We start from the raw sequence: 249,861 nt of genomic DNA, 5'->3' as shown, positions 1-249,861 counted from the left end.
ATGTCCCTCTGGCATTTTGTGTCCCTCTCAGCCTCAGTTTCCCCAGGAGAATGAGAGAGTTGGGTAGGATGACCACCAAGGCTCCTCCTCACCCTGGGGGTCTGTGTTCTGACATGTGAGGGAGGTAGGGGAGTGGCAAAGCAGGGGCCCTGGAGGTGGCTCTGGAGGGAGTTAAACCAGTTAAACCAGGTCCACACAAGGACAAAGCTCCCGTAATGAGCTATCCTGCCTCTTCGGGCAGAAGTGAGCTCACCATTGCTGGAAGTATGTAAGCAGGGGTACTAGAGAGAGGGAGCCTGAGGTTGGACCACGTGACCCGGCACACAGCCTGGAGCTCAGAAAGGCAGAGGCTCCGCTCTAGAGGTCAGTCTCTCTGTCCCTGTTAGCTGTGTGACCTCGGTAAGCTGGTTCAGCTCTCTGAATCTTGATTACCTAATCTGAAAAATGGTGATACAGCATCAGCCTTGCAGGGTTTTGAGAACGTGCACGGGGCCTGGAGCAGCATCAGTGTTTAATAAGCACCAGCGCCTTCCCCAGCCCAGCCTGCAGCTCTGAGATGAACGCTCTGGCCATATCAGGGACAGGTTGGTGCTTTGTCCCCAGAGTCTGGCAGGGGCCTGGTCACCAGTTTTGGGGTTTCATGAGTGCTCCACTTGGAGCTTCGTGCCTGGGGGTCCTGGCCTTGACCATGGAGCCCAGAAGAAAGGGCAGCCTTGAGTTGGCCCCTCAAGGTGCTGGGCACCCCTGCAGATCCACCAGCCTATGAATTCTACCCCCTCTCTCCCTCATCCCTCGCCTCTACCCAGGGAGCCCCATCCTTTCCACGCCTCCCAATCACGGCAAACTGCCTCATCAATCATGTTCTCTCTAATTAACTTCTAATTTACCTCTTTAGTCAAATCTGTTTACAATCAGAGACAAGAAAACACGCAGCAGCCCAAGGTACGGACGAGGGGACCAGCTCCTGGGACCGTGGAGGATCAATCAGCCCTTGACCGGGGTGGGAGCCATGGGGCTCCCCTCCCTTCCCAGTGATGGCTGGGGGCACTGCAGGGGAGGGGAGGGGTCCATGTGGCTCAGTGCCCTGGCCCCTGGCAGCCTGGCAGCCGGCATCTCCATCCCACCTCCCAGCCCAGAAGCCTCTCCTGCCCAGCCCCCCAACGCCAAGTCGCCAGCCCCAGCCCTCCCCAGCTCCTCGCGTGTGTTTTTCTCTCCTGACCCTCCCACCTCTCTAGGGAAAGCTCATCAGGAGCGCGCGTCCTGTCTCTCGCCGGCTGTGTGGACTTGGAAAATGGCTGAGCAACTCTAAGCTTCTGCTTCCTCATTGGCAAAGTGAGGAGTAAAATCACATCACCCGCCCCGCAAGAGCCAGTGAATACAAAACATAGGCAGGCCAGCCAGCGCCGTGCCTGGCCTGAGCACTGACCCGCATGGACAGAGCGCTGGTCCTTGTTTACTTTTATATTTTGGATGTTTTAATTTTTTGAAATGTCCAATGAATCTCAAACCTATAGAAAAGTTGCAGGTACAGTTCGTGACGCTGCTCCAGGCCCCGTGCAGGTTCTCAAAACCCTGCAAGCCTGATGCTGTATCACCATTTTTCAGATTAGGTAATCAAAATCTCATCCCTGAATATTTTACTGTGTATTTTCTATAACAAAGACACATTCTTATATAACCAGCAGACGACCGCCAGAATAGGGAAATTCGTGTTGAAATAACTCTAGTGTCTAACCCAGTGAAAGCCTGAGTTGTTTTTAATCCCACTGCACTACTTGCTGGACGTGTGACCTTGACTAAGCCGCAGCGACCCTCCTAGACCTGGTCTCCGCATCTGTGAAGGGTGGTCCAGGTAATGCTCCCATCGGCAGGGAGTTGTGAGAATTGTGAGCCAACGCCTGGGAAGCAGCATGGGGTGGGGAGTGCTGTTACTCTCTCCCTCTCAGGTGCAGACACAGAGGCTCAGGGCCAAGCGTGGTGGCTCACGCCTGTAATCCCAGCACTTTGGGAGGCCGGGGTGCACAGATCACCTGAGGTGAGGAGTTCGAGACCAGCCTGGCCAGCATGGTGAAAGTACGTCTCTACTAAAAATACAAAAATTAGCCGAGCGTGGTGGTGCGTGCTTGTAATTCCAGCTACTTGGGAGGCTGAGAGGCAGGTGAATTGCTTGAACCCAGAAGGCAGAGGTTGCAGTGAGCTGAGATCGTGCCATTGCATTCCAGCCTGGGTGACAGAGTGAGACTCCATCTCAAAAAAACAAAAACAAAAACAAACGGAGGCTCAGGGAGAGTGGCCACTCGTTGCAGGTCCTACACGGGAAGGTGGGAGTCAGAGCCCACGGCCCGGAAGAGGCAGAGCCTGGCAGGCGTGGCGGGCACGTTCTCCATTCAGAGAGAGGGAACTGGGGCTCGGAAAGCCCATGGACTATTTTCTTAGGCCTCGGCCTGCGAGCAGGGAGTCAGCACGTGGTAAGAAGGGAAAAAGCATAGAGAAAGGATAAAGATTATTCATGGTGCACCAACAACACCAGGAGGAGGCCACTCATGGAGGGGCTGGAGGGAGGGCACCCCCAACGCTGGGGACCCTCAGAGGGGCCTATGACACACCAAGGTGAAGGACCCAGCAGAGGCGGGCAAGGGGCTACCGACTTGGCTGTGGCCCTGGCCTGTTTCCGAAGCAGACCCCTTTTGCCCACAATTCCATCTACCTACTCACTGGCTGATACATCTGTTCACTGGCTCATTTGGTTTGCACACACTCTTCCCTGTTTCTGGACCATTCCTCCGGCTCCTCCCACAGCTGTTTCCACTCACCCTTCAGGTCTCAGCTCACACCTCGCCTCCTCAGAGAGGACTTCCGGGACCATCTGGCCTTGCACAGACCTTCCTACACCCACACTCCAATTTGCTGGATCTCATTAGCTTGTGCATTTTCTTCCTATCATTTTATTTATTTGTTTATTTACTTATTTTGGGCATGGAGTTTTGCTCCTTTTTACCCAGGCTGGAGTGCAATGGCGTGATCTCAGCTTACTACAACCTCCACCTCCCGGGTTCAAGCAATTCTCCTGCCTCAGACTCCCGAGTAGCTGGGATTACAGGCACACGCCACCATGCCTGGCTAATTTTGTATTCTTAGTAGAGATGGGGTTTCACTATGTTGGCTAGGCTGGTCTCGAACTCCTGACCTCAGGTGATCCACCCACCTCGGCCTCCCAAAGTGCTGGGATTACAGGCATGAATCACCACGCCCGGCCTCCTATCATTTATTTATTTATTTATTATTTTTTGTAACAGACAGGGTCTCACTGTCTTGCCCAGGCTGGAGTACAGTGACGCCATCATGGCTCACTACAGCCTCAAACTCCTTGGCTCAAGCAATCCTCCTGCCTCAGTCTCCTGAATAGCTGGGACCACAGGCATGCACCACCATGCCTGGCTAATTTTTAAATTTTTGTAGAGATGAGGTCTCGCTTTGTTGCCCATGCGGGTCTTGAACTCCTGGGCTCAAGTGATCTGCCCGCCGTGGCTTCCCAGTGCTGGGATTACAGACATGAGGCACTGCGTCCGGCCCTACCATTTATTCCCATCAGGAATCATATCGTTGAATTCCCTCCCTTTGGTTGGTTGGTTAGGTTGTTTAGTGTCCATCTCCTCTTCATGAGTTCTTTGAAAGCAGAGATCTTTGTCTGTTTTGCTCATTTCTGTCTCCCCAGAGCCCAGCGTTGTGCCTGGCACATTCCTTCCTGTCTGCCCTGGTGCCGGCCAATGTGGGGAACACGGAAATGGAATCAGACCCGGGCTCTGCCCTCACCTGCTCGCATCTTCCTGAGATTTAATCACAGAATCTCGCAGCAGGCAGGGACAGCCAAGTCCAGCTTCCTGCCTGTGATGCTACTGGATGGGACTAACCCTCCTGGGGACAGACCTCCAGGTGTGCTGGCGAGAAGAGAGGCAGCACCCACAGGAGGCACCCCAGGCAGAGCCCCATCTCTAGGGTCAGCAGGTGTGGGCTCAAGCCCAGCTCCGCCCAATCTTGCTGGGCCCCAGCTGGGCTGCCCTGGCTGTCAACCTGAAATGACACCTGAAATGACTTCCACGCCTCCCCATTCGTCTCTGGGAGCCCTGGATCAGTACTGTGGGGAAGAGGGGAGGTCTGTGTGTGAGCCTCCGCCTGGGGAGTGGGGGTCTTACTTGAGGGCTGGGAGATACATCTTGTCGCCACGGCTTAAGGGGGAGGGGTGGCAGCTCTGGTGGTGGGGATGGCGCCCCTGCTGTATGGCGGTGCTGTTGTTCATATTTCTATTTCCCTGCCTGTGTTTCTCTTCCAGACTGTGTAATTAGGTGTCCGGAGTGCCGCCGATTCTGTTCCGATAGAATTTGCCTTGTTTAATCGGTAACAGGGCGGCTGCCTCTGACAGCTGTTTTTTCCTGGAAAAAAAATAAAGGCAGTTAGAGATGGAGTGAGTTGGGAGGCATTTGGGAATCGGGCTTCTTGGCTTGTCTCCACCTTCACCATAGACTTGCGGGTGACCTGGTGCCTGTCCCTTCCCCTTCTGGGGCCTCAGTTTGCCCATCTGTAAGACGGGGGAGTTGGGCCTTGTGATGCCTGAGCTGTGACTTTGAACTTAAAGGTTGGTCAAGCACCTGCTGCATGTGCCGTGCTGTGACAGGGTGTGGGGCTGAGCTCGGGAAAAAATCACTCACTCCGGTGCCAGAAAAGAGGCATTTAAATCCAAGGTGGCATTTTTGTCACTGTGTTCTTAATTTTAATTGCCATTTAAATAAACTAATGATAATTAATAACACTAATAACGTACTGTCCTTTGTCTGGGAGGATGACATTGCAGACCCACTGTCCCGAGGTGGAGCTGGGCTGCACTGACCCCTCCCTCCTCTCACCTCCTGCTCTTCCTCCCTCCCGACGGTGTCCCTGGTCATGTGTGCTCATCACTGGGGTGCGATCGCCTCTTAAAATGATGGTCTCTCTCGTGAGACCATGGGCTGCTCCAGAAAGCCAGGGGCCAGTTGAGTCACTCTCATATCCTCCAGACCAGGGAGGAGCTGCCTAGAGAGGGGACCAGTACATGCTGGATGGATGAATGGCTAGACGGAAGGCTAATGGGAGAGGCGGGTGAAGGAATTCAGGAGTGGCCTTCTTCTCAGGCCGGGTGAGGTGACTGAGCTGTCTCACGGATCCCACCTCTGCTTTGAGCCCCCTCGTCTCCCCCTCACTCACACACACATCTGGCTGCTCCTCGAATATGTGCGGCACACTCGAGGCTTTGCCTCGCTATTTCCTCTGCCCGGAATATTACTCCCAGCTTCCCCCGGCGGCTGCTGTGCTCACCAGTCCACTCTCAATCCGACATCGTCTTCTTCGAGGACCTTCCCTGGCCGTCCAGCCTGAGTGGCCACCCTCCCTTCCAGTCACTCTGTTATTTTCAAGCCGCCCTGCTGTGTGTCTGCCTGCCTGTTTACTCTGGGTCTCCCGCTCCTCCAAGGCAGCGGGGCTGGGAGCGTTCTGCCTCGTCTGCTGCGAAATCCCCACAGCCCCGCGCAGGGCCGGCTCACACGCTAAGTGCTCAGAAGTGACCTGCTGCAGGGGTGTTGGAGACGCACCTCCAGGGTGGCGTGCCCTGTGCTGGGCACCAAGTGCAGAAACGGATGAAAACAGCCCCGTCCTCAGGCAGCAGGACCTGGGACTCATCATGACCTGGCTGATGGCGGGTTGTGTCTGCATCCGTCTCCCTCGCCAGGGCAGGACTTGTGCTCCTCAATCCCCGAAGGGGCTGCCCAGAGCTAGTCCTGAGCAAGGAACAGAATCGAGGCCAGGCGCGGTGGCTCACGCCTGTAATCCCAGCACTTTGGGAGGCCGAGGCGGGCGGATCACAAGGTCAGGAGATCGAGACCACGGTGAAACCCCGTCTCTACTAAAAATAGAAAAAAATTAGCCGGGCGCGGTGGCGGGCGCCTGTAGTCCCAGCTACTCGGGAGGCTGAGGCCGGAGAATGGCGTGAACCCGGGAGGCGGAGCTTGCAGTGAGACGAGATTGCGCCACTGCACTCCAGCCTGGGCGACAGAGCGAGACTCCGTCTCAAAAAAAAAAAAAAAAAAAAAAAAAAAAAAAAAAAGGAACAGAATCGGCCAAGAGGAAATGGGAAGTAGCGGGACCAGGGAGTAGAAACGGAGGTGGGTGGCCTTGTGAGCCGACAGATGAGGGAGCATCCGTGGGGGCTGGAAGCTGTGGCTGGAATCCACTAGCGGCTCGGGCCCGCAGCACTTTGGTTTACAAAGCGCTTGCTGTATACAGGCGGACTTTTTGCTCCTAAGGGACTTCGCCTTGGGAGGTTACTGACGATGGATGTTTTACGGGTTTGCTCAGTTGTTCTGGTATAAATAATGATGAATCCCCTTGTAGTCCAGTGGGGAACAGTCTAGTCTCATCTTACAGTATTTCAAGAATATCAGTAATGACGACGTGAGCCTGGATCAGCACTTTACAGCTGGTCAAGGCCTTTGCGTGCATCAGCTTGTGGCAGGTCTCCACAGTGAGGGGTCTTGTGTGGCACCATCCCCCCATATCACAGATGAGGAGACTGAGACTCAGGGAGTGAAGCAGCTCGCAGAACTGGGGAGTAGCAGGGCTGGGATTTGAGCCCAGGCAGCTTGGCTCCAGTGTCCACGTCCTGTGCTCGCTCCCCACACGGGTCCGCAGGCCCAGCCCGGAGGAGGTCAGGCGGCAGGTGGGCCCAGGGGCGGGCCTGGGGAAGTTGGGTCTGTGCATCTTTGGATCTTCCCCCAGGACAGACAGACTTCTGCTTGCAGTTGCTAAAAGAAGTGCCTGTCATCAGGCCCTATTCCCAGGAGGGCTGGGGGGGGTGGGGAGGAAAGGCAGCCGGCCCAGGCCATGTCCTGTCACGGCTACTTAATGAGCTTAACCAATAATCATGGGCCCTGGCACGTTGCCAGCTGGGCCTGTCCATTTGGCCAGTGTTCCTGGCCTCACAATCACTGACTAGGGGAGGTGGCCATGGGGCCGAGGGAGGGGTCTAACGGTCCCCAATTCTTTGAGTGCTGGCAGCCATGACCAAGGTCATAGGCAGAGCTGTGTGACCTTGGGCAAATTCTTTGATTTCTCTGTGCTTCCTTTTCTTATCTGTAAGATGGAAGTGAGCATGGCTACCTTGGAAGAAGCTACAAGGATGCAATGAAGTGCTAGGGACAGCAGCCTTCATTCGGTTCAGAGACTGCATGACGCACACTAGGCACTTGGTCAGCCTTTTTTTTTTTTTTTTTTGAGATGGGGTCTAGGCTGGACTGCAATAGCACGATCTCGGCTTACTGCAACCTCCGTCTCCCAGGTTCAAGCGATTCTCCTGCCTCAGCCTCCCAAGTAGCCGGGATTACAGGCACCCACCGCCATGCCCAGCTAATTTTGTATTTTTAGTAGAGACAGGGTTTCATCATGTTGGCCAGGTTGGTTTTGGACTTCTGACCTGAAGTCATCCACCCGCCTCGGCCTCCCAAAGTGCTAGGATTACAGGCGTGAGCCACCATGCCTAGCCAGCACTCGGTGAACCTTCTACCCCAGTCCTTCCAAAGACTCACACTTTGACGACGTGTAGGTTCAAGAAAACATAATCCCGGCCTCACCATGCTTGAAAGAAACAGAAAAAGGCTTCTGTGGCAGAGCAGAGACCTGGATACTCATCTGTGTCTGTCACTAACTGAAGGGGAGGCGTAGATCCTAGTTCTCTCTGAGCCTCAGTGTTCTTATCTGCAAAATGGGCTGGCAATAGGACTCAGTGAGATGGTGTGTGCCAAATGCTTAGTATAGAGCCAAGCATTTGATTAATGCTAAAGAATGGAGCTGTCACTGTGGTAGTTTCTGAGTGCCAGACCTGCAGACCCTGTGTGATCTTAGGACAGTCACCTACTTTTTAAAAATTTTTTTATTTTTATTTTTATTTTTTTGAGACAGAGACTCACGCTATCACCCAGGCTGGAGTGCAGTGGTGTGATCTCAGCTCACTGCAACCTCTGCCTCCCGGGTTCAAGTGATTCTCCTGCCTCAGTGTCTTGAGTAACTGGAATTACAGGCATGCGCCACTGCACCCAGTGAAGTTTTGTATTTTTAGTAGAGATGGGGTTTCACTATGTTTGCCAGGCTGGTCTCGAACTCCTGACCTCAGGTGATCTGCCCCTCTCCCAAAGTGTTGGGATTTCAGGCATGAGCCACTGTGCCTGGCCCCGGACAGTCATCTCCTCTCTTGGGGCCTCTGCTCATTTGCAAAACTGGATACCTACGAGGTATGCTTTGCTCCAGGTCTGCTGTTCCAGGAATCCCTGTGTCGAACACTGCTCCCCCTGAAACTCATCTGCACTAGGTGGGGGCAGAAACTGTCATGCCCATTTCCCAGCTGAGGAGAGTGAGGTCCCTGGTTTTCAGTGACAAGTCACAGCTCTTTGCCGCCTCTTGCCTGTTCAGTGTGGGGGTGGGGCAGGGAAGGCCCAGGCTCTCCTGGGCCCCAGGGAGGCCTGGGGAGAAGGGTCTGGGTCTGGACTCTCCAGTGACTGGGGCTGAGTCGACTTAGATTGGAGGCAGGGCTGAGGGTGGGCGGGCAGATTTATTGCAGCCATTCCTCTCCCCTGCAGCGCCTGCTTCTAATGAAATTTTACGGCAGGTGGAAATGATACGACTCCGCCAGCCCTAAAAGCACTTCTATTTATTCATTAAAGATATTTATATACTGAGCAGCTCTCTCTGCCGGCCCTACCCCACTCCTGCAGGGCCAGTGAAGTTGCTCCCAGCTCTCGGTGCTGGAGGAAGGCTCCCAGGGCCCCTCTCTGCAGTGACCGGTTGGCTCCGCCTCAATGTATCCCAAATTCCCTGTCTCCAACCCACTGCCCGTTCCTGGTCCAAAGCACCAGCGTCTCCTCCTGGTCCAGTGTGCACCAGACCCTTCTTGGATCTCTGCTGCCACACTGGTCTCCACAGTGTCCTTGTGGAGCCACGGGCATCTTTCCAAAATCAAATCATGTCCCTTCCGGGCTCAAACTCCCCTGAAGCCCTCAAGGCCCTGTGAGATCCGTCCTCTGCCTCACTCCTGGGTCCGGCCACAGTGGCCTCTGTGGACTCTTTTCAGGAGGGCGACGACGCTCTGCCTCTGCTCAGGACCTCTGCATCTGCGCCTCTGCTTAGGCCCCCTCATCCTCCGGCTCTTTGGCTGCCCGGCTCCTTAACATCATTCAGAGCTTAGCTCAAGCTCAAGCTCAAAGACCCTCATCAAAGAGGGCTTTCCAGGCCACTCAGCCTGAGGTCCCCCCGTTCCTCACTGCGTCCCGCTGAACCTTGGTGACTCCTTCATAACACTCAGTTGTCACTCGATGTGTCTGTTTGCATGTTTGTCTTTTGGTCTGTCCCTCGAGGATGCGCGCTCCCGGAGGCCAGGGACAATGTCTGTTTTGTTCCCCTACGTGGCTTATGAGGGGTGTTTAGTAGTTGATGAAGCCATGAGTGGTGGAGGGTCGGCTGGGTGCCGTGACCCCGACACAGGCACTGGTCTAGGTGGGACTCCCCAGGCTAGTCACTCGCTATGCTTGAGTGAAGGAGAACCGAGACTGTGAGGGTCATGTTCATGGCTCACAGTGGCTGGGCTGAGGGCAGGTGCCCACCCCTACGCTCTTGGGGGTTTCCTGGATGGGGCTGGCTCAAGCAGGCTTTCCCAGCCTTTTCCCCTGGCCCTGACCTCTGTAAGTCCATCCCCTTATGGCTTTTCCCCAGCTGCTCCCCAGGGGCTGTGGACTTTGTGTGGCTCCTTGGCGCTGCCTGGATGGCCCTGCTTGTCACCCTGCAATGGAATCTGCTTCCCCCTCATTCAGGGACTGAAAGAGCCTGCGCTGGGGGAAGTTGACACAGGAATTGTCCGGGAACAAGCTCTGTGACTCTGGACCAGCACAACCCTGGAGCCTGTCAGCTTCTGCCATGGCCGGGAGCTCGTTGAGCCCCCATGCCATGCCAACGTCAAGGTAGTTGGGCCTCCAATGAGGCAGCTGAAAGCCCCGAAGTCTCCAGAGCCCTGTATTTTATTGTGCCCCAGTCCTCTGCCTGGCCAGTTCCCTCTGCCTCAAAAGACTTTCCACCTCTTGCTTTCGAGGCTCATGGCCATCATTAAGACTCTGGTGAAAGTTGTTCAAGACACAGGGTGCGTGGTCCCCCAGGCAGGGGTCCCTCCTCTGTCCCACAGCCTTTGCTCACCTCTATGAAGCCCACTGTCACTCTACGGTGATGCCCTGTTTGACTATGCTGAGAGCTTGAACCGCATCTCAACCTTCGTTGCACCCCTCAGCGCCCAGCCTGGGCCTGGCACATGGTAGGTGCTCAGCAAGTGCTTCCTGGGAGGTGTATGGAAGGAGGCACATGGGGTGAGGAGAGCAGACTGGTGGGATGATCTGGACGAGAAGCAATTTGGGCTGTGTGCACAGGCAGGGGTGGGTGGATGGGGTGGGGGGACAGGCAGTAATCCTCACTGCAGCCGTGCCAAACGGTGGCTCTCCTCACTGCTGCAGATGGAAAGCCCCACCTTCCAGATGTTTCTCAGATTCCCTCCCTTCCCATGGGACAGCAGCCAGGGCCACATCCATGTGACTGCCCATCCCTAGCCTGGAAACCTGGCCCAGGGCCTCCATGCAGGGGAGGATGGCAGCCAGGCACCGAGATGTGGCAGGGACAGGCTGAAGGGTGCTGGGCCTCTGCAGAGCCACACGGGCTTCAGTCATGGGGTTGGGGAAGGGCTGCCCTGCTGGGGCTTCTGCTCCCAATGTGTTCTGTGCCACGTTCTCCAGCCTCACCAGGCCCTCTCTAGCAACCAGCAGGAAGACAGGGTGGCTCTGGGATTAGGAGCAGGGGTCTGCCTGGGTTCTATTCCCAGCTGTCACTCTAAACCACTGCCCCCCTCAGTCTGGTGTCCTCAGCTGTGGAATGGACGTGATGAGGCAAGTACCTACATGTCAGGCTGGGCGCTCACGCCTGAAATCCCAGCACCTCAGGAGGCCGAGGCAGGAGGACTCCTTGAGCCCAGGAGTTTGGGACCAGCCTGGGCAACAACAAAAGGAAGTGCCTACATTTCAGGACTGAGGGTGAAACGAGCTAATCTGAGGAAAGTACTTAGCTCAATGAGTCAAGAGCTCAATGAGTCAAGAGCTCAATGAGTATTAGCTAATATGGCGCACGCGTAATTCTATTCTAGCGCACTAAATGACCTCACTTATAGCAGAAACGCAGATTAAAGCAACAAGCAGGCCGCACTGTTCACCCACTGAGGCGAAGTGCTGAGCCTGCTAACAGCGTGCTGGTTAGGGTGCGTGTGGGCAGAGGACACTCGTGCATGCAGTTGACAAAAGAAGGGCAGTGTGGCCATATATATCAATGAAAAAGGCACACTCTTTGACTTGGCAATGCTACTTGGGAGTCTAAACTCACACGTGTGTGAAATGACGCCCTGTACAAGGATGATCACTGCAGCATTGTAATAGCTAAAGATCAGAAACAGTCTGAATGTCCTTTAACGCAATTAACAACATCATGGTACAGCTCTGCGATGGGGTGTGCGTATTAAAGGAGTGGAGGCAGCTGTGTGTGGTGATGGGGAATGAGAAGCAAGGTGCACGACAGAGGACACGATGATGCCACCATTTGTGTTAAAAATATGTTTATTCACTCGGAAACACATAGGAGTCTCTGAAAGGGAAAGGGTACTGCCGCTCATGAGCCGTGGTAGCTTCTGGGGAGAGGTGCTGGGCGGCCGAGAGACACAGCTGGCAGGGAGATGCGTGCACTGTGTGCCCTTACACACCGTCTGAGGTTTACACCAAGGGCACGTGTTACCTAATCAAGAAGGTGACTGAGAAACGCTTGCCATTTTCCCCAGCACAGATAACGAAGGCCCACCGCTGTGCCACCAGCCACTTTCCATGTGTGCCGGAAGAGCCAGACAGATTGAAAAATGCGGGTCTGCTTTTACCTCCACTGTTGGGTAAGGAAATCTCATCAAGAAGCCTTGCCTTTAGGAAAGCGAGTCTCGTCTCCCTGTTGACACTAAATTGACGCCCTCAGTCATGGCAGAAGATGCCACCTGCGCACTGGTGCTACCATGGGGGTGACTGAGGGATGCCTTCCAGCGGCCCTGACAATGCGTTTCCCCAGATAAGGAAGGCACACAGCTTGCATGCAAATCTCTGAATTAGAGACGGCCCATCTTGCTGCTGCTGAATCCAGGCGTACGACCACCACAAACGGAGCAGCAAGCCGCCACGGAAGATGAGAGTGGAATCCTATTTCCCCTGTAAAGAAACCCTGGCTAATATGGCTAAAAGGCAATCTGATTGCCACGTCTGGGTTGGAAAGGGAATACTGCCTCTCTGGATGCTATGGTCTGGTCCCACTCAGCTACGGACATGAGGATGAACATGGAGAAGCTTTGCTTGAAGGGGCAAATTTAGACTGAACCCCTACAGTGGGCAAAGAAGTCAGGTTCGGAGACACAGGTCAAGGGCAGCCCTTCTTGGAAGCCCAAGAAGTTCCCCCAGAGGAGAGGTGCTGCTCTGTGAGGCAGACTGTTTCTTAGTTTCTTAGGCAGGCGGTCAGCTGCCTGCGCCCGAGAGCTGGGACCACGCCCCAGGAGCCTGGGGTGGGCAACGAGTAGCTCTCCCTGGCCCTGAAAAGCTTGCGGGGCCTTGGGTCGTTGAAATCAGGGAGTGGTGGTGGCTGCTTTCTCCTTACCCTTTCTCCTTGGTCCCTCGGGCCCTGGAACTGTATTCCCCTGCTGCACCCGAAGGGACTACACCTCTCATTGCCCCCAACCCTCCCCACACAAAACTGATGGAAAAGGGGACCGCTTCCTCACTTGTTAAGGGAAGAGTTCCAACTTGCTTTTAGCAAAGGGACAGAATCTCAGGAGGCTGCCGCATGCGAAGCAGGGCAAGGCGTGGCAACCGTGGCTGGGGGGCAGTGCCTGAGCCACCCCAGCCCTCCCTTCCTATGTTGGCCTCTGGGAGCTGGTGGGGAGGCCTGGGCTTCCGAACACGGCTGGCAGAACGCTGGACAGAACTCTGGAGAAGAATCAGATGGCAGCGGCTGCCTCCAGGGGCAGGAAGTCCTAGGTGATGGGAGAGGAGGGGGTGGACTCCTCACTGCCTAGCTTTTTGTTAAATTTTGAACTCCTATACCGTTTGCAAGCATTACCTGGCTAAAATTAAAATTGAAAAAGAAAATCAAGGTGAAGGACTGATGATGTCTAAAGTACCGATCTTAGCTGTAGAAGGCTGCTTCTCTAAGTTACACCTGGACATGCTCTATTTTTTGTGAATTCATTAAACCACACAACAGATGAAAGGATCGGAGCACGGCGTCAGCTGGCACGGTGTGACTCTTCCAGGTCGAGGACCTCGGGGGGAGAGGGTGTGGACTGTGCTGTTGGACAGGCCTGGCTAGAATGTGCGTTCTGCTGCTGGTTGGCTGCAGGGCCTTGTGCAGCTATTACCTTCTCTGAGTCCTCAGCCTTGGCTTGCATAAATTGGGGACAACAATGCCACTGGGCGTTCGATATGTGCCAGCTACTACAGTTACAGAAAAGTCAAGAAAGAACTAGACCCAAAGTGACAGTGCCGCCATCTGATCCTGTGACAGGCCCTGTCACACTCTCCTGCCCCTCTCTGCAGGGACGCTTACGGTTATGCACTGTCTTCCCGCCAGGCTGCGAGTAAGCACCAGCGGGTAGGGCCTGCCTTACTCACTGTTCCATCACCAGTCCAAGGCTGGACACAGAGCGGGTGCCATCTTCTTCAGGGACCTCTTGGTGGCTTCCTGGGATGGCAAACAGGTTTCACCCAGCATGTCAACTCTGGCCAGATGGCAGTGGCCGCTTGGAGCCCTGTCCCTCAGGGTCTAGGGAGCAGCAAGAGCGATAGGGACACAGTGTGAGGTGTGCGGCGTCCCCGGCAGCCTGTCTGTGACCCTGGGCTGCACAATGCATTGGAATGAAAGGCTGCTTTCTACATCTGGCCGCTCTTCTGCCTCCTCACTCATGGGGACTCTGCTCTTTGAGGACTGATTAAAAACATGCTAAAGCACGGCTGACTTCTGAGGGGAGACCAACCTTCTCATCACTTATGTCAAATGAGTAGAATCACGGTTCTTTTTTATTTTTTGAGACAGGGTCTTGCTGTGTTGCCCAGGCTGTAGTACAGTGGAATGATCATAGCTCACTGCAGCCTTGACCTCCTGGGTTCAAGCAATCCTCCCACCTCAGCCTCCCGTGTAGCCGAGATCATAGGTGTGTGCCACCATGCCTGGCTAATTTTTCTATTTTTTGTAGAGACAGGGTTTCACCATGTTGCCCAGGCTGGTCTTGAACTCCTGAGCTCAAAGATCCTCCCCACCTTGGCCTCCCAAAGTGCTGGGATTACAAGTGAGAGCCACCACAGCCGGCCTGAAATCACAATTCTGAAGTCACAAATGTGTGTGGGAAGAACCAAAGGAAGCAGCAGCTACAAAGCCACGACGGTGCCTTCGCCGCTGTGCTGCAGGCTTGCTGAGCGTGGCTTCCTCAGCAGCAAATGGGTATGAGTGGCCCCACTGTGCAGGTGAAGAAGTGAGACTCGGAAAGGTGAAAGTCACTTATCCAAATGTACAGCTAAATCAGCCATTTGTGGTGGCACCTCCCTCTCAGCTGAGGGGCTGAGGTGGGAGGATCGCCTGAGCCCAGGAAGTCAAGGCTATGGTGAGCCGTGGTCGCACCAGTGCACTCCAGCCTGGGCCACAGAGTAAGACCCTGTGTCTTAAAAAAACAAAACAAAACCCCAAACCAGAACAGAATGTACAGCTGGTAATGATGCGGTGGGGATATGGACCCAAACCTGTCCACTCTAAAGCGGTGGCTCTCACCCTGATGCACGGAACCACCGGGGAGCTTTGAGCAGCCCAGATGCCAGGGCCTCACTGAGATTTGATGCTATTTGTGCGGTGGGGCCCACGATGGGATCTGGTAATCCTCCATGCAGCCCCCACCCGAGTGTCTGACATGCAGCAGGGCTCTGCACGCTCTGAGGGCTGTGCTGTGTGGTTGGCCTCCCCATGGAGCTGGAGCATGAGGCCCGGGCCTCGGGTCCCACATCTAGACTCTAGCTGGGCCCCCACTCCAGCCTCACAGCAGCACCACCTGCGTAGCCACGGTGGCGAAGTTGTCACTGCTACGCCCTGAGCCTCAGCTGTCCCCCTGGCGGAGTGAGGCTGCCCACGGGCCTTCCCTGGGGGCGTCCTGAAGTAGCTGCTGCGGGGAGGGGGAAAGGGAGGGTTAGCAGGCGAAGCTTCACTACAAAGAAAATCGGCTCAGGGATACCAAAACTAGCTTTAATTTGTCCAAAAGCCACACAGAGTTGTGTAGAAACTGATCCTGGGAGGGAAGCTGAGACGGTCCATGGTGCGCAGGCCCCAGGTGCCTCTAGAAGTTCTCCAGCAAGCCCAGGATGCGCTTTTGCTCGTTCTCCCGGAACTCCGGGCTCCGGCCGTCCCCGATGTTCTCTGCATACTCTAGGGGGACAAAGATAGAGTCAGGAGTGGATCCCAGGCATGGGGTCCACCATGGCTGTGTCGCTTCGTATCTTTCCCAGAACCCCAGCTCCCACAGAGGTACAAGTTGCCCTAATGCCCCCACTGTGGCCAAATTCCTTGGGGCCTTGCCTTCGAGGCCCTCAGTGGAAAGGCGCCAACTTATCTTTCCATGCTTGGATTCCCCTCCTAGCCACACCCTTCACTTCCGCCCTCATTTATTTATTCACTTCACCCTCATTTATTTATTTACTCAACACACACGGCGTGGATGCTACTAAGGTCTGAATGTTTGTGTCCCCTCTAGGTTCTTACCATCTAATTACAAGATTAGATTAGGTCTAGATTAGGTCTAATCTAGGGGGATTAGACTCTTGCAAAAGGACTCCAGGGAACTCTCAAGACCCTTTGCCCTTCTCCCTTCTGCAATGTGAGGATGCAACAGGAAGGCCCTCAGCAGACACCAAAGGTTGGCGTGGTGCTCTTGGATCCCCCACCTCCAGAACTGTGAGGAAGTACATTTCTGTTCTTCATAAATTTCCCAGTCTCGGGGATTTTGTTACAGCAGCACGAACAGACTAAGACAGACAGCCGCTGGGCAGACACTGCTCTGGACTAGTGGTTCTGAGTGTGGACCTGATCAGCAGCAGCTGCAGCAGCAGCAGCACTGCATGGAAACTTACTAGAAACATAAATTCTTGGGACCACCCTAGACCCACTTAACAGGAAACTGGGGTGGGGCCCAGTGATCTGGGTTTTACTGAGTCTCCAGGTGATGCTGATGTATGCTCCAGTTTGAGAACCTCGTTTTGGGAATGGGAATAAAGGAGTGATCGAAACAGAGGCAAATCTCTGCTTGTGTGGAGCCTACTTTCTAGTGAAGGTCACAAACCAAAAAGTGAACAAAATACACAGGTGGCTGTCAGCAGGGAGCATCTGCTTAAAGATCAGAAGGAGATGAGTGTGGAAAGGTCTGGGAGCGAGTGGCAGGGCAGCCAGGGCAGAGGATCTAAGGTGGCGGGGGGCGGGGGCGCTTCCTTGGTTTATCTGAGGGTCAGCGAAGAGGTCAGTGTGGCCACAGCCTGGAGCCACGGGAGGGGGCCATACCCAGATGCACCATGTGCACCATGGTAGGGGTTGTGGCCTTTCTGTGGGGTGGAAGTCCCTATGAGGGTCTTGAGCAGAGAGGAGTGACGTGATTTGACTTTTGCCAGATCCCTTCCGATGCTGTGTGGGGGACACCACGGGGGAAGCAAGGGCAGGGCAAGGAGATGCGACATGACAGTGGCCTGGATCGGGCAGGTAATGGTGGAGGTGAGGCGACGTCTTCAGCTTCTTGATGTTTTCTGAGGGTGGCTCCAATAGGATTTACAGATAGACTGGAAATGGGGTATGAGAAAGAGATGTGAATCTCTTGGTGGTTGCAATCACCAAGAAATACGACAAGAGCAGTGGAGAGGCTGACAGTGAGCCCATAATCCCCCCAAGGACTGGGGGGAACAGGTGCTGGTGCCAACAACAGGGAGGGGCTGTGTGGGGGGTTGCAGTCCCCTGACACAAGCTTCGACAGCTGGGTGTATTCAGGGAAGGGAGGGAGAGAGAAGAGTCCAGAAGTACTGGAGCATGGAAGACCCCTCCCACGTCTCCAGTGGTCGGAGTGGTGTGGGAGCGCCAGGCTTCAGCGAGACCAGGAAGAGAAAGGAAACATTCCTGAGGAGCGCGAGGCTCCAGGCACAGTTCTGGCAACAGTTCGGCAGAGGATACCATTGGAGAGGGTCACAGTGGGCAGGTTTGGGTTCTTGTCTCCCCTGTTGTCCCAGCACAGTGATCCTTAAGACTCTGTCTCATTTTTAAAAAAGTGTCCTGGTAACCCAAAATAACATGGTCACCCTGGTTTTTTCTGCAGATGGCGAGGGGTGATTTGGTGACCCTGGGCTTCCTGCGGTGGCTCCTAGAGCAAATGTAGGGGATCTGGTGGGAGAGGAAGGAGGAGGATGGGGTGGTCCAACCCCTCACTGCCCTCTGACTGTCCCCTGCCCACAGCCAGAGAGGAAAAGGTGCAACATTGGGCTGCGACCGAATCCTAGCTCTGACTCACAAGTGCCCTTGGGTGGTCCCCTCTGAAAATGTTCAAATAACAAACGTCCAGGGAACATGAGTTCCCTCCCTGAGCCTCCTTTGCTCAGGTCAGCAGTGGCACTGGGGAAGTCCCACACCCCCTCCGGGTCCCCTCCTGAGACGTCTTCTCTGTGGAAGCCTGCCTGGTCACCTCTCACTCCCACGCCCAGCCCCAGGCCACTGCCTCCAGCACACGTGGGCCTGGCTGCCAGACCATCCTCCCCCGGCCTCTCCCCCTAGATGGAGAGCTGCACGAATGCAGGGGCTTTCGCCTTCCTCCCCGCTGAGCCTGGCCGAGGGCCCCCAGCAGAGTGGGGTGCTGAAGGATCTCCTGCAGGGGGTGACTAGGATGGCTGCTTGCACTTCTGCCCCCTGATCCCTTACTGGGGCCTGACTTGAGAAAGAAAACTCTCTAGTAAGAGGCTTTTGCATAACAAAACACCTGCTGATCCAAACCAGACAAAGACTGGGGAGAGAAAACAAAGCGTGTGGCCTCTCACGCTCCCCGTCAGCCCCACCCCCGCCAATGCGGGCGGGGGGGGGGGGGGGGAATAATTTGGCTCCTGCGACCTCTTTATTTTGCCCCGTTCCTCTTTCTTACTTTGGATGTATGCCAGAAAATGGGATTTGGGATTCAGGCGTGTGCCAGCTGTGTGTCTCCCCCTGGAAATCATCCTCTTCTGTTAGGCCCATCCATCACCTCCAACAGCAAATGGTTGTGATGCCTCCTATTAAGGCCCCTTAGAGAGAGGGCCGGGGTGACGAGACAGGAACTGAGCTTCGGGAGAGGGCTCTGGGGCTGCGTGTCAGTGGTATCTCTTACTCACATGTGAATGATACAGTTGCTGCCCCAGGAGAGAGAGAAATGACCATGATGGCATCTAATATCCCCGGAGGCATGGTCTGGAAGCAGGAGTCTTAATGGATTGAGCTAACATTTGGCTCTCCTAATGTCTTCTCAGACCCAGGAGGGAGGGAAGTGGAGAACCAGTCTGATGCTTTGGGGCAGTGAGTTTCCAACAGTAAAGCCAGCTTCCTTGAGTTCTTTCTAGGGATGCACAAAGCAGAGGGAACCCATACCTGCATCAATTCCCTTTGCCGGATCACCCGTGCCGAGGCCTCACTTACACATGCCGCTGGGACACAGAGCACCCATCCCATGCGCAAGTCTCCACTGTCACTCCAACTGTGCTAAGAAGCAAACAGTCACATCACCCATTCTCTGGAAAGAGGATATCCGACTGGCCCGCAGGCAGTGAATGGCTTCGTGTCCCCTGGAAGAGGGCCTGTCCCACACAGAGCGGAGTGGAACTAACATGTGCTGTGCACTGCTATGTGCCTGCATTATCCATGTTGTCTCACATGTAACCTTTGCAGCAGCCTTACAAGGTAAAGAACACCATCCCTATTTACCCAGGAGGAAACGGGCTATCAGAGAACTGAAGCAACCTGCCCAAGTCTAGGATGTAGAGGAGCCGGAATTCAAACCTTGAAATGTGTGGATAGGGGAAAAAAAAAAAGGCCCCTAAAAAGCCACTGGGAGTAGGCTGGTCCTCACAGCAGCATCCTGTTACCTAAGCAACAGGCTACCCTGCCTGGGCCCCGGTCTCCGGGAAAAACCCCTGCTCTGTGAGTGTTCCAAAACAGGAATGTCTTGTGCTACAGGGGCCTCGGTGGCCAGGACAGATGTGGGTGGACTGGCTGGGGTCACATTCTCTTATGCCAAGTTACCAAATATCACAGCTGGAAGGGTTCTCAGAAATTTATTGCAGCACTGAGGGGGCGGGTGAACGGCCAGGGTCCCAGAGTGAGCCAGCCACAGAGCCAGGCCCAGAACCAGGTCCGACGACCTGGCCTGGTGCTCATCCACTGCCCGGGGAAGCTGCACCCCCAGGCACCTCACCCTCACCCTTTGCCCTTGCTCATTCTTTGTTTCTATGGCAGAGTCCTATTTGGAGCAAATCGTGGTGGTGCCAGCTACCTCTGGTTATTACAGCTGCTGCAGCAGTTTATAAATATTGAACAGAGCCCTCCCAGAGGTCTTGGGAAAGAGTTCTCTTTGCTGTATGTGTGTGTGCGCGTGTGTGCATGTGTGTATAAGAGGAAAAGAGACTGCAGGATGAGGGGAGAGGGAGAGAAGGATGAGAGGAGAGAGGAAAGAGGCTAAGTTGGTGGAGAGTGAGAAAGATGGCATACACGTCAACTCCTTTCTCTACTTCCCCCACATTTTCAAATGCTCTTATAATAAAGGCTTTGATGGAACTCAGAAACAGGCAGCAGTGCTGAACACATAAATATTAAAGCAAACTTTAGACAGCAGGTTTACTATTCAGACATGGAATACAAGCTGTTCTGTTTATGTTGTGAGGGAGAGGGAGGGCCACCGAGGCTGGTGGATGGGGAAAAGTCATCTTCCAGGGCGGAGACCTGGACCAGTATTCACAAGCCTGGTTCAGATCCATGAATCTTAAGCCTTAAATGTTCACCTTTTTAAAAATGCAGGAGGAAGAGGGAAGAGAGAGGAGGAATGCCCAGTATTTTCACATTGAAAACTCTTGAAGATGTACATATAACCACAAAATAGAAACCGAGAAAGGAAAATCCTTCAGGTCTAACAAGATCCCTTGACAACAACAAGGAACTTGGAAGGTTGAAAGTTGCGCTTCTCCAGGAGTAGAACATTTTGCTAGGCTGCCGGTTCTAATTTCATCAGGGATGTCATTCAAATGAAACCCGCTTACAGAGAAAGACCCTTGCTTACAATGCTAATGGGCAAGTCCTCAGAGTCCCATGGATGTTTTACCTGGTTGGAAAAGCACCCACTGACACCCACCCACCCCCACAAGGCCCCGGGAAGTCGAGCCTGTGTGCGGCGACTGCCTTTCCCGGTGGCATCTCAGTCCAAGCTGCTGCTAACTCCAGGCGGACGGATTAGGTCAAGGAAGGAAGGAGCTTCCATTCGCTGAGTATGCAGCTTGGTCCCAGGCACCCAACTGCATCTCCACCTTGGAGGCTTCCTGAGAGAGGCAGGATTTATTTTACGTGTTTTTTGTTTGTGTTTTTTACAGAGGAGGAAACCAAGACTTAAATATGTTACCTACTAACTTGCCCAGAGTTACACAGAGATCCAGAATTTATGCTGGTCTGAGCATGTCTGATCCTGGGTGAGCCTGGACACTAACTATAACAATAAAGACAGCTAACATGTAACAGGCACTTTCCGGGTGCCAGCCACCATGTGAGCACTATACATATAGCACTTCATCTCATTCTCACAGCAGCCTTCTGAGACAGGTTCTCCCCATCTTACAGATGCAGGAGCGACGGCTTGGAGAGGGGAAGAGCTGCCTGAGGTCAGACACTAGAAAGCGACAGACAGCGCTTGCTTGTGAACCTGGGCAACTCACTGCAGGCTCCACGGTCTTAGCACAGTTGGTTCTCCAAGAGCGGTTCTCCCGCCCTCTCCGCATACCACCACCACACTACCCCAGGCAGCGCTCAAGAGAGCCCTCTTGGGTGAACTGGGTGTGAGGCCTGGAGGCAGCAATCCTAAGGCAAATGTAACATCTTTGCTGGAAAGCTCTCGAGGTGTCCTTAAGATGCCTCTGAGCCCTGTCAAGGCCGCTGGCTACAGGGCTAACATACAAGTCTCTCTCCATGATCCTTTCCTGCCTCCAAATGCCCTGCAGGACACCGTATCCATGACCAGGTGCAAGTCACACACACGTCAACATGTCATCAAAAGATAAATCCTATCAGCCTCTGCAGCTTTACAACCACACAGACAAACTGGGTTACCAAGAGCCCCAAATCAATATGGAAATACGTTTATGAGCTACTAGGAGGAGATTTTAAGCCATAAAAAATACTCGCAAATCAAAGGGCCATGGGCCAAATTCTAAAAGCATTTAAGTTCCTGGCTCATTCTTTTTGCCCAGCAGTGAGAGAGTTTTGAGTCAGTAATCCTCTAAGCTCTCCTCTGCAAACCAGCCGCTGTGCAGTAGCCGTGGCTGCTCCCGGGCATCTGTGTGGTCCTCCAACAACTTTCACCAGGAGACTAAAACAGCGGCAAGACTGGCCAGCGGCTTCCACTGCAACCCTTGGCACAAATATTGATATTTCAAAGCATTCTCAGGTCACAGCTCCAACGCCACAGCCAAGGCGATGACTGCTCAATGATGCCCGTGCACAGCTGCCTACGGAAACCCTTCCCATGCAGCCAGCCACAGAGACAGAATGCAGAATGGTGGCTGCCAGGGGCTGGGGGGAGGGAGGAACGGGGAGTTCCAGTTTTGCAAGATGCAAAAAAAGGCCTGTGGATAGATGGTAGTGATGGTAGTAATGGTCAAAATGATAGATTATTATTACAATAATAAAAAATAAAAAAGAAGCCACGCTTTCCGTACAGCCTCCCTGGATCTCTGGGCTCCTTTTCATGTCCAGTCAGATTAACTGTGAGTTAACTGTGCCATCTTCATTCCCCTTGGACCTCTGCATCCCAGCACCGGCTCCATTCTGCTTTGCGCTATGGTCGGTCACCTGACTCGTGAGGGAAGTATGCCTGCGGGGGACAGAGTCTCCTGGGTGTCTCACTTATCTTAGAAGCCTGCCTAGCACCCTGTGATGGGCGCTCCCTAAAGGTGGGTGCCCTGCATTTTTCTTCTCTCCTAAAAGCCCGTAGGAGTATAGGGGCCAATCAGCAGTTGGCACATTCCTTACCGCTGTGCATAGCTCCTTCTGAGTCTGGATCCAGTTTACATCACCAGAGACCCAGGTACCTCCACTAAGCTCAGTGAGTCTGTCTCCTTGTTACCCCGCTTTCTAGGCCTGTTGTGAGGACCAGAGGTAATGACGCTGTACCCCAAATGTCTGACCCAGAGGAGGTAGGAGCTCGGTAAGTGACCACTCTACCTACCGTGGTCCTGGATTTCTGGAATAGCACAAAGAACCTACAGCACCACCTCAGCACGCACCCCAACTGCAGTAACTGACTCCTTCTCTCTGCCAGTCGGGGCGCCGAGCACCACAGCGATAAATGGCAGGAAGTCTGTTGCTGTCCTCGCGGAGCACACGGCCCCATCTGCCCTTCTCTTTGTGGTAATCTCAGTCCTCAGACCACGGTTCCCTAGGAGGGCCCACAGTCCTCCGGCCAGAGGTGCTGCCGGTTCCGGAGAAGGCTGGACGTCGGGAGTGCCGAGTAAGCAGTGTGCAGAGAGAGGGGCTTTAATGAGCCATCAATTATTCCCTGCGCTCTTGGCACCCCCAACAGAGGAGGGAGGAAATTGTGAGAGTGGGGGCTGAAAAATAACGGGAAAAGTCCCCCGCTGGGCTTGCCTCATCAGCGTTTTCCTGAGACCTCAAGGGATACATCAGCTGTCATCCTGCCAGCAAAACTTAGGAAATATGTAGGCCATAAAATCAAAGAAAAAAGCCTGCATCTAATTAGTATGTTAAAGAAAAAAAAAGGAAGCAATCCAAACTGAAAAACAAAATTAAAATCAAAGAGGACAGACTGATGAGCTGGTTTTCTTTATGAGGCTTTGTTTTCTTGGGTTTTCGATTGAAGGAAGGGTAGGAGGAGTGGGGGTGGCATGAAAAGAAGAACCAGATGAGCTTTTTGGACGGGGGTCCCAGAAGAGCCCAGCCTCCCAACCCTCCCACCTCCATGGGAGCCTCAACCTGTCAACCTCAGCACCACCCTCTCCACCCAAGTGAGGGCTCCTGAGGGTTCTTGCAGCACCCTGTTCAGGGGTGCTCCCAGAGGCAGGCCACACCACACAGGCTCCACACCCTGCTGCAGACTGGCTTCCCCTGGCGTGGGTGAGGCAGGACGGGGCATGCCAGTGGCAGGGCTGAGAACCCTTTATGACAACATTCCATCTACAGAGAACTCTTTTAATTGCCAGCGTGATGTTCGGGGCCTCTTCAACCTGAGCAATGGCATTCAATTCCCAGACTCTAGATATCACCTCCACACTGATGACCTCAAATTTCCCAAACGATTCCCCGGGCACTAATGAGAATGTCTGCCGTCTGCTGGTCAATCAACGGATGCAGTCACCCCTGGTACACCAACCTCACTGTGCACCTAGCAGAACTCAGAAGCCCGGCCCAGCCACACCCCACCCAACACTCCAGCCTCCTGCACCTCTGCTTGGACCCCCTGACCGGGCTATCGTCCTCCCCAAGGCCACTGCATCCTGCCCTGTCCTCCTCCGGGCCTCTGCTCCCTCTGCCTGGTTTGGGCACCAGTCCTAGTCCTGAGGAGGAGAAGCGGCTCCCTCCCTGCTTCCATAACTGCCTCTGTGACACTCCCACCCTCAGCACACTGTTCACAACTTGACAAGTGCTTAGCACGTTCTAATTAGTTTTGAGCCTCTTCCCCTAGACTGTGAACGCCTGAAGGATAGGGATCTCGCTTATTCCTTTAGTATCTCTAGGACTGGACACAGAGCCTGGCATCGAGCAGGGCCAGCTGAGTAGTTCTTGGAGCATGCGTTCCACTGGGCTTGGATTATGGTCAATCGTTTATACTCTATGTCCCCGGAAGGCCGTAAACTCCATGAGGGCAGCTGCGGTGTGACACCTCTAGCACAGCACTTAGCACTGTGCCCAGCTAGCCCCGAGGAGAGTCACAGTCAATGTTTGCCACATTAAATTCATACAAGGGTAAGGTTTCATTCCACAATGTCTGAAATTGTTACTGGTTCCCATCATGTGCTTGGTATTGCTCTGGGTGCTGGGGAGACACAGTGAACAAGGCAGACAATGTCCCGTCATGGAGCTTATATTTTAATGTATGAGACAGACAAGAGCAGTAAACAGACACATAAATAAAAACAATCACAGGTTGTGATAAGGGCTCGGATGGAAAGAATCAGGGTGCTATGATGGGAATAATGGATGCAGAGAAGTGGACGGATTTAAGGTTGAGTTCAGAAGCAGAAGAGGTGGGATGGACTAAGGAGCTGGCTATGAAGGGTGATGGGGAGAGAATTGAAGGGCTGAACCCAGGCCTGGAAGGATGGCTGTGAGGGTCTGCATGGAGGTGGTAGAGGTGAGGGTGGGCAGAAAGCAGTGGGGGAGAAAAGCAGAGGGGTGAGAGTGAAGATGGCGCCTGTGCAGACCCTTCACCGGTTCACTCATCTGCTCGCTTGCCCAGGCGCCCACTCAACAACCCTCCACTCACTGTCCAGCGTGGGCTCAGCGCCTTAAAAGGCACTGGGGAAATAAACCAGGATCTGAGGGAGACAGAGGCCGGGGCTCACAACAATGGGAAACTGCGAATCACTTAGGTTGTGTGTGGCAGGGTTTGAGAAAGAAAAACATCCACTACTACACGTCAGCACCCATTAAAAATGCTTTCCCTTTCTTGGAAGATCACTGTTTTGATTACATGGACGGAGGTGCAGGGAGAACACTCAGTGCAGGATAGCAGAACTGAGTGTAGTAAGAAGTTCTAATTGAACAAGTGGGCGTTAGAAGTAAATGCCATTTAAAGGCTGGAGTTGCAAATCACCACAGCTACCCCTCAGGGAGGAGGCGAAATGACGCTCTGAGCAGTAATTCACACGAATCTGACACTGAGGAGGAGCCCCCAGGGTGTCCCTCCGGAAGGCATGAGTGGGGCTAAGTGTGTCCACTGGACCCCTTTACTCTCTTTTTCTCTAAGGAGAAAACAACAGATTCCAATGCCTCATACTCTCTGTCTACAAAATGGGCACAATGGATTTACCATTCCCGGATTGGGAGGGCTGAGCAGACATGAGATTTCCAGTCCCTATGCCTTCACTCACAGTGCTGTTTCTTTCTGGACTGCCTCTGTCCTAGCCTCTTAGACCAGTTCAATGCCACTGCTCTCACAAGGCTTCCCACAGGATTTTGGCCATGTCTCACTTAAAATAATGACGACAATGATCTTCGTGGTATTCTGTAATACTCACACTAACGTTTGCTGTTAACTTGTGTCACCTCATTCAATCCCCTTGCCCATTCTAGGCAGTCACAAGAACAACTGGTATCTTGCCTGAGGTAACAGAGTAAACAACAGCGCCAAGATTCAGATCCAGAAGCCTCTGACCCTAGAGCCCACGCTCTTAACCTTGCTTCGCTTCACTGTGTGGACTACATTTATCTTCACATTTCATCTGCCACCTGGAATGGGAGCTAGAAGCAACTTAAAGGCAAGCTCTGAGTAAATCTAGCCTAGTCCTTCATCTTAGAAATGGGCAGAATGAGAGCCCGAGGGGAACACTGATTTGTCTGCAGTTACCCAGTCCATCTGGACTCTCTCTGAACTCAGACATCGTCAGTACTGGAAATTCCCACATGGGCCTCCACTGCCACACGTGCCAGCCGGTGCTCCCCAGTTAGTCCCTAGGTGGCTGAGGGTGGGGCTGCACCCAGAGCTCAGAAGAGGGGCCCTGCCTTGTGACTGGGGGCTTGCTCACCGGCCAGAGGCCTCTCCAGCTGAGTCAGGTCCAGTCGAAGATCCAACAGCATTTAGGTAACTCCATGGTGTGGGTGGGGAGGAGGGATACCCACACTGACTGAGCACCCACTTTGTGCCAGGTACAGACTGGATGCTGTAGTACCTCCTGTAACCTTTGCAAAATTTCTCCCAGGTAAATATACAGCTGTAATCATGCTCGTAGCTAGGGGAGGCAGAGCTAGGCCCGGAAGGCAGGCATACTCTTTCCACCACTCCACATTGCCTCAATTCATTGCAGAATTCCAGTTACAGTAGTCCCCCGCATCCTGACAGATGTTCCAAGACCCCTGATGGATGCCTGACCCTGCACACAGTACTGAACCCTATGTACACTGTGTTTCTCCCTATAGATCCACACCTATGATAACTACATAACTATGATAAAGGTTAATTTATAAATTAGGCACAGTAAGAGATTAACAACAATAACTAAATAAAATAGAACAATTATAACAATATACTATAAAAAAGTTATATGAATGTGGCCTCTCTCTCTCTCTCAAAATATCTTATTGTACTGTACTCATCTATTTCTGGACAGTTGACTGTGTGTAACTGAAAGCAAAACTGTGGATAAGGAAGGACTATTGTAGTTTGGAATTGAATTTTTTGCTTTTTTAAAAAAATTAACAACTGTTTCAAGCCCTTGTGCCTCTTGTTTATGGTTGGAAGTTCTGGAACTGGAGGGTCAGAGGCAGAGAACAACGAGGCTAGTCTTCAGTATTCTGACAAAGATGACCTGGACACACAGTGAAATGGACAACTTAGGCTTTCAGTGCAGAAAATGCTCCGCACCAAATACCAGGGATACTGACAGAGCCTCAGACCTCTGGAGCCCCAGACATAAGTAGCATCCAACTCACCCTTGATGATATGCCTGACAATTTTGATGGAGCTTCCTCGCATGTTTAGGATCTGGTGAACTCTCTGGCGAATCTAATAAGGGAAAAAATGGGTAGAGAAAGACAGACAACCATTTGTCCTGACACACTAGAATGTATCACCTTTCACCCCATCCCTGAAAAAGAAGGCTCACATAGAGTAAAGGAATTCAAGGAGAGCGCGATCCGCTTCTTTCCCTGAGAGTCTACCTAAGCAGCTGGCGAGGAAGGAGGCAGGGATGGATAGGCCCATGCAGGGGAAGACCCTCCTACCTGGGGGACATTGGCATTGCAGATCTCGGCCATGATGTAGCAGATGTGCTGGAGAACAAAGAGCCCCGCATCTAGGCGCCGGAGGTAGAACTCCTCCTCGATGTCATTGTCTATGATCTCTCCTCGCCGGACCATGTCCTAGAAACAAATGAACATTTAGGAATAAAAGCTGGACAGTGAATGGGAGGAAAGAATGGACTCCTAGTCTGGCCATAATACACACAAAAATAGCAACTACAACAACAGCAAAAGAAAACTACCTCATCTTTTTGATTTGTCTACATCTCCCATTACTCTAAAGTACCTTTCACATTCTTCATTCTTAATGGACTAGAGAGGCCCCAGGAGGCGAGCTTAAAGTCTATTTTTTCCTATCTGATGAATCAGGGCCAAAATGATCTCATCCACATATAAAAAAAGCTTAAAAAAAAGAAAAAGCTGAAGGGACACAAATCTAAGCTATTTATCTGCTTCCACTCATTTTTTACTCTTTGGTTTGGGCCTCCATAATCTCTCTGTAAGGTACAGTTGGCCTCTGACTTACCATGGATCAACTTTATGATGGGGTGAGAGTGACAGACATGTGGTAGAAACTGTACTTCTCCTGCAAGGCTGGTAGTGGCCTCAGCTCCCAGTCAGCCATGCATTTTCTTTTCTTTTTTTTTTGAGATGGAGTTTTGCTCTTGTCCCCCAGGCTGGAGTGCAATGGCGCGATCTCAGCGCAATGCAACCTCCGCCTCCCTGGTTCATGCAGTTCTCCGGCCTCAGCCTCCTGAGTAGCTGGGATTACAGGCATGTGCCACCACGTCCAGCTAATTTTTGTAGTTTTGGTAGAGACGAGATTTCTCCATGTTGGTCAGGCTGGTCTCAAACTCCTGACCTCGGCCTCCCAAAGTGCTAGGATTACAGGCGTGAGCCACCACACCTGGCAGCCACGCATTTTCAACTCATGGTATTTTCAATTTACAGTAGGTTTATCAGGATGCAATGCAATCGTAAGCTGAGGAACATCTGTATATTTAAATCTCCCTTCCAAATCAAGTTAACCACAGCAGAGAAAGGTCCCCTTTCTCCACAACTCTGAAACCAATGGCACAGGCACCCAACTTGTGTACATAAGCCCTCTGGCCTAGGTGTTTTGTCAGAGGCCATGCTGCATTTCACACGTCCAACACCCCCCAGGCCAAAGCCCTAATTAAGTCACGGGAGTCTCCTTTGTAACCCTAGACCTCTCAGACTTGCTGTCCTCATTTCCAGTCCTCCCTAGTAGATTCCTTTAAAAACAAACAAACAAACAAACAAACAAAAAGCTTTATTGAGATATAATTCATACAATTAATCCATTGAAAGTGTACAATCTAACAACTTTTATATATTGAGTTGTGCAATCAATTTTTAACATCTTTACCATCCCCCAACCCCAATCCTCCCACCCCTCATCCTGTGTGCTGTGAACACTTCTGCCAAGATGGCTCAGAGCCCTACTGCTTTCCCTCCTTGGGATTCTGGGGTATGGTTCAATCTCACATAATTTTTAAGCTACATCCATCACAAAGGCCTTCCTGATTTTTATTTAAGGCTAACAACTCTCCTTTCTACAATTGCTGAGAGCACCTTGACAAACCACTCTGCAACATGACCTCCTCTCCTCCCCATCATCTTCACACTGACTTCAGTCCCCACCAGCTCTCTCTGTCTCCAGGCTTTATTTCGTGGGAGTGGACTGTGAGCTCTGTGAAGGTAGGGCCCTAGCTCAGTACATATCTATGCAGCCAATGAGACAATGAGAGGAAAAAAGACATCTCCGTTTTTTTGTTTTGTTTGTTTGAGACAGGGTCTTACTCTCGTCCAGTCTGGAGTGCAGTGGCATGATGTCAGCTCACTGCAGCCTCGACTTCCTGGACTCCAGTGATCCTCCCACCTTAGCCTCTCAAATAGCTAGGACTACAGGTACATGCCACCACATTCAGCTAATTAAAACTTTTTTGTGTGTGTAGAGATAGGGTCTCACTATGTTGCCTGGGCTGGTCTTTGGGCTCCTAGGTTCAAGTGATCCTCCTGCCTTGGCCTCCCAAAGTGATGGGATTACAGGTGTGAGCCACTGCATCCAGCCAGACATCCGGTTTAGGCTATGAGCTCTCAGGAGTGACAACTGGGTGTGGGGACTTGTTCTGTGTGACTAGCACATGGGCCTAAGAAGGCAGGTACTCAATATATGCTTCTGATGGCAACAATCCATTTCATAATTCTGTTGGTAGCTTTATGGCCACCGTTCCTTCTGACAATTCGGGCTCCTGTCACTGACGGAAGCCCTTGGGATCCTGCTTTCCACTCTTCCACATTCGAAGAACTCACCACTGTGGTCATCAATCTCCACCAAGAATCCTTCAGAGACTATTTAGACACAGATAATGCACTTCTTTATTTGCCCGGGGGGCCAGCCGGTAGCAACACAAGGCTACTTTTCATCTCGTTCCCATGAGGCCTCTATCTTTGATGTGGAAATGAGTGAATCTACTTGGGAGGACTGGATATGAGGACAGCAAGTCTGAGAGGTCTAGGGTTACAGAGGAGACTCCTGTGACTTATTAGGGCTTTAGACTGGGGGGTATTAGACGTGTGAAATGCAGCATGTGCCCCTGACAAAACCTGAATCCTCTTTGGCCTGCAGACTGCTAGGCCCTGTACTGCCTGGCAAATCAATAACACTAATTCCTAGCTTCATTTAGTAGCAAATTCATTGGTAATCTGGTAATGGCATTAATGTTCACGAGGTAGTCATGGAGCACTGGACTGATGTCCAATGAGTTTAAAAATAGAAGGTTCTCTTTAGTTTCTCATTTACTCATAATCATGACTTCCTGCTCCGGAACGCTGAAGTGTTCAGCAGTTACTACCAAATTTTAAAAGGGCTGGAAAGGGATTATTCATCCCATTGTATGAATTAGAAACCAAAGCACACAGAGGTTAAGTTGCTCATAATTACCAGTTGCTAGAAAACGGATTCCCCAGGGATAGGAATCGTGTGGGATTCATCTTTGATGTGGAAATGAGTAACTTGGCACAGTGTTGAGACCTCTGGCCCTACTAAGTGCCTAATGGCAAGAACACTACCCTAAGCACTGAATTAAGGCAGTAAAATAAGGAAAATGGAGGTAAGGGAAGCCCTGGTTTTAACCACTGAAGAGGTCGGTGGAAGTCACAAACTTTTAGGAAATGGCCAGAAAGTAAGTATAGTGTGCCCACATGTTAAAATCATTGTGATAGGTGCTGATCGGGGTTGGGTGAAATGTAAGGGCGTCCTGGAAGAAGTGACTTTTGGGTAAGGTTTCAGGGTGCATGATGGGCAGAGACAACAGAATGGAGTGCCTTAGAGGTACAGTCTTTGTGTTGTGTGAAGGCCCTACAAGAAAAGACTTTTGTTGGCCATACTTTCTGCTCACTCTCCCTCACCCCAGCCCAGCCCAGACAGGCCTGGGTTCCCTTCCTGGTCTTGCCTTGCTCCTCGTGTTGGTACCTCCCACTCCTCAGTCTCTATCATGATATATTGAAAGTCTACAATGTGATGTGCCTCACAAAATGTTCCCTGAGATCCCCAAGCAGATATGATTTTTCAGTCCCCTTCAGTGGGGATTCAGTACAAATCCCCACACCCTGGATTTGTACCTCTGTTGTGGTACCTCCCACGGTCTGCCTTGAACTAGCCATTCAGATCCATCCCTCTTCCTTGTGTGCGTTCCTTGAAAGTAAGAGCTGTACTGTGCTCATCTTTGTACTCTAGGAAGCACCTTGTGTAGCATTTTTTGCTTAGTAGGCTTTTTTTTTTTTTTTTGAGGAGTTTTGCTCTTATCACCCAGGCTGGAGTGCCGGGTTCAAGCAACTCTCCTGCCTCAGCCTCCCAAGTAGCTGGGATTACAGGTGCCCGCCACCAAACCCAGCTAATTTTTGTATTTTTAGTAGAGACATGGTTTCACCATGTTGGCCAGGCTGGTTTTCCCTTCTGACCTCAGGTGATCTACCCACCTCAGCCTCCCAAAGTGCTGGGATTACAGGCGTGAGGCACTGTGCCCAGCCCGTAGTAGGCTCTTGGAAAGCATTTGCCAAACAGTATTGAAAAACAATGAAGGGAGAAGTTCAAAGCTTTTTAATGAGCTGTGTGTGCTGAGACTTGCATGGCTGGGGCAGAAGTGAAAACATCAGGAAATGGGGAAGGACTGTGCCTTGGAGGGTGAGCTGATAGCAGACATACAGGCTGGCCAGAGAAGTCAGATATGATGGGCTACAGACTGTCAGCCAGCACTGTGCAGGAAAATGTCATGAATCAGAATATGCAAACAGCCAAATGATGGACACATCGGCTTAGAGCATGGAGAAGCAGGTAGAGTGCATAGCTGGAAGACCAGGGTATCAGCCTACGTGAGAAGGGGAAGGGAAGAGAAGAGGCCCGGGAGGTTACAAACAGGGGAACCTGAAGTGGAACGCATTCATTTACCCACTCAACAGAGATGTCTTGAACAGCTAACTGTGCCAGGTGCTGTGCTGGGACAGCAAAGATAAAACAGTCTACATAATCGAGGTGCTTATAATCTAATGAGGTTAATGAATATGAAATTCTTTTTGAAAAATGTAAGAATGACTATTATAAAGGACCTTTCAAACTGTACTGAGTGCTGTGGGAACCCACAAGAAGGCTGGACTAAGTCTGTATGGGGGGTGGCGTCAGGAGTGCTTAAAGAAAATGTAACATCTGAGCTGGATTTTGAAGGAGTTTGACAGGCTGAAAAGGACATTCCAAGCAGAGGAAATAATAGCATGCATAAAGGCACAGAAAAGTCAACTTGGAGAGAACAACAGTGGGACATCAGTATCACTAATGGAAACAGAAAGGGGTAAGAGGAGGTTTTTTTGTTTCTTGGCTTATTAGATCACAGCTTTCGGTAGATCATATTATTTTTGATTGATTGATTACTACATACTAGACATTGCGTGAGGCAGTCTGGATAATAACTACTGCTGTCATTACCCACCTACCAGAGAGGAGCAGCTCGTGTTACTGAGGGCTTACTATGTGTCAGAATAGTGCCAAGGGCTTTCTGTATATTAACTCCTTTACCTCTCAGAAATATTGAGAGGCAGGGGCCAGGTGCTGTGGTTCACATGTGTAATCCTAGCACTTTGGGAGGCTGAGGGGGGCGAATCACTTGAGGCCAGGAGTTTGAGAGCAGCCTGGCCAACATGGCGAAACCCTGTTTCTACTAAAAATTCAAAAATTAACCAGGAGTGGTGGTGCACATCTGTAACCCCAGGTACTCGGGAGGCTGAGGCAGGAGAATCACTTGAACCTGGGAGGCAGAGATTGCAGTGAGCCAAGATCGCACCACTGCACTCGGCCTGGGGGATAGAGCAAAACTCCGTCTCAAACAATAATAATAATAATAATAATAATAATAATAATATTGAGAGGCGGGGATTCTTACCCCCATTTTAGATGAGGAAGCTGGCTCAGGCAGAACAAGCTCCTCAAGGCTAGTGGGTGGCAGAACTGGGACTCAAACCCCAGTCCATGCTCTTTTCATGCTACCATGTTTGTGTGGGTATAGATTTCAGAGTTGTCTGGAGAACAAAGGAAGATGTTAAATATTAGTGTGATAAGGAGGCTCACGAATGGAGCGTAGCAAAATTAAGTTTCTCTAATTAGGTCAGCAGTAGCCCTGGTGATTTTTTCCTTTTTCATACTTTTCTCCATCATCTGATCTTCTTTTAACCAGTTAGGTACACACTGCACCTTCTAGTTTCTCTATATTGTCATGTAGAAAGAACAAACTCAACAGAGCAATGCCAAACTCCATTTTCTTCTCTTTCCTCAGAACATCAAGACTCTGACAATGTTCAATTCGACATTCTACTTTTAGCCGTATGGCCACATGATTTGAAAGTGAAATTTTCAAATGTAGATCTGAGATACGACTATAGCTCATCTCCAAGAAACGCATCACCATTGCTGCACTGAACATGCCCAGAGATGAAACAGAGATTGGCTTCTGAAGACGAAGTTTCTGCCCTGACAGTTTTAGAAGTGCCATAGAAACCAGCGTGCAGTGAAGTTGACTGTTGTCAGGATAGCCCTTATCTAGCCTGTTACAACTCTGTGGCATGGAATATTTACTGCTGAATGGATTCAGGGAAGCCAAACATAAATGTGTACTCAGTGTTTAAAAGGAAATAAAACAAGCAGAATGATTATGGAAAATAAGAAAGTGAGAAAGTGTGGGCAGTTCTCTATCTTCTCAAGTTTTGGTCTGTTTTAAAAAGAAGATGGCGTCACCTTTATTCTCCACCCATCTTACTCCATATAGACAGGGTCAACTTATAAATGGATTAATACACTTCTGACTCCTTTTATGGGTCCCCAAGATGCCACATAAAAAGCTGATCTTGAGATAAGGACTCGAGATGATTCCTTGGCTATCTGTGTGTGAGGAGGTAGAGCTGGCCATCTGAAAGAACTTCGAAGGGTGCCTGAAACTCCAAAATGGCTGTTGTAAACTCCACCCATGATCAGCTGGCTAGGAGTCAGTCTCTGGAGAAGCAATGTAAGAGTTCTAGAAAAAAATTATCACCGCAAGCTTCTCCCTGCCTTATACCTTCCCTCATCAAAGGTCCTGGAGGAACTGAAGCTGTCTGATCTATAATAATATTCTGACGGCTATGCACTAAAGATACACAAGTGCACTTGTTTCTCTAGTGGCAGGCAAAAACTGAATTATGCCCAACCGACCAATGAGACATGTTTTAAAAATGGCAAGGAAAAGAACAGACGGAAGTTAGCTGGCCCATGTGGAGATCATACCTGCCTCCCAACCTCCTTAGTATATGGAGACTGAACTAACAGGTTACAAAAATCCCATTCTAAAGAAGGCACCCAGCTTCCCCTTGCCTTCTTTCCCTCTCAAGAGACCTTGTGTGAGTGCAGGAAATATTCAAATTAGATACTGGAACTCCACTTAACTATGATATATATTATAAATTCTACAAATAAGTTCCTCTGCCAAGGTGGAACAGAGTCCTAAGAAAATGGGATCAGATCCCAGCTCGAATACTAATTTACTAGTGTCCTTAGGCGAGTCATTTAACTTTTCTTGGCCTCAGTTTCTTTGCTTGGAAACAGGAAGCCTGCACTAGATCAGGGAAGGCAAACAGAGTTCATCCCAAGTGCCAACTCAATCCACTGCAGTGAGTACAGAATATGATACAAAAATCTGTCGTGAAGCCGAGGCGAAGCTCAGCGGAAGCAGCCCTGAAATCATTAGCAATGCCCACCCTGACTGCAGGAGGGGAGAGTGGCAGTGTGCCTCACCCCTCTTTCCCTGATCCGGTGCTCCTGAAGGTTCCTTTTGGCTTTGATAATCTGGGGCATGTCCAGGACCAAAGCACTTTCAATAGCCAGCTGTAACAGATTTCTACCTGCACATTGGTATGTGGATGGATTTAGGATGTTGGCTGATGGCGTTCCCAGAGAGAGGAGCCGCTAAGAGAAATGCCTCAAGCTGGAGACACACATCACCGCTGCAACAGGACATGACGGTCAACACTGACGATTAGCTCATCCTTTCATCAATAAATTCATCTTTGCCGTGACAAAGACACAACCCCTGGATCTGCTGTGACCTTAGGCCATTTTAAGACAACAGGGGCATGCAAATCACGTACCCTTCAAATGGGAATGTGATGAGCAGAGATTAAAGGGACGTTCCAGGAATCCAGTAACTTCCTTAAGTGTCGTAAATATTTCTCACTTTACAAAACTTCAGAGTGAAAATCTATATGTACGTTGGACTGTATCTGAACGAGACAGGAGAGTTAAGATTTAAAGGGAGTCTTCCACAAATCAATTCACTCAACTCTCACCTTTGAAGAGCCTGAAGGTGACTGTCTTCTTTGTGAAGCAATGACAACTCAGCATCCATGCAGCATTTTTTGCTGTGCAAAGCAGGGCACCTGCACTAACCTTACCTGCTGTACACGCCCTGTGTTGGGTATGTACAACAAATACCATTTTCAGATTTCACAGATGGAAAACATGAGACAGATGCCAAATGACTACCACTGGGTTTCAGTTGGAGACTTGAGTGGAATGTGATTCCATAGTCCCAGGCCTTTTCTATTAGTCCTTTCACACTGGCAAGAGATGGAGAGCAAAAACCGGATCCTAACAATAGGGCAACTTCTCAAGTCCTTACTGAGTGCCAGGCACCGTGCTAAGCACTTTCAAGGATTTCTCATTTTTCCTCTCAAGAATTCCAAGAGGTAAAAACTATTACTATTTTTACTTTTCAAATGGGAAATTGAGGCTTAAAGAGATGAATCTCTCCTAAGGTCACAAAGCTCCCGGGGAACAGGAAACAGAACAGACACAGGACAGAAACTTATGCAAATTTGGCTCCAAGGCTGTGTTCAATTTACAGTTCGAAAAAGGAAAAAGGCTTTGTTTTATGCACTTTTCATAGTATTAGCGTATAAACAAATAGATGGGATATTTTTCTTTATGCCGTATCTGGTGACTAATGCAAACCAGTAGCATTAAAATGTAAGATCACCTAGCTTCTTGGCCTATAATTTCCTCTTACATTGAAGAAACTTTTAAAAGGAAAACAAAAAAATCTACAGCTACACCAGCAAATTCCACATGCAATCTGAAAGAGCTAAAAAAAAAAAAAAAAAAAAAAAAAAGAGAGAGAGAGATACTCTGATAGGTTTTGTTTTGTTCATTCCATAAGAGAGGGTTAGAATAAAAACTTAGATGGTAATTCAGTGAATGGCGCATTAAGTAGAACAGATTGCAATTCACAGCAGCATAAGCCTGTTTGGGGGCTGCTAAAATAAACAGATTCATCTCCGAAGATACACAAGGAGGTGGTATGTGCAGCACCAAGGTGCCATTTCTGCAGGGTTGTGTGTGTGTGTTTCCCCCTCTTCCAGCCACATACTCACTTTAAATGTTAATCTGTCCTCAGGAGCACTACCAAATCACCATCTTTCCACACGCCTCCATCTCTTTCAGCAGTCAAGCCGCAAGCCCTCCAAATAAGCATGTGGATGTCATTTCTAATCTGCCCCTGACAGGCAGTGAGCTGCCCCTTGCTGATAAAAGGAGACAGTCATAAAAGAGGCTGCTATGAAGCCAATACGAATCTCTCTTGCTTTAATAACATGGGACATGACTCAGAGCTGAAACCTGAGGCCTCCACTCGGTCTCTAGTCATGGGTGGGAATTGCCTCACCATTCAGAAAATGCTGGTTGCCTATTTTCTTCCAAAGCACGGGGAGAAACTTGAACCATGGGAGAGGGAAGTAACTAGAGATGGGAGAAGCATCAACACCAGCAAAACAAATCTTCTTCCAAAATCTTCTAAAATAGGGCGGACTATTAGAGAAGAATCCTAGAAACTGCAAGTCTTTTAGCTGGAAAACTGAGCCTGGAGAATCAGTAAAAGAAAATTCTTTCAAAAATGCACAGCTAACTGATGGCAGCTTTGGTAAGAATCCAAGGCTCTCAGACCACAGCTTTGCCCATAAACAAGTGACTGGCTACACATGTTAGTTCTGTCTTAGCACATAAGCATGTGGCAGACTTTTACAAACAATCTCATTAATCTTCAAAATGACCCTATAATAAAGCTATCATGAAAATGAACACACACACACACAGGGCAAGGCATTTCCCAAGTGAACAGAGATCACGTGTGGCAAAGCTGGCATTTAATCTTGGGCTTGTATGACGCCATACTCATGTTCCTTCCATATTACCATGATGTTGCCATCACAAGTGTGATGCAAATTCTAAATTTACTTAAATTCAGTCAATTTCTAAATTTACATCCCCAATAAAAAAAAACCCAGACTGCTCATTTGAATTTTGACAACTTATACTCCGGTCTTGAGAGAATCAGTACTTCTGTGATAGCAGATACAATAATACAAGGCTGAAAATGACAACCCTACTGGAGAAACGGAAAAAGTAAATAAGATTAGTCCCTATTTGTGAAGACTTAGAGTTAGTTTAGAGGGAGAGACATAAGCATGCAGGCCCAAAATACTTGTAATAATAGCTACCACTTAGGGCATACTTCCCTGTGCCAGGAAATATTCCAAGTGATTTACATATACTACATTTACTTAGTCCTCCCCACAATCCTACATGATAGGTACTATTATTCTCATCCTTTTCACTCATGAAGAAACTGAAGCAGAGAGTTTAAGTAACTTGCTTGTAATCACCCAGCTGGTAGGAGTCCGAGCCAGGATTTATGTCTATACAGTCTGGCTCCAGAGTCCCTGATCTTCAGCCTGAGACTGCAGTGCAAGGGTGCACTTGGGGCAAACAGGAGGGGCTCCCGGTGGTCTCAGGGAAGACTTTCTGCAGAAACTGTCAGGGAAACACTAAGCAAAATGCTTAGTACATGACAGACACTCAATACATGTTTATTGACTAATTTGTTTCTCAAAACTCTGAAGGATACAGAGTAATAAATTAGCCAGCTTCATGAAATGGATGTGGAAAAGATGGCAGAGAGAGGTATTCTGGGCAGAGTTCAGAGCAACGGGCCAATGTCTAGAAGGTTTGAGAAAGCACAAGGTCAGGAAGCGCGAGTGGTACAGAATGGCTTTCACACATCACAAGGGTGAGGGATGTAGCTAGAGCAGCCAGCAGGCACCAAACTGGGCGAGGCACCATGAGGCCAGCGCAGGAGGTTAGACTGCATCCCGAAGGTGATGCAAGGCCACTGTTTATTGTGTTTGGGTGGAGAAGTGCATACATGAATTTTCATTTTAGAAAAATCTTGGGTTGTTGTGTAGAAAATGAACTGGAGGGCCCAAACCTACAGATAGGCAGACTAGTTAGTTAGGCAGGTGCTGCACTAAGGGAAGAAAACAAATGATGGTAGCCTGAATGTAAGTATTGGTAGTAAAGAGAAAGAAAAGTGGATAGGCTGCAGAGATATCAGAGGTAAGCTGACCAGACTACGAGAGGTGGGAGGTGGAGACAGAGGAGTAAACAGATGATGCCTAGGTTTTTGACCTGGTCAAACTGGTAAACTGCCCTAATATGGGGAGTAGGGGAAGAGATTATATAGGGTTAGGGCCACAAGCCTGGTTTTAGACTCGCTAAGTCAGAAGAGCCTATGGGTGATGTCCAAGTGGCAGCTGGCTACATGAGTCTGCAGAGATTGAGGAGGCCCTGGCACCTAGCCCCGATCTCAGCAGACCTTGCAACAAGCCTATGGAGCTTGGTAGAGGGAGAGCCTATTAGCACCACTGAATGAGGACAGAGAGGATCAGAAAGGCAAAACAGTGCCCAAGGTCATACTGCAAGGTAAGTGGCAGAGGTGTGAGACAAGAATTCAGGTCCTCTGACTTCTCTTCCAAGAGTAAGAAGGATGATTGTGACTGGCAAGGGGGCAGGCAGGGAGGCAGTAGAGGGTGAATGAGCAAATGGTCGAAACTGGGTATTAGGTAAAAGCACCACGTCCTCTGCCTCCAGCCCCCTCGTCACTAGCTTTTACTGGCTGTAAGCTGTCTTTTGGCAAATCTATGGACTGAGAAAGTTTGGGAACCACAGGTTTAAAGAAGAGCCTAGGCTAGGCGCAGTGGCTCAGGTCTAACTCCAGCACTTTGGGAGGCTGAGGCCTGAGGTTTCCTTGAGCACAGGAGTTTAAGTAAACACCCTGGGCAACATAGAAAGACTTTATCTCTACAAAAAAATGCAAACATTAGCTGGGCGTGGTGGCATGCACCTGAGGTCTCAGCTACTCAGGAGGCTGGGGTGGGAGGATTACTTGAGCCCAGGAGTTTGAAGCTGCAGTGAGCTGTGATCACGCCATGCCACTGCACTGCACTCCAGCCTGGGTGACAGAATGAGATCCTGTCTAAAAAAAAAAAAAAAAAAAAAAGGCTGGCAGTGGGAGAGGAGCTGGTAGGAACTCTCAGCAGGATTCTTTTTCAAAGCTTGCCCCAGAATCTTCCAGCAAGTTAGCAGAAAAATCGACGGCAGCCTCACACTTTCACTGTCTACCATCTCACCCAGTGTGTTAGGCGCATGTACCCCACACATTCACTCCTGCACTTCACCCCCTTTCATATAAATCTTTAAATGAGTTTCAAATGCAAAGGACAAAATCTGTTTAAGACATCAAGTCCTGTGGATACTATTTCATTATAAGGAGTCCATCTTTTTCTTTTCAGGTAAAGCCTGGAATGATTTAACTGTGACAAAATTAGCATGCAATTTGTAAGTCATTACGGTGTAAAGTATGTGGTAAGAACACTTTATTGAACAAACCTGCTGAGTATAATTTTCCCAGGAACTGAAAAAGAGACAACCTCTCTCCAAGGCTCTCCTCCCTCTTTTAGAAAAACCCTGCTAGTACCTGTATAATTATGTCTTCCTTCTGACGGCCAAAAGCCAGGCACGCTCTGTACATTTAGCCAATGGAAACGGGAAGGAATCCACAAGAAGTCAGGGTGCCTTCCCAACAACAGGCGTCTTAGTATTTTCTGGGCTTCAAGTCATTTGGGGAGTCAGGTGAAATCTGCTGAGACAAGAACCCTGGATATTTCCAGATCACAAGAACTGCTGCTCACTAGATGGGTCTTAAGAATTACATGCCCTTGAAAAGTTCAGGCGTAATATTGTTCACCAGAAACCACTAGGGTATGTCCAGAGACATTATGGCCCTGGAATCTCAGAGACTTTGAATACAACATAAAAGCAGAAGGCCACTGCCCAGGACATGGAAGTCTTTGCTAGTTACAGATTATTGTAATACGTGATTTGAACTAAATGTGTATACAATTATCTCTCAGTCCTGTTGATTCTTCCAAGTGTTTTTCGTTATCAAATATTGCTACAGTTATGCCACAGAATCCACAAAACCGTACTTAAATATTTTTAGTGACGGGTCTAATCACAGAGAAAACACAAATCAGGGTTAAAAATTAGTGTTAAGAAATAATGTGGAAAGCCCAGGGTGACTCGCCCTATCTTCCTTAATACTCACAGACAGATACTAATTTCACCTACTGAGCAGTGGTCTTTCATTTACTGAATGTCAGGCACAATGTCCTGAGAAAATGATGAACAAGAGAGATTACAGTCCCAGAGATAGAGAGTAAACAAATAAATGAAATAATTACAGGTTCTGAAGCAGCTAGGGGGAGAGGGCTCGCTTACATATGGTAATCACTGAAAGCCTCTCTGAGGAGGCGACATTTTACTGAGACCTGATAGCAGAAGGAACAGCAGAGAGAGGAGGCTCAGGGCAGAAGGGAGTGGGAAATGTAAAGAAGGAAAGAAAGGCTGTGTGGCAGGAGGGGCCTAGTGGCAGGAGAAGGGGTTGGAGAAGCAGGGAAGAGTCAAGTCATGCAAAACCTTCTGTAGCAGGGAATCAGGACAATGGGTGTGTGCATGTGTGTGGGGACAGGGCAGTGGGGACGCAAACAGTCCCTGTAGAGAAAAGAAAGCTAAAGGTTTTCTGACCACCTTCTGTGTGCCAGGCCCTGTGCAAGCAGCTTTCGTGCATAATACATTCACTGACATCATATCCCTACATACATAACTTCTCAAAGTACACAAATTGGGACATACACCTTAAACACAAACCAACCACCACCAAGGAAGAAAATAAGGACAGGGCAGTACAATTGTTTGCCCAGTCGGAGAACCAGGAAAAAGCCTGGCTATAAAGCCCATGCTCTTCCTCTCACACCCGCCACTCGTGGAAGGTACCCCTCCTCTCCGCCTTCACTTGGCTTCCCACTGCTGCTCCTTTGCTGTTTCACTCCAGACTGGAAATGCCCTAGACATCCCTACCTTTTTAGGTTCAGCACGAATGCTCAGCCACAAAACTAGCCCCCCTAGAGTTTAGGGTGACTCCAGCCTTAGATGACCTCTCCCCACTCCCTGGATCCTCCAGTCCTCGGCTGTAACACCACCCCTAGGCCCATTCTTTTCTTGGCATTTTTACTTCTCACCCCCAGCCAGTGCCTGCCTTTGCAGGCACCTCATCAACATTTGCCAAATGACTAGATTCTCTCTAGTGACCTGGTCAACTGCAAACCATGGGCACTTGCACTGCACCCAGAGAAGCCTGAAGTTCACAGGGAAGGTGATGGCTGAGACAATAAAAATACCAATACTTGAGCCTGTTATCTTAGGTTTTTTGGTTGCAGACTTGGTGAGGTATGTGAGAGATTATTCATTACTGATCTGGTAGTCAATGTCATCAAAATGCCCGAAAAATAAGCATTCAATTCAAGTCAACAAATATTTGCTGAGCTCCCAACTGGTGTAGGACATTCAAATTTAATGGGGGTGAGGAGACAAACTGTCTGTGACTTCAGAGAGCACACGGAATGAGGCAGAGGTGAAAAGGAGGTCGTGTTGTTCTAAGTCACTTTACACCTGTGAGGTGGCTTCATCTGCTAGGATGGCGCCTGAGTGCTGGCAGCAAACGCTGCTCACAAACTCATCCCTCACCCCTACCCGCCCTGGCTCTCTGCATAACACTGAGGCTGCTGAGCACTAATGGCCTTGGAATGTTTGCCAGTGCCCAGCAAAACGGCCTTGGCATCAAGGAGACAGATGTTTGTCAGGGAACGGCAGGGCCCCGGTGCCCGTGGCACACAGCAGCTCTGTGAATGGTGGGAGAGTGGCTGCAGCTATTACTCTCCGTCAGTGCTAATCAATTTCACACCCTCTTCAATGCTGATAATAGATAATCTTTTGGGAAGCAGGCCAAGTTTCCTAACAGCTACAAGCAAGCTGCTCCCTGACACCCAGCCACTTATCCGGTCTCCCTCAAAAAAAGTCTAAGCTGCACCTCAAACAAAGCATCTGACGGTGCCAACACTGTTCTGCTAGGCGACTCCTTCTGGCAAGGAGGATGCTCTCAGGAAAAGGACTGTCTGCCTTACTAAAAAGTTACACAAGAATTCCAAAGGAAGCTAGGAAATTCTAGCAGCAGCAGTGGCGGCGGCAGCTTCTACTTACTGAGCGAAGTACTTTCTATACTTTATGCTTAGTCTTCATAATAACCTTTAACGGGAGGTGTTTTGTTTTTATTTTTTGAGACAGGGTCTCACTCTGTCACCCAGACTGGAGTGCAGGGGCATAATCTCGGCTCGCTCCAACCCTCACCTCTAAGGCTCCAGTGACCTCTCGGGCCTCAGGCTCCCCAGTAGCTGGGATTACAGGTGTGTGCCATCATGCCCAGCTAATTTTTGTATTTTTAGAAGAGATGGGGTTTTGCTCTGTCGACCAGGCTGGTCTCAAATTTCTGGCCTCAAGTGATCTGTCCACCTTGGCCTTCCAAAGTTTTAGGCCTACCCTAAAAAGGTAGGCTGTCTGGCCTCCCAAAGTTCAGGTGTGAACCACCGCATCTGGCCCAAAAGGGAGGTGTTTTTATTCTAATTTTACAGATGAGAAAACAAAGCTTAGGAAGGTCACCTCGATTGTCCAAGACCTCAGAGCTAGAAGTGGCAAGATTACCTTTTCTACTAGACTGCACCTCTATCTAGAAGACCAGTCAGTCACTGACCAACCTATCACTGTGCTTTTAATCCATTCCATTGTCCAAAAATGGCAGAGTTACCAAAGGGTGTTTAACTTAACCTGAGGGAATGAGGGAAAACAGGAAGCTCGAGGGGTTGGATCACCTTGCCCAGTATCAGGTTATAGCCCAGAAACTGAGGCTACATGAGGCAGAGTGACAAGCCATAGCTGGCAGTGATTTAAAGGTAGTGCTTGCTCTTAAATCCTAGGTCCCCTGACTCCCAGGTCTTCCTTTTGCCACCCCTCAAAACCTCCCTAGCAGATAACATCAGGGATTCCGTCAGGGCTGGAGTTCTAACTGTCTAATGGCTGTTTCTTTACAAAAGTCCAGGGAATTTCAAGTTGTTTCTAATTATCATTCAGATAAAGAGAAGGGGTACATTACTCCCACAATTTAACAACCACTGAGTGTCCTTCATGTCCAAGTTACTGTATAGGGAAGAAAAGCTGGAAATGGAAGGTTTAATTGAAGAACAAAGGGGTTGGGGTGAATTGGAATGAAAGAATTGTGGTGGAACATGCTAGTATCTAAAGTCCAGCCTCAGAATTTAGAGTCTTTGCCTTTTATCTTGCAGTAGTATCACTGTATAAAAGGAGAAAGCCCCAGTTAATCAATTCAATCAATCCACAAACTTCTGAGGACTTACTAAGTTTAGTGATCATAGAGAAATCACAAGAATGAAAAGTACAGCTACCTATCTGCTGGGGTTCATGAATGAAGGTATATTTTATGAAAGGGGAGAGGTGGATAAGAAGTGGCAAAGAGAAACAGGACACAGGTAACAAGGCCACTGTCTCCCCACATCTCCCCAGCCCTAGTCTCTCACTCTGGCCTGAGGCATGCCCTGAAGGAAAATGCTGGTGTAATTCCCAATGCACACGAAAGCCTTAGCCGAATGGTGCCAACACAGGGGAGGGGAGGGCTATACTAAAATTAGTCCTTCCACCAGTGAAGTTCAAAAGCCTCAAGTGTATCTTTAAGACAAGACTGAAAAGAAGGATGGAGTGATGCAGCAAAACAAGATCACAAGGAAAATGAGGTCTCCTGTAGACTTGGAAAAAAGGAAGCCAGGCGTCATTTTATAATGTGACTGAAGACTTGAGAAGTATCTTGTAGGAGAGCCAATACGAATCGGACATTAAACAGTGACAGGAAAGCTTACCCTGATTAAGGAACACAGATGGAAAGCTACAGTGGCAGAGAACAAAATGGAAGGAAGTAAAAAACACAGAGGGTGGGGTAACACCATAGTAAGCAGAGTCCCTCAAGAAAAAACGTCCAGCAGGTGTCCCTTCTCTCAGCAGCCATCAACATGAGAAAACAAGAGTTAGCCCTTCAGAACCTGTGGTTTGGCTTGGCTGCAATGCATCTGAGCTTCCATTCTCGAGGTCTCCAGTTTTCCATCTGTAAATGGGGTAACTGGGTTCCAGGACCATTCAGTTTCCTTCCAGCTCCTCTACCCTGTGATCACCCTTCCTCAGCATGCCTCCCTCAGGATTTCAGAGGCCAGCAAGTGTGAGTACTAAGACATGCTCTGCCAACATGGTACCAGGTCAGAGCCCTGTACTTTGGCCAGATTTTCGAAGAGAAGCTCTTGTCAAGGGTGCCTGTGCTGTCCACCCAGACTCCCAGGTCAGACCTGGATGGATACTACACATTCTTCTTCCTGAAAGGCTGTCACTGTTGTCAGAAGGGCAGTCATAACCACTTGGCAGACCATCATCTGTTCTACTTTTACAACATGTTAGATGGCACTGCTGTCCTTACCTATCCTGTGGGGAGATACGAGGAACAAAAGGGAACCAAATGGAGGGCAAGTCAATAGCTGGTAAAAAGAAAGACAGGGATACGTACGTGTTTTTCCCCTTCAATCTTCTTGTCCGCCACCTGCATTGCACCCAGATATTTAAAATGCAACTCCATTAGTCTGTCAACCTGAAAGAGAGAGATTTTACAGGCCTGAGTGGGAAGGAAAGACAACGCACAGCAAGAGAACAGTAGCACTCTTATTCATCTCACTGTCGCTCCTTACAAAGGGAGGCCTGCTCCGGCACTCCTTACAGCGGATGAGAGAAGCTTTGCTTAGGGACACATCAGGAATGGATCAAAGGGCTGGGGCAGAACAAAGCAAACACTTAGGATGAATGCAGTTTGAACCAGGTCATTCCCGAAAGGAGGCTATGCATTCTCAGCCCTTCTAGAACTCCCAGGAATGCACATTGTTAAAAACAAATAAATAAATAAAAATTCAAGTCCCTTCTTGCCAAGAGAAGGAGCTTGAAGTTACACACTTGATATTCACTTACAACTTTGCAGAAATTTCTTTTTTCAAACTGAAACCTTTCATGTTCAGATTCTGCCCCAGAGCTGATCTTTTTAAAAAAATGCCTGAGTCAAATCTTTTCAGTTGCTTTTGAGTCAGAAGACAGAGCAAGAAAACCTCCTTCAGCAACTTTAAAAAAGGCCCTGACTTTTGCTTGGCAGTAACTTAAAAATCAGTTTTAAGTTGAGCAAAGTCATGCTTCAAACATGGCTTGAGGAACACTCAGTGGGTTTGAAAAAGTTTTGTTTTTTTCCCCAACACTCCAAAATGACTGAAGAAACACTGTGAAGCCAGCTCAGACTCCTGACTTATCTTTTTATCAGGTTGGCACCATCATAGCCCTTGGCAACTCTGGCATTCATTTTCCCAGGAGCTGATACTGGTTGGTTAATAGGAGATGCCATCAGATAGTCTGAGAAGACTGTGGTCACACCTTCTTTAGCCAACACTGACGACCCTAAGACCTTAATGTTTCAGCTTATAAAGTATTTTCATGACCATTATTTCCTTAAACTTTGAAAAACACCTGACAAGGTGTGCAGGGAAGATAGGTAGCAAATCCCATTTTAAAGATGAGGAAACTGAAGCACAGATGTTAAATGATGTCACGAGGGTGACGTGACTACTAAGATGCTCTGTGTCCGAACTTGAAGGCCTCTTCATCATGCTATACTCCTGGTGAGGGTAGAAAAAATGGTCAGAGGTAGCTCAAAGAGACAGTCTTAAACCTTTCTTGGGTAAGTTACATAATGTCTCTAAGCTTCAACTGCCTTGCCTGTCAATGCAAATAATAACTATACAAGGATAAATAAACCACAGTGTTGTGAGAATATATGCAACGATGAAAGTCATCTGCTCTATTATCCAATCCACAGTAGTCACTCAATAAATGGTAGCTCTTATTACTGTTAAAAATCCTATCGTCTGGCATACTAGATAAAGATAAAAAATATCCATCTAAACTCATGTCACTGTGTTCCCAGCTTCCATAGCCCAATCCATCTAATCTCATGTAATTGCGGTCCCAGCTTCCATAGCCCGATCCATCTAATCTCATGTAACTGTGTTCCCAGCTTCCACAGCCCGATCCATCTAATCTCATGTAACTGTGTTCCAAGCTTCCATAGCCCGATCCATTTAATCTCATGTAACTGTGCTCCCAGCTTCCATAGCCCGATCCATCTAATCTCATGTAACTGTGTTCCCAGCTTCCATAGCCCAATCCATTTAATCTCATGTAACTGTGTTCCCAGCTTCCATAGCCCATTCCATCTAATCTCATATAATTGCGGTCCCAGCTTCCATAGCCCATTTAAGGCAGGCTCTACCATTTCCTTATCATTATCTTCATTTTATTACCACCACCTTAGTAAGACCTTATCTAATTCACCTCCCATTGACCCTTCAAGATGAGTATTGATGTCTCCATGTTGAAGCTGGGGAAACTGAAGTTCAGAGCGGTACACATCTCAAAAGTGGCGAAAACAGGCTCAAATCTCAAGTCTGTATCCAAAGCCAATGCTCTTAATCACTTTGCTATGCTGTGCAACACCCCTCAACAAAAATCCTAGTCTAATCCATGCTCTTTGGGTCTAAAAATCCCCCTCAAGTACTACTAGTGGTATCATCCTCAGGTGTTACGACTCCCAGGAGAATGCATTTGGAGATGAAAAGCAGAATAACCAGAAAAGCCTTTGACATGCAAAACAACAGGGCCCAGATGCTAGAAAAGAGAATTTTAGGGTAGGACCACTCAACCCAGTATCTGTCAGATCACATCAGGTAAAGAGCCTTTCTATCAGTCCTGGTCCCATCTTTACAGTCCAACAGTCACCCACCTTCTCGCTGTCATTTTCAGTGAATTTATTCAGAAGCCGGGTTCGCTGCTGCCCTCTCAGGTTCCGCAGAAGGGAAGCCAGGATCGAACAGACATGCTCTGGGTTGGGAAAGAGAAAAGAGAACATGCTGAGATCAGAGCAGTAATTATTACCTCTCTTCAACCTCGTCTGGTTCTATCGAGGGGGGGATAAGTAGGCCTCTCTGACTGTTGCTATTGATTAATAAGACAAGAACCTAAATTGTGTCACTAAAAAACCGAACCGATCTTCACATCGCACAAAAAATATATTCAAAAGGGATGATATCCTCAAGGACAACTTGAGCAAGTGAATCAAAACTAAGTTAGAATTCCTTTTCCGTCTGGAATTAATTGATTTTTATTGTCCACAACAGAACCTCAAACTAATCCTGCCTTTACAGAAATAACCTGTGAATAGAATATGAACACCAGCCATGACATGAACAAATAATAGATGAGACATGTTCTATCGAATTCTCAAATTACCTTATAACTTTCCCAAGTAAACAGCCTGGAATTAAATATGAAATATGACAGGGACCCAGTGCTATCACTTGCATTCTGGGGCAGCTAACACCCCTGCTTCGAGTTGAAAGGTGGCTGGACTGTAAGCACTTCAAAACAGTTAACAGGGCTTTCTGAGTTCAACAACCTAGCGCCTTCTATTATGAAATACTATTATTCTACTCTTGGAAGAAGAGGGTAATTGAAGGGTATATTACAGGCTTCAGGTGTAAAGAGATTCTTTTCTTTAAAAAGAACTTTCAAAAAATCAAGAATAATGACCTTGAAAAGGAGGTGACAAAAGTCTACTCGTGGAGAAATGGCAGAACAAAGTTTATTTTGAAATAAAATGCTCACAGTGTGAACAACAGTTTATTTGAAAACTGAGGAGCACCTTCTTATGCCAAAGTTACCTTGGGTTCCCAAGAATGTCACCTGACTACGGAGGTCACAAGGAAGCATTCTTACTTCTCGGATTATAGCACGGATATAATTTTGTGCCAGTGTGTTTTTCTTCACTTAATAAGCATCCCCCACCCCCTCGCTTCCCTAATTTCTTAATGTTGGAGTTATAGAGTCCTTAAGATTTCTATTTTCTATCTATATACACATCCCTGGTGATCTCATCTTGTCCTATGGCTTTGAAAACCATTTATATGCTGACGACTCACAAATTTGAACCTATAGGTCAGTCCTGTCCTCTGAATGCTGACTGATATATTCAACTGTCTACCTGCCCTCTCCACTTGGCTGCCTAACATCCTATCAACCTTTTTTCCTTAACTTTTATTTTGAGACAGGGTCTCATACTGTCACCCAGGCAGCGGCACGATCAGGGCTCACTGCAGCCTCGACCTCTGAGGCTCAATGAATCCTCCTGCCTCAGTCTCCTGAGTAGCTGGGACTACAGGCACACAACACCATGCCTGGCTAATTTTGTAATTTCTGCAGAGATGGGGTTTAGCCATGTTACCCAGGCTGGGGCTGAACTCCTGGCCTCAAGCAATCCACCTGTCTTCACTTTCCAAAGTGCTGGGATTACAGGTGTGAGCCACTGTGCCTGGCTGGTTCTTTTAAACTTAACATGTCCAAAAATAAGCTCCTGATCTTCCTCCTTAAACCTGTTTCCCATAGTTGTTTCCATCTAACGAACGGCAACCAGAATCTCCAGTTTCTCCCGCCAAAACCAGTGAAAATGCCCTTGATTTTCTTCTTTTTCACATGTCCCACGAGAAACCTCATCAGCTTTACCTTCAAATCATATCCAGTATCTCACCTCTTCTGACTACTACCACCGCTGCTACTGCACTACCCTCGTCCACATCACCATCATTTCTTGCTTGGAATAGTCAATAGCCTACTAGTGAGTCCGTCTGCTTCCACCCTTGTCTGCTTTGGCCTAATCTCCATAGAGCAGCCAGCACGATTCCTTAGGTTAACACCTAAAGTCAGGTCTGTTTAAAACACTCCAGTGACTCCCCAACTCAGACTAAATGTTGCTTCTAACGTCAGGTTGTTCCTGCCTCGGGGCTTCTGCACTTGCTATTTCCTCTGCCTGAAATGTTCCTCGGCAGATTATCTGCATGGCTTACTCTTTAAATCTGGTTTTACTCCACTGTCATCCTCTCAGCAAGGCTTCCCTTTGACCACCCTATTGAAAAATGCAATGCCTTACATGGCTATTCTCAAGTCTTACCTGCTTTATTTTTCTCTTCGTCATGTGTTACTTTCTAAAATACTCTATCATTTATTTATTTATTTATTTATTTTGTTCACCATCTCCCTTCAGTTAGAACACAAATTCTCTGCAGGCAGATATTTTAAGTCTGCTCTGTTCATTTCCACATCCCCAGTTCTAAAACAATGTCTGGCACATGGTAGGTGTTTTGCGAATACTTGCTGAATGAATTATATTTATCAATATAAAAGTTTTCAGTGGTGGAGGTGGGCGTGGGGGCAAACAGGCCACTTTTGAATTCTGGATATGTTTCAAATGCCTTCAAATACCTTTTGCACTTCTATACATAATTCCCACCCCCAATTCAGAGCAATACTACCTTTGCATTGATAATATGCTTTCAAACTGTTCAGTTATAAAATGGTCCTTAAAGAGTTTTTGTACGTGGGAGTAGGTAAATGGCTTTTTCTGAGGGTGCCATCAATTTCAATAACATATTTCTAATTGGTAGAATCCATTTTTTTAGGTATTGAAAATACAACATTTTTCTTAAAATATGCTGTGGACAGAGGTACTATATACCTTCTCAAGACCCCAGGCTCCCCCAGTATCTTCCTCTCAACTTTTATGTAAAGCTGGGACTGAGCTGGTGGAACCTCCATCTGCCGTAGTCACTCACTGGGGTGGGGTGAGGGTAGAGAGTAGTGGAGAGGGCCCTGCCTCCACAGGAAGACAAAAAACCCCATGAACCCAAGGTAAGGACGGTGAGCTAACAGAGCTCAGCTCAGGGTGAGAAAGTAGGGTAAGAAAGGAACGTCTGTGAAGACGCACTTGAGCGAAAGTGCTCCGACCTTTGTGTATGCCAAGGAGAGAAGGTTAGGGGCGGGAAGAACGAGGGACAGGATCAACTCTGTAACCTTGTGCCAACGAAGCTGGAAGTAGCTGTGATTTCTTCAGCTGGTGAACAGATACGGGACAGGCCATAACAAATGCAGTGAATTCTAACAAGACCAGTTCTGAAACTTTGGAATTATTTAGTATGACAGCTGGTGACAACATCCTGGTATTATATACATGACAATCTGACAACTACAGAGGAAGGAAAAAAAAAAAATCAGAGCCAAAGCTCTCATCGATTATTTGAGCCAAATTTCTCATTGTATGATGGAAAAACTGAGGCCCAGAGAGAAATGACTTGTCCACACAGCTAATTGGTGGAAGAGGTAGAACTCAAACTTCGGATTACTCACTCCCTCATTCACTGACCAGTTTACCTCTGTGCCTAGCAAGTGCTGAGTGTTCAGGGCCAAAAACAAACAACACAGCCTCCCTAACCTGAAGGAGCTCCTCATTTGGTGAAAAAACCGAAACAATTACAGCACTGTTACAAGTTCCATTACTGAGGGAGGCAAACAGGACGTGGGCAACATAGAAGAGGCACAACTGACTTCCAAGGATTCCCACTGGACATAACCAACAACTGAAAATCTTAAAAAACAAAGAAGAGCCATAGCCAACAAGACAGAGAAAAGGAGAGAACATTCCAGGCAGAAGGAACAATACATGCAAAGATCAGTTTGAATCAGTTTGAATGGAGTGCCATGTCCATGTGGCAGAGGGGAGGCCAGTGAGGAAGGCAAAGGTTGACCATGGAGAACAGGGGCAAGGGCCTACCAGTGAATTTTAAGCTGGGGAGAGAGAGCATGGGATCTGAGTTTACACCAATCTCCTCAGCAGCCATAGTTCTTTCAGAGATCAAGATCAAGAAAATGTTTCTCTTTCCTGATACATTTTTTGTATTTCCTTATCAACGTTCCTTCTTTGCCTGGGCTATTAGGAAGCTCAAAGATGAATTTATACTCAACCACAGAAAGCAATTTCTTTTATTCTTTTGTTGTTACTGATTCCCTTCACCCCCTACCAATGGAGTTTAAAATAAAAGCAATGGATGTATGAGGTAAAAATCAAACTACATGAAAAGGTACAATGTGTACTTGATATTTATTGAGCATCTATACTATTTCTTTTCTCATATTCCTTCCACGAACTCATTCTTCTCTCCCAAGAAAAACTACAAAGTACCTTGTGTACATTTTCAGGGGGAGAGTTCTGCATTTCATATATAAAAATATTCCCTAATATATCTTTCCATATCGGCACACACACTTCATTTTTTAAAATGGCTATCTAGAATTCCACTGAGCTTCTTTATCACAATTTTAACTAGCGCCCATTCCCGAGTATTTTAGGTAGTTTCCAGTTTTGTGTTATTTTATTCTTGCTGTTAGAAGCAATGCTGCAGTGAGTATACAAGTCCACATATTTTGGCTTACTTTTGCACAAATATTCTGAAAGTCCATTCCTAGTAGTGGAATTAGGGCATCAAAAGAAATTTACATACGAAATGTTGAAAGACACTGACAAACTGTATTCCAAAACGGTTATATCAATGACATACCCACTATTAGTATATATATGAGCATCTGTCTTCCCATATCCTCACTCAGATTGCATATTATCCAACTTAGTAATTGTGACAACCCACAAGGTGAAAAATGAGATCTTCTTTTGATTAGCATGTGTTTGTTCTTGTTACGAATGAGGTGAAACATCTTTTCCTATGCGTATTAGGGTTCTCCAGAGAAACAGAATAGGAAATATAAAAATATACAGAAAAAGATTTATTATGAGGGATGGGCTTGTGCAATTATGGAGGCTGAGAAGGCCCGTGATCTGTCATCTGCAGGCTGAAGGCCCAGGAAAGCCAATGGAGTAGTACCAACCCAAGCCCAAAGGAATAATGTCTTCCCAGTGATTTGGGTATCCCACAGCCCAGTCAACTGAACATAAAATTCACCATCACACTATGTTTATTGGCCACTTGTATTGCTTTTTCTTGAACTGCCTGGCCTTATCCTTTGTTCAATTTTGACTTCTATGAACTCTTTATAAATTAAGGATATTACCCTTTTCCATATATGTTGCAAATAGGTTCCCTAATGTAACATTTGTGTTTTGACAAATTCTTATTCAAAGCTAAGATTTAGTGCCACCATATTGTTTTGCTGAAAGCTCCTTCAAATTCCTATTTGAACATAAGTAGGGTACAATAATAACTGTCATCATTTTTATTGTTTATCTATGCCAGTAGGCTTGAGTCTGCACACAATTTTTTCACAGAATCCTCACAACTAAGCTGTGGAAAAGGTACCATCCACATCTCCATTTTATAAATGTGGAACCCAAGGCTCAGCGAGATTAACTGATTTAAGGTCATGTGCTTGAGTAGGTAGCTGGATCTTAGATCTGAATCTAAGTCGCCTGATTCCAAACTGGAAGCTTTTCCTACCATGTTATGTTTCCCACATATAAAAGGCAATCATCAATGCTATTAAAGAAGGAAGGTAAATGAGACCATGCAAAGTCTGAAAATATGCCTCATATTTGGGCTCACTGTGCCCAAAAGACAGGCACTATATAAATGTGGATTTAAAAAATTAACAGTTTTAACAAGAATAAAATGAAGTAAAAGGCCATATGGAGTAAGACATGAATAACAACCGTCTTTCTCTATTTTACAGAATTAGTCTTTGCAGAAGCAATTTCCACCACAGTCTAAATAAAGAAGAGACTTTGGGTTTCAGGCAGTTCCACAAAAATACTGAACCAGAACTTCTCAATAATTTTCTCTTTTAATCTTGCTGATTAAGATAGATGAGAAAGAGTTGCAAGAGAATGTTCTTTATATACCTCAACAAGATGGGGGAGGGAGGGCTGGGTGCTGGTGGTGCAGAGAGGGTATCAGGAGCTGTAATTTTCAAAGAGAAAAATGTAATAAGCAGAATAACCATCTTCTTTGGCAGCAGATGACACTTGCATGCATTTCCACAGCTCACCCCTGTCTGGAGCAAGATATACCATGATCAATTGCAATGGTATATTAAGAATAAATGACATTTACCTATTTGTTTGGTATTTAAGGCCAATTGATGCCTATGGCCTTCCACCTATCTGGATGCTGAGGCATGCCATAGGCTACCGGTGCCTATGACAGGGAAACACTTCAGCCATCCCAAGTTTACACATATATACACACACCAAGTTTCATTAGCTACTAATAAATATAGCTTCCCTAAGAACAGATTTCAGCCCAAGGTGGTGTCAATTTTTCATGCACCAAGGAGATGCGGAGAGCTGCTGGCACAGGGAGCAGGGGAGATAACAGGTTTATCTGCTGGCCAACACTGCTCAGCTGCTCCGTCATTTCGACAGGATAAAATGGAGGTGAAGGATGGTTATGGAGCTGTCAATGCAGACCGGGTGGATGTGGTAGTTCCCACTGCAGAGAACAGCCTCTAAGGGAGGGCCCAGGAAGTGCAGAAAACACACACGTGTGTACACACACACACACACACACACACACACACACACACACGGAAGCAACATGGCTCCACCAAGGGGAAGGCTAGGCAAATCTACATTTTCAAATCCCTAGGTAGGGAGGTAGGCAGCCTGGCATCTAGGTGGAGCGTTAGAGAGCCAGGATTGAAATTGTGCCAGTGACAGTCCCTGCCTGCTGGGCTCCCTGCTCAACAGTCAGACAACTGGCTGCCTCAGACAGACACTAATTACTGAAACCGCCTGGAGGGAGGCTCTAGCCCACCCTTTCCCCAGCTCAGCTCTCTTCAGGGCTTCTCAAGGGTGATTAACAAAGGGTTAGATGCCTGTTTCTATGTGAGAGGGTTAAAAGTTTGATTTTCCAGGGGGCAGTTCGAGTTTTATAATTTTCAGAGCTGGACGGAGGGTTAGAAATCTCTGATCTGATTCTGGGGTTCTGAGTATGGAAACAATAGCCCTGAGAAGGAATGTGATTTGCCTCAGGTCCAAAGTACCTTTGTGGGCCACTGGAATCTAGATCTGCATTTTTTTCCCTCCAAATCATGACAGACATTTGCGAGACTGATGAACACGGAGGCATGCGTACCCCTCCCAAAACACATACACAAATGTAACATTTTCCACGGAGTTTCAGAGCAGTCACATCTCTTAGTGATGGCTCCTTAGTTAAGAACCCTTGATCTAGTACACCCAAATCAGATGTCTTTCCAGAACAGCACAGACTGTGGCAGTCACTCCAACCAGCCAAAATGGTGTGCACCATTTCTGTGAAGAGTGGGATGGACTGGCATTTCTCATCCTTACTCTTAAAAAAAAAAAATATGGTCCACATTCTAGTAGGTGTTTGGTTAACATTACCCGTTCTCTATGAGAGCTATTTATCCATAGACAGGCCTGCTTATAAGTAGGCCTATTATGGTTCCATTGCTGAAAAAGGCACACAGGCATATGGAGAACACTAACTCCTGGGATCTGCTCCAGACTGCCAACAAGTGAATTAATTAATCTTATGTGGGGCTTTAGGATCAGAGAGACATGGATTCAAATCTTGTCTCTGGCACTTACTAGCTGGTTAAGCCATAAGCATGGAGCTTAGCCTCTGAGTCTCAGTTTTCTTATTTGTAAGATGGGGCTGTCCCTCCCATCTATTAAATCCATTCTTTCAAATGAGATATGTGTATAGTAGGCACTCAACAGACAGCAGTTTGAGATCTGTTGTACTGAAAAAGAGAACCACAAGGGATTCGCTCACCTATGCACCTGTCATAGATCACCAGGTAACTCCTTCCACACTGCAACCTGATCACATGTCTGCCACTGAACATGTTTCAGTCAGCCTGGGTCATCCTAACTAGCTCCTGCTGAGAAAAACAGAAATCTAGATTGCCTGGCTTTCTCAGCTGGTAGGGCTATTTTCTCTAACTCAAGATTTGTTCTAACCCTAAAATGGAGCAAGGCCAACTTCGCTCAGACTCTCTAATCCCACAATAAATTAAAATAAAGCGCTTGTGTGTTGTTGGCTATAAAGCCACCAAATAATACAAGATTCTGGGAGACCTGCAGACAGTGCTAAGGCGAGTAGTGACTATTTACTAGTAAGGTGACGGACACAGCACATCTAAGTAGAGATGGTCCTATCTTTTAATAAAAAGAAATGTACTTGGCCATGATAATCATTTGCCTTTTGGTCTTCCTGCAAGAACTGAAAATACAATGTGTGATCTGTAAAGAAATGAAGATTAGCTTCTTCTCTAGAGTTTTATAATCTTAGGATAATTACAGGGCATGAAGTGGTACATCACCAGCCCTCCCTTTACTCAAAATTCTGAGTACCTACTATGTGCCAGGCAATGTAGCAAGTACTAAGACAATAGCGATGAAAGACAGCCCACTCTAGAGAAGTCCATCATTTTATGATTAAGGCTAAGAAATAAACAACTACAATAGAGTATACTGGCATGCATGGAAAATACTCAGCCCATATGTGAAGAGCCCCTAATTCAGTTGGGGTAGGAAAGAGGAGGGCCTGAGAAGGAGTGGCTACACACTGAAAGTTAAGAGGTCAGAATTGAGACCTGAGGACAACATTCTCCTCTGAGACTCTGGGAGAGATGCAGGGCTGGATGTATTACACTGGCAGGTGAGTGGCCGTGTGCTAGCAGCTTCACGTTTTCAGTGGTAAAGTTGGTGGACAGAAACCAGGATTTGGGGTTCTACGGGAACACTTAGTTTTCGGAGCCTAGAACTGGGCCACATTTTTGGAGTCAGCAATAAATGGAATACAGATGGTTCCTGATTTATGATGGCTTGACTTATTTTTTGTCTTTACGATGCTGCAAATGCAATATGCATTCAGTAGAAACTGTACATCAAGTACAACCATTTTTTCACTTCAGTATAATATTCAATAAATTATGTGATATATTCAACACTTTAAAAAAAATAGGTTTTGTGTTAAATGATTTTGCCCAGCTGTAGGCTAACGTAAGGGTTTTGTGCATGTTTAAGGTAGGTGAGGCTGAGCTAAGATGTTTGGCAGGTTATGTGTGTTAAATGCATATCTGACTTACCATATTTTCAACTCACAATGGGTTTTTTGGGACATAACCCCCTGGTACGTTGAGGAGCATGAGTCCTATGTACACTAACAAGTCTCCCAGGGTGGGAGTGGGAGAATAGAAGGAAAAAAGTGACAAGGTGCACAGTAACAATCCCTAAATCTGACTTTCTCAACCTCTGTGCCAAGAGAGGTGCCTCCAGATTCTAGAGGGGTCCTGCTGGAACCTCTGTTGAAGTTTTAACATGGCGGGGCAGGGGAAGGCTCTGTTCACCAGAAAGGAGGAGGAGGCCCTAGCAAGTGGAGCTGGGTCACAGGAGGAGGCTTTTAGGAATCTTTGGCACAGACTCACTCATTTAGTCACGAAATAGGTATAAGAACCCTACAGTGTGTTAAGACTCATGACAGAAAATGCTATGCGAGATGATGGATATGTTAATTTGTTTGATTGTGGTCATCGTTTTATAATATATACTATTCATATATCAAAACAAAAAGCGGTATACCTTAAATATATAAATTTTTCATATGTCAATCTCAATAAAGCTGTTAAAATTTTTTAAAAAAATAAAATTACAATTGGGCTCATGCTTGTAATCCCAGCACTTTGGGAGGTCAAGGCTGGTTAGATTGCTTCAGGCTAGGAGTTTGAGACCAGCCTGGGCAACACAGTGAAACTCTGTCTCTCAAAATTAGCTGGGCATGGTGGTACACTCCTGTGGTCCCAACTACTTGGGGGGCTAAAGTGGGAGGATCACGTGAGCCCAGGAGATCAAGGCTGCAGTGAGCCATGATCGCACTACTGCTCTCCAGCCTGGGTGACACAGCAAGATCCTGTCTCTTAAATAAATACAAAAAATTACATGATAGAAAATGACAGGGGCAGAGACTAATGATGGAGAAAATGCTCTCCCAGCCAGAGGAGCTAAGAGTGGTAGGAAAGGTAGCATCAGAGTTAAGACTTGAAGGACAGGTACAGGGAAGAGGGGAAATGACAGCAAGGATATTCCAAGCAGATAGACCAACACGAAGTAAAGAATTAAATTATAAAGCACAGGATATGGACAAAGAACTGGAAAGAGATCAATGTTGCAGGAGGGAAGGAAGGATGAAAAGTAATGAGGTTGGAAAGATGGGGTGCAGATCACAGACAAATATGAACGTTGGACTATGAAAAGCAGACCCTCACCATCATCCTGATGGCCTGGCATTTACCTACTGGCCCAGCCTGGTTGGTCGCTCTGCCCACCCAACTTCAGAGCCTGCACCTGCCTTCCACAGCCCAAATGCTTAAGACAGACACACATGGGTCAGCCAGAGTTCTATTCTTAGGATGCAAAGGGTCCCTGCACTCCAACCATCAGGCCCACATCTTGGCAAGACCTTGCAGGGCCACCTTAAAAACCAAGGCCATGCTGCAGAGCTGCCTTTGTTTCCATAGAACATCTAAGGCCATTGGATCTTTTGTTTTAAGGAAATCAAACAGCAGTGTTCTTCTCTCACTTCCAAAATTACAGCCTGTGCCTGTTTTATTGCCGAACCTTGCCACCCACCTGCCCCCTGCCCCCTGCCCCTCAGAAGGACAGACGTCCTGGTTTCTGATAAGACTCTAGATGCAAACAGGATGTTTAAAATACCCTAATTAGATCGATCTTGACTTCAGCAGTGGTGTGTTGGAATACAGATTAATCTGTTCCATGTCTGGCACTGGCAGCTGAAGTAGCAGGAGGCCCTGTCAAATCAAGCCATAACATTACACTCCTCTGCCTTTATTATTATTTTTTTCCCTTCTTACATTTCATTATAATGGACATCTGCCTAGCAGGGGATGTGGCAACCTAAGAAGAGTCACGCGTGTGTGCTCAGCCACTCTGGCTGAATATTGATGTAAGTCAAATCAAACACCCTTCTCAAGACAGATGGATCTGTGTGAGCATCTATATATAGCCCCTTTTAACACATACACAGTGTACATATATTCCTATTCTTCACAAACACTGAATATTGCATAAGTGGCAGGCACTGGGCTAGGGGCTGGGAACTTCAAGAGGCCACATCTATTGCAAACCTACTATATGCCTGTGTGTGCTTTACACATGTTATCTCATTTAATTCTCACAACAATCCTATGAAACACATTTTATTAGTCTTCCCATTTTGTAGACAAGGAACTAGAGACTGAGTTGGGAAAAGAAATTTGCCTTCCAGGGTCTCACAGCTAGGAAGTGACCTAGTGAGCTTCACCATAATACAACTTGATTGTTTTCCTCAAGAGTTAAAATATACCCAATAGGCATATTAAAAAAAAAAAAAGCACCAACCTCACTAGTAATGAAAGTAAAGTCATGGGATAGTTTCGTGTGGTGAAGCTTTCAAAACACCTAACGCTTGGAAGGATGTGAGAAGATGAGCTCTCATTCTCTGCAACACATGTGAGTGCTTATCGTGTTGTACTGAAACTACCCTGTTACAGGAATCTCAATAGACGGTGAACTCCTCAAAGGTCAGGCCCACGTCTCAGTCGTATCTGTACCTTCAGGGTCTAGTCCTGTGCTATGAGTTCAACTAATGCTGAATGTGATATCATAACAAACCACCATGGTAAGTTAGCTTGAAGAGGTACATATGTATAAAAAGGGAGTAACTGGCTCTCTGAGAGGGTCTGGATGAACCAAATCCTGAATAAAGAGTACGGAATTTATCAGGGAAACAAAGTGGGAAACGCATTCCAGACCAAACATAATAAGCTTAGAGGCCCGGAGGTATGAAGGAACATGGCATGGGGTGGGCTGCAGGGGGTGGGCAATAAGATGGAAGGTGAGGCAAGAGAAGCAGGAGGCCTGCACACTCAACTACAGAGTCTGGACTTTCTCCCACAGGCCCTGTAGGATGGATGATGGAGATAAGCTGCATGACCAGGTCTGTGTTCTACAAAGACCATCCTGGAAGGAACAGCTGCAGGGATGTACACTGGAGAAGCAGGGTCAGATCCAGACACTACAGAAGCACAGGCATCAAGCACAATCTCCTGCACCCGGGTATATCTAACAGTTAATTCTCCCCAAGCAACAATGGAAATAGTTAATGATCTTCTGGAAAGAATCCGGATTTCCTTCTTTCTCAGGGGAAGAAGGGAAGTCTGCTATAGAGAACACTGGAGTTAGGAGACAAGGGTTTCTAGTCCATACTTTGAGAAAAATCTTCTCTGTAACTTTGAACAGGTCTCTTCTCTACCTGTTCGCTGGGTCTCAACATCTTTGTCTATAAAATGAGGTGGTCTGGATGATTTATAAGGTCCTTTCTCAGTTCAATTACAAGATCTTAGTTATCAAAAGAAATGTGAATAGCTACCCAATGACTTGGCAATTCCACTCCTAGATATTTACCCAAGAGATCATGAAAACATATTACCACAATAAAACTTGTACAAAAAATGTTTATAGCAGTTCTGTTCATAATGGCCTGTCAATAGGAAGAATGGAAAAATAAATCCACACACTGGAATACTACCCAGCAGTAAAAAGGAACAAATTACCAATGGATGTAACAACCTATGGTGAATCTCAAAAATGGTATGCTGAGTGAAAGCCTAACCCAAAAAGAACATACACTATATGAATTCATTGATAGGAGGTTCTAGAGGAGGCTAACCTAATCTATGGTAAAAACTCAGAACGGTGCTTACCTCTGCGAGGCATGGGGAGGGATCTGCTCAGGAAGGGGCATGAGAGAATGCTCTGGGGCGGTAGGAATGTTCTGTATCTTCATATAGTTTGTATTTGTCATCACTCAAATGGTGTACTCAAGATCTGTGCATTTTACTTTTATTTAAAAATGCGTATTATACATATGAAACTCAGTTAATTTATATGCATGCTAAAGTGTCTAAGGATGAAGCGTAACGCTGTCTGAAACTTACTTTCTACATAAAAAAAAAACATGGATGGATGACAGAGAAAGACATGGATAAATATGTGGTGAGGCAAATACAGCAAAATGTTAATTATAGAATCTGGGTGGCAGGTACATAAGTATTTGCTGTATAGCTCATCCAACTTTTCCGTATGTTTGAAAATTATCTTAAGAAAATGTTGAGAAGGAGGCAAGAAAAAGTGTGCACTTGGAATATGAATGATGAGATACCCAAAGGCTATTTTTCCAGAAAGCAGTTTTTATGTCTGTTGTTTGAAATTTTGAATGCCTTTTCCATTGAAATAGGTCCACTGAAACCCATTTAATGTGAAATATTGCCAAAATTAACTCAGTAGTCTCATCTTTCAGTTGTGATGAGGCTCCACAAGCATTGCCTAAGCACCTACTGGGTGCAAGGCAATATGATAGGTGTTGCCTTTGGTTAACTCACTTGTTTTCACTGTTCCCGTGGGATTCCATTCTCTTCTTTCAGAATATTCCAGTGCATTATGGATTTTAAAAGTGTTTAAGTGTTACCTTAACTAATTTACAGCGCCGTATCTGTGGGAACACGTGCCTTGCAGCAAGAAGTGAGTATGTATGCTCAGGAAATGCTTCTCTGTGCTACATTACTTCTCTCTATGAATGCAGAGTGAACAGACCGGAATGATGTGGCATCTGACATCACCTTTCAGAGCTTGGGCGGAAGGCATGAAGTTTCCTAGGTCAAGCGTTCGTATATTAGGGAAGGCCCGTATCTCAGATGGGTTGAAGGAGAGGTCCACGAAGTCTTAAGTGCTTGCGATGTGTGTACACAGCCACCTCCTGTGGAAAAGGAGACTCCAGCCTGTAGTTTCCTATCTCATTTTCTATGGCTCCTACAATGGGCTTTGTCAGTGAAACCAACCCCATCGCTACAGTGGCAGCAGTGTGGACTGAGGAAAAATGCTAACTGGGGAGTGCCATGAAGAATGAGCTGGACACCAGTGACTGGAGGAACTCAGAGAAGGTCTGTCTAAACTCTGCTCAAGAGAGACACTCTATACACCAAAGGGCAGCAATCAGACTGGCTGAGACTGCCAGTTGCCTAATATCCATTCTCTTATTTCTTTTTTTTTTTTTTGAGATGGAGTTTTACTCTTGTCACCCAGACTGGAGTGCAATGGCACGATCTCGGCTGCAATCTCCACTTCCTGGGTTCAAGCAATTCTCCTGCCTCAGCCTCCCAAGCAGCTGAGATTACAGGCGCCCGCCACCATGCCAAGCTAATTTTGTATTTTTAGTAGGGATGGGGTTTCACCATGTTGGGCAGGCTTGTCTTGAACTCTTGACCCCAAGTGATTCACCCACCTTGGCCTCCCAAAGTGCTGGGATTATAGGCATGAGCCGCCACGCCCGGCCTCAGTTTCTCTTTTTATTTATTTCTTATTTTTATTTTTTGAGACGGAGTCTCACTCTGCTGCCCAGGCTGGAGTACAGTGATGCGATCTCAGCTCACTACAACTTCCACCTCCCAGGTTCAAGCGATTCTCCTGTCTCAGCCTCCCTCGTAGCTGGGATTACAGGTGCCTGCCACCATGCCTGACTAATTTTTGTATTTTTAGTAGGGATGGGGTTTCACCATGTTGACCAGGCTAATCTCAAACTCCTGACCTCAGGTGATCTGCCCACCTCGGCCTCTAAAAGTGCTGGGATTACAGGCATAAGCCACCACACCCAGCCCTTCTCTTATTTCTTAGTCATAGTACCCATTTTATTTGGAGGGATACTGTGACCAGCTTAAAAAGCACACAACCATTACAACTTCCCTTATAGTTGGTTATGACCAGGTGATTAATGTCAGGTCAGAGATTCGGGTTGAACTGGTATTTGGGACTTCCCGGAGGGGACATGTGTCCTTCTGCCCTTTCTTCTCTCCGTTTTGCTTTCCTGCTGTTTGGAATATAGACGTAATAACTGGAGCTCTAGTGGCCATCTGGGACCACAAGGCAATCTTGAAAATAGAAGCCAAGCACTTTTACAGGTGCTTGGGGCACATTAAAAAGCACACAAACATCCCTGGCCCCGTGATAAAAATGGCAGAATAGAGTGACAGTAGGAACCTGGGCTCCCAATGACACCACGAAGCTGCCATTCCAGTCCTGCTGACCTCTGGACTTGTTTTGCCCAAGAGAGAAATAAACCTTTATGTGATCTATTTTGTTTAAATCATTGTTATTTCTAGTCTCTGTTACTAACAATCAGTTGCAACTCCTGATACACTACCCTAGTAGGTTCTTTTCTAGGAAGTCCTAAGTAGGGCCAAAAGAGAGACTGAGAGCCCTGAGAATTCAGGGGCTTACCCCAAGCAAAGTTGAGTGCACAGTCACACTCATTTTTGGAAGCAGCTGCACAATCCAGTGGGGAAAGTCCTAGTGCCAAACGTAACCATTGGTGAAGAGGTGCATTCCCTTCTTTTCGCCTCACTCTCCAGGGTCTCCTTAGAACTCTTTCCCATTATTACACATGGACTCCAAAGAACCTGGCTGGAAGCAGCGACAGTTTTTTCTTATTAACTCACATCCTTGTAATGGAAGAAATAGTAATAAATGCCTGGAGTTTCAGTACCTTTATTTTATCTTCGTATTCCACATTTACTCACCTTAGCAGCACCTACACCTGGCAGTATGCTGAAGAAGTGCTATGCGGGCTGGCTTCTGAGCTTCGGCCCGAGTCCTCTAATGAAAACAGCTATACGTCAGCGCGGCTGGTTCACTTTCGTTTCCTGCAGCACATCACTTTTAGCAATAGCTCATCTAAAGTAATTTAAACTGACTCTGTGCCCTGGAAGCTCTTTCAGGATTTGAAAAGTATATTATATAGTTACCACTCCTCTCTCTACCCCATCCAACTAAACACAAAAAACATCTTTAGATCTTAAAATGAGACTTTGGTCTTTTGTAGAGCCCTTTTCAGTGGTTTGCTCATTGTCTTCTCCACTAGCCCTGGACAGCATGCCAGGGCCTAGAGTCACACACCCAAGGCTGAGCATGAAGGCTCAGCTGGGAACTTCCCCACATTCTCCCTCATCAGCAATGTCTTTGTTCTTCCATTTCCCCACTGTCCAAGCATCAACCTACCCTGGTGCAGGAGAGCCGAACACCACAGTCCCAATGCGAAGAAGGTGTTCACACTCCTCTGAAAATCCTCCCTGGATGCCTGCTTTAGACAGAAATTCAGTTGGTGGGGGAGGGGGCCTGTTTCCAGGGCCTTCCAGGAATGATCTAAACCTACCTCTTCACTGCTTTCATCTTACTCGACAGTCCTGCCTTTCTGCTCTTCAAACAGCCGCTCCCTCCTCCTCCTATTCTTCCCACATTAAGCAGCAAAGTCCTCCTTGAAGCTGCTGCAGCCTCACCAACTGTTGAGCTCCACACACACTCACACTCCCTCCAGGCTCCAGGGCTTCAGCTGATTTCCACAGAAACCAGAAAAGCTTGCTGCAGACCCAAGGCGGCCTTATGTTCATTTTCTTGAAGTCTGACTTCCCGACCCTTCTTCCTTCAGCCAGTCAGGCGGCAGTTAGAGGACAGGAGGAATTTCAGTGCTGCACTAACATAGCTCTTTCTTTTCTAGTCTCAGACTAACAAATGAAACCATCCTATAATCTTTCACGCTCAGAGACCACTGGAAAAACAGGCAGTCATCTCTGTAGTGAAAATGCTTCAGGACTACATTCCAACAGGGATCAGACTCATCACAGAGAGGAGATAAAACAACCCAGTTAATCCTAAAGAACATACTGCATTTGTGAAGAATGAGTCCATGCTATTTTATTAACCGGGTACAATCAACAATATATATTGGTAAATATATTAAGTACTTTGTTGCCATCATCATTTTCTCCAAAGTTAATCTTTCTATACACCGAGTGCAACCATTTTAGAATTGTACAAATAAAGAACTAAGGGCCTACAAAATCTGTGTGCCTTTCCAGACAGGTCTTTCTGAGGAGCAAAAAACCATTTATTAATATTGTGTGCTGGATTCACATGCTGGGTGCTTCATATACTCTTTCTCACTTAATATTCACGACCACCCCTGGACTGAATTATTCTCCCCATTGTACAGATGTGAAAAAATACGGCCCAGAGGTTATGCACCTTCCCCAAGTTTTCAGAGATACTGAGAGCCAGAGAGTCTTTGATCTCACTTCATGAGCCAGCTGTCTCTCTACCACCCTAAATCTGCCTTCCTAGTGGCAAACTAAATTTACTAGCACCCAACTTTCCAGGGTGCTGCTTAGCAGAATGAGTTGTGAGAAATAAGCAGAGAGTCCATTTTGAACAAAGCTATAAACTGAAACTCCAATGTCCCTTTGCTTTATATAAAACAGATTGTTTCTGGCAAAAACTAACTTCAAAGTAATTTCTGTGAAACAAATTCTACTTGTCTACCACTATGGAATCCAAGATGCATTCCCAAGGAAAGAGCTCCCCGGCCCGCTTCATCATAAATATTTGGTAAAAGGGAATGATGGGCAGCCTCGGCAGATGCTGGACACGGTTGCAAATCAGCAGCAGTGCATCCTTGCTGGCAGCAGTATTCCATAACTCCCCTCAGCCTGGCCATGTCGTCTTCTCTGTTCAGGGAAGACACCCACACCAGGGCCAAGGGAATTCTTCCTGCTCCTAGGCAGCCTCTGATATCACCCTGGTAGCCCCGAGAAACCACATGTGGTAGAGTAAGACACACGCTGGCACAGGAAGCAGAAAACACAGATTTGATTCTCTAGCATAATATTAATAAGAATAGTAATAATCAGAAAGGCACACTTCCTTTCTGGGACTCAGTTCCCCAACTATCTCTTGAACAGTCCTGAGATCTGGAAGATCTCAACAGCTATAAAATTCTTCCCTTTCTCTATGACGGTGGTCCTCAGTGGGGGGTTGTGCAGGGGAGGGTTAGGAGGATTCCAGTGTTTAAGATATTCTGCAATTTTTATGTGTGTGTTTGTGATGACTGACTGGGGGTTGCTACTGACATCCAGCTGTGGCAAGAGGCCAGGGAGGCTGCTGAACACTCTACAGTGTGAAGGAGAGCCCCCTACAACAAGAAATTATCTGGTTCAAAGTGTCAATAGTGCCAAGGGTGAGAAACCCTGATCTAAGTTATTTACGGCATCTAATGGTATACAGCTGAACTATCAATAGATTCTATTGCTAACATATATATTCCAGCTAGGAAAATGCCTAAATCCAAGGCTTTTGCTCATATCAGCCATTGATTGTATAAATTAAAAATTCCACATAAGGTAAAATTACATGATGTCTAAGGTTGCCTTAAAGTATTACAGGAAAAAAAGAGGGGACGGGAACAAACAAGACTGGCAAAATGTTATTACTCACTGAAGCTGAGTGATGGGTACATAAGGATTCAATATATAATTTTCCCTACCTTTGTATATTTCTGAAATTTTCCCTAATAAAAAGGTTTATTTTTTCCTTTTAAGTATACTTAAAGGGATAGAAAGGACAAAAGGGGTTCCCCCACGCGTAAGGCATAGTCCTTGCCTAGCGGAGCTCACAACTGAGTGGAAACAAGCAAGCCAACCACCACTGTACAAAATGGATGCTGCCGGGAGCAGAAGAAAGGCAGCAGTCTCAGAACAGAAATGGAAAATCAGGAGAGGCTTCAAGGAGGAAGTAGAATGAGCGAGATTTCAAAGAATAAGTAATCAGTCTTACAGAGACGTGGGTAAAAGAGCATCTCAGTGAGGGGATGCATCCAATGTCAAGACGTGGAGGAGAGAAAAGAGTAACACCAGGAGGGGCTTCCCTAGTTTAGACTAGGTGGAAACAGGGCAGGGGATGAGCAAGCGGGTACCGACAAGAGAAGGCCAAAGGGGCAGGTCTTCTGTCATGCAAAAATCTAGATTTTATCCTAGACCTGTATTAAGAAGCCCTGAAAGGATTAAGCAGCAGAATCACGGGATCTTATTCATACTTTACAGCCACCAGAGGCAGTTCATTTGTGTACGAGTTCCCGTTCACACTACTATAAAGATATTACCTAAGACTGGGCAAATTACAAAGAAAGGAGGTTTAATTGACTGACAGTTCTGCCTGGCTGGGGAGGCCTCAGGAAACTTACAATCATGGCAGAAGGTGAAGCGGAAGCAAGCACCTTCTTCACAAGGTGGCAGGAGAGACAGAGAAAGCACGTGGGGGAAACTGCCACTTTTAAACCATTGGATTTCGTGGGAACTCCCTCATTATCACGAGAAGAGATTGGGGGAAACCGGCCCCAAGATCCAATCACCTTCCACCAAGTCCCTTTCTGGATACGTGGGAATTACAATTTGAGATGAGATTTGCATTGGGACACAGAGCCAAACCATATGAATCTGTGTCTTCTGGGACGCTGGAAGGAGCACAGGATAGACTGGAGAGGGGCAAGAATTCCAATAGTAAGCCAGTTATAGAAGAAGGTTGTCGTTATCTGAGAGAGAAACTAAGGGGAGCAGGGTTACTGGAGATGGTATGAATTGCAAAGAGATTAAATTCAAGAGGTACTTATGTTATTATGTTATTCCTAACTGATGTCATTAAATGAACTCCAAAGCAGAGACAGAAGGAAATGTTTGCCTTAAGGAAACCAAAACCAGGATCAACACAGAAGAATCTACAAAAGATCTTAAAAGATAAAATGAATTTAGTAGATTTAAAGATGATACTCAAGGAAGACAATAATATGCGGACTATGATTCCTTCCTGACTCTCCATTTCTGAAGATTTTAGGCTTATACAAAAGCTATGACACTGTGGCTAGAAGCGTCTGTTCAGGCTGGTGTAGGAGGGAATCCAGTCATAATTCTGCATGTTAAAATCTCAAAAATGTAATTCTGGGGAAAATACTTTCAAAATTCTTAAAAGATACTTATTTACATTTTAAAAAGGGGTTTGAGAAATATATAAAAACATGACAGAATACTTCATAGGCCACTTTCCACAATAAAATAGGCAATAATTACATGCGTATTTTTGTAAGCATAAACACTCAGGTATACCAATGACAGTGGTATGGGTATGACAGTTATAAGCAGACAAATCCTATTCATAATGAGGTAGGTAAGAAAAAGGGAAAATGTACAGGTGCATATCACTAGGGTTGGTGATGGTGTGCACCCAGCTTTGTAATTTCAGTCATCTGAAATACTGTGATGAATAACCTAAATCTTGATGAGATCAATCAAAAATGATGCTGGGTCACCACTGTACATATGCAGTCACCCAAAGAGCCTAGATCTTGAGAAATTTTACATTGAACAAATGCAGATACACAAAAAGACATCTCTTCATTTATGGAGGAAGTTTCAACGTTTTTGCATACACACACAATGCTTATACACAAAGGCAATGTTGTGATAATGTACTTTCGTCAAGTCAAATTTGCAAAAAATGCATAAAATGAATTCGAACTCTATAAAAGTCCCTACACAATTTATACCTGCAGTATTGGAAATGATGCAAAGATGAAATACACAGCAAAGTGAATTGTAAGAAATAAGGCTAACAATTTAAAATAGTGGTGGGGGGAGCCTAAAAAAGGAAAAAAAAACAACAGAAAGAAAACTTGACATATGAAAAGTATATTACAGAGACAGATTATGGGCAATTACACAAAGCTAGTCCATAAGAGGTGGTCGACTTTCACGATCATTAACTATATTTTCAAGTCTTGTGTCACAATAAATTGCTACTTTTTTCTTTTAGGACATGGCTCTCCTCGGAGAATATATTCACATTCATTTTCTCTGGTGCTGCTCTTTTGGAAGTTTTTCTGATTCCTGTGATTCTGATTTTCAGGATTTTAGAGTTCAGGGATTTCAACATTCAGGATTATGGCATTTGGGATTGTATCTTTCGGGATTATGATCCAACCCATTTAGGAGAAGGTTGTCCTGGTCCAGGTACTCTGCCTGCGTGGTTACCCCTATTAAGTCTTGACAAAGACAGCAGTCTGGCTCACTGAGCTTTTAGGTCAAACCCCAAGAGCGCAAAGCTGAAATACTTGCCTTTCCCAGAGTCCCAACACATTCTCTGTGCCTTTGTATATGCTATTCCCTGGCCTAAAAGCTCTTCTGTTTCTTGTCCACTTGGGAAATTTCTACCTAGTTTGAATCTTTCTAATCTCCTCAGGGAGACTGGAGGATCTCCCAAAGTTGACTGGAAGTCCATTTCTTCCTTCGGTGCTTCCAATGACAACTTCATAACCTCTAATGTATGTATTGTAATCATTATTTGCATGCTGTCTCCCCACAGAAAGGTAAGTGCCTCTAGGGTGGGTCTGAGGTGGGTCACTGTGTCTCCCAGGATCTAAACCTTGCCTGGAATCATTAAGTGTTCAACAGGTATTGTCTGAAGAACTGAAGAATGATGAACTCACGGAAGAAGTCAGTTGAGGTTTCCTTTGAGCCACCTTACAAAGGTTGGCACAGAGACTTCCTAAATGACTCCAGTTCTGGGCTAACTCCTTAAGATGAGCCTCTGAATCAGATGTGGGCTTCTTTCATCTTAAAGCTTAATCCTGAGCTCATTACTTGCCAAATGCTTTCTGTCACCTGGGACTTTTCACAAAGATAAGACATGCTAGGAATAAATATTTCCAGATCCACTTTTTAAAGGCCATCCCCAAGAGACTGCCAGGTATGTGAGGAGAAGGGAAGAGGACTTACATTTGTTAAGCATCTACTACATGCCACAATAAACTTGTGAGGCAGATATTAATATCCCATTTTATAGATTCTTGCTACTTAAAGTGTGGTCAGAGGAGCAGCAGCCTTGGCGTTACCTGGGGGCTGGTTAGAAATACACCTTAGGCCTCACCCCAGACCTACTGAAGCACAATCTGCATCTTAACAAGATCTCCAGGTGATTCGTCTGTGATACAAACTTTAAGAAGCACTGTTATAGATGAGGAATCTGGGATCAATGAAGGTAATTAACATGCCAAAGGTTACACAGCTGGTGTGAGCTGGGATTTGAACTCATGTCTGCATTTTCTAAAAGGCTGTGTATTTCCCACCACACTGCTACTGAAACTCATGCCAAGCTTGTAGCTTAGAAAAACACATCTAACGTTGTATGAAATATATTTTAAAAACTTTATTACAGCATGGTTCATTATTTCAAAATAGAAGAATAAAGTTATTTTAAAAAGTTCACATCCCACATTACCAAATACAAAAATCCTAATCATAGAGGTTTCCTGCCTTGGCATGCCAGAATTAAAAATCTTTCTAGTTTATTTCTAAAACAGCTAAAGGTACTGGATTGTTGCCTTGGTGATTAAAATTCATGTAAATTCTTAGTTCTCCGATGTCTAGAGAGACTGAAGCCCAGGATCAAGAACACAGGCTTTGGGGGGTCCTAGCAGACATTAAACTGTCTGCACAATTTGAAAAAGTACTTAACTTCTTTGGGGCTGTTTTCTCAGTAATAAAGCCGGCTAATGATAACCCACATGGAGTTGATGTTAGGGATAATGACATCACGTATACACTGGAACACAGCAAATACTCAGTAATGTAAGACACTATCACACTATTGCCATCATCAATATCTACCGCAGCCTCAGACCAGATGACACATCATCAGGAAAATCACCCAGTTAACTAGGCTAGCAAACATTGTTATTCCAGAAGTTTGCCAGCCAGCAGGCATACTTAACATAGATATGATTTATTAGTAATCAATACATTTAAGAAAGTTGTAGGCTTTTTTTTTTTAAGTGATTATCAAAATGACATGCTTAACTTATTTTATGATAACCCTGCAGCTAACAGGGACCAAATTAACCATACTTTTCTTTCTACTTTGGAGCCAGGGACAAGGAAGAAAAGTGTTATTCAGAAAAAGTTTAAGGAATGTAGAAGAGACAGGGGAAAAACAATGAATGTAATACACACCACAACACTACCATGTCATACACGTGCATAATTTTATAGTATATAAAGCACTTTCTTGTGTATTATCTTATCCAATTCTCACATACTGTGAAACACTGTCTCCATCTTAAAGGTGAGGAAACTGAGGTTAAGAGAGCAAACGACACTCAAGTCACAGAACCCAAGCACAACAGTCATGGCAGAAACACAAACCCAAGTCTTCTGAACCCAGCCCAGGGCTACTTTCTACGAGACTACCCACGTGATTTAAATTTACTACTCTCACAAAGAGAGATGTTCAGCGTCAGAAAATCACCCCCAGGACCAGTTCCCAGCAAGTTTCTACAGCCCCATCCGCAGAGGTGACCTACCCAGCCTAACATACACACCCTTTAATAGACTGCTCCTAAAAGACAACAGGGCTGCTTCTCTTGAACCTGATACTTGAGAATAATTTCTGTTTGGGGATCCTTTGTTTGGCTACCTGGAAACAATGTTCAACATCTTTTCAACCTCCTTCTTATGCTAATTACAGCTCATCAGCATCTGGACACCCACAAGCAAAATCAATCTGGCTACAAAGGCAAGCCAACAACATTTTCTTATCATAAAAAAAACAAACAAGTAAGACTGCAAGATGATTAAATACACAGAGCATTTCCCCAGCAACCTGCAAGCTGCTGCATATAAAAATCACATCCAATATTACAAGAGTCCAGGAAGGTAGACACTAACAAACATCTCACACACGTAATTGTATTCTTTATGAGCAGTGAAATGTATACAAGTTTATTTTCAGTTTACTCCCTTCCACATTATATCTTCTGTTAGATGCCAACATGTCTAACACATTCAAGTATTCACACATTAAAAAAAAAATTCCATTTGAAAGGCATCTTCACTTCCCCTTCTTATGCTATAACCAAATGAACCTGGATGCATTAGCCTTCAGTCTGCAGCTCACTGTCTTACTACCCTGAAGTCCCAACACATTCACAACACTTAGAAGAGCCAATGTCGGCCAGGCATGGTGGCTCATGCCTGTAATCCCAGCACTTTGGGAGGCCGAGGGGGGCAGATCACCTGAGGTCAGGAGTTTGAGACCAGCCTGACTGACATGGTGAAACCCTGTCCCTACTAAAAACACAAAAATTAGCAGGGCCATGGTGGCGCATGCCTGTAATCCCAGGTACTTGGGAGGCTGAGGCAGGAGAATCACTTGAACCCAGGAGGCGGAGGTTGCAGTGAGCTGAGATGGCGCCATTGTACTCCAGCCTGGACAAGGACAGCGAAACTCCATCTCAGAAAAAAAAAAAAAAAAAGAGGAGCCAATGTCACCATCTAAGCCCAGCTCACCTTTCCAAACTGCTATTACCTCCACAACCTAATCATTTAACCTGAAATATATCCTGCCTTCTAAAAATACAGTCTAGTTCCTAACTGTATTAAAAGGCCCACCCCTGCTAAAAAATGCCCAAGATGCAGTGAGTAAAAACAGTATATCCATCATGAATCCCTTTATACAAAACTACACACACACACACACACACACACACAGTCTCTAACATGGTGTTTGAATGGATGGCGTCCATGATGTTTTCAGTAATTAACTCTGGCTGGTAGGATTGGGGGTGATTTTTACTTTCCCTTCATCTTTTTTCACAATTTAAAAATTTTCTACATGAGTTTATTTTATTCATACTCAGATAAAGCAATAAAGCTGTGTTGAACAAGCCTTCCCCAAAGACCCACCATTCAAAAATCTTCCAGTGGCACAGAGAGAAAGTAAAAGGGGTGCTTACTAAGGCTTGTGCTGTGAGAATTCTGGCCAGTAGCTCTCAACACTCGCTGGGCAACAGAATCCAGAGCCCCTACCTCCTTTTTTTCTTTCATTATTCTCTTTTTATAGGAGGATCTGGAGCTTTTTAAAAATATAGATGCTTGGAGCCCCAGTCCTCAGAATTGTTGGAGGAGGGACATGTATTTTGTCAAAGTTCTTTAGGTGATAACTGACAAGTCAGGGTAGAAACTACATATTTATGTCTCATTCTCAAGAGGGGGACAACAGGGAGAAAGGCCAGAATGCTAAGGGAAGTGTTTACCTAAAGGCACGTAACTTTGCAAGGTAACCAAGCAGGGAATGGTTAGGAGCAGAAACTGAAGGCTGAGTAGTGCTGGGCATCAGGTATGGAAGACCATGAGTAGAGTGGATACAGTGGGTACAAAGACACATCTTAAGGTCTGAAGACCAAGAAGAGGCACACAAAGTGAGGCGGGGCAAAATGTTTGGGATTGAGAGATGAAGGTTATTTATGCAGTACTGGGGCCAAGACTACTGACAGCTTAAGAGACTGAAGAGAAAAGACACCAAACAGTTTAAATTATCCCACTACAGGTTGGCAACCTTAATTTATGATTTAAAAAACCAAAACAAACCAAAAACAGAACAGCACTGCTTGTGATTCAGTTTTTGGAAGCTGCAGGAAAATCCCAGGTACAGTTCCTAGGAAGGCCAGGTACTAGCTGTGTGACCTTCAGAAAATGACAAGTTATCTGGGCCTCAGTGTTCTCATCTATAAAGTATGGGTAATAATACACAGCTTATAGGGTTATTGTGAGGATTAGGTGAAATGAGCTAATATATTTAAAAGCCTATTAGTGGACAAAGAACAAAAAAGGCCCCCAAATGGCAACATTAGGAAGCATATCCCAGTAAAGATTAAGTGTTCACTTTTAATAAACCAGATCCCACAGTTAATTACTTCCTAGTTCCTAAGTTACTTCCCCATTTTGGCACCACTTACAAATGCTGGAGAAATAACTAAAGGAGTCTGGCTATTTCTCTACTTTTGTTTCTACATTGCTGGCATTTGTTTTATCTATAAAAGAGATATACTATACCCTAAACTATTTCTATAAAACTTAATCAAGATTATAAATGAAAACTAACAGAGTTTTACTGACACAATAACAGAGCATCAATGGAAAATTCTACTTCTAAAGTAAGAATTCTGGTAATACTGCCCCTAAAAAGCCAAGTTTCTACCAGGCAGAATGAAAAACACAAAAGAAAAACAGGAGTGATAAGTGTTTCTCCTTCATCCTCCCCAACCAAGCCCTCAATATCAAAACTGAATTTGGGCTAATTAGCTGAAACTATCAAAATAACTGAAATTAGTACTATACCTATGACCTGTAAAACTTTGGGAGAGTCCTCTGTCAGCATAGCATAGTTAAAATAACCAGCCTAACACCAATGACTACTAACACCTAATGAATACTTACTAGGTACTAGGGCACCAGTACTGTCCTCAACACTGTCCAGAGATTAACTAAGTCAATCTTTGCAATAGCTCTACAGGTCCTTCCAGGTCTGGCTTCTGCTTACAACTATCTAATCTCCATACTCTCCTCAGCAAGGACTGGTACCAGACTGGTCTCAGAGGATGCTCCTGTGGAACTTGGTAAAAATACAGATTCATTGACTTTATGCAGACCGCTGGAATCAGAAACTCTGAGAGGACGTCCTCAACATTTCAATGAGATTCCTGATGATTCTGATGGTCAGCTAGGTTTAAGGCTCACTGCAGTTTGTCCCTCCCAACTTTTTTTTTTTTTTTTTTTTTTAAATACATGCTGCTTTTTCCATTGACTTTCCTTTACCTGGCTAACTTTTACCAAAGGTTTGGCTCAGGGGGCCACATTCCTAGGGTGGGGCTGTTTCTAATCACCCACTCTCACTACCCAGGTCGGACGGGGAGCCCCTCCTGTGCTCTCCCACAGTGCCTCATACTTCCTTCTACATCTTTACCTTGTAACATAAATGCAGGTTTCTGTGTCTGTCTCCCTAGCTGAGCTGTCAGCTCATTCACCTTACATTTTTACCTCGTAACAGAAATGCAGGCTTCTACGTCTCCCTAGCTGGGCTGTGTGAGCCTGTTTACCTTCTAACTACAGCACCAAGCCTGACACAAAGCAGGGACTGGTGGTTTGTTTAATATAAGAATGAATGAAGCCTCACTGACCTGCCTTTGGGGCATCTATCCATAGAAATAGACCCTCTGCAAGGGCAGTCTAAAATGGGAGCTTCAAACTGAAACAGAAGAGTCTGGTTTATTTGAAGACATAATGAATTTGAAAAGGGCTAGCATAACCAGGATGGTAACTGAGGGTCCAGGGTAATATGCCATCACGCAAAACAGTGGCTGTCCCGTTTCCCAAGAAGCTCCTGTTATGACCCAGTCTATCCACATATAAAGTCCTGGGTCACAGCTGGGCTTCATACCCACAAAAGGCAAGAAGTTTATATCCTGCATGTAAACATGAAAACTGGAAGAGGTAGGGACCCATTCTATTTTTGAAAGAAGGCAAATGTGCAATAATATTACCATATTGAATGCTGACCTGCTAGAGACTACATCAGACACTCATGATCATTATTTGTCACAAAACATTCTAAGAAAGGTTTAATCAGGCTTATTTGACTGAGGAGGAATTCAAGGTCCAGAGAGAAGACATAACTTGCCCAAGGCCACTAGCTAGCTTGCGGATAGAGCTGGGTATGAAATCAGGCCTATCTGCCTACAAAAGCAATCTGCCTTCTATGACTCTGTGCTGCCTCTGGATTACCAACCAGAAAACCACTGGAGCCACCCTGGTGTTGGAAGAAGCTTTAGAAGTAGACCTAGGCTCAAATTCTGCTCTGTCACTAATGTGCTAAATGGTATTTTGGTAACTGACAAACTCTCTGAAACTCACCTGTGAAAAGAAGACAGAAATGCCTAATTCATAAAGGTACTTATGTGCACCTGTAAAGCCCTGAGGCTTAGTAGACAGATGCCCAATAAATGGGAAGTGACCATTCATCAGTTTTCCCCACTCCCTCGAAAGAGAACAGTTGCTTCCAGAATGGCAAATTCATCCTGTCTCACTGTCTTCTTCAATGGCAAACAGCTATGCTGTGCTCTACTTGGAAAGACCTGTGGGTAAATCCTTAATATGACTTGAACCAGTTAACAAACCAGATGTGCACCACTCAAAATCATCCCCTCAAGCCTGATGAAAGGAACCCCAGATCCAAACACATTGTTTATTTCAGCATCCCTACATTTTGTCATCTGAGGTCAGGAATAAGACAAGCAGCTGGAGGTAAAGAAAAGGAATTGATCCAGAAACTATTCAATTATAAGATTTTCAAATAGCAACAAAAAACAACAGCAAGACATTTTCATCCTTATTTAACATAAACTGCTGCTAGTACATGGCTTAATGCCATCCTTAAATACTGTTCACTCTTCACTGGCTTATTGTTCTGACCACTATAACCAACTCTGTGATTATCAAGCTTGAAGAATACAAATATGGGCACACGGGTAGTGGGGGCAGCCTCTGAATCCTCTGTTTATAGGTTAGACAGAGGAGAAATAGGGACCTGAGATTCCATGGTATATCCTCTCAGGGAAGGTTTTTATCTTGTATTCCACATAGAACTGGCAAGTTTACAGCCGGCCTCTAGGACTGGCAGATTCAGGAAGGAAAAGAATTTCTTCTGGCAAGTACTTCTAAAATTACCAACATAGAAGGAGGAGGAATACAAACTGGAAACTCATCCTCATTCCAGCCACGAATACTAATGAAACAGGGTCTATGCTAAGCACTTGATCTGTATTATTTCATTTAATCTTCACTTGTCACCCTTATGAGATAGATCCTAAGAGTAACTCAATTTTACAACAGAAAAAAATTGCAGGCTCAGAGAGGTTAAGCAACTTTCCCAAAGTCACACAGCTGGTAAATGACAGAACCAGGACACCAACCTAAGTCCTGTTTTAATCCAAAGCCCATGTTCTTCATCATCTATATCACATCTAGCTATACATGCCGAGTGCCCACTGTTGCCTCTGCCATTCCTTCCCTGGCATAATAATTAAATACTATTTATCCTTTGAAGAGTACTCAAATGTTATCTCATCTCTTAAGCCTTCCCAGAATCCCTAAGGATACTCCTTTCTCTGGGCTTCTTCAACCACTAATGGGACATTTATTATAGTGTGATGTCTGGAGTTGGTATTAAAATGATCTAAACCAATATTTATCAACCCAGCTGTTATGGTCTAGATGTGGTTATTCCCCACCAAAACTCATGGTGAAATTTCACTGTCAATGTAATGGTGTTGAGAGGTGGTGAGACCTTTACAAGGCATCTGGCTATGCGAGATCCACCCTCACAAAGGGATTAACGTAGTCTGGTGGGAATGAAGCAAGTCTTGCTCTTGCTGGACTAGATTACTTACCGCGAGAAGGTTGTTATAAAGCAAGTCTGTCTCTTGTGCTTGCTCTCTGCACACAATCATTTCGCTTTTTGCCTTCCACCATGAGTTGATGCAGCATGAGGCCCTCACCAGATGGGCTGCCTGATCTTGGACTTCCCGGCTTCCAGAATTGTGAGCCAAATGAACTACTTTTTTTATACATTATGCAGTCTCAGGTATTCTGTTATAGCAACACAAAATGGACTAAGATACCCCCAACATTGTGTTAGATTTGCATCAGTTACTTCAAATAATTCTTACCCAAGAAGGTAGGTGTTAATTTTGATCTTAAAGATAAACAAATAAACAAACATATATTGAAAACTACTACAGGACAGATGCTGAGCAGCCTTATGGTAGAACCATAAATTGGTTAACTCATTAACAACACTCTGACTTTCATAATGCTCTTAATGACTAGCATGTGTCTCATGTTGATTATAACCAGTACATGATACAAAGGTGTTAAATAAATTCATTTATTCATTCACTCAATATTTACTGAGCACCTACCATGCACCAAGCACTATGATAGGCGGTAGAAATGCCAAACAACAATTTCATCAAGTTATTTTGCCATCTGCCCCTGATAACTTCTATAATTTGAAACGGTAAGAGTCCCTACCACTACGATGACTTGTCAAAGCACCAAGGGCTTCTGATCAAGAAGGACTATCAGCAATTCAGAGAAGAGCAGGCTAGTCTGGACCCATGACAACAAATAATAATGGCAATGACTTTGTGAAATGAGTGTGACATTTGTGATCAGGAGCTGAGGAAGGGCCTGACTCCCAATTTAGCCACTTACCCACTGTATGACCTAAAGCCATGATTTCAGTGAGTCTCACAATGACCCCATCTTCAGAATGAGAAATAACACCAAGCTTGAGGGGCCGTTGTAAGGCTCAAACATGATCAGATGTGTAAAGACACTCCTACAAATGCTGAATATAGGGAATAACAAATGAACATATTGGCTGAAATTCTAATGCCTTTTGTTTCAGTCTGTACCATAATCTCCCTCCCACCAGAAGTGCCTTCATCTGTAGGCATTTCTGTTCTTGTGTTCCCTCTAACAATGAAACATTCTTGTCAAGTATGTCTTTGTAATTGTAATATAGTTTTGTGGTAAATATCTATAAAATTGCTTTTTCCTCATGTCTGTTTTCCTCCTTCTTCAAACTGTAACTTTGCTGAGGGCTGGGAGTCTCTCCTACCTGGGTGGTAACTTTGAGAGGACATGAGAATTGGGAGACTAAAGCAGACAGACTTAAGACTGCAGTGAAGTTCAGGAGAGATGATGAGGGCAGAGACAGTGGCAACGTAAAGGACTGGTTAAGAGTTTTTCTAAGGTGAATTCATAGGGCTGACGATCAATGACACATGGGGAATATTAGAGTTATGCATGGCATGTTGATTTCCACAGAGGGTGGTGGGAAGGAGGCTGGTGCCATTTACTAAGCAGAAAAGATGACGGCAGTGAAGGAATGTATATGGTTTTGAACAAGCTGAGTTTGAATATCTGGTGCTGTCTGCTGATTATTAGCTGTGTCAACCAGAGTTTGGGAGTGAGAACTAGATTGAAGATCTGGGAGTCAATAAAGGTTAAAGCTGCAAGAGTAGATGAGATCACCCAAGGAGAATGCATGGAAGGAAAAAAAGGGAACTGGGGGAAGACACTGCCAATCTATTCAAAAACAAATGCCTAAGGGCCAGGCTGAGGAAAGGAGCTGGAGATAGAATACTAGGAAGAGCAGTCTAGTCTCCCCCAGGACAAGCCCTGTATTCTGTTCCTTGTCTCCACTGGACCTGTCACATACTAGGTCTCTGTTATATTTTGAACATAGCAAGAGCCCCAGTAAAAGCTGGCCTCAAACAATGCCATGTCATTATAGCCCAGCACGGAGACTTTTAAAAATGTTTCATTTTGTCTATGTTGGCTAAACTCCCTTCTTTTCTGACTGCAGGAAAGGTTTTGCCGTTTCCTTCTTCTAATCCTAGGAGGCGGTGTGGGAGCTCTGACCCGACTTCCTCGCTATTAGGAAGATACACAAGGCAGCTGTATGCTACCTGACATGTGGAGTCCACCGGAATCACTTATAATTCTTTGCTGATGACAGAAAAGTATTCTTTAAAGCACTGACCTATTATCAACTGCTGTCACTGCTGAAAAGGTAAAAATGTGTGTATATACCTAGCATGCACACCACACACCTACACGCTGCTCAGTAGCTCACCCCCTTAAAGCTCTTAACAGCCTCCAGGGGAACTGTGTTAAAACAGTGCAATTAACTAGAACTGCTACAAACTCAATAACTCACATACCTAATGAAGCAATACGAGGAAAACTGGACTTATTTTAATAAGAATTTTAAAAAGAGACAAGAAGTAAAGGTCAGATGCCATTTCTGGATCCCACCTCTTTTCTTCTTCCACCTCTTTTCTTTTTCCCTCCTATTCTGAAGCAGTTAATACCAAGGAGACAATATATACTGTGCTATTCTTTTAAAACCAAGGAGGCAGCCAATCGTGCTAGTGCACCCAAGGGCAAATCATTTCTTTCCAACCCATCCCCCAAGCTTAGTGCCTGCCCTGATCTATTTCTGAAGGTTTTATTATGCAAACCTGAATGGATTTCAATTATAATAATTCTTTTCCTTCCCCATCCCAAATCACAAAAGAGGAACTAAATTCTAGCATTCTAGGTTGTAAGGGCAGTTTTGCTTTTACTCCCCTCTTTAGAGTCACCTTAATCTAGAAACTCCCATCTCTCAAACCCTTCTGTTGGTTTGGGAACACAGCTGTTTATATGTCACTCACTACTTAGCATAGCTTGACTCCTGACACTCCCATCAATAATGGATTTGCCCACTTGCCCACAGTTATCATGGAGCAATTAGATCACAGGCCAGTAAAACCGACCTACCCTCTCCTGGTCCTCCCACAGTAGAGGTGTGGGCATTTTCTCTGCCTGGCCATCCCCATGGGTATGTGTGACTAAAGCCAGGGTGGGCAGAGGTAGAGACAGTTTAAGGTCTCTTACGGTGCCTGCTTTATTCTGGGGCCTATGCTAAGCATCTACATGTCATCTCATCTGACTCTTGCAAACATCCTTCATGGTAGATCCTAGCCTCATTATTTTACAGATAGGACAAGTGCAGCCCAGGGAGCTTAGGAACTTGCCCAAGATGGCCCAATTGATAAGCAGCAGATCCATCCGTACCACCTCAGGCTGCACTGTGACTTTGGGAGTCAGGGGAAGGCCCTAGGAGGTGACAGGGGCTATGATTGGACCAGGATGGACTTCAAGAGGCAAACCAGAATGTGTGATATTTTGGAGGGACCAAACAGATGCCCCTTTTTCAACTAAGATGGACTCTAAGGTTAAGGAAATAAATGTTACCTACAGGTGGAGGGTTTGGGGCTCAGCTGGCAGAGTAACTCCCTGAATTGCCATGGCTACAAGAAAAAAACACCCTCTTGTGAAACTCCCTACCAATATCAGGCAAATTATCAGACCTCTCCGAACTCTGACTGGACAGAGGATTGGCTCTGCAAACATTCTTTTCTGATAAGCAACTGCAGACTTCAACAAGCTCAGAGAGGCTGTACACACACTTTGTGTCTTACAGTTCACCTTTTGACATAAAGAGCCAAATGCTACCTCATTTTAATGCTAAAACCCCGCCCCAGAGTGAACGCGGGATGTGTTACCTATGTTTACCCATTGCGTATGCACTTGACTCCTCTCATAGTATGTGTAACTTTCCCCCCAAAACTGCTGAACGTGTATGACTCTGTTGTCTAATACAGACCTTGTGAGGCCTAAAACCCAACCTGCCCTTTCGCTTTTTGAAGACAGAGCACCGCTGGTACACGCCACAGATTGTCTCTTCCTAGTTTACAAACTCCTATCATCAATAAACCTCTCCTTTCTGCTAGTTAGCCATCCTGGTGCTCCTGTGGACAACAGCGACAAGCCCCTGAAGCTTCACAAGACAGAAAGGCAAGAGTGTGGGGTAGCTCTCTAGAGCTTCTGGACTGGCGAGCTGCTTCCCAGGCCTCAGTGCTCCACCTAGGAGCTGGGCTACCCCTAGGTGCCTGTCATAGGGTGGCCTTGCCTGTAGGGAAAGTCTGTGTATAGCAAAGCTCTTAAGGGTGTGGCTCTAAAGTGGGGGTTCTGCCATAATCTCCAAGCCAATGTGACAGAGTAAAACTTAGGGCTAGCAACCCACTCATTTTAGCTTCCAAACAAGCTGGGGAAACACCATTCACTCTATGTGTATGACTGACTGACAACCATCAATCTGAACTGAAATCAACTGTATTGACTTCAACCTTGTCAGTTTCTGAGGAAAGCCCCAAACCCATGTTTGTCCTCAATGAGCCTTTCAGGGAAATGGCTGTTCATTACACAGTCAAGAAACATTTACTGTGCATCTACCACATGCCAAGCACCATGGGACCAGGCAATGGGATCTAGAGGTGACAAGGCCATTGGTTCCATAATTTCAAGGGCTATGAAGGCAGAGTCCTGAGACCAAGAGTCCACTGAACAGAAGATTCTGTCCTAGTCTAGGGGTTCATGACATGCTTCCCTGAGAAAGTGACATCAAAACTAAGGACCAGGCTGGGCCCAGTGGTTCATGTCTATAATCTAATCCCAGCACTTTGGGAGGCCAAGGCGGGCGGATCACTTGAGGTCAGGAGTTCAAGACCAGCCTGGCCAACAGGGTGAAACCCCATCTCTAATAAAAACACAAAAAGTAGCTGGGCATGGTGGTGGGCACCTGTAGTCCCAGCTACTCAGGAGGCTGAGGCAGGAGAATCAGTTGAACCTGGGAGGTAGAGGCTGCAGTGAGCCGAGATCATATCATTGCACTCCAGCCTGGGCACCAGAGTGAGACTCTGTCTCAAAAATAAAAAAGAAAAAAAGAAAAACTAAAGATCAAGGACAACCAAAAGATAGCCAGGCAGACAGGTCGGAGAAAATCACTGCACATGGAGGGAAGAGCGTGGTGGAAGCCCGGGGACAGGAATGAGCTGGGCACACCCACCAGTGTTCCTGATGCTCTGGGACCACTGTGCTCTAGCTCAGCACACAAATCTGGCCCACTTACGTGAGAAGGGCTGGCACACAGAGGCCAATGAAGAGCACAGTCTTACCCAGAGGATAGGACAAAAAAACCTTGCACAGTGTGCACTGCTCTGCTCTGCCTCCGTTCTCACTTGGCCATTCATGGCCGAAGGTCGGTTTGCAGGAGTGGCAGCCAGCAGGGGTGGCAGGAGTGGAGGGCCATGCTTTCTTCTTGGGGTTCACTTCTGCTATCTGGGTGCTGGTCCACTCAGGATGCAGAGCACATCCTCCCCAGCCATTACAGCCCAAACATGCCATCTAGGAGATGTCTTACCAAGCCATTGCCCTCACTAACATAATGCTATCACATTCCTAATGCGGGTACTCTAAAGCAAATGTACTGTTGCCAGCAGGCCACTGGGCACATTTTTTCAGAAGAAAAGTAGCTGCTCACTGAATCTGTCACTTCCTCCTCTTCTCAGTGCCATGCCAACAGAGCAGGAGCCTGCTAAGGTCTGTTTTCCTTCACACTCTCTTCCAGCACACTCAAGATGCAGCCTCAGGTCTCTCAGTGGAACCCCACAGGTCAGCCACAGCATCAACCCTGAGGAGTGTCCTGGCTCACAGGCAACCCTGACAACCAGGGCTTGTTCCTGAGAATCTGAAGGTGCGGCTATCACAGCTTCTAGTTCACTAGTCCACTTCCCTCATCTTATAGACCAGAAAGGAAAATGTAGCAAAGGGAAGTTAAGCCAAGGTTCCAAAGTCACACAGCTAGTTAGCTGCAGAACCCACGGCTCGGTTGCTGTCTCAGTTCATCTCCTCTAAAAAAAAAAAAAGATAAGGATGCCACCAATACTTCATAGGTTGTGAGTTTTAAATATGATAGCCAATAGTGCAGCCGGGCCAGGAAACTGGCAGGCTTTTAAAGAATGGTGACTGTCTGAAAAGTTTATCTTCTAGATCTCCAAGACCCCCTCCAATCCCTCTCCCAGGGACTCATTTTGCTGAATTTTCAGCGGGGAAAATCTAGCTTGGGGTTAACATATTTATAGCTAGCGTTTGGTCAAAATGAGTTAAACTGAAGTCTCTACTTGTTCTCAGGTCTCTAGGCCACAGTATTTGCAAGGCCAGTTCCTCCTTTCTCCAGCCAGATTTCCTGTTGTCTCTGGAGAGTTGATTTGATAGAGAAGGTATCACTGAAGGTAACCACTGAAGGTAGGTCACACTACCTTCCCTTTAGCCACTCCAAGTTGGGAGAGACTAAGCCAAGTCAATTGGAAAAGAGAGAGGCGGGAGTTCTCAAACTTTTGTCTACGAGGGTGAGGAATACAAAAGATCCTGCAGATACCCATGCCAATTCCACCAAGCACTGACAAAAAAAAAGCCTCCTAAACCATGGGACGAACATTGCTTCTGAGAAGACAACCAAATGAGCCAGTCAGCTCAGCTTCTCCTCCTCTCTCAACACACTACCTCCCCACTCCTCTCCACCCGCTCCCCACACTTTAAAATAACCATCCAACCATGTAAATTCCCTGGTGCAAGTGTCTGCCAGGCTCCAGCAGAACTGTCAATGCTCATAAATCCCTGGCCTTCCAGATTGCACTGTGGCTATTTATTGGGGAGAGGGCTGCAGCAGGCCACTAGACAACAGCAGGAAGAGCCTGGCCTAGCAGAAACTACTCTGGTTACAGCGTCGCAATTCATGGCAGCATTTTGCTGGAAGTGTGCACCATCAGGGAGGAGAAACATAAAAAGGGGAATCTGGGCTATAAATAGTTTATTTCAGCAATTCCTGATGTTGGCTGAATCATACTTTAGTACAGAAATACACGAAAGCACCACTCTGGAGGTGACATGTGTTGCCACCTCATTACTCTTTTCAAAAGGGTCTTCCATCAGAGAGACACCTCGCTACAAATGATAGTGAAGAAAACAAAACCCTCACACACAGACTTATTAACAGTCCAGAAGGAAATGGAACCACCAGGATTCAAACAAGCAGAGAACTGGTGTAACAAAGGCTATCAGTCACCTGGGGTCTCGTTTTCATTCATGAAAAATAAGAAAATACTAAGAAAAAGGTAGCACTCTTCCTCTCTACCCCCAAACACATCAGAATTTTTCAAAGTAGTTCACATTTCCCTATTTCTCCTAATGCACCTACATTAGGCTGACTCGTCCAGTGAACCCTACCTTCATGTTCCTTCTCAGTGGTTCCCACTTTCTTGATCTTCCTGGGAGATTTCATAAAGAGGGGAAAGATGGTTCGTAAGCCAAGAATGTCAACAAATTTATGGCAGTTGTCTGTGCCTTCGGGGCCAATCATGGCATGGTCCAGCACTTTCAGGGCACTGCTCCGGGAGATCTTCTTTTCCCTGTGAACAAAAGAGGTTTCAGATGAGGTATTTCATGGCGAAATTATAGTGCTTAGGAAAAAAAAAAAAAAGGTATTTGCCGCCGTACACATTGTATATCTAAATGGAAATATTACATACTTGTTAACCATTAGGAGAAGACATTTACAATAGGGTGGACAAATTCTTATGGTCAGAATGATAAACACAAAAGGCAATACTCAAAATTCTTTATGAAGCATTACCACAATTACACATGAAAAATGTACATTAAAAATGACTGGAAAGAAAGAGATTAAAATTATAAGAGATTATTTCATGATGTTGAGATTACAGACATTTCATTATTCTTTTTTCTTTAACAGCTTTATTGAGACAATTCACATACTATACAATTTCTACCATTTGAAATGTACAACTCAATGGGTTTTAGTATATTCACAGATATGTCAGCTACCACCACAGTCAATTATAAAACATTTTCATTACCCTGAGAAGAAACCACCTACTCTTATCACCCCCTACCCTCTTCTTCCCATCCCAGCCCTAAGCAACCACTGATGTACATTCTGTCTTACAGATTTGCCTATTCTAGACATTTCATGTAAGTAGATACCATATATTACATGTTCTCTTATGACTCGCTTCTTTCCCTTGGCAATGTTTTCAAGGTTCATCTACGTTGTAGCATGTATCAGTACTTCATCCCTTTTTATTGCCGAATAACACATGCCACAATTGGTCCATTTATCAGTTGAGGGACATTTGGTTTGTTTCCACCCTTTGGCTATTATGAATAATGCTGCTATCAACATTGTTTGCTTAGTTCATTTTTGGATTGCTTATTGCAAGTGAATAGAAATAAAACTGGTTTACTTCCTGCAAACTTGCTAAACTTGTTTGTTAGTTCTAATAATCTTTTAGTAGATTCCTTAGGATTTTCTATATATATTATGTTAACTGCAAACAGTTTTACTTCTTCCTTTTTAATATAGATGCCTCTTATTCCATTATATTGCCTAATTGCCTTGGCTAGAACCTCCAGGACAATGCCCAGCAGCAGTGATGAGGGTGAAAATCCTTGTCCTTGTCTTAGGAAGAAAATATCCAGTCTTTCACCATGAAGCAGGATGTTAGCTATGGGTTTTCTGCAGAAGCTCTTTATCAATGGTTAAAGAAGTTCTCTTCTATTCCTAGCTGAACTATTGGTATCAAAGAATGTTGGGTTGTGTCAGATGCTTTTCCTGCATCTTATTTTTCCTTTTCCTATATCTCAGTTTCTCATTTTTCCATAATGCACATGTAGAATTTAAAAAGATAAACTATTTTCAAGAAAAAAAAAAAGGTGTTTTTCCTCTTGAAGCAAAAGGTCATAGAATAATAGTGCCACTGGCTGCTATTCTTGCAGATACTTCCCTAGGGATTATAATTTTTCCACAATCTTAATTTTTTTTTTTTAAATACTCTGAAGTAGAGAGAAGCAAGTCAGTTATTTCCTATCTTGCTACCGCTGGTAAATAAACCAACCAAACCAATATGCAATATTTACTGAGCACCTACTTAGCACTGTGGTAGGCACAAGAGAAAACAGTAAGAAATGGGTTCTGCTTCCAAAAAAGAAGCTAAATCTGGGGAGACCAAAGTAATATGAAAGGATCAGAGAAAAGTATAAATCAGCATATAATTTTTCCCCATGTATTATTCAATCTACAAATATTTACTGGATAACTCTCACATGATTGGGAAAGACTGTGTCCCAGTTCTCAAGCAATTTACATTCTCACAGCAGGAGACAAAGAGAAATTGAGATACCTGTTAATGGTTAGTGTCAAGGAAATAAAACAAGGCCATGTGAAGGAATGACTGGCGTGGATTTCTTAGATTCAGTTATTAAGGAAAGCCTCCTAAGGAGTCACACTGCTGAGTGATAAGATGAATCAGTCATGTACATTTTAGGGGCAAAACAACATTCAAGACAGGAGGAACAGCAAGCACAGAGGTCCTGAAATAGAAATGAGCTGTAGACAGGCAACTGGTGTGTTTGAGGAACACCAAGGAGCAGAGCGTTCCTAGATTCATTCAGGGAGGGAAAGATGGGCTGTATCAAAGGCTGTCACTAGAAGGCATCCAAGTGAAGAAGTGATTCCAGGAGTCACTTCTGGAATGCAATTCAACATGTTGGTTCTGAGATTGTCATGTGTTACATTAAAGTGAGAGGGACAAATTACATGTATTTGGGAGAGTGTGGGGAAAGAATAATCTATATGTAAATATTTAAAATAAATGAACAAATAACTAGGTAACAAAATAATAAGTTAAGTACAGTGGGCACACAAGCAAGGCATGCTTTAGTCAGAGGAAGGAGACAGTTTCTGAAGAGATTCCAGCCTGTCAAAAAAGCAAAAGAAATGGTCACCAGATTCCACCATCAGGAAGCCACTAGCAACCTTCCAGAAAGCAGTGGTAGGGCAGAAGTGGAGCGAAAAGTAAAAGGAGGTGAGAAAGTAAGAGGGGTGAGTGTAGGTTACGCCTTAGTAAAGCCTGGAGGAGGAACCCCATCAGTTTGAGAAGGAAGCCGGGTCGAAATTTTTTTAAACTACTATTTTTAAGAACAGCCAATGGTGATGAGGAGACCAAAGATAAACAAGGGAGAAATAAACAGCTGGAAGGAAGTGACTGGTCTTGCAAGAGAAGGCAGTACTCATCAAAAACGGGGTAATAACCCAGAGCCTTTCATCCAATTTCTCGTGTGAAAGCCGAAGAAAAGGAATCAGAAATAATATCCCCTTTGGACAGTCTTTTGTAGACACAACACTATTAAAACACTGTACTATTAAAGTGCTACTGCTCACAAAGAGTGCTATCCTGGGTCAGACCAGCCAGCCAGGACTGGGTCCCAACAGTGGAGGAAAGGAGAGTAGGTGCAAAGCTTGCTGACAATGCCCCTTGGAGCTACAGGCCATCCTAGTTTACTTAGGACTGTCCCACTGAAAGTACCACATCCCAGGACTCCTCAATCCTGGGCAAAGAGAGAGAGCTGGCCATCCTACTTCATGTTAACCTATTCCCATCTTTATTTCCCTTGTGGATCAATCAAAACAATACAAAGATTCACAAATGCCCGTCAATCCAACTATTGAGTTTCAAAGAAAAAAAGGCATATACTATTGAGTGTATGTCTTTATGCAGCAGGCATAATGCTAGCTGCTAGGAACTATAAGGTCCTCTTCTTTAAGCGATTTAAGAAGAGGTAAATAAAAATGCTTTCAAAAGTCTGAAGCAATGGAAATTAAGTCCAAGATGATGAGAAGAGGAGATAATTTGCCTTATCTGGGAGAAGTCAGTCAAGGTGCCAAATGGCAGGTGACTTCTGCACCAAGTCTAAGGAATGAGTATTTGCCAGGCAGAGAAGGAAGAGCGAGGACACTGTTGGGAGTGGCGGGTGTACAGCACGTGCAAAGGTGTGTGCAGCCTGTAGGAGCGTGCCAGCCAGGGAACTAGAGGTAGTTCCGAATGGCCAGTGGTGGAAGATAACTGAGGAGAGGCGGGGAGGAACACGGTCATGACAGGCTCCACCTGTGCTGTCGGAGAACCCAGGCTCCATCCTGTAGACGTTGAGAAGGCGTGAGAATTTCAAATAAGGGAGGGCCCTGGACAGATACATTTTAGAAGGCTTAATCCGGCAGCAGTGTGAAGAAGGGATGGGAATGACAGCACTTGGGGGTAAGGGAGGACAGTTAGGAGACTCTGGCAACAACAAAAATGAGAAATGACCAAAGGTTCTGACTATGGCAATGGTATGAAAGAGGCCTATTTCAGAAAAGCATGAAATCTTAAATATGAGAAGCCAGGTAAACAAGGCTCCAAACTCAGTAGGAAGGAATTTTTTGTATTAAGATGAAAATTCCAACAGAAACTTGTTTTCACTGCAGCTGGATTTTAGCATCTTACAAACTTGAATTTATAAAGGTCATGACTAGGGCAGATAACCATGTGAGCAAAATTTAGGAAATTGAGATATAATATCTGTATTGTTTAGTCACTCAGGAAAAGGCCTCTTGAAATGAATGGCGGTCATAAAATAGAGCACCTTCAGTTACCATTCAGCATACGCTCAAACCATTTCACAAATAACACAGAACTGTTTGAAACACAATTCAAAAGACTCTGGTGCAGCCAAGTCTCTCTTTTTTTTTTTCCTGCCTAAGCAAATTCAACAAACAAAAGATTTTAAAAGTGAAATCCTTCTTCAGGTAGGCAGTGTAAGACACGTTTAGAGGGGGCAGTAATTGCATATTGATCACCATTTAGGCAAGCAGCATGGAGGTGAACTTTGGAATATTCATTGGGCTTGAGTTCAGGCTTTTAGCAATCAATAGCTGTTTGGCCTGACTTTCTTGGGTTGACTTTATTTGAAATATTTATTCTACTGGAGGACAAGTAGTTTATCTTAGTCTTGTCTGGGTTCATCAGGCTGTCGATCACGCCAGGACCAATGTGAATGCCAGCCTCTATAAAACTGGGGGGTTGTGGGAAATGGCTGAGAGTCATCCACTGCTCCCTATTCTGCTAACAGTGAGCCTTCTGATGCGGGAGAAAACGTTTTCTGTTGTAGTTTTAATTAGCTTATTCTTCTTTATTATGCAAAAACACTTTTGCTATAAACATAGATTCTGAGTATGATTTTCTTTGTTCATTTGTTCCCTCATCAAATATTTATGAGGTAGCTAGCAGGTGCCAGATATTAAGTACAGGATGCAGACAAGGCACAGCTCATTGCTCCCAAGGAGTCTGGTCCACAGGGGAGACTGACATGCAGAGAATAGGCAGACTGAGAAAAGCTAAGTCCTATGGTGGAGGTATATACAAAGCAGAGTGAATGCGGGAAGGAGGGCTGACCATGTCTGAGTCAGGGAGGACTCACAAAGGAGATGATGCCTGAACCAAGCTTCAGGGGATGTTTTCCTTGGATAGGCAAAGAGGGAGAGGGTATTTCACGCAGAAGGAAACAAGAGCACATGCAAAGACACGCATAAGCATGGGACATTCAGGGAAGTGGAGCATGGTACTGCTAGAATATAGAGTAAGAGGGGCAGCAGCAAAACATAAGACAGGCTGACTTTTGTGTGTAGGAAAGGTTATGCTTGCCACAGTGTATTGGACAGTGATGGGGACAGGGGAGCAGAAGGAAGAGAGAAACAATATTAGAGGCAGAAAGACTGGTAAGAAAGGCGGGGGTGCAAAGGGTTGAGTTCTGATTGAACCTGAGATGCCTGTGGAACACGGCAGTGATGTCCAGCTTCAACCTATATGTCTGAAGTCCAGGAATGAAGTTACCAATAGGCAAAATTTTGAAAGAGTCATGAAATCTATGTGCAGTAATTAATCCATGGTGTGAATAAGATTACCCTGGGAGGGTACAGAAAATATTCAGAACAGAAGACTAGGACCCTGAAGGAAACTTACTTGAAGGACAAATGAAAGAGGGAAAATCCTCTCCTTTCCCAGACAAGGGAGACTGAATAATTAAAAAAAAAAAAAGCAACAAGGTGTTCTTTAAAAGATTCTGTGAACCAAAAACTAATCCTGGCAAGAAATCTGGATAATGTCACATGAGATCATATTTTGTTTGCTTTACAATGTGCATGATAAAGTTCACTTACATTACACAGCCTGAAATATAAGATCACTTTACAGGATCCAGGATTTCTATGAATTAGACAGTAAGATCAATAGGACCACAGTCAGAGGGTGGGGTGGGTGGAAAACGAAAAACAGAAACAAAAAATAAATAATAAATATGACCACAGGCAATTTCAAGTGACTAATATGATATCACCAAATGCAGTGACAGGAAGAGATGTGCACCATCAGCTCTCATGAACCTATATGAGCCGGCTCCAACACATCACCGCTCGTATCACACCCCCGCCACCACAGACCTCACACTTGGCCATGTGACTGTGTATGATCAATAAACTGTGAATGTAAGTAACGTGCACTTCAGAGGAGAAGTTTTAAGATTTATTGCATTACGTGGTCTCTTCCCTGAACCATGAGATAGGCATGTACCATGAAGCCCTGCTCCTTCAGCCCAAGTCCTGAAATAAAGAAGGTGTAGAGCTGAGCTTCTGATGGCCAGTGATGAATGAACCATGAGTAAAAAATAAACACCTGTCATTGATAGTCCTTGAAATTTTGGGCTTGTTATTCCAACAAATAACAATGTTATGACTGATGCCTGATATGTGATAGAGCAAAGTTGCTAAATATAAGATCAATACACAAAAGTTAATTGCATTACTATCTACCAGGAATAAAGAATAAGAAAATGTAGTTTAAAAAGTGTCATATAGTGCTGCACTTCCACTCTGGGCCAAAATGGGGTAACAAGGACTGGGTTTACATCCTCCCTAACCCTGAAAGTTTAAAAAAAAAAAAAAAAAAAAAAAGATGAACAAAACAATGCTTTTTAGACACTTTACATCAGGAGGATAACACATGCAATAAGCCCAACTGACTGCCTGGAGAGTTTCCAGGCCTTGGAGAAGGGAGGAGAGAGAGCTAGGAGTCCGGGCAGACCAATGCAGCTAGAGTTCACAGGGCAGAGGACTACAGCAGAGAGCTGCACAGAGGTCTTCAGGGGGCCCCTTCCAGTCTCCAGTACTGACAAGCACAAGCATGTGAGGAAACTAATCACTGCTGCAGAGAGAAGCTGCCTAAGAGAAATAGGAAAAGACAATCCTAGAGCTCACAGAGGGCCAGGAATAGTCTGTATTCCCACCAGTTACAGTGGAAAAATCTTATTAATTCACAGTGCACCTGGCAGAGTATTAAGATGGGTAGTGCTTCAGTAGTGAGGCATTATTAGCCATAGACTAATCTGGTCCTGCTTAACAGCGCTTAAAAGTAAGTCTCAAAACGACCAAACTATTTCCAAGTAACTTTCTATCTTAGAACAAAGCTCCAGAACATTTACAGAAATACTCCTCCAAAAACAAAAAAAAATTCAACATCTAACAAGGTAAAATTCACAATATTTGAATTTCCATTAAAAATTACTAGGGATTCAAAGAAGGAACATATGACCCACAGAGAGGGAAAAAAAATCATCAGTAAAAATAACACAGGTGACAGAATTAGAAGACAAAGAGAGTAAAAGCATAATTATAACTACAATTGATACATAAAATGAAGAAGGTCGAGAAAAGCTTCAGCGTGTTAACTAAAAACATAGAAAAAAAGATCAAACTGAGCATCTACAGAGGAAAAATACAGTAGACGAGATTAACACTGCAGAAGAAACGGAAGACTGAACTTGAGGACGCAACGATAGAAACTGTCCAAAATAAAACACAAAGAATAAAGAATACAGGAAAAAATGAACAAATCATCAGTGAACTGTGGTTGGGAAATTTCAAATGGCCTAATATACATGGAATCATTTTATAATATACAATTTATAATTATATAATAATTTATAATTATATCACATACATATAATTACACTCCTGAAAGGTAGATGGGGGCAGGAAAAATGTTTGAAAACTATAACTGTCCAACCTGGGCAACATGGCAAAACCATATTTCTACTAAAAATATATTTTTTAAATTAGCTGGGCACAGTGGGGCATGCCTGTGTAGTCCCAGCTACTTGGAAGGCTGAGGTGAGAGGATCATTTGAGGCCAAGAGGACGAGGCAGAGACTTCAGTGAGCTGAGATTGCATCACTGCATGCCAGCCTGGGCAACTGAGTGGGACCTTGTCTCAAAAATAAATAAATAAATAAATAAAAAATAAATTATATATATATACACACACACATACACCTATAACTGAAAAATTTCCACCTGTGATTAAAACTATAAACCCAGAGATCCAGAGCTCAACAAAACTCAAACACCAGAGACGCGAAAAAACACCAAGGCGCACCATAAACTCAAAACCAAGGAGAAAGAGAACATCCTAAAAACAGCCAGAAAAAAGGGACAAATTACATATAGAGTAACACATATATGAATGATGGGAGACTTCTCATCGAAAACCAAGAAAGCCAGAAGCCAGTGGAGCAACTGAAAGTATCGAAAGGAAAACAAAACAAAACAAAAACACCCAGAAAAACCCTATCGACTTAGAAAGCTATACCTGGTGAAAATACATTTCAAAGATGAAGGCAGTCAGGCATGGTGGTTCACGCCTGTAATCCCAGCACTTTGGGAGACTGAGGTAGGAAGATCACTTGAGGCCAGGAGGTCAAGACCGTCCTGGGCAACATGGGGAGACCCCGTCTCTACTTAAAGTACAAAAAAAAAAAAAAAAAAAAATTAGCCAAGCATGGTGGTGGGTACCTGTAATCCCAGCTACTCAAGAAGCTGAGGCAGAAGAATCGCTTGAACCTGGGAGGTAGAGGTTGTAGCGAGCCAAGATCGCACTACTGCACTCCAGCTTGAGTGACAGAGCGAGACTATCTCAAAAAAAACACAAAAAGCAAAAAGCAAAAACAGTCAGGTGTGGTGGTGTATGCCTGTAATCCCAGCTACTCAGGAGGCTGAGGCTCAGCAATCGCTTGACACCGGGAGGCAGAGGTTGTAGTGAGCTAAGATTGTGCCACTGCACTCCAGCCTGGGTGACAGAGCAAGACTGTGTCTCAAAAGAAAAGAAAAAGATGAAGGCAAATATTTTTTCAGTCATACATAGCTGACAGAAGTCATCACCAGTAGACCAGCACTACCAGAGATGTTAAAGGAAGTCATTTAGGCAGAAGGAAACTGACCCCAGATGGAAATCTGGATCCACACAAAGGAATGAAGAGCAAGTAAAATGACAACTGGGTGAATAAAAAAGACTTTTTCTCTTTATTTTCGAAAATCTCTTTTAAAAAGATAACTGACCATTTGGCCGGGCACGGTGGCTCACGCCTGCAATCCCAGCACTTTGGGAGGCCAAGGCAGGTGGATCATGAAGTCAGGAGTTCAAGACCAGCCTGGCCAACATGGTGAAAACCCGTCTCTACTAAAAATACAAAAATTAGCTGGGCGTGGTGGTGCACACTTGTAGTCCCAGCTACTTGGGAGGCTGAGGCAGGAGAATCGCTTGAACCCTGGAGGCAGAGGTTGCAGTGATCTGAGATTGCACCACTGCACTCCAGCCTGGGCGACAGAGTGAGACTATGTCTCAAAAAAAAAAAAAAAAAAAAAAAAGATAACTGACCATTTGACCACTCAAACAAAAGTAACAATGTATAACAGGGCTAATAACATTTTGAAATAAAAAAGTATGACAACAGAAGCATAAAAACCTGGAGACAGAAACAGAAGTTCACTCCTGTAAGGTTTTACCCCACAGGTGTGTGCAAGTACTTCTGGTGCCTCTTCATCTTCTTACAAGGATACCAGTCTTTTTGGATTAAGGTCCCACTCTTATGGCCTCATTCAATCTTAATTACCTTCTTAAAGGCCTTATCTCCAAATTCAACAAATGCATTTTGGTGGGGGGGAAGGTCACAGTTTAGTTCATAACAGAAGATAAAAGATACCATGCGTCAGCACTAATTAAGAGAAAGCTGTAGTGGCTATATTAATATAAAACAAAGTAGATTTCAGATCAAAGAACATTACCAGGGATAACCAAAGTCATTTTCATAATAATAAAAGGGTCGATTAAACAAAAGAACATATAATCCTAAAAGTTTAAGCAGCTAAAAGAACTCAAAATACATGAAGCAAAAGCTGATAGAACTGAATGGAAAAATAGATATATCCAGAATTATAGTCAGAGGTTTCAATATTCTTCGCACAATAATTGATAGAATAAGACAGGAAATCTGTAAGAATATAGACGATTTGAACAACACGAAGAGCAACTCAACCTATTTGACATTTATAAACCTTTCCATCCAACAACAGCAAATACATATTCAAGTATACAATATTTAGCAACATAAGAATGTATTCTGGGCCAAAAGCAAGTCTTAATAAATTTTGAAAGGTTCAAATCAAAGTACGTTCTCTGACCACAATGAATGGTATAAAAATCAAAATCAGTAACAGAAAGATATTTAGAAAATTCCCAAATACCTGGAAACTAAACAACATACTTCTAAATAACTCATTGGTCAAAGATGAATCAGAAGAGAAATTAATACTTTGAACTGAATAAAGATAAAAATACAACATATCAAAATCCATATGACATTGCTAAAGTAGCAATCAGAGGGAAATTCATAGCAGTAAACACCTACAGGTTGAGCATCCCTATCCGAAATGCTTGGAATAAGTAGTGTTTTGCAATATTTTTTTTTCCAGTTTTGCAATATTTGCATTATACTGGTTGAGCATCCCTAATCAGATTTCCTAATCAGAAAATCTAAAATTCAAAATGCTCTAATGAGCATTTCCTTTGAAAATCATGTTGATATTCAAAAAGTTTCAGATTTTGGAGCAGTTGGCAGGAAAAAGAATAGCAAATTAAATACTGAGTAATGTAAAGAAAAGAAATAATGAAGATTAAAAGCCCAGCATCATGATGCATTCCTATAGTCCCAACTACTTAGGAGGCTGAGGCAGGAGGATCTTTTGAGCCCAGGATTTAGAGGTCAGCCTGGGCAACATAGCGAGAACCCATCTCAAACACACACACACACACACACACAGACAGAGAGGGGAAACAAATACAGACCAGAGCAGAAATCACTGAACTCAGAAACAGAAAAACAACAAAAACAAAAACTGATAGTTTGAGATCAATAAAACTGATAAACCTCTAGCCACACTGATCAGAAAAAAAGGCACAGATTACCAACATCAAAAATAAGAAAGAGCACATCAAATCCAGATTCTAGTGATTTTAAAAGGATAATAAGAGAATATTTATGAACATCTTTTTGCCAACAAGTTTGACAACAGACAAAATGAATAAATGTCTTCAATGACACCAACAGAAAAAGACTACTGGAACAAATAAAAAATTATACTTCATCAAAACTGAAAATTTTCCAAAAGACTGTAATGAAAAGCAAGACATGAACTGGGAGAAAATATCTGTAAAACATGTAGGTCTTACACGATATAAATCAGTGTTCCCCAACCTTTTTGGCACCAGGGACCAGTTTAGTGGAAGACAGTTTTTCCACAAGGACAGGGGATGATTTCAGGATGAAACTGTTTCATCTCAGATCATCAGGCATTAGATTCTCATAAGGGGCGCACAACTTAGATCCCTCGCATGCGCAGTTCACAACGGGATTTGCACTCTTATGAGAATCTAATGCCACTGCTGACTTTACAGGAGCAGAGCTCAGGCAGTAATGCTCGCTCATCTGCCGCTCAACTTCTGCTGTGCATTCTAGGGGTAAGGGGGGGTACATCTATAACATCTGATATAAATCATATAATATATAAAGAACTATTAAAATTCAATAAGACAAATAACCCCTTACCCCCCAAAATGGGCAAAAGATTTGAAGAGACACCACCAAAAAAGATATATGGATGGCAAATTTGGACATGAAGGATACCTGACATTATTAGTCATGAGGGAAAAGCAAATTAAAACTACGGTTAAGACAAAAAAGACTGACTATACTGCCCCATGTGGAGCAACGGGAACTCTCACACACTGCTGTGGGATTTTAAAATGCTATAACCATTTTGTAAACAGTATGGCAGTGCCTTAAAAAGTTAACTGTATACCCAACATATGACTGAGCAATTTAACTAAGTATTTACCTAAGAGCAATTTAAAATGTCTGCCCAAAGATGTGCACATGAAAGCTCACTGCAGAATTATTCATAAGAGCAAAAAACTGAAAACCCAAATATCCTTCAACAAGTGAATAAACAAACTGCAATATATCCATATAATGGAATGCTACTCAGCAGTGAAAAGGGAACTAATTATTGATACACAACATGGACGAATCTCAAAATAATTACAGTGAGTGAAATAGGTCAGACCAAAAACAGAACATACTGTATGATTCCATTTACATAAAATTCTAGAAAATGCAAACTAATACGTAATAGACAGAAGGCAAATCAATGGTTGCCTGAAGACACTGAGGTAGGGGGAGAGCATTACAAAGGGGCACAAAGAAACATTTGTGTGTGACAAATATGTTCACTGTCATGCTTGCAGTGGGGGTATGATAGGTCTATACATATTGCAAAACTCACCAAATTGTATACTTTAAATACGTGCAATTTAAACTACACTGGAATGATGAATAGCTATAAGGTCTGATGGCAGAGCTTAGACAGGCCTTACACCACTTCCTGCCAGGTAATCTCGATTCAGTTTATCTGCCTTCTTTGCCACAGCACTTTCCCATTTATTAAAACGTAATGCCAGCCTGGAGGACTGTTGGTAGGATTACTTTGTGTTTTGGAGTATTTTTCTGGTTCCTAGAGAACAGGTGCAAACTACTACTATCCATCTAAGGGAGAATGGTAATATTAAGCTTGAAGAGGAAAGAGGATGCTCCTTGTTAGACGAACAAGCAAGATCTGCATGTGCAGCTCGTAACACAACCTGTATACGGCCCCATCAAGAAGCACAGCTGACTTCTAAAAGATTTCCATTATTATTTTGCTTTTGCACTTGAATCCTGGCAGACTAGAGGTTAGAAGAAAAGACTCTAGCTCTTGAAAAACTGTAAAGGATGACAAGAATAAAACGCAATATAGTTTGGACCTTCAGATGTTCATTAGGAACAAAAGCAAAGTAGAGTAAGGAAAAGAACAAGGGAATAAAAGTCCAAAGCTCCCCAGGCGGGCCTATCTATATGCTTTGCCACAAGCTCACAGTCCAGAATTGGGCCTGCAAAAACTTACCCTGCACGTATTATACCATTGCCATTTTACTTGTTTTCTTTATCAGAGACATTTTTCTTTAGGTTAAGGAAAATCTTATTGAAAACCTTAGAACAACAACAACAAAAAAAACTGGTGGTTCCTGGAACAGATGTGGCTGTGTATCCTCCTTTTTCTCTTTTTGCCTTTACAGTTAATAACCAAGATCGGTTCACTGTATTTATTCTACATAACCCAAAGCTGCATTTGTACACATCCCCTGGGATCACAGTGGTCTCTTCTCTTTCTAACCAGAACAGGGTTTTACAGCAGAAGTAATAAGCTTCATGTCAACATTTTCAAGGAAACTGACAATATAATTCTTTTGTCTCCCACTGGCTCTGTTGCTCCTTACAGAACACTGAAGTATTCTGATACAAGGACATACTGTTAAAAAGTGCTTTGTGGTGGCAAGAAGCAAATGATTTAGAGTGCAGGCTATAATTAAACCTGATATATTGGAACTTCTATTTGTAGCAACCATCTTACCAAAGAGAGGTATCTGTAACGAAGAAACGGAAATGGCAAACCAGTCTCCCTCCGGGGACAGTAAGGGCACTGTTACAGTTCCATCCTCATTTCCTGACTAATTCTAAAATGGCCACCCCAAGTAAGGATAATTTTTCTTATTTTTGTGGATTGGAACCTCTGAATCTGATGAATCTGATCACTTTGTTAAACAGCACAATAAATTGTGACTTTCCTGAATTTTATTTTACTCTCAAACATCCCAGACTATAAAACTACCACGTGGTTCATGTTCATATGTTAATTCTTCTGCTGCTTGCCAAAGACCATCCAAACATCCTTACTGTAACCTAACTCTTGACTATCAAACTGGTCCTCTCTGCCTTTCAGTACACGGTTCTCCACTGCTTGAGAGGTTCTGTGTCTTCCACCCTTACCTCATCTTTTCTTTTCATTTATCAAAACACTAATGTGACCAAATGAGAAATTTCTTTTCTTTTTTTTGGTTCTGTACTCTAGGACGGCTACCCACTGCTTTCTTCACAGCACTAGTTCCACTTTTAAACATCATCTAAACAATCTTTTCTTCTCTTCCAAGATGTCTTCATCTGTCCTTTGGCAAAGAGAGAAAAACAAGAAAGCTTTTCTTCTTATTGATTCTGTCAAGCACTGTGAAATCTAGACAGTCTGAACACAGGAATGGAGAAAAGTCATCTGGGTGACAGGGGAACTACAGGAGAGAGGGCTGTGAGGTAAGGGCGAGTGGGTATGATGCTTCATAAACAGCTCCTGGAAACGAAAGCTCAGAGACTACAAATCTGCATGAAGAACTTCTTTGAACCTCGAGAAGAAAGGTGATAAGAACTGAAAACCCAAAATAACCCTAAATACCTGGGAGGATAATGGAAGAAGAGAGTTGAGAGGCAAAGGGGAATAAGCTCATTTGTGGAGCTTGTGCAGCTTCTGTTCGGAAGCCCAGCATGGGCACAGGCCAAACGGGGCAGCGAGCCCCCGATTCGAGTGGACTCCTAGCCTCCCCTGAGCCTCAAGATCAGGATTACAACCATACTATGGCCCTGTTTTGTGCTCTCCATGCACTGAAAAATTTGACAGGGAAAACAGAACTAAATATGTTCAGGCAAGAGACTAGTTCTCGGCAACAGGCTTTTTACTCCTCCTTCTTTGGGTCTATGAACAGGGTTTGCCAGAAATTCCTTGGGCCAATGATTCTAAACAGCAAAATGTTTCTCATTAATTTAGAAAATGTCCACAGAAAACCAAATGTGTCTCTTTTGCTAGGTACTGGAGATGCAAAGAGGAAGAAGAATCCGTCTCTGCTCTGAAAAGTATCACAGTACAATTGAAGACACAGCTGTGCAACTTACCAGGCATGGCGTGGAAAGTGCTCCCACAGAGGAAGCAAAGGATGCTATCACCCAACCTTCAAAACTTAGGGGTGGGGATGTGAGGACAGACACGGGGGAAGTGACATGGAAGAAAATGGCTGCTTAGAGAAGTTTAAGCCTAAACATCAAAGGAGATTCATCAAAATAATAATAACAACAAAATGTGTCAAGGGATCTAAAATAGTTTGGTTTAGAGAGTGGAATGTAAATGTGCAGAAAGGAAAGAATGAGAGAGACAGCAGCAGGAGGATGAGGCAGAGACCAGATCCTGAAGGGACTAGAAACAATTTCAAATGTTCATAGACAAAGAAATAAAGCCACATTTCTAAAAAACTAAAGGTAATCACTAATAGAAAGAATAGTATTTTCCAAATCTCCAAAGGAGGAGGAAAATAATGGAAGTGAAAAAAGATAAGACAAAACACAATAAAACCACCAAGGAAACCATGAAACAAAATAAACAGGAAAAGGGCTAAACATAATAGTAATTACAATAAAATCAAATAGTTAAATTCATCTACTGAAAGACAAACTTTCACACTGTATTAAAAAACACAGTTATGTGTCCTTAACAAGAGTTACATGTAACACAAAATGACATAAAAAGCTAAAGGTGTGGCAGCAGGTGCCTATCATATCAGCTACTTGGAAGGATCATCATATTCCAAGACTTCAAGGCTGTAGTGCATTGTGATTGCCTCCTGTGAACAGCCACTGCACTCCAGCCTAGGTAACATAGTGGAATCCTGTCTCTTTAAAAAAAAAAAAAAATGCTAAAGATATGGGAAGGATCAGAAGAAACAGAAAAAAAAAAAAATCCACAACCATGGTTAGAGACTAAACAAATTAGGGGATAAAAAGGACAGAAAAGAACGGAATATATTTACAAAGTAGATTTATGATATAATTATAGTATTTTATACCCTAGAAACACAAATTCTATTCAAATGTTCATGGAATATTTATAAAAACTACCCATATATAAGGCCACAAACAAAATCTCAAATTCAGAAAAGTATTTTACAGCCTCTATTTTCTGTTAATGTAATAAGAAAATAAGACTTAATCACTTGGGAATAGAGAATAAAACTACGCAATATTGACAAGAAATTTTTCACCTGAAATGTTTTTATTTTTAAATAAGAGAATTATTTTTTAAAGCATTAAGCATTTAACTCAGAAACTTGGAAAAAGGGCAACAAAATAAATAAAAAAGTAAAAAAGAAGAATTAAAGGCGGGGGAAAGGTATACAAATATACAAAATGCTATAAGCATTGTAGACCATGTATATATGCATACATATGCATATTTATATCACACATATATGCATATATATACATAAACACACACACATATATATGCATATTTACATCAAAATCAAGAGTTGGTTCTCTAAAAAAAGATGCCCTCCAATAAAACAAATCCAATTGGTGCAGCTCAGTCGCAACAGAATAAAGCATCAGGTAGATTTCCAAGGTTCCCAACTCCAGACTCTGGCTCTCAGGTGGCATCTCGTGAGCTGCCTGGGGCTGGGGGGCACTTGCTGTCCTGAAGGGAAGGACACAAGCCTGGCTGGACTTACCACCTGTTAACTGTAGAGCCTCTGGGCCACGAATGAACAGAGGCAGTAGTCAGGCAGTGGTCAATGTGAGCCTTGGGTGAAACCAAGTGCTGTGCTGGCTTCAGGAACGACCCAGCACAGTCCCAGTGGTGGCCACAGTGGTGCTTGCTTGTGTCACCCCTCCCCTAGCACCAGGCAGCTCAGCAGAGAGAGAGAGAGAGACTCCATGTGTTTGGGGAAAAGTCAGGGAAGAGAACAAGAGTTTCTGCCTAGTAATCCAGGGAATTCTCTTTGATTTTACCCAACGTTGGTACCTCTGCAAGTCTACAAGAGCCAGAGCTCTGAGCTTGGGGTGCCCCCTAATGCAGACACAGCTGCAGTAACCAAAGACTTAGATCACAACACCCAAGACTCTCTAAATACCTAGAAAGCCTTCCCAAGAAGGATGAATACGACCAAGCCTAGACTGCAAAGACTACAATAAATACCTAACTCTTCAATGCCCAGACACTGACAAAGATCCACAAGCATCAAGACCATCCAAGAAAACATGACCTCACCAAATGAACTAAATAAGACACCAGTGAACAATGCCAGCAAGACAGAGATACGTGAGCTTTCAGATAAAAAACTCAAAATAGCTGTTTTGAGGAAGCTTTATGAAATTTGAGATAACACAGAAGGAACGCAGAATCCTATTTAATTTTACGGATACTGAAATAGTTAAAAAGAATCAAGCAGAAAAATGCAACATACTGAAGAATGCATCAGAGTCTCTTAACAGCAGAATTGATAAAGGAGAAGAAAGAATTAGTAAGCTTGAAGACAGGCTATTTGAAAATACACAGTCAAAGAAAGAGAAAAAAAGAGTAAGAAAGAATGAAGCACACCTACAAGATCTAGACAACGGCATCAAAAGGGCAAATCAAATAGTTACTGGCCTTAAAGAGGAGACAGAGATATTCGGGTAGAAAGTCTATTCCAAGGGATAATCACAGAGAACTTCCCAAGCTTAAGAGAAAGATATCAATATTCAAGTACAAAAGGTTACAGAAACCCACCAAGCAGATTTAACCTAAAGAAGACTACCTCAAGGCATTTCATAACCAAACTCCCAAATGTCAAGGATAAACAAAGGATCCTAAAAGCAGCAAGAGAAAATAAATAATATATACAATGGAGTTCCAATATGTCTGGCAGCAGACTTCTCAGTGGAAACCTTTCAGGCCAGGGAAGAGTGGCATGACATATTTATAGAATAGTATATCCAGTGAAAATATCCTTCAAACATGAGGGAGAAATAAAGACTTTCCCAGACAAACAAAAGCTGAGGGATCTCATCAACACCAGACCCATCCTACAAGACATGCTAAAGGTAGTTCTTCAATCTGAAAGAAAAGGATGCCAATGAGCAGTAAGAAATCATCTGAAGGGACAAAACTCACTGGTAACCATAAGTACACAGAAAAGCACAGAATATTATAACACTGTAATTGTGGTACATAAACTACTCATACCTTGAGTACAAAGACTAAAAGATGAACCTATTAAAATAACTACAACAACTTTTCAAGACATAGACCGTATAATAAGATATAAATAGAAACACAAAAAAGTTAAAAAGTAGAGGGGTGAAGTTAAAGTGTAGAGTTTGTATTAGTTTTCTCTTTGCTTGTCAGTTTGTTTCTGCAGTCAGTGTGAAGCCTGTCATCAGTTTAAAATAATGGGTTATTAAATAGTGTTTGCAAATCTCATGGTAATATCAAGTAAAGAGACATGGAACAGATACACAAACAACAAAATGCAAGAAATTAAAACATACCATATGAGAAAATCACCTTCACGAAGAGAAGGAAATACCACAAAACAACCAGAAAACAAATAACAAAATGGCAGGAGTAAGTCCTTACATAAAATACTGAAGATAAATGGACTAAACCCTCTAATCACAAGATATAGAGTGGCTGAATGGATTTAAAAAAATGGGACTTAACAATCCATTGCCTACAAGAAACACACTTCACCTATAAAGACACATATAGGCTGAAAATAAAAGGATGGAAAAAGATATTCTATGTAAATGAAAACCAAAAAGGAGCAAGAGGAACTAGACTTAAATCAGACAAAATAGACAGTGAGACAAAAATTAGACAAAGAGACAAAGAAGGTCATTATATAACGGTAAAGGGGCCCATTCAGCAAGAGAATATAGCAATTGTAAATACATATGCATCCAACACTGGAGCACCCAGATAGATTAAGCAAATATTATTAGAGCTAAAGAGAGAGACAGATCCCAGTAAAAGCTGGAGACTTCAACACCCCACTTTCAGCACTGGACCAAACATCCAGACAGAATATCAGCAAACATCAAACTTCATCTGTACTATAGACTAAATGGACCTAATAGATATTGACAAACCATATCATCCAAAAGCTGCAGAATACACATTCTTCTCCTTAGCACATGGATCATTCTCAAGAATAGTTCATATGTTAGGCCACAAAACAATTCTTTAAAAATTCAAGAAAACTGAAATCTATCAAGTATCTTCTCTGACCACAATGGAATAAAACTAGAAATCAATAACAAGAGGAATTCTAGAAACTATTCAACACAGAAATTAAACAATATGCTCTTGAATAACCAGTGGGTCAATGAAGAAATTAAGAAAGAAATTAAAACAGTCTGAAGCAAATGAAAATGGAAACACAGCATACCAAAATTTATGGGATACAGCAAAAGCAGTATTAAGAGGAAAATTTACAGCAATAAGCACCTACAACAAAAAAGTAGAAAAACTTCAAATAAACAACCTAACATCTTAAAGAATTAGAAAAGCAAGAGCAAACCAAACCCATAACGAGTAGACGAAGAGAAATAATAAAGACCAGAGCAGAAATAAATGAAACAAACAAACCAACAAAAAAAGATACAAAGGATCAACAAAATGAAAAGTTAGGTTTCAAAAGATAAACAAAATCAACAAACCTTTAGCCAGACTAAAAAAAAAAGAGAGAAGATCAAATAAATAAAAAACGGAAATGAAAAAGGAGGCATTTGGCTAGGTGCAATGACTCACACATGTAATTCCAGCACTTTGGGAGGCCAAGACAGGCGGATAGCTTGAGCTCAGGAGTTCAAGATCAGACTGGGCAACATGGTGAAATCCCATCTTTGCCAAAAATATTTTTTAAAAATTAGCCAGGCCTGGTGGCATGCAAGGGAACTTTTGGGAGTGATAAAAAGGATCTGTAGATACGGCATTCTATATGGTAGCCACTGTGTAGCTACTGAGCATCTGAACTGTGGCTATTGTAACTGAGAAACTAAATTTTAAATACAATTTAAATAAATTTAAGTTTAAAATTTAAAAATTGATACCGGACTTATTGGAAAACATTTAAGTTTCTTTGGACAAACTTAAGTATGAGAATCTGTTTTCAACTCTAAATTTTATGAAATCTAAATACAAATCAAGTATTCTGATGAAAATTTAGCATCTGAATTGGGATGTAAATGTAAAATGTTCACTGGATTTTGAAAACTTAGTCTCAAAAAAATGAATGTGAAATGGCTTACTAATAATTTTGTTATATTGATTACATGTTGAAATAATTTTTGACTGTGTTAAATACATTATTAAAATTATTTTTGTTTCTTTTAACCCTTTAAATGTGGTAGCTACTAAAAATGTAAAATTACCTATCTCACATTACATTTCGACTTGATAGTGCTGTTCTACATCTTCACTGTGGCGGTGGAAACATCTGTCAAAACTGTACACTTAAAATGCATACATTTTGTTGTATAAAAATTATGCCTCAATAAAGTAGATAAAAATATTAAATTGGTAGCGAACATATGCTTGTGTGTGTGTGCACATATGTGTGGGAAGGAGGGCATATGTGGGAAGGAGGGAGTATGTATCAATGAGTATCTTGTTTGTGATCTTTCCTTATCAATAATCAGAAAGGAAAAAAATTCACTGAGTACATACATGCAAAAGTAACTGTTCTTCTGAAGAGTCACCATATTAAATTATATCATAGTTATTTAATGTGTGCTTCCCTCACTAGACTTTGAGTTTCTTAGAGGCAGGAACCCTGTTTTGTGCATCTCTGTATAAACCTAGCACTTAACATAGAAAGTTAACATAGTACCTTAGCAGTGTTTTGCAACTATAGAATTCTCCCAGATACTTTATAGAGTTTAATTCTGTCAAAATCCCTGTAAATATGGTATTATTAGTGCCAGTTTTCAGATGAAAAACTGAGAATGAGAAGGTCACAAAGGTTAAAGTAACTCACCAAATATCCAGAGCTAATAAGTGAAACAGCATGTTCCAAACCCACACTTACAAGTCCCAGGCCCATTCTTCCACCCTCCTCCATACTGCCACCTCTCCACGTGGCATTTCACAACTGTCTGATGAATGACTGAGTCAAAGTAAAGATTTGTATTTAGGGGCAATGGAACCACAGAAACTTTCCTGAACCTCTAGTGTTACAGCTTCTTAGTCTTGAATAGGCTCTCTCTAGACAAAGAGCCACCTGGCAGCTCTTACTAAAGATCAGAAAGGGTGACTATAGTATGGAAAAAAATATTCCATCCCAATTAAACTTTCCATTTGGGAGTCTGAAGAAGAAAAATAACACAGAACAAAGAGTATGGGAAAGAGAAAAAAGGAAATGCTGAATCTGCTAATATGGCTAATTAATGCAAAAGAATGAATATAACAGCAACTTCAGCATTCAAAAATGAAAAGTTAGGAGATCTAGAGAGGTACAGTTTCTAAGTCTTTTGGAGCTCTCCTTTAATTAGCCTCCCTGAATCTCAGCATTTCTGTTTGAATAATCCATGTTTCTGGTTATTTATTCAGCTCCCCACTGCTACGCAATACCAAGCCATATGCTACAGAAATATATCACTTCATATTTGCACTCAACCATCCAAAGACACTGGCAATTCAGACCTTTAAGAAGCTTAAGGAAAAGTCTCTTCAGACCATTGTGTTAAGGTTAGAAGACTCAAGAAGCCAAATGCATCTTCTATTTATGCTATTTACTTGAGAGAAGGTGGGTCATTTCAACAAAAGGACAAGCAATTAGAAGGGTAAGGGAGATAAACAAAAGACTCAAGAGAGTAAAACTAGCAAAAATCAGCTAAACACAAAAGGCCTCTGAGTAATTTCTCATGCCCCTCTCTGCACTTTAAAAAAAAATTGTTTTTAAAAGCAATTCCTTAAAGGAAGACTTCTGGTCAATGCAAGGTCTGGTACGCACTGGACAAATGAAGAGGTCTACTGTGCCTCCAGCCCTTCAGAAGCCTTTTAAGATGTTTTAGAAATAATACACAACAAGTCATCACTTAACATCACAGATAGACTTGGAAATGGCAACTTTAAGTAAAACGGGATATAGCAGGTCAGATCCTCAAATAATACCGTTGTAACAATGATCAGAAAAACTGGTTTCATTATACATCATTTCGCTTAAAGTTGTGGTTTCCAAGAATGTTATTGATGATGTTAAGGGAGAACATACTGTACCTGGATAATCCTAACATCCTTTTAAACACAAAAATGGTCACTGTAGAATTTGTTATAATAGCAAAACACTGGAAATATCCTCAACGCCAACAACAGAAGAATACTAACTAAGCCACAGTCCCTTGGAGGCCATGATGCAGTTACTGAAAACTCCCATGAAGATTATTCACAGCATGGGAAACAGCATGCTATGTTTGAAATGTCGCAATAAAGAAAATCGTATGTGTGGCAGGCTTAAAAAGTTGTTAAAAATTATAGAAAAAAGACTAAAAGAAAATATACACCCAAAGACAGGCTGTGTTTAGGTCACAGAACTGTTTTTCTAACTTTGTGGAGACAGAAATTCTGTCTTAGGTATTTCTGTGTATGCCCAGCACTTAACATAGTACCTTGTCAATGTTTTAATAGCAGTTTTGTATTTTAGTATCTAAATTCTATTTAACAAATATATATCACATTTCTGAAAAACATTTCCAAAGAAATATCTTAGTTCAACAGGGCTTTCAGTATACTTGAAGTTTTAAGACAGCAGACTCTGGCTCCATTTCTTTCTTTCTTGTTTTTTTCTTTAAATCTCAACTTCCTCCTTCTGTAGGGCACAATTTCATAATGACTAGAATCTTCCAACCACATAAACATGCTCATTTTTTTTTTTAAAGTCCCTTGACCCTATGGCACACTCTGGTTATCCTCTCAGCCTTCCCCCACACACTTCTCTACTCCCCTTCCTAGACAGGGTCTCAAGAATTATAAATATAAGCTTCCTCTTCCCTTTTTGCTTCTAACTTTAGGATTCTACAAAATAACTGTGAAACTAATATAAGATCCAATTTCAGGAATTAGAGTATAAATAATAAGACATACAAGGCAAGTACTATAAATAAAAGTTTCTGGAACTATCTTGCACATTTTCATATTTCCTAAGCTAGGCATACAGCACATGTACAACTCATTACTGAATGAGGAGTGAAAAATACAAATGATATACTGCTTTCAATAAAAATACAGAAAAACATATGGCATAGATAGGTCTATGTGATATATACAGAAAATCAGTTCAAGTTTAGAAGTAATGGCTAGATTTCCCCAAAACTAACACACTATGGGAAGGAGAGGAAAAACACCAATGTCTTTCAATGGAGCGGACATATTAGCAACCACCACAGTAGGGCACAAACAGAACACAATATACTTTTTATTCGTCTACTCTAACTTTAGGAAAGACCACATACCTACACAAACACATCCTCATGCTTGAAGACTTTACTCTTCAGGGTAAAGTCTAGGAAACCCAACAGAATAAATGACCATAGCTACATGCTCTTGAATTCAGGCTAACAGTGAAAAGTCAGGCAAAAAAGGTGGGAAAACTAGGACATTCAAAACATACCTGAGCATGAGATTCATCAGCTGAAGACCCTCGCCCTTCAGGAAGCGCTCACGGTTAGAACTAAGCATTAGACAGGAGCAGAGGGAATCAAACAGATTCTCCATCATCTCCTGCTCCTCAGCCGTGCTGGGATTGTGTCTTTTAAACACCTGTCAAGCAAAAACAGAACAAAGCACAGAACTATTAAGAGAACGTTTTTTCATGAGCCTCCATCCAACAATTTCTAAAACCTGTGGGTCATAACTCTACGGTTGAGGAAACAGAAGCTCACCAAACAAAATTCTCATCAGTTTCCATTTTAGAGAAACTAAATAATTCACATATATTAAATAAATGCAAAAAAAAAAAAAAAAAAAGCCAAAACACTCAACTGACCACTGGGTCCATCAGTAATTGACAGTTTCAGGCAAGCAGATTTTTTAAAAAACCAAAACCCAAATAAAAACCAAAACCTTTTTATTGTGAAATATAACACAGATACAGAACAACTCCATAAAGGACATATAAAACTAAATGAATGAAGTGAACACCCCTGAAATCATTATCCAGGATGAGAAACAACTTTGCCAACTACCCTCAAAGCCCTCCACTTGCCCAACCCAACCATATCTCATTTCTTCCCCTTCTAAAAGCAACCACAATCCAGGGGGGTGAAACATGGCTCAATATAAGGAAGCGTTTCCTGACAATCAAGGCCACTGAATTCCCTCACAGGGGAGTTGGGGTTTTAATTCATGGGAAGTGCTTACAGCAGAAGTCTTCTTTTTGCCAGAGATGTAAGGCATGTTAAGAGAAGCCTTTAAACAGTATATGCATACCCATATAGTCTACTAGGAGAAGATCAATAGTCTCACAGGAAAAGGACTAAGCACCTTCCCAGAACTGGAAACAGATTCACATTTCAAAGCTCTATTTTTGGGGTGGAGGCCAAGCCACTCAGGCTGCTGGCACCAAGATGGAAGCTGTATGCAAACTGACATCTCAGACTCTCCCAACACTCTCAAGATTTTATCCAAATGATCTATTTTCAGTCCTGTTTTTAGAATAACACAGATGAAACTTGTAAGAGGAAATCTTAACAGTATTTTCAGAATGCCAGCAGAATAACATTTCAACTGGATTTACATTTCTTACAGTGAGAAAATGGCAGTTTCCAAGTTCTCACTCCAGCCTTCAGCACCACATCCTCCCCTATCCTCCCCTTGACCCCCACCCCACTGCAGTGGAACTTGGACTCCTTGAGCTTATTCAGATCCTAAATGAACATACTCCATTTTCACAGCAGACTGAAAGGAAGGTTGGTGAACAATCTTGGGAGTGGGTCAAATGAAAATAATTTGGTATGCCTGGCCCAGAACATACACACTTAAGCAGGAGGCACATCTTTTTTGAGTTGACAATATCATATCAGAAGACGAAGAAAATTCATATCTGACACACAGTGATGTCTGGTCATAAAGAGCAAATGACTAAGAAAAGGAGGCAAACCATGTACCTCCATATAACCCTCAAACCTGCCAACATACGCCATATGGCTTGCAGCACATGGCTCATTCCTTCCCACAATTTCCAGCTCCACCTCCCATTCAAAGCCAGCCATGTATCTTAGAGCAGACAGGAAGCATAAGAATTACTCACAGATAACTGCTGAAGAAGCACATCGATTCCATCCAGCTCCCCAAGCAATTCCCTGTTTTCTAAAAGGGGGAAAAAATAGAGGAAGAAAAAAAAAATGAACCTAACTGTCAGATTTTACAGCCGTCTAACACTGATACATCAGCAAACAAAATCAATACAGCTTGACAGAGTACAAAAGCAGCACAGGGAGCGAGAGGGAGAGCAAGGGGATGCCAAAGGCAAGAGAGCTTGCTGTCATGATCTGAAACAAGCCTGGCTCCTATCCTAACAGAATATCAATACTGAGAGGGCGCCTCACCATCATTGTCCTGGAGCAGTATGGCCAGCACTTCACTGCAATACAGTTTGTTGGCATCGAAAGGCATCTTTGCCTATGGGGAAATAGGAGAAATGAGAAAAATGTTAAGAGGTCTTGCTTTCTTCCCCAGGACAAATTTTTCACGAGTACTACGATCTGAGTTAGAGAGAAGGAGAAGTTAGAAAGGGAAAAGGCAGTTAAGGGGAAAAACGTCGGCCTCTGCTCTCAAGAGACCAGAACCAAGTAAAGTGACAGACTGAAACAATGGTTCTCACACTCTTAATGCCCAGGTATTAAGGTTACCTCCTCGGTAAAGACTTCCAAGATTTCCCATTTTGAGTCCAGAGATTATATATGTCTCGCCCATAGTACTCAAATGTGAACTAGAAGAATGAGAGTTTTGAACTTTTAAGACTAAAACTCACCATGAAGCTTAATGCACAAGCTACAATCATGAAATTAGGCTATAAATTAGTTAATATATGAGCAGAGAAGTTGAAAAGAAAGCAATTCTTGATTAACTGAATATATTTATCACAAAGTAGTTCCTTCTGGATTTTTTTAATGCTTAAAATTTAATTTGAAATCATAAACCTATCTGCTTGCATGCCATAATCTGCCTATTATTTAAAAAGGAAACCACATTAAATATGCAAAAATGTGTTAATATTTTAACACCCAAATTACTACCCACAATTCTTTCCCTGCTGCATGGTCTGCTACTTGGGAGTTTCAGAGGGGACACATCTACTGCACAGACTATTTTTCATGGCTGTCCTCACTGTTGCTTCGGTAGTGAGACTTAAATATCTCACCATTATCACTGCCCCTTGGATGAAGGTGCACAGAGAGGAGCGAGTCTCAGTGATGTGTTTTTATTTATGGTGTCCATGATCCTTAAAATGCAGGCATGTAAACAATGACTATTAATCAGCAGCAACCTTTGCTACCTATCTGTGTTTTTGAAATGACAAAGAATTTCTGTACTTGGAAAAGACAAGGGAAGTATTTATTTTGGAACTAACACTTCCGTCACCTTACCACCATTCACAGATCTGTTTAGACACTGGTTTTGTACTTAAAGAGGAAGAGTTGCACCTAATCAAGCAATATTCAGCATCATTTCAGTTTTCTGTGCACGTCTCCCTCATCAAGCTAAGTGCAGCCTACAGAGTTTCAGGAGGTCGACCAAGTATGACCATCTTAGGTTAAAAGATCTATAAATGCAAGGTCTTACATGTGCTAAATGTAAGGTATGCTCCCGGGGCAAGCTTGAAGCCTTGTTTCAAGAAATTCAGCATAATAGTCAGGGCTTAATGCAATCTGTGGTATGTTTCACTTTAAGAAAAATGGTTTCATATTAACGAAAATCAAAACATGAAGGTGAAAAGCCAAGGAGTAAGCATCCCTATCAAAATCAAGGATTCGCGAATAAAATTTCCCACTCAAATTATATAAGTTCCAAGTATTGCTATTATATTTTGAAAGATTTAAGCCGCACCAACTTAAACGTTAGCTTTGCAAGGGCCATGGTTCTTGTTTAAAACAAGATACTTAACTGAAAGAAGTCACAAGACAGTAGGTCATTAGAGCCACGGCCTTTCTGTGGATCTAATGCCTCTTGTCCTTTATTCAATTTTGTAAGCTCCTATTTTCAAGTTGGAGGCAGTTTTTCTTCCTTTCAATAAATACTTATTAGGCACCTGCTATAGGGAAGACACAGAATTAAGCAAGAGAACAAACAGGTGTGACTTAGATCTGAACCCTGTCCACTGTTGTGGCATTTAAAAACCTTACACTGAATTAAAATTAATTCTGTAGAAATGTCAAATTTCAAAAAAGAAAAAAAAAACACACAGATCTGGCATTAGACACACCTAAGGCTGACTCACGAGCACGCCACTGCCTATGTGAACAAGTCTGCAGTTCTCCAACTATGTGCTGTGGCAACTGGGGTGCCACACTGAATTCACCACAGGGTATTTAAAAATTTCATGGAGAACACAGGGAAATGTGACATCTGTTGGGCACTGCATTAACTAGCATCTCAAGGTACATTTCTTCTGGTGACATCATATCTTTGTGGAGCTGTGTTTGGATAGCTGCTCTGACAAAAATAACTGTGAAAATGGATGTGAAATCAGAATGACGGCGGTGGTGTTCAATCGGATCCTAAGGTTGGAGGATTTGAGCAGTATCAAAAGGCACACATACCATTAGGAAGTAACTATGGTATTTAAAAATGAAATAAAAATATTTTTTCTTTTAATTCGTGTGTATTATCTTCTCAAATGGCTAACAAATTGTAAGGACATAAATACATATTAAATGGTTTGGACATAACTACTTAATAAATGAGACTATTAGATACTTTTTGGCATAGCGGTGCTGTAAAAACAAAATTACTGAGACACTAAAAAACACCGTAAATTGACAATAGGAATCCATGACCCAAGGAACGTTCTTGGTCTCAGTTTCCTCATCTGTAAAATGAAAATAAAAAATAGCACTTTTTAAATTAAGGGCACTGACATGAAAAAAAGAAAGAAGAAATAGAAAAAAAAAAAAACCACTTATTTGGAGAGTTACTATGAGAATTTAAAAACATAATATGAAAGTACCTAACACACAGTAGGTACCACAAGTTTTTCTGACAACCATAACCAGAAATATCTGCATTAGAATCTCAGCTCTAACAGTTACCAGCTATGCGACTGGCCAAATTAATATCTTCCTCATGAAGTGGCTGTACTAAGGGAACTGGTGTATACGTAACAGGCACCGACCAGCTGAGTTTCTTGCTATTGAGAATTCCTGGTTCCGCAGAAAATCTCCACCTTCTGCTGTAAGACACTACTAAGAGTTTCCAATCTACCCAAAGTAAGTTTTTAAAAACCAGACTGATAACTTCATCATTTTTTAATTAAAACGTAAGTTCTGACTGACAAATCGACATGAAGGAAGAATCTAATCAGGAAACCAAAATGATGAGGCCTGATAACTCCCCAACGCTGAGCTCTGCAATGCTTCAGAACCTAAAAGCAGTACCAGCTGGGAAGCAGCTTGGCGAGAGGAGGTGGCTTCAGAGATGCCAAGGCCCAATGCTCACAGGCTCTCCCACATGGTTCCCATGTGGTTTGAGCAACACCATTTCCTCTCTCTGGGATTCTTTCTTTACCTGTAAACTGGGGATAACTGCACCCTCTTGGCAGGGTTGTGAGGATTAGAAATAATGTATGTGGTCAGGCCCAGTGGCTCACACCTGTAATCCCAGCACTTTGGGAAGCTGAGGTGGGAGGATCACTTGAGCCCAGGAGTTCAAGACCAGCCTGGGCAACATAGTGAGACCCCATCTCTAAAAAAAAAAATACAAATATTAGCCAGGTGTGGTGGTGTGTACCTGAAATTCCAGCTACTTGGGAGGCTGAGGTTGGAAAATCACTTGGGCCTGGTAGGTTGAGGCTGCAGTGAGCAGTGATGGTACCAATGCACTCCAGCCTGGCCAACAGTGTGAGACGCTGCCTTAAAAAAAAAAAAAAAAGAAAGAGAGGGACAGAAAGAAAGGAAAAGAAGAAAAAGAAAGGAAGGAAAGAAGGTTCTAGAAAAACACTTTAGCATGTAGTGAGCAGTCAATACATGAAACTCATATCAGATGGTGAAAACTTAGTGATGATGATGATGATGATGACAACCAGATGTTTTAATCTGGTAGAAAAGAAATAGAAGAAATTAGGCCAGGTGGGAAGAAAGGAAAGTAATCTTTCCTGTCTAGCCAAAGACAAAACTTACAAAGGATATTTTATTTCTGTTTAAATCTCAACCAGAGATTGCGCAATACCAAACCGCCAAATTTCAAAGACATTTAATCAAAATTAGGAGAAAGGAGATTTTACTTAGCAGGTATAGTCTCTTGGATTTTGCAAAGTTAATCAGCGGGACTTGGAACTTGTAGGGCTCTCTTCTATCCAGGAGCCTGGCTCTCTTAAATCTTTCAGCTGTCAGAGTAATTATAGAGTCATGCATAGGTTTGTACTCAGCATGTACTAGCCTTGAATAAAATTAAACTTCACCTTTTTGGGAGCTGCTGCTTTTCTGGAAGGTACAAAACAATTATGCTACCACCCACAGCCAGAAGCTGCAGGTTATATCTGTAGCTCACCTCTGGTACCTGGAACACATGGGGCAGGTTCAGACATATCCACAGTACTGTAGAATTGTCAAAGCAGATTGTGCCCTACAAAATCCCAACCTCTGGTCATACAGGCTAAGAACTTTAGCATCAATCAGTTGTACATAAAATACAACTTAACTGAATGCTGCAACTGTTTCTGAAGCATTGGTTTAACTGGGTAACAAGAGGTAATCTTAATTTTGTTTTTTTAGAAAAGAAAAAAAACACTTGGTTTTGCTGTTATTTTCAATAATATGTAATATCCTAATAAGCTTGTATTCCCCATTAAAAACATTAATTGTGATGCAGCATCTCTCACACTACTGTTATCTACGTACCTGTTAATCCATTTAATGTAATCATCTGCAGTGGTTTTTATCCTCATTAGAATAAATTAGTGAGGTTTGATTTGTTGGATGAAGAGATCCATGAATATCTCTATATACTGCTAGGCTACCATACAAAAAGGAGAAATCCAACACTACAATGCTGTCACCAATGTGTCACTCACTTAAGAATTACTCAAGGATTACTGAATAAATATGGGATGATCAGTCAAATTGCAAGGTTTTATCAAGTAATCTAGACATAAGTACTCTACTTTAGCTTACATCAGAATCACCTTGAGGGCTTATTAAAACACAGACTGGGCCAGGCGCGGTGGCTTACACCTGTAATCCCAGCACTTTGGGAGGCCAAGGAGGGTGGATCAAGAGGTCAGGAGATCAAGACCATCCTGGCTAACACGGTGAAACTCCATCTCTACTAAAAATACAAAAAAATAGCTGGGTGTGGTGGCAGGCGCCTGTAGTCCCAGCTACTCAGGTGGCTGAGGCAGGAGAATGGCGTGAACCCGGGAGGCGGAGCTTGCAGTGACCCAAGATTGCACCGCTGCACTCCAGCCTGGGTGACAGAGCAAGACTCCGTCTCAAAAAACAACAACAACAACAACAAAAACAAAAACACAGACTACCGGGCTCCACTCCAACTTTGCAGATTCAGTGGGTCTGGGTGGACCCAAGAATGTGCACTTCTAACAAGGTGCTAGGTGATGCTGATGCTCCTGGTTGGGAAACACAGTTTGAGAACAGCTGGGAGGAGATACAGATATGACATAGACACAGTCCTTGTAATTATAAAATTTAGAGATATTTGGAGAAAGAAAATCAGCACACATAAGAATATTCAAGTTGGCCAGGTGATGGAGTCATCTCCACTTTACAGATGGAGAGAAGATTCTCCAAGAGCGTCACACAGTTGCGGGTAGATGCTAGAACCCAGACAGGCTAACTCTCGCAAGAGAACCCATTGGAAAAAGATGAAGGGGTTGATTTTTTTATAAAAGAAAGTGGGCAGTATAGGCTGGGGGCAAAGTACTATGGAAAGGGGGCATAAAGAAAATTCTGGAGGCTTGGGTCTTAATCCTAGTTCTATCTCTAACTAGCTACAGGGGTTTGGGCAAGGCACTTAATATCGACAGGTCTCAATTTTAAATTTTTTATCTACAACAGAACTTACAGATTTCCTTTAGTTCTAAAAGTGAAGATTAGGGATTTAAGCTGTTTCATGAAGGGTGTGTAAAATTTAGAAATACGAATGGAAGAGAGGAGACAGTCATTCCTGATAGAATCAGGAGCAGGAACAAAGCCAGACACAGAGGTCAAGATAATTTTGACCTTTGCAGAGCAGGGGATAGGTTTAAAAAAAAAAAAAAAAAAAGGAATCTAAAAGGTAACAAAGGCCAATGTTTCAAAACTGAAAAATGAACAGGTCAAACTGGGCCAGGGTAAGAGGCAGAGAAGGTGGGATCTGATGTAGAAGGCACAGAATCACTCCAGGTAAGTTTCTGAATGGGGAATGGCATAGTGAAAATGGAGTTTTAAATTAGTCTCCAGAGTAAAATGGTTAACAAGAAGGTCCACATTTCCAGAGACAAGTGGATCTTAGTGAGAGTTGTACATTAGAATCATATGTGTTTGAAACATTTCTAAAATATACCAAAGACAGCGACTGAGACAGTAGGTCTAGGGTACAGCGTGGGAATCTATTTTTTCAGTTCCACTGGTGATCTTAATACAAACCCCCAGCTGAAACCCACTGCTATAACATCTTTACAATTTAAAAGCATTCTCATATTTGATTTCACAAGAACCTTGTGAGATTGGAAGGGCAGGGAGTATGATCCCCATTTTTCAAAGGAGAAAACAGGCCAGAAAAGTTAAGAGGCCATTACCCACAGCTACACAGCTAGTAAGTGAAAGTCAGGATCTGGGTCCAGGACTCACTAAGAGTCACCATGATGTTGAAGAGAGTGAAGATTATAACAAGTACTTCCCTAGATTATGAGAAATAAGAGCAAGGCATTGTTGTGAAGGACATGCCCTCTTGCTGGCCTCACTCTTTAGCAGGACTTTATTTCATTAACTAATTAATGAAAGAATTAATTAAGCCTGGGCAGCACAGTTTTCTTCTAAAAGCACTTGCTTACCAGTAAAAAACCCAAATAGCATTTTGATGTTTAAATATCCCTAAAAGCTTGAAAACTGTTTCAGAGACAGCAACATGGCTATTTACGCCCTGAGGATCACACCAATGCAGTGCCTACGTGGCAAGAGTCAATAGTTTGCTAAACTAGCAAATGGGCCCCTTCATTATGATCATAAGGGTAATGGCATCCAAGTCAAACACTCAAAAGTCAATTTCCCTTCCAATGTTACCAATTTAAAAAAAAAAAGACTCTGGGAAGTTTCACCAACTTTCAAAAGGCAGAAGGTCTGACATTCTAGTTTAATGAAGATCCCTGAACGAGTATTAAGTCTCAAGTAACTTGGAAAAATCTGTCCTGACATAACAGAGACCAAAAAAAAAAAAAAAAAAAAAAAGATTGAATTATTTTGTATATTTTAAGGTTGCGTCCCTAACCTGTGGTTACTCCCCCAACAACTCAGCTCCCTGACATCTACGCCACCCCCTTAAAATTCAGTGCTCTACTTTCCTCTCCTCCACTTGTTGCTCCCAAAACATCTCAAGGTTTTGGGAGGATAAAAACGTGTTGAATACTGAGGAAAGAAGAAACTGAGTTTAGAGAGATGTAAAGGAAATTAAATGAGAAACAAGTCTAGTTCTAAAACCAAAGGATATTTAGACTCAAGAGAGGAGGTCAAAAGGAAGTTGCAAATGACAATGCACAAATTAACTACTTGCTGGATGCAAGACTGAAAGGCAAGAGGGATGGGGGTTGGAGGGAGTTATAGTTTACTGACCTCTGCTAGGCAAATGTGCCCATACCCACTAATGGTAGCAGCTGGGCTAGCTGAGCATCCTTGGGCCAATATATTATGTAAATCAAGGCTAAAGATTTAATGGGAACAAATGGTTGAATAAACACGATTGGAAAAGACTAGAGTGTCAGAAATGGAGAAAACCAAGGAGCATATGATATCTTAGGCAGAACCTTCTCCTTTAGCCCTGCCAAGACCGTGCAGGACAAATCTGACCTGATACAGCCCAGACTTTCTGGATGTTTATGACACTCTGAAGCAGAGCAAAGCCATTAATTAGAGCATGACTTTAGCTACAAACAAGTGCCTCCTTCTCACCAAAATGTTGGGATCCTTGACTGCCTGAGGACCATTTCAGTAGCATATAAGCAGTTCCAAACTGCCTCCCATCACACCTTTGGTTAAAACTGTTCTGAGAGGAGCTCTTGCCTCTTCTTTCCCCCATTGACTCTATTAGACAGTACTAACTGTTAAAAAGACAATCACAAGGACTATGCTAAGAAGGAAAGATAATGAACAATCCAAGAGAAATATGGACAAAGAATATAAACATGAAGCTAAAAGACATGAATACAAATGGCTAATCAACAACAAGAAGCCAACACACTTCACTTGATTTTAAAATTACAAATTAAAATAATACCAGTTTTCACCATCAGATTAGCTAGAAGCAGAGGGAAACAGATAACTCTAAATCAATGGGGCAGCTGATCTATCAGTGGGATGTGATAAATCAGTGGGAATAATTTTGCAATACTACAAAAAATGTTAATGTGCATAGCCTTTGGCCTATCAATTCTACTTCTATGAATTTATTATACAGATAAACTGAGACAAATGTGTATTTTTAAAAGTTTGTATATAGTAGTCCCCCCCTTATCTGTGGGAGATAGGATCCAAGGCCCCCAGTGGATACCTGAAACTACAGATAAATTCTATATTTACTATGTTTTTTCCTATATATGTACCTATAATAAAGTTTAACTTATAGGCCAGGCACAGTGTTTCACACCTGTAATCCCAGCACTCTGGGAGACCGAGGCGGGTGGATCACTTGAGATCAGGAGTTTGAGAGCAGCCTGGCCAACATGGTGAAACTCCATCTCTACTAAAAATACAAAAATTAGCCAGGCGTGGTGGCGCACACCTGTAATCCCAGCTACTTGGGAGGCTGAGGCAGGAGAATCACCTTAACCCAGGAGGCAGAGGTTGCAGTGAGCTGAGATCACGCCACTGCACTCCACCCTGGGCAACAGAGTGAGTGAGACTTAGTTTCAAAAAAAAAAAAAAAAAAAGTTTAATTTATAAATTAGGCACAGTAAGAGATTAACAACAATAATAAAATAGAACTATTATAACAACATACTGTAATAAAAGTTTTGTGAATGTGGTCTCTCTCTCAAAACACCTTTTAGTATATACTATACTTACCTGTTTTCAGACCATGGTTAACTGTGAGTAACTAAAACGCGGAACGCAAAACCACAGATAAGAGGGGACTACTGTATTCACAGCTGCACTGTTGATAACAGTACAAACTTACCAGTGGGAATGATGAGATTAATGTTGGTACATCTGTGTGGTGGAATATTAACTAGGCAACAATTAGTTCAGTGAGAAAATCAACTTGCATAAGAAAATATTATATAATTCTGTTTGTGAAACACACACTCTCTTACGTACACAGAAAATTTCTGGGAAAATGGATATGATGTTGTTAACAGTGACTGCCTCTGGGAAGTGGAACTACAAGGGATCAGCAGAGGGGATCTTTTCAGTTTTATACCTTCTATATCACATGAATTTGTATTTATAACATGTTTGTATTTTCAGAGGTACTAAGACTATTTTCAAAGCCTCTTGTTTTAAAACAAACAAAAATGGAGAAGAAAGAAGCAAGAGGTACCAGAAGCTTCCCAAACTAGATCATATGGCCCAGCATAACAGTCTATGCCAATAACCCAGCATCAATCACGCCCAGAGCAAAGACAGGTGTGAGCTGCAGTTCCCCACAGCCAAACTCACCTTCAGCCTCTTCAACAGCCACTGTAGAAGACCCTGCTGGGCACCGTCTGTACACATCTCAGGCCGGAACTCAGCCATGTTTTCCACAATAGCTGAAGGGAGACAGACACCAGTCATTTGGGAGGACAACTTTGTTTCTGTCTGCAACAAGCTTGCTTCCCATGACAGGCATGTTATTCCTCTCCCCACTTCCCTGCATTCCTCCCAGCCAGATGCTGGGTTGTCATTTTCAGATTAACCAGGGAGTTGCTGTGGTTTTCTTCTTCCAGTTATGCTATAAGTAAAACTCATAACTGAAAATGGTGGAACTCACAAAAGGGCTAAGTGATAGATTTTCTATGCTAATAGGGAACACTAGAGCAGAACACACAAAAGGGTGGATATCTGCCTAAGAAGTTTCACCCAGTCCCAAATGAGTGCCAGAAACCCATAACCAAAGAGACAGGGAGCTAGGCAAAAGCCTTAAAATCAGGGGCTGGTGAACTCAGAGTCTCTCCCTTTCCTGATTCATCCATTTGCAGTTCTACTTCCCTGCATCAGGTGGAAGCAAGAATATTGCAAAGCAGGCAAGCATGGTCTTTTCAATTGAACAAAATAACATGCACAAGGGGAAAGGTCATGCTGGCAGAGGTAACTCCCAGGTACTAGGAAGCAAATATATATGGTCCAGCTATCTACTACAACAGCCAAAGTGTTGCTTAATAGAAAAATTAAAAATTAGGAGGAAAAAAAAGTTATTGCATGACTATGATACTGAAAAGGAGAACTTTTTTTTTTAAATCACCTGGAGTCGTTAATATCAAACGGTTTCATTTCTTTCAGCCCCCCTTCCACTCCATATCCTGGAATATGTTACTATCATGAAACAGCTACACTTTTGTGTCCCCTAAGCACAATACCCAGAACACACTGGGTGTGAATTTTGAAGAAGAAAGGGCTGAAGAAATCACCACACCTCCTATCTTCTTTCTCACTCCTTTGCCCACATCAGCCTCCACAGTGGCAAGTTAAAGGATGACCAGGCAGGGGAAGCACGAAGCTGTGGGAGCAGAGGAGTAATGAAACCCTGAGAGATGAAGAGCACTACGACACCCTGAATTACTTTCTGCCATTTCCTACAAAAATCAACTCATTCGTTTTAATCTTCCATGCCTTTATCCTATTCTTCTGCTTATATTTTAGATGGTTTCCTATTGTTCACTTGAACAAAATCCAAGCTTCCTGCCATGGTTTACAAGGTCTTCCATTATCTGGACAAACTTACTCCTCCAGTTCCATCTCCCACCTCTGACTGTCACAGGCCATTTCCAGTCTTTCCTCAAATCCCAGCCCCATTCATGACTTTGCAAATGATACTCCCCTGCCTGAAGGCCCTTGTCCCACTCCTCCACCTGTCAAAATGCACCTGTCTTCATATTCAGCCACAGTCACGCACAGGAGCTAGCTGCTCCTGTACAGCAGTTTGCAGGCTCTTCTTCATTCCCACAGCGCTTTTCACTGACTCCTATGATACCATATGTCACCCAGCATTGTCTTTCCTTTCTTTTCAAGACTCCCCTGTCTGTCTGTCCTGTCAGGAGCAGGACCATGCCTACTTCACCATCACCTACCCTAGCACCTAGCACAGTGCCTGTCAGGAGCAGGACCATGCCTACTTCACCATCACCTACCCTAGCACCTAGCACAGTGCCTGTCAGGAGCAGGACCATGCCTACTTCACCATCACCTACCCTAGCACCTAGCACAGTGCCTGTCAGGAGCAGGACCATGCCTACTTCACCATCACCTACCCTAGCACCTAGCACAGCGCCTGGCAAACACCAGGCACTCAATAAGCGAGAGAGAGGGAAGAATCTCCTGAGCTCTTAGTAGCTGGCCAAGCTGCAAAAAGATCTCTGTAGACTGGCAGGCTGGTACTTTTTATTAACAGACAGTCAGTAGTCAGTTAACAGACTTTTGATACAGCAAAATCCAGCATTCTGCTAACAAATGGCAATGCCAAATTCTGGCTCTAGACTACAGCCAACCCAAATTACAGAGTGTTGTGTTCCTCCTCTTCCCCCCAGGTGCCCATCTTTCCCCTTCTTTATGATAATCCTCAAGGAAAAGAGTCCAGAACTACAACAGAAATACGTGGTACACAAAGGAGCTAAAAATAAAAATCTCATCTCATCAAATTTTCTGCTTCCACTGGGCCTCGTTCATTTCTCAAGCTCTGCTTACAGATATGTCATCTCTGGTTTTGTAAGACTGACCAGTAATAAAGAGGGCTACCCCCAAAACACAATTTTAAATAGGATATTGGTTCAACAACTTTACAAAAAGAAAGACTGGGGAGATTCAAGGAGGAGAAGGAAGAGGAGAAATACTACGGAGGAATCATTTTAAATGAAAATCTGATGTAGGGACAGTCAAGTAGTAGCAATATTTCAACTCACAGTTTACATGGTAGTCTATACCTAAGGAGAGAAAGAAACACTAACTCTTTTTCAAATAAAATGTCCTACAAAGGTACAGAGCGGTCCAAAAGTTTGCAGTTCCATTGAAGGAAAGTGATAAGAAAAACCAACTTAAAATGATTTAAAATGTTTAAATATACACATTCCAAAGGAAACCAAATTAACCAGCATAGACTTCATCCTAACTTTTGGAGGCAAAGGCCTGCTAACCAGAGCCAGCGGTTTCTGACTAGGAAGGTTACCTACTTAGTGGATTTCTGCTTTTATTACCTACAAGCCAAACCAAAGCTGCAGCTATATGAAATTTACACAAAGGTCTTCATTTCTGAGAAGGCAGTTTGGGAGCAGAAGGAAGGAAAACACTCCTGCTATTGACTATATTATGAAGAAGGAAGGGAAATGAGCACAAAGCCCCAAAACAAACACAAAGCAACTCGGGCAATGGCAAGCACCCTTCCTCTCACCCAGAGTGTTGTGGACGCCATCTGCCTCCTCTTTCACAGACTCATCCAGGCGCTCCAGATTCTGTACCAGCAGTGCTACCACCTGCCCATCCACCTGCAAGAACAGCGAAGCAAAAGGAGAGAGGGATGTTACAAAATGGTCCCCAAAATGTTCCCGTTCCCATACTTACTTCTCCACTATTTGAATGAACAAAGTGAGTAAAAAAGCAGCAATGTATGGTTTACAAGGTGCTCTCCCATCCCATTATCTCTTTTAAGTCTTAAAGTGACCCTGAGGTAAGTAAAAGGCAGGCATCATTATCTCTAACTTCAGATGAGTCAACTGGAGCTCAAGGAGACAAAGTAAAATCCAAGGTTAAAAGGTTGGTGAGTGACAGTGTTAGCACTTGAACACAGACCATCTGAAACCAAGCCCTGTGCTCTTTCTCCTTCTCTGTGGTACTTAGACAACTCACGAGAATGCCGTCTTAAGCAAAACACATTTCTAGGCCAATGCACCAAAAGATGTTTCGCTGGAATGTTCACCAGTCACATTTTATGTTGACCTCAAAACATTCCTGTTTCCTTGCTAAGCTTTTATGAAACTACTACTTATAAAGAATTTATAGTTCCCTCTTAAAAGGAATAATCAACACAATAAAATATCTTCTATTTGTATGACATGGGATGCACAGAAAGCTACTGCATTTCCCTTAATGGAGTCAGACATGTTGAGACAGATAGGAAACTTTCAGTAGCCACACCATATAGCTGATGTTCAAGACGTTAGTGACTCAGCCAAGACCACACAGCTATGGAGCAGTGGAGGCAAAGGCAAAAACCTGGCTTCCTTCTCCTTAGGTGAAATGATGCTTTTACTACTTCATGCTACCTCCTGTGCACAATCTGTGTCCTAGGGAGACTGCCCTTAGGTAGCCCTGAGGCACACCAAGGAAGATAACTAAGGAAACACCTAGTTTTCTGTCATCAAGAACGGATGATCCATCTGGTAACGGATTCTTAAGCACAGCCAATAAGTAAAGCCACCTGAAGACACGGTCTGCTGCATATCTGTGTCATCCTCCCTCTCAGTGTTTCGGTTTCCTCACTTATGAAATGGGGATAAGTTCTAAAGAGTAAATGAAAATATGTGACAGGCCTTACCCTAGGTCTAGTTCATGGCAGCTGCTCAAAGAATCAAGTAGAAGGTTTGAATCTAGCCCTTTACCCTGTTGATACCTGATTATTCACTGTTCCTCTCTTCCACTGGCTAAGAAAAAGCCAAGTTCCTGAAAGGCAGGCACCTTGCTTCATTCATCTTTCTATATCCTAAGTCTACTACAATACTATATACAGCAGATACTCAGTAAATCTTGCTAAATTTAAATAAACTGATGGAACACATAGTTTGTGCACTGTAATTGCTCCATTTATCCTCATGTAATTCTCACATCTTTCACAGGCGAGAAAGTAAAGGCTCTGAGAGGTTAATTAGTCTGATTGAAGTCACAAAGCTGGTGGCAGAAGTGCCCAACTCCAACTCTACTTTTTCCCATAATCCCCCATTATTTCAATGAGGGGAGAGAATGAGGGAGAAAAAAGAAGGAAATGATCTCATCCAACCAAATACTTCCGGAGCCCTTGCATGTAAAGTATTCTATAGACACAATTCAAACCGAGCTTGAGGAGGCAAGCAATGGCAGGCGGCATAGATCTTGAAACATGGACTCTTTACTCTGTCTGGGTGAGATGTAAGGGAAATATGTGGACAAGGGAAATGTGAAATTATTGACTAATTTGTGATACCTGAATCACAAATGAATTAGATTTTTCTAGGCTCTCCTTTATGCCGTGGTGTGAGGAACAAGGAGGGGATACTAGTTGAAGAAACACTGATGCCAGATTTGGGAGCCTGTAAATACAGGAAAGTGCTGTTTTCCCATCTTGTGCCAAGAGCTATACAATCTTGCTCTCAAATCTCATAGCCAGCAAAAGCTTCACTAAAGAAATCCACTACAATGTTTTCCTTAATTAACTGGACAATTTGAGTATGTAAGAGAAAACAGAAAAACATCTGGGGGAAAAATATGAACCATGTCACAGTATGTTTTTCCCTAAATCACCCTGATTGACTTATAATCTCCCTGAATCCTAAAGCAGCAGACACCACTACTCCACTGGGTACCACCCTGCTTGCCAGTTCTGCAAACTGCTTCACCAATTTCAATTGCTTATTGCCGCTTTATCTGCATTATTTTTCCCCCTTTCTTTGATTCTTAGTTATGTTTCCCATCTCTGCTGTTTAGAAGGTGGTGGGGACACTGTCAGTGAGCAATGCGTTTAAGTCCTAGAGCTGAATGGTTATGGATAACAGGCCTCCGGCTAGAGGAAAATATTTTTTCTTGCTACGGAAATCCAACCTCTTTTTAAGCTTGCAAACTGTGAAACTTTATGTTTAGTTGGGTTAAGTGCAATTTTATCTGATTGCAGGAAGGCCAAAAGCAGTCAAAATACATTTAGCTCAGAAAAACCTTCAAAAAATATTTATATTATGCATGGCTCTGGATATCACTGAGTAAAAGTACAAATTAGCATTCTGATCTATTCCCTCTAGCCCCTTGGGCCTACGTTCAATTTTCTGGACCTGTGACAAAGTCTGAAACTAAACACAAATCCTGCTTAGGGATTAAAGCATCAGCTGGAGAACCCTTGCCTTGGAAATCAGGACTGTCTTGGGTGTGATGTTTTCTGATAAGTCATTTGTTATTTCTGATTGTTAGCAGGCCTCCCAAACAATATTCCGGGAGGTCCTACTGAGATAAAGTTCAAGGGCACGATCAGACATTATCTTCCACTTGACCAAAGAGGGTGGATATAAGAGAAGAGGAAGAAATAAAAAAGAGACAGATGAGAGGGTTTGAAGGGGGATTCTTTTTCTATCTGGTACAATCTGCCAATAAGCTTTCTCAAGAGTTAGACTGGGGTTTTTCTGCCTACTAAGAGTTTCAGAAATTTCATATTTAAAAAACAGTAATAACAATAAAACCCATACCCACTGAATCTTGATCAAACAAGTTTTGAGAATAATACAGTAACATGGTCATAACGCAAAACTCAGGCCTTTTGTATCCGAGCTGTAACTTTTCAGCTTCCATTCTTGCCCCTCCAGTCCATTATCCACACAGCGGCTAGAAGCCCTGTTTAAAACGCTGGTCAGGCTACGATACCACTCCCCTGCTTACATCCTCCAATTACTTCCCTTCACCCTGGCAATGCCACCCAACCTCTTCACCAAGGCCCACAGAGCCCAGTGTGGTCTGGCCCTGACTCTGTGTTCTCCCTTCACCCCAGCTGTACATTCACAAGACTGGCCCCTTCTCTGTTCCTTGAATATGTCAAACTCAGTCTTGCCTTATGTCTTTTGCCCTTTTCCCGTCCTGCTCTTGAACATTCTGAATGGCTGGTTTCTTCCAGAACTCAGGCCTTGCCTGACTATTTAATCCAACCTGACTTCCCAGCCACTCTACCTCACATCACTCTATTTTAATTCTCTTAAACAGGGAACCACTCTCTGATAGTTTTCTTGTTTATGTATCTACTGTTTCTCCCTACGCTCATACCATGTAAGCTCCACAAAAACAGAGGCTTTGTCAGGCTTGCTCACAGCTATACACCTGGTTCCCAGAATCAGGAACACATCAAGTGCTCGATAAACATTTAGTGAACAAATGAACAAATGAATTTTGCTTTGGAACAAATACAGATGAAGGTGAGAACATGAATGGAAATGGGAAGGAATAAGATCCAGGAATTTTCATATTAAGTACCCTTACAGCAACATAAACCTGGCCAACCTCAGTCTCACCTGGGCAGCACAAATCCATCGCCAACCAAGTCCAAGGCAAACCGAGATGGGGCTTCAAAGTTTAACATCTCAGTAGGGTTAACTGAGTGCAGGAATGGGTATGGAGGGTAGTTCCCTGGAAGTCCACATCAAAGCCACTTTTGTGGAACTCTATAAAGAGTTTCTGTAAAGCAAATGCTGGCTCCTAGACACTGGCCAGCTACACCACCCAGCCACACTTCATCTCCATAGGCTGGGACACCTCCATATGCTCTCATATCAAAGGCCCCCTTCAGAGGCCATTGCTGATACCTGCAGCTCTGCAGCCCTTCCTGATTATTCCATCAGAAGTGAGCGCTCCCTCCTCTTGGTGTCCACAGAAGCATGCCTCTCATAGCTGTTTTCAATGTTCTGCCTTGTATTATCATTACTTATTTCTTCCTTTTTTAAAAAAAAAAAAACAAATAAAAACTAAAGCTCTATCCTCTCATGTCTTATTTAGGCCCACCCCACCTAAATGTGGTTTTATTGAGTGTTTGTTCAAAATGTTTTTGAAATGTTTTTTAAACTGAAAAAAATGTTTGTTGAACTCAATATTCACAGACATCTTACTGTGTGGCAGATGACACATACAATTTTAACCTGACATTTGCTAAGTGCTTAATATCTGCCAGGCATAGTACCTTTATAATGATAATGGCCAACATTTATCAGGTGTTTACCCTGTGCCAGACTGTTCTAAAGACTTATTAAATATCTCACTTGTTCCTCGCTTTGGTACTGTATGATAGGCACTACTGTTATCTCCATTTTACAGAAAAAGAAACAGTATGGAGAGGTTAGTAACTTTCCCAAGGACACAGAATTGGTAAGTGACAAAGCCACTGCTCTGACCACTGCCCTGATGGGGATCACCCCTCAGGAAGGACAAACTTATAAAGAGACGTCTATAATCCAATGTGACAAGTGCCAGGATGTACAAAGTGCTAGAACAACACATCCTGCTGAGGTGATGAGTCTGGAAAAAACTCAAAAGGGAAGAGATAAAGTTTAAGTCAGGCCTCACAGGATGAGAGGTAGTATTCCAGGTAGCCCCAGAGAAGCAAGGCTAGGCAAGCGGAAGGCAAAGCATGAGCAAAGGCATGGGACTACCTAGCACATGGCAAGTTTTGGGACTGGCAAGTAGAAAAATGACTGTAATTTAATCATCACTCTCAAGAAGTCCAAAGTCATCTGTGGAGAGGTAAGCCAGAGAATTGCCATCAAAGCAATATACCCTCTTGTTTACCACTCTTCAGAAAAGAGTCCATTTTCCAAGCTACCAGATCAACTTGTTACAAAGCACAAATATTTGCCTTTTGTGTAAGTAACAACAGTAGATATGAACCAAATTTTAAAACCCTGAAGATCCCTGAGAATGCCAGGACAGCGTTCTTTCCCCACAAATGTGCTATCCTATTGCTTAGGACTTCCAACTGGGAAAAAGACCAAAGCAATAACTGCAAACTGCACACCACAATAAATTCTGCCACATGCCCTCTAGCCTCTGCTCATGCAATTCCAGGCCTCAGATATTGGCCCCAAATTAAAACTACAAAGACAACTCAACCCTTGTAATATGAGAGTACTTATCAAATTTCTTCCCGAATGCAGCACAAGAGTAAAAAAAGTAAATGGAAGAACACCGCCAGTTCTGTTCTCTGATATTTACTGATGACTTCTGACTGGTTGCAGACAAGCAAATAATCTACTGGAGTCCAGGAATGTTCAATGCTTGTGATTCCTACCAGCCCCACCAGGATAAACCTGTAAGAGTCAAAATCTTAAACTAATATGATAATAATAAAGACTAAACTAAACAAACAGAACATCCTGCATAGCAGTTACCTAATGGCTCCCCAGACTGAGGGTGAACTGTTTCTTTCCAAACAAACAATAAAATCTGCCAAGATGCAGTTTTTGTCGGTGGGCTTGGCAACATGGAAAAAACAAAGGGGACTTTTGTGTGAATTGCTGTTTCTGGGTACGTTTTACATGCAACAGCCAGACTAGCTGTTCCTCTCTCGTCTTCCCTATTCAGACAGGCAAAGGATGGTAATTAAAATCAGCCCAGGGACCAGGCAGGAAGGCTCATTCAGAGCCATGTAATTAACCTCTGGAAGGTAAGACTGCACAACGACACTGCGGGGACACAGAGTAGGAGCAAGTGCCACAGTCTTTCCTCAGATGCCCCTCAAAACAAAGGGACTTCCCAACATCATCCTTTTCTTTCTGCACAGTGGTTCAAAGGAAAAATAAAGGCCCTGAATTCTATAAAAGTAGCAGTTTTCTCTCTAAAGGAGCCTGAAAGAAAAATGGCCATAGAAATTTTCATTATACTCAGTCATAAATGGCCCTGCTGGACTCCAGCCTCACTCCCTGTAAGAGCCAGTTCTTCATAACCAGTGGGTTCACAACCCCTTCATTCACACCAAATGCCAGCAGCGAGCACGGCACATGGGAAATTTCTAGTGTCGAGACCATTATGAGAAAGGGTGAGGAGGGGGTGGGCAGTGTAGCAGTGGGTTTTGAGATCATCTGGGACCCCGGGCCCAGCCATTCTGATTCAGTGGGTCTTGGGTAGGACTAGAAAGTAGCCAAACAAGCACCCCAGGTGCTTCTAATACAAGTGGCTGTAGTGATCTTTGATAAACTGCTAACTGAATCAAAACCAATACCAACATCCTTACCAGAGAGAAAAGACAAGAGAAGACAACAGAAGGAAGAACAACCCACAGAGCCTTGAGGAAGGATACAGCTCTGCAGGTGGACAGAGCTCCACAGGTGGTATCAGGGTAGGGGCTGGACTAGATGCACTTCTGCCACTGGCCAGCTGGGGTGCCTTTTCAGCTTTGTGGCCCTCTCTGATCACCAGTGAACTAGGAAATCTAGGGCGGTGGAAACAGAATTGTGGTGGGGATCAGAACATGCAGGCTCTTTTATCAGCTGTCACAGGACTGGCTGAGCAACCCAGTGGGAGTCTTCACTTCTGCAGCTGGGTTTCCTCGCATGTAAGGCAGTTCAACTTTCTGGCACCTGGCCACAGCTGCACCTCACAGACCAGCTCCTCTGGGTTGGCTGCTGCGTGGATCACTAGCTGAGGAATATTCTGAGGCCTGGCCTAAGGCTCCTCAAAAGACTGCAGACATCGACTGCCCTGTCTTCTACAGGCAGGGAAAGACATTCTGGCCTCAATGAGCCATAAGGTTTATTCTCATTTTTAACATTCTCCAATTCCTCTCTGATGACCTATTTGTAAAATAAGTAATAATACCTGTTCTCACTGGCACTTGGGATTAGAAAGTCCAGATGAGAAAAACATTTGTGAAAGCTCTTTGTAAAAAGGTCAGTAGCAACAAAAGACAGGAGGAAAGAAAGGGGCAGAAAATACAGAGTCTAGGAGACCACGGGTTCAAATCCTGGCTGTGTGACCACGGGCCATTTGTTTGGCCTCTCTAAGCCACAGCTTCATGGCTGTATATGGGAATAGCAGCAATAATGCCAATGTGAAAGGATGTGGTGAGAAGAATGAGAAATGGCCCTGCCCACTGCAGAGACTTAATGAGGGCGAGGCCTCTGCCTGACACAGTTTCAAAGCATAAAGCACTGCCCCAGTCATATCTCTACTTTTTCACTCTCCTTATTCACTCCGGTCTCGCCACAGAGCAGCGTCACTGTGGAGTTCCACCTGGTACCCACTCTCAGAGACGATGGTGGTGGTAATGCCAACAACTTATACAAACCTGCAAAACCCCAGAGGATGTGTAACTTACCAGAGCATCGATAAGCACTTCTGCTCCCTCTTCACTCTCATGGAGGGTGTCTATATCTGTTAATTCCTGAAGCAAATCGACCACGGCTATGGACACATGTGAAAAATGTTAAGGGTATAACACACACACTGAAACGCTACTGATATTTTTCTTCCCTTCTGTTTCCTCCTCAATTGCTTTATCACCATTTACCTTTAATAGACTCCGGTTTTATTAACATCTCTTCAACAGGGTTCTACCCACAGTGGGTATTCATTAAATGTTAACTGACTCACTCGGTCTCTTTCCTTATGCTGCCTTCCTCGCTGCTTAGTCCATAGGTTCACTGAATTTTCACAGATTTCAAAATTTTAAATAGATCACCTGGGAAGTCACTTTTCCAGTGAGAAATAGGCCAACACCCTCAACCTCATCTCGTAATTTAAATTCTTGAAACTCAGTATAATCTTAACTACCTTGTACAGTTCACCTTCGAAGGCAGTAATCATTTCTAAGAGGTGGCTGATGTTCACCAAGGAGTCTTCAGAGATCAGGACATGACATAATTGGTTGAAAACAAAGGGAAAAATTTATATGGAATTGGGCTAGTCCCCATCAACCTCTGTCCCCTCAAATGTCACACTGCTATGAATATAAAAGGAAGAATAGAGAATTTAAAACTGTGCAAAAATAGGAAAAGGAAAGGGAAGTACAGGGCCAGGCACAGTGGCTCATGCCTATAATAACACCCAGCATTTTGGGAGGCCAAGGCAGGAGGACCGCTTGAGCTCAGGAGTTTGAAACCAGCCTGGGCAACACAGTGAGACCTTGTCTCTACTAAACATTTAGGAAAAAAAAAAAAAAAAAAAGAGCCAGGAGTGGTGGCACATGCCTAACGTCCCAGCTACTTGGGAGGCTAAGGCAGCAGGCTTGCTTGAGTTCAGGAGATCAAGGCTGCAGTGAGCTATGATCACGTCACTGCACTCCAGCCTGGGAAACAGAGTGAGACCCTGTCTCAAAGGAATAAAGAAAAAAAGAGAGAGAGAGAAAAGAAAAGAAAGGGAAGTATAAAGAAAGGGAAACATGAAGGAGAGAGTTATATTTGGAAACTGGTGGCAGAACTAAACTTATAACTAAGCTTCCTTTCCCTCACCTGAAAACTCTCTATCTCTCTCTCTCTCTCTCTCTCTCTCTCTCTCTCTCACACACACACACACACACACACACACACAGGTGCACACACACACAACGGGGGGGGGGGGAGAGAGAGAGAGAGAGAGAGAAACAGATACCTTGCTCCAGCAAACTGCATTTATTGAATGCCCATGATGACTAAAGCACTGAACATGATAAAGGCCAATCCATTCTTCATTCTGGGCCTCAGTTTCCTCATCTGTAAAATGAGAAAGATAGATAATCTAAAACAATTTTAAAAACCATACACCACAGGCAATAACCAACATGTAACAAATGAAGAATACACACGGACAATATGAACCACATGTGTCCTGAAAAGGAGCAATCAGATGCAGCTGGGGAATTAGTAATGACTTGCTAGAAGAAGACTGCTCAGAAAACAGGCAACTAAAAATATGAGGACAGGCAGACTAGAAGGTAAAACCACGGGAATAAAAGCAGAGAGACTGGAATGTACAAAGGCATTTGAAAAGAAGAAAGGATTGGAGGAGAGGGGAGGGAAGTGGAAAGGGGAGAGAAAATTGTAACTAGCTGAAGAAAATAATATTTTGAAAGAATAAGCTAAAAGCTGTGTGCAGGATGCATTAAAGCACGGTGAGCGTGAGGGATGGGGGTGGCACACAGGAGCCACCACGTGGACAGCATGTGTGGGTAGTTGTGGGAGCCAGGCCTGAAGGAGAAAGGCCTATTCCAAAGCTACCACATACAAAAGAATCCTGAAGATTCAACAAAGGTCAGAATCAGGGCAGTTTTACTAAAAAGAAAAAATAAAAGATGCAGAACATATGAACAAAAATGACAGGACCTGCTAGCTGATGACTGATGTTCTGGGTATTATATGCAGTCTTTTGCTGAAAGAAAAATTACTTGAAGGTTTGCTTTACTCATCTCTAACTGACCAGCTGACCATCATGAATATGTAATTAAGCTTTCTGTGTCTTACTCCTTCACTCTTAAAGGTGATATTTACCCAAAACTTAATATGAGCAAAGAGCTTAAAGGTCTTTGGACAAAAATCCTTCATGCTTAACATCTTCATCTAAAAAATAATCAGAAAGCTGTTGACAGAGTCAACATATGTGCCTGATATAGAGTAAACTGAAACACACAAATTATTTGAATCAATTATAATAAAAAACAGCAAAAATAACCAGGCTACCAAACTAACCCCTAGAAACCCTAGAGCTACCCTTGACTAGTAAGAATTAGTAGTTCTCCCTCTCTAAAATTAAAATAGTCATCATCATAATAGCCGCCATTTTTAAAAGTCACAGCATCATGTCTGGTGCTATGCTACTGGAATTCTTTCAGCAGCATTATAAGGTTCGGTGCAAGTACTATTTAACAGATAAGAAAGGTAAAGCTAGTAGTTGTTAAGTTCTCTGGCCTGTGGTGGCTCATGCCTATAATTCCAGCACTTTGGGAGGCCAAGGTGGGCAGATCATTTGAGGTCAGAAGTTCAAGACCAGTCTGGCCAATATGGTGAAACCCTGTCTCTACTAAAAATACAAAAATTAGCCAGGTATGGTGGCACATGCCTGTAATCCCAGCTACTCAAGAGGCTGAGGAAGGAGAATTGTTTGAACCCAGGAGGTGGAAGCTACAATGAGCTGAGACTGTGCCACTGCCCTCCAGCCTGGGTGACAGAGCGAGACCCTGTCTCAAAAAAAAAAAGTTATCTAAAGGTCACTGCAATAGTAAGGGAAAAATGTTAGGTCCACCTGATTTCAATAACAACGCTATTGCCAACTATATTTCATATTAATGCACAAGGGGATATACACTCAGTTTAAATATGGCTACATTCAGGTAAATTCTAGCTATTGACCCTGCTGTAACCACAGAGAAAAGAACTATCATTTAATTCCACCATAAATTAGTAAAAGACTCAGGGAAAAGAATAAAATGTTAACACCTCCCCACTCTTCCAAGAAACTCCCATATTTATTCTCTTGAAAAGTTCATAATCCATTCAAAAGCTTATTTAATACATATGGCAACATTCACCTAAATCCATCCATCCATCCATCCATCCATCCATCCATCCATCCAACCATCCATCCATCCATCCCCTCACTGTGGAGTCAGATGTCTACAGGACAACTGAGCTGGGCACAGTTGCTTATGCCTGCAATCCCAGCACTTTGGGAGGCCAAGGTGGGAGGACTGCCTGAGTCCAGGAGTTTGAAACCAGCCTGGGCAACATAGTGAGACCCTGTCTCTATTAAAAAAAAAAAAAAAAAAAGCAAATAAATAAGTGTCTATAGAACAAGGATCTAAATCAGGCATGCAATAATGCAATAAGTAGTGTTATCTTTATATCTCTTGAATAACAGCATGAATGATTAAATACTTATTAACTTGTATGTGATGATTATTAAGCAATAGCCTCAAAAAGATAAGTGAAGTATATCTAAAAGATGAACAGATGAAGAGTCAAAGCAGGCTTGAGGACAAGGGTCATGTCATATTCATCTTTGCCTCACATCTTTAATGATCTGAATGATCCCAAAATTATCACCAGCCATGAAATCTTGTGCAAGCCCCTTTATTTCCTTAGAGCTTAATTTCCTCATCTGTAAAATTGGGGTAATAGTCTCTGCCCAGCCTCTTCCACTGAGTAGCTATAAGGAATAAATGAGATCAGGTATGTCAAAGGCCAAGGAAGTTAAAATACTCAAGAAATGTAAAAGCACTATAATACAGATTGTTAGTCAAGTCTTCCCACAGAATGCCCAAAGCCCTCACTATTGCCTTCATTTTTCCAAAAGCCTCTAAAATCTAAAGTTTAAGCTAACAACAGCATGGTCCCCCCTTTTTGGGTCACAATGGGTTGGAAGATCTAATTTTATATTTCAGCTATGCCACAGAGATTCAGATTGATCAAGTCCTTTATCAGCCTTTCAGGTCTTGTGGGCAAGATATCACATTTTTCTTTGATTATTCTTATACCACGCTCACAAATGTGTCACATGAAACCTAGAAACTTAAAAAATAAGAAACATTTTAGACAAAGGTGATTTTATAGAAAAGCATAAATGGCTTTTCCAGGAAAACTTGTTTCTTATCATGTTTCAATGGATATCTACTTGCCTACTTTCCTGCCTCAGTTGAGAAGTCAAATAAGAAATCAGCTACCTACCAGGCCTGGTAAACATCTCATCAATCCTACCACTAACTGATTTTATATAAATTCCCAACTTTCACAAAATAGCATTTTAGCAAGGCAGTAATAAGTCTGTAATTGCCATCATCAACTCCTGGGTAATATAATATGACCCAGAAGACAGAGGTCATTTGAAGACCAGAAAGAGGAATGAGAATCAAAACTAAAGACAGACAAACTCTCAATCTTGATGAGAAAATTCAGCATGGTTGGCCATCCCTCCAGCATTTCTTCACAAGCAGACTCTGGGCATGGGTGATAGGTTTTTCCACTGTAGTTACAATTTCATTTCACAAGGTAAAAGGCTCTTCTGTCCAAGTATAATAGGAAAAGAGAGAGCCTGTCTCCCTGCGAATTACTAAAACACAGTTTTTGATAGCCTATTTTGTCATGTCGAGTAGAAAGGCCACCCACGCACTCCCTCTGTACCTGTCCACTACTGGGGCAATAAGTTAGTGTAATAATAGGTAAAGCAAAAAAGACCAGCTGGGCACAAAATGGTCCATAACACAATGGCTCTTGGAAAAAAAGAGTGGTGTTTACTTCTATTTTTTGGCTCTGGATATTTGTTTTGGGGTCATATCCCACTTAGAGTCTTGGCACAGAAACTAAGCATTAATCTCATTAATCTCCAATGAGATGAGTCCACAAGGAACAAAGTTATGAAAAAAACAACAAAGAAAGAGAAATAAGATGTATTAAGCAGATGGCTTTTTAAAAGTCATTTCAAAAAAGCTTTCTTAAGACAAATAAACCAGTATAGATTCAGAGAATATAACTGTTAATGCAATAAATGTGAGCTTTTTAAAAAATTCTCTTTTCTTTAAGTTCTAGACTAGGACAGTAATTAGATATAGCTCAATTAATGCAGATGAATTTCAAAACAGACAAAATGGTCTTTTTCTCCTTCAAAAGCAGCTGGCACAAAGCTACCTAGAATGAAACTGGACAATCCTAGATCAAACTAATATGAAGGAGAAAATGTACTCATTCAACATTTATTAAGTCCTTATTAAATGCCAGTGGGGAGTAATATGCCACAGGGGAAATGTCCAAAGCAGGCTACAACCACCCTAATCTTCCGGGGACATAGATTTCACCTAAAACAAGACCAAAAGTTACATTAATCTGGTACCAGGTTTTGTTTGTTTCAAGTTACATTAAAAGATCCTTCTTCTACATTGCCATTTTGGCACTTTTAACCTAAGGTGTTTATCTTCAGAGCATATTTAATTGGATCCAAAAAATAAGTAGTTTATCAATACATGTCAAGGAAGTCAGATGACAAATGAGAAAAAGAAGTAAATTCTTCTAAACGTAATTTTAATTCTGGAAATATCAAGACAAATACAGCTCCTAGAAAAATAACAGCTCAAAATACGTAAGTCTTCTTAGACAGTGCTGGCGGGAAAGCAATGGAGCAAATACCAACTCCCTCCCAGTCCAATTAGAAGAAAGCCCCTAAGGAGGCTCAAACCCTTCCCAGCCCTATTCTTGCTCATTAGCACTGGGTCTGCAACACAAGGCACCCTTGACTATTGTACACACCCTCTGGGACAACATGGTGAGTCTCAGTCAGTTTGTTCCACTTTAGTATTCTCAGACCCAGATTACTCAAGTTCAGTTGATCCCTGTTGATCTAAAACACCAATCTCCTTATTTTCCAAATTCCCACAGTAATTCTTCACAAAACTCACTTGACAACTCTGTAAGTTCTCCTGGTTTTCTAGAATCAGAAGAAAACTAAATAGTCATTTGGAAAAGAACAGTGCTAATGACCACTCCCTAAAATTATTCCACACCAAAAAGAGCCGTCCCATCAGCACAATGATCTACTCTGCCACTTACAAATTTTTCCCTGCTTAAATATTAGCATTCAACCCAATGTATTGGTACCTTAAGTTAACATTACAGTGAGACCTCATTTTTCTGTCTCACAAAGGGGTGGAGAGAAAGCAGACTTTGAATAAATTGGGTTCAGGTTACTGGATTTTTTTTATTTTAATTAAAGAATAAGGCATTTAGCTGGGAAGCAGTAGTCATTGTTTTTTTTGTTTGTTTTTTGTTTTTTGTTTTTTTTTAATTAAGCCATGGACCTGATACCTTGATAAATTTGTAGTGACTACATGAGCAGCCAGCAAGACCACATCAGCTTCCATCCATAGTACGAGGAATGGCAATGTCCATCGCAAAGGGAGAGGCTACAAAAATAAACCTGAAATGCATGCTAATCTCCACGTCTGTCAAAAGCTTACCCATCTCCACTCCCCACACCCCCAAGCCAGAGATGACACACACCTTCTCAGGGCTCCAGTCAGTGGTATTTCCTGAGCATACTGCTCCAAATGCACTCTCCACACACACCATGGGGGTGGGGGGTGGGGGTAATTTGAGGGTTTTTGCTTTAAACTGGAGTCATTATTTTTTATTAGCATCCAACACACTTATCATACAAAGGAGGAACCCAGTAAATAACAGTGATCTACCAAAAAGACTTTAGAAGGGACTCCACTAACCACTCAAATTGAGAACATGGCAAGCGACACACAAAAACAGAGTATTTATCCATTTGGCGCCATGTGATTGTTGTTGTGGTTTGTTTGTTTGTTCCCCTTTTATTCCTCCTTGTTCCTTTGGGCCAGTGGAGTAAATCTGGCTTAAAGCAGTCCACAAAAATGGATTTTTTAGCAATACTTTAATATCTTTAAATGTACTTTTGGTTTTATTTTTCCATAGAAACACTCTAAAAGGTTCACAAGAAAGGAGCTCTAAACACGTTTAATGATTTACTTTAAAGGAAAAAGTGTTTAAAAAGCATTATTTTGAAAAGGCAGCAGCTGCTGGGTTCCACCTTCTGCTCCCTCCGACTGCATTTAGAGTAATCCTCCAAAACCATGTGAGTGTGTGCTCCCCACCCCCAAGATATGCTCTCCACAGATCAGAATCCATTCTGCAGCCAACCGATGGCTGGGCTCCAGCCTCTCAAGGGGGCAGATGAGGCACAGAAGCGCTGACAAGCCCTCACCAGCAGCAGTGATGCAGAGCGCCAGAATAAACTCTGAAGCTGCTTCTCACGGTTGAAAGGATGAGGCACAAGCTGTTTTCTCACATCCTCTGCCTCTTAAGGTTACAACAAACCAGCCTCTGATCCAATTAAAATCCCTACAGTTTATGTTTTCGCAGAGGAGGACAAAGCAAAGATGACCAGTGCTTGCTGGGAACATAACCAGCCATGTATGGTCTTGGTTGATAAATGAAGAGTTAAAAAAGATTAAAAATTTAAGTCATGACTGCCATGAAATTGTTTATTCATGGTAAGGTGTTTTGGGCAGTTACAGCTGTACAACAGTAAATTGTTAACAACCGTTTCCTGAAGAAAGATTTCCATTATAGATCACAGATAAGACAAGCAGCAGAGTGCAATGTTGCAGGGAGAGCAACGTTCCGACCAACAGAGGATATGGTAGATGCAAGTCAAGAGGACCTACCCTTTCCTGAAATCACTTTCAAGAAAAATCGTACTTTGAGGAGGATGACATTTACCCTAATTGCTGCCTCTAATTAAAATTAAGGTAATTAAAAAAATTTCAAATGCACTTTAAATTTGATGTAAGACATAATTAAAAATCAGATTTTAAAAAATATCATTAGGGCAGTTGGGTGCAGGTTGGCATACAAGAGGAAAAAAAAAAACAGTTTAGCTCTCAGAAAACAGGAGGGAAATGGCAATCTGTCAAAGTTATTATAGGGGGATGTGTTTTTTCCCTTTTTAAAGACCAGAACTTAACAACTTGGAACATCTGTGCCCTTGCCTTTCCCAAATATGCCGATGTCGAGCAGCGTTTTTTTGTGTGTCAGTCTTCTCCCCAGCAGGAGCCAGGCTGGTGAATCAGCAAAATGTCAGTATCTTCCAAAAGCTGTTACTATTATTTTGAGTTAGCAGGAATAGAAAAAAGAATGAGAGTGGTGTTTCCAGAAAGAAAATAAGTCATTTCTGTACTAATACACAGGGTAACAGGTGACCATGCGACTCTGTCAGCAATGTCGTAAATCCCACAGGAAGACTCGAGGTGCACTGGAGGAACACTGGACTGAAAATCACAGACCTGGAGTGCCCGTCTTAACCTCAAGTTAGCTGTCCAACATCTGGACCTCACACTTGTCACTAAGTAAAAACAAACAAGGTGCTCAGCTAAGTCCTCTTTAAGGTCTGATCAGATTCCGAAATCTACCCTTCTGTAGGTGAACTGAAATGTGAAGTAACAACTAGAACTCGTAGTCTCTGAATCTGTGAAGATCATTAGTGCCCTGAATAGAGCTAGGTGTATGGCAGTTACCTGCCAAAGAAGGAATGTTTATATCCCCCCACAGATTCATATGTTGAAGCCTATCCCCAATGTGATGGTACCTGGAGGTGGGGCCCTCGAGATTAGTGTCCTAAAAAGAGACCCAGCGAGCTCCCTCACTCCTTCCACCATGTGAGGATGCAGTGAGAAAACAGCTATCTAAGAACCTGGAAGCAGACCCTCACCAGATACCAAAACTGCTGGTGCCTTGGTCTTGAACTTCCCAGCCTCTAGAACTGTAAGAAATAAATTTTTGTTGTTTATGAGCCACCCAAGTTCACGGTATTTTGTTATAGCAGCCCAAACAGACCAAGATAATGCCCAATATATATTTACTGACTGATGCTACTTGAGCAACCAGCACAGCTTATGGTTCCCAAGGGCCTAGCACAGTGCCTGGTACATCATGACCACTCACAGCAGGTCTACTGAGTGAAATTTCATGAGACCATGTACTGAGCTCACTCAGCAACAAGTTAACTAACTAGGGTCCTTATACAACCCAGAACCCCACAGCGAACCCTGGTGAACAAAGTCATAAATCTGGGAGCTAACAGATCAATTCTTGATGCTATCTAACATTACATGAAGCATCAGAAATGTCTTAAGACAGTCCTTCAAGAAGCCTGCATTAAAATTATTCACTGATTTATTTCTATGAGAATTATCAGCCAGGCAAGAACTTAGTCAGACACGCTCTCAGGAGAGAGATTACCAGAAAGATGAAAATAACATGAAGCAGCAGCAGATTCCCTGTGAATATCACTCAAGCAGACTAACTTCATTTGTCTCTTACCTTTGGAAATCTGGATTTAAACAGAACAACTACTAGAAGAGAATTTGGTTTAATGAACATAACCCTTTCCACAGACACATCAAAAGCCTTTGCAATAAAGCTACAGCACATCTGATAGCCAAGATAAAGTATAAAATGGTTTTGGAAGTCACGATTCAGATTCAGTGACAAGTAACATTTACTAAGTGCCTACTACATATCAGGAACTGTGCTCAGCATTTATACACTCCTTTGATCCTCTCAGTAACATGGAAAGCTACTCCAGAGACTGAGGCAAAATCACTTGAGGCCAGGAGTTTGAATCCAGCCTGGGGAACATTGCAAGACCCATCTCCAAAAAATAAAATAAAATAAAATAAAAATTAGCTAGGATGGTGGCATGCACTTGTAGTCCCTCCTCAGGAGGCTAAGGAGTAGGATCACTTAAGCCTAGGAGTTTGAGGCTGTAGTAAATGATTATGCCACTGCACTTCAGTCAGGGTGACAAAGCAAGACCCTCTCTCTAAAAACAAATAAAAATAACACTGAAAGACAAAAATTATTAACTCTACCTGTGCAAAGAATACAAGCTGTGGAGGGGCACCATCTTTCACACAAAAATGAGGCTGAGAGTCAAACCTAGATTGTCTCTTTAGGCCTAACATGCAATCAACAAATATTAAATGTTATTTATTATGTGTTGTACCCAGTCTTTTTTTTTTTTTTTTTTTTTTTGAGATGGAGTCTCACTCACTTTGCTGCCCAGGGTAGAGTACAGCGGCATGGTCTCAGCTCACTGCAACCTCTGCCTCCTAGGTTCAAGAGATTTTCCTGCCTCAGCCTCTCGAGTAGCTGAAACTACCAGTGTGCACCACCACGTCCCGCTAATTTTTATTTTTATAGTTTTAGAGATGGGATTTTGCCATGTTGGCCAGGGTGGTCTCAAACTCCTGACCTTAAGTAATCCAACCACCTTGGCCTCCCAAAGTGTTGGGATTACAGGCACAAGCCACCACAGCCAGCCTCGCTTTTAGGAACTGGAAATATAGGAATGAATAAAACAGAATAGCTCCCCTGTCCTCCTGGACATCCAAATGTGCTTTCTACCACGGTTCACTACCTTCTCTAGTCTCAACTCCACTGGACCATCAGTTAGCAGAAAGATGCCTAAATTAACAGATTCAAATCTGTCTGGCTTTGCCCCCATAAGGGGCCTTCCAATCCACATCCTAAAAAGTAAAGCTGTTAATGTATGAACAAATATATCATGATTAATTCTAGTACTAATAAGAGCAAATAGGACAATTAAGGATTGCCCAAGATTTGCAAGATTTGTTAAGAGAGAAAAACCAGACTTTCCAATGAGTAAAAAGCACTGTGTGTTTCAAGATAGAAGATAATTAGAATGGAAACAGAACATCAGATTTTACAGCACACATCTACAAAGAGAGACAGGAGAGAGAGTAAATAGCACTTCCCCACCATGTCAGCTTTCCTACTGAGGTCAGATCTGAAAGGATATCTGTATTATCATGTCCAAGCAAGCCGAGAAGCGACTGTACGGCATTCAGCTCCACCAGAAGGTGGTACAGGTCTGGCATGGTGGCCACCACGTGCATCTCCTGAATGATGTCATTTAGGTCCAGCTCGGATTCCATGAACCTAGGAGGGAAAACAAGACATCATTAGAAGTAAAGGAGCACTATCAGCAATGAGGAGCAAACAGCAATAATCTAGACAACAAGACGATCTGTCAAAGTGTCTACAACAGACCAACCAAGAAGTACACTCATCCAAACACCATACTGTCACACAATTTCCTTGGGAAATCGATTTCCTCATTACAAAAATCAATCTTGGATTCAGATCTCATTACAGGGTTCCCTTACTCTTGCACTCACAGGCTGCCTTTCAGAGGCTCCCAAAGCATTTTGTAGCACTAAACGATCTGCCCACCAGTCCTATAGATTAGCTACCATTACCCCTTGGTGTGGCAATTCACTCTGTTGCCCTGAACACAGTTATCCTACTACCCATCCAAAAAGGATTTTACAGCACTTCAGATCAAGGGCCAGTTATTCCCCTTACCCAAAGGAAGATAAGATTTTCTGTATCTAAAAATACCCTCCCTCTCCCTCCTCTTTGGAGCTGATTCAGAGGCAGATACCAAAGAAAAGCAGACCTAGTCTCTGGCATTCTACAATCACCACCAACTTTACACAGCATGATACTTTACTCACATTTCTACACCTAAACCTTTCAACAAACCTACGCCCAGGCGCTAAGAACAGAACTACTTTGCATTCACGCTGCATGCCCTCCCCCGGTGTTTGACATATAAGAAATGCCAATTAAGCCTTGGATGAACAAGACAGGAGGGTTTGTTCTGAGATGGAAATGAGCTAATCTGGCGTAAGGCAATTGAACAATACCCGACTGAGAGTGACTGAGAGGAAGCAGTTTTTAAACTGACTCTGGAGTCAGACTATCTGGGTATGTACCTGGCTTAGCCACCTACTTAGCCTCTCTATGCCTCGGTTTCTTCTGTAAATAGGGACAATAATGTTACCTGTCTCACAGGGCCGCTGTAAGGAGTAAATGAGTAAGGACATATAAAGCACTGAGAACAATGTCTAGCATAAAAAAGCACTATGTAAGTATTTGTTCTCTTTACTATTGCTGCTACTATTACTGTAATATGTCTATCTTCTCTTCTCAAAAGTAAACTTCTTAAAGACAGGAACTATATCTTTGTCTCTTATATCCACAGATGCCTACTGAATTAAATCGAGGGCGCAAAGAAAAGCGACACAAACAGGGACTCTTGAAGTCACACAGGACTCATCAACTTCCAGATGCTGTCGGTCTGGGTAGATACAGCTTCTCCAAAAATCTGCAGTCAGTAAGGAACAAAATCTAGAGACTTAGAATTCTTTAAAACATGTCCATATTTTAGACAACATCTATTATTGTTTTTCTCCATTAGTATTTTTAATTATATGCTTATATATTTTTTCCCAGTTATAATATACTTCTAGTAGAAAACCAGGGAAAGAAAAGCAAGCCCTCAAAAACATAAACAAATCATCCATAAGCCTACTAACCAAAAATAACCATTGAAAATACTCTGTATGTTTAAGCCTTTTTCTCAACTCACAGACCTTTAAATTCTATTTTAGTGTATGATATAAGGCAAAGATCTAACTTTATTTTCTATGAATGTTTAACCAACTGCTTTAATACCATGTATGTTTGCCTGTATGTTTAAGTCATTTTTCTCAACTCACAGACTTTACCCCACAAAAGTAAGCCTATATAGTATAGAGTTCTATATTCAATTTTTGCTGTTGTTGTTATAGGCTAAATAATTCCCCTTATCATTATTCTACTACAATAGGATAAGCCAATACCTGACAAACTGCTATAGGTCCTTCTCCTTCTACATGGCAAAATCCCTCACTCACCACAGCACTCTTCCCTGCTGAGCTGACATGGCTGGCCTCAGAATCCTTCTCAACACAGCGTTCCAAGAACAGACTATGAATCAATCACAGGCTGGGTGTGGCAGACTAAGCTTATCTACAATCCCTGTTCTAAATCATAAATTAATGGCCACATAGTATTCCCTTGAGTAGATATACTGTGATTTAACTAACCAATCCCCCTTTGTCAGGCATTCAGATAATTTCCAATTTTTTTTCCCTTTAACAAATGACACTAAGATGTATATGCATTCCTAATTATTTTGTTAGGATAAATTCCCAGGAAGGAAAGGGCCAAGTCAAAGTATGAATGACTTAAATAGATTTTGATATATTTTGCCAGAAAGTACCAATAGCACACGAAGTGCCTGTTTCCCCTTACCCTCTTCACAAAGAGTATTTCCTCCAATTTGAGATAGAAAAGAAAATTCATTTTGTATTTTGCATTTCTGATAGTAAGATGGTTAACATTCTTGTAATGTTTACTATTTGTATTTATCCTTTGCCCATTCCTATTAGGAGGCTCATTTTGTTTATAGATTTATAAACACTGTATATTCAGGAAATTAATCTCTATTCTATGCTGCAAAAAAATAAAGTGCCCTTTAATTTGTACATTGTGCTTTTTGATATAAAGGCTTTTTTTTCCTTTTGACATAAAGGTTTTAAAAAGTTCAAGTAGCAAAATCTTTGCCTTTATGAACTCTATTTTACATGTATCCTGAGCAAAACATTTCCTATGCTAAAAGAAGATATATTTTATGGTGTACTTTTATGTTTATATATTTAAATATTTAATCCATCTGAAATTTATTTTAGTGTATTGATACAGGGCACGGATCTAACTTTATTTTCTGCAAATATTTGGCCAAGTGCTCCAATACCATAATCTATCCTTTCCCCACAGATTTAAAAAAATGTCATCTATCATACACTAAATTTTAATCTGTACTTTAATCTGTTTCTGGGCTCTTCACTCCATTTCATTGATTCGTCTGTGAATTTCTGAGTCAGGACTACACTTTCACATTGTTATAGCTTTATAGTATGTTTTATGTCTGTTGCTGCAAAACACTCCCTTGTTGTTTTTATCTTTTAGTGTTTCCTTGCCTGTTCTCACTTATTATTCCAAGTAAATTTCATAATTATTTTAGCAAGATTTTCCCCCAATACCTTTTTTTTAAAAAGCTCCCTTCTCTGCTTGCAAATAGATTATTTTTTTTAGATCACTTGAAGTGTGGAAGCTAAAATCAGAATCATGACTCAGTAAGGCTGGTGCAGAAAGATTCAAATAGTCCATGGGCCAGGAGATCTATATAATCCTTGAACCCAAAGGCCTCAACAAACCTCTAAGGCTTATTTGCCTTATGTGAATGTGTATATACAAGATTTCTGGAGAACAACCTGACAAAAGGTTTTTCCAGTTCACTTGGAAGAACCGACAAGGGAGACTGGGCACTAAACAGTAAAAAACAAAATCGTGCTGAGTGCAGGATAAGATCTGGTGATTTGGGTGATCAACAGCCAACGTGATGGCTCATGCCTGTAATCCCAGCACTCTGGGAGGCCAAGGTGGGCAGGTCGCCCGAGGTCGGGAGTTTTGAGACCTGCCTGGCCAACACAGTGAAACCCCATTGCTACTAAAAACACAAAAATTAGCCAGGTGTGGTGGTGCACACTCGTAATCCCAGCTACTTGAGAAGCTGAGGCAGGAGAATTGCTTGAACCTGGGAGGTGGAGGTTGCAGTGAGCTAACATCGTGCCACTGCACTCCAGCCTGGGCGATGCAGCGAGACTCTGTCTCAAAAAAAAAAAAAAAAAAGTGAAAGACTGTCAGTCACCTGGCGGGGTCTGTGCTTAGTCCTGTTTAGATCAAGTATTTTATTATTATTTTTTAATCAATAACATGAGCAAAGATATATAAAAGGCAAAACGAAAAAATGTTATATGACACAAAGCTTAAAGAGACAGTAAGCACAGCAGCTGACAGAATCAATTCAAAAGTTCCTGACAGGTAATAATAATGTGCCAAATCTAACCAAAGGAAAATTACCTGGGATCCACACAGAAAACTGCAGGGAACCAAAAAGTCAAGTACAAATGTGAAGGCTGGGAGAGATACAGTTTCATAAGGGCACATGTGTTTCTTTCCGAACTTGATGGCTTTAGTGAACCATAACTGTGACACAAATCAGAACATGAGACAGTTCTGCCAGAGACAATTCCTTATTCATCTCTGGACATCCAGCACCTGACGCAGGCCTTGGTCCAACACAGAAACTTGGGAGATGCCTGTAAATGGGGGCACAGATGAAAACAGCTGCCACAAGGTGGTTTTAGGGTACTTAAAAGAGAACAATACAGAGTTACACTGATTTAATGACCCTAAAACTTCATGACATCTGTTCAAGGAACCATCTTTTAGGAGGGATGTGGAAACCAATTCAGGGAAATGACCAAGATTCTAAGGAGTCTAGATAGATTTCATATACGAATTTGTTGAAATGCTTTCTCATTCTGAGTTGAAATTTTAAGAGCCAAAGATGCCAAATGATGGAATAGCTTTCTTTGGAAAGTTAGATCCTTCTCACCGGGATAGTTAATAAAGGGTAACATTAAAAAAAAAAAAAATACCAAGAGTTAGATGGTAGAATAGACTGTGCTTCTCAAGTTCCTTCCAGCTTTGAGACTCTTCTTCCAAATATGGTCTCAACCCAATGCTTTTAAGTTCAGGAAGTCAGAAAATTATCAAAACAAAACAAACAAGCAGAGAATAAAATTGCAAGCAGGGAAATACTACAAAAATATACTGGGTCCAGTGTTACGTGAGTAACAAGATATCGTGAGAAATGCTGGACTTGGGAATGAGATTGACCTGGGTCATACTCCCAGCCATGCTATTTACTAGATGTGTGGCCATGAACAGTGAATTGACAAATATTTACTGGGCACATACTAGGTGCCAGTCATTGTGTTAGGCACTGAGGATATAACAGATAAAATAATCCCAGTTTCTGGCCTCCATCAAATATAAATAATCTATTACAAACAATTAATTATAAGGGTGCCTGGCACTACCCAAGAGAAGTGTCACTGGAACACAGAGTGTGGTGTCCCAACCTGATCAAGGAAGACACAGAATATTAACTAACTTATTGCTAGACCCTGATTTCCTTATCTTCCTAAACTATAGTGAGGATTAAAAGAGATAATATATATACAGTGCCTAATAATAGCTGGCATATAGTAAGTACTCAATGAATCTATGTACCCTCAAGTTTGTTATGCTGTCACAGTCGTCTTCTGTTCTGCCTGACCAAGCACAGCCTACTCAGGAGCCTATTCATTTAAAGCACACACTACTATTTGCAGAGAACTGTCTTTAGGAATTAGGCATACTTTCAGCAATAGATGACTCACAGCTGGGGGAAAGGATCAAGTTAGAGGTGACGGGAAAGCAATAGAGCAACATATTAAAACAGTAACCCAGGCTGAGATGGGGTCATCGATTCCATCTGATATGACAGAGAATATTTTCCTAGCCTGCCCATGTGCATTTGCTTCAGACCAGCAGGATATTCTCCTTCAACCACAGGGGTGAATATTAGCAAATGACCAGCAAAGCTCAAAAACACTGGGAAAGCTGCAGAAATTGACAAGTCCTAAATGCAATCACTGGTGGGGAAACATGATGCTCCCTCCATCGAACTAAATCAGCAGTTCTCAAAGTGTAGTCCCTAGGACCCCAGGATGGGGTAGTGGGGTGGCTGGAGATCCTTTCAGAGAACTATAAGATCAAAACTATTTTATAATATATCTCAGACACCATTTGCCTTTTTCACTCTCATTCTCTCAGGAGTGTACAATGGAGCTTTCTGAAGGGCTACATGACATGATGACATCATTGCCCTGATGGCTAATGAAATGTGTGCTTGTCTACTCTTGTATTTTCCAGAATTTTCTAAGCACTTTGAGATATTCCATAATTTAAGAGTACAAGGAGATCCTGAGACCAAAAAGGTTGAAAATCAGTAAACTAAGTAAATCTGTCCCTGCAAAAATAAAGAGAAGAACAATTAAAGGACTTTCTAGGGAAACAGCACACTCCAGTCAATGTGGTGTTTGGGAGAAAGATTGCGCGGTGCAAACTGGAGGTTGCATAAGGAGAACTGTCAACTGAATCTGAAATGCAGTCCAATGAAGAGAGGCATTTTTGGGTACGCGATCAAAATGACAATTGGATATATGGGAAAATAAATTTGAATGTTTCTGATCTCAACCGGAAAGTTTCATCCGAATACGCTCTAGCAATTTTCATCTTAATTGCACCTCGCTGATCTAGAGAATTATGAAAGACACTGCACCAGTAAGAATTCAAGAACTCAAGGTTAAAACACAAGGTAGTTTCCTAACTGCTTTTTGACATGAAAAAAAAAGTTCTTTATGCATAATTTCAATTTTCATATGTCCAATTCTAAAACTATTGTATACATTGTCTGAATCAAAAACACGACTGATTTTTTAAAATAAAATCACACTGTCTTAAAACCAGTTAATGAACTGTAACACTAAGTACCTAAGATGTAGATGGTGAACATAACCTGCAGAAACTCTGCTCCATATTGACAGACGTGTATCTACCAAGTGGGCAAAGGAAATACCGGTGTTCAAAGAAGTAAGCTGAATTTCTTACATTTCCCGTGTTATTAACCTGCAGCATAGCTTCTTCATAATGTATCCTTAGGTTCAAGCAATGGGGACGTAATAAAGACAACAGGCACTACATAAGCTCTCTTATGCTTATTGAGCACCTACAGCAAGGCAAGTACTGTGGTAGGCACTAGAGACAAACAAGACACAGTCCATCTCCTAAAAGGAACAGAGTATAATGCAGGAACCACTGAGTACAGAAATAACAACAAAACAAATGGCAAAGATGTTAAAGACTGATCACATGCATTGTGGGCAAGAACACAAGAAAAGAGATGCTGCTGCTGGAGGAGAATTTAAAAATAGAGTGAGAAAATTAGCAGTAGCCATCATTAAAATGTACATACCCTTCAATCCGGGAATTCCAAATTTACGTATCTATCCTACGGAAACATATGCACACAAAGACACATATACAAGTAGGTACACTATAGCATTCTTCATAAAAGTCAATATTTAAAATAATAAAATGTCCATCAATAGAAAATAATTAAATAAGTCATGGTATTTCCAAACCATGAAATACTATGCACCAGTTAAAAAAAAACACAAGGTAGACATGCCTGTACTACCATGGACAGATCTGTTATATGACCCAAAAGATCAAGGTGCAGAATATGTACGGTGTGATTTGAGTAGAAACAAATACATTCGCATAATTAACTGTTCACAAGGTTCCTCTAGGCAGAGGAATAGAAAGAGATCAGAGTAGTGAAGGAGAACTTTCATTTTTCACTCTACTCATGTACCACTGGTATTTTCAGAATGACAATCTATTCATGCATTACTCGTGTAATTACACACACACACACAAACACACACACACACAGTGCTCCTGTATGGTGGAGACCAGTACAAAACCTGAAAGGACGCTGGTGCTGGGTAAGCTGGGCCCTGCTCTATTAATAGCTATTCCTACTATCAAAGAGGGCTGTGGCCCTAGGCCCAGTAACCACATTCTCCCCACCCTGCCTTCTCATTCACAGCATAGGGACAACACAGTTGACCACGCTGGCCTCACTAGGTTGCCGTGAAGACTCTGTGCCCTCTGACACCTCTGGGCCTTTGTTCATGCTCCTCATATTGCCTGGCATGCCTTTCTGTGTTCTTTTCTGCCTAATAAAAATGAATCTTCAAGGCTCAACTCAACTACTATCTTTTCTGTGACGCCCTCAATAGCTCCCAACTTGGTATATACTGTTTCTTCTTCTAAGCACCCACAGAACTCTGCTCATATCTCTTTTCAAGTGTCTGTTTCCTTCTACCTTGCCTTTATAGTCAGTCTCCCTAGTAACCTATAAACTTGAGTGCAAAGACTTTACTACTCAACTGTTAATTGCCTGGGGGCCTTGGGCATATTAAGATTCATTAAAATTGTATGTCCTGGGAGGGACAAAGATAGGGAGAGAAAGAGAGGTTTAGAACATTAAAACTGTATAAATGTGAAAGTCCCCTTGGTTAGGATTCAAGACAGACTGAAAGATGCCAGATTCCTCATATTAGCACTTCACAGTGCACCAAGGTGCTAGTGCAGTAAAACTCACGTTAACTGTCATCTCATGGGCACCTACTATGTGCCAGGTACTAAGCTAAACACTTACCATTATTCTCCTTTAATCTTCATACAACTCTGTGAGGAAGGCATTATTTCCTTATACAGATGAGACACCCAAGGCTAAGAAAGGGGAAGTGACTTATTCAAAGGCATGTGTGTATCACACCAATATTTGTCTAACTTCAGAGTCTTTGACATGATCTCCACAGTAAAGCTATCACTAATGGCAGGCACGATCAGTCTTCTTTGGGCATTGAAAAGAATAATGCAGGAGAGTTAACATAGCAGGGCTGATCTTGAAAAGGGCTGGCTTACAAGGCTGGCCCTAGGCTGGCAGCCAGGAACTTGGCTTTTGAAATGTTCCCTAAGTGATAAGGTTGCTGCTTTGTCAGCCCAGGGCACTGAACAGCTGCTTTCCTTCCAGGAGCCTGCAATTTTGTTAGTTATTACTGGCAGAGAATGCCTACATGAGCAGTCCTCCATAAAAACCCTGAACTCAGAGTCTCAATCTGTATCACTGCACACATGTTTGCATTTCACTGCTGAAGAAAGAAGCATGTCTGTATGATCCCACCCACTGGGAAGGAAAAAACATAGGAAGCCTGTATCTGAATTTCTCCAGACGCCACCTGATGTTGTGTTTCTCCCTTGCTGATCGCGTTGTGTGCCCTGTGTAATAAACCACAGCCCTGAGTATCACTGACTTTGAGTCCTAGGAGTCCTTCTAGTGACTTCCCAAACATGGAGGTCATCCTGGGATTCCTGGCCCCAATCACAAAAGCCAAAACAAACCAAACCCAAAACAAAAGTAGCCAACGAAACGCCACAGAGGAGACAGGGTGTCAGTAGAACAGAACCTTACTTCTCTGGATTGTCTGGAAACTTAATCCGCAATTCTTGGTTTTTATATGATCTCTTTTCAAATGTGAGGATCATTTTCTTCACTGAGCTTTCATCCAATGGCTCCTCCTGGTACAAAGAGACAAATGCAACAACTTCAGTCCCCAGGGGTTTCACATTCACTGTCACTACTTTCCGGTGGCTCTTATACCCCACCTCACTCTGCCATTGATCTTTCTGGGTTAAATGTACAGTACACACCTTTTTTTCTGAGATGGAGTCAGGCTCTGTCGCCCAGGCTGGAGTGCAGTGGTACGATCTCAGCTCACTGCAATCTCCACCTCCCAGGTTCAAGCAATTCTCCTGCCTCAGCTTCCTGAGTAGCTGGGACTACAGGCACATGCCACCACGCCTGGCTAATTTTTTTTTGTATTTTCAGTAGAGACGGGGTTTCACTGTGTTAGCCAAGATGGTCTCGATCTCCTGACCTCATGATCCACCTACCTCAGCCTCCCAAAGTGCTGGGATTACAGGTGTGAGCCACTGTGCCCGGCCACAGTACACACTTTATCTCCCCGATTACAATGAGGATTAAGGGCCTGTAATCACATGTTTCTTTTTGTGTATATCACTTTCGATGTCTCACATAATGCCCACTATCTGTAACACAGGAAATTCAGTTTGAGGTGTTAAACACTGACTGGGCACTTCAGCACTTCAGCACTTCAGGAGGCCAAGATGGGTGGATCACCTGAGGTCAGGAGTTTAAGACCAGCCTGGCCAACATGGAAAAACCGTTATCTCTACTAAAAATACAGGCACACGCCTGTAGTTCCAGTTACTCGGGAGGTTGAGGCACAAGAATCACTCGAACCCCGGAAGCGGAGGTTGCTGAGATTGTGCCACTGCACTCCAGCCTGGGTGACAAAGGGAGACTCCATCTCAAAAAAAAAAAAAAAAGAAAAGGTGTTAAAGACTCACTCATTCAACAAACATTTCTTGAGCACACTGTGTGGCACAGAGTAAGCAACAATATTAGATAATATTATTATACATTTACCTTGTCTTCCTTTGCTATCCATGTAAGATAAGACTGAAAGGTTTAAAAGAATTGTTTAAGGTCAAACTCTGGGTCAGTGACAGTGACCCTTAATCTTTTCCTACAGCAGAAGTTGGCAAACTGCAGCCCATGAGCCAAATCCAACCTACTGCCTGTTTCTGTACAGTGCGTTAACTAAGAATGGTTGTTAATTAGCTACAGTCACTGCTTAGCATTTCTTATATATTACTTTGCCTGGTCCTTACTAGATGCTGAGAAGGAATTCAGACAGGTACTTTGAATCCTGAAGTAGCATCAAGAATTTAGTAACCCTGCCTAGAGAATGCAGAAAAAAGCTAGTAGACCATACAGAATTTTCTGGCTCCATACATTGGAATAATACCTATGAAAGCAAATAAAATGAATATTTGAAAACTAAATCATTTTTTCTCCAAAAAATCTACACTAAAATTTCACACATTTTATCTTCAGTTTACCTTCCAGTTTAAATTAGTGTGCTGCAATGCACCCTGCTTCTCTCAATACTATCCCAACTCAAAGCTTCACAGCTTTGTAGTCATTGACCATAACTCAAGCCTAAAAGCGATAAAGAAACTGCTATTAAGAGAACCTGAAATAGATCCTTTTGGAAAGCACTGAATCATCCCATAATTTTATAAGTACTCAAAAATGTTAGCTATTATTCTATTATTAAATTTCTATTTCCACATATTGGGCTTTAAGTGGGAGCTACCCATAAATTCATTTTCGGCATGACACATTTCTTAGATTATACCAATGATTCCTAGATCCCAAGGTTCTCTATCGAACCCCTACCTCCTCCCCAGGGTCTACAGCTTAAAGAGAGGTTCCCTGATGTGGTAAAAACAAGTCAGAGTCCTGGCTCAGTCAAGACTCAGAGCCTAATTTCACTACTTACTAGCCATGTGACAATGTTACTTTGCTGAATATATTCCTCAAAGCTTCATCAAGTCCAGCTAATTCTAACTCCTAAATCTTTCCTGAATTCATCCACCACACACTGAGAATAAAATCCCAAACCCCTCACATGATCTATGTAAGGATCTGGCAGGATCTGCCCAGATAATCTCTCCAACCCCAAACCAGGGCAAAGACCCCCATTGCTAGCCCATGTCTACTTGTTCTGTGGCACAAGTAGACTCTCCAGTGTCTGGCACACAGCAGGTACTCCGTGAAGATCTGAGGAAGGAAAGAAGGAAAGAAGGAAGGGAGGAAAGGAGGAAAGGAGGAAAGGAGGAAGGGAGGAGGGGAGAGGAGGGGAGAGGAGGGGAGGGAAGGGAAGGGGAGGACAGGGGAGGGGAGGGGAAGGGAGGGGAGGAATGAAAATGTTACCTGTATCTCTCAAGGTCATAGAGATGACCTAAAGAAAATATGTACATAAAAGTGCTTTGTAAACTACATGAATGCAAGCTGTTATGGTTATTATTAGCAACAGGCACAATGTACCCAACATCCCACTAGAATTTAACCAAAATAATCAAAACATTTCTAGGAAAGAGTTAAATCACTTTCAAGCAAGCTCAATATCTGCTACTTTTCTTTTTCTTAGCTAACATCGTGCCCCACTCTGGAGAAAAACCACATTAGTGTTAACACAGCTCTCACGGGATTTCCGAAGTCCTAGCCTCTCCAGAGTTTGGCCTTCCCTCCTTTAATTTCTCTCCAACACTGGGGGAAACTGAATTATCAGTCTTAGTCATCAGCCACAGCAGTATCTCCAATAGCTCAACGTCAGAAACCAGAGGGAGATTTCAGAAAGATGAATGCTGGTGATGTAGCACAAAAAGGACAATAATATTTTACAAGTTCACGTGACTTTACAGGGGCAAGCATCACTTGTTTTTCATCAAATGGGACTTTGGTGGCAGTGAGAAAATAACTCCTGGACTTGTAGCCTTCCATGTGTCATTTTTACAAAGTGATCTCTTTTTCCCTGTCCCTTAACAGAAGGGCTGGTCCCACATTACATTTCTGTCTCCCAGGCTAGAAACCACTTACCCATGACAGCTACTATCCTAATCCTCCAGTACCAGCCTTGCCCTACATGGGAATTATACCTGCCAATTAACTGCTGCTGCAGGGCTAACAGATTGAGCAGAAGCTGGTGAGGAGGGAAAGGAGGGAGGATGTGCTACACACACTGTTTGTCTAAGCCCTGGCAAGGCTGCTGCCCTCAGAGAGGAAATTCAAAAATTCAGGACTGTCTCCCACCACATATTTCTAAAGTGCCATCATCTTTTAGGGGCAGACCCCCAAATTAACACTAGTACAAATCCTAATAAGGAAATAGCTACTGTCACAACACAGTAAAGACCTTTTTGGAATATGAATCCATTTTTTCTTCTTCTCAGATTCACACGCCAGCCTCATTTTTTAAATCCAAACTTAGCATCGTGTCTTTGAGGGAACCAAAAAACAGCTGGCTCTTAAGACTCTATTTCCATAATTCATATTGAACAAAATGCCAGAGTGAAATAACATACAAGTTAACACTTAAAGATTTAAAAAGACACAGAGGTAAGGTCATTTTGTTTTTAATCACTGATATTTTACCTCCACTCTTCCCAGCTTCATTTATTCATTCAATAAATATTTATTAAGGGCCCACCAAGAGCTAGGTATTGCTCTGGGTACCAAAGATAGAGCTGTGAACAGAACAGAGCCAGTCTCTGTTTTCATGGGAGGTTGGGAGGAGGACAGCAATGAGCACAATAAACAACTAGAATTTCAAATCATGATACGTGCTGTGCAGACAATATACAGAACACAGTGATGAGGGAATGAGAGAACGGCTTGCAGGGCTACACAGGAAAGACTTCTTGGAGGAGGAAACATCTCACTGAGACCTGAATGTGAAGAAACCAGCCATACAAAGCATCAAGGAAGAAGAGCATTCCAACAGAGGGCACAGAGGTCCGAAGGTCCAGAGGCAGGAATGAGTGGAAAAGCCCCAAGGCATCTTGGGGAACAGCAAAGAGAAAGGCCCTGAGGAGTCTCCTTCCCTAAGCTGTACTTTTGCAGTCACATCTAAATATCTAACAATGTGGCACCCCCTTAAACTTCTCCACTTTTGTTGCTTTGCTAATACCACCATTTTCTCTGCCTAAAAAGCCCTTCCTTCCACTTGATAAAATTTGATCCCTCTTTCAAAGGTAATAACACAAGTGCCTTCTATGTGTCCTCAGTAAGATCCAGGAAGCCTGCCTGGATAATTCGAAAACTCTGTCTTGTTCTTTACATCTCACAAGATGCTTTCCCAACTGCCCTAGCCCACTTAACCTTCACATTAACGCGATGAAATATGAATTCTTAACCCCATTTTACAGATGAAGATGGGAAGCTCAGACAAGCTGAGTATTTGGCCCAAAATTACATTCTATAGGGCCGGCCATCTCAGCTCCCACCCATCGCTGCCATGTTACCTCTTCCTCTTCCTCTTCCCCATCTCTGTCAATAATCTGAAGCAGCCTTTTTTTGTCATCATCCGCTTCTTCCACCACAGTCATTTCTTCTTCCCGATAGCGGCCACGTTCTCGAGTACCAGTTTGTTTCCGACGCATCTTCTGCTCCTCCTCTTCATCATCCCGGGGACGTTTTGTGCCCCTATTGGGCTGAGAGAAAAGAAACACAGGATTTTAGAGCTGGACATGACATAGAAGCTGGGCATGGTGGCTCACACCTATAATCCCAGCACTTTGGGAGGCCAAGGAGGGCAGATCTCTTGAGCCCAGGAGTTTGAGACCAGCCTGGGCAACATGGTAAAACTCTGACTCTACAAAAAAAAAAAAAAAAAAAAAAAAAAAAAAGACTTTGCAAGGCATAGACAGCAAATATCCTAAAAGCTTTCAAGAATTCTCTGACTCAAAAGCAGCCAGCATACAATTTCTCCCACCACATGGAGTAAAGCTCTATGTGGTCATTTTTCAGATCCTTAATGATTCTATAAATATACCATGAAAGTCAGTGGGAATTTTTTTATATACAGTTTTGCCATTTCACAAAAGTTCCTATGTATATGGAAATAGCAACAAAGCTATCTTAAGATGGCGACGCCAGGTTAGGCTCATGTACTAGTCAAGATATAACTCCCAATGTCAACCTCTTAGCACCTGGTTTTAATTCACATCTATGAAAGATTACAAAGCTTTCTCTACAGTTACTCACAAGTAGTCCAAATATAAAATATTACATATGTAACTTCTGAATGTCTACTGCACTCCCAATTCTATTTTACAGAAGAGTTGAGTTAAGGCCCAGAGCCTGGGCAAAGGACCTAAATAGACACTTCTCAAAAGAAGATATACAGATGGCCAGAAGATACATGAAAAAAAAAGCTTACCATCACTAATCACCAGGGAAATGCAAAGAAAAACCACAATGAGTTATCATGTCACGCCTATCAGAATGGCTATCATGAAAAAGACAGAAGATAAAGCGTTGTTGAGGGTGTGGAGAAAAGAGAACTCTGTGCACTGTTGGTGGAAATACAAATAAATACAGCCATGATGGAAAACAGATGGAGGTTCCTCAAAAAATTAAAAACAGAATTATTATATGATCCAGCCATCCCACTTTTGGGTATGTAACCAACAGAATTGAATTCAGTATGCTGAGAAGATATCTGCCCTGTGCGTTGTAGCGTTATTCACAATAACTAAGATATGGAAGCAACCTATGTGTCCGTCACTAGATGAATGGATTTTAAAAAGTATATATACACAATAGAATTCTACTCAGCTCTAAAAAGCGGGGAAATTCTGACATTTGAGACAACCTAGATAAAACTGGAAGACATTAAGCTAAGCGAAATAAGCCAGGCACAGAAAGACAAATACCTCGTAATCTCACTTGTATGTAGAATCTAAAAAAGCTGAACTCATAGAAGTAGAGAGCAGAATGATCGTCACCAGCGGCTGTGGAGGAAGGGAATGGAGGGAAATGTTGACTGAAGAGTATAAAGTTTCAGTAAGGCTGGGTGTGGTGGCTCACACCTGTAATCCCAGCACTTTGGGAGGCCGAGACGGGCAAATCACCTGAGGTCGGGACTTCAAGACCAGCCTGACCAACATGGAGAAACCCTGTATCTGCTAAAAATATAAAATTAGCCAGGCGTAGTGGTGCATGCCTGTAATCCCAGATACTTGGGAGGCTGAGGCAGGAGAATCGCTTGAACCTGGGAGGCGGAGGTTGCGGTGAGCTGAGATCGTGCCATCGCACTCCAGCCTGGGCAACAAGAGAGAAACTCCGTCTCAAAGAAAAGAAAAGAAAAGAAAAGAAAAGTTTCAGTTAAACAGGAAGATAAGCTTTAGTAACTTATTGCACTGTATGCTGAATATAATAAATAATGCACTGTACATTTAAAAATTGATAAAACAGATTTTAAATATTTTCACCACAGAAAAAATATTAAAGGTGATGGATTTGTTAATTAGCTTGACGTAATCATTCCACACTGTAGACATATATCAAAATACCACCTTGTACCCCATAAATATATACAATTATTTGCTAATTAAAAGTTTTTAAATCAAATATTATAATAATAATAATAATAAAAGCCCAGAAGCCAAATATTACATAAGATCACAAAACCATTAACGCACCCCTGAAAACAGAACTGGCACTTCCAGACTCCTAGGCCAAGGACCTTTCTACCGTACTCTGTTAGGACCTCATTTTGCCTTTTATTGTTGTTGTTGTTGTTTACTTTTTAGAGATGAGGTTTCACTATGTTGCCTAGGCTGGACCTGAACTTCTGGACTCCAGCAATCCTCCTGCCTCAGCCTTCTGAGTAGCTGAGACTACAGGTGTGTGCCACTGCAGCCAGCTCATTTTGCCTTTTACAATGCAATCAATTAAGAAGTTCTTAGTGTTGTTTTCCATTAAATTAGAATAAAACAGAGCAGTAGTGAAAGGGGCTTCAGAGCTGAAGAGACAGAGCACTGCCCAGACACCAAACAGCCCAGTGTCTCCATTCAGCTCAACTTACTCCTGATTCGACTCTGGGCCGGTCGCCTACCTCTCTAAACCTTAGTTTCCTTATCTGTAAATGGACATTATAATTCTTTCCTCTGTGAACTTCAAGTGAAAGAATTCTAAACCATAATGGTATTGAACAAATACCTAAAATCATCACTGTGAGGTAATCCACATGATTCTGTCTTCTCCAACAAAACATTTGTGTTAGATTCTTCAATGAGATTTTCTTTATCTGATATAGTAATCACACCCACCAGCAATATGCTTGGTGCAATGTGGTCCGTTACTACCAAACAGAAGAAAATGCCACTTTCACTGCCAGCCTGCTAAGTTGTTTGGTAATAAGAGAAAATTTTCTATTATACATGTTACACATCTTCCCTTTTGACTTTTATTGAACTGTACTCTGCCAGTGGTAGAAAGGCATTCCCCTCTTTATTCATGTTTCCTGCTTGCTCCACATCCCAGGTGCTTTAGTAAGTCTGAGCATATGACATTGTTGAGAAAACTCACATTCGACAATTTAGTTTGTAGGGTACCACCTGCTATTTTTCACTCTCTTCCTAGTCTCCCTGAGCTAGATGATAATTTCATATGAACACACTCTATTTTCCATAAGGACAAAAATTACAAAAATCTACTATCATCATTACTACTCTACCCTAAAAAAGAAAAATAAAAAGGAAAGCAACATGCCAGTAACCACAGACAAGCTACAAATAAAAAAGGAGGTGGTGGTTTTCATGTAAGAAGAGGAAGGGAAGGTAGATTCATCCTAAAGGAGGGCAGCCTTCCAACCGGAAATCTGTAGCTCCTCAGCAGGTAAGGAACTTCAGCCCTCTGGGAAGACTAATTCTTTCAAGCTCATAAAAGAAGCCCTGCTGCGATTCTGATTAGCGTGAGCCTACTGCAGCAGCCAAGTCAAGGCATGAGCTCCATAGTTCTCCACGGAAAGGAGATTTCTAGATTGTTTATCTCCGAGGAGAGAAAGAAAAGTTAGTGGGCCACAATTAAAAGGAGAAAGCTAAATATTGCCACAGTTAAGAAATGCAAAATAGAAAAATACACTAGCAATGTCTCTTTAAACACATCCTCCAATCCTCTCCTTTAAAACAAACATTTCAGAAGTCAGGGGAGGACGGCCACTGCACTCCAGCCTGGGCGACAGAGCGAGACTCTGTCTCAAAAAAAAAAAAAAAAAAAAAAAAATTCAGGGGAGGAGTTTCATTTATTTAATTCCCATTAAAATGGCACTTTTCTTCTGCAGAACTTCAATCTTCACCACATCTCTGGCAGTGAGAAGCAGTTAACAGCTCTATTTTATAACAGGAAGACAGGATGCCTAAGATCTTTTAATAAACTCTGGCAAAGACAACCTGGTCCCTTCTCAAAGGTGAATCTGATCTCTGGAAAACGCCAATCTGCCAAGATTCCAGGACCCTAACTGAGACAGATCTGAGGACTTTTCAGGCAAGAACATTCACCTATAAATATGTCACATAAGACCTTGGTTACATTAAAACAATACTTTTTAAATCATTAATTCAACAAATAACTTACTAAAGAGTCATAACGCTTGAAGGGTCTTCAAGCAATCAGCTGCCAGTCCCAGGCTTCCAACAGGGTCATGTATAATTAGGGACACAGGGATAAACAGGGCCAGTGTGGATTCTTGAGACAAGAATAACTCTGTTAACTTTTATTAATAGTGTTTAAGTATAACATCCCTAAGAGGGCTACCTTTAAGTTCACCAACTGTTTCTCCAACCTTCTCCCTCACACACAGTATTCAGCTTTAGCTTTAGCTCCTCATGACAACTCTCTGGCAGAGCCGAACCCAACTGCGACAGCTCCCTCAGCAACACAGCAGCTCCCAACTCCCTCTCCAACAGAGAATACGCCATGCAAAGGCTCTGATATGGTTTATTTCCACATTTCTCTTCTAAAGGCAAAAACTGTAAGAACTTCTCTTCATTTCTCTTCTTAACCCGCAAATGTCTCTTTTTCAAACACTAACACTGCAAATCGAAAAGTTTTGAATCATTCCTGAGATTTGACCACTCTGAATAATAAGAGTTAGGATTCATTTCTTCAACTAAGTGCCAACTGTATGAGGTACTGTGATGGGTACTGGACACATAAGTGTGAACAAGACAAACACTGCCTTGTTATCAGAGCTTAACAATCTGGAACAGTGTTCAATCGAAATATAGTACAAGCCACAGATGTAATTTAAATTTTTTAGTAGCCACATTTAAAAAGAAACAGGTAATAATATGTTTATTTAATCTAACATACCCAAAATATTATTTCAACATGTAATCTATATTTAAAAATTACTAATTTGTTATTTTACATTCTTTTTTTCACACTAAGTTCTTGGAATCTGGTATGTATTTTACACTTATGGTGTATCTCAATACAGACTGGCCCAATTTCATATACTCAACAGTCACATGAGGCCAGTGGCTACAGCACTGAATAGCACAGGCCTAGAGGATTTCCATCTGAGGGGTTCCAGCTCCCTGATACAAGCTAAAATGGATTTGCCTTTCCAGCAACATTGAATGAAATATGGACTAAAAAAGTGGAAGTCCTGCCTGTTCGTGAAAGATTCACACTAAAAATTATGAAGCTAACTCAACACCCTGACCAAGAAATAAACTTCCTAATTTATATTTACCCAATATTCACCACTGAGAGAGCGACAGGTTATATAAAACAAAACAAGAATTTTAAGCAGGGAAGAAGCTCAGAGCTGTCAAACTGATTTCACCAAAGGGAAGCCAAAGGGCTCTTGATCCACAGAAAGAATGTAATACTCACAGCCTGTCACAGAGGTCAACAGCTCAGGCTGAGCTCTCCCTGTGTCTTACACAACCAATCCCAAGAGGCTTAAGCCATGCTTACCAGTCACCTTTGGAGACTAATTTGTTTTGGTATCTGAAAGGTATTTGGAATCCCTCAAGATGAAGGAATGACAAAAGCAACTGTTCTTAATAAAGTCATTTCTCTGCCTCTGCTGCCCACAGGACTAGAGAAAAATGATTAACTCTTAACTTCCGAACATCAGCCTTTAAGGGTTTTTACAATCTTCTACAATTCCCTGCCTTACTCCCAATAGGTGGTAAGTGGTATAAAAGCTAAGTATTTCCCACCAACCAACCACACAGCTGGTAGCCTTTCTAGGATAAAGGTTTCCCATTCACTCAAGCTCAGAGTGGACTTCACGATAATAGATAGATGCCTTTACTCGCCAATAATCTTGAGGCCTATCACGTGTGTGTGTGTATGTGTGTGTGTGTGTGTGTGTGTGTGTGTGTGTGGCTCCAACCATACCCCTGAAAACAGAAATCAAGACATCTTCATGAGAGCTCTGAAGGAGTTAAAAAAATTAAATAAGCAATCTGCCTAGGATACTCCCTGCGTACCCAGACAATATCCAACCTAAGCTCTGGGTTTCATTTTTCCCTCTTTTTTTTTTTAATTAAAAAGCAGTGAGAAGCTGTAGCTATAATGAGGGGCTGTGGGAACATGCAGTTATATTGAGCTCAAAGTAATGTACCATAGGAAGAGGCTACATCACCAGAACGAATCCTAAATTAAAACTCCACTATGAAACCAACCCCATTTCCTCTGAGCATGCAATCTATATTATCACATTTATGGGCTGTCTCGACCTCAATTAGGCTTGGGGGCGGGGGGTAAAAAGAGAACTTCTGTAATGAGCAATAATAGCATCATTATGATAAATTATGAAAACACACAATGCAATTATTAATGTGAAGAGCTCATTTGTATCAGAATGTAAGAGTGTAAATGTGTGCATGTGTGTGTGTCTAAATACAGCTCAACATTCCAAGTTCCCTAGCTAAGAAAGGGGATAATTTGTAAAAGGTACTTTTATGAAAAAAGATGTCCAATTCTAATAAGAAAATGGAAAAAGTCAAAGGAAACCTTCTAAACCTTGTAATAAACCAACAATTCTTCATCTAGAACTTAGGAGCTTGGCTAACTTCAGAAAAGGATCTTCCAAATGGAGCATGAAGTACTCTTTCCAAGATATCAGACAACAGGAAAGACAGTAATTTGAACCAGGAGAAGGAGATAATTTAGTCTTTCTCTCTCTTTATATTAATAGAATAGGGAAATCTGAGGTGAGTGAGTTTAAGCTACTTGCCTATGGTGAGCAAGACCACAAGGCTTCTAAATCCCAATATAGTGCTTTTCCTTTTTCTCCATGTTACCTTAAAACTGGTTGGTAAGAAAATAAGAGGACCCAGAAGCAGCCACTAGTAAATAAGTAAACAAAGCTGCTATTAAAATATAAGAACACAAGACTAGTGGCTATTTTAGACAGGATATAACTAGAAATAAACCACCATCAACAGGAAAAGGCTTTCAATTCATTTTGCTAGAGCTAATGATTCCTAATCTGCTTGCAACGGTGACAACCTGTATGGAGAATCAGTTTTGAAGTCCTAAATTCAAATTCAAATTTGAATTTCCTAAATTCAAATTCAAATTTGAATTTCCTAAATTCAAATCCTAGCACCTCTACTCAGCAGCCCTGGAAAGTAAGTTATTCCCTCTACGCTTCAGTTTTCTCAGTCTATAAGCTGAGAACAATAACCTCTTTCACACAGACATTTATGCATATACGTATGCATGTACATAAAAGCCTATGTTTCTTTTCTTTTTTTGAGACGGAACCTCACTCTGTCACCCAGGCTGGAATGCAGTGGTGCGATCTCGGCTCACTGCAATGCAGTAGTGCGATCTCGGCTCACTGCAATGCAGTAGTGCGATCTCGGCTCACTGCAATGTCCGCCTCCTGGGTTCAAGCGATTCTCCTGTCTCGGCCTCCTAAGTAGCTGGGACTACAGGCATGTGCCAGCACACCCAGCTCATTTTTGTGTTTCTGGTAGGGATGGGGTTACACCATGTTGACAAGGCTGGTCTCGAATGTGTAACCTCAAATGATCAGCCTGCCTCGGCCTCCCAAAGTGCTGAAATTACAGGCATGAGCCACTGCACCCAGTCTAAAGGCCTGGGTTGCTAAAGTACAGAAGCAGTTTGGTCCATAGAAAACACCACACTGAGCTCCCTATCTCTCCTGACATACTTGATTAAAAAATCAAAGAGGCGGGCTAGGTGCAGTGGCTCACGCCTGTAATCCCAACACTTTGGGAGGCTGAGGAGGGAAGATCACCTGAGTTCGGGAGTTGGAGATCATCCTGGCTAACATGGTGAAACCCCGTATCTACTAAAAATAAAAAATTAGCCAGTCGTGGTGGCGCGTGCCTGTAATCCCAGCTACTGGGGAGGCTGAGGCTGGAGAACTGCGTGAACCAGGGAGGCGGAGGTTGCGGTGAGCTGAGATCGTGCCACTCCACTCCAGCCTGGGCAACAAGAGCAAAACTCTGTCTCAAAAAAAAAAAAAAAATCAAAGAGGCTTAAGGTTGAAAAGAACTCTGACCACTAATAGTTAGGTTTTTAAATGTGGATCCCTTTTCTAATGTCAAAATATTTGACAAGACCAATCAGGTGAAGTGGCGCACTCCTGTAATCTCAACAATTTGGGAGGCAGAGGAGGGAGGCTCGCTTGAGCTCAGGAGTTCGAGACCAGCCTCAGCAACATAGTGAGAACCTGTCCCTATAAAAAATTTTAAAAAGTAGCAGAGCATAATGGCATGCACCTGTAGTCCCAACTACTGGGGAGGCTGAGGTGAGAGGATCACTTGAGCCCAGGAAGCTGCAGTGAGCCAAGGTCGTGCCACTGTACTCTAGTCTGGGTGACACAGACAGACCCTGTCTCAAAAAAAGAAAAAAAAAAAATGACAGGACTACCTGCCCCCCAGACTTCCATTTTTTGGTACCCAATGATTAAGACACAATGACGACGAACAAATAAATTACTATATATTATTTGGTAATATTTTTCATTGAATTTGTGTTTTTAATGTCCACATTTACAAAAAAAGAGAGGAGAGAGAGAGATTATGTATTCATTTCTCAGAAAATGCTTGTGTACTTCTGGATCCACAACTTCTTGCAATAATTCTGAGGCTATCTAGAGACAGTTCAGGCATCAGGCACCCTTGATCTCACCCAGTTATCTATCTTAGGTTTTGAATCCTTTTTAACATATCTCTGCCCAGGCATATGCCAGGGCTTTCCTAACACCTCCAGTGACCAGATACTCACCTCCTCCCTAAACTGTGCCGCCTCCACCTTTGAATCACTCAGTTAGGAAGCTCATTCAATTGAGGAGAGACCTTTCCACTTACACTCTCCTTCATGGTTCCTAATACTTCCCCCTTTAAGGAAATGTAAAACATGTCTAGTCTCGCTCATATTAAAAAAAAAAATTACATTTTTCAAGACAGCAATCCTTCTTATTTCTTCCTTCCCAATTGCCTTTTCTATTTCAGAATAAACACTTTCAACAAGACGGTCGGGCAGGGGGCAAGGGGGGGGGGGATACACACATAATTATATTCCTTCCTACCATTATTTTGGAATTTCATAATTTTAAAGCTTTCTAATACCTCTTGGAATAATTAGACATATGGAATGTCGCAAACCCGTTTGTGGATGCATTGGTCTAACCAAATTGAAATGCTCAGAAATCATCTGCTGTTAACCTCTTCTGATTACCTTTTGTCAGAATAAAAGGGAGTTTTCAAACATTCATTTTTACCAGATGGTAGTGAGTGGCCTGACCCAGAAATTACAGATGAGTTGCAGTAATGAGTTTTCCCTTGCCTTTACTGGCTGCACATTCACTGGTGACATTTTACAACTAGGACTTCTGGCTCAATCAATATTTGCAGGCATGAAACCTGCCAAAGTTAACATCAGGGCTCCCTTGCAAATTTGCTTAAGGCACCACAAATGAAAAAGCTCACACTCTCTAATGCTGCAACTATCATCAGCCAAAGTTCATAATTAGATATCAAAGGAATCAGAGACAGAAAATGCCACTCACCTCAAAGGGTTGTTGTGATGATTAAACAATACGCCTCACAAAGGTGCCCTAGGTAAACTACAAATCGCTATACCAATGAAAGGTGTTATCATCATCATATTTTTAGGAAATGTCTGAGTGAAAATGCCAGATATTCATATATAAATACATATTACACCTCTGCAAATTTGCAAGACTAGCTTCAAAAAAAGATCAATGAATTATGTCAACCTACTACCTTTTTTTCTGGAGGAAAAAATAGGTATCAAGAACTCCTCAAAATCCCAAAGCAGAGTCTTTGCAAAATATAAAAGAGAACCACCATTTATGCCCAATTAAAAAAAAAATTACAGGCAATAAGACTACAGTAATTACTGGAGAATATGGTCTTTATCAATGTTCACAATGAAGGGGAAAATATCAATGTATCAAAAATCAAAATTACAAACAGTCTCACTTATGATCTGTAATCTGATTGGCTGACAGCTAAGATGGTTGTGATTTATGATTTAAATCACTAGTCATGAAGACTACTTAATCCATTTTTCCTACCAAAAAATTTTTATTCCTTGTTAAAGCCTGAATATATATTCATCTCACCGCCAAAGGGTGTATAGATTTCTTTTTTAGAAGTACAAACTATACTTTAATGACCATGATTTACTTTGACATCTGCTCTGATTGATTCTACAGCTACATCAGAAAGCTGAATGTTGATTTGGTTTCTTTATCAAAACTAACATAGGCAGATTACTTGTAAAGTTATTGGAAGGCAAACTATCTCCATTTAGCACACTTATGAATCTGTTTTGTCAGCTACACCAGAACCATCAGCATCCATTCATTCATTAAGGAAGTATTTACTGAGCTAAAAGAACCTGAACATCACTCTATTAGGTGCTGGAGGGACTGTTAGACATCAATTTAACAACAAAACAGCACTGATCTAAAAGAAGTAAGGTGGTACAATGCAAATAGCAAACCAAAAATCAGAAAAATCTGCATTCTAGTGGTAAATCACTTAAGAGCCACGTGACCTTGGATAAGTCATTAGACTTATCAATGCTGCATTTATAAAAATGCTCAGCCCTTGCTTTGCTATCTCACAGGACTAACTTTACTTTAGTAGGCTAAGGGATAGGAAGATTAAAATGAGATAAAAATACAGGACTTCGGAGAGAAAGCACAGAATACAATTTCTCTCATTGACTGCAAACTGCAAAGCCCTGTATATACAACAGACTTTCTTTCTTCCTTTCTTCCTTCCTTTCTCTCTTTCTCTCTCTCTCTCTTTTTCTTTCTTTCTTTCTTTCAATTTTAGATAGAGTCTCACTTTGTCTCCCTGGATGGAGTGCAGTGGCGCGATCTTGGCTCACTGAAACCTCCACCTCGTGGGTTCAGGCAATTCTCCTGCCTCAGTTTCTCAAGTAGCTGGGACTACAGGCATGCACTACCACACCTGACTAATTTTTGTATTTTTAGTAGAGATGGGGTTTTGCCATGTTGCCCAGGCTGGTCTCAAACTCCTGACCTCAAATGATCCACCTGCCTTGACCCCCAAAAGTGCTGGGATTACAGGCATGAGCAACCATGCCTGGCCAGACTTTAAATTATTTAAAGCCAGCTTTTGACAAAGAACATAAGAAGATGATCGTAGAAGAAAAAATACTGAGTAGCCCATAAGCATATAAAAAGTAGTCCAACCTCATTAGAAATCAGGGAAATGTACATAAAACCATTAGTTATCACCGGATTGACAAAAATGAAAAAATAAAAAATCTGGTAACACCAAGGGTTGGTGAGGATATGGGGAAGCAAGAACTGTTAATACTTGCTGACAGAGAAGTATAAATGAGTACAGAGCAAATTGGTGAGGACGAATACCACTGATGCACATATTCTATGACTATCTCAGTAGTTCTACTACTAGGGACATAGACATTAGAGAAATGGCACACATATGCACAAGGAGTTATTTAAAGAATGATCACTGGACAATAAGAAACAAAGTTAAACGATCTATGGATGCATGCATAAATAGTAACAGTAAGAAAAAAGTACATGAGAATAATAATCACCAAATTCAGGATAGTGATTGCTTCTAAAGGAGGTTAAGAGAGAAACTGGATTAGGGAGGAGTATGCGATGAAATGAGATTAGGGAAGGGTGCAAAGGAGACTTTATCTATATTTATAATGTTTTATTTCTTAAAGTAAGATCTGAAGTAAAGTTGGCAAAATGGTGTGATTATGGCACACACTGAAGAGAAAAAGGTTGGGGGGACCACCAGAAGCTAGCAGGGATCATGCAGACCAAGTCATGCCCAACTGGCTGTGCTTCTTTGATATTGTTACTGTTGATTAAGATTAAGGGTTTATAATACTCACAGGGTACCTGAAAGTCAACAAGATCTCTCACAGAGTTATTCAATGAGTCAACAGGATGACCAGCTTTAATTATTTTTAAAGCTAATGCATAGTATGGGTGCACTTTTAGAAGTATAAAACCCAATTCACCATAGCTCGACAGCAGTGAGTTAGCTACTGTGCGTTAAGAGACATTACCACCTGGAGAATATACGAGCAGGATAGCAGAGGGTCTGGAAGCCTTGCTATAGGAAAAATCAATAATGGAATCCAAGAAGATTCAGGGAGGGACCCAGGAGTGAATCGCCATTAGTTATTAACAGATGCCTTAGAATAGAGTAAGTGCGAACAGTGCTACAAAAAATGGCAGATCACCTTCCATCCTCCTTCACTGCAACTAGAGAAGTCCTACTCAGTCTTAAGCTCCCGCTCAAATGTCACCTCCCTTGAGAGTCCTCCACATACTCCAGTAAGACTTGTCAGCTTCCTCAACGGTGTATCAGATCTCTCCCAGTACACCATGTATGTGTGAGTAAGTCTCTGTTTCCTCTACTAAATCATGAGCTAGGTCTTCAAGAGTAGGGGATCCTAGGATTTGACCCTTGCTCCTAACAAATATCTTGGCGCCTAAGAGTGCCTTGTTCATAGCAGGCACTTAACCCTAAATCAATGAGAGAGAGATTTTTGGCTCCATATATATTAGCATATACATACTCACTAAAGTGAAAAAGAAAAAGACACATTCACTGTCAGTGTCCCAACAGAGTCCAAATTATATGTCATGCTGCTGTCAACAGGCCCTCCTAGCTGGACTCTCTAGACCTCTAAGATTCTCGTAGTCAATGTCCGGGCCTTAACCCAACTTAAATGAAAACTATTTTTCTGTTTTTCAAAACAATTATTTACCACCACCTTTTTTTTAATTTAAAAATAATTTATTTTATTCATCCTGTTGAAAAGGTTTTTAAGTTGTATAGGCCATGGAATGTGGCTCACACCAGTAATCTGAACAATTTGGGAGGCCAAAGCAAGAGGACTGCTTCAGCCTAGGAGTTCAAGACCAGCCTGGGAAACAGTGAGACCCTGTGTCTACAAAAAATAAATTGAGGCCAGGCACAGTGGCTCACGCTGGTAATCCCAGCACTTTGGGAGGCTGAGATGAGCGGATCATGAGGTCAGGAGATGGAGACCATCCTGGCTAACATGGTGAAACCCCATCTCTACTAAATATACAAAAAAATTAGCCAGGCGTGGTCGCGGGCACCTGTGGTCCCAGCTACTAGGGAGGCTGAGGCAGGAGAATGGCGTGAACCTGGGAGGCAGAGCTTATAGTGAGCCAAGATCACACCACTGCACTCCAGCCTGGGCGACACAGCGAGACTCTGTCTCAAAAAATAAATGAATAAAAAACAAAATTTTAAAAAATTAGCCAGGCACAGTGATACATGCATACGCCTGTAGTCCCAGCTACTCAGAAGGCTGAGATGGAAGGACTGCTTGAGCCCAGAAGACCAAGGCAGCAGTGAGCCGAGATCACAACACCGCACTCCAGCCTGGGCAACAGAGCAAGACCCCATCTCAAAAAAAAAAAAAAGAAAAAGGAAAAAAAGAAAAACAAGTTGTATAAATACCAGTCATGAACAAATGCAGGATGAAAACAAAACAAAATCTTTCTGCCTACAGATTATATCTCATTTCAAATAAAATAAAATGTCTTCTAACATTTTTCTAAAGTTGCTACATTTAAAAAGTAAGACAAATCCTACTTAATAGCCAATGGGTGTCATGTATACGGGCCCTTGTGAACATGAAGGGGAGATGAGAAAGGAACTGTCCTCATTGAGCTTTACAGGGCACCCTTACTAAGCACCTACACAGCTCCATGCCAGGAGCACAAGGTTTAAGAAACAAAGAAATAAAAAAGGCGTGTTCTTTCCTTCAAGGCGCTTTCAATCTTTTGGGAACCACAACATGGACAAGTCAATGGAGGATTATTGAAACTTCTGGTTAGCGCTGTGGCTGAGTAGGCATAGAGAACAGAGAGACCATGGATGGGGCATCTGTATCAGACTGGAGATCAAGGAAGGTGGCATAATTCAGTGGGAGAGGACAAGTAAAACCAATGAACTCACCAGGAATCATAATTTACTATTAGCAAATATATGCAAATTCTCAAAGTTCCTCGGACCATTAGGGCGACTGCAGCCAAGCAGAATTCATCCAAGTCTTGGGCCATTAGGGTGAATTCTCCAAGCAGAATTCATCTCTTCTCCATCTACCTGTCTACTTACTTTATACCACACTGGGCTATATCTATATATAATCTGGTAAATTTTCCAATGGTGGCATCAAGGATATTCAGAGGCTAAGTATAGTAAAACTCAGATTCAGACAAAGAATACTAGTCTAATCCTGTAATTTACAGATGAGTAAACTGAGACTCAAGTTAGTGACAATACTTGAGCCCGAAGCCATAGAACTGGGCCTGGAATCTAACTCTCATCTTAGTAGGAGCAGTATTACACAACCTCCAGACTCCTTTCCTCAGTCAAGACCTCAGAAATTACCATCTTCAAGGCATACTTTGCATCAGCTCTCCCTGCTGTCATCATCTTTCAGCCAACACTAAAATCCCTTTGTTGCTTTTCTGCCCATGCTTTTAATCAGGTGAGTTCCATCTGCAGTTGTTCCTTGCCTATTTGCAATTTTGCTATCCAGAAGAGACTAGTGTCATCTGTCTAAATGGAGATTCCAGTAAGAAATTCCTCCCCCGTATCATTTAGAGGAACCCACACTAAGCACTGGGTCACCTACCATTGACACCAGTCCACTCTGAACCTTTAAACATTAAATAACAAATTAATATGGGAAAGTTATTTAAAATTGTTTATAGGTTTAAACCAAGGCTCAGATACAATAAATTTACTTTACTATTTAGGATGACACAAATGCTGATACTTTGTAAGTTTCTAAGAGAGGAGGGTGGAGTATACATTTTGCAACCAGCGAACCCATACAATGCTTCTGCATGTTACAAGACATATCTGTTAACAGAGAAGTCTCCAGCCAGTGGAAGACTGCCTCTAGCAATGCATGATTTTATTAAGACCAAAGTGGGCAAAGAAATATTTAATTATTTTTTCTACAAGTTGTCTCTGAGGTCACTGCCAAGACTAAAAACGTAAAACTGCATTCCTTTTTCAAACAGGGGTAGTTGGGGGAAAAGGGAGTATACTACCAGAAGTAGAGACAGGAAAAAAAGAGAAAAGATGTTTTGGGGAAATAGGAAGAGAGGAATGAATGATCCAGGACTGAATGAGTGAGAACCAGATCATGTGTGAGAAACTAACCATTTTATTCACTTACAAACACCTGCTTATTCATTCCTTAAGACTTCTTATATGGTTTTGGTCTCAGCTTAGGACCTTAGACACTGCCATTGTTTCTTCAAAAGCTTAAAACTTATCCATATAAGTCTGTTATTCAATAGCTGCCACATTTATTTCAAGGAAGATAGAACGCACATGGAACTTTCCCTTGAGTATCCTGTTAAAGAAGAATATTTTTCAACATTATGGGCAATACTTTAGAGTCTGAAAATGTAGCAAGATTATATAATATACTTTCCAGCACTTGAGTGCTGATTTACCTATCCCCCTCAGCTTGAATGAAGTATCTGGTGTTATGGCCTCAAAACATGCCTGTTGATGCGTCCATCAAAGACAACGAAAAGATATGGTTTAATATCTGCTTTTGTGTAAGATGCACTTTATTTTCCTCAACTCAAAGGTTTTGCTATTTCTAGAAGCTTTACAAACCACTAAAGTTAGCAAAATACCTCCATTCCCAATAAAGACAAGGATGGTGAATGAGTTATTCTTAGATAAGACAATTCAGTGTCAGAAATACTTCCCCACCTGGAAAAAACACAGAGAACCCTGACCTCCTGACCATGTGGATGATCAAAAGGAATCCTCTGGCAGCCTGGACAAATGCGTCTTGGCCACCTACAAATTCTCCCTACGAGTTCTATCCACACCACCATAGCTTTCTCTCAGGGAACCTATAAAATTGATTTCAAAGTGGTTTTAAATTAACACTTGCTCACTTCAAGAACATTTTAAGATACTCAATTTCCTAGCAAGTGCATCTAGTAGACCAAATAGGCAAAATGCACACCTTGCTGGGCAGGAAGAAGCTCTACCAAAGGTAATATAAATAAGAAAATAGGTGTCTTATACATAAAAACAAATAGTAGAATAAAATAATTATTTTGACCCATCTTCCCCTATTTAAAGTTTTTTTTGAAGCTTGGCAGCCTTAGGGTATCAAAAATACTTAAGAATTGGTTGCCTTAAAAAAAAAAATCTAAAAACAGTGCACAGACAATACTACATATTACTATAGCTTTACTTTCTGATAAAGGAATGTAAAGTGAATTTTCATAAGCAAGTTTCCTCTGTGGGTGAATCTCCAGTCAGTTACAACCAACTCAAAGAGAGCCATCAAGGCAAACTACCCATTAGCTGTCAATTTAGAATGACTTCAGAGAGCTAGCCTCAGAGCTCCACTGATATCTTTTCAACAACCTCTTAATCTTGTTTATAACACCTGTGTTAAGGCAGCCTGACATCAATTCTACTCACTTGTCTCAGACTGAAATTACTTAGAAACCTAAGAATTCCAGTAAACATACCAAAAAACCACAAAGATGCATGGCCTGAAAAACCCTGTACACAAGGGAATTCGGCCACTTCTTTTAAATAAAGCTGCATACGTGAGCCAGAATGGGCCTCAAAAGGCAAAGTCAGATATAAATCTCACAAATAACTGCTTAGAAGGCACCGAGGTCACAGCATTGTGGGGTTTACAGAAACCATAAAGAATTTCTCCTACAGCTTCCTCACCAAACGATTATACAAACTATTCAATAGTTACCATTAACTATGTGCCTACTCTGTACCAGGAACTTAACATTTTCATTATCTTTTTAACCTCCACCCAACTCTTCTAGGTAGGTGATACCATTTCTCATTTCCACAAGTAAGGAAGCCAAAGTGCGGTGGCTTGCTTAGCAAACTGCCAAAGACCAAAGAGCTAGAAAACAGTGGAGATGGGACTCAAATGCTGCCTGCCAGTCTAAGCCTAAAGCTCTTTCTATGACATCATACTACCACCATGAGTTTGAGAAATCATTTTGCTGTAACTGGTTTCTGCGTTTACTACAGATCTGTTTCTTGAGGCTCCTTTAACTCAAGTGAACTGTTAGCAGCTCTAGTACTTTGTTCTAGAAATCCATGTTTGTCCTAGGCCTGTAAGAAACATAAAACACATAAGGAATTGATGCTAAACTAGTCCCATGAATAGGGGAGTGCGGTACAGTGAAGAGAATGGACTTTGGTAGTCAAAACCCCTGGGTTTGTTGTCACTAGTGTGTGACCCTGGACAAATAACCACCGTTTCAGCCTTAGTTTCATCCCTGGAAAAAACCGTCCTAGTGTTGTGGGATACTAGTGTTGTGGAAGTACCTAACCCAAAAAAAAGCACTCAATAAATGTTTAAAGAAAGAAAGAAAAATGTCAAATGGAAATGGATAGGCCAGATCCAACCAACACAAAATAAAACCTAATTTGGTTGTTCTGTACGAACTCTTACTGTTTGCCTATAAGGCTGGGTAAAGAGAAAACAGCAATCATGGCCCACAGTAGACTTGCAACAAATCTTTGGCAAATAAATGAATCAATCAATCTCCTGCTTTAGTGTCAGAGACAACATCAGCCTTTAAAAGGAATGCCAGTCAACTCTCAGATTACACACTAATAGAATCAGGCTTTTATGAAGATCATCTACTATTACCTAAAGCAAGATTCACTCAACCCCGAGTTATCGATGACTAGGGCTACTATCATTCACAAAAACACCTTTATCTGCTCCCATCAAGGAAAAGGCAAGAAAAAAGGCAACTGGGGAGGTGCTAAGCCTCAATATAAAAAGATACCTAGAGAAGACTCAAATTCAGTCACCTAATCATTCATTCACTGCTTCATTCATTCATCCTCATCCTTTCCTTTCTTTAGTCAAGAGATATTTATTGAACATTTACTCAATGGCAGGCACTGATCTGGTCACTGTCCTTGAGCAACTCACAGTCCAATGAGAAGAAAAGTATGTAACCAAGTAATTCCAATAGAGAGTGGCAGGCAGAGTAGACTTGGAGGCAAGCACAAGGTAGATTAATGGTAGGATTCTGCGGCAGTTTATTCTCGAAGGTCCTTCTCCTTCTCCTTCTTCATTTTTTTTTAACCCACTTTCATCCATTGGAGCCCTCTTCTAGGAAGAAGATTCCACCATCCACTTAATGGGTGGGCAAGTTACTAAACCTCTATGAGCTTCCTTTCTTCATTTGCAAAATGGAACTAAGAATATTGACTTCCCAGCGTTGCCTTTAGGATGAGATGGGATAACATACATAAGTCGAACAGCACAAAGCCTGGCTCTCAGTGGGCTTTGATACCGAGTAGTCCCCAGCCCTTTGTTTTGTTCTTTTGGCCTGGTTTCATGGGAAGGAGAAAACAAATATTCTTTTATTTCATTAAAAGTAGGAAAATATCCATGCTCCTCTATGAGCTGCTTTGCATTCACTTCAATTCAGGAACACGCCATCCCTGTAAGTGACGCCCTTCCCATAAACACAAAGTCAATCTGTCAAATGAAGGGCAAATCTGCCCTTAGTGCAGAGACAATACCCCAAGGCCAGCTGCACACCCACCTCATGATATTATCTGGCTAGGCTTGGTGTCATGCTCCTGAGAAAAGCTATGCTCACTACATTCAGCAATCAGAAAGTTCACACGGTCAGAGGTGCCTCTGCCTCACACAAGGTGAAGCACAGCTAAAAATTGCTTTTTTAATTAAAATAAGACTTCCTCAACTGCCTGCTGACAATCACAACTAGAACATGGAGCCCAGAACCAGTTAACCAGTCTCCAGCCTGCTCTAATGGTGGTTTTAAGCACTCAGAGAAGGGAGGGGGAAAAATTACCAATTTAAACAAAATGTTTCATCTTCTAATTATGCGACAGGCTCCAAGAGGATGGGAAGTGATTTGCAATCTTCATTATGGAATCCCCATGCGACCACTGGCACACGTCATGTCAGCCAGACGCACATGCCATCTTTTTCCCCCACCGAGTCTTCTGTGTCCTTGTAAGTTTTGTGGTAATGGAAGAAGAAATCTTCAGTCAAAAAAATGGGGCAGAAGCTTACGAATTTCTGTCTCCAAGTTCATCATACTGAGTGAGGTGTGAGGATCCCCAGTGAGGAGCCAGGGAGATAATATTCAGTGACTTTACACTGGCAGGCTTAGCAGCCTGAGGCTCTTTGAAACTCTAAAATCTTATAAAAACTGCCCAGCTCAGGTGGTGCTTAAGCCATTTTTTAAAATTTGCTGAAAAGTTCTGTCATCAGCGCTAAGAGATGCATTGAAAATTAGGGCGGTGCCCACCAACGGCACCTCTGGCCAGAAGGAAATCTGTTCCTCTGCAGATATGCTTGTATCTTTGCTCATTTGTGTTATCTCTGTCCGTTCAGATCTCTATGTGCTAACTCAGGAGAAAAAGTCCCTGCCAACCAACTCTGACAAGTCTGATGGCAGAACTCCCACTGGAGATCCAGCAGAGACAGCAGAGGCAGGCAATTATTCCCTTTCATTAAGGACAGTTCTTTTTAAGTTTGGGTGTTTTGTATTAGTATTATTTTGAACACAAAAAGTAGCCATTCACAATCGCTGCTCAATGCAGTCACTTAACACAACTGACAGAAACTGTAATTTCCCCATAAGCCAACTGAAAAAGATGTTCTGGAAGTAACTAGAAATGGTTGTGCCCCCTTAATTACCCACTGTAATGTAAAACCAGACATGGAGAGGATGGCCACAGCAGATCTGGGCAAAGCGGCAGTGATATTTAATCATCACTTCAGACCATCTGCAACTGTTTTGCAGAAGCACATCAAGTTTATAGATTCTAAAGCTTCTACAAGTTACCAGGTGCTGAGGGTCAGCTGCATTGTCCTCAGGCCACAAGGGGCTGCTTTCTTCATTCTCTCCAGGCCAGGGTGCTCAACAAAAGGCACCATGCCCACATTTTCTGAGCCAAGCCTGGCACAAGGAGAGCGCTGCTTCTTGATTAAGCCAGAACACAGATTAAATGTTTAGAAGTGGAGATTGTGAAAACAACCTAGGCGGGAAAGCAATTATCCCAGGAACAGCACGGCTTCAGCTGCAGCCCTCTGCAGCACAAAGGTGAATTCCACACCCTCCAACAGCTAAGCTAGCCAGAATGCTCCTCTACAATTCTCCACTCTGTAGATGCAGCCATCTTTTAAAACATAAACCAAATTGTGTCACTCCACAGCTTAAAATCCCTAACGGCTTCCTACTGTGCTAGGAATAAAGTTCAAAAATGTTAGGCTTCTCCCTCCTCCCGAAGCTGGCCCCTCTGTCCTTATCAACTATCCCCTCTTCACTCACCAAGCTCTGGCCATACATGACAAATCTGTTCCCACCTCAGAGTTTTTGTTTTGGCTTTTCCCTTGATCTTTACTGCTAGTCCCACAGCTCTTCATATGTCTGGATCTTCCTCATCATTTAGCTCACAGCTCAAATGTCACCTCTCAGAGAGGCCTTCTAGAAGCTTCCAAAATAAACAGCCACTGCTCCCTCAACACTGTTACATCAGCCTATTTTTCTCCTTCATGTTCCTATTTGAAATTATCTTGTTTGTATTTATCTAGTATGTGTTTGCTTGTTTAGGTATTGCTATTTATTGTCTGTCTTGCCTCCTTGGATGTAAGTTCCATAAAGACAAGGACTACAACTGTCTTGTTTAGCACTCTATTCCCAGTGTCTAGTATAATACCTTACATTTAGTAGGCATTTAATAAATACGTGTGGAATGATTAAAGAATGAGAGGTTCAATATGGAGCACTAATCCAAATGAAATTTGCTAACCCCCCCAAAATCTGGATTGTCTCACAGCCCGACTAGCAGCATATGTCACAATGCCCTAGAAACAATGGTAAATAACATCCTATTTCCTCACCAACCGCTGGTGAATGACTAGGAAACTATGGCAAAGGGTGATAAGACCGAGAAGGAGAACTCACAGACTGTCAAAGTTGCAGAACTGGAAAATCTGTAAGCTTCTCAAGCAGGGTTTTGCTCAAACTGTCCTTTCACAGGAGGATCAGATGGGTCAGATAACAGGCTAGGGCCAAAGGTTGGGTCTTACAGGTCCAGCTAGGGTAGGGTACACCATATGAGGCACACTGTATACGGCAGCTGCCGTCCCAACCATGCAGAGCCCTTCCTAATAGACTCTGGGTTGGGAGCCGGAGAGCACATGTACATACCAAGCCCCAAAAAACTGGTATGTGTTGGAGGGGAGGGGAAAGGAGAGGTAGGATATGACAGAGAGCCAAGAGTCAGACACAAGACAAGAAGTGAGCAGAGGCATAAACTGGTGAAGAACAAGCATACAGCATCTCAGGTGACTGATACAATTAGATTTCACAGGCCTGTGGGTGTGTGTATTTGGATATAAGGCTGACTAAAAGATACAGGGTTTAGGCAATCAGACAGGTAAATGGCTACCCTCCAGAAAGATAAGTAATCATGAAAGAAAGGATCACCCCACAGAAGGCCAGGTTAAAGCCCCTATTTGTGAGTGCTAGTTTCTCTTGAAAGACTCATGATTAGTGGACAACAGCAATTGCTCAGATGTTCTCTAGACCCCAGGATGGCAGGGGGCGGAGGTGGGGAGGCGCAAAGAGATGCTAAAGGAAAAGCTACCCGGAAAATAAAGACTACTCAGGCTAAAATGATTTCTAGTATCTCGCAGACTTTGGAATCTAGCAACAGAGCTCTAAAATGTTTTGCAGTTCATCCAAAAATGACCAAGAATACTAATGCTTCATTCATCCAACAACTTCAACTTTTCAAAACACCATTAAAAGAAAAGGCAAAAAAGGCCTCAGAGGTTAGATAACTTATCAAACAAACAATAACACTAAGGAGTGACAGCTGACACCAAGGAAAAGAATGCAAACTACACAAAGTAGGCACAAGAACTCAAAATCCCTACCATTCCACAGTGCAGGAGTAAAAGCTTTCCACATTTCAAAAGGTCATGAGAGAATCCAGACACAACTAACTTGTACATAGTGAGGCTCCTGAGATCACAGTGTGTCCTACTGAGAAAGGCAAGAATGTTTATGTTTTAGAAGGATCTTCATACAAAATGATGAAAAATGCATGTTCTGCACATGGAAAAGAGGAAGCATCATCATGGACACAGCACTGTCCTGAACCCCATTTTGTCACCAAATCATTGGGGTCCTAAAGTTATTCCCTCTCTGGGCTCTTTGGTTTACCCATGTGTACAAAGAAGCAGCTGGAATAGATCATCTCACCAATTAAAAGCTTCAGTTACCTGGAAAGTCTGTTTCTGAAGGGCACCACACTTTCCAAAGACACCAGAGAAACAAGAAGTTAGTACAATTCAATACAACCTGTGCCACCTTTCTTAAAAAAGGAACCTCATTATGGGCTTCTTTCAGCTACCACCCTCAATCAATCATAATGTCTTTTTCATGTCCTTGTTTATTGCTGAGTTTCACCATTCTGTTAATCCTTTCGCATCTTTACCTTCCCTTGCCCAACAGAGGTACTCCAGGCCAGAGCCCCTATTCCATGTTTCAGCTTCTCTGTGAAAAACTGTGTAACCCTAAGATGCTCAAAAGTTTCCCTCATCATTAATCCTATTATGGAAGTATTGATGTTGACAGCGTCTGCTAAAAGATAACATGACAAACTATAGCTACAATTTGTTTCTTTTTATGCAAAGCTGAAAAGAAAATCGCATTCCAACATTATGTACCAGCAGAGGACTGATGTGCTGCTAATGTTTAACTCTATCAAGGATCCCAAAAGAAATTTTAAACTGAGATGCTCTTAACTGGAAATAAGGGATTCAAATAAAGAAATGTCATCAATCCTCAATTTTATGTATTAACAGAATGAGCACATGAATAATGCCAAACATTAAGCCAGAATCTGCAATAAAAATAATAATGCCAACAAAACTGTTCAATAATCAATCATGCCTGCTTTTGGAATAAAGTCAGATATATTCAGAGAGATGCATCATGATACTCTACTTGGTTTCAACTCCCTTTTTTTTTTTTTTTTTTGGACAGAGTCTTGCTCTGTTGCCAGGCTGGAGTGCAGTAGCGCGATCTCGGCTCACTGTAACCTCCACCTCCTGGGTTCAAGCAATTCTCCTGCCTCAACCTCCTGAGTAGCTGGGACTACAGGTGCACACCACCACACCCAGCTAATTTTTGTATTTTCAGTAGAGACGGGGCTTCACCATGTTGGCCAGGTCTCAATCTCTTGACCTCATAATCCGCCCACCTCGGCCTCCCAAAGTGCTGGGATTACAGGTGTGAGCCACTGCGCCCGGCCAGTTTCAACTCCTTCTCAGTTCAGCGACTCTAGATATTGCTGGGTAGCTAGCTGAAAGGAAGTCCAAAGAGCCAGTGCACATAATCTGCTTACAAGCAGCTGATAATCCAAAATGAGTTAAAAGATAGAAAGGCACTGCAGTAGTCTCACTAGATCCTTCACTGAATCCCAGGATGAAGAAAAGCTAATTTCCATTTACCAACCCACAATGGAGCTGGAGTTCTAAAGTTTAGGCTAAAGCATTTTTCAGATCAGTCACTGCTGGCATTCTATGGAAAAGAAACTAGTTCTGAACTACAAGCATACCTCATTTTTTTTTCCCCTTTGCAGATACTGTGTTTTTTACAAACTGAAGAGTTGTAGAAACCCAGCATCAAGAAAGTCTATCAGCCGGGTACAGTGGCTCACACCCGTAATCCCAACACTTTGGGAGGCTGAGGCAGGCAGATCACTTGAGTCCAAGAGTTTGAGATCAGACTGGGCAACATGCCAAAACCCCATCTCTACAAAAACCACAAAAAAATTAGCTGGGCGTGGTGGCACACACCTGTAGTCCCAGCTACTCTGGGATTGCTCGAGCCCAGGAGGTCAAGGCTGCAGTGAGCCATGATCCCACTGCTGCACTCCAGCCTGGGCAATAAAGCAAGACTCTGTCCCCAGAAAAAAGAAAAAGAAAGTCTATCGCTGCCTTTTTTCCAAAATCATGTGTTCACTTCATGTCTGTGTCACACTTCGATGATTATTGCAGTGTTTCAAACTCTTTCATTATTATCATATCTGTTATGATAATCTGTGATGGGTGATCTTTGATATTACTACTTTCTTTTCGGGTACCACAAACCACGCCCATGTGAGACAGCGAACTTAATCAATAAATGTGTGCGTTCTGACTGCGTCAACCAGCCTTTCCCCTTTCTCTTTCCTCAGGTCTCCCTATTCTCTGAGACATAACAATACTGAAATTAATTAATTACCCTACAATGGCCCCAGGTGTTCAAGTGAAAGAGTCTCACATCTCTCACTTTAAATCAAAAGCTATACATGATTAAGCTTTAGTGAGGAAAGGATGTTGGAAGTGGCAATGGGCCGAAAGCGAGGCCTCTTATACCAGACAGAAAAGTGTGAATGCAAAGGAAAAGCTGTTGAAGGATATTAAAAGTGCTACTCCAGTAAACATATGAATAGTAAAAGAGCTAAAGAGCCTTACTGCTTATATGGAGAAAGTCTTAGTGCTCCAGATAGAAGATCAAACCAGTCACAACATTCTCTTGAGCCAAGCCTAATCCAGAGCAAGGCCCTAACTCTCCTCAATTCTATGAAGGCTAAGAGAGGTGAGGAGGCTGCACACGAAGTTTGAAGCTAGCAGAGTCTTATTCATAAGGCTTAAGGAAAGAAGCCACTTCCCTAACATGAAAGTGCAAGGTGAACCCAGAAGTGCTGATGTAGAAGCTGCAGCAAGTTAATCAGAAGAATTAGCTAAGATCATTGATGAAGGTGGCTACACTAAACAACAGATTTTCAATGTAGACAAAACAGCCTTCTGTTGGAAGAAGAGGCCATCTAGGATTTTCACAGCTACAGAGGAGAAGTCAATGCCTGGTCTCGAAGCTTAAGGACAGGCTGATGCTCTTGTTAGGGACTAATGCAGCTGGTGACTTTTAAATTGAAGCCAATGCTCATTTTCCATTTTGAAATCCTAGGACCCTTGGGAATTATGCTAAATCTACCCTGCCTGCATTCTAGAAATGGAACAACAAAGCCTGGATGACAGCATATCTGTTTATAGCATTGTTTACTGAATATTTTAAGCCCACTGTTAAGACCTACTGCTCAGGGAAAAAAAAAAAAAAATTCTTCAAAAATATTGCTGCTCACTGCCAATGCATCTGGTCACCCAAGAGCTCTGATGGAGACGTACAAGGAGATGAATGTTATTATATGCCTGCAAACACAGCATCCATTCCACAGCCCATGGATCAAAGAACAGTTTCAACTTTCAAGTCTTATTATTAAATATTTAAGAAATGCATTCATAAGTTCATAGCTGCCATGGATAGTGATTCTTCTGATGGATCTGGGCAAAATAAATTGAAAACTTTCTGGAAAAGATTCATCATTCTAGATGCCATCAAGAACATTCATGATTCATGGGAGGAGGACAATATATTAACATCAACAGGAGTTTAGAAGAAGTTGATTCCAATCCTCCTGGATGTCTTTGAGGAGTTCAAGATTTCAGTGGAAGAAGTAACTGCAGATGTGGTAGAAACAGCAAGATAACTAGAATTCAAAGCACAGCCTGAAGATGTGACTGAATTGCTGCAATCTCATGATCAGACTTGAATGGATAAGGAGTTGTTTCTTAAGGATGAGCAAAGAAAGTGGCTTCTAGAGATAAACTCTACTCCTAGTGAAGATGCTGTGGACATTGTTGAAATGACAACAAAGGATTTAGAATATTACATGAACTTAGATGATAAAGCAGCAGCACAGTTTAAGAGAACTGACCCTAATTCTGAAAAAAGTTCTACTGTGGGTAAAATGCTATGAAACAGCACAGCTTGCTACAGAGAAATCTTTCAAGAAAGGAAGAGTCAACAGATGGAGCAGACTTCACTGTTGTCTTAAGAAATTGCCACAGCTACCCCAGCCTTCAGCAAACACCACCCTAATCAGTCAGCAGCCAGCAAGAGCAGGCAAGACCCTCCATCCACCAGCAAAAAGATGACAACTTGCTGAAGGCTCAGGTGTTGGTTAGCAGTTTTTAACAACAAAGCATTTTTAATTAAAGTATGCACATTGTTTAGACATAATACTATTCCACACTTATTAGGCTTCAGTATAGTGTAAATAGAACTTTAATATGCACTGGGAAACCAAAAAATTCATATGACTTGCTTTACTGGAGTGGTCTGGAACCAAACCCTCAATATCTCCAAGGGATGCCAATATTCAGCTGAAATACTAAAGAGCTAAATGGCTGGCCTTGGAGAAGGTAAAAGCAGTATCAGAATTCCTACTGCATCTTCTCCTAATTCCAATTTCTCTACAGCTACACAAGACTTAGACCAAAGTCAACTACTTCCTTTAGGACGCTAAGGGGAAAAAAAGACAAAGGAAGGAGCAATTTGTAAATGAGATTCTTGGAGCTAGAAAATAGGAAAACTGAGATATCTTAGTAATATTTAAAGAGACCAGGGGAAAATAATTACTGTGGTGATGACATAATTCTTGATATCAATGGCTGCTAACTGTGGTGGAATAAGGTTGTATTTTAACCTACTGTGAACATTTCTATACTGTGGCACGTATGGGCAACAAACTGTTCTCACTTGTTTGTATAGGATCCTGAACCTTAATCTCCAAGGGACCAATGACCTTGGGAATACTGAGGCAGCTTTATAGAATTAAATTTAAAAAAATTTTTTTCGCCATGTTGCTGTAGCATGTGTGTTCTTAGTAATGAGATGAATAATGAAAATTAATGGCTAACACTTACTGGGCACTCACTATGTGTCAGGCACTGTACTACTTAACACTATCCAAATTGTCTCATTTAATCCTTTTTTTAAGAAAGATGGGAAAGCAGAATTTTTTTAAAAGATGGTTGGGCTGAGATAGACACTATTATACAATCTCTATTTTAAAGATGAAGACCTGAGGCTTAAAAAGGTTAATTAACGGACCCAAGGTCACACAGCTAGCAAGTAACAGAGCTGGGATTCCAATGCAGGCCGTCTGACCCAGAGCTCACGCTCATGCACTACGCTAAACATTAAGGGATGCCTAACGGGCTTTGAAGTATTTTCTCCAACAGTGCTGACAAGCTATTGTGAACCATCCACATTCTCCAGTGAAGTCGTTTTTATATAGGAAAACTTCTCTACTGGGTTAAACTTTATAAATTCAATCCCTCAATTTAAACAACGACAACTACTGAGAGATTGCAGAAAGGCATAGCTGTCTTCATCAAATTCACCTTCAAAATTAGCGAGGCAGCTTAGTAAGAAGACCTGTCTCCAAGGAAGCTGAACTAGGTAGGACTGAAGTCTATGACTGAAGAACAGTGTCCTCTGTTGGCCTCTGTTGGATCTCGCCTTGCCAATATGAGATTCACAATGGTAAAAGTGAGACCACCCAGGAGGCTACTTACTTGACAAAGTCTTCTTTTTTTTCTTTTTTAAGACAGAATCTAGCTCTGTCACCCAGGCTGGAATGCAGTGGTGTGATCACTGCTCATTGCAACATCAATCTCCTGGTCTCAAGCAATCCTCCCACTTCAGCATCCCCAGGAGCTGAGATTATAAGTGCGCACCTCCAAGCCCAGTTAATTTTTTTTTTTTTTTTTTTTTGAGACGAGGTCTCACTGTGTTGCCCAGGCTGGTCTCAAACTCCTGAGCTCAAGAGATCCTCCCACGTCAGTCTCCCAAAGTGATGGGATTACAGGTGTGAACCCCTACACCCTGTTGACAAAGTCTTAAGAGTCTACACTAAGGTGGTGGTGGTTGGAACAGAAAGGAAGGGATGGAGAGAAGACTCCTGAAGATGCAGCGTTCCCGCCATAAAGCCTTTCCCAGCTTCCCAGCGGCAGCGCTGCTTGTGCCTTTGTGCTACCACATCTTGTTCATGGCTCCATAACAGCACTGACAGCACTGACACTCTGTACTTGGATTTCAAATCTGGGATATACCCCCATTAGACTGCAGGCTCCAAGAGAGCAAAAACTGTGAGTTAATCATTTTCATATCCTAACACCTTCTTTACTCTGAGAGAGAGGCAGGCTCTGTGCTCATGAGACTGTACAACCCATGAAGAAAAGAACCACGGCCAGGCGTGGTGGCTCACACGTGTATTCCCAGCACTTTGGGAGGCCGAGGCGGGTGGATCGCCTGAGGTCAGGAGTTCGAGACCAACCTGACCAACATGGAGAAACCCTGTCTCTACTAAAAATACAATTATTAGCCAGGTATGGTGGCATATGCCTGTAATCCCAGCTACTTGGGAGGCTGAGGTAGGAGAATCGCTTGAACCCAGGAGACAGAGGTTGCAGCAAGCCAAGATCGTGCCACTGCACTGGGCAACAAGAGCGAAACTCTGTCTCGGGGGAAAAAAAAAAAGTAAAGAAGCTTGTCTTTCATCTTTGAGCCCTTTCATCTTTGAGAAACAGCTCCAAGGCTCCTTTCAAGTCTGCTGAATGTCAACACCCCTGACTAAAATGCAAAGTTGGCCATGGGGATAGGCAGGGGAGGAAGCAGAGAATTATGTGATATCTGAACATTTGGCCAGAATGTTCAGTACACACATGAAACGTTAATCAGGGATGGTGAACTAAGAGCTGTCTGCAAAAAGATGCTGAAAGGAGAAGACTCAATGAGTTCTTCTAAAATGATGAAGAAGAGGGTTACAGAGTCAAATTCTAGTGAAGATTCCAGAATAAGGAGGCCCAAGAAAATCTTTGGCAAAAGACAGCACTGGCAACTTCAAGAATGTAGGTTCTGAACATTCTACAAAATAGCTGTCCAGTACTCTTCAACATAAAAGACAAGGGAAGACTAAGGAAATATGACAAACATTATGTGGGATCCTGGATAGAAACCTGGAGCAAAAAAATGACCAGACATCTCTGATGACATCTGAATTAAGTGTGCAGTTTAGTTACTAGTATTACACAAATGTTAATTCCCTAGTTTTGATCTTTACATAATGGTTACATAAGATGTTAACTTTAGGGGAAGCTGGATGAGGATTATATGGAAACTCCACTATTTTAATAATTTTTTCTAAGTTTAAAATTCCAAATAAAAAGTTAAAAAGCAAAGAATGTAGGTTTTGTAGCAAGAGTGGCAAGATATGATAATAAGGAAGAGGAAAATGAGTAAGCAACTGAAGTATCAGATGTGAACCCAATTTTCTTGAAGTCTGACATGAAAGCACAGAGATGTAAGCCAACAAGCTAACAAGATAGTAGAGCAAGAGCTTTCCAGAAGGGGAAACTACCAGGGCATATACAAAGGCATGCCTTCACAGATGACATATACTAGTCTACAGTTTAGTAAAGAATGTGTGTAAAAAGACATATAAATAGAATGTGTTTTGTAAGTGTGAGAAGAATGGGCCAGAAAAAAGAGATGATGAGAAGAATGCAAAGGGAGGAAGTGACCTTAAGGAAAAAAATTCCTCATGAGATGAAAGAGAAAAACAGTCTGAAATGTTATCAATGAGAATAGTTCTGTATCCTTATCTGTTATAGTCATACTTCCAACAAAAAGTAACTTCAAAATGTACTAAACTGACATGCAAGAAGAGCCTATATAATATGACTTCATGATTAGAATCACATTCTTAGGGCTACTGGGAGGAGGCCTTCACAGAATGAAGGATGTATCTGAGCACCAGTTTTCAGATTTTCAGTAATGTTTCTTATACACACAACAACAACCACCAAAAAACCCATAAAACAGAAAAACTCAATTACGAAATTACAACTACTACCTTATGAGACACACAATAATACAAATGATAAACTCACACAAGAAAAAAAAAATAATGCTTATTAAAGCAACCTTGAACTAGTCTTTTATATACCTACTAGACTAGTGGAAAAAATAAATTATGACAACTAGTTCTATCAAGATTGTAATAAAACTGGGGCCAGCCACAGTGGCTCACACTTGTAATCCCAGCACTTTGGGAGACTGAGGCAGGAGGATAGCTTAAGACCAGCCTGGACAACATACAGAGACCCTGATTCTATTTTTTTAAAAAGATTGTAATAAAATTGGAACACACACAAACAGTATACTGTTAGCACTGTAAAACAACCAATGATTCATTCCACGTGAGTACGACGTATTGCGCCACACATCTGCAGCTGAGATGACCCCCATCGTCTCCGGCCACTCCCTGCTTTTTACCCATTGCTGCATTTACCCAATGCTCTGAACATATCACTCCCCTGCTTTTGCTCTTAATAACCCCAGTCAAGAATCACTGTCCCCAGTGTCCTTTACCACCCACAGAATCCCTACTCATTCATCAAGGCTAGGATTCCAGTGTCATCTCCCTTTTCTTCAATGACCAAACCAAATCCATCCCCATCAATACATCCCCTTTCCATACCCAATCCTTCCTTCCATTGTGCTCCCATAATACTTTTATTCATACAGTTAGTTTTTAAAATGTCTGTCTTGCTCCTTACATTATGAATTCTTCTTTAATGTCCATGGTTCATGTCATAATAATTTTAGTGCATGCAATACTTGGTACAGGAGATGGCACATGGTAATTACTAATGACAGATGGGAAGGAAAAAAATGCTACATGAACAAAGCACTTCACTACAATGCTATCTCCAAGAACAAAAACCAGAAAACCACCTAAATATCCAATTATAGAAGAGCAATTTAGGGAAAATGGTCTATCACTCAAGCAAAAAGTATGCAAATATTAAAAATAGCATGAAGGCTATGTAGAAACGCAGAAAATATTCCTGGCAATGTTAAATTAAAAACATAGAACACAAAATAGTATATATGCAATGGTTCCAGCCTCACAAAATACGTAAGGACTCTGGGAACAGAAAAATATTGATTGAATTAGGGTAATAGTTTTCCCGCTTCTCAAGTATTTTCTTTAATACTATTTCTATCCCTTTATTACCGTTCACAATTTTATTTCAAAAGAAAAGACTAAGAGGGGGAAAGGAGCAAGTTTAGATATTTCTGTAAGCTCCTGCAATCCAAGAGATATGCTAAGATATTACTGATAGAGGACAAGAGGAGTGGGTGTCTGCAATATCACCAAAACCAAGGGTCCCTGAACCCAATTTGCCTCAAAAAGAATACCTCTCATGTCACAAGCCACACTAAATGTGAATTCTTTATTGGAAAACTTGAGAGGTAAGAACTTTTTCCAGACATCTGTGGAATTAGATTTAATGAGAGTGCCCTGGAGTTCATACACGCGTCTATGCCAGCAGAAACTTCTCAGCCAAGGTACTGCTGGGCACACTTCTTGATGAGATGTCTAAGCCTGAAGGCATCAAAAAAGTACATTTCCATATTGGGAACATAACTGGTTTCCTCTTGAAGACTTTTTCCACCACCTCCTGCCCATATTGTAATTCTCCTATCTCTTCAAATGAATAGTTAACGTATGTCAAGGATATACGGCATATACTGAGGCGCTGAGTGCCTATCTCTATTACTTGTAGAAGAACCAATCTCAGCAGAAAATTGGAATCTCCCCACCAAGTTGCCTCAAAAATGAAAAGTAGTAAGCACCCAAAAAATGTTAAATACTTTTAATAAACATTTCTTGACACTGCATGATATTTTTCCTGGCTGAGTCTCTGAATTTTAGATACAGCATCCATCTTAGTCTCTGAATTTTGGAAATGAAAAGAACCAGAAGTCATATCGCCCAGTCTCCTCATTTTACAAGTGACTGGAAAAAAAAAAAAAAAAGATGTACAGAAAAGGAAAGTGACTTGTCCTGAGTCACCCAGATAAGTAATGATAAAAGTGGGATTAAAACCCAAATCTCCCAGATTCTCAGCCCCACTCAGTCTACCACATGAAGCGTTTTTATCCCTTGAAATCTCTGGAGCCCCGGTCTAAATAATTAGTACCACAGAATTTTAAAGCTAGAAGGGGCCTCAGAGAGAGTTGCGTACTTAATCCCCTCATTAGGCATATGAGGAAACTGAGGCCCAGGAAGATTAAGTGATTTGCTCTCAATATCTTGAATGGCAGGGAAAAAGTATAACTTAAGCTCAAAAATCTGCAAACCAATGCCCACAAGAGGGGAGGAGTATGTCTCAGCTGGGGAAAAATTGTTCAAGGAAGGTAGATCATTTCAGACCAGGGGATCACAAAGTACAGCGTCAGCATCACCTGGGATCTGGTTAGAAATGCAGAATCTGAAGTCCCACAGGAGACTGAATCAAACTCTAGGGATGGGATGTTTAAATCAGACAATTTTGTTCCTTTATGTCCCCAAGAAGCAAACTTCAGTGGTCGTGCTGAGTCCACTTTGTAAATGATAACTATAACCAAAGGTTCATTAGATGAACGCATTCTTTGACATGTGGACTATACCTCAACTTTAAAAAGTTTTCAAATCTGAAAACAAAATGGAAAACTACCTCTGGGTGTTCAGTTGGCTTCAGTTCTGGCCCTGCTCCTTACTGGCTGTCTGGCCTTCAGCAGGCAGCTTAATCGCCCTAGCTTGAGTTTCCTTTCCTATAATACAGGCATGCTGCCGACCTCAGAGGTCATGTTGAGAATTAAATGTGATAACTTGTCTGAAAACACTTTGGTTCTGCATCTGGCATACAGCAGGCAGGCAATACGGCACAGTAGTTAGGAGCTCCAACTATGAAGGAAGACTGCCCAGGTACCCTGGCCTTCCTCTACCTGGCTAGACGCCTTAAGGTAGGTGCTTTTTTTGTACCTCAGTTTCCTTATCCGTACAACAGGGATTAACAACAGTACCTTCCTCATAGGGTTGTTATGAGGATTTAGATAGATTATGCTGGTTAGTAAAGCATCTTTCATGTCTACAAAATGTTACTGTTTTCAAGGAGTTTTTTTGTTTGCTTGTTTGTTTTTCATTTTTGAGACAGGGTCTCACTCTGTCACCCAGGCTAGAGCACAGTGGCGTGATCTTGGCTCAGCATAACTTCTGCTTCCCAGGCTCAAGTAATCCTCCCTCCTCAGCCTCCTAAGTAGCTGGGACCACAGACACACACCACCACGCCCAGCTAATTTTTATACTTTTTGTAGAGACAGGTTTTCACCATGTTGCCCAGGCTGGTCTGGAACTCCCGGACTCAAGTGATACGCCTGCCTCGGCCTCCCAAAGTGCTGGGATTACAGGGGTGAATGACCACGCTTGGCCTCAAAGAACTTTTGCATCCATAAACTCACGACTTTCTGCAAGAGGATGGGTGCAACCGATTATGAACTAGATTCCAGACTTCACCATCTTTTAGGAACAGGAAGAGGGACATGGATCTTACAAAAAGGAAACTGAATGAACAGAACACAAGGGGATTGTACAGAGCTGGAAAAAAGGAGACCAGGATTCTGAGATAAGGCCAGGTGGTATAAGGAAGCCAGGGCCTCAGTAAGGTCCTGAGGTAGATTTTGGGACCGGTGCTGCTTTCCAAGCCTTAGACCATAATTCTGAATTTGGGTTCTGAAACTTAGCCTTGAATTGAGGATATTTCGCTGAGCAAAGGCCCAGAGCTGGTTTTTGGTGCCTAACAGGTGGGCCTCTCACCTCTCGAATGGCTCTGGCCGGTCAATTAGCCAAAGTGGGGAACTTGCGATAGGGAAGGAGACGCTCCTGGCTGGCCAGCTGGACGTGAGCATGCCCACCCTAGGCTGGCGAGATGAAAGTGCTCTCCAGTAGCAGACTTAGGAGGTTTCAGCCCTGTCACCCAGTTCAGTTCAGTATTGTCAACCTGAATTAAATGAGTTCCACTATTGTAGTTCCTTATTGTGCAACCAACATATTTGCATTTTAAAACTCTTAGGTTGAATCCTCAGAAAATGTAAAGATAAAGGCCAAGATCCAGGATAAGGAAGGCAAGTAAAGTTTTGTAGTTCAGGAAAATTAGCCTGTGGCAAGCCCAATCTACCTGCAGGCGCTAGGCATATTTGCTCTTGGTGAGGGGGAAAGGGGTCAGATTGACAAAGTGAAATACTTCTGGAATAACACAATAAACAAGTGTTGATGATCAAGAAGCAAAGCTACCTAGATTCGAATCCTTGAGGTACATTTCACTTGTGTGAATTTGGACATGTTTTTTATTCTCTATACCTATTCCCTCACCTTTAAAATGAAGGTTCCTATATTAACATATTCAGTACTGTCATTAAGATTAAATGTGGTAAGATGCGTAAACACTAAAAAATAATAATAAGGAGATCAGGATTCTAGTTTCAACTCTGGCCACCACCTTGGCCCACAACCTCAGGTGAGTCCCTTTATCAGACTAAGGTTCACTTTTCATCTGTGAACAAGTGGGTTGAATGAAGCTACCTACTGTAGCTCTCAAAAGTCAATGTCTTTATCATGGCCCACAAGGAAGGCCTACACAGTCTTGTCACATGCCTACATCTTCAACTTTGTCACTTACCATTCCCCTGCTCACTTCCCATGTTTCAGCTACATCGATCCTCCTTCTGGTCCCCTACGAGGCTGCACCAGCTTCTACCAATAGCCTATGTCCATATTTGCTGTTCTCGCTGCCTCCATCATTCTGCTCCCTTCACATGACTAGCTCCCTCTCAACCTTCAGTCCTTTAATATCCTTTCCTCTGTGTCCTTCCTCAAACACATTACATAAAGTAAAAGGTCTTGTCCCCAACTCCCAAGGGTTATTTTCTACTGGAGTGCTGTCCAATAAAAATACAACAAAAGCCACAAACAAAACACCTAACTTTACATTTTCTTTTTTCTTTCTTTTTTTTTTTTTTTTTTTTTTGAGACAGAGTTTCACTGTTGTTGCCCAGGCTGGAGTGCAATGGGATGATCTCAGCTCACTGCAACCCCCATTTCCCAGGTTCAAGCGATTCTCCCGCCTCAGCCTCCCAAATAGCTGGGATTACAGGCATGCATCACCACGCCCGGCTAATTTTTAATATTTTTAGTAGAGACAGGGTTTCTTTTTTTCTTTTTTTTTTTTTGGAGACAGAGTCTTACTCTGTCTCCCAGGCTGGAGTGCAGTGGTGCGATCTCGGTTCACTGCAAGCTCCGCCTCCCAGGTTCACACCATTCTCCTGCCTCAGTGTCCCCAGTGGCTGGGACTACAGGTGCCCGCCACCACGCCCGGCTAATTTTTTTGTATTTTTAGTAGAGATGGGGTTTCACTGTGTTAGCCAGGATGGTCTCAATCTCCTGACCTCGTGATCCGCCCACCTCGGCCTCCCAAACTGCTGTGATTACAGGCGTAAGCCACCGCGCCTGGCCAGCGAGACAGGGTTTCTTCATGTTGGTCTGGCTGGTCTCAAACTCCTGACCTCAGGTGACCCGCCCGCCTCGGCTTCCCAAAGTGCTGGGATTACAGGCATGAGGCACCACACCTGGCCCACTTTACATTTTCTAGTAGCCACATTTTAAAAGTTTTTAAAAAGGCAACACCAATTTTAATAATATATTCTCTTTAATCCAATACATCCTAAGTGTCATTTATTCAACATGTAATCAGCATAAAAGTTAAGATACTGTACATTATTTTCATGTGGCCAGTGGCAATGGCTCACACCTGTAATCCCAGCACTTTGGGAGGCTGAGGCTGGCAGATCACCCGAGGCCGGGAGTCAAGACCAGCCTGACCAACATGGAGAAACCCCGTCTCTACTAAAAATACAAAATCAGCCAGGCATGGTGGCGCATGCCTGTAATCCCAGCTACTCAGGAGGCTGAGGCAGGAGAATCGTTTGAACCCGGAAGGCAGTGGTTGTGGTAAGCCGAGATCACGCCATTGCACTGCAGCCTCGGCAACAAGAGCAAAACTCCAACTCAAAAAAAAAAGATATTGTACATTATTTTCATACTAAATCGTTGAAATCCAGTGTGTATTTTACACATGTAGCAGATCTAAATTCGAAACTAGTCACATTTTAAGTGTTCAAGAATCACATGTGCCTAGTGGCTACTATACCCAGCAGTGCAATTGTATAGCATCCTCTGCTATATTCCCTTCCTAGCACTCACCACAATCTGAATGTCTTGTTTACTTATTATCTTGTAACTTCCCACCAGATGCTCCACAAAGGCAAGAATCTTGTCTTGTATTCAGTGTTATATATACTCAGCGGATAGACTGCCTTGAACACAGTAGGTGTTCAATATATATTTGTTGAGCAAATGAATGAACCTTTTCTAGCTTTAACGGGCTAGCCATTCTAGAAATTCCAAGCAGGCATACAATCACTCATTTAATAACTTGCCTATTTCCCTTCATCTTTCACTATCAATTAAACTGTCTTTAAAAGAAAAATCTCTTGGCTATATAGCTCCCCATGCTGAATTGTGCTTTCCCATGATGTCTTAAGTGTCCAGGGTCAATTTCTTGTATGTTGGCTGAGGGAGTGGTATGAAAATAACTGCTAATATTTACTGAATGTTTACTCTTTGGCAAGCATTGTCTAAACACTTTACATTTCTCAACAGCTTCACAACAGCCCTCTGAGGCAGCTACTGTCATTGTCCCCCACTTACAGATGAGGAAACCAACGCACAGAGAAGTTACGTATTTTGTTCAAGGTTACAGCAGCCAGTTAGTAGCAAAACAGAGATTGCCAGCAACCTAGGGGTCCAGACTCACGGTTCTTAATCACCTATTCTTGATTGCAGAGCTGTCCAACAAAAATATAAGCTGAACTATATATGTGATTTTGAATTTTCTAGTAAACACATTAAAATGTCAAGAGGAGCAGTTAAAATTGGTTTTAAACATATTTTATTGGCTGGGTGTGGTGTGTGGTGGCTCATACCTGTAATCCCAGCACTTTGGGAGGTCAAGTGGGAAGAATGCTTGAGGCCAGGAGTTTGAGACCAGCCTGGGCAACATAGCAAGACCCTGTCTCTATAAAAAATTTAAAAATCAGCCAAGCATAGTGATGCCCCGCCTGCAGTCCTAGCTACTTGGGAGGATACCTTAGACCCAGGAGTTTGGGGCTACTGTGAGCAATGATCATGCCACGGCACTCCAGCCTGGGCGACAGAGCAAGATCCTGTCTCTAAATAACAAAATAAAATTTTTAAAATTAAGTATATTTGATTTCACCCATTATCCAAAATATGATCATTTAATCAATATGACCAATAACCAATGTAATTGATATAATCAGTACGACCATGTTATCAATATAAAAATTTTACTTTTTCCATACTAGCCTCCAACCCAAATGTGACTTTACACTTACAGTACTTCTCAATTCAGACTAGTCACATTTCAAGCAATCAACAGCCTATGTGGCTAGTGGCTATCACATTCGGCAATGCAGCTCTACTGCCCCTCACAATGACCCTCCTATGGAATCAAAGCGGGGGAAAAACTTTGGGGTGGAAGTCAGTACGCCTGAGCTCAAATTCCAGCTCCTTGTTTCTGAGTGACTTTGGACAAGTCCTTTCTGCTCTCTAGGTCCCAAACAGTTTCCCCACAAGTATCCTAGCCAAGGGGGACCCTGAGCAAGATTCCTAGAAACTCGTTCCATGCTAGAATTCCCAACATCTCCTCCAAATCGCAGTAAACACAAGCACAGCTTTCCACACTTTAAACCCAGCTTTCATATACATCAGTTTACGGTACAGTCCTCAAACAACCCTACTAAGGCAGTTATTAGTGTCTCCACCATATAGATACAAAAACTTCGTTCAAAGAGGGGGGGAATGACTTGTCCAAAAGCCACACAGCCAGTCAGTGGAGAAGCTGGAGATCAAATCCAAGAGGGATCAGGGCGCTCCCACCGCCGCCACCACCATCACCTCAATGACTGGGGGGACATGAGAGCTGAGAGGACATGGTTGTGAAAAAAGGATAGTCCGGGGTTTCAGAGGAGTTTCAGGGAACCAGGTCCCAGGGTGAGGAAGAGGAGGTGAAGCGTTCAGGTCTTGAGAAGGGATGAATCGAAAGGGCCCAGGAGGGCTTCGGGGAGGAAAGGAAAACGAAGGGCTGAGACCCCGGGTGGCATGAGAAGTTAGAGGGCCCGGGAGTGAGGCGAGAGGAGGTGAGATGAAGGGGCTCTGGCCCCTGCGACCCCTGCCGAGGTGAGAACGCGGTCGCTCGGCCCTCCCTGCCCCTCATACCTGGTAGCTCAGAAGTTCGCCCACGTCCATGGTACCCGGCACAGCAAATACTCCGGTTCCCTGCACTCACTCCCAGACTGCGGGCCCGTCAGCGGCTGCTCCAGCCACACTGCCGTAAAGTGCGGCGAGCGGGGCCGCAGAGCCAATAGGGCAAAAGTGTGCGCGACAAGCGAGGCGGCCACACCGCGGTAAAAGGACGCGCCGCCGTAAAGCGCGCTGCATTTGGAACAGGGTTGCTTCCGCCTGGAGCCTGAGGGGGCGGGGGCGGAGGCTTAGAGGAGGGATGGGAGGGGAGAGCAGGGAGCAGAAGAAACCAAACTTGAAGGGGTTCCCCCCATGTCCAGGGCGGAGCGCCGGGTGCTTGGTGTGTGCTCTCGCGAGCTTCCAGTCATTTATCCTCATTTCACAGAAAATGAAACTGACGCTGCCAACTGCACCTTCCGGCACTTTACACATTAGCCACATGTGGCTACCTAGCGCTTGAGATATGGCTACTCTGAAGTGAGATGTGCCATAAGTGTAAATAAAATTCACACCAGATTTCTAAGACTTTTATTGATTACAGGTTGAAATGATATTTTGGATATATTGGGTCAAATTCATATATTATAAAATGATTTTTACCTGTTTCTCTTTACTTCTTAAATGTGGTTGGTAGAAAATTTTTAATTACACATATGGCTCTCATTTGTGGTTCCCACTAATTTCTGTCAGGTGGTACTGGCTCAAAAAGTGGCTTGTCCCAAGGCTATACAACTATTACTGGCTGAGAAACTGTTGGTGATCACATGTCCCTCTCTAGGCTTGTGTCTGTTCATCCATGCAAAGTCTAACGGTCACTAGATGATTGCTACCCAGGTGATATAAAAAGGTTTCTGGAGGAGAAAGTTAAACAAGATCAGAGTGCACCTGGGACTTAAGGCTCCGTCTTCAAAGGAAATTAAACCTCCTTCCATAAGCCCCTGCCCTTTACATTTATACTTATATTTATATATTATATTTATATGCCCTTCATATTTATAATTTTGGTCCCCATCCCATCTCCACTGGCTCCAATTTACAGAAATTATTCTTATTCCTCAAAATGACGAATCCTTTCCCCTTCTGCCTGGCCATCAGCCCCACACCTCATCCAACTCTCTCATCTTTCAGGTCTCAAATGTCACTTTCTTAGAATGGCTTCTTCAACTCACCCTCAGTCCAAGCAAGCAACCTCTGTCCTCATTATTCTTTTTCCAAGTACCTTCTCCACTACATATATATATCTCAGTCTATCATTTTGTGCTTAATGGTTAACTATTTGTTTCTTGACAGCCTCATTTACTGGACTGCAAGCTCCATGCAAGCAGGACATGTGTATGTCATGTTCACTGTATCCCCCGAGCCTAGTACAGTACCTGGTAGAGGGCGAGGTTTCATAATGGGCCTTGTGTGCCATGGTAAAGAGATTGGATTTTGACTAGGCGTGGACGGGCGTGGTGGCTCATGCCTGTAATCCCAGCATTTTAGGAGGCCAAGGTGGGCAGATCACTTGAAGTCAGGAGTTTGAGACCAGCCTGACCACCATGGTGAAACCTCGTGTCTACTAAAAATTACAAAAATTAGCTGGGCATGGTGGCACGTGCCTCTACTTGGGAGGCTGAAGCAGGAGAATCGCTTGAACCCAGGAGGCAGAGGCTGTAGTGAGCTGAGATTCCACCACTGCACTCCAGCCTGGGTGACAGAGCAAGACTCTGTCTCAAAAAAAAAAAAAAAAAAAAGAGAGAGAGAGAGAGGGAGAGAGGTTGGATTTTATGCTAACAGCATAAGGAAAGTTTTAAGCAAGGTAGTTTTGTGATTGGGCTTATGTTTTTAAAGGATCACCTATGCAATCTGCATTGAATTGAGTTTATTTGGGTGTCTTCTCCCCTCCTACTTATATTCTATCAGAAGATAGACTGTGCTGGGCCGGGCGTGGTGGCTCATGCCTGTAATCCCAGCACTTTGGGAGGCCGAGGCGGGCAGATCACGAGGTCGGGAGATCAAGATCATCCTGGCCAACATGGTGAAGCCCCGTCTCTACTAAAATGCAAAAAATTAGCCGGGTGTGGTGGCACGCGCCTGTAGTTCCAGCTACTTGGGAGACTGAGGCAGGGGAATAGCTTGAACCAGGGAGGTGGAGGTTGCAGTGAGCTGAGATGGCGCCACTCCAGCCTGGCGACAGAGCAAGACTACGTCTCAATAAAACAAACAAACAAACAAAAAGAATATAGACTGTGCCTTGTTCAGGTAGACAGGAAAGAGTAATGGTGAGGGTGTACCCTTCAGACTGAGCCCCCTGTGTTCTAGTTCATGGTATGTTAATGCCAACTTGCATAGACAGGTTTACAAAAGCCCATGGTTAAATTTGCAGGAAACTTGCAAGCTGATTGACACCAGGTTGATAGCTTGAAATCAGCCATGCTAGGAGTATTTATACAATGTAAATCAGCAAATGCTACAAATCAGGGTTGTTAATGTTGTGTTTCCAGAGAGCCACTTGTAGGGTTTTTTTGTTTTTTTGTTTACTTTTGAGACAAGCTCAGGCTTTATCACCCAGGCTGGAGTGCAGTGGCGGGATCTCAGCTCACTGCAACCTCCCCATCTCAGGCTCAAGCCCACCTCAGCCTCCCAAATAGCTGGGACTACCGGCGTGTGCCACCGTGCCTGGTTTATTTTGTTGTTGTTGTCATTGCTGCTGTTGTAGAAATGGAGTTTCACCATGCTGCCCAGGGTGGTCTCAAACTATGAGCTCAAGCAATCCGCCGGCCTTGGCCTCCCAAAGTGCTGGGATTACAGGCATGAGCCACTGCACCCAGCTGAGCCAGTTGTTAAACATCTACCAACACACCCTGATTCTGGTTCTAGTGGAAATTCCACCACATCTAGCTATGGGTCCTTGGGTAACTTACTTTCTCTGTCTCTAAATTACACTTTCCTTATCTGTAACATGACTCATTCATTCATTCATTCAGCAAGTATTTACTGGGAGCCTACTCAATGCTAGGCAAAATTCTGGGCTGTGAGGATACACAAGTTTATAAAACAAAGCTCCTGCCTTCTGGAAACCTACATTCTAGTTTGGGAGAAAACCTCATAGAGAAAATGTTGATATCAGTCTTATTTTACAGATGTGGAAACAGTGGCAAGGAACTTCACCTCTACATACCTGATTTTCACCTGCAAAGTGAAGATTCAACCAAATCTACCTCATAAGGTTATGGAGGGTTGACATGAAATGCTATATGCAAAGCACTTGGCACAGCACCTGGCACAGAAAAGTGCTGAATGTCTTAGATTAATATTATAAGGAGCGAGCTGACAGCTGGACACGGTGGCTCACGTCTGTAATCTCAGAGTTTTGGGAGACCAAGGCGGGTGGATCCCTTGAGCCCAGGAGTTCAAGACTAACCTGGGCAACATAGTGAGACCCTGTCTCTACAAAAAAATAGGGAAAAAAAATTAGCTGGATGTGGTGGTGTGTGCCTGTAGTCTCAGCTACTCAGGAGGCTGAGGCTGGAGAATCACTTGAGCCCAGGAGGCAGAGGTTGCAGTGAGCCAAGATTGCACCACTGCACTCCAGCCTGGGTGACAGAGTAAGACCCTGTCTCCAAAAAAAAAAAAGGGGGGGGGTTGAGTGGGAGGGGGGCAAAGGAGAGGGCAGGAAGAATGAAATAATTCCTTATAACCTTTCCTTTTTAGGCATTCAGTCTTGTCTGTTTTTGTAGAGACCAGTTCTAAAACATAGAATTATAAGGCAAAAATCCTGTAAGAACCAGGTTTGGTGAGCACCCTGAACTGGGGGTAATGTGCTCTGCTAGAGGTTTCCCTGAGAAAGTAACATCTGGACAGGGGTTTAAAGGGGAAGAAGGGTTTACCAAGAATATACGGCAGGAGAATGGGGACCCAGGCAGAGGGAACCGCATGAGCAAAGACGAGGCAATTGGACCCTTCCTTGTGGAGAGAGCTTCAAATGTGTGGAAGAAATGATGGACAGTAGGCAAAAGAGGCTGGCTGGAGAAGCTCATGAAGAGGGTTAAGAGATTTAGCAAATAAAAATACAGGACACCCAGTTAAATCTGAATTTCAGACAAACAATGAATTTTTTATAAATTTGTCTCATGCAATATGTAATACCATACTAAAAATTTTTTGTTGCCTATCTGAAATTCAGAATTAAATGGGCATTATTTATTTTATCTGGCAACCCTAATCTTGGAGACACTTGAATGCCAGATTAAGATATTTTCATTTTATCTTGATGAGAGGGTCCATTAATAATTCTTTGGGAACCCCCAGGGATGAGACTTGGGGCACTCACTCTTCAGGTCTCAGCCTAATCACACACATCAGAGGAATCTTTCCTGACCACAAGATTTAAGACAGTTCCTTCCCTTCAAGATTCTCTATCAGCATTCCTGATTATTATTATCTTCAGAACACTTATTGTTTTTGTTTTTATATTTGTTTGCTTTTTACTCATTTGGGGACTGCTTTCCCTTCCAGATTCTAAGCTCCAGAAGGCCAAACATTGCATCATTTACCACAGTAACCTCAGAACCTAACACAGTACCTGGCGCTTAATTGGTACTCACTAAATAGTTGTTGATTTAATAAATGAACCAATTAATCTACTGATTGATGCATTAATTCCTGGTCATAATAATTTCAAATACCTTCAAATTCTCACCCAAGGGCCAGGTGTGATGCCTCCTACCTATAATCCCAGCACTGTGGGAGACCAAGATAGGAGGATCACTTGAGGCCAGGAGTCTGAAACCAGCCTGAGCAACAAAGTAAGACCCGGTCTCTACAAAATAAAAATAAAAATATCAGCTGGGTGTGGTGGCATGTGCCTGGAATCCCAGCTACTCAGGAGGCTGAGGTGGGAGGATTGCTTGAGCCCATGATGTTGGGGCTGCAGTGAGGCAAGATCACACCACTGCACTCCAGCATGGGCAACAGAGGGAGACCCTGTCTCAAAAAACTCTGTTTTTACTTCTCACCCAAAATCCTAACAATGTGACTATATCAATTTTAAAGATTAAAAAAAAAGAATGCTCAAAAGAGCTATGTGCTATGCACCAAGCAGAATGAAATCGTGACGATAATGATTTCAGAGTGGCATCCAGGAGGGAGTTGGGAGAAGAGCACCATTCAAGAAGCCAACTGCTGGGCTGTAACCTTTTAAAGAAATGTGGAAGAATTACCCCTTCCAGAAAGCTTTTAAATAGCCATCGGCTGCCTAGGTTCCTTAAACTTCACGCTTTAGATGCTCCAAAGTGTCATCAGAGTCACCTTCTCCATTTTTCATTGCCCAGTAAATCATTTATTGGAACAGCCTTTAAGAAAATATTCTCAAAAAAAAAAACACTCATAAAATATATTTGTCATCTATATTGAGCTCCTACCCTACAGTCTTGGGTTGATTTGAAACATACAACACTGCCGAAGAAATCCTGACTCTTCCAATCAGTGCCTGAATGGGTGGGGAAGAGTTACAGAGTGGACAATGGAAAGGGGAACCTGTTTTCTGGGGAGCAGAATGCAATTTCTGGGGCTCAGGAAGAGTCTGTTCCCTCTGCTTCCTATTCCCAACATCCAGGTCCATGAGTCCCCTGTACTGTCATATTTTTAAATAATTGTGATAACTGAGATCTGGAGTTTAGCTACTTGCCCATAGTCATAGTTAGTAACTGGCAAGACTCCAATCCAAGTCCATCTGACTATGCATTTCACAGTAGGGATTTGGGCTCAGTTAACCTTTCAAATAGTACTGACACTTACGATCCAAGCACAGGAGATTACTGACTGCTGACGAGTAATTATCTCTCCCAGCAGGCATAGATCTCACTTAGACACAAGGAGAATTTATGTCCCTAGACAAACTGTGAGCCACGTACAAACTCAATAGTCATGGATATGCAATGAAAAGGAATAATTTGGTGTGGGAGGGAAAGGGAATCTGAGGTATGATAAAGGAATTGTGATTGTGTTAAGAGTCCTCATCTTTTAAAGATACATACTAAAATTTATGTATGAAATAATATGATGACTAGAATTTGCTCCAAAATTGTCAGAGGTGGGAGAGGTATGGATTTGAGTGGAAGTATAGATGAAAGAATTATCGGTAAGTTGTAATTGTTGAAGGTGGGTGACAGATACATTGGAGCTCATTTTACTATTCTTCTGGAAATGGGATGGCAGCAGCAATTCCAAGAACAACAACAGCAAGAAGAATAAGAGAGATCATGTTTTCCTGGGGCTCTCTCTTAGAAAGAAGGGAGAAGGAATGCTGGTAAGGACCAACTGTGCCCATTGCACAAAGAAATTATTCCATGGCCAAGAATGTTGAGCTGTAGAGCAGCCTGGGAAGCATGACAAAACCCCATCTCTACAAAAAATACCAAAATTAGCCAGATGTGGTTGTGCACGTCTGTAGTCTTAGCTACTTGGGAGGCTGAGTAGGAGGATCGCTTGAGCCTGGGAGGTGGAGGCTGCAGTGAGCCGCGATTGTACCACTGCACTGCAGCCTGGGCAATAGAGACCCTATCTCAAAAAAAAAAAAAAAAAAAAAAAAAAAAAATGTTGGGCTGTCAACCCCGAGAAAGCCAATTTTAAAACAGAAATAATAAAAAACGATATTGAGCTGGAAAAACCATGAAACCAGACTCACGATGAGTCATAAGAGTCAAAGAAATTGCATAAACCCCTAATTCTGAGAAGTGCCACTCATTAGTGCCCCATACCAACGACTGTCATGAGTCAGACCTTTCAGAGATGCTTAATATGAAAGGACAGGGAGAACTATTTGTGCTCCATTTGGGGCCAAAGGACATTGGTCAAGACCACTTTTGGCTTGGGAAGTAAGCAGATTCCTTAGCTAGTGAGCTGAATTGGTTGCTTATTACACAGCCTTGGCACTAAGTATGTGTATTAGTTATCTATTGCTGTGTAACAAGTTATTCCAAAACTTAGTGGCTTAAAAAAAACTAAGAACATGTATTATGTTACACAATTTTGGTGAACCAGGAATTTAGAAGCAGCTTAGCAGGATAGTTCTGGCTCAGGGTCTCTCATAAAGTTGTAGTCACGATGTCGTTCACTTCCAGGACGGCTCACCCACATGGCAAGCAAGTTGTACTGGTTGTTGACTGGGGACCGCAATTCCCTGATGCATAGGTCTCCTTACCAGGCTGACTGAGTGTTCTCACGTGGCGGCTGACTTCCCCCAAAGCAGGTGATCCAAGAGAGAACAGGACAGAAGTCACAGTATCTTTTGTGATCTAGCCTCAGAATTCACAGTCCATTATTTCTATGATATCCTATGGAGTACACAACACAGGCCTGTTCATTATGGGAGGGAACCACACAGGACATGAATACCAGGAGGTGAGATTCACTGGGACCATCCTGGAAGTGGAGGCTTCAACTCCGGCCAAGCCTTTAGGTGACTGCAACCTCATGAGACATACGAAACCAGAATCACCCATCTAAGCCATCCCTAAATCCCTAATTCACAGAAACGGTGAGATAATAAATGCTTTTTGTTGTTTTAACCGCCTACGTTTTAGGCAATTTATTGTGCAGCAAGAGATATACAAAGTCCAAGCAGGTTAGGTACCAAAAAGTGACAATTCTATCATTGGTAGCCGCTGTGACCTATTGATAAACAGAGAAATTGATAAACACCAATTAGATGCCCTGAATCATTCCCAGCAGCTATCAGCGAAATTAACACCAGCAACAGTGAAAGCAAAGAATGTTCTAGCACCCCAGATTGGGAAGAGGGGTAGCTGTTAAACTCACATCTTCTCAGGGAGACTCATTATGCACATGAATATATGAGAAGCCCTGTGCAGTCTTGTAGGAAGAAAACTCTTTAACTGTTTCACCCAATGTTTTCCAAACCCATTTGATAACAGAAGCTATTTTTCATCTAACACCTATTAGCATCCTGTGGAACTAGTGTTATGAAATACACACCTTAAGAAAAACTGATCTACCTCAACCTCAGAAGTTTCAGAAAATTACGCATCTTTTTCCTGTTCTTTCATTTTCTTAAAAATAAACCTGACATTGAAAACATAGAAATCACAAGTTTTTGTTTAGAAAAAAATTAGTCAGATGTGGTGGTGCACACATGTAGTCCCAGCTACTTGGGAGGCTGAGGTAGGAGGATGGCTTGAGCCTGAAAGGTCAAGGCTACAGCTAGCAGTGCCACTGCACTCCAGCCTGGGCAACAGAGTGAGACCTTGTCTCTAAAGTAATTAATTAAATGCCTATGTATATATTTAAAAGATCTAAATTTTTCCAAGCCTGACCTTCTGAGCACATACATGATTCTACATTGATGTTCATTAACTTTCTCTGACTCAAGAGCTTCCACATGCACCAGTAAAAGAATCTGAGCCCAGCTGTCATGAACAACCATGTTCTTTCTGCATGTGCTTAAGCTCGTGTATACTCCTGCCTCATGTATACTCCTCTCCAGGGGTTCTCTGCTCAGGTGCTGCGTTGGTATCTGCAGCCCCCATGTCACTTGAAAGGGGAGCCTCACCCCTGCCACTGCTGCCCTACCTAGGGCACTGCTCCCAGGCACTTCAGTAGCTGCAGGACCCTAAAGGGGCATGGCCTTCTGCTTGGGTGCCCATAGCAGCAGAGCCGTACTGTGCCCTGTAGAAACATGGAGTACAGGCAGCCATCCTCAGTGCTGAGTTACATTTGTCTGGGCACCAAGGCAGTTCTGCTTCTACCCTGTTTCTCACCTCTGCTGTCCACAACATCTCACCCTAGGTGGGTTAGATTTCATCCCTGAATCGGACCAGGCAGCAGATACTGTCTGGTCCTCTCAATTCCCAGTTTACCCTCAAATGCCTCAAAGGCACACACACAAGCCTCAAAGATTCTTTCTGTTCCCGTCATTACCTTCTCCCTCTTTCTTCCCTTCCCCCTCCTCCTCTTTTCCCTCCTGTACTCCTTTTCCTTCTCCTCCTCTTCTTCACCATCCCCCATTACCTGCTCTGATGGAGCATTAATCCGTCAGACCCCAAGCCCTATTCCAAGCCCTGCTGGGAACCCCTCTCCAAATCTTGAGTAAAGAAAATGAAAAGGTGGGTGCGATGGCTCATGCCTGTAATCCCAGCATTTTTGGAGGCTGAGGCAGGAGGATCACTACCATCTTGGGCAGTATGGCAAAACCCCATCTCTACAAAAAAATACAAAAATTTTACCCCCTATCCAAATTTCACCTAAAGAAGTTTGTGGTGGTGGTCTCTGACTAGTGAAATATGGATGACTTTTATTTTGTTCCTTTTTACTTATTTGTATTTCCTCAATTTCTACCATGAACAAGTATTAGAGAAGTCAACAATAAAAGAAATATATTAAATCTGTATCTATAAAAGTAAGTAATGAAAATAATTTTTGGCGAGGTATGGTAGTTTATGCCTGTAATCCTAACACTTTGGGAGGCCGAGGTGGGTGGATTGCTTGAACCCAGGAGTTCCACACCAAGCTGGGCAACATGGCAAAACCCTGTCTCTACTAAAAATAGAAAAAATTAACCGGGCATCATGGCACACACCAGTAGTCCCAGCTACTGGGGAGGCTGAGGTGGGAGGGTCACCTGAGCCCAGGAAGCTGAGGCTGCAGTGAGCCGTGGTCGCACCACTACACTCCAACCTGACTGATGGGTATGAGATCCTGCCTCAAAAAAAATAAAAAATAAAAAAATAGGAAAAGAAAATACATGTTTTTATCTCCATGGTATTTCTTAAAGTGATCTGTAATGCTTACACTTTGGGTTTTGTAAAATCACACACATCAGCCCCCACAGGATGCACATTCCCCTCCAGCACATCTCTAATCATCTTATTTCTTTCTGCAAAAAAGCAACCACTGTTGATATTTTAGGAATAGGTTTTTATAGAGCTTGTTACATTTTATATTTATTTATATTTATGTTGTATGTTTTTATTTATACCACCATATTATTCCAGAAAGGATTTAAGATTGCTGACAAAGATATGTAAAGCACAACAAGGTGGTATAAATGAAAACAAGACATAAGAAAAAGAAAAGTTGGTCGGGCGCAGTGCCTCATGCCTGTAATCCCAGCACTTTGGGAGGCTGAGACAGGTGGATCACCTGAGGCCAGGAGTTTCAGACCAGACTGGATAACATGGTGAAACCCTGTCTCTACTAAAAATTCAAAAATTAGCCGGGAATGGTGGTGGGTGCCTGTAGTCCCAGCTACTCTGGAGTCTGAGGTTGAACCCCGGAGGCGGAGGTTGCAGTGAGCTGAGATCGTGCCACTGTACTCCAACCTGGGTGACAGACTGAGACACCATATCAAAAAAGAAAATAAGGCCAGGTGCGGTGGCTCATGCTTGCAGTCCCAGCACTTTGGGAGGCCGAGGTGGGTGAATCCCTTGAGGTCAGAAGTTCAAGACCAGCCTGGCCAACATGGCAAAACGCTGTCTCTACTAAAAATACAAAAACTTAGCTAAGCATGGTGGCAGACACCTGTAATCCCAGCTACTTGGGAGGCAGAGGCAAGAGAATTGCTGGAACCCAGGAGGTGGAGGTTTCAGTGAGCTGAGATTGCACCATTGCACTCCAGCCTGGGTGACAGAGCGAGACTCTGTCTCCAAAAAAAGAAAGAAGGAAAACCTCGGAGAAGAGCATAAAACAGAGACAGAAGTGGAGCTAATACAAAAACGCTTGCAGGGAATCCTGTTGGTGTGATCTGAGGAGGTCACGAGTTGGTTTTAAGGTACTAATGAGCAAATATGAAAACAGAACTTTGTCCATTAATTAACTGATCCCTCCTACTTAACCAGCTCATCTACTGGTTTTCAAATTATGCGCCTGTAGACTACTTCTGTGAACTGGACCCAGCCATTCTACCACCAAAATCCAGTAGCGGAGAACTGGTGGTCTTAGGCCAATCATGGGAGGGAAGGATGGAAGGGAGAAGTACCTTCATTTGTGATTATTCTCCAGTGCACTTCCCCAACTTTTGCACCTGTTTCCAATTTTTATGGTGGAGCCCAGTACAAGATGTCATTTGATTTCGTATAAAGTTATATATTTACTCATTTTAACATTAATTTATCACTATTTTATGGTAGTATGCAAGAGAGACAATGATGTCAAGGTACTTCTTGGCTGGGCACGGTAGCTCATGCCTGTAATCCCAGCACTTTGAGAGACTGAGGTGGGTGGATCACTTGAGGCCAGGAGTTGGAGACCAGCCTGGCCAACATGGTGAGATCCCGTCTCTACTAAAAATACAAAAATTAGTGAGGCATGGTGGCATGCGCCTGAAATCCCAGCTACTCGGGAGGCTGAAGCAGGAGAATCACTTGAACCTGGGAGGCAGAGTTTGCAATGAGCTGAGATCACGTCACTGCACTCCAGCCTGGGCAACAGAGTAAGACTCCGTCTCAAAAAAAAAAAAAAAAAAAAAAGTACTTCTTCATCACCATCTGAAAAAGCTGAGGAACACCCAGTCCAGGCTGTCTGTGAGGATTCAGTTGAGCAGCCATGTTTGCACACCCACAGTGTACCAAGTGTTGTGCTAGGCAGAGTGAAAGATTTAAAAATGAGTACAAAAAAAGCATGTCTTCTAGGAACCTACCATCTAATGCAGCAGATCAATACATCTTTATTTATTTAATTATTATTATTATTGGTCACTGTGATTTATTTTTGAACTATTTCCCCTGTAGTTTCTTAATATAAAAACTAGGGAATCAAGACTTTTAATTGCATTTATTCCACAAATATTAATTGAAGGCCTACAACGTGAAAAGCAGCCTTGGCTACATGTTGCACATATTCTGGAGTCAAAATCCTAGCTCTGCAGGCTGTAGCTGTACAAACCTAGGAAAGCCACTTTCTCTCTGAGACTCTTTTCTGCCTTCTATAAAATGTGGATGAAAATATTATATTATTCGAGTTATCTACTGTAATAAACAACAAAATCGATGTTTATTTCTTGCTTATGCAACAGTCTAATGTAGACGCTTGGCATGTGGCCTTCCACATGTCAGGTCAGGCATCCAGGTTCTTTCCACTTTGTGGCTTTACTGTCCTTTAGGACCTTGAAGACTTTTGCTTCCAATCTGCGGTGGGAAAAGAGCACATGGAGGATCCTGTGAGAGGTATATAGCCTGCAAGTGGTGTATTTTACTCCCTCATCCTGTCACCCAGGAAGCAGTCCTAAGGACAAGGAAGGTTAGGAAATGTAGTCTCTCCACGGGCCCACGAAGAAGAGGGAGTGGTGAGAGAAAGCACCTTTGTGGAGCAGAGAGGAGGCTGGGACCCGGGGAGTGAGGGGAGAGTGGGATGAGGGGAGGAGGCAGGAACTGGCCCACTGAGGCCTGATAGAGTGGAGCAAATAAGTTGGGTCTTCACAGTGGCTCACACCTGTAATCCCGGCACTTTGGGAGGCTGAGGCGGGTGGATCACCTGAGGTCAGGAGTTCAAGACCAGCCTGGCCAACATGGTGAAACCCTGTCTCTATTAAAAATACAAAAATCAGCTGGGAGTGGTGGCGGGTGCCTGTACTCCTAGCTACTCAGGAGGCTGAGGCAGAAGAATCGCTTGAACCTGGAAGGAGGAGGTTGCAGTGAGTCGGCATCGTGCCATTGCAGTCCAGCGTGGGTAAAAGAGCGAAACTCCCTCTAAAACAAAACAAAACAAACAAACAAAAAAACCCAAAGAACTTGGGTCTTTACTCCAAAGAGCAGAGGGAAGCCATCAGCGGGCTTTAAGTCAAAGCCTGTGTCTGATAGAAGAGATGCTGCCAGCGCCTCCTCGCCCACACCCCCTGACCCTCACACTTAAGTGTGCACTGGGCAGACTTCCAATTGCCAGCACTGTGTCTTTTTTTTTTTTTCTTTTTCTTTTTAAAGACAGAGTCTCCCTCTATCACCCAGGCTGTAGTGTAGTGGCGTAATCTTGGCTCACTGCAACCTCTGCCTCCCTGGTTCAGGTGATTCTCCTGCCTTAGCCTCCCGAGTAGCTGGGATTACAGGTACCCGTCACCACTCCCAGCTGATTTTTGTATTTTTAGTAGAGACAGGGTTTCACCATGTTGGTCAGGCTGGTCTTGAACTCCTGACCTCAGGTGATCCACCTTCCTTGGCCTCCCAAAGTGTTGGGATTACAGGTGTGAGCCACTGCGCCCAGCCCACTGTGTCTCGTTACCTAAAGACTTTCTTTAACAACTCTGGAGCACACTCTTCCCGCCTGTGAAGCAGGCCAGAGGTGCCTGAGAATGAACACCCCCACCCCCATAGGACTCAGTAGATAAATACCCGGCTCCCCCACTCCACAGGCAGGAGAACTCCCAGGGCTCCCAGAGGTCTGGTGGAATCAAGCCCCCATTATCCACAGTGTAACCTGCTCGATAACCCTTTTCCTGGCTGCCTACCCCTCCCTGTCTTCCTTTCCCACTCCCCTACTTCCAGGTGTTTCCTGGGATGGCCATGCAAATAAATTCTGTACATCCAATTCCTTATCTCAGGCTTTTAGGTGAACTCATATAAGATAGTCTATAAGGAGAATGAATTTGCCGGGCGCAGTAGCTCAAGCCTGTAATCCCAGCACTTTGGGAGGCCAAGGCGGGCAGATCACCTGAGGTCAGGAGTTCAAGACCAGCCTGGCCAACATGATGAAACCCCATCTCTGCTAAATATACAAAAATTAGCTGGGTGTGGTGGTGCACACTGTAATCCCAGCTATTTGGGAGGCTGAGGCAGGAGAATAGCTTGAACCTGGGAGGCGGTGGTTGCAGTGAGCCGAGATTGTGCCATTGCACTCCAGCCTGGGCAACAAGAGTCCGTCTCAAAAAAAAAAAAAAAAAAGAAGAAGAAGAAGAAGAAGAAGGAGGAGGAGTTTGAGAGCAGCAGAGGAGGATGGGGTAGACCAACTGTTGAGGCAGGAAATGCTTGGGGACTTGAACTGAGTAATGCTGGACATAAAGGAAAGGGCAGGTGAAATCAATAGGACCAAGGGATGTAGCAGATGTACAGGGAAAGGAAGAGGATGATGCGACGGCTGCCTCCTGGGCTTTTGTCCTCCCTAGAAGAGAGGGGAAGGGGAAGGGTCAATAATACATATGTTAATTTTTTTGTGCGTGTCACAGAACAGCTTGTAACCACCAGATTTTCTGCAACTCTCTTCTGTCTTCTTGCCCTGCCTTGACTCACCAGACTCTAGAACAACGTAGCTGCCATCGTCCGGGGAAGCCTGCGTTTTCTCCTGCAGGGCAGGATCCAATAACAGTGTTCTCATCCAATAAAGGAGGCTGGCGCACAGGGACAAAATATTGAATTAAAAACAATACCAGAGTCGCTGAGCTTGCGCCACCCCTGAACTGCCTGTGCATGCCTTTGCTCTGCAAATTGGTAATGGGAGCCCCAGGGAAATACTGTTCAGGAGAGGGGGCGGAAGGCAGGCACGCAGAGCAGGGAAGCAAAGTCAACTCTTAGCCACAGTCGGCCAAGCCAACGCCAGGGAGTACAGCAATAATTCAGCACCCAGAAATCCAACCCTGAGCTCTGGGCCCTGGCCTTGGTGCTGGCACCGTGAATCTGCCTTCCAGAGGCAGGAGGATGCAACGGTTACACACAGAGCTCTGAGCTCAGGCCTGAGATGCAGCCTGCCTCCACCATACTGGTTGACTCTGTGACCTTGACTAAGTCCTCAGACACTCTAATCTTATCTATTTATTTATTTATTATTTTTGAGATGGAGTCTCGCTCTGTCGCCCAGGCTGGAGTGCAGTGGCCCGATCTCAGCTCACTGCAAACTCTGCTTCCCAGGTTCAAGCAATTCTCTGCCTCAGCCTCCCGAGTAGTTGGGATTACAGGCGCCTGCCACCATACCTGGCTAATTTTTTGTATTTATAGTAAAGATGGGGTTTCAACATCTTGGCCAGGTTGGTCTTGTATTGCTGACCTTGTGATCCACCTGCCTCGGCCTCCCAAAGTGCTGGGATCACAGGCGTGAGCCACCGCGCCCAGCCTCGAATCTCAATTTTTTGGTGGTTGTTCCAAGGCTTAGCACATGGTAGTGCTACACTCAGCACTTATTTAATCCTAACAGCCTCTTTATTTCCATTTTACAGATGATGGAGCCAAGGCTCAGAGGAGTTAAGTAGCTTGTCTGGGTCACACAGCCAGGTGTAGTCAGATTTTGGACCAAGGCAATGTGACCGATGCATGTACCCTCCGCTATGGTCCAAATATTTGTGTCCCCTGAAACTCATATGTTGAAACCTTATCCCCAGTGTGATGGTATTAAGAGGTGGGGGCCTTTGGGAGGCTTGACACCCTCTTTATTTCTTCTATCAGCCAGAATAGGCTGCAAAAATGAAACCACCAATCCAGCTGGTTAACAGTGAGAAAAATGTATCAACTCAAAGATTAAGTTCCGTGGTATGGTGGCTGTAGCAGTCATTCATTCAGCGGCTTAATGATGTCCTTCCCGTCTTCCCACTGAGTCATCACCCATGTATTAGTTCCATCTGTGTAGTCACAAGGCAGCTGCCACAGTTCTAGGCATCACGCACGCGTGTGACCATGTCCTGCAAAAGAGGAGGGGCTTTCTCTTTCAAAAAACAAACCACAAAAACTGGGCACAATGGCTCATGCCTATAATCCCAGCACTTTGGGAGGCTGAGGTGGGCGGATTGCTTCAGCCTAGGATTTTGAGACCAGCTGGGGCAAAATGACAAAAACCTCCCCTCTACAAAAAAATACAATAAATTTGCTGGGTGTGGAGGTGCACACCTTTAGTCCCAGCTACTCAGGAGGCTGAGGGGGGAGGATCACCTGCACCTGGGAGGTTGAGGCTGCAGTGAACAGTGATTGTGCCACTGCAGCACTGGGTGACAGAGTGAGATCCTGTTTAATAAAAAGAAAACAAACAAAAAAGTATTTTCCAGAGGTCCCCGAGCAAACATTCCTCTTATTTCATTCATCAGAATTGTTCTCATTCCTGTTTCAAAACCAGCCACTTACAAGGGAATTTGAACCTCATGAATGTCTTGGTAAAGCCCATGGCTCTTTATAGGAGGATAGATTACCAACTCCCCCAAAATTTTGGCTCTATTAGAAAGGAGAGGCCGGGTGCGGTGGCTCATGCCTGTAATCCCAGCATTCTGAGAGCTGAGGCAGGCAGATCGCCTGAGGACAAGAGTTTGAGACCAACCTGGCCACATGATGAAACCCCATCTCTACTAAAAATACAAAAATTAGCCAGGCATGGTGGTGGGCGCCTGTAATCCCAGCTACTTGGGAGGCTGAGGCAGGAGAATTACTTGAACCAAGGAGGCAGAGGTTGCAGTGAGCCGAGATTGTACCATTGTACTCCAGCCTAGGTGACAAGAGCAAAAGTCTGTCACACACAGAAAAAACAAAAATAAAAAAGAGAAAGGGGACAGTGTCTGGTTTGGGTAAGCAAACAAAAATGTATGCAAATCCTCTCCATTTATCTTCTCACTCCCAAAACCCTCTCTTCCTAAATTGTTGCCTTATTTCTCTATCATTTAACATTTTACTCCCCCTTTCAGGACCAACTCAAATGTCACCTCTGACAGGCAGCCTTCCCTGACTTCCTCCTTTTGGATTAATTGTTGTCTTCATGGTTCTTCCAGGGAACATGGCACATGCTGCTGCTTCTGTGGCTTTTTTTTTTTTTTTTTTTTTTTTTTTTTTTTTTGAGACTGAGTTTAACTCTTTTCGCCCAGGCTGGAGTACAATGGCGTGATTGGCTCACTGCAACCTCCACCTCCCGGGTTCAAGTGATTATTCTGCCTCAGCCTCCCGAGTAGCTAGGATTACAGGAGTGCACCACCATGCCTGGCTAATTTTGTATTTTTAGTAGAGATGGGGTTTCACCATGTTGGCCAGGCTGGTCTCGAACTTCTGACCTCAGGTGATCTGCCCGCCTCGGCCTCCCAAAGTGCTGGGGTTACAGGCATGAGCCACCGTGCCTGGCCCTGTGGCCTTTTTATCACATGATTGTGGAGAGAGGTCAGGCTTTAGAGCAACTAGACCCAGGTTCAAATCCCAGGTCTTCCACTTACTTCATGGGGAACTTGGATATGTCGTTTCTCCTCTTCAAGCTTCGGTTTCCTCCTCTGCAAAAGTCTACATTCTTTTTAGGGCAGTTTGGAGAATCAAGGTAGACACTGTGTCTGGGATTATTGTCAAGGGAGGGAGGGAAGGAAGAAGGAAGGAAAGAAATGATCAGGCTGTCCCAGAAAAAAGTCAACTCTCAGCAAAAAAAAAAAAAAAAAAAAAAAAAGTCACTCCAAGGTGCTGACCAGACAGCCCCTCACCCTGAAGTTCCCCTCCCCCGGGTTCTCCCAAGAAAGTCATTTTTCATCCCCAAAGTCATTTGGCTTAGAGAAAGGGGAGAGAGGCAGTGGCAGGGTCTGTATTGTGCCTGCCCTGCCACCATCCATCACCCAGCCGACAGAAACTCACCTCCCACAAATAAAGTTATGACAAGCGTCCCCAACCCATTCTTTCAGCTGTCGCCTCCCTGTTTCCATCATCTCTGACATTATAAGCCATCAGCCAAGCTGTTTGTCACGCCTCTGACAGGGCCTTGGCAATGCAGGCAGGAGGGCTGTGCTGAGGTATGGCTGGACTCCGGGGTGCATGTCCCACCCCCGCCTGACATTGGTGATCGTGAGCTATGTCACAGGTGCTCCCAAAAAGGGTTTCTCCCCTGTGGAGCAGGAGTCCAGAGGTGGAGCAGAACTGGAAGGGAACTTTGGTTCATTGATTCATTCAGCAAACATTAGTGAACACCCCTACTGTGCCTGAACCTGTGCGAGGCACAGCTGCAGTCACAAAGAGAGGACGAACACAGTCTTTGCCCTTGTGGAGTGCCCAGTCCAGTAGGGAAGCAGAGAGCAAGCCAGGTCAACAGATAGTGTCAGCATGATTGGCACGGGTGGTCCAGGAAACTGGGAGCACAGAGAAGGGTAGGAACCCAGGGAAGGCTTCTTGGAGGAGGTGCCATTTGAACTGAGAGTTACAGGATAAGGAGGAGGCAGTAAGAGCAATTCCTTGAAAAGATCTCCTTTCTTCTCTGAAGATTTGTCCACTTATAAGCACCAAAGGGCAAGTTGAGAAAATGTTTGGGAAAGAGAAGAGGATCATGTTCCAGGCAATGGAACAGCATACACTAAGCCTCTGGACTCATTTGCCAGGGCTGCCGTCACAAATTACCACAAACTTGGGACCAAAGACAACAGTCGTGTATTCTCTCACAGTTCTACAGGCCAGAAGTCTAAAATCAAGAGATCAGCAGGGTTGGTTTTCTGGAGGCGCTGAGGGAGAATCAGTTTCATGCCTCTTTCCCAGCTTCCAGTGACTGTGGGCAAGCCTAGGTGTCCCCTGCCTTGCAGATACACCTTTCCCATCTCAGCCTCTGCTCTCCGTATTCACATGACCTTTCTCTGTGTCTGTGTCTCAAGTCTCTTTCTCCTTTCTCTTATAAGAACACCTCTCATTGGATTGCGAGCTTATCCTAAATCCAGAATGATTACAACTCAAGATTCTCAACTTCATTACATCATTAAAGACCCCATTTCCAAATAAGATCACATTCACAAGTAGCTGGAATTAGGACTTTGACCATTCTCTCTCCCTCTCTCTCTGTCTCTCTCTTTCTCTAAAACGGGGTCTCACTCTGTCACCCAGGCTGGAGTGCAGTGGTGCAGTCTTGGCTTACTACAGCCTCCCCAGGTTCAAGCAATCCTTCCGCATCAGAACCCCCCATAGCTGGGACCACAGGCATGTGCCACCACACCTGGCTAATTTCTGTGTTTTTTATATAGACAGGGTTTTGCCATGGTGCGCAGGCTGGTCTCAAACTCCTGAGCTCAAGGAATCCACCTGCCTTGGCCTCCCAAAGCGCTGGGATTACATACATGAGCTACTGTACCTGGGCTAAAAGTTCTTAAGGGAAATTAAAAGTGTCACTCCAGTGAACACAAGAATGATAAGAAAGTGAAACAGGATTATTGCTAATATAGAAAAAGTTTGAGTGGTCTGGATGGGAAATCAAACCAGCCACAACATTCCCTTAAGCCAAAGCCTAATCTAGAGCAAGGCCTAACTGTCTTCAGTTCTATGAAGGCTGTGAGGAAGCTGCAGGGCTGTGAGGAAGCTGCAGTTCTATGAGGAAGCTGCAGAAGAAAGCTTAGGAACAGGCTGAGGTTGGTTCCTGAGATTTAAGGAAAGAAGCCATGTCTATAACGTGAAAGTGCAAGCTGAAGCAGTGAGTGTGATGGAGAAGCTGCAGCAAGTGATCCCGATGATCTAGCTAAGATCATTGATGAAGGTGGCGTCACCAAATGACAGATTTTCAGTGTAGATGAAACAAAACAGAGTTTTGATGTACACTAAACAACAGATTTTCCTTATTCTGGAAGAAGATGCCATCTGGGACTTTCATAACTAGAGAGGAGAAATCAACGTCTGGCTTCTGATCTTTAGAGATCAGGCTGATTCTTTTGTTAGGGACTACTGCAGCTGGTGACTATGTTGAAGCCAGTGCTTATTTACCATTTTGAAAACCCAAAGGCTCTTATAAATAACTAAAAGATTAGCACAGGATGAATCTACTCTGCCTGTGTTCTATAAATGGAATAACAAAGCCAGGATGATAACACTTATTTTTTCACCATTGTTTAATATTTTAAGCCCACTGTTGAGAACTACTGCTCAGAAAAAAAAAAAAAAAAAAGATTCCTCTCAAAATATTACTGCTCATTGACAATGCACTTGGTCACCCAAGAGTTTTCACGGCAACGTACAAGGAGATAGAGATTAAAGCTATTTACATGCCTGATAATACAACATCCATTCTGCAGCCCATGGATCAAGGAGTAATTTCAGCTTTCAAGACACATTCATAAGGCTATAGCCACCACAGATAGTGATTCCTCTTATGGATCTGGGCAAAGTAAATTGAAAATCTTCCTGGAAGGACTTACTATTCTAGATGTCTTTAAAAACATTCATGTTTCATGGGTGGAGGTCAAAATAACATTAACAGGAGTTTAGAAGTTGATTCCAATCCTCATAGATGACTTTGAGGGATTCAAGCCTTCAGTGGAGGAAGTAACAGCAGATGTGGTAGAACTAACAAGAAGCTTAGAATCAGAAGTGGAACCTGAAGATGTGACTGAATTGCTGCAATCTCATGATCAAACTTGAACAGATGAAGAATTACTTCTTACGGAGAAGCAAAGAAAGTGGTTTCTTGAGACTGACTCTACTCTGTTGAAGATGCTGCGGACATGGGTGAACTGACAACAAAGGAGTTAGAATATTACATGAACTTAGATTATAAAGGAGCAGCAGGGTTTTAGAGAATTGACTCCAATTCTGAAATAAGTTCTACTATGGGTAAAATTCTGTGAAACGGCATCGCATGCTACAGAGAAATCTTTGGTGAAAGGAGGAATCAATGGATGGGGCAAACGTCATTGTTGTCTTAAGAAAATTGCGGGCCAGGTGTGGTGGTTTATGCCTATAATCCCAGCATTTTGGGAGGCCGAGGCAGGCAGATCACCTGAAGTCAGGAATTCAAGACCAGCCTGACCAACATGATGAAACCTCATCTCTACGAAAAATACAAAAATTAGCCAGGCGTGGTGATGCATGACTGTAATTCCAGCTACTCGGGAGGCTGAGGCACGAGAATCACTTGAACCCAGGAGGCAGAGGTTGCAGTGAGCCGAGATTGTGCCATTGCACTCCAGCCTGGGCAACAAAGCAAGACTGTCTCAAAAAAAAAAAAAAAGAAAAGAAAAGAAAAGAAATTGCCACAGCCACCCCAATCTTCAGCAACTACCACCCTGATCAGTCAGCAGCCAACAACATGGAGGCAAGACCCTCCATCCACCAGCAAAAAGAGTGCAGCTTGCTGAAGGCTCAAATGATTGCTAGCTTGTTTAAGCAATAAAGTATTTTAAAATTAAGGTATACACACTATGGTCTTGGACATGCTATTGCACAATTCATAGACTACAATATAGTGCAAACAGAACTTTTATAGGCACTGGGAAACCATAAAGTTTGTGTGACTTGCTTTATTGTTATATTTGCTCTATTGTGGTGGTCTGGAACTGAACCCTCACTATCTCTGAGGTATGCCAATGTGAAGTACCCCTTCTACACTGAATACCGGGCTTAGTCATGTGACTTGCTTTGGTTAATAGGTTATTAGCATGTGTGAGGCAGGAGAGACTGCATAAGCACTGGTATATTTGTGCTTGATGTCTTGGAGTGCTCCTTCTTAGAACCCTGCTGCCATACTGTAAAGAACTCTGGGCTGCTGGGGACAGGGGCTCACACATGTAATCCCAACACTTTAGGAGGCCAAGGCTGGAGGATCACTTGAGTCCTGGAGTTTGAGACTACCCTGGGCAACATAGTGAGACCCCCATCTCTACAAAAATTTTTTAAAACTTAGCAGGGTGTGGTGTCACATGCCTATAGTCCTGGCTACTTCAGAGGCTGAGGTGGGAGGATTGTTTGAGCCCAGGATGTCAAGGCTGCAGTGAGCCATGACCGTGCCACTATAATCAGCCTGAACGACAGACTGAGACACTGTCTCAAAATGCTACCTTGCTGAAGAGAGAGATCGTGTGGAGGGGCCCAGAAGATGAGATGCCACATGGGAAAAAGGTTACACAGAGGAGAACAAAGATACCCCAGATGACAGTCACCACAAAGGGTCTAGACCTTGGGAGAGGCCTTTGTAATAAAGGAGGGTGGTGGTCTGGATAAAACACTGGAGTGTTTTATCACTAACATGGTTGAGAATTTCCAGCACCCAGTGAGGATAAAAAACAGATTGATTTTTAGTCAATGTTATGATTTTTAAGCTCTCTGCAAAATATGTACCTCTTGTTGCCTGCACCTGGGGTGGACCAGTCTCACTGCTTTCCACCCACTGCCCCCCCATATGCCCCCTGCCGCCAAACACACACACTCATGCATACACAGACAGTATTGACTCCTGGCCCTTCCAGTCCTGCCACAGCTGAATGGAGCCACCTGAATGACCCCAGCCCACAACGTATGGAGCAGAAGCCCTGCCCTGTTAACTCACAGAATCATAAGAAATAATGAATTATTGTTGTTTTAAGTCGCTATGTTTTGGGAGTGGTTTGTTATGCTACAATCAATAGCTCAAACATATGAGGAGCTCCAGTTCTGATTGCTGATGGTTCAAGTACATCTAGAAAGAGCAAGACTTTTCTGACAGCTCCTGCAAACATCCTGGAATTCATTCTAATTTGCTCCTCTAGGGTCATGTGCCACCTAAGAGCCAATTGCAGGGTCAGGGGAGTGTGATACACTGATTGGCTTAGCTTGGGTCACATGCTTTACCCTGAAGCAGGAAGTGGAGTCTCTCTGGGACCACATGGACTGAGGGTACAGGAGGGATATGTGTCTAAAGGAAAGCGGGGCAAAAGGGGAGAGATGCAAAAGACATTTTGTGGGGGTGAAGCTCAGGGAAAATTATCCTTGATGTTCTCCATCCAGTGACAACTTACACCTAAAAGAAAGGGACAAAAATGGATCCCAATTCTAAGGAACCCTGTGGTAAGGAAAGGAAAGAGACCATTATACTTTGTCCTGGGCTCAAGTTGTGGATCCAACTCTAACTTCCTTTTTGGAAGCTGCTTTGGACAAACTATCTAACCTCTGTGTACTCATCTATAAAATGGGTTTGTTAATTCCTATGCGGATGGGTTGTGGTGGGAGTTAAATCAGATTATGGTTGTTATAGAAAACAAAAATAGAGGCTGCCCAGACACTCCTTTAAGGAAGGGCTTGCTGTCTGATGTGAGGAGGGCAGTCAACCTCAGCTACAGAAAGCCACCTGGCCAGAGGTCACACCCTTCCCAGGGCAGCCTGCGCCCAGTGACCAAGCAAATAAGGATGTAAAGGTTTGGCCGTTTCAGCCTGATGCAGAACAACTCCTCCAAGCAATGCCCATTCCCGGGCTCCCTGCCCAGTTGGCAGAGACTTTGTAGAGCCTGCATCACCATTGTCTTCTCCCTGTATCCAATCCTGCTTCTCCCCTTCCTATCACTGGCATTGATCCCTAATAAATATCTTACACCCCAAACTCTGCTTATGAGATCCCAATCTGTGATAGATGCCAAATGCTTAACCCAGCACTTGGCACGCAGGATGAAGTGGTGAAAGTTTACTAAGTGAAAATTAGCTCCTTGAGTGAGGAAAGGAAAAAAGAAAAGAGGGGCAGATGAGGGAAGTTGGTGTGAGGATGGCAGGCGCTAAGCAACTGTTGTCATGGAAAGGACCTGCAGGCTGGCACAGCAGCTCCTTTCTCGGAGGGGAGAGGATGGTCTCTCTGGGGGCATCTCTCCACCTCCACACACCTGCAGCCCCCTGCTTCCCAAGCAACTGTATCTGTTCTGCGTGAGGCTTCATCCACCGCAGTAGACCTGAAGACAGGGGCTGATTTTAGTCTTCCTCCAGGTTGGTTCCCAACCCACGGTGTCTGTCTGGGGTCCTGAGGCCAGGTGGCCCCTGGAGAGGCGGCAGAAACAGCTCAAGTCCTGAAGCAGAGGCTCTCTCCCCTGTTTGTAGAATCTCAGAGTTCTAGAATCTTGGAAGTGAGAATCAGCATTCCAGGACCAGCCATGAACACAAAACTGTGAACAACTCGAGAGTCTTGGAACAAGGGAGTCTCTGGTTTAAAGGATCTCAGTGTTTTCAGGCTAGAAAGGGCCAGGCAGTCTCTTCATGTGAGCTTCTGTCTCCCTGAACTCTGACCTGAACTATGTGGCCTGGATGCAATGATCATTTTCCTCTAGACAGGGCAGACAAACCCCTGGCTGCCAGGTCCCAGGCGTGGAGTCACCAGCACACAGGAAGAATCCAAGAGGACTTAGTAGGCGAGGTTTCCTGGGCAGGAGAAATGGCAGGAGCACAGGTGTCACAGATGGAAAGAGCAGTGTGTGTGTAGGAATGGGATAAGGAGCAGTAGTTATGGTGGGAGGAACTGTATTAAAGTAAGTAAGGGCTTCAAATGAAATCATACACACGTGAAGCACCTGACAGGTGCATTGCAGATACTCAGTAAATGCTACTTCCCTTCCCCTTCTCTTCTGCTCACAAATCTCTATTTCCTGTTTTTCTGCATTATCCACATTTATACTGAGGAGTTCTGAGAAATGAAAAGATCTTCTGGAAGAGAGACACAGGACCAATTTCCCCCACCCAGAAACAATCACCTATCACAATGGGTAGGGGCTGTGTCCTCAATATAGGCCAAGACTCTCTACAGGGAGGATGGCTGACTGATTGCTGAGAGAAGCCCAGGAATGGGATATTTGAACTGGGTTTTGAGAGTAGAAGAGGAGTTTCCCTAGCAGAGAAGGTGGTGTTGAGAATAAAGGAATTCTATGCACTTTCTGGTACTGTTAAATGAATGAATTGCTAAGATCTCCGGATTTCTAGTTTATACTTTATAAATAATTCAGGCAACTACCCAACTTTGCAAATGGAAAAACTGATGGACATGGGCATATACATGCAATTTCACACTTTATCTCTCATTACCAAAATCCCCAAGCCAAGAAAACAAAGGGAATAACAGTGTGTCCTGAGCCCTCAAGGTAGACCTTGAGATGGAGAGAAGTTTCCAAGAGTTTGGGTACAAAATGAAGAAAAGAAGAGGGTTTTTAATAAAGCTAAATTTATTTCACTTAAAAGACTGTCTTTATTCTGAGGTCATGTTCTTCCTACTTTGGGAGTGTTTTCAACGTCTTTTCATTTATGAAATCATGGAGATAGTAAATGGCCATTCGTAGTTGAATTGTTTTTTGTTTTTATTTGGCAAAATAGTTAGTAACCCTATATTAGTTCTCAAAGAAAAATTTTTATATTGTACAGTCCCTGAAACCTCACATTTTCAGAACCATGAAGTCAGAAGCCATTGGTGGCAGAAGAAGTGTATATTCTTTCTCAACATTTGGGCTGTGCTCAGGGGTCACCTAGCCAGTGACCCTCCCTGATGGCCCTGCCTAAAGCAAGTCCCCTCCTTTTCCCTATATTTTCTTTCTATTCCATCTCCCTTGTATTAGTCCACTGTCATGCTGCTAATAAAGATATATTCGAGGCTGGTTGCGGTGGCTCACGCCTGTATTCCCAGCACTTTGGGAGGCTGAGGTGGGAGGATCACAAGGTCAGGAGTTCGAGACCAGCCTGACCAATATGGTGAAACTCTGTCTCTACTAAAAATACAAAAATTAGCTGGGCATGGTGGCACGTGCCTGTAATGCCAGCTACTCAAGAGGCTGAGGCAGGAGAATCGCTAGAACCCGGGAGGCGGAGGTTGCAGTGAGCCGAGATAGCACCATTGCACTCCAGCCTGGGCGACAGAGCGAAACTCGGTCTCAAACAAAAATAAAAGCAAAAGACGTATTCTAGACTGAGTTAATTTATAAAAGAAAGATGTTTCACTCACAGTGTGGCATGGCTGGAGAGGTCTCAGGAAACTTACAATCATGGCAGAAGGGGAAGCAAATATGTCCTTCTTCACATGGTGGCAGGAAGGAGAAAATGAGAGCAAGCAGGGAGAATGCCAGACATTTATAAAACCATCAGATCTCACGAGATTCACTCATTATGAGAAGGGCATGGGGGAAACCACCCCCATGATTCAGTTACCTGCACCTGGTCCCATCCTTGACAAGTGGGGATTATTACAATTCAAGGTGAGATTTGGGTGGGGACACAGAACCAAACCATATCACCCCTGTTTCTTCCTTTTAGAACACTTATCACTCTCGGAAGGCATCTTACTAATTTGCACGTACACTTATTTATTTCTGCCTTCTAAATTTGAATATAAGCAGCGTATGGTCAGGGGCCATGTTTGTCTTGCTCACACACTCTTCCCAGCACCTAGCACAGTTCTTGGCACAGAGTGGGTGCTCGGGAAGTGTTTGTTGAGTGAATGAAGGAAGGAAGGAATGGCCATGGAACTTGAGGACTCAGGCTGTGTGCGGCAGGGATAGTAGAGTGTGGTAGATGCTGCGAGTGCCACTATGCTGCAGGCTTGTGCCCCTCCTCTGGCCTCAGCTGCAGCTGGGCTGCACAGCTGTCATGCACGCTGGCAGATTCTGACCTCAAGTGCCTGCCTAGTCTCTAAGCTTTGCGGCTTCAAGGCTGTCTTGGAAGTCCTGGTCCCTTGTTCTGTGACCCAAAGGCACAGCCCAGAGGTGTGGAAAGTTAATGACCTACCTGGGGTAATGCTTATCCCTTGGGGGAATAGGAGTTAGAGGATAAATGCCCCAGCTTTCTATCCTCTGGGTGAACAATTCTGAGATGGCTTCTGCATAATACTCAGAGGCTATTCGCAGAATCGAATCCCAATTATCCACTGCGGCAACCAGCTCCTTCCCTGTCTTGCTCTCTTGGTTCCCTCGCTTCTACTTCCTATGAGCATCTCCCAAATAAAATATGTACCCAAGCATGTACTCAAGTCTTTGTTTTAGTCTCTGCCTTTCAGGGAACCCAACCTAAGACAGGCTGCGCCAGTTTCTTGCATCTCTAAAATTCCCTTTCACTCATTCTCCTCTCTGAGTACCACAATCCACCCACCCTGCTGTTCCCATTTGACTTCTAGAGAAGTGCCCCTCCTACAGCCCTCTGAACTTCTCTGGCAGACAGGCTGGCAGGCCTTCACTGTCTTCCAACCCAGCCCCAGTTCTGGGAAATTTTAATGAAGGGACTTGGCTGGGCACTTGAGGGTCCAGGTGCTTTGGAGGCAGGAAGGGAGGGAAGGGGCCTCTCTAAATGAGTCTGTAATGACGAAATCATCTGCTGTCCCCTGCGCTCCTCTCTGCCTTTTGTTCTTGGACTGAAACATGGCCCCCAATCCATTCTCTTCTCTTTTATCTCTTGGCCTCCCACTCTGCAGCCACCTCAGCAGAAACACTGATACGGGCTGAAACAGAAAAATCCAAAGTGGATACTGAATTTTACAGTCTACAAAGAAGCTTACAGGCTTAGCATTATTTAGAAAGCATTTTCTTATTTACAAATCATTTCTTTAGTATTATTATTATTGATATTGTTTCTTTTCTTTCTTTCTTTTTTTTTTTTTTTTTTTTTTTTGAGGGGGAGTCTTGCTGTGTCACCCAGGCTAGAGTGCAATGGCGCGATTTTGGCTCACTGCAACCTCCGCCTCGCAGGTTCAAGCGATTCTTCCACCTCAGCCTCCCTGGGACTACAGGTGCATGCCATCACACCTGGCTAATTTTTGTATTTTTAGTAGAGATGGGGGTGTCACCATATTGGTCAGGCTGGTCTCGAACTCCTGACCTCGTGATCTGCCCGCCTCAGCCTCCCAAAGGGCTGGCGTTACAGGCGTGAGCCACCACGCCTGGCCTGATGTTGTTTTCATACCAACATTTGTTAACCCCAGGGAGCAATTCATTCCCTTATGTCTCTTTTGCTAAACAAGGGTAGAATCTGGTTAGACAAGCCATGTAATCAAAACACATTTATTCATTCATTCATTCATTTACCTTTGGGTAGCTTCTCTGTGTCTAAACCCTGGGGATACAAGGCAGGGCCCTTCCCATCAGGAAGCTTGTCTCCTGGTAGGGAAGTGTATGGGTCAGTGTCTAACCAGGAAACACTTGAGTATTTACAAAAGAGAAACTTTAATCCAGGGCATGGAAGGTGGCAGAAGGTCTGAGAAGACAACTGGACATGGCAAAGCAGCCTAAAGACGAGTAATAGCAAGAGGCTGCCACCACCCCAGCCCAGGAGGACGGTCACTTGGTGGAATATGGGACCATGGTGGGGCTCCAGGAGAGCTAGAGACATGGAGGAGACACAGCCACTGCTGGAGATGCTGCCCAAGATGGAGAGGAGAAATACCTGGACTTCTCCCTTCCTTCTGCCCTGTAGCCCCCAACCAGCGCCTCCCATTGGCCAAACCCAGCCCCCTGAAATACAGAGCAGAGGGGCAGAAGGGTGAGAACCAGAGATAAATGGGTAAGCAGATGATACTACACGAGAAGTCTGAGGACTGGGTAGGAGCACAGTGCTGGAAAGCATAAGGAAAGAATTGTGACTTTGCCAAGAGATGTCAGAATATTGGACAATCGGGTCATTTGGAGCTGGGCTTTGAAGGATAAGTAGGAGTTTGCTGAGCATCAAGGTAGAAGGGTGTAGTCCAAGTAGTAGAGATAACATACACAAAGGTGTATCCATGGAGGACGTTTTGGCTGTAACAGAAAATCCCCACTGCCAGGCCTATACCTTTGCTGGTTCCTCTTCGTAGGATGCTCCACCCCCTCACTCTGGCCCAAATTATTCTTCTTGCCCCAAATGCCACCCCTTCAGTCACCTGTTCCTAAACCTCAGAGCTGGAAGCCACAGTTCCAACGTCCCTTCACAGCTGTGGCGATGTGCCAGTGAGGGCCTTCCTGACTCACTTTTTCTATCAGCTGGGAGCTCCTCGTCCGAGGGAGCTGTGCTTTCTGTACCTCTCTGCTCCCTGTCAGAGCCTAGCACTGGGGCAGGCACCTGGTAGGGGCTAATGAATGCATGCTGAATGCATAACTAAATACATTAGCAAGTGAATCAATAGATAAATACATTCATGCTATTCCCTCTGCCTGGACTCACCACATCTGCCGTAACAGTAGCCCTTTTCATTAAGTTCATGTATCAACTTCCATGCTAAATTGCACGAGGGACCTTGTTGAATCTTCCCTAGCAATCCAGTAGGCGGCTGCCAATATTATTTTCATTTTACAGTGGAGGAAACTGAGGCTCAGAAAAGTTAAGCAACTTGCTAAGGTCATCCAATGCTTAAAAGGATAAGCAGGATAGAGGCTTGACCTTACTAGTTGTGTGAACTTGGGAAAGGCATTTCAAGACTCTGAATCTCAGAGTCTCAAGACTGAGAAGAGCTCCCTCCAAGCCCAGCCTCCTCTGGGTCTACCAGGCCCGCACAGTTAACTTGTCTGCGCTCTGCCACCATCAGAAATAACAGTAATAATAATAGCATCTTATGTGAACTGGGAGTTTATCATGTGTCAGGGACTAAGCTCAACACCTTACACTGACATCCTCTGCATCCTCTTCACACAGAAAACACTGAGTCTCCACAGCAATCCTACAAGATGAATGTTCTTAGCTTCATTTTATAGGTAAGGAAACAGAGGCTTGAGAATCAGGAGTCAGTAGTAGAATCAGTCAAGAAGTCAACAAATATTGTTGAGCATCTCTGTGCTGGGCATTGCTAGATGCTGGGGACACGTGACCAGGACAGCCATGGGACCTACTCCCACGGAACTGACTATTGAGAGAAACAGACCCTGAACAACTAATTAGAAACCATTGTGTGAACACCCACAGTGGGCAAGGTGCTATGACCAAGTCCATCCTGGTTGTAATAGAAGGTGTGTGTAATAAGAGAAGCTAACCTTGTCTGGGGACCAGGAAAGGCTTCTTGGAGGAGATGACAGTTAAGCGGGGGTTCGAGGATGAGCAGGTGTTATTTAGACCCCATGTCACAAACTCTCGCCTCCATGGGGGCCTGTGATCAAGGGTCTGTCCACACTGCATGTCCAGATTGGGCCAATACCCCAGCATCTCCTGAACACACTAACTCTGGCTGGCTGTGCTCTTGGCTGGGACGGTGCAGCTGGCCCACTGCTGGGCCTTGCGATAACTCCTAGGCTACTGTTGATGAGAGATTTCTGCCAGGGCCAGAGCATCTGGAACACATTCAGCCCCTCATGAGCCAGTTCCTTCAGGAGCTGCCCGGCGGGCACGGAGCCTTGTCCTCCAAGCCCTGCTGGCTGCCTGGAGCGTTGGCAAACGGTCAGGAAGAGGCGGCTGGGAGGGGAGGACGAAGAGAATTCGATTTTCATTTTGCTCTTGGTTCCCTGTTTCCAGTCCAGATGCCTCCAGATCTAATTCCGAATAAATAATTGTACTGAGTAACCCGGGTCCCTTGGTGATTAAGTAAACACGCTGAGGCGGGTGGAAATTGAATTAGTGCGGTGTGCTCAGCCATTATTACCCGCCCCTTCTCATGAATATTAATGAGGGGTTATTAAGAAATGTAAATGCTGCCTCAGGGGGTTGGGAGATGGGGAGGGGGTCAGGGTTAGAGGACAGACCGTTCAGAAGACCGTTCAGAAGGCAGCGTGATTGAAGGCATTTTAAAAATTATGTCAGATCTTTCTCTTCTGCACCGTGGCAATGTTTCCGGATGCTTCATTTCTATTAAAACGAGGGTAAGGGAACAAATTTTAATTCGAGGAAAAAATTAGCATTTTCCAGGCAGCCTTGTCGGCGGCAAGGACATATTTTGCAAGAAAATGGACATTTGGGGCGGGGCGGTGCGAGGTTGAGGGAGCCTGGGCTGATGGACGAGTTCCCTCGGTTCATCTCCAGGCAAGGGAATAAACAAATTAATCTCTGAGCAGGGAGCAGCCTGGAAGATGATGGAAGCCTGTAGGATCCAGAAGCGTCTTTGCTGGGAAGCCAGGGGGTGTCACCAAGACCTAGGATGGCCTTACTGCTGCTCAGAGAGGCTAAGCACTTGTCTGAGGTCACACAGAGGTGGGTGCTCCGGCTGGGTTTTGTGGGCAAGGTGAACTTTGAGAATGAGGCTGCTTCTCCCAGGCGAGCTCTAGGCAGAGATGCAGCCTCTGCTTCCCCATGTCTCTCACTTGACCTTTAGGCTCCCTGGATAGCTCACCTCTCTTGCTCCAGCTTCTGCCCTCACAGCTGCTTCCTAATCTCTGCTGCCAGGTTCACTTCCCCACTTTCACTACACCTTGTTTCTGCTCCACCGCAGGCTTGAGTGACTCACTATTGCCCCTAGGCTAAAGATCAGACTCCCTCTGACATTCGAGTCCCCCCAGGATCTGACCACATCTCCTTTCCCTGTGTAAGCTCCTGCTGTTCCTTGCAGCTGCAACCAGATGTACCAAAGAAGGACGAGAAGAAAGTGAGAACAAGAGGAATAAAAGAAGGTGAGAAGACAGGGAAAAAGGAGGAAGGAAGAAAAGGAGGGAGAAAGGTAGGGAGAAAGGAAGAGGAAACAAATGTTAAGTACCAAAATATGCCAGATTTGCCAGTCTTTTATAGCGTAATGATGATGGTGATGTGATAATGATGATAATGACAATTGCTGCCATCCAGTGAGTGCTCAGCCTGTGTTAGTCACTGGCTCAGCGCTCCTTCATCCTCCTGCACTGTCCCTAGAAAGCAGGTGTTATCTCCACTTTACAGGGAGTAAAATGATTTGCTCCAGGTCCTACACGTTATAAATGACAGAACCAGCCCGTTGGACATCAAAACCTGTTTTTTTGTTTTTGTTTTTGTTTTGTTTTTGTTTTTGTTTTTTTGAGATGGAGTCTTGCTCTGTCACCCAGGCTGGAGTGCAGTGGTTCAATGTCAGCTCACTGCAAACTCTGCCTCCCAGATTCAAGCGATTCTCCTGCCTCAGCCTCCCGAGTAGATGGGTCTACAGGTGTGAGCCACCATGCCCAGCTAATTTTTGTATTTTTAGTAGAGACGGGGTTTCACCATGTTGGCCAGGTTGGCCTCAAACTTCCGACCTCAGGTGATCTGCCTGCCTCGGCCTCCCAAAGTGCTGGGACTACAGACGTAAGCCACTGCTCTGGACCCAAAACCTGAATTATTCACTACTGCACCTCCCACCTCATATGGGCAGTTATTATTATCCCTATTTTACAGATGAAGACAAAGAGGCTGGAAGAAATAAACAAGCAGAAGCAAGAGGAATCAAAATTCTCTAAACCAGCCTTATTCCATCTTTATAAGCACCTCTTCCAGAGAATACAGGGAAAATTCACTGAACAACCTCATTCCTGCTTCCTGCAGTGGATGGTGTCAGACAGCCCAAGAGAAACTTACAGGATCTCGGAGACCCAGCCCCGAGTAGTGTCCACCAGATGAAGTCTGCAGGTTGCTGCTGCTGGTTCCCATAGGCCTTCTCGCCCCAGGCCATGAGCCCCAGACCTGCCAAATGAAGCTCAGATATGGGACCCAGGGACTTAGCCCCCTATGCTCTGGAAAGGAAAGAGTGAATATGATCAAATTCATGCATTTTAATGACTTCTTCAGCACGCCTCGCTCCACCCGCTCTAGCTCGCAGGAATAAAGGCTGACAGGTGCAGCTGAGTTAATCAGGGTGGATAATAGAGGGAAAGACAGGAATCACTGGCCAAATTGCAGCAGAGAAAAATGGGGGCAAAATAGGCCGGGTGCAGTGGCTTACACCTGTAATCCCAGCACTTTGGGAGGCCGAGGTGGGTGGATCATGAGGTCAAGAGATCAAGACCAGCCTGGCCAACATAGTGAAACCCCATCTCTACTAAAAATACAAAAATTAACTGGGTGTGGTGGCAGGCGCCTGTAGTCCCAGCTACTCCAGAGGCTGAGGCAAGAGAATCGCTTGAACCCGGGAGGCAGAGGTTGCAGTGAGCCGAGATCATGCCACTGCACTCCAGCCTGGTGACACAGCGAGACTCTGTCTCAAAAAAAAAAAAAAAAAAAAAAAGGTTGGGGGACAAAATTATGAGATGCAAGTCAAAAGTGTCCAATTAAAGTGTGGTGGTGTTTAAAGACGGTGCATGCCTGTAATCCCACCTACTTGAGAGGCTAGGGCAGGATAATTGCTTGAACCCAGGAGGCAGAGGTTGCAGTAAGCTGAGATCACACCACTGCACTTCAGCCTGGGTGACAGAGCGAGACTCCGCGTAAAAAAAAAAAAAAAAAAAAAAAATATATATATATATATATATATATATATATGTATAGAGAGAGAGAGAGAATCTAACACGTATGGTTTGATGTATATTATTGCCTAGAATTAGTCTAAATTTTACCCAAAGATGGGATTTAGTTGCTAATTAAAAGAAAACTATATTTTTAATTGTATAGATGAAAGAAGAATATGGCAAAAAAATATGAAATTGGCTCTTATGTGACTGAAGCTTAGGAAACTATATGCTGGTTCCTTGTTACTCAAAGTGGGGTCCATAGACGAGCAGCATTAACATTACCCAAGAGCTTGTGAGAGATGCAGAGTCTAGATCTATGGAATGAGCATCTGCATGTAAGAGTCCCTGGTGATTCATACACATGTTCATATGTGCATTGTTTTAAAAGCACTGATCTTTTTTATTTATCAGCAGGACATTGAAGACCCTTTCAGACTTGATCCCAGGGAAAGAGCCCTGGACTGGGAATACATGCTAGCTATAAAACTCTATAAATTGAGAACAGCTTGTGAGAACAGAAAGAAAAAAAAGACTGTAATTTTGAAGAGCTTACAATCTCATAATTACAGAAGAGGAGACTGAAGTCCAGAGAATACAAATTCAAAACTGCACCATGCGATTGTGTTACGGGTTCAGGTTCACTCCAGGTCTTCTAACATATCGGCCAGTGCAGGAGGGAACTGCAGATAACAAACAAAATTGCCATCAACAGCATGATGTGTTCACAGCCAAAGAAATGAAATGAAATAAAATTTCCAAAAATAAAGAAAATTAATTGTAAAAAAAAAGAGATAGTATGATGTAGCTTTATAAAAATGATGATTAAAGACATTGCAAGGAAAGAAAACTACAGACTAATTTCTTTATTGAAATAAAGATAGAATATATATGGAAAACTCCTCAACAAAGTACTAGAAACACAAATCAAGCAACATACAAAAAGGATAAGACACTATAACAAAGTGGGATTTATTCCAGGAATGCAAAGTTGGCTTAAGGTATGAAAATCAATTAATGTAATACATCATATCAATAGGATAAAGGATGAAAAACCATGATCATCCCAATAAATCCAGGAAAAGCACTTGACAAAATTTAATACCTTTCATGATAAAAAAAATTTCAATAAACTAGGAACAGAAGGGAACTTCAGGCCGAGTGCAGTGGCTCATGCCTGTTATCCCAGCCCTTTGGGAGGCCAAGGTGGGCATTTCACTTGAGGTCTGGAGTTTAAGAACAGCCTGGCCAACATGGTGAAATACTTTCTCTACTAAAAAAAAAAATCAGCCAGGTGTGGTGGTGCACACCTGTAATCCCAGCTATTCAGGAGGCTGAGGCAGGAAAACCATTTGAATCCATTGGGCAGAGGTGCAGTGAGACGAGATCATGTCACTGCACTCCAACCTGGGTGACAGAGCCAGACTCTGTCTCAAATTTAAAAAAGAAGGGCACTTACTCGATCTGATAAAGGCTATCTCAAAAAAAACAACCCACTCCTGACATATCTAATGTGACTAAAGGCATTTTTCTCCTAAGATCAGGAACAAGACAAGTATGTTTCTCTCATCACTTCTATTTAAGACTGTATGGGAGGTCCTAGCCATAGCAATCAAGAAAAAGAAATAAAAGGTATCTAGACTGGAAAGGAAGAAGTAAAACTCTCTCTATTTGCAGATGACATGATCTTGTATATAGAAAATCCTAAGAAATCTAAAAACAAACAAAAACAAAAGCCTATTAGAACTAATACGTGGACCAAGGGATGGTGGCTCACACCTGTAATCCCAGCACTTTGGGAGGCCAAGGCAGGAGGATCACTCGAAGCCACGAGTTTGAGATCAGCATCATAGCAAGACCTCATCCCTACAAAAAATAGAAAATAGAACTAATAAATAAATTCAGCAAGGTTGCAGGATACAAAATCAATATAAAAAATCAATTGTATTTCTGTACCCTAGCAATGAACAGTACAAAATGAAATTTTTTAAAAATCCATTTATGATAGCATCAGAAAGAATAAAATCCTTAGGAATAACTTTAACAAAAGAACTACAAAACTTGTAGTCTTGCTTAACAAAAAGAACAACAAAACTTTTTAAAAATCCATTTATGATAGCATCAGAAAGAATAAAATTCTTAGGAATAACTTTAACGAAAGAACTACAAAACTTGTAGAACTACAAAACTTACATTCCAGCAATATAAAATATTGTTGAAAAAAATTAAATAAGACCTGTATAAATGGAAACATCCCATGTTCATGGATCAAAAGACTTAATATTGTTAAGATGGTAATATTCTCTAAATGAATCTACAGATTCAATAAAATTTCTATCAAAATTCCAGCTGGATTTTTTTTCCAGAAAATGACAAGCTGATCCTAAAATTCATATGGAATTGCACATTGTCCCAAATCACCAAAAGAATTTTGAAAAAGAAGAACAAAATTGGAGAAGTCACACCTTCTGATTTAAAAAAAAAAAAAAAAAAAAAAAGATCAACAGAACAGAATCAATAGTCCAAAAATAAACTCTTACTTTTATGATCAATTGATTTTCAACAAAAGTGCCAGTGAAGAAATAATCACCTTTTTCACAAAGGGTGCTGGAACAACTGGATATACACATCCAAAGAATGAAATTGGACCCCTAACTCATACCGTATGCAAAATTAACTCAAAATGAACCATATGTTTCGGCTGTGTCCCCACCCAAATCTCATCTTGAATTCCCACGTGTTGTGGGAGTGACCTGATAGGAGATAATTGAATCATGGGGCAAGTCTTTCCCGTGCTGTTCTCGTGATAGTGAATAACTCTCATGAGATCTGATGGTTTTATAAAGAGGAGTTCCACTGCATAAGTTCTCTCTCTTTGCCTGCTGCCATCCATGTAAGATGTCACTTGCTTCTCCTTGCCTTCCACCATGATTGTGCGGCCTCCCCAGCCATGTGAAACCATTAAACTTCTTTCTTTAGGAAATTGCCCAGTTTCAGGTATGTCTTTATCAGCAGCATGAAAATGGACTAACACAATGGATCATAGCCATAAGTGTAAAAGCTAAAACTATAAAAACTCTTAGAAAAAAAATCACAGGAGTGAATCTTTATCACCTTGGGTTAAGCAATGGTCCCATAGATACCTAAAAGCACGAATGACAAAAGAAAAAATAGATACATTCAACTTCATCAAAACTAGAAAACATTTGTGACACAAATTACATTATCAAGAAACTGAAAAAGTCCAGGCATGGTGGCTTATGCCTGTAATCCCAGTATTTTGGGAGGCCGAGGCAAGCGGATCACCTAAGTTCAGGAGTTCAAGACCAGCCTGGCCAACATAGTGAAACCCTGTCTCTACTAAAAAATACAAAAATTAACCGGGCGTGGTGGCAGGCACCTGTAATCCCAGCTACTCGAGAGGCTGAGGCAGGGAGAATTGCTTGAACCTGGGAGGTTGAGCTGAGATGCACCACTGCATCCCAGCCTGGGCGACAGAGCACAACTCCGCCTCAAAAAAAAAAAAAAAAAAAAAAAAAGAAAGTGAAAAAGTGAAAAGACAACCCATAGAATGGGGGAAAATATTTGCAACTCATACATCTGATAAGGAACTTGTATCTTTTAGAAGCGTGTGAACCAGAGCAACTCCATCTTAAACAGGAGCTGGGTAAAATGAGGCTGAAACCTAATGGGCTGCATTCCCCGATGGTTAAGGCATTCTAAGTCACAGGATGAGATAGGAAGTCAGCACAAAATACAGATCATAAAGACCTTGCTGTTGAAACAGGTTTCAGTAAGGGAGCCGGCCAAAACCCTCCAAAACCAAAATGTCTGTGAGAGTGACCTCTGGTCATCCTCGCTGCTACACCCCCACCAGCACCCTGACAGTTTACAAATGCCATGGCAACATCAGGAAGTTACCTTATATGGTCTGAAAAGGGAGGGATGAATAACCCACCCCTTGTTTAGCATATCCGCAAGAAATAACTATAAAAACGGGCAAGCAGCAGCCCTCGAGTCTGCTCTATGGAGTAGCCATTCTTTTATTCCTTTACTTTCTTAATAAACTTGCTTTCACTTTGCACTGCGGACTCGCCCTGGATTCTTTCTTGGGTGAAATCCAAGGTCCCTCTCTTGGGATCTGGATCGGGACCCCTTTCCTGTAACATACCCAGAATATATGAAGAATTCTTACAACTCAGTAATAAAATAACCAACTCAGTTTTTTAAATGGGTAAGGAATCTGAATAGGCAGTTCTCCAAAGAAAATATACAAAGGACTAAGCACATGAAAAGACGCTCAACTTCCTTAATCATGAGGGAAATGCAAATCAACACCACGAGATACTACTTCACACCCGCTAGGATGGTTATAAGTAAAAAAATAAAAAATAAATAAATAAAAACAGATAGCAAGTGTTGACATGGTTATGAAGAAATTGGATCCCTCATACGCTGCTGGTAGAAATGTAAAATTGTGCATCTGCTTTAAAAATAGTGTAGTGGTTCCTCAAAATATTAAACATAACATTACCATATGACCCAGCAATTCCAATCCTAGGTGTACACCTAAGAGAAATGAAAACAGGAAGGGTGTGGTGGCTCACACCTGTAATCCAAGCACTTTGGGAGGCTGAGGCAGGTGGATCACCTGAGGTCAGGAGTTCGAGACCAGCCTGGCCAACACGGTGAAACCCCATCTCTACTAAAAATGCAAAAATTAGCCAGGTATGGTGGCAGGAGCCTGTAATTCCAGCTACTCGGGAGGCTGAGGCAGGAGAATCACTTAGACCTGGGAGGCAGAGGGTGCAGTGAACCGAGATTGTGCCACTGCACTCCAGCCTAGGCAACAAGAGTGAAACTTCGTCTCAAAACAAAAAAGAAAAGAAAGAAAGAAAAAGAAATGAAAACATACGCTCACACAAAAATTTGTACACAAATGTTTATAGGAGTATTATTCACAGTAGTCAAAAAGTGGGAACAACCCATATGTCTATCAATGACGAATGGGTAAATAAAATGTAGTATATGCATACAGTGGAATATTATTGGCAATAAAAAGGGATACGGTGCTGATACATGATACAACATTATGCTAGGTGAAAGAAGCCAGTCACAAAGAACTGCATATTGTGTGATTCCATTCATATGAAATGCCTGGGATAGGCAAGTCTATGAGGTAGAAAGTAGACTAGCAGCTGCCTAAGCCTAGGGGAGGTGGGAGGAAATGGGAGAACTGCTCATCGCTGCACGTCTCTTTTCCAGGTGATGAAAATGTTCTAAACCTGATTATGGTGGTTGCCGTCAACCCTGTGAATATACTAAAAATCATTGAATTGTACATTTTACATGAACGAATTGTATGATGTGGTAGACAGAATAATGGCCCCTTAAAGATGTCTATGTCCTAAACTTCTGAGCCTGTGAATATGTTAGGATACATGGCAAAGAAGAATTAAGTTTGCAGATGAGATTAATTCAGTTGCTAATTAGCTGACTTTAAGACAGGAAGGTTAGCCTGGATTACCCAGCTAAGCTCAATGTAATCACAAACGACCTTAAAAGTAGAAGATGGAATATGAAGAGAGAACCAGAGAGGCAGCATCTTGAGAAAAACTCAGCCCAGTGTTGTTGGCCTTGAAGATGGAGGAAGGGAGCGATGAGCCAAGGAGGGCAGGTGGCCTCTAGAAGCTGGGAAGGGCAAAGGAAACCCATTCTCCCCTAGTGCCTTCAGAAAGAAACTCAGCCCTGCCAATGACTCGATCTTTGTCCAGTGAGATTTGTGTCACACTTCTGATCCATGGAACAAGATAGTAAATTTGTGTTACTTTAAGCCGCTAAGTGTGTGGTAATTTGTTGCAGCATCAGTAGAAAACTAATATATACGGTAAGTGAGTTACATGTAAATAAAGCTATTTTTTAAAATGATTGTTTTCTTAGGTGGCATAAATAGAAGTATGACATGTGGAAGGGTGGAGGTGATATCTCTTTGCAATCTGAGTGAGGCAGACCCCATCTGGAGCTCAGCTCTGAATGCCACACTATAAGAGGAATGTGAAAAAAAAACAGGGCAGGTCCCAAGAAAGGTCACCGTGATAGATGGTAAACAGGTTGGAAATGATGTTGGGTGAGAACCCATCAGAGAACCCGGGGGTGGTCAGCTTGGAGAAAGGAAGGCCTGTAGGTTGCTATCTGCCTGATCTTAATGGCTATGGTGGGACACTGGAGTGGGGATGAGATTTTTGGGGACACAAGAGGGCAGACCTAGGGGCAATAGGGAGTGTTACCTGCAGAGAGGATGCAGCTTGGGATAAAGACGAGCTTTATCCTTTGTTTTGAAAAATATTTTCCCCAAAATGCGTGTTCATAAAAAATTAGGAAATATACAGAAGCAAAAAGAAAAAGCAAGTCAAGCGCAGTGGCTCACGCCTGTAATCTGAGCATTTTGAGAGGCCAAGGCGGGTGGATCACTTGAGGTCAGGGGTTTAAGACCAGCCTGACCAACATGGTGAAACCTCGTCCCTACTAAAAATACAAAAATTAGCTGGGCGCGTTGGTGGGCACCTGTAATCCCAGCTACTCAGGAGGCTGAGGCAGAAAATCTCTTGAACCAGGGAGGCAGAGGTTGTAGTGAGCCAAAATCGCACCACTGCACTCCAGCCTGGGCGACAGAGCAAGACTCCGTCTCAAAAAAACAAAACAAGAGGAAAAAACAAATAATGACACACCACTTTGTTGCAAGTTATTCATGTTTCTAGCTGCCCTGCTCTGGGAAGGTAAAAACCACGTCTTTCTTTTTCATTGTTATATTCTCAGAGTCTGGTTCACGGTGGGTGATCATGGAATGCTTGTTGAATGAATATGCAATGCACACACACACAGTGACATTTTTAATTTACAAAAATGGGATTCTACTGTATGTATTGATTGATAACTTGCTTCCCCCACCCCCATTACTAATATATTATGAGCCTCTTTCCAGTTCAATAAATATACATTTACATCAGGGATGTAACAGATACTGCCAGACTGCAAATAGAATTCCGGGGGTCTGTGAACTTGAACAGGAAAAAATTATACCCTTATTTTCACTAACTTGTAACTGAGATTTCTCATTTCCTTCCATTTGAATATAAGCAACAAGCTGCAGTAGCATTAACAGTATCTGTGACTTCACTACCATAGTGATGGTAGATATTTCCGTACCAAATTATCATTGTTGCAGCTATTTTGAAATACTGTTTACACTCATCACTGCTTTGAAATTACAGTGGTTATTACACCTGCCACCACATCTTGTTAATGAATATATTAATAAAGAAGCATGTGTATTTCTACATAAGAAATTTTAAAATATTTTGATAACTGTATTTTAAGATAATTGGTCTTCTTGGAAATCTTAAACATCTAATTTTATATGTTTAAAACCATTATTCCGAGAAAAGGTTCATGGGCTTCACCCAAAAGGCCATGGCACAGCAAAGGTTAAGAAGTCCTGATCTATACCATCACCTTTACTTTAAACTTTTTATTTTGAAATAATTTTAAATTTATAGAAAAGCAATAGCCAGGTGCTTTGGCTTACGCCTATAATCCCAGCACTTTGGGAGGCCAGGGTGGGCAGACCACCTGAAGTCAGGAGTTCAAGACTAGCCTGGCCAACATGGTGAATGCCCATCTCTACTCAAAATACAAAAGTTAGCTGGGCGTTGTGGTGAACGCCTGTAATCCCAGTTCCTCGGGAGGCTGAGGCAGAAGATTCGCTTGAACCTGGGAGGCAGAGGTTGCAGAACCCGGAAGGCAGAGGTTGCAGTGAGCTGTGATCGCGCCATTGCATAGCAGGCTGGGCGACAATGAAACTTGGTCGCAAAAAAAAAAAAAAAAAAATACATAAATAAATAAATACAGAGAGCTCTCATGTATTCCTCACTCAGCTTCCCCTAATGTCAACATGTTATATAACCGTAGAATAGTCATCAAAGCCAGAAAATTAACATTGGTACAATATCATTAAGCAATCTTCAGGTCTAATTGGAATTTTGCTTGTTTTTCCACAACTGTTCTTTTTCTGTTCCAGGAGCCAGTCCAGGATCCTACGCTGTGTTTCGTTGTCATGTCTCTGTGCTCTCCTCCAATCTGTGATAATTCCTCAGACTTTCCTTGTCTTTCCTGACCTTGACACTTTTGATAAGTACTGGTCAGTTTATTTGTAGAGTGTCCATCAATTTGAGTTTGCCTGATTTTCTCACAATTAGATTGAGCTTATGCCTTTTTGGCAAGCATAACCCAAGAGCGATATTGTTCCCATCTCAGGGTGTCATATTAGGGACACATGATGTTAATATATCTTATTCCTGTTCATAATGGCTACAGAATATCCATTGTATATTTAATAGGATGTAACATGTAATTTATTTCATCAGTCCTCTTCCAGTGGACTTTTAGCTTGTTTTCTTTTCTTTTTTAATTTTGAGATGGAGTCTCACTCTGTCACCCAGGCTGGAGTGCAGTGGCATGATCTCAGCTCACTACAACCTCCACCTCCCCGGTTCAAGCGATTCTCCCACCTCAGCTTCCCAAGTAGCTGGGATTACAGGTGTGTGCAATCACACCCAGATAATTTTTGTATTTTTAGTAGAGATGGGGTTTCACCATGTTGGCCAGGCTGGTCTCGAACTCCTGACCTCAAGTGATCCACCTGTCTTGGTCTCTCAAAGCGGTGGGATTACAGGTGTGAGCCACCGTGCCCAGTCTTTTAGCTTATTTTCACCTTAGGACTGTTACAAACAGCACTACATTGAACAGGATATTGTGTGATGGGCAGAGCTGCTTGGAGAAGAAAACAGCAACCAGGAGTGATGGTGCCCCTCTTGAGGCATACATCAGCAGGGTGGCACCAGATGCTGCTCCCGTTTCCCCACTGAAGAGCATCTGGTGACCCAAAACACTAACACGGTGCACATGGGCAGTAGTAAAGGTTGCTCTCCTCCTCTAGCTCTCCACTCAGCCTATCCATCTGCAAGGCAGGGCTTCAGCCCAGGCAGGGGGAAAAAAACGCTCTCCCAGCTAGGCCAGATCTGGTTAGTATTCTGAGCTCCTTGCTCTACTGAGGGCTAATTGCCCCTAAGAGCTGAGATCATTGGAGAGGAAAATTCAAAGTGACCTAACCTCTGCTGGGCTCAGCAAGCCAGCCAGCCTCTCAGCAGAAAAGGTTGGACTACTCTCACCGGCCCCCTTCTCCCTGCTATGATTGCTAATGGAGCAGGGTGGCTCAGGGTCCCAGCACCTGGTGGCAGTGTGGCCATGGTGACTTCAATCTCGGCAAGGCTGGAGCTGCAGGGAAGTCAGCACTGAAACTTCTGGCTGCTGGGTTCCTAGAATGCATGAAGTACAACCATTTAGGAAAACTGGCAGTATTTAGGAAAGCTAACCACATGCCCACTGAAAGACCCAACCACTTCAGTCCTGGATATATGCCCAAGAGAAATACGTGTGTATGTCTACCAAAAGAATGTTCACAGAAGCTTTATTGATAATTGCTGAAACCTGGAAACAGCTCAAATGCCCATCAACAGAAGGGATATAAACAAATTCTGATATATTCATACAGTGGAATACTATGTGGCATTTAAAAAACAAGCTACTGGTCCATGCAGCAACATGATGACTCTCCAGATTTTGTGTTGAGTGAGAGAAGCCAGACACAAGAGGTCATACCGAACGAATGAATATGAATATGAATATTCATGAATATGAATATGAACTTCATGAATATGAAGTTCAAAACCAGCTCCATTATGAGGGACCCCTTCTAAGATGCTAGAAAGGTTCTACATCCTAATCTAGGCAGGTGTTCTGGGAGTGTATACCTAAGCAAAAATCCACCAAACTGTGCACTTGAGATTTTATGGTACTTAAGTTCTACTCTAATTTAACAATGACCACCACAGAATGATGCGTGAGAGCCACAGGCAGGCTCTGCTGGCATCAGGAGGTGGAAAGGGGGAAGGAAGGGAGTGATAGGTTCCAGCTCAGCCATGATTGGTATGTGACCTGAGCAACCAGATCAACTTCTCCTTCTCCAAGTTCTTTTTTTTTTCTCCTGAGATGGAGTTTCACTCTTGTCACTCAGGCTGGAGTTAACTGTCAATGGCATGATCTCCGTTCACTGCAACCTAGGCCTCCCGGGTTCAAGCAATTCTCCTGCATCAGCCTTCTGAGTAGCTGGGATTACAGGTATGTCCTACCATGCCCAGTTACTTTTGTATTTTTAGTAGAGACGGGGTTTCACCGTGTTGGCCCGGCTGGTCTTGAACTCCTGACCTCAGGTGATCCGCCCGCCTCAGCCTTCCAAAGTGTTGGGATTATAGGTACGAGCCACCATGCCCGGCCAACTTCTCCAAGTTCTTCTGCTGAGGAGAGAACTGATGACACCTTGCTCCTTTGCTGATATTGTGAGGAGCAAATGAGAAGGTGCATGAGAAGCCACATTCTGAATTGATGGTGATTTTCATGTATTGATTCAGCCAACACATGTTAAGCACATGCATGTGCCTAGCACTGGACTGGGCACCTAGGTCATGCAGACAGGTTAGACCCAGCCTTGTCTAACTCTCAACCTCAGCAGGGAGAAAGACAATTGACCCACAAACAAAGGAGCAATTGTGAACCATGATGAGGGTTACAGAGGAACCAACAGGTGCAGAGATGGAAGTGGAGTGGAAGTCAGGAACCCATTGGGGTAGGGTTTAGGGAAGGCCACTCAGCAGAGACCCAAAGGACAGGGAGAAATCTGGCCCACAGAAGGACATTGCACGTAGAAGAATCAGCAAAGGTGAGGACCTCACAGCTGGAAAGAGCTGGGTGCACTCAAAGAACTGGAGGAAGCTCTGTGTGGCTGGAGAGGACTCCAGGGCAGCTGGTCCATGGTGTGGGCAGGACATGCATAGTTTGGCAGGCAGGGAAAGTGCTTGGGATTCTACTTAAAGGTTACTGAGAAGACATTGGAAGGCTCTTAATTAAGACATGACATGATCTGATTTGTGTTTTCAGAAGATGACTTCGATACCTCACCAACAGCCAAACACAAACAACTACATTCAGCGTGACTCTATTCATAGGAGATCCAAAATCTCACAAAACTAGCCTGTGGTGAGAGATGTCAAAATATTGGTTAACTTTGAGGGTCGTGGCCTTGGAGGGGGAGTGAGGGAGTAAGAGGGCCTGGAAATGTTTCATGCATTGATCTGCATGGGATGTACAAAAATGTAAAAAGTCTTCAAGATGTAGACACAAGATTCGGGCTCTTTATGGTGTAGTGTACTATTTGTACACCATACCTCAATTTAAAAAGTAAAATAAATTTTAAAATTAGGTTGTGCACAGTGGCTTATGTCTGTAATCCCAGCACTTTGGGATACCAAGTTTGGCAGATTCCTTGAGTCCAGGAGTTCGAGACCAGCCTGATGATGTGACAGAAAAGAAAAAACATTTTCTGAGGAGAAATTCAAGCAGCCTGCAGAAACTTGCATAAATAATGAAGAGCCAAATGTTAATTACCAAGACAATGGGGAAAATGTCTCCAGGACATGTCAGAGATCTTCACAGCAACCCCTCCCATCACAGGCCCAGAGGATTAGGAGCTAAAAATGGTTTCTTGGACGAGGCCCAGGGCCTTGCTGCTTTGTGCAGTCTCAGGACTTGGTGCCCAACATCCCAGCCATGGCAAAAAAGGGGCAATGTACAGCTCAGTCCATTGCTTCAGAGAGTGCAAGCCCCAAGCCTTGGTGGCTTACACATGGTATTGGGACTGTGGATACACAGAAGTCAAGAACTGAGATTTTAAATCTCTGCCTAGATTTCAAAGGATGTATGGAAATACCTGGGTGTCCAGGAAGAGGTTTGCTGCAGGGATGGAGCTCTCATGGAGAACCTCTGCTAGGGCACTGTGGAGGGGAAATGTGGAGTCAGAGCACCCACATAGAGTCCCCACTGGTGCACTACCTAGTGGAGCTGTGAGAAGAGGGCCACTGTCCTCCAGACCCCAGAATGGTAGATCCACTGACAGCTGGCATCGTGCACCTGGAAAAGCCACAGACACTCAATACCAGCCCATGAAAGCAGCTGGGAGCAGGGCTGTACCCTGCAAAGCCACAGGATGGAGTTGCCAAAGGCCGCAGGAGCCCATCTTTTGCATCAATGTGACCTGGATGTGAGATATGGAATCAAAGGAGATCATTTTGGAGCTTTAACATTTGTCTGCCCCACTGGATTTCAGACTTGCATGGGCCTGCAGCCCCTTTGTTTTGGCCAATTTCTCCCATTTGGAATGGGTGTATTTACCCAATGCCTATATCCCCATTTTATCTAGGAAGTAACTAACTTGCTTTTGATTTTACTCATAGGCAATAGGGACTTGCCTTGTCTCAGATGAAACTTTGGACTTGGGCTTTTGGGTTAATGCTGGAATAAATTAAGACTTTGGGGGACAGTTGGGAAGGCATGATTGGTTTTGAAATGTGAAAGGAACATGAGTTTGGGAGGAGGCAGGGGCAGAATGATATGGTTAGGCTTTGTGTCCCCCACCCAGATCTCATCTTGAATTGTAATCCCTGTAATCCCCACATGTCAAGAGAAAGACCAGGTGGACGTAATTGAATCAGGGGGGTGGTCTCCCCCATGCTGTTCTTGCTATAATGAGTGAGTTCTCACGTGAGCTGATGGTTTTATAAGGGGCTCTTTCCCCTTCACTTGGCACTTCTCCTTCTGCCACCCTGTGAAGAAGGTGCTTGCTTCCTCTTCATCTTCTGCAATGATTGTAAGTTTCCTGAGGCCTCTCCTGCCATGCTGAACTGTGAGCCAGTTAAACCTCTTTCCTTTACAAATTACCCAGTCTTGGGCAGTTCTTTACAGCAGTATGAAAATGGACTAATAACACCTGTCTAAAAAAAATTAAAATTAACTGACAGTTTTACTGGCTAGCATTATGTTTTAAAGTGAGGTTTACTGGGATATAATTTCCATACAATAAGATTCATCCTTTTAAAGTGTGCACTTGGGTGAGTTTTGAAAGACAGGTTCACCAGTATACTCACCACCACAATCAAGATATTGAATATTTGGCTGGGTGCAGAGACTCACGCCTGTAATCCCAGCTACTCGGGAGGCTGAGGCAGGAGAATAGCTTGAACCCAGAAGCGAATGTTGTGGTGAGCTGAGATCGTGCCACTGCACTCCTGCCTGCACTTGAGCCCAGGAGCTCGAGACCAGCCTCGGCAACATGGCGAGACCCCCATCTCTAAAAACACCACCACCACCACCACCAACAACAAAAAGATATTGAACATTTCTGTAGCCCCAGAAAGTTGCCTGTGCCCCTTTGCAGTGGATCCCCTCACCCTTCCCTAGCCCCTGGCAACCACTGATTTCATTTCTGTGCCTACAGTTTGGCTTTTTCCAGGTTGTCATTAAACAGAATCACCTGGTATTTAGCCATTGGAGTCTGCCTCTTTCACTTCACAGAATGCTTTTGAAATTAATTCGTGTCATTGTGGACATCAGTCGTAGGTTTCTTTTCCCTGCACCTGGTATTCCAACATATGGATGAACTGCAATTTATTGATCTATTCACCAGTTGATGGACCTTTGGGTTGTTTCTAGTTCAGGGCAATTATGAATAAAGCTGTTATGTCCAGGTGCGGTGGCTCACACCTCTAATCCCAGCACTTTGGGAGGCTGAGGCAGGCAGATCACAATGTCAGGAGTTCAAGACCAGCCTGGCCAACATGGAGAAACCCCGTCTCTACTAAAAATACAAAAATTAGCCTGTTGGGGTTGCATATGCCTATAATCCCAGCTACTTGGGAGGCTGAGGCAGGAGAATCGCTTGAACCCAGAAGGCAGAGGTTGCAGTGAGCCAAGATCATACCACTGCACCCCAGCCTGGGTGACAGAGTGAAACTCTATCTCAAAAAAAAAAAAAAAAAAAAAAGAAGAAGGATAAAGCTGTTGCAAACATTTGCATACAGGTCTTCGGTAGACATGTGTTTTTATTTCTCTTGACTAAATGGTAAGTACACATTTAAGGTTAGAAGAAACTGCTACCATGTTTTTCAAAGTGTTTGCCAGGCACTAAATACATTATCTCATTTTATTCTCAGAATAGTGGAGGTAAGTGAGGCTAAGAGAGCCTAAGCAAATTTCCCACGGCCCTCTGGTTAGTAAGAGGATCCCAGAATCCTGCAGGTAAACCCTCACTACCAAGCTCCTCCAGAGACCACGCACATGAGCAGGGCCAGGCTTAGACAAGCCCTAGATGAAAAATTCGGACCATGATGGAGGAGACAGTGGTAGGTAGGCCACATTACCCTTCCAAGTAAGATCAAATGAAAGAAGAAGAAGAAGAAGAAGAGCCAGGTTACATGAAAGTGGAGAAAATTGCCAGTTACAAGCAAAACATTAATTCACTGGAAGCCAGCCATTCTCCTCTGCTCCCAAAATCCCTTGGTCCCATGGCAAGTTTTCAAATTAAAGTGCCGAAGGCCCCCTGTTTCCTCTTCCCCCCAGGTGGCAGGGCTGGACGCTGCGGCCTGAATATTGTCTGAAACCAGCAAACCAGTAGCCTCACCCAACCCCAGCCCCAGACAGCCCTGGACCCTGGCCCACTGGGAGGTGGCACCCCCATCCTGAGACAGGCCTGACCCCTGCAGGGCCACCAGAAAAATGGAGGTTAATGAGATTTTGATGAACCCGCAGTTTCCATTTTGCGAGGGAAAAGGCTCCAAGCCCTGCTCATTAAAGGGAACTGACCTGTAAAATGAGCCTGGGGATGGATGGCGGGACAGCAAGGCCAGCCAAGAGAGGAAGGGGGAGAGGTGGGACCCCAGCAGACTCGTTGAAGCATTCTAGCTGGGTGGAGAGAGCAGGCCCAGAGAATGGAAGAGATTTTTGCCCAAGGACACACAGCAAATCAGATTAGACCTGGGTCCTGGAAGGGGTAAGGGAATTGGAGGGGAAAACCTGAGAAACAGGGACATGGGTAAAGAGACAGAGACAGAGGGAAATCCACTGATTGTGTATTACATAATAATGTCGACCATTCACTGAAGGCCTACTCCATGCCAGGTACCCGGCTCAGTATCGCCATCTGTCATCCCATTGTCTCATTTGATCTTCACAATTCCAGGAGCTAGGGATTGTTACCCCCATATGGAGAAACAGGTTCAGAGAAGTTAAGTGACTTGCCCAAGGGCACTAAGCCAGCCAGGTCTACCTGATTCCATGCTGTTGATCACCTGCCCCAGGCTTGGGGTGACCCTGGGTTCCATTTGACACATGCCGTCCTGGAAGAGTGCCACTTTCACTGTCCAAAGTGATTCAGTTCAGGAAAAGTATTGTATGACTGCCCTACCTCGGCTGCATCTTAGAAATTGCTTCCTGTGTGGCATGTGTAACCCAGGATGCAACACACAGCCTGTGCTCAACAAATAGTCAAACCTAGATAAGATGCCATTTCTGTCACATCTTGGAATTGAGGCAGTAGAGCACAGTGACAAGAGACTTGGGCTCTGGAGGTAGCCAACCTGGGCTCAGCCCCAGCTGTGTGACCTTGGACTAGTCACTTGGCCTCTCTGGGCCTCAGTGTGCTCATCTGTAAAGTGAGGATAAGCAAGGATTCTTCCCAAGGTTACAGGGATGCCATGAAGAGAGGGGTAGAAGGTACCAACGCAGGTTTGCTATCACTACCCGGCAGACACAGGATTTTAGCCTCCATTTTTTCTGGGGCACAGCATGGATTTCCACCGGGTGTACCCAGTCTGTTTGCCCTGAGCTAAAGCCTGTTCCTTTGTTGACTTCAATGACTCACTTTGCAGTTCCCTGCCCTAGTGGCTTTGCACGTGCTGGGGCTTTTTGTTTGCTTGCTTAGCTAAACAGCCTGTCCAGGCACCATTGTAGCATATTATGTATGTAAACCCACTTAATCCTCACAATAATCCTGTGTTTACAAATGAGAAAATTAAGGCACAGAGAGGTTAGTTAACTTGTTCCAGGATCACTCAGCTGGCTAGTGACAAAACTGGAATTTGAACCCAATCAGTCTTGCTTAAGAGTCTAGCCTCTCCAGCACCTCCCTCTGCCCTGGGGATGCCATCCCACGCCCACCACTGACCCCACCTCTGCCTTTGCCTGGATAACTCCTACCCACCTTTGTGCCTTTGCTGAAATACCGCTTCCTCCAGGAGACCCTCCCTGAGTGCTCAGCCTAAATCACAATTCCCATCCGTGCCTATAGAATAATTGCTCACCCCACTGTCCCCGTTTCTTGGGAGCTAAATTCAGTGTGTTTTTCTCTATTTATCTGATCATTCGCCTTCCCTGCTAGACAGTGCATTCCAGGAGGGCAGGGGCTATTTGTATGTTCTGGAACAGTAGCAGACACATTTCAGATGCTCAATAAATATTGGTTGAAGGAGGGAAGGAATGAATGAAAGAGGAAGAGGAGGCAGGGAAGAACTAGAAGCCCCTCGTTCCTAGCCCTGCATCTGACGGTGTTTCATTGTCCTGGGAGCCCGGCCGAGGGTCTGCGAGGTGTATGGTGTGACCATCGTACTTATAACTGACAGCATCAGCAGCCTGGCAGACCCCGCCCCCCAGGCCCTGGGGCTCAAGGAGGCCCAATGGGGCAAGGCCCGGTGGCAGGCCCTGGGCAAGTAGGGACCAAGCCCTGGATAGCCACGGCCTTTCCTCTCTGGCTAAATCCTCCATCCCCCAACCCAAGCCCTCCCTTCTCCCTTCTTCTTTTCCTTTCTGAGATGAAGCAGTGAAATGATTTTTCTACTTGAGCAGTTTTCAATTAAGATTAAGAAAAATGTGGTCTGCAGTCACTCGGCAAGAGGCCCTGGCAGCCTGTCCCTTCAGGGACTGGGGTTTTCTAAGCCGTTGACAGAGCTGATTCTGGAATGAAGGGAGTTTGGAAGAGACTTATCACACCCTCTGCCTTCCCCCCACCCAACCTTCAGCCTCATGACTTGGCCTCCTCCTGTCTTCCTGGGTAAGGGCCCGGGATCTGGAATCAGACAGATCTGGGTGGGTTCAGGCTCTATCCCGTGCAAAGTGTGTAACCTTAGGCAGGTCCTCTACCTCTCTGAGCCTTCTTTATTCACCTATAAAGTAGGTCAATGGCAAACCCTCTCAACTGGTCCTGCTTCCCACCCAGAACAAAGGGTCCCCTCCTGGTCTCCCAGACTGTGGAAGAATAAACAGCAAGGGTGACACAAGGATGTTTAGCTAGGGTAGGACAAGGTGGGCCGAGCCTCTGAAACCCCAGGGCCAGGGCAGAAAAGAGGAGACAGAGGCTGAGAGTGAGGGAGGCTTGACTGGTACAAGAATACAACAATAGATGGAAGTGGGCTGGGCGCCGTGGCTCACACCTGTAATCCCAGCACTCCAGCCTGGGAGACAGAGCAAGACTCCATCTCAAAAAAAAAAAAAAGAAGAAGAGTAGATGCAAGTGTCCAGGGTGACTCTCAAGGGCTTGACCCAGAGGTCAATCAAGGCCAAAGACAAGGGCAGGGCATCTATGTGTGTCATTGGGCAGAGGAAGAAGGAGACAGAACTCTGGGGTCACTTAATTCCCTTCTAATTCCAAAATCTTTATGCCTGTGGTAGATTATGCTGTTTGAGAATGTTGCTTTTCAAAATGGAAGTGGCTTTTTTTTTTTTTTTTTATGAAAGGCATGTGCCAATTGTAGTTAATTCTGGGGTCAGGCATACCCAGGTCTCTTTTCCTGCACCTCCCGTCAGTAGTTTTGTGATCCTGAGCAAGTTACTCAACTTCTCTGAGCCTCTCCAAAATAATGTATAATTTTCATACTCCTGTAAAAAATTATCTTGAAATCGACTTTATTGGAGTGTAATTTACGTATGGTAAAACTCATCCATTTAAAGTGTACATTTCAGTGAGTTTTGAAATTTATACAACCATGTAACTGCCACGCTGATCAAGAAAATAAGCTTTTGAAAAATTTTTTGAGACAGTCTCACTCTATTACCCAGGCTGGAGTGCAGTGGTGCAATCTCAGCTCACCGCAAACTCTGCCTCCCAGGTTCAAGCAATTCTCCTGCCTCAGCCTCCCGAGTAGCTGGGATTACAGGTGCCTGCCACCATGCCCAGCTAATTTTTGTATTTTTAGTAGAGATGAGATTTCACCTTTTTGGCCAGGCTGGTCTTGAACTCCTGACCTCAAGCGATCCACCCACCTTGGCCTCCCAAAGTGCTGAGATTACGGGCATGAGCCACCGTGCCCAGCCTAAGAAAGTGAACATTTTAATCATCCTAAAACATGCTCTTGTGCCCCTTCCCAGTCCTTCTGTTTCTATTAATATAAAAACAATAAGTTCTCCAGCCCCCATGACAACAAATTTCGGCAACAAATAAGCATCCAGGAAGGTGTGCAGTGTGTACTGTGACTTTGCCTATCCACTGCCAGCCCCCTGCTCACACAGAGACACTGTTATTTAGACCCAGTGACACAACTGTCCCTTGTTAGGAAGCATAGCATGTGATGGTTCCCTCACCAGTGCCCATGGTGAGACACTACACAGCCTGTCTCTCCCCACAGGGACAACAGCAGCTGGCACCGGGCTCCCTAGATCACTCACTGGGTGTCTTCCCACCCCAACACCTCCATGAGACTGTGAGCCTCTCCAGGGAGGACCTGTGTCTGCCTCATATCATTCACTATTGTCTCCTCAGTGCCCAACAGGTGCCTAGCACACAGTAGGTGCTCAATAAGGGGGTATGGAATGAAAGAATGAGAAGGGGGCTGCCCGCCAAAGGACTCCTGATGAAGTGTGAGGAACATCAAATGCCTCATGGGAGGTGTAAGTCCCACTTGCAGCTGGCTTCTGTTGTTTAATATTCTTTAAATTAGCTCAGCTAGTTTTAATTCTCTCTACCTTTGCCTCACCTTAAGAAATCAGATCCGTCTGCAACCCTAGCACTTTGGGAGGCTGAGGCAGACGGATCACCTGAGGCCAGGCCTTCCAGAAAAGACTGGCCAACATGGCGAAACCACGTCTGCCTAAAAATACAAAAATTAGCCGGGCATGGTGGCACATGCCTGGAATCTCAGCTGCTCTGGAAGTTGAGGCAGGAGAATCAATTGCACCCAGGAGGTGGAGGTTGCAGTGAGTCGAGATCGCGCCACTGCCCTCCAGCCTGGGTGACAGAGCAAGATTCCATCTCAAAAAAAAAAAAAAAAAAGAAATCAGATCCATGACATCATGGTTAGATACGAAATATATATATGGAACTTAACTTATTTTATTTCTTGGGGATTTTTTTTCTCCATTATCATTATCCACAAGGAACCTTTTATTTTAAAATGATTTCAAACTTTGCAAGAAAGTTGCAAAGAATGTCCATATACTCCTTTACCCAGGCCTGCCAATTGTATGCATTCTGCCACATTTGTTTTATCATCCTCTCTCTCTCTTGCTCTCTCTCTATATGTGTACTGTATATATGGACAGTCATTTTCTTTTTTTGAGACAGCATCTCACTCTGTTGCCCAGGCTGGAGCACAGTGGCAAAATCTCAGCTCACTACAACCTCTGCCTCCCATGTTCAAGTGATTCTCCTGCCTCAGCCTCCCATGTAGCTGGAACTTCAGGTGTCCACCACCACACCCAGCTAATTTTTGTATTTTTAGTAGAGATGGGGTTTCACCATGTTGGCCAGGCTGGTCTCAAACTTCTGGACTCAAACGATTCTCCTGCCTTGGCCTCCCAAAGTGCTGGAATTACAGGCGTGAGCCACCATGCCCCTTAGTTAGACAGAGTCTCACTCTGTTGCCCAGGCTGGAGTGCAGTGGCTCTACCTCATCTCACTGCAACCTCTGCCTCCCAGGTTCAAGCAATCCTCATGTCTCAACTTCCCAAGTAGCTGTGATTACAGGTGTGCACCACCACACCCAGTTAATTTTTGTATTTTTAGTAGAGACAGGGGTTTCTCCACGTTGACAAGGCTGGTCTCAAACTCCTGACCTCAGGTAATCCACCCGCCTCAGCCTCCCAAAGTTCTGGGATTACAGGCTTGAGTCACCACGTCTGGCCTAGTTTTCTAATATACGTGAAAATCAGTACTGCACTAGATTGTATTATTATTCAACAATACTCATGGCCCCTCCTTACCAGGTCCCTCCCTGCAAAGGTGTATGCTTCCCAACCTCATCACCATCAGATCTGGCCATGTGACTTGCTTTGGCCAATGAAATGTGAGCAGAACTGTTGGATGCCACCTCTGAATGGAAGCTTTAAGAGTCATTGTGGGGTTCTGCTGTTGATCCTTCTGCTGCCATGTTACTAGCATGTTCTAGGCAGGGCCACCCCTTCAAATTGGTTCCCAGAATGACAACGTGGAGCAGAATCAAGGCAGACCCAAAGCTACCTGATGGCCAAGTAGCATGTGCCAAAAATAAATCCTTATTGTTGAAAATCCTTGAGATTTGAGGGAAGGTCGTTTGATACCCGGCATAAGTTTATTTAAGTTGATGGATAAAAAATGTTTCACTCTTAAAATGAAAATTTTATGTACCACCTGCAAATACACAGCAAATTTGAGAAACATGACATTAGCCATGATGACCCAACACTGTATGGTTGAGTATCCCCATTTAATAGAGGAGTAACCTGAGGCTTATAATGGTTAAGTAGTTTGCCCAAAGCCTCTCTGCTAGACAAGGCAGCAGAGATGATTCAGGGTACCATTCTCTAGGGGTCTCAGTCTAGTGGACAGGCAATGGAATTTTCCTTTGGCAAAATAGCTCTGTCAGAGATGTCTCTCCTGGACGATCTTTTCTTCTCTCATGGCCCCCCTGTGCTCCAAAACCACCAAGAGCCCCTCCTGGCCCCATTCCTGAAAGTTCTTCTCGCAGATGAATGCCAGGTGATTCCCGTTACGGAGTTAGCTGCTAACTAAAGGTGTTAACTGCTAATGAAAGTGCCAGCACTAAGATATTAGCTAATAAGGATTAACACCTTTCAGAGTGTTGGTATATTAATAAGGGACCTGGGAAGACCAAAACGATTTCAAGAGACAGAGGAACAGAGCCCAAAAGGTGGCGGAAGAATTTGGTTCAACAATTCTTTCTGCCCCTACTGCGAACCGGGTCTTGAGCCAAGACATGCAGCCAATGTGTTGCATATACATAGAGCTTTGCAGTGTACAGCACTCAGCAGCTTACAGAGTACTTCCTCATCCATCGCCTCCCCTGCTCTTCACAACAGCCCAGTGAGGTAATCTCTGCCAGCCCCAATTCACTGATGAGAAGGCTGAGGCTTGTAGAGAGGGAGTGAGTTACTCAGGGTCACATGGTAGTGGATAAGAGACACTGGACTGGCTCCCATGGCTGCTTGACTCCCAGCCCAGTGCTCCTTTCATGACCCCTCAAGCCCCCAACACAAGTAGAGAAGAAACCAATGGGGGTCAGACCATCTTCTCCCTTCTTGGACCTAAAATTGACTCTGACCCCAAGGAGTCAGGGCCAAGAACAGTGAACACCCATACCTATAGAGCTCCCTTTCCAGTCTAAACTTCCATTCACCTTTTTAGACTCAACTCAGAGAGCGCCTCTTCCTGGAAGCCCTCCCAGATGGTCATAGGCAGCTTCTTGCAGGGCTGCCACAATATACGGGGCATATCTTGATGATACAGATTGCTTTAGAATCACTGTGTCCCGGCCGGGCGCGGTGGCTCAAGCCTGTAATCCCAGCACTTTGGGAGGCTGAGACGGGCGGATCACAAGGTCAGGAGATCGAGACCATCCTGGCTAACCCGGTGAAACCCCGTCTCTACTAAAAAATACAAAAAACTAGTGGCGGGCGCCTGTAGTCCCAGCTACTCGGGAGGCTGAGGCAGGAGAATGGCGTAAACCCGGGAGGCGGAGCTTGCAGTGAGCTGAGATCTGGCCACTGCACTCCAGCCTGGGTGACAGATCAAGACTTCGTCTCAAAAAAAAAAAAAAAAAAAAAAATGACTGTCTCCCCAGTGCCATGCAGGCAGCAAAGAATGACCGAACCTGCTGTAAATGCTTGTTGAGTGGATCAATTAATTAATGACTCCTTATTTTTCAGAACAAACTCATCAAAGTGAATTCCACTTACTACCCTCCAAGACAAGATTTATACAAACTGTGGTCATTTTAAAATGAAACAAGAGATGAGCTATTCCCATTTCTTCAAAGTCCTATTAATATTTCATTAGCTACCAGAAGTAGCTGATATTTGCATCTTCGTGTGTCTCTGTGTATAAGTGTGTGTATAGACCACATCTGCCCATCTAGCATTTCTAAAATATGTTCTTTGGATGAGTGAGTGCTGCCACATAGGAATAGGGTACTATGGGAGGAAAAGAGGCAGATTTCTTGGCCAGATATGTTTGGAAAGTCCTGGATTTAAGATGTATCCATTGCAGGACTTCTCAGAGCCTTTAAAGGTAGCATCTATTGGGCGTTTACTATATTCCAGGCAGTGTGCTAAACACTTTACATTCATTACCTCATTAGCTTATATCCCTCTAGAACGTAAGCTTCTTGAGGACTGACACCCTGTCTGTCTTGCTCACCAGCGTATTCCTGGAGACTGACACACTGTATCTACTCAGTTAAGGAATAAATTAACACATGAATGAATGGCCCTGTAAAGTACATATTGTTGCTATTCCCATTTGATAGAGGAGGGAACTGAGTCTGACTACAGAGCCTAGGCTTTTTAACTACGATTGCAGCTTGTCTTCACTGTAGTAACATGCCTGGCAGACCTGCGGGACAGAGTTCTTGCCTACAGCATTTCCAAGCCTGATTTGCCTAAGAACCTTTTTCTAAAGAAGTATCTTGCAGAATAGGATCGTGAGGAACATACCCTACAAAATGATCCTCTGGGCTCTGCAAGCTGGGAGGGCAGGCCTCCTTGTCTTTGATTTGTCTCCCTAGATAATAGCGCATAGAGACTGCAGGGCAGGAGGGAGGGAGAAGCAGGGTATTTTTCTGCTCCCTCTACTCAGGGCAAGGTCTCCACTAGCTGCATCTCCTCCCTGGTTTCTAGTCTTTGGAAAGGCAGCCTCTCCCTCTGTGCTTCCAGCTCCTTCTAGGCAGCCCCAGCTCCTGGATTCTTTCTTGTAACATTGCTTCCTCTTTTGACCAGTTATGGAGGCTCACGCCTGTAATCCCAGCACTTTGGGAGGCCAAGGTAGGAGGATTGCTTGAGCCCAGGAGTTCGAGACCAGCCTGGGCATATGGAGAAACCCCATCTCTACAAAAAATACACAAAACTAGCAGGGCATGGTGGTGCATGGTGCACACCTATAATCCCAGCTGCTCAGGAGGCTGAGGTGAGAGGATCGCCTGAACCTGGAGGTGGAGGCAGCAATGAACTATGATCATGCCACTGCACTCCAGCCTGGGTGACACAGGGAGACCTGTCTTGAAAAAAAAATCACTCCTGTCTTTGTTCCTCCAGTCTTGGGGTTCTTTCCCTCACAGCATCCTGTTTACTTGTGCAGCACTCACTAGTCCAAAGAGGATGCCTTCGACAAATGGTGAATATGGTCCATAGCATTTTTTCTGCTATTGATAATCTCCAGCCACGCACTTTCAACTCTTCCAAACCACTATCACGATTTCCCTGTATTCATGCTCTCCACTGAGCTGCCTGATGCAACCCTGACTAATACAGCCACCTAAAACAGCAATAGCAATAATTTCACAAACACTCACTCAGCATCATGAATGTGTTAGCTCATTTGATCCTTGTAACAATCCCATGAGAGGTATTCTAATTGCCATCCCCATACTATGGATGAGTAAACTGAGTCCTTGGGAGGTGAAGTAACCTGTTCCAGGTCATACAGTTCATGACTGGGAAGCTGGGATGTGAGCCAGACACACTGGGTCTGAAGCACTATTCCTACCATCCCCACCCCCAAGATAACAGTAATGGACGGTTCCTGGGGGTCAGAAGATCAAACAGAGCCCTTTGTGCCTTTCAGTTCCTGGAGCACAGTAGAGTTCTAGAGGTCTTTCTCCTTGTCTGGTAGTGAGCTTTTCAGCCCTGGAGGTGTGCAAGAAGAGATTGCAGCATTTCTTCACATGATATTTAAAGGTAACCTCCTTTCGTTTGGTCCCCTTCGCTAAACCAAAATGAAAAATATTTTAAAATTAAAAAAAAAAAGAAACAGAAGTAAACCTCCTCGCAGCGGTCGTCCAGGTGGACCAGATGGTGTTTAAGGCTCCCCAGACTTCTCTTCCTGGTCCCCTGAAAGATGAAGACACTTGTAATGTCATCAAGACAGGGTCTTTCGAGATCCTGATGAAATACCACCTCTGCTATGAAGCCGCCCGGACCCCCAGCAGAAAGGGGAATTCCCTTTCTGTCACTCAGCATGGCTTTTTATCTCTGCTGAATAGAGCCAAGCTCGCGTTGTCTGGTTTGCGTTTGGGTCTTCTCTGGCCTACTGGACTGGAAGCTCAGGGAAGACAGAAACTGATGCCAATGCATAGACCTCCTTTTATAGCCCAATCCAGCACCTTGTATTCAATAGATACTCAGTAAGTGAATAAGTGTTGGGTGAATAGATAACAGATAGATGGATGGATGAGAAAATTTTAAAAAGGAAGAAAGAAGGAAGGAGAGAGAGAGAAACGGGTGGATAGATGGATGGAGGGGAGAGATGAGCAAATATGGATGAATGGATGGACAGATGGATGACGAAAGTATGTATCAGTGGGTGGATGAAAAGATGGATAGATAGAAGAATGTATGTATATATGGATGGATGGGTGGATGGATGGACGGATGGATGGATGGATGGAAGGATGGGAAAATGCATATAGATGGCTAGACAGTAGGTTGATTGATAGATGTGAGAATGCGATGGATGGAATGAGTGGATAGATGGATGGATGACAGGATGGATAGATGAGGGGATGCATGGATGGATGGATGGATGGACTGGGTGGATAGTTAGATAAACATATTTACAGAGACTGTGAGGTGCTGTGCAGTAGATTCTCTAGAATTTCTATGTGGGGCCCACA

General features: G+C 43.6%; 1 protein-coding gene and 2 long non-coding RNA genes across 6 annotated transcripts; 1 reads left to right on the top strand and 2 right to left on the bottom strand.

Moving 5' to 3' along the window:
• Positions 1 to 15,397: 15,397 nt before the first annotated feature.
• Positions 15,398 to 192,003, bottom strand: CTNNBL1 (catenin beta like 1). 2 transcript variants are annotated; one of them, XM_005568970.4, is made up of 16 exons: positions 191,881 to 192,003; positions 153,640 to 153,828; positions 149,159 to 149,265; positions 140,072 to 140,211; positions 129,087 to 129,184; positions 121,452 to 121,545; positions 118,529 to 118,620; positions 109,052 to 109,124; positions 108,754 to 108,812; positions 107,116 to 107,264; positions 83,729 to 83,910; positions 47,145 to 47,242; positions 44,838 to 44,918; positions 27,373 to 27,510; positions 27,082 to 27,154; positions 15,398 to 15,591 (listed from the first exon to the last, which is right to left on the bottom strand). In XM_005568970.4, exons 1-16 carry the CDS (start codon positions 191,908 to 191,910, stop codon positions 15,503 to 15,505), a joined length of 1,692 nt encoding a protein of 563 aa, XP_005569027.1. In that variant the 5' UTR covers positions 191,911 to 192,003; the 3' UTR covers positions 15,398 to 15,502. The 2 variants fall into 2 exon arrangements, with proteins under 2 accessions (XP_005569027.1, XP_073861399.1); XM_074005298.1 differs by lacking the exons at positions 121,452 to 121,545; positions 129,087 to 129,184; positions 140,072 to 140,211; ... (1 more) ...; positions 153,640 to 153,828; positions 191,881 to 192,003 and adding an exon at positions 120,564 to 120,617 and having other exon boundaries at positions 118,529 to 118,621.
• On the bottom strand, positions 62,607 to 63,510 carry LOC141407918 (uncharacterized). The gene is made up of 3 exons (XR_012419347.1): positions 63,333 to 63,510; positions 62,855 to 62,930; positions 62,607 to 62,738 (listed from the first exon to the last, which is right to left on the bottom strand). It is a non-coding gene; the product is annotated as an uncharacterized lncRNA (long non-coding RNA).
• A 30,094-nt stretch (positions 192,004 to 222,097) lies between the features above and the next one.
• LOC107126593 (uncharacterized) lies at positions 222,098 to 225,541 on the top strand. 3 transcript variants are annotated; one of them, XR_012419346.1, is made up of 4 exons: positions 222,098 to 222,250; positions 222,443 to 222,578; positions 222,934 to 222,994; positions 225,182 to 225,541. It is a non-coding gene; the product is annotated as an uncharacterized lncRNA (long non-coding RNA). The 3 variants fall into 3 exon arrangements; XR_010578658.2 differs by having other exon boundaries at positions 222,934 to 223,041; positions 225,185 to 225,541; XR_010578657.2 differs by having other exon boundaries at positions 222,934 to 223,041.
• Positions 225,542 to 249,861: the final 24,320 nt, after the last annotated feature.

The sequence above is a fragment of the Macaca fascicularis genome, chromosome 10 (assembly GCF_037993035.2).
Source record: "Macaca fascicularis isolate 582-1 chromosome 10, T2T-MFA8v1.1".
In the NCBI taxonomy this organism is placed as follows: domain Eukaryota; kingdom Metazoa; phylum Chordata; class Mammalia; order Primates; family Cercopithecidae; genus Macaca; species Macaca fascicularis.
The sequence above is the reverse complement of the archived record's forward strand: the minus strand, read 5'-3'. Positions and strand labels throughout refer to the sequence as shown.

Coding starts and splice junctions, on each gene's coding strand:
- CTNNBL1 (XM_005568970.4), bottom strand. CDS start 191,910: ATGGACGTGGGCGAACTTCTGAGCTACCAG. Junction 47,243..83,728: donor CACTGAGAAGGAACATGAAG/GTAGGGTTCACT, acceptor TTCCCAACCCAG/AGCATGTCTGTTCGATCCTG. Junction 15,592..27,081: donor TGTCAGGCATATCATCAAGG/GTGAGTTGGATG, acceptor TTGTCCCCCTAG/AGTATGCAGAGAACATCGGG.